At 37.6% G+C, this 288,358-nt stretch overlaps 11 protein-coding genes across 22 annotated transcripts; 3 read left to right on the top strand and 8 right to left on the bottom strand.

Annotated features, from left to right (window-relative positions):
- Positions 1-40,703: 40,703 nt before the first annotated feature.
- Positions 40,704-51,265, bottom strand: emx2 (empty spiracles homeobox 2). The gene is made up of 3 exons (XM_007238578.4): positions 49,972-51,265; positions 48,276-48,460; positions 40,704-46,534 (listed from the first exon to the last, which is right to left on the bottom strand). Exons 1-3 carry the CDS (start codon positions 50,402-50,404, stop codon positions 46,367-46,369), a joined length of 786 nt encoding a protein of 261 aa, XP_007238640.3. The 5' UTR covers positions 50,405-51,265; the 3' UTR covers positions 40,704-46,366.
- An 8,334-nt stretch (positions 51,266-59,599) lies between these two features.
- eif3s10 (eukaryotic translation initiation factor 3, subunit 10 (theta)) lies at positions 59,600-72,212 on the bottom strand. Of its 5 annotated transcripts, none has more exons than XM_049481112.1 (23): positions 72,022-72,212; positions 70,204-70,394; positions 69,473-69,609; positions 68,927-69,090; positions 68,439-68,638; positions 67,947-68,155; positions 67,616-67,787; positions 67,191-67,295; positions 66,982-67,080; positions 66,431-66,547; positions 66,144-66,329; positions 65,599-65,946; positions 64,963-65,067; positions 64,348-64,461; positions 64,116-64,238; positions 63,827-63,980; positions 63,139-63,320; positions 62,545-62,699; positions 61,786-61,989; positions 61,415-61,755; positions 61,009-61,144; positions 60,636-60,817; positions 59,600-60,278 (listed from the first exon to the last, which is right to left on the bottom strand). In XM_049481112.1, the coding sequence occupies exons 1-23, from the start codon at positions 72,068-72,070 to the stop codon at positions 60,082-60,084; spliced, it is 3,870 nt and encodes a 1,289-aa protein (XP_049337069.1). In that variant the 5' UTR covers positions 72,071-72,212; the 3' UTR covers positions 59,600-60,081. The 5 variants fall into 5 exon arrangements, with proteins under 5 accessions (XP_049337069.1, XP_049337068.1, XP_007243248.3 ...); XM_049481111.1 differs by having other exon boundaries at positions 61,009-61,148; positions 61,416-61,755; XM_007243186.4 differs by having other exon boundaries at positions 61,415-61,989.
- Positions 72,213-85,526: 13,314 nt separating this feature from the next.
- On the top strand, positions 85,527-88,828 carry LOC103028407 (zinc transporter 10). The gene is made up of 4 exons (XM_022685170.2): positions 85,527-86,012; positions 87,121-87,192; positions 87,318-87,557; positions 88,331-88,828. Exons 1-4 carry the CDS (start codon positions 85,553-85,555, stop codon positions 88,759-88,761), a joined length of 1,203 nt encoding a protein of 400 aa, XP_022540891.2. The 5' UTR covers positions 85,527-85,552; the 3' UTR covers positions 88,762-88,828.
- A 3,885-nt stretch (positions 88,829-92,713) lies between these two features.
- Positions 92,714-99,992, bottom strand: LOC103045307 (uncharacterized). Of its 3 annotated transcripts, none has more exons than XM_049481120.1 (7): positions 99,860-99,992; positions 96,952-98,215; positions 96,496-96,849; positions 95,857-96,032; positions 94,688-94,788; positions 93,830-93,929; positions 92,714-92,977 (listed from the first exon to the last, which is right to left on the bottom strand). In XM_049481120.1, the coding sequence occupies exons 2-7, from the start codon at positions 98,152-98,154 to the stop codon at positions 92,854-92,856; spliced, it is 2,058 nt and encodes a 685-aa protein (XP_049337077.1). In that variant the 5' UTR covers positions 98,155-98,215; positions 99,860-99,992; the 3' UTR covers positions 92,714-92,853. The 3 variants fall into 3 exon arrangements, with proteins under 3 accessions (XP_049337077.1, XP_049337078.1, XP_049337076.1); XM_049481121.1 differs by having other exon boundaries at positions 96,496-96,888; positions 97,015-98,215; XM_049481119.1 differs by having other exon boundaries at positions 96,496-98,215.
- An 843-nt stretch (positions 99,993-100,835) lies between these two features.
- On the bottom strand, positions 100,836-159,193 carry ldlrap1b (low density lipoprotein receptor adaptor protein 1b). 3 transcript variants are annotated; one of them, XM_007238576.3, is made up of 11 exons: positions 158,930-159,193; positions 134,818-134,960; positions 133,339-133,451; positions 127,683-127,797; positions 126,156-126,228; positions 120,762-120,848; positions 116,597-116,724; positions 113,443-113,477; positions 109,514-109,545; positions 109,144-109,191; positions 104,784-104,871 (listed from the first exon to the last, which is right to left on the bottom strand). In XM_007238576.3, the coding sequence occupies exons 1-10, from the start codon at positions 159,012-159,014 to the stop codon at positions 109,160-109,162; spliced, it is 843 nt and encodes a 280-aa protein (XP_007238638.2). In that variant the 5' UTR covers positions 159,015-159,193; the 3' UTR covers positions 104,784-104,871; positions 109,144-109,159. The 3 variants fall into 3 exon arrangements, with proteins under 3 accessions (XP_007238637.2, XP_007238636.2, XP_007238638.2); XM_007238575.4 differs by lacking the exon at positions 109,144-109,191 and having other exon boundaries at positions 100,836-104,871; XM_007238574.3 differs by lacking the exons at positions 109,144-109,191; positions 109,514-109,545 and having other exon boundaries at positions 100,836-104,871.
- A 7,690-nt stretch (positions 159,194-166,883) lies between these two features.
- Positions 166,884-192,516, bottom strand: maco1b (macoilin 1b). 2 transcript variants are annotated; one of them, XM_007238572.4, is made up of 11 exons: positions 191,956-192,516; positions 185,756-185,897; positions 184,489-184,615; positions 179,511-179,634; positions 178,522-178,700; positions 176,846-177,452; positions 173,681-173,839; positions 173,373-173,555; positions 171,983-172,103; positions 171,680-171,854; positions 166,884-170,557 (listed from the first exon to the last, which is right to left on the bottom strand). In XM_007238572.4, the coding sequence occupies exons 1-11, from the start codon at positions 192,033-192,035 to the stop codon at positions 170,355-170,357; spliced, it is 2,100 nt and encodes a 699-aa protein (XP_007238634.2). In that variant the 5' UTR covers positions 192,036-192,516; the 3' UTR covers positions 166,884-170,354. The 2 variants fall into 2 exon arrangements, with proteins under 2 accessions (XP_007238634.2, XP_007238635.2); XM_007238573.4 differs by having other exon boundaries at positions 176,846-177,449.
- A 1,444-nt stretch (positions 192,517-193,960) lies between these two features.
- rhd (Rh blood group, D antigen) lies at positions 193,961-206,262 on the top strand. The gene is made up of 10 exons (XM_022685181.2): positions 193,961-194,487; positions 195,551-195,740; positions 196,832-196,982; positions 198,217-198,358; positions 201,008-201,162; positions 202,137-202,268; positions 203,288-203,415; positions 203,990-204,069; positions 205,145-205,218; positions 205,567-206,262. The coding sequence occupies exons 1-10, from the start codon at positions 194,340-194,342 to the stop codon at positions 205,591-205,593; spliced, it is 1,227 nt and encodes a 408-aa protein (XP_022540902.2). The 5' UTR covers positions 193,961-194,339; the 3' UTR covers positions 205,594-206,262.
- An 869-nt stretch (positions 206,263-207,131) lies between these two features.
- Positions 207,132-217,587, bottom strand: tmem50a (transmembrane protein 50A). Its single transcript, XM_007238569.4, has 7 exons — positions 217,460-217,587; positions 213,805-213,910; positions 213,612-213,724; positions 213,305-213,372; positions 210,573-210,665; positions 210,329-210,389; positions 207,132-209,442 (listed from the first exon to the last, which is right to left on the bottom strand). Exons 2-7 carry the CDS (start codon positions 213,904-213,906, stop codon positions 209,397-209,399), a joined length of 483 nt encoding a protein of 160 aa, XP_007238631.1. The 5' UTR covers positions 213,907-213,910; positions 217,460-217,587; the 3' UTR covers positions 207,132-209,396.
- A 914-nt stretch (positions 217,588-218,501) lies between these two features.
- mgst3b (microsomal glutathione S-transferase 3b) lies at positions 218,502-223,745 on the bottom strand. The gene is made up of 4 exons (XM_007238570.4): positions 223,441-223,745; positions 222,131-222,253; positions 220,869-220,941; positions 218,502-218,839 (listed from the first exon to the last, which is right to left on the bottom strand). The coding sequence occupies exons 1-4, from the start codon at positions 223,564-223,566 to the stop codon at positions 218,739-218,741; spliced, it is 423 nt and encodes a 140-aa protein (XP_007238632.1). The 5' UTR covers positions 223,567-223,745; the 3' UTR covers positions 218,502-218,738.
- Positions 223,746-224,774: 1,029 nt separating this feature from the next.
- Positions 224,775-229,217, top strand: rsrp1 (arginine/serine-rich protein 1). Of its 3 annotated transcripts, none has more exons than XR_007439939.1 (5): positions 224,775-224,928; positions 226,358-227,008; positions 227,104-227,613; positions 228,552-228,629; positions 228,844-228,898. XR_007439939.1 is itself a non-coding variant. In XM_049481124.1 (5 exons), exons 2-5 carry the CDS (start codon positions 226,366-226,368, stop codon positions 228,982-228,984), a joined length of 1,035 nt encoding a protein of 344 aa, XP_049337081.1. In that variant the 5' UTR covers positions 224,775-224,928; positions 226,358-226,365; the 3' UTR covers positions 228,985-229,217. The 3 variants fall into 3 exon arrangements, 1 of the variants encoding a protein (XP_049337081.1); XM_049481124.1 differs by having other exon boundaries at positions 227,104-227,276; positions 228,844-229,217; XR_007439938.1 differs by lacking the exon at positions 228,844-228,898 and having other exon boundaries at positions 227,773-228,572.
- An 11,481-nt stretch (positions 229,218-240,698) lies between these two features.
- syf2 (SYF2 pre-mRNA-splicing factor) lies at positions 240,699-249,608 on the bottom strand. The gene is made up of 7 exons (XM_007238566.4): positions 249,501-249,608; positions 248,170-248,268; positions 246,837-246,962; positions 245,240-245,357; positions 244,251-244,341; positions 243,838-243,936; positions 240,699-241,158 (listed from the first exon to the last, which is right to left on the bottom strand). Exons 1-7 carry the CDS (start codon positions 249,516-249,518, stop codon positions 240,993-240,995), a joined length of 717 nt encoding a protein of 238 aa, XP_007238628.1. The 5' UTR covers positions 249,519-249,608; the 3' UTR covers positions 240,699-240,992.
- Positions 249,609-288,358: the final 38,750 nt, after the last annotated feature.

The following is a 288,358-nucleotide window of genomic DNA, read 5'->3' as shown; positions in this document are numbered from 1 at the left end:
AAATGCATGAAAACTTATTTCTTGTACACTGCACTATGTAAAAAAAATTAATGTTGAGTTTTTACATCCAATATTCTATTTTTGCATTTAGCCTCAAACTGTCTGAAAATGTAATTAATAAAGGTTACACTGATGCATCTCTCTCAACCTTCAGGTTAAGACTCTCTGCTGCAGATTGAAGGATTACATTTAGTATCATGTGAAAAATTTATACAAAAGTATTAAATTCAATTGCATTCATTTTCTTTTCTTTTTTGATGACCAGTCTTTTGGATTTTTTTATAATAAAGAATGTTGATTGTTAGAGAGTGCAGTTCTAAGTGTACTCTCAAAATAAAGTGTTCCCATTAGTTCTTCTCACTTGGACACAAGACCCTTATTTCCTGTCCTCGGATCAGTGACTCATAGGTGTTGGCGGTGGTGTTTTGAGCGTGAGAATCAGAGAAATCATCCTGGTCTCGGTGGAGATAAGAGGAGGTCTGCAGACGTAACGTGAGGAAGCGTCGCTGTGAACATCAGTTCTGACCACATCGGCTTCATTCGAGGAAAACAATAAGCGCTGGCCTTTTCACCCCTATTATCAACAAAGCCGCGAGCCGTCTGTGATCCTACACTTATTACCGTCCGTCAGTTTCAGCGCGGCTGAAGAATGCCGTCCGTCCTGCTGGCGGTCTCAGTCTGAGTCAGGCCAAATTGATTACGGCTCGTAATATTTACATTTTTATGGCAATATGAAAACAATTGCTTTGAAGGGAGGGAGGGTCAGAAGCACTTCAAACAGCAGCGGGACGAGGAATGCCGAGCGCTTTCGCAGCGTTTGATCTTTAAAAGCCCTCCATCAGATATGTTCACCTTGGATAGCGATCTCTATTGTGCCGGCTATGCCTTGCTTCAGGCCAGAGTCACTTAATGGCTAATTTCAGGAGTTATACAACAGCAAACACAGCGGCGCTTCCTCCAGTTAGAGCTCTCTGTCCCTCGCGTGCAGCCACTGGCCTGAAAACAACAAAAAAAAAAACTCAACAACCTACAGTCAAGCCAAGATACTCCTGAGAAAAAGAGGATACTTTAATTTTAGAATGCACTGAAACCAAAAATAAATAATATATATTTATCTGAAAAAAAAAACAGAAACACAACAAATGTTTGCGCGACTTTTTTTTATATAATAAGTGTGTGAATAACTGTGTAGTTACACAGTTACACATTAACAACCCATGTAATAACAGTGTAACTACTGGTGAAATACACACTGATCATTACATGTTGATTACAGTTCTACAGGTTATACTTACTATATTGATTTTTATAAGATGAATTGCATAGTAAAATATACAGTATAATTTTAGTCATTTTCATCAAACAATATATAGCATAGCTCAGGTAGAAAGGTTGTTATGACGTTGCTAGGTGGTTGATATGGTATCCAGAATGGTTGCTATGTTGTTGTATGGTGGTTGCTATGTTGTTGTATTGTTACTACGTGGTTGCTTAGGTCCTGCTATAGTATAGCTCTTTGTTGCTAAGACTTTGACAGGTGGCTTCAAATACTATTATATACATACTATACTTTATTACAATTTATTACAGACATCCAAAAAAATATATATAATGCTGGTAGTTCCCTGTATTTTTGAGGTAGCCAAATATAAGTGTCTGTCCCAATGTGCTTATCCACTTTAAACATCTGATATAAAACTGCATTAAGCCTACAAAAACGTCTACTAAAAACACATGCATCCAATGATGTCACTTCCTCATAAGTCATAAGATATGTCAAATTGGGAGGTCCTGGTAACGTATTAGCTGTTTTAGTAGAATTTGTTGCTTTTAGAATGTTGTATTTAAGAGTTTTTTTAAGGAGTGGTTTCTAGTGGTTTTAGCATTTTTAGAAGTATTCAATGTTTTTTTGCGGTATTTAGCAATGTAAACACAGCGTCATCACTGTTTAGAATTTCAGAAGTTAGATTACTTTTGTTCATATTGAAATATGTTTTAAACATTAATACTCTCTATGTCAACCACCTCCCACTCTGGTATACAGTTCGCCATACTCCCTCTCCTGTCTGTTAAATACACCTGTTATCCTGTTATGGAGAATTGATCACAATTGATCTGAGCAAATTGTGAAATTAATTAGTCAATTTGTTTATCTATTGACAGCCCTAATATACTGTATATCCACTCATCCATCCGAATCATTGAACATCCAATCACTTGCATGAACAAAGAATAAAATGATGGTTTAATATGATTATATTAAATAAAGTTTAGCTGTATCCTATATACACATGTTGTTACACAGCAGCTTTACAAAATCCAACAGCAGCAAATACTTGATATAAATAGTTGAAGATCTTGTTTTATAAAGCTTGTTTTGTAATGTTAGGGGATTTAATGGTTTTATTAAGAGAGTCTATGCTATGGTCTTTGGTTGTATTATGTGTCATCTTGGTGAGTTTCTCTGGCTCAACTGGTGGTGAAATGCATGTTCTAGTGGTTCCTCAGCTAAATATTCCACTCAAATTTCCCTTAGATCACTAAAATACAGTATAGACTTCTGTAAAAGCCAGCATTTGGGCTTTTGCTCCAATCGCGCTGTGATATCAGCAGACATGGATATGAATGTGATTAAATTACTCGCACTGTCAATGCATTAAAAAAAATATCCCTGTGGGTATACCTGAATTAAAATATGAAGAAGAATGAATTTATTTTAATTGCCTTGAAATGAGCGACAAGGAGCAGAGTCGGTCATGAATCACTGATTACGGTTTCATACAATTGTGGTCTTATCGTGGCTGAAAAAAATGAAATTAATTTATTGTCTATTTGTGGAGGGAGAGAAATCATTTGGGTTTTGATCACAGCGGAAATACGCCGGTTCTGCTCAGGCAGAACTTTTAATATGAGTGAAATGTGTGGGAATCTTAGCTGAGATTAGAGCTTCATAAGAGGTAAATGTAGCTATGCAGTGTTATATAGTAGCTGCTCATAGTACTTGTGTAAGCGATGTGTTGATGTAATAAATCACACTCTGTATACAGTATATACAGCTCTGGAAAAAAAATTAAGAGATCACTTTAGTTTCTAAATCAGTTTCTCTGATTTTGCTATTTATAGGTTTATGTTTGAGTAAAATGAACATTGTTGTTTTATTCTATAAACTACAGACAACATTTCTCCCAAATTCCAAATAAAAATATGATGAGAAATGGCTGAAACAACAAAAAAGATGCAGAGCTTTTGGACCTCAAACAATGCAAAGAAAACAAGTTCGTATTCATAAAGTTTTAAGAGTTCAGAAATCAATATTTGGTGGAATAACCCTGGTTTTTCATCACAGTTTTCATACATCTTGGCATCATGTTCTCCTCCACCAGTCTTACACACTGCTTTTGGATAACTTTATGCCTTTACTCCTGTTGCAAAAAATCAAGAAGTTCAGTTTGGTTTGATGGTTTGTGATCATCCGTCTTCTTCTTGATTATATTCCAGAGGTTTTCAATTAGGGTTTTTTTTTTATTTGCAGAGCTGTATATGTATTTCCTGATAATATTCAGGTTTTAAACCCATGACACTGTTTAACAGAAGACCCATGTGAATAAAGCAGAAGCAACTTTATTTCCCTACAGTGTTTCAAAAGAGACTTAAAGCTCTGATGTCTGAGGTATTGAGTTGAGTATTCCAGGTTGTTGCTCAGGTGTTGCTAAGTAGTTGCTAGCTGGTTGCTGGTATCAGGTAGGTTGATAAGGTGTTTACATAACAAAAAAGTTAAATGTCCCAGATGGTTGCTATGGTGATTATAACTGTTTGCTAGCTGCTTATGGTGTTATGGTGTTACTAGGGGGTTGATAGGGTATTCAGTGTGGTTGTAACCTTATACTATTACTACATGGATGCTAAGGTATTTTTTGCTATGGTATAGCGCTTGGTTGAAAAGGTGTTGTCAGGTGTTGATTAAATGTTGGTAGGTGGCTGCCAATGTGTTAGGACGTGGTTACTACAGAACTGGGATGGTTGCTCAGGTGTTGCCAAGCAGTTCCTAAAGTGCTGTTTTTTTATTGGGGAAAATGGGAAAAGAAGCTTATGTATTGAGGTGTCAAATTACGTAACTTATTTGTTGTTATCAAATGATTTTTATTTATTTATTTATTTACCCCACTGGAGGACTGTATATATATATATATATATATATATATATATATATATATATATATATATATATATATATATATATATATATACATTTTGTCAATTGGTTCTAAAATCTTGATTAAAAGAAAATATAAGGGTAGTTTTAATGCTTTTTAAATTATGTTAACACAGACAGCACTAATGATACCGTGCACATTGCTTTGCAATACAGAACCATAATAAATCTCAGTTCAGATTCACTGTACTGTAACCGGTTCTGTGTATCTTCTCTCCGGACTATCTGGAGAAAAAGCGAGTGGTGATTTTTTTTTCCTATACATCTCCCTGCCCTCCCTCATAGCCTGCAGGCCTAATGCCTGCTCTCTCACATCCTCAGCTAGCAGGATGTTTGACACATATGTAGATACTTACATTGCGGAACTCAGATTTTCCCAGGATCCGTGTGGCGTATGCGTTTCTTCGTAAACATTTACTCCATATTACCACCACAGCTCCTCTGTAGGCTGTATGCACCATTAAGATCTTTCCCTGATGGTGACCACACTCGAATGGAGCTCGCAATCCACCTCAAATGCGCATGCCGCGATGATTATCTCAGCTCCGTCAGCCGTACTTTCAACAGGTTGGTTTAACATCAGAGATACTTTTGTCTCGGCTCGAATATTCGCTTTCCGCGTCGTTATAATTTACGATGAAGAAGTCGGTGAACTGGTCTGACCTTGTGGGCTGTTTGACAAGGTGTGAGCTAAATTATGTAGAGCGCAGCTGCTGGAGGTTAAAAATACAGTACCAGTCAAAACTTTGAACACACCTTCTCATTGATTTTTTTTTATTTTGATTTTCTACATTGTAAATTAATACTTAAGTCATTCAGCTTATAAAGGAATACATAAGGAAGTGTTAAACAAATCAAAATACCCTGTGAAGCATTTAGGTGCTCTTATCTGGGGAGCTGTTCATTTTTTGTTTCTGAGGCTGGTAACTCGGATCAATTTATTTTGTACAACAGAGGTAACTCTTGCTCTTCCATTCCTGGGGCTGTCCTGATGAGAGCAAGTTTCATCATAACGTTTTTGATGGTCTTTGCGACTGCACTGTTCTTGAACTTTTTACAGATTTACTGACCTTCATTTTTTCTTAAAGTATTTTTTTCTTTATTTAGTTGAGTAGTTGTTGCTTCTCATAATCTGGATTAGAACATTACTTAAATATTCACTATTCACTGTATACCTGTAACTCTACCTCTTCACTACTTTACAACTGATGCTCTCAAACTAACATTAAAAGACAAGAAATTCAAGTAATTAACTCTTGACAGAGAGTTCAACACAGCTGTTAACTGAAAGCCTGAATTCCAGATGACTCTACTTCATAAAGCTGACTGAGAAAATCTGCAAAGCCAAGATGTGCAAAACTGTCTAATCTAAGCAAGAGGTGCTACTTCAAAGAATTTGAAATATAAAACATATTCTGGTTTATTTAACACTTTTTGTTTTCTAATTAAAATGTTCTTGGTAACACTTTTTTATGAGTGTCATCTCTATTAGACTCCATAAACACAATCATAACATACTATAATGCATTCAAAAGGCATTAATATATGGCTATACATGGCTATAAATGTTTATATAAATGCATAACCCATTAGAGCCAAGTTTATTATGTATTACGACTCATGATCATAATACATTATAAGCCGTGCTTTAAATATGTATGTTAAAATAGTATAAATATATTAATCATTAATACTCTAGTCCCACAATGAAAGTCTGTCACTTTACTTGGAGCGCACAAAGACAAAGCCCTGTTATAATACATTATAAGTCACTATAACTAATAATATATTCAAGACAAGTATGAGACAATTAATGAGTGGTTAAAATATATTTAGAGTATTGGACAGGGTGTGTTTATAAGTTAAAACACTTATTTCTTAGTTGTAATGCATTCTGCAAGTTAAGACTGAGTTTCTTAGTATTGACATATAGCATATTATAAACACAGTAATGCATACATTATAATCACATTTTGAAAAATATGTATAATCATGTTTACAATGCATTATGAATGCATTATAATCTGTTATGAGTATGTTTACAGAGTCTTACAGAGATTAAATTTATAGAAAGTGTTCTTCATAGTCTAGGTGACTATGACTACTAATTTGAAACATTAAGAAAATATAATTTAATACGTTATTTAAACACATAAATCAATTATTTTGCTAAACTAGGAAACGAAAATGAAAATGAAGGCTAATACACTGTATCTCTATAACTGCAATTAATGTGTTAATTTAAAGTAAATCTTAAAAAATATAGATTATTAAACAGTTTATGTATTAAATTTAAATAACAATGCTTCAGACACATACTTTAAGGCTTTCCTGACCTCAGGGTGGGACTATTAGTGTATGCCCCAGAGCCAATAAGCACCTATTTATATGTTACCTGTAACAATGGCTTAAAAGAAAGCTTTGTGAAAGAGTGGTTTGTAAAATATCTTTCAGTTACAGTTACAGTGCAGCTATATATCCAACTCCCACCCTCTTACACCCTCGCTCTCCTTTCTCTCAGCTCTTCAGCAGACGCTCTGGCCTCGCTCAGCCCTCCCACCTTCAGCAAAGCAGAGAAATCCACTCCCTCTAGAGGAAAAACAAAGTTACAATATCTTTAAAAAGCAGGAAAAAAGGAAGCCCCACAAACCTGAACTGCAATCTCTACATGAATATCCATGAGTGTATGAATATTAATGCACAGATCAAGCATAACCACCTCTTTGTTTCTACACCATTATCCATTAACTTTTCAGCTCTGCTGATCATATAGGAGTCATTGCATTCCTGTAATTACAGACTACTACTGTACTACTGTATCTGTTTATCTGCATATTTTATATATTTTATTATAATCCTCATTTAACTCTGTTCTTCTGTGGACTTCAGGAATCCACAGGAAAAAAAACACCAAAGAGATACCGCTATAATTTCTCAGCATTGCAGTAAGACTGGCATTGTGGTGATGTATCAGTGTATCAGATGCAGCAGTGCTGCTGGAGTTTTTAAACATCTCATCATCACTGCTGTATTGGAAAAGGTGCACCAAAAGCATCTTATAGGCATCATCCTGAGGGCAGTGTCCTGTGGGCAGCATCCTGAGGGCAGCATTCTGTGGGCATCATTCTGAGGGCAGATTCCTGTTGTCATCATCCTGTGGGCATCATCCTGAGGGCAGCATCCTGTGGGCAGCATTATTTGGGCATTATTTTGAGGGCAGCGTCCTGTGGGAATCATCCCTAGGGCATCATCCTGTTGGCAGCATCTTTTAGGCAGCGTCCTGTGGGCAGCATCCTGTGTGGATTGTCCTAAGAGCAGCATCCTGTTGGCATCATCCTGAGGGCAGCATCCTTTGCGCATCGTCCTGAGGGCATTGTCCTGTTGGCAGCGTTCTCTGGGCAGCATCCAGTTAGCATCATCCTAAGGCAGCATTCTGGTAGCATCATCCTGAGAGCAGCGTCCTGTAGGCATCATCCTGAGGGCAGCATTCTGTTAACAGCATCCTGTGGGCATCATCTTGAGTGCAGCATCTTGTGGGCAGCGTCCTGGAGGCACTTAAGATGTACTGAGGAGTCTCTGACTTTACATCTACAAGGTGGAGCAGCTGTAGGTAGGAGTGTCTAATAGAGTGAATAGTGAGTGTTTAAAAACTCCAGCAGCACTGCTGCAGTATCTGAGCCACTCACTTGTACCAGCACATGATTAAAACAACTGGATTTGAATTAAAATAACGAATACTCTATTCATTACAAGATTCCTGGATTATATTAGGACATCCCTAATGATCACTGCAATTAACGTTTTGAATCAGGGTGGTGTAGGCTCTCCTCACACCGTTATGTTATGTCACATCTCTTGACCTTTTCTGCACACTATCTAAATGAACAGCTTCCCACACATTCTGTTCCACTGTCCACACACATTTTCCTTCTCCGCAGGTTTCCCAACACTGTCCTACAAGCTTTCAACAGGGTTTAATTCTGCTGATTGTGTTGCCATGCCAGTTACCTTGCTATTCCTTGTGACTGTAATTGCATTGTGAATTGTGCCGTTTTTGGGGTTTTCTGTAAAGGAAAGCTGGATATTCTAGATCTCCATGAAGAAGATGCTTAACATCAGTATTTTACCTCTTAAATTGCTTGGTACCACCTGCGGTTACTGGATTTTCTCACCTTTTCTCCCTTGTTCAGGTGAAAAACCTGCTCTCTTGTTCAGGAGACCCCACTGTCCAATGTTAGCCATGTGAGCTAAAGGTGCTGTTGCCATGTGGGTCAGCCAGACTTCTTCATGTCTCCCAGAGTCTTTTAAAGATCTAGGAAACAGTACTCACGGTAATCTGGATTTTTATACTGTTACCTGTGTTTCTGTTATCTTGTCTTTTTGTAGTTATGATGATGAAAGTCTGAAGGTGCCGTGTTGTTGGATAATGCTGCAGTAGAGAGTGCAGGAAAATAGGGTCCTATAGGAACAGACAATTTCCAAAAGAACTTTGTTAATTTAATTGCTTCAGTTTTATTTTTTACAAAATACATGTTGTAGCTTTTGTTTCATTTAGGTTTACTGGATTTTGCACCGTTTCAGATTTTTCACTACAGCTGAAGAGCTTAAATGGCAAAAATAAAAAGAAGTGTTCTAAAAGTGTTCTTTTGATCGGTAGTGTGTGTTCATGATTCAAGCCCCTTTTTTTAGGTGTTTTGAAGCTGTTTATTTGTTTATTTTATTTGGATCCCCATTAGCTCCTATAATGACAGCAGCTATTCTTCCAGGGGTCCATCAGACAAAACAGTCCATGTAACTACGGTGTAACTACTGATGAAGTACACATTGTTACAGATTAACTACAGGGGTACAGGTTATGTAGTTACACATGTGTATTGAGGTTAATTTTGACTTGTGTAAGTACACATGTGTACCAGGGTGAGTGTACTTACAGAAGTGTAACAATGTGTGTGTACTTACACATGTGTAATAGTGTGTGTGACAAGTTGAGTATAAACTTATCCAACAGCTATTGTCTACTACACACACTATTACACATGTGTAAGTACACACACATTGTTACACTTCTGTAAGTACACTCACCCTGGTACACATGTGTACTTACACAAGTCAAAATTAACCTCAATACACATGTGTAACTACATAACCTGTACCTCTGTAGTTAATCTGTAACAATGTGTACTTCATCAGTAGTTACACTGTAGTTACATGATTGTTACCGTGTAACTACATAGTACTTAGAGACACTTATTATAAAGTGGGGCAAAGCGTCATTATAAATCCAGTAACCTCATTGAAAATAATTTCCCTACTCTACTTATCACTTTTATACCTTTATTTATTTAATTTAATGGTCAGGAATCAGTTAAATAGTATCTTTTTAGCTGTTTTTTTAAAGCATATTTTATTGTCATATTTTGAGCAGTGAGTCAGGTAAATTCTATTAACAGCTAAGCAACAGTTCCATTCTGTAATAGCTCTGTAAATCACTGTTCGAAACATGTACTGTTTTTATTTTTAGCTTTCGATAATTCAAAGTAATTTTTATTGAATATCTCGTCTTATTGGTTTCTCTCTTTTTTTATTTTTATTAATTGATCATAAAGGCTCAATGGATATTTTTTAACTCATATGTATTTTTGATGAGTCCCACAAGGTTCTTCCGACTGTCTTCAACCTTGAACCACTCTACTGTAGATCCATATGCATTCTCCCTGCCTTATTCTGCATAAAAACTGATATAGTTTTGTTAGGTGTTTTTTTTTGTATGTTTTTTTTTTTTGCTGCATTCGACCACACTGCTGCACAGTGCAACCAAGCTGATGGTTTAGTCTACAAGCCAATACTAACCACAAAAATGAGCATGCACCTTCCTCACTGCAAGTTTCGTCATGCTTTCTCGTTCGGCTTATTATAGATTTACACATGTGACGTTTAAATGAAGCCGAGTTCCCTTTTCTTTTAACATTTAACACACCGCGACTGACCTCATTTAGATTCTGCACTCTAACGCACTTTACTAATCCACAGACGCTGACCGCCGTCCTGCCCTCGCCGCTCTATTTCCTCTCAAAGTTAAAACAGGCTGGCGCAGAACAAGTTCCAGCTCGACAAAAGAGTGCGGTCACGGCGGTGAAAACAGCGGCGGTGGGGATGGGCACGAAAGCGATATCGTTTTCTATATTCAGCACCTTTCCCGTGTTAGTCTGCCGCGTCTTAATGAACTGCAGTGCAATAGCTCTGATCCCTGTTATCACAAAGACCCTCTGCAGTAATTACTATTCGCCTCCTTATTATACACCCTTAGCCATGAGGTGCTGGCACTGAAGGGGAGGAAGACTTCCCTCAAGATGATTTTACTCCAGTCCACTCACATTACGCTGCCATTAGGTAAAGAGTATGGCACAAATTGGGATGGGGGGGGGGGGCGGCAGTTGGGGGTATATAAACTCAGTTAGCTGCTATAAAGGTCTGGAGAAGATCATATCGTCGCAGTCCTATGAAAAACACTTATCTCCATTTTTGTCGATTTTTAGTTTACGACATAATTTGATCAGCCAAACTGTCCCAAAATTACACTGTGCCAAAATTTCTTGATAAATGGACCAATAGAAACTCTTCAAAATGACCTGAAATAAACTATTTTTACATTGACTTCCATTGAATGTTTAGAAGGTTTTTTCTCTCTCCTGTAAAGTTGCTGTTTTGGAGATAAGTGTTTTTCATTGGACAGCGACGATATGTTCAATTAAGCCAACCTGAAGAGTGTATTAGCTAATGGGATGAAGTTCTTGCACCATCTGTTCTGTATGCTTTCTTCTGAATATTACTCTAATATTGCACTCATAAAAACCAGTATCTGATTATCGGAGCTAAAAAAAAAAAAATGTTTGGCATAGTCCCTAAAATGATATTAAGGTTTTTTAGACAAGGAAATGAATAACAGAGTATGTTCAATTAAGCCAATCTAAAGGGTGCATAGGTTAATAAAATATGAAGGTTCTCGATCAATCTGTTCTATATGTTTATATGCCCTACAATCCTGGATTTTTTTTTTGTCCTTCAGTCATAAAAATTTTAAAAATAACAAAACATAACAAGGGTTCTCACCAAAGTTTAAAGGGTTTAATCGTTCTTCAAATACAAAAAAAAGAATAAACTTAATAGAACAGAAAATTGTTCTATGAAGCACTTATAGACATGTTCTTAACAGAACTCTTTGTTCACAACATACAGTTGCAAGGAAAAGTATGTGAACCCTTTGGGATTATACTTGGATTTCTGCATAAATTGGTCATTAAATGTGTTCTGATCTTCATCTAAATCACAACAATAGACACAACAATGTGAACCTTCTAATAACTGGGATTTAATAATTGGTTTGTTCCTCCTTTAGCAGCAAAAACCTCAACCAAACGTTTCCTGTAGCTGCAGATCAGACCTGAATAACGGTGAGGAGGAATTCTGGATCATTCCTCTTCACTAAACTGTTTCAGTTCAGCAATATTCTTGGGATATCTGATGTGAATCGCTCTCTTGAGGTCATGATGCCACAACATCTCAGTTGGGTTGAGGTCAGGACTCAAACATACCAAAAATACAACACATATCAGACGTTCTGAGACAAACTGAGTCATTCACTTAATTTAAAACTTGATGGCAGCAACTCATCAATGAATTTTTTGTTTTTAGATTTTTTAAAAAAGTAAAGCCCTGTGATGGATTGGCTGCCTGTCCAGGGTGTACGCTGCCTTCCGCCTGATGCCGGCTGGGATAGGCTTGCCTCAACCAACCAACAACCCCCCCTTGCCAGCAACTGTTGACGGATAACGTGGGTATTGATGATAAATTAATGAATTAAGTAATTAGTACAGACTAGTAATATAATACGGGAAATTGACAAATCCTGCACCTAACAGCTGGGGTTATGCATAGGGCTCAGCCAGGATCTACTACTCACTCAACTAACAACAATAGCAAAACCACCACAATCTGATACTGGCTCGACAAGAATCCAGAAGCACAGCCTAACACTATGTTCATGGTCCATTGCCTCAACTACCAAGTAACAGACCTACCAAAAAATAACCTATGAACACACAGAATCCCTCCTTAATCTAAGCTCACTTCCTTTAACTATGGCAACAACACACTTACCTAAGCACAATCACACACAATAAATCACATTATAAGTTGCGTGAGCAGAACACAGCAACCACTACGATCCAATAAAATGAAGCGTCACATTAATGTACAGGTTCTACTGTATACTAAATTCACATTTTCTTAGAACCCTGAAAAAAACAAACTAGGAACCTTCATTTGTGGGATTCCATCAAAAGCTGCTCATTGACTTCCACTGGTCTGGTCTGTCCCCAACTCTAAAAAAAACAGCTACAGTGCTGCAGGAGAGATGGCTATTGTTCAGGAGTCTCAGGTGAGCTGTGAGGGAGGTGAGGGGGGAGGAGTCAGGGGTGCGAGCCCACTCGTTCACTCCTGTGGCCCCTGGCCTCAGCGATGGCTAGCAGCGGTGGCGGCGGTGGTGAAGATTTGGCCTATTAGCTGAATGTGCTTTAATGAGCGAAAGAGTCGACTCCTACTCTGCTTTAATGAGCTAAGTGCAAACACTGGGATCGCCACCGCGCTTTGTGGACACCTAATGACACCGCTAATCCCTGTGGAGATGGCGCCGCGGAGACAATCATCTTTTGCTCCGTGTGGCGAAATATCCAAGCAACACCTTTTCTCACCCCGGGTCGCCGGCGCTCTCGCGTTCATGATCTGCTTTAAATAACACGAGCGCGGACAGTTCCTAATGAGGGAGCTCTTTGTGTTTGCAGCCTGGAGTCCGTGCATGCTTTAAGAACGTTCTCACTGAATCTTGGCGAATGATACTGCATTTTTGGGCCGGTGTTTTGCCGTGCGGCACAAATATGTTTCGTGGTGCGCTTATTGCTATCTTTGGCAGTGATTGGACTCACTGATTTGCTGCAGAACTGATTGTATCTCTACCCTGATGACAGCGTTTGACTGAAAGGGTTTATGGGAGTTCCACTGTTAAACTTGCGTTAGAGTGGAGATGTTGATTAATAATTCTGATTAGGAGCATTATTACGATTTTTCCGTCTCTCGCAAACATTAATCAGCACTAGCACACGCTGGCTGTGGCTATTTCCAAACCATTCTGTTGTTGTTGTTGTAAGTGGATCAGAATCAATTTAATAGAGATTTTATGTCTGCAGCATAGGTGTATAGTTTTTTAGTTCATTTTATACATGCACTGTGTAACAATACATTTTTACTTTTTAAACATATACAGAAAAGTTCTCATTCACTTTAAAGCGTTTTATGTTTGTTTCATACATTTGAACATTTTCTTTAATGTGGATAGCGGGTCGTTCTTTATGTCCACAGTGCTGTTTAATGTTCACGTTTAATGATTCTTTTAATTGGTTAGATTAATGTTTTATTGCACATAATATAAAACTTAAGCGGCCCATCCTATTGTGGTAGGTTGGTAGGTAGGTAGGTAGGTAAATAGATAGATAGATAGATAGATAGATAGATAGATAGATAGATAGATAGATAGATAGATAGATAGATAGATAGATAGATAGATAGATAGATAGATAGATAGATAGATAGATAGATTACATTAGAACATTAGATACACATTAGAACAAACAACAATAATAGGGGTGGTACAGTAAGAAAGCACAGTAAGAAAAATAAGACTATAGAAGATGATAACTGAGGCTTAAAAATGAACTATACTGTATTAGATATAAATAAAAATAAAGATAATATCAAGCTGATATAACTACTTTTAGAAACTCAAATGCATCTTTAAAACAGAACATGGTAAAGATGAGCAATTCAGTTTTCGAACTCTAAGTCAACCTCATTTTCATCAAAATCCAATTTTCACCAAAATTGTCCACTCTGTCATGCAGATTGCCATAACAGAGTGGAACGTGCATGAAAGAAAATGAAAAAAAGTGATAATAAAAGTGATTAACCTAAAAAATATGATATCTGTGTATTCCAAAGTCTTATGAATAAGATAAATAGCATTTTTTGGAAGTTATGAGATGGCAAAAGACACAATATTCTGATAAAAATGAAGACGATTCGTACGACTGCAGTGTTTGTTCTGTTTGTTCAGTGTGTTGTCTGCAGGGTTCGAGTGGGACTCCTCGAGATGCCTAGAAGCCGACGGTTAAGGCCCAGATCTGTAAATATGGCTTTGGACAGTGTGTGAAATCCGGCCTGGTTTTTAACATCTCGGTCCAGAGTGGACTTTGGCAGTCGGATCCCGTCTCTGGAGGCATTGCCACAGCAGACTTGGCGCTGGTGCATGCTGGGATATTTTACAGAGGAAATGCACTCTGGGAGAGATTGAAGCTCTTAACACCTCATTAGAGAAGAAAGGCTTGCAACCCTTACAGGCGGATACTCTGTGAATGCTGACCGTGAATTCTGACCATTCTTCTAAATTTCTGCTCAATTCAGTGGTTGGTTGAGGTATAAATGGATGTAAATATTCAGTCAAAGTGGGTTGGTATGAAATAATTAATTTTAGATAAACTTATTTACAGTTGTGGTGATAACTAGTGCTCTACTAGAAGACGCCAGAGGTAAGAATGCAATAAGGAAAACTTGACCAGTTTGTTGACCAGCTTGGTTGAGTTGGTGACCAGCTAATCAGTGAAACTCAATGAAAATACGTACTGTGATGGTCAGCTGTTTTTTTTGATCAGGTTATGTTTTAGGGTTTAGCTAAATCAACCAATTTTTAAATTGACTTTTAGTGCAAACATTGATAGTGATAGGGTCAAATCCAGCATTTATAACTCAAATTATGACATGCTATAATGCACTATGCTATGCTGTGTAAGAATTGAAGTGGTCTTCATTGGTCAAGGTGGTGGAAAATCTGGATTTTACAATCCCCCAATACTACCTTTTTATGACTTCATTTCAAGATGGCAGTTCTTGAGAACTAGCTTAAGGTACTGTGTGTGTTCACTTTCAATGGTTCCAATGCCTTGTTTTAAATATCAGGGCTCTCAGAATTCTACTAATGAAGTATGGAGCTACTTTGAGCTTTGATGCTAATGATAAGGGCATACCCTTATCATTAGCATTGTAAGCCAGTTGGGAACATCAGCTAAAAGTGCTGTATTTCAGAATGCTGAGAGTTAAGGTCTATTTAACACTAGAGTTCAGCTTTACCTAAAAATATACCAAACGATCTTACAGAAACCAACTATTTATTGGTAACCATTATAAATTCAATAAATGAAGTAGGACAGTAAAATTTTAGAGGATATCTTAAACCATCGACCAGTAAAACCAGCAAGTCTTAAAATCCATCTCAAAGAATATTTAGAATATTAAAAATCTGGAGTCATTTTGAAAAAGTGCTAAACTTCCCCTTTAATTCTCAGCATGTAACATTATGATGCATCTTGATTCCGCAGTGTTAACATAACTGACACTGAACCGTGCATTCATACGACGACCTTTATAATGACGAGGGATGTGAGTGCTTGTCCCGAGGGTTTTAAATAAATAATCAGATGTGTTTTGCATGAATGGCGGCGCTTATGCTGCAATAACTGCTCAAAAGTTGGCCTAATTGCTTTGGACGTGAGCGCAGATCCAGGGTTATTCCACAACACAGAATAACCAAGCCACTATAAGTCATACCCAAATGCCCTCACATAAACCCTGACATGCACCCAGACCAACTAAAACAAGATTATTCACACTGGGCAAGCCTACAAGTGTGCACGCAAGAACATACACACTCACACATACACTCTCACACACACACACACACACATGCCCTTGTGCTGTACTGTACGTGACTAAGGTCTAACACATGTCAGACAAAAAATAAAATCACTGAAATACGCTGGAGCGCTTTGAGAGCTGCACACTTTTTATGTTAAGTCAGACCACTCGAACCAATTCAAAGAAAATACATACTGTAATACGTACTTACACAGAATATAAACATTACCACCCACCCACCTCCTCCCTCGCTCTCTCTCTCCCTTTCCCTTTCTCTCTTTCCCTCTCTCTCTCTCTCTCTCTCTCTCTCTTTCTCGCTCTCTGACGCAGTTCCAGATGTGCTGTGGTTGGCTACCTCCATCTTGCCAACTACCATCTACCCTGCCAAGGAGAAATTGTACAGATGTAAAGAGAAAAAGAGAGAGAGAGAGAGAGAGAAAGAGAGAGAGGGAAAAAAAGGCAAGAGAGAGAGAGGGAGAGAGAAATACTCCATGTCTCACGCTCCAAAACAAGAGCGAGAGTAAATGGTAAAGGTTGTGGTTCTGGAACAGATGAGGGTTCTTCACTCTTGTCTGAAGCAGTGAATTACCTGTTATGATCCCATAACGATGACCGAACCCTTTAGGAGGAGAAAGAGGAGAAAACCAGGCCTGGCCTTCATGCGTGAGATCATGCACACAGTCAGGTGAGGCTCTGAGGAGCTTGGAGAAGGTCCAGTATGGATGAAAACGGATCTGTTTAGTGTGAAGGGCACAGAGAGTCCGTACTGCCTCTGCGATTGTAAAGGAGTTATTTTTCCTGGTTTTAGAATTGTGTAGAAGGATGGAGAAGAATACAGAAGGTTTTTTTTCATTGTATTGCATGGATTGTTTCACAGGAATTTAATGTGAAACACAACAGGCTCAACTGCTTATAAATTATATTACTAATATTAATATTACATCCTGTATATTGACACTCCATGACACTACACTACTGACTTAACTTAGATACAATACTTGCACAGGTTTATATTCAGTAATTGTCACATCTGCTGATTCCTGCTATCCCCTATACATCATTTATTCTATATTACTGCTCTACCTCATATCTATGGTTGATTACTTCAACACTTTGTATAGTTTTGTATTTGTATATTAATGTAGAGTATATATTCTTCAAATCTCAATTTAGAATGTCATAGTTTAGAGTCTTATATTTCTTACTGTGCTCTCTTATTGTCCTAACCCTATGGTTTATCTATCCATCTATCTATCTATCTATCTATCTATCTATCTATCTATCTATCTATTTATATTATGGGACTTTCGCTTCCAGTTTGCCTGAGTCTAGACACTTGTAGAGTTTGCTTTGACCATAATATATATTTAACTAAATCCACCTACTTACTCAAAAGACACTATCATGATGACAACTTCGCAAAAGACGACCATGAGGGAAGCAAAAGTGGGGATTTTTTTTTTTTTTGTAATATATAGAATAATAAACAAACAAAAAATAATACATCTAAGACAAAAGAAGCAGAGAACATTAAGCAACACGGGACTTGACTGACGATAAACGTACAAACGGACAAGGACAGGAAACAGGAAACACCTGGGACCAGGGGGCGGAGCTACAAATGAACAGGTGAGCAACAGGGGAGGAGACACAGGATAAACAAAGGGCACATGCAGAGGGTAAATAAACACAGGGACAGACCAGAGAGACACGAAACAGGACGAGAATGTGACAAAAATTCAAAAACTAGCCAAGCTCAGACCAACACTGGGAGTAGAGGCAGTTTAGCTCTTGACCCACATGGGGTATGATTTTATTTGAGTTTGATGGTTCTTATTTACCTAGCTGCCCATCATGACCTGCATGACACAAATCCAAGCTTTTGACTCACTTAGGTGATAAAAAATGTTTGTAATCAAAAAACAAAAAAAAAAAACATCCTGTCAATAATAGTGAGCTAGCTGGTTACCAGCTTATGACTCGATAACTGTATATCAAAAGCTGGCAACCAGCTAGCTCACTAGTATTGACAGGATGGTTTTTTTTTTGTTTGTTACAAACTTTTCAATCACCTTGACCAGATCAGACATCATCAGAGACCAACTTAGACATCATCTGAAACCAGTTACCAGCAAAAACCGATTTGAACTGGATTTTCCAGAGTAGCTAAACCAGCCAAACAGAGCAAAGCTCAATAAATAATTCATGAGCCCATTATAAAAGGGAACAACATCAGGTAAAACTACATTTGGGTATTTCTAACCCAATTAAAGGCAGATAATTACTTTAGAGAAAGCCTGCTCTCAATTTAATTCCCAGTTCAACTGAACTGAAGTTTAAAGAAAACCTTGTACAACCTACAGTATATTACAGCCAAAAGACAGATGCACTATTATTAAGGTGAAATCTGTGATTTAAACACAACTCAGTAATCAAACACATTAAACGCACTTACCATGACTTATTTTCATGGTACAAAAATTTTAGACAAATCTTTTCTAAGAAATTTCAAAGCACAGATTGATGTATACACCTGAATCGCGTAAATTCCTCGCAACGGCGATGGATCATTCAGGTTAGTGACATATTTAATAAGAAAGGGATCACGTCCCGAGGGCTGCTGCAGTCCAGCAGTGAGTGATGGGGCAAAAAATGGACGTCCGCCGGCCTCGCTGAGCGGTGATGAATGGCGCGGCCTGCGCTGAGTGAGCTGTAACTTTCAGCAGTGCCCCACAGGTGTGGATGATCTTTCATCCTTTCGTCTTCTCTCCTCCCCTCCTTAACACCCCCCCTCTATCTCTCCCTCCATCTCGGCCGAGTGTACCGCCCCAGGTTGGGCTTAACTCGCGCTCCGACAGACGAAAGACCCCCTCCTTCCCTCTGGCCCTTTTCCACCTCATCACACACCTCCTACAACAGGGGAAATTAGGGCCACTTTAGCAGATCTTACAGCGCCACTAAACACCGCCCTAGATCACAAACTGATTGCCGGGCTTGACTCGTCTCTCACAGATACAGACACACACCTACACACACTCTCCCAGTGCTTATCTTTGCCTCTGGCCAAAACCTGCTCCTTCAGTCTCTTTCAATCAGGCTGGACTGCCCAGGAAAAAAAAAATTATATATATATATATATGACTCCTTTACTGTGGCTGTAGCTACACTGTTACACATTTCTGCAGTTTTTTTTTTTTTTTGCATTACTACTGTATAATTAACTAATCTTTAATGTATAGAGCAGAATGGTCAAAGTTCATTAAAGAGTAAAATGTTTATTTTAGAAATACTAGTTTTATTATCATGTAGGCAGAATATTTATATCCACTATAACCGTTCATAGACACATAGGCACATTTATCTAGCATATGCAGCTAGCATATGTCCTATAGCTTAGTAGAATGATTGTTGTGGTGCAGTGGATAACACCACTACCTGCGAATGATTTACCACATCATGTGGAAGAATGAGGTTCTGGGTGACACCAGTTGCTGTGCTACACCAATTACTTGGAGTCCTTGGGCAAGACTTCTAACACTACATTGGCCCAACTCTATAATAGAAATAACATTGTAAATCGCTCTGTTTAAGAGTTTCAGCGAAATGCCATAAATGTAGATATACGGTAGTTGATGGTTAGCTCAGTTAGCTAAGGTAAAGCTAGCATTTTTCAGTATGTAAAACATATGTTCCTTTCAATTGGTAAACAGTCAGTCTGTGTCAATGAAGATGTAGTAACTGATACCAAGTATGAAAAGTGGCATTAAAGCATTATTTCCTTTAATGTATACATGTAACATGTAGAGTGTATTAATAAACATCAATGTGTTCTTTATTGAGGTACTGCTCTGCTAACTACATAGCTAATGCAAGCTTCAATCTGCACTGGAAGACAAAAAAAATCGTTAGCTATCGTAAGTCACCTTCATTAGCTAGTAAAGCAAGTCGTTACCAAAATAAACAGTCATGCAAGGTCATGTATTACTATAATTAAAATTATAGTAATTTATAGGCACTGTAATAAAATGTAAAGTATGCATACTGTTAAATGTATCACTAAGTACTGCCTGCAAGTTACATATAGGCTTTCTAAAATGCCGTGAGATCTTATCATCTTGGAGGAAGGTCCCCCTGTGAAGAACAAGAACGAGAACAAGGGCTTTCAGCTTCCTGCACCTTTCAAGAGGAGCTCAGTTGACCTCAATTCTCAGTTGATGGCTTTAAATGCCCAGTTGACCCCCTTTATCCCCACCTACACCAGAGCCTAGGAGTGGATCTGATTCGCTTAAGGTATCTATGTACTAAAGTACTAAAGTACTAAGGTATAGCGTACCCAAAGGATTTTCCACCTTTCCTTCTTGAACCAAGCGAAGGCCCCCCTGTTATCTTAACAGGAAGCCAAATGGCTTCGGAAGTGTGCCAAATATACGTGTGACAAGAGTTTTAATGGGGGCCAATCCTTTCAGCGGTGCAGAGCTGGGAGTTTGACAGTGAAATCATCGCTGCAGGAGGGTGCAAAACTCAATTTCCATTCGCTCCAATCTAAAAGACTTTATTACATCATTTAATTGGCAGCCAACAGGGTCCATCAACCTTTGGGTAAAATGTCAAGCCCCCTTTGGCAGGGCGAGACCCATCGTTTGTCTCTCTCGACTATTTCCTGTGTTTCTTTCCTTCCCTTTTCTTAGCGAGGAGACTCACCCGCGACCTCCCGAACCTTCTCTCCCTTCCTAAACCAAACCTGCTCTGCCGAGCGTGACCGGGCGCGGGCCACTCGCCATGTCTATCAAAACACGCCGGTTTGTTTGTCCTGTGCCAAAGGCCAGCGCGAGAGCCATCTTAACTCAAGTCTTTATTTTTGAGCAGCGCGATCAGGAAGGTTGTTATGTGTGAAACCACAGGAGGCTGGTCTGGCGCCTGACCAGAGCTTGAGCGCTCAATATGAGATCCTGCCAGAGTAGAAAAAATAAGGAAGTGTAATTTGTTGGATGTGAATGTGTTGAGTTCTTAGTGTGTTTTGTCACCTGCACTTTTTAGTCCTGTTAAATCGGAATCTGGTTCATTTAGTGCATATGTGCATACGTTCTGTACAGTTTAGCATTGAGCAGTAGCATTTACATTTTACATTTACATTTAAGGTATTTAGCAGACGTCCTTATCTGGAGCGACTTAAAACAGTTCTACGTTGTTTACTTCAAAATATCCATAGCTAGTTTGTAGAGACTAGGATCAAGAGATACACAAAGCATGATTTTTTTATTTTTTTATTTATTTATTAAGCTTAGTTTAAGAACTCAATAAAAAAAAGACGAGTCTTCAGTCTGCATTTGAAGGATGCGAGTGACTCAAAGTGCTGTTCTGACACACAGTAGTAGCACTGCTGCCATTAGTTTATAAAAATTGTAATAACAATAGTATTAATCCAGTAATAATCCAGGTTAAAGTGTATGTCCAAAAGTGTGTGGACAACCCATGATTATCAATGATTAACTATGGAACAATTTTCAAAGTAAATAATTGGCAATAGAATAGAACACAATTCATAAAAGGAATAGAAAGGTTTCTATACTCAATGTCGACCATTTATCTTTGGGCTGTGGAGCCATGAAACTGCCAACTTCTCTAGAGTGATGGAGTTCCATCTAGTATCTTTGCAATTAGTATCTAAAGAACTAATTTACCAACATCACAGTAGCCTATGAGTAGAGACTAGTTAATGCTTTAAGTTAATTGAAAAAACTTTATTTTAGATTGATCAAATAATGAGCAGATCTACAAACTTACAAACTGTCAAAATTTGGATATTGTGTATTTTACATGTATTTTTACACTTGTTATTGATTTTATTATTGGAAATGTAGGTGCTACAAACAGTATCAATGCTTACATTTCAGTCAAAGTTGCAAATTTGATTCCGGTGATCCTTCCTTTTGTCAGTTTTTGAGAACTGTTGAGGCTGAGGGAGCTCCCCGTTACCTTTAGCGTCACTCTTTTTGAGGAAGAATGTGGAAATAACTCAGATTTACTGTCGTGTTTTGTAACAACAAGAAAAGGAACAATTTCCTTCCCTCCAGGAGACGTTTAAACATCTTTTGAAGTAGCGAAGAGACTTTTCAGCACATTAAATTGCCTTGTTAAGTAAAAAATGCCAGATGTATTGCAGATAGCAGAGGTGAACTGTCTTTCAAGCTAAAATCCTTTTTTTTTTTTTGCCAGGAGCCATTTCCTCGAGTTGAACGCGACCCTCTTTAGGCTTTGGGAGAACAGGTTTTTAGCCTGTTTAAGCTTTTCAAGAGAGGAATTCATGTTGCTCGTGGGCTTTTTCGCAAACTAATATTTACATATGAGCTGTAGATTTTTCGAGTAAAACACCTGTTTTCAGCTCTGCCCATAAAGGATAAGTGCTTTACAAGCACAAAAGCCTTCATTCAGCCACTTCTTTAAAGCCACGCGTCGTAAATTGCACGTTTGTAAATGAGTGGACACTGGCGAAGAGTCTTTTAGCGCAGAGTGTAAACAAACGCTCTAATTCCACATAATAGTTCACTGTGGGTGATGTTCAGGGAGCAGCAATGGCCAGTCTCAGTGGCTTCATTATCACTCTAATTTGTATTACTGAGGCCTATCCTCTCAGGAATAATTATGTATCTAGTGTTCGCTCTCTTAATGAGGTTAAACTTAAGTCTTGACTTAGAGTAAAAGCCCAGTGTGGCAAAGTTGTGAGAAAAAAACAAGAGTATATTTTTTTGTCGCAGGTCTGTGTGATGTTTTTGCTTCCAGCTTCATTTTTCATACGTTAATTGATGTTTGTTCTCCGTGTAAGGTAATGAACACACCTGTTCCTGTTGATACAGTCAGTACAGACTGTATATGTAATGCACAGATGGATACCACTATAAAAAATACAATATTCTACATTTATAAAGGATTAATAAAGGGTTTATAAATGTTATTAATTGTGTTATAATACATGGCATTTAAAAAAAACATGATTAAGCAGTTAAAACACATACATAGAAATGGCACTTTAACATTTAACACAGTTAAATCTCTAGATTTGAATTTTCCACTAGTCAGCATTGCAGTGTCCTTTAGTGATGTTGAGTAATGAATTACAAATGATTGTGAATTCATCAATGATATGAGGATATAATATAATAGCTTTAATATTAAATCTATGCTTACTTATCAAGGGTGTTTACATATTAATCAACATGGAAGTGCATATATACGTGTTTAGAAAAGATAATGAGATATAATAACTCATGGGAAAGTTGAGCTGCTAAAGCACTCAAGTGAACTGATGGTACTGATTCTCTATTTATGGAAATGTTATGGAAAGAAGAATTTGCATCTTACAAAAAATGATTTGCATGTAGTGCTAGATATTGAATAGCCTATTCAATGTCTTTTAGACCATGGTCTATTTAAGGCTTTGAATATTGTAGAATATATAAAGATAGGGTGAGAGAGTACAACTCAAAGTTTGGACTGGCATGGCTGGAATTCAGGCTTTCAGTTAACAGCTGTGCTGAACTTAAAGTCAAGAGTTAATTACTTGAATTTCTTGTCTCTTAATGTTTAGTTTGAGAGCATCAGTTGTAAAGTAGTGAAGAGGTAGAGTTACAGGTATACAGTGAATAGTGAATATTTGAGTAATGCTCTAATCCAGATTATAGCAAGAACTACTCAAGTAAAGAAAAAAAATGACTTTAAGAAATAAAGATCAGACTTTAAAAAATATCCAGAAGTGCAGTCGCAAAAACATAAAGAAACTGGCACTCATCAGGACCGCTCTGACCAAAGCAGCTGATTATATGGTCATAAATATAAAAATTATTAAATCTTTGGAGATCTTTGGATAATTTGATAAACACAGTCATATCAAATGTTCTAAGATTAGTATTTTTCTGAGTATTTATAGATGTACCTGTGCTTTAACAGATGCTTAAAATGTTCAGTACTGTACAAAACTTTAACATGGTTTACATTCTGTATATAATACCTTTTTTATTGCATATATACTATTTCTTATATACTATATCCCTGTTTTTCATGATACAGATCTGTAATTTATGTAATCATGGTGCCTGGTGTTAATACTTAATGAGGTAGAGTCACCTGGAATTCAGGCTTTCAGTTAACAGCTGTGCTAAAACTCTTTGTCAAGAATTAATTACTTGAATTCCTTGCCTCTTAATGTGTTTGAGAGCATCAGTTAACAAAAAAATCACCATTTTTTATGAATTCTAAGACTGTAGTTGTTCTAAAATTTGTATTTTACTGAGTAATTAAAACTTTAGTATGGTTTATAAACTGTATGTAATGGCTTTATCATTGTATATATACTATTTCTTATATATTATATCACTGTTTTCCATGATACAGATCTGTAATTTATGTAATCATGGTGCCTGGTGTTAATATTTAATGAGGTAGAGTCACCTGGAATTCAAGCTTTCAGTTAACAGCTGTGCTAAAACTCTTTGTCAAGAGTTAATTACTTGCATTTTTTCGCTTCTAAATGAGTTTGAGAGCATCAGGTTTTAAAAAATCACCACTTTTGTATGAATTCTAAGACTGTAGTTGTTCTAAAATTAGTATTTTATTGAATAATTACTTTTAGTATGGTTTCCAAACTGTATGTAATGGCTTTATCATTGTATATGTATACTATTTCTTATATACTATATCATTGTTTTCCTTGATATAGTCCCATAATTCATATAATCATGGTGCCCTGTGTTCATCAGCGATGTCTGGAGTTGTTGAGTGTCTGCTGTCTCCTACACTAGCTTATCTCTTTGTTAGCTGAGTGTAGAGATCAGTGGTTTAACGCCACGCTCCCGCGAGGAAACACAGCTCCAGCGTCTCCCAGCAGACCAATCCTGCGTCTGATAGCATCGTATCTGATCCACACGCCGCTCTCATCTCTCACCAGGTCGACTCTCGACCTCTCTGACATTTTCCTCAGAGCCACTGCGGAGCTGAAGGTGACGGGGAGATCATCGCGATGCTGTCAGTGCCGCTGGGATCAGCGTTATATGCGTGTATATCAGCCCTGCTTCGGTTTACAGAGCACTCCATTATCACCACCGCTATCCCAGAATGCCTTCTGAACATTGATGTCAAATTCTTATGTTCAGAACCCCTCCGCACCTGCGAGGAATAACTCACTGTCTCTGCGGCTCTTAAAGGCCTCATAAAGAGCCATATGGAGCTATACAGAGGATATTGCCCATCCCAGGTTTGGGGAAATCAGGCATCTCAGAATGGTTTTGGTTAAGCAGCATGTGTGTCAGGCTGCGGCGAGTTAATATTAAGTTAATAAAAAGAACACTGTTCAGATCTTCTTCTTTTGCTTCTAAAAACAGCTGAAGAAAAAAAATCCTACCTTGGGAATGAAGCCAAAACTAATGCAGTTTCTCTTCTTGCTAAAATTTTAAGAGTGTTAAAAGTGTGAAAACAAACACTGTTAAATAACTACTTAAGCAAAACTGCTCTTATAACAAAAAAGACATTTAATAAAGATACCTATAAAATAGTGCAATTCATTGACAGTATTGATGATATTGCTATATTATTAGTGCACCTCAAAGTTACTTTATTTCAGTAATTCAGTTCAAAATGTGAAACCCATATATTATGTAAATGTATTCCACACAGCGATCTATTTTGAGCATTTATTTATGTTGATGATTGTGGCTTACAGGCAATGAAAACCCAAAAATCAGTGTTTCAGAATATTTTAATTTTATATAAGACCAATTGGTACCAGATGCAGCACTTTAGTCCTTAAGTACAATAGTGAAGTAAAAACAATACTCCAGTAGATACAGATACAGTATTTTAGAGCTTAATTACAGAAGTGAAGCTGAAAGAAATACTCCAGTAGATACAGATACAGTATGTTAGTAATTAAGTGCAATAGAAAAGCAAAAAAAAACTTCAGTAGATACAGATACAGTATTTTAGTACTTAAGTACAGTAGTGAAGTAGTTAAAAATAATACTCCAGTAGATACAGATACATCTTTTTAGTACTTATCTGTAGTAGTGAAGTAGTTGTACTTTGTTACTGTACATCTCTGGTTATGGAACATGGTGTAAAACAATCATTTTGGATGTTTTCCAGTAATTCATCATTGGAAACTGACCAGTGTCTACAAGTGTCTTCCTGCAGTTCTGAGTGTTTTAGGCCACTGTTTCCTTTGGCGTGTTTTGTGTTTTGTTTGATCTTTTGTCTTGTTGTCTTGATTTCTGTAAAGCTGCTTTGTGAAAACATCATTTGTAAAATGTGCAAAAGCACATTAGAAGCACCTCTAAAGATGCTGAATGATCTTCACTGAGCCAAGAGGCTGAACAAATAAAGCACCCAACAAAGCCCACCACCACCCCCACCCCACCAGCTCCTCCTCCCTCGTTAAACACACCTCTTTGTTTTCTTTCCTCTGTGAGGTTCAGAAAGCGCGCCGCCTTATCAGTGATGGAGTGGGATTTATTAGCGCAAAAGAGATAATTGCTACCCCGCAGGGCCACGGGGGCTGATTTACTGCCACTGCTATCCAGGATTCCTTCAACCACGCCGACCCGCGGTCTCTTCATCTCCCCCCTGGCGGTGGCGCTGAGAGGCGCGAGGTTCGGCCCGGGACGTTGAGGGATGATCCCCCCCGAATCGGCCCTCTCTTCCTGGCGTGGGCCGGCACAGCAGGAGAAAGCTAACCTAGCTAACATCTGTTAGACCCCATAGCAAGGAGCTGACAGGCACCTGCTGAGAACCAAACAGCGCTCCAAACACTCATGCCCCCATTTCCAGCCTTTGTTTTTGTAAAGCTTGTTGGACTCGGACCTTCTCTGTTCCTCTTCCTGAGGAGAAACCCGTCAGCTGGACTGATGGTGGGGTGATTTAAGGCCTGCTCTATGTAGGAAGACATATTTTTGGGGGACATATTTGACACAACCTCAAATATCTTCCATTTGAAACTTTGGAGAAACCTCTTACCCCTTAAATTGCCTTGTCCTGTATACAGGCAACAGGTGTAGGTCAAGCGAAAGTAAAGTAAAATAACTTATATTATTTTTTTATATTCTTTATTTTTATATTCTGAAAATTTAAGGGCTTTGAAATCTCCTACAGGACACTTGGAGAAGCTGCCTGTTCATTTTTTCTCTACTCCACTTAATAATTCCAGATCAGAAACAGAAATCAAACCATAATCTGCATGTTTGCAAATAAAGGTAAAACTAGACAAACATAATTTGGACATAAATTGTTTGATTTGTATTCAGGAAAATATTGACTTTAAAATTAAGTTCAGAAAATAGCCAATTTTATGATTTTATTTTTTATATTTTGACATTAGCAGATTTAATTAAATCTTTTTGTGCATAGTTTTTCTTTCAATTACAATTATGTTTTTCAGCAATGTTCCTTATCAAACATGTACATGTATAATAGAAATCCTCAATATTTAATGTTATAATGTTGGGCAGACAATTGAATAAAATCCTAGGCTGTTAAGGGGTTTTAATCCTTTTTAATGTCTGTATGTTTTTGGTGTGTTTAGGGCAATAATAAGGATTATAAAGATAATTCACTTTTAAATATACATGAGATTTTTTTGAGAAATGTATTTCCACCTGCCTGGAATTCCACCAGAATATCATTACAGAAAACAAACACATTCCGTTCACACTTGTGTTAAATGTGGACGAGATCCATCTCTGAGCAGCTTTAAATGTGGTTTGAGTGATTGGATCACGTAATGCATGATGGAATTACTATATGTTTTGGGGTGTTTACATGTGGCTTTTCATGCCGACAAATTGAATAAATTGATCACCAAAATGCATTTTAATGCTAGGTGTAAATAGAAATTTGTGTTGAACCACCTTCAAATACTTGTTAGACCCCATAGCAAGGAGCTGACAGGCACCTGCTGAGAATACACCAGCAACATACAACAGCGCTCCAAACACTCATGCCCCCATTTCCAGCCTTTGTTTTTGTAAAGCTTGTTGGACTCAGATCATCTCTGTTCCTCTTCCTGATGAGAGACCCGTCAGCTGGACTGACGGTGGGGTGATTTAACGGCCGCTCTCCGTAAGAAGGCAGTTTTTTTGGGGGACATATTTTACACAACCTCAAAGTTCACCAAAAAGGAACGTGCTTCAGCGTGATGAATATTTATCTCTGCGTATGTGTGCATTACAGAAAGAAAGGGTTTTAATTCTTCGAGTCTGACAGTAGTTTGACGAACACTTTAATTTACACAATGTTCCCCTTACATAAATGTAGTCAGGCAGCCAAGACACGCTCGGTTCAAAGTTTGCTTCTTTAGATTTGCTCTGGAGCTACAAAGCTAAATCAGCCATGAAGTCATCTGTTAAAGTGAAAGTCAAAAGTTCCTCACATAGAAAAAAACTGTAGGAGCCAATCTGAAGTTTCAATGAACGTTGTGGCAAGTGTGTGATACACGATGTAGGCAAACAGTTAGCACAGTGCCATTATAGTAGAATATGAAAGTCTTACCAGTCTTGCATGAGTTTCCATCCAATAATTCCTTTTGTAGAAGCTTCGTAACAGAGGATACATCATAAAAGTTGTAGTGTAGTTGTAGTGACACTGTTTTCTTAATTCTTCTTCGAGTACATTCAAGTACAGTTTGGGTTGGGTGATTTTAGCACCACAGTGGCACCAGTAGGTGAGAGCCCCTTGTGATTTATGCTAACTAATCTTCATGCAAATGTCACAAATTTCTTGAGAAGCACCATAGTTACTTTTATAATGTAATAAGATCACTATATGTCCAATCAAAAATTATGTTAGACTTATAGACTGCTTAAAGTTGAATATTTTTGGCATCAATTTTACGTTCTTTTCTCAGCACAGTGCTAACTGTTTCCAGTACTTGTTTCTAAAAGTGTAGCCAGCCACTTTTGTGGAGACAAGAGTGAGATATAAATGTAGAAAATAATTTAAAATGGATGGCAAAAATATTAAACTTTAAGCAGCCTCAGAAGCCAGGACTGCCCAATTTGGTCATATAGCAATCTTATTAAATTTTAGCAATTAGCAACTTACCATTTTTTTTTTTTACATTTTCATAAAGATATGATATATTATGAACCACAAGGGGCTCTCACCCACTGGTGCCACTGTTTTGCAAAATTCACCCAAACCAATCTGCCATGTACTCGAAGAAGAATTATGAAAACAGTGTCACTGCAACAACTACTCTCGTGATGTGTTCTCTGTTATGAAGCTTCTAATAAAGGATTAATTGGGTGGAAACTCATGCAGAACTGGTAAGATTTTCATATTCTATTATAATTAGGTTCAGGTTTATGGTCTGGTTAAATTTAGGTGTTGGTTAAGGTTAGGATTCTGTTATCTTTAGGCCTAGGTGTAGGTTGGTTTAGGCTCTACAAGATCACGTTTTTACAAGTCTCTAACTCAGGAGTTTCCATTCCTGTTTTCTGAAGATCTGCCCCCCCCCCCCCCCCCCCTCATCAGAGTTTAGTTCCGACCCCAATCTAACACACCTGGACCACGTAATGAAGGCCTGCAGGGGCTCATGAATATTACAGCCGGCAGGTCGTAGATCGTCAAGACCAGGATTGGGCAGGAAAATTGTGTTTAATCTAAATGTTCTGGTCTTTTTAACTTGTTTGAAGATAAAACATAGAGTCACTCTAGATTTCAAATGAAACAGAATTAATTTTAACACACTCATTTAACTTTAACTTTGGTTATAGTTGGTCATAAAATGTTGAGTTTACTGATCATAATAATTAATATAACTATTAATTTATCTTAAGGTAATATTTCAATTCGCTATATTTGAAGTTAATATCCAATTTGGAACATATCATATTTATGTATTGTGTGTATTCTTTTTAAGATATCTTTTTACTATTTATAGAATCATTCTAGAGGTGGTCACTCCAAATGACAATTATAACACATGGTTCAAAATTCTCTTCATATGTTAATTTAATAATATATTTAATTAAATAGACAGTAATATAATGAATTACATTTGTGTTTGATTTCTGTTTTAGATTGATGGCTTTGGTTCTGGACTTCAGCACTGCAATGATCCTGTTAGCTATATTAGCCTTGTTGCTATAGGCTAAAAACAGCTGGTTTGGCAAATGTTGTATTCAACACACTTAACTATGTTAAGTGGATATTTTTTGTTCTTGTTCTGCACAAATCAAAATATATTCAGTCATTTAGAAACATTTAATGTAAATCTGACATAAATCTATCTTTACATTGTTTAAAATTTCATGATAAATGGACCAATAGAAATGCTTCAAAATTGAACTTGTACCAAAATATTTTAACATTGACTCCCATTAAAAGTTGATACGTTTTTTTGTCTTTTCTGTAAAATGACGATTAAGGGGAAATTAGTGTAATTTATTTAATGACAAAATACACTGCCCATTGACTAATTTATTGTACTGCAACCTTATAAACATATTAAGATCATACTTGGTTAGTGCACTACTTCTTTTTAACTAAATTAACAGTGTAGCTACAGTCCGAATTCAGTTGTATTGCCAAATATGTTGCTTTTATCATAACTTTGCACACTTTTAAACTTTAATATTTTCACTGTCACACAAACATCTTATTTAAATCACTGAAATTGAAATTTCAGATGTTTTTTGGTTCACATATAAACAGACAGGTTTTTATATGATAAATATATGATATTTTTGAGCGAGAGTCATGAGGTATATTGTCCACAGCCTCATTTACTCTCTTTCTCCGCAAGATTGCAGTCATACACAAACACTGCTGAGAGAACTGCACACACCAGACATAACAAGGCCATGCAGCCTGTAATTTAGCTAAATATCATGTTTATTGTGTTTATAATGTGGCTATAAGTGTGTATGAACTCTACACGAGTCCTCGTAGGTTCAGATTTGTGGACACAGCTGCACTTCCCTTCCTGCGACCCCGCCGAGGCCGCTATTACCTGGGTGCAGGTGACATGTCTCAGGGGGGTTGGCTCCCTGCTCGGGGGTGGTTTGAGGCCAAACAGGATATGAAGAGTTGTGGGGCTGTCTGTCCACGCTGATCCTCGCGCTGACCGGGAGGCAGAGGCAGCTCCGGCAGCCGCGAGGTCAGCGGTTCAAATCCCAGGTGTTGTGCCCCGCAGCAGGACACGTCCAGTCTAAACAGTGTAAACGCTTTTCAGGAATGTAAAAATGAACCACAAGATCAAAGTGATCCTGTCGAGCTGCGGGACCCGTAACATACTGTAATGTGAGGGAGAGAGAGGGAGAGGCAGAGGCATTCTGGGTCGGACACAGCGGAGTGTATGTAAGTTATGTTTTGCGTGTCACTGTGTAGCTCTAATAGGAATTACCTGAAAGTGATATCCTTAAATTAAGACTAAATCTAAAAAAATGAATAGATGATTAAATGGAAAAATATATATCAGCATCATTCAGTGCTATCAATAAAAACAAATTCAAATGCAAAGTCATTCAATTGTAGAATTTGTAACATTTGTAAAATGTGTGTAAAATGATAGTGAAATATAGTGGTGGGAAGTGAGTCCAATGAGCTACTAAAATTCCCACATATACAAAAATAAAAATATAAAAATGCACTCCAAGAAATTCCTATTGACTAGTGGCCATGTTTTACCAAATACATACAACCCAGCTTGCCATGTACTTGAAGAAGAATTGAGAAAACCAACAAACACTAAACTAATTGAAATAAACATATGCAGAAGCAGTAATAATAAAATGTTGTCAGTAGTTTATAGAATAAAACAAATACTCAAACATATACCTATGTATAAATCAGCAAAACTAATTCAGAAATTGAAAGTGGTCATTTCATTTTTTTTCCAGAGCTGTACATCTTGGACATACATATTAACATGCTAATTCTGATTTGTTTTAAGTTTGGTTTACGCATAAATCTGCATAAATATCAGAATTGGTCATGTAATAAGATGTAAGATATCTGCCCTTTAATTTTACCTACAGGTGAACTCCTGATGTTGACTCATTTTCAAAATGCAGTTTAAGCTTTAGAAGTGAATAAATATCTCCTCAGATGGAAGCTGGAAAGAAAAGTTGGCCGTCTCATTATGTTTATTCAGAACACAGGTGGCAGTGAAGAAGCACATCTCATTTTGATTCAATTTCCATTTCTTTCATTTCTTCTTCTTCTTCTTCTACTTTTTTTTTCCTCCTGGCTTAAAGATGTCAGTTCGTCAGAACATTTCATTCCTGCCGCGTATCGCCGCCTCTTTAGAATAATCTCTTTGCCCGGACAGAAATCTCACCGTCGGATAATCGGAGATAAATATGCTTAATTGAGGCCAAGTGAACTTTCTCTATCTCCACCACAGTCAAGCAATCTAAAGTAAACGTGATAATTAGAACGGCGCTGTCTTCCTGCGGAATGCTGAGTGAGGGGGCTGTCGCAAACCAGGTGCCCACGCTGCTATGGCACACACTCGCACACACACCAGCTTGCATACACACAATCACACACACAACATTTTATATACATGTTCTAGCTCTTCATGGATGTAATGTTTATTTAACTACATAATTATTTAACTACATTATTATATTATACACTAATATTTCTTCACTGTGTTAAACAGGAAATGAAAGGTTTGGTCTATTAAACATCTTATATCATAAAAAACAGTTCAAAAACTCTAATCAGGTTTGCATATATCTCATATAATTTCACTATATAACTTGTTGACTGGTGACTGGTTGCAGTGTTGTCATCCTGTTAGAGTACATCACTGTTCAGAGTTCAGTCAGCTCTTTACGAAAAAAAAAAAAAACATTTTGTTCACTGATTATTGTAAATGGAGACACTTCTGTGGCCCTGAACCTACATTAAAACCCACATTCATTACAGAAATAGGCCACAGACATTAAACAATATCTTTATTGTTTATTTTATAATTACGTACTGAATTTTTGTCTTTTCATCTGACTTTTTTTTATTTTGCAAAAAAAATAGCACATTGTGGATGTTTTTCTACATTTTAACATAATGTGAATGTGGCAGCTGTTCTGTATATTGTCTCAGAATTTATTTAAAATATAGAACAACTGGGAGCGCTGAGTGGTCCTGCGGTCTTAAGCGCTGCCACTATGAACAGGAGGTCACAGGTTCGAATCCCGTTCATGTAGCTCTGCCATCAAGCTGCCGGCGCCCAGAGGGAGCAAAATTGGCATTTCTCCCTCCAGGTGGGTAGATGGCGCTCTCTCTCCCCATCACGCTCAATAGTGGTGCCAGGCAGCACGAGGCGTCTGTGAGCTGATGTATTGGAACCTAGTCGCTGCGTTGTCCTCTGAGCATTAACGCTGTGATGCTACTCAGTAATGCTGCATCAGCAGCAGTTCAAAAAGAGGCGGAGTCTGACTTCACATGTGTCGGAGGAGGCATGTGCTCGTCCCCACCCTCTTAGGCTAGCAGGCACCACTGGTGATGATGGGATGCACAAAGGGGTGGGACAACTGGATAGCCAAATTGGGAGAAAAAATAGGAAAAAAATTATTTAAAAAATTCAAATCCTCTTCTGCCAATTTGCGAGTGCCGAATTCCTTAAGAATGCTGGGTATTTTAATTTGTGCTAGTTAACAAGTGACTCATGCATCATTTGGGTCCTCTAACATAGAAGTGCTCACCAGTGGATAGATGTCCTCACAATAGGATAAACTGTGTTAGATGGTACAAGACAAAGAAAATTGTTGTGGATGATGACACAAAGTTTTAACCATACCCACTCTAGAATTTACAGGCCCCATATCGTACAGTAGGTGCCTCAGCCCGTAAAATAGCAAGATATGATAGAATATATTATAAAAAAAACCTCTGTTGTCTCTTGAACGCCGCTAGCCTGTCCGTTCCCTAACAAACTATTGTCCTGACTAGCTTCTTAGCTGAACAATTTGGGAGAATAAGCAGTGGACCCCGAGCTGGAGGAGATACAGCAGGTCAGGGGAGGTGAAAATTAGCGCTCCTCTCCCTTTTTTTAGAAGGGGTCTGGGAGGCTAGCATCCCTGGTCAGCCTGCTGGCCCGAGCGCTGATGAGACTGGACCGCTAGCACCCTGGGGAAGCGAATGTCTAATTACCTATTGTGCCTGACAGAAGCTCCTTAATTACCAACTTCATTAGCTTGCTGGTCTTTGTTTTTCTTTCAAGGGGGCTGGCGGGGTGGGGGGTGTGGGTGGTGGGGAGTGAGGAAAGAGAAAAGAGATGGTGTTTTAGCACCTTTTCCACTCCTCTCTCTCTCTTTCTCTTCCTCTCTCTCTCTCTCTCTCTCTCTCTCTCTCCCTTCAAGGAAATGTTAAGACCTCAGTCAGGGATCTAATTAGATTCATGGTGAGAACCAGACACCCTTCTAACTAGCCTCTGGAGTCCCCTAAAAGGACAGCAAGAGACTGGACACGAGAAAAAAGAGGAGCTACACACACGCACACACACACACACTTGTTCTGTCTTCCTCACTTGCTCGCCTGCTCATGCACACACTTACGAGCACGCCAGGCCTTGTGTGAACTGGCCTGCTTTGCTCTGTCCTCACCTTATGAGACAAAACACCTCCATTATTTATCCATTATATATAGACTCACATCAACATTCTTCCAGAGTTCTTATTCTTCTGGAAGGATCTCACACACTCTAATATTCGCTGTGTCATTGTTTTGATAAGATTCTGCAATGTCACAAGATTTATTTCAATCCAGTGTTGCATTAATTTATACATTTTTCACCAAGATCTTGCAGCAGCATTGATGATGGTAGAGTCTGACCACTGCACAAAGCAGCTCTTCTCCATCCAGCACATCCCAAAGATTCTCAATGAGGTTAAGGTCTGGACTCTGTGGTGAACTCTCTCTCAATCCATGTGTGAAAATCATAAATAATGATCTCATGCTCCCTGAACCCTGAACTCTTTCACAATTCCAGACCCATAAATCCTGGCATTGTCATCTTGGAATATGGCCGTGTTTATCAGGGAAGAAAAAAATGATCCATTGATGGAATAATCTGGTCTATATTCAGTATATTCAGGTAGTCAGTTGACCTCATTCTTTCAGCACATACTGTTGCTGAACCTAAACCTGCAGACCAACTGCAGCATCAACCAACCCCACATCATTTACAGATACATACAGATGGAGATTTTTTTTGGGCCAAGCAGTGTAACAAAGTTGTTGTTTGACATCAGCTAAAGTTCAAGGTCAGTGCCTTACTTCAATCAGGAACTCATTACTCCCTGCGTTACTTCCTAGGTTGCTTTCACACCTACCTCGTTTGGTCCGTGTGTTCCAAACCAAATTAGTGAAAGTGTAAAAGGTGCTGCAAACCACAGTCTATAACCACAGACCATAGGAAAAAAAAATGTTTAAATCATAGAAGGTGGTCACATTTCGGATTAACTCAACAATGGTTTGGTTTATTTGTAGTGTGAAAACACTTTTTTGGATGGTTCAGATTTTCTGATCAATTACCGGAAGTTGAGGCAAGTTATCATCACCCATTACACAATAGAAGAAGAAAAAGAAGCAGCCAAATTGTGCCAATTACGAAAAGTGTACTTTGAGTACAAGAAAATACTTATGTCGTATCTCGGTTTTTTGTGTGTTAAAGAGAAGAAGTTTCACTAGATAATTTGTTGACTGGGTTGTTGTAATTTGTTGAAGGGTTGCAGTGTTGCCATCCTGTTACAATCTGTAGTATTGGTGCAACAGATCAAGCTGGTGATTACTGTACCTACTGTAACTGTAGATTAACACTTATTTATAAACAGAAATAAATGGAATGCCAAGGACATAAGGAAATTTTGACAGGGAAGCAGAATTCAGCACAACACCTGAAAAGGCAACTCTACAAATTGACAACTTTCTATAAACAATTCGATTTGTATAGAGGGATTCTGCCCACATGGGTGATGATAACAGGATGTTTAGCAAAGTCCTTTAAGGCATTCACTAAACTCCAGCGTGAAACCAAATCAAATTAGGCCAAATTTATACAATTTAAGAAATACATGAACATTGGTCCGAACCTTCAGGTGAGAAAAAGTACCATGTTTGCTTTCTTTAACCGTTTTTTTTAATATAGATTTGTCCCCTTAAAATCTACAAAACTGCTAAAAGTCCCAGACTGATGATGCCTTCTTCATTCTTATAAATGAATAACAAACTTGCTTTGTTTCCATTTGCAGAGTTAAGGGCTTAAAAAAGCATTGTGTGATTGAACCATTGAAAGTGTAGGACCTTCATATGCAGTAGCATTAAGCTTCTACAGTATATCACACATTACATTTAATCATAAATGCAACCAGTGAACCTTTTTGATTTGATTTGATGTTTCTTCCCCAGTAATGACTATAACAATAACTGTATAACTATAACTATAACTCAAACCAAATAAGAGACATAAAAGACTTACTGCCGTCTAAGTATCGTTTTCTTCAACCTATTAAACACAAAGCAACAATTTTCACTCTAGATTGCCTTTGCCAGCCTCTCACCAACAGTGCTTCCCACTCTGTAATTGGTTCGCACTGTATTCTGTCACATTCATTGGCTAAGGATTCACAGGTCCCTGATAGGCAACAGTCTTTTAAACTTAATTGGCCGAGCTACAAGTGCCTCACTTAACAATTGGCTGTGCCTTCCCAAGCCTGTTAGAGGACAGATGTCGGAACGGGTTGTGTTCTTCACATCATCACGGCGCTCAATGGAGGAAAAAGAGGGATTTCCTGTGAAGCTGTAAGCACTATTAAAAATCCAAGGTCAGAAAGATGAAACTTGGAGGTTGTGGCAGAGTGTAAAGTCATGGATTTAGACTACAAGAACCACAAATTCACTTTGCTTACAATCTAGCATATCGCTATCATGGGATAGCAGTATGTAAATTGATAATAAAGAGTTATTGTCCTCAGGGGACTGCTTGGGAATGCCCACACCTGAATAAGTGGTGAGGTGCTATCTTGTAAGTGAGGTTGAATAATGTCCAACATGCTTATGACAAGACATTCATGACAAGTGAATTATGGGAGTATGAGCGAGCCCTAAAAGTGGGTGCCAGATGAATGGGACATTAGGTTTATGAAATTGTGTGAACAGTTAACATTCCTTAATACAAATACAGTAGTGTCATGTGTGTAATGGTAATATGTCATAAAGGGCATTGACACCTAAAGTGGACAGTGCAGTGGGTGGTAAGTAATGATTGTGATAAGTCATTTTTAAGTTGTATCTCAGAAAACTATTGGAATAAGTGTACTTTGTTCTTGTTCTTTGGTAAGATTTGTGCTTGAGTAACACTGAATACAATTACATTTACAATATAGTACAATAATAATGAAATAATGAATGAAGTGCCTGCCATTATGATAATTTATCTTTATGAACAGCACCCACTGTATTTTTTGTATTGTATTTTATATGTACACTTGTGTATGCTTAAATGTGGGAACCTTTAACTTTAGTTTAATTATATTTTTCACGCAATATTTTTAATTAAGTAAGATTTTGACAGTATCTAAACTTCCACTTACATGTAATTATTTTATACTGTAGATAAAAATAATGATAACGCACTAGCTTTTAATACTTTTGGTACTGGCCGTGATTAAACACAATATTTAAACCAATACCTTTTTTTGTAGTGCATAAAGTACATGAGATTACGAGGTCAGTAACAAGTAACAAACTGAATGAAGAGATAAAACCTAATTTATGAAGAACACTGTGTCCTGCACCCACATGTTCATGCTGTGAGACACGTTGGTTTTATAACAGCAACTACCAGGGCAATTATGTGGTCACTGGCTTTTGAATTGTGCTGCACAACAATTCCACAGCCTGTGAAAACACTCTGAGACGTGTGATTCTACAGTGGGGTCTAAAAATCTGAGATCCGACTAAAAATATAGGGTTTGGAATTTATTTTCATTTTAAATTGGAAATTGGATGGTTCAAATCCTACTTTAGGACCTGATATAAGACATTGTAATTATGGACTTGCACTTCAGGATGTGTCCAAAAAGTCTCCAATGCGTCTGAGATTGGAATTAAACTTCCGATGACTTGTCTTATTTAAAAAAAAATGTAAATATATAAGAATATTAATGCAAATATTCCTACCTTAAATCTCCTGTTGAAAAATAAAACATTCAGGTGGATGTTGTCTTATTATTTATATGCTATATTGTCAGAGGCTCTTATACTCAACTTGTGGTTCCATGCAGAACATTTTGTCAATTTTATCTTATTATTGCATTGCATTGAAATGAAATCAGAGTATATTATCACTAGAATTTTTAACCCCACTGTTTAGAAAAAACTGGCTGAGAATATGGTGACATATTCTTTATGTAAACCATGTCAAAGAGCTTAACATACCCATTAAAACTTAAAATGTTGAAAAGGTTGTATTTTAAAGAACCACTTTGGTGAAAAAGAATGGGAAGTGGGAAGAACCTCTGCAAAATAAAAAAATATATATGATCTTTCATTTTTTTTTACATGTAAAATTCATGAATGCTCCAATGTATACCATTCACTTCCTGCTCATTATGGTCTCCATAATGCAAAACAGCCCAAATTGAACTGCCATAATATATTTAACATACAGAAATTTAGCAAACATTTCAGATACACTTCCACACTTCCCCGTGAACGCAGTGTTTAGAGTATGTTTAACCTTCTTTGCAGGAGCCACAAGTTATTAGCTACCAAACAGCCTGCAGGAACCTATTGCCTATTGAGAACATGTGTAATAGACTAATTCTATTTACAAAAGTGTAAATGCTACACAGGATCTACAGGCTACACATGGTTTCACTTTATAACAGTGGATATGACCTCAGTGGATTGCGAAGAATGTAGCCAGCGTTTGGTTGAAGCTAACTACAGAACCGGTGACATTACAGCACGCCTCGGCTCGGCCTGCTCTCAATGAAGCAGTGTTAGAGGAGTTACCCCGAGCAGGCTGCAGAACATGTACGAGGAGATGGGCGAATGGGGGCAGAAGACCCGGGGAATCAGTGCGGCAACACATGTGATATATTTAGCGAAGGCACTGCTTATTTTATTTAGGGAACGAATTGAGGATTTTCCGAACAGCGGGGCCCCTGAGGTATTTTATCAGGTGTACGCTCCGGCCATATGGAGAGCATTAGGGGAAAGAATGTCACTTGTAGATGCATTTTCAATAAAAAAGAGAAGTTTTTATTTAGTGTCCGTCATCAAAAGGGTCATATATAATTCATCGCCAGTTAAGAAGGTGTGGAAGGAAATGGCACACATGAGAGAGAGAGAGACTATGGAGATAGTTTCATGAATGAACTCTGGCCTGGACCTCACCTCCAGATCCCCATTGATGTTTTAAGCTTCGTAGTGAGCAACTGTGAAAAATGTGTGTAGATGTATGTTGAGCTTTCTTGCTCGCGTCCTTTAGGCTTTACATATGAGGACAACACCTGGCAAAATGCAAAAAAAGTGGCACATATATTTTCAGATACCTTGTATTTTTTTTATACTGTTTTGCGCAATATGTCAATATTTCTATATTATGAGTAAAACACTCACAGTTTTTTTTGTAAAGTCACACCCAAAACAAAAGTCCTCTGTTCTGATTGGCAACCCTTCCTTGCGTAAATGGGTGGCTCCAGACCCATGCAAATTGTTTTTGTGTTTTTTTTTTTTTGCGACAAAAAACATTGAATTAAAAGTGGCATGTTTTTGCAGCTGTAGCTGTAGCTGGTTTTTTTTTACCGGCATTTTATCAGTAAAGGTACACTTAGCAATGTTTGCATTATACATCAAACTGTAGACCCTTTAACATGCATGTCAGAGAAGAAGGTCCCTGGGAGAAGGCTCAGTCGCTATTGGAATAACTGAGGCACATACACTGAAATAACAAGCTGCTCGGGCTGTGATCGTCTAGCCAAAACTCCCTGTGACTGAGTGATGGGGAACGTGAGCCTGAGGTGGAGAACAGTTTACAGTTTCCATCGAAAGACAGCACTGAATTATACAATCACTAATTTGTCACTGTGTTATTGGGGCTGACATTTAGATGCCAAACAGCCTTTTTCAGTTCTGAGAATATTGTGACATATTCTCTATGTAAACCGTGTCAAAGAGCTTAACATACCCATTAAAATTTAAAATGTTGAAAATGTTGAAATATTGCATTTGGAACAATCCCAACAATCCCCAACTTTAAAATAGGTTGCGTTTTAAAGAAACCCTTTTGTGAAAAAGAAGATATTTGAGTGAGAAAAAAAATATTATTTTAACATGCTAAAAACGTTTATGAAATATGTAAAAATGAATAATGCTCTAATGTACACCTTTGACTTCCCAATTATGATGATCTCCATAATGCAAAACAGGTTAAATTGCAGTTTTTAACAGATTTTATGACATCACAGAATGTCAAAAGCCATTTGTTTTGTGACATTGTGAAAACCAACACAAAATGATGTCATAACATCACTGTTAAAAAGCTGTTAGATTTTATGACATCAAAAAACAGCAACGTCTTTACAAACATAAGAGATATCTGCCACTGTTTTGTGATGTCATACAAACCATCAGATATTATCCAACTTTTAACCTAATGCAGTTTAGCCCCGCCCACTAACAACCAAAGCAGTTTCTCAGCCAAGGCCGCTTTTATTAGCATGAAGTCACTAGAGCCAGTCAGCCAGAACAGAGCTCACTTACGTGTGTCACTCTTAAAGAGACAGTAACAAAACACGCATGTATACTTGAGTTGTCCAAGAGTGTATAAGATTTTGAAAAAATGCCACATAAACGCATAAAAAATTAAACTAAATATGGAGCTTACAGTTACAGAAAATACTATATTGCTATATATTTTTTGTTTTTTATTTTAATACTTATATCAAGTCTATTTGGTCTGGGTGTACCAAAAGCATCTTAGCACAAAGAATTGAGCATCACACCGTACATCCTGTCTGCGTATCTAAGATGATTTGAACGTTTTGTTAAACTGGGCTCTGATCCGGTCATTTCTTTAAACGAAACTCACTGACTAAAAATATTTCTATTGAATTAAATTATCCAAAAACTCCACACCCTCACTTTTACTTAATTATTTTCCCAAAACAATCACAGCTGCACCATATACATAACTTTCATAATTAACGTTACATGAAGTTACATAAATCCCAATAGGCCACCACAATGCATGAATTCTCGTGAATTGTTCCACTTTAAACTCACACGCCCACGTGGGAAACTTTACATGCATGTGTACAGAAATCCTGTCCTGGAGTCATATATTTTCTCTAACAGCGCAAAGCCTGCGTCATTCCAGCAACACACTTTTCTATTCTCATTGTACTGAAATAGTGCTTTTTGTAATGAATAGTTGGCGTTAAACTTATCTGTTAAAACAAGTATATTATTAAAAGCCACAATGCCATCAAATGTTTTTTACCATCAAAAATCTATTTTTACATATTTTGTTTAATAAACTTTTTTTAATGCTCGTGTTGATGTCACCTTTATTACATCGACCCGTGGCTTGTTTAATCATGTGCAATTTAGTTATATTGTTTTATTATTTATTATTGTTATGCACGCTACAGCCAAACACTCCCTTAACACTGAAGGTATCTTTCCTTTTTGTAACTATTAGATCTATTTAAAAAAATGGCCTGCGCCGGGTCCGCAAATTATTCATTTCTTTTCAAAAGAAGTGCGTCATAAATAGAACCAACTTTTGAAGGGTCGCCACACTTAAACACTTAATAAATAAAAAATAAAAATTGATATTTTACAAAAAAAATGACAATAAAAATTAATGTTTGCACCGTCTGTACTTTTTTCGTGCACACATAAAAATATCATAAATATATCAGCATAAATAAATCAATAAATAAATGTGCACAAAAAATGGTGCATAAATTAATTGTATAAAAATAAAAGCATTAAATTAATAGCCTTCTTAAATATAATTCATAGAATGATGTTTTTAATTAAAATAATGTTTACAGCATGTATTAAACCCTGTACCTAATAGACTTATTAAACTTTTATTTGAATCTCAGTTAAACGTGAAGTCAGCCAGATCATTTAATAAATGTCATATCAAATACGGAATTAAAAGACTTTGCTTTTGATTGATCTGGTAAATATTATGTATTTCACAGACTCCACTTAAAACGCTAATAATAAATAAAAGACAAAACACTTGTAGGTTAATTTGAAATAAGCTGCGCTGAAAAGCATAACCTATGAGGTGCATTTTTATCGTTTTTTTTTTTTTTTTTTTTTTTTTTTTTTGCATATTAAAAATATTGTAGTTATTTAAAAACTCCAGAATAGAATTATGCCCAATATTTACAATGACTTCCAGTTAAGCAATGAAAATAAGCAGATGTTTCCGTTTTCAAAATACAAAAAAGGATATGTGATATAAACTGTATAAACAGTAAAACTGATTTGACTAAAGAGAAAATATACGATAATCTAGAATTAAACGTAATCTAAAACCGCGAAAAAAAAACGCAACTGCACAATGAAACAAGATATTTCGTAATAAATACAAACAGATAGCTGTGAAGTTCAAGGCCAATGTGAGCTAAAGTCGGCCAGCGTCAGCTCTAATAAGTTGAATAGAACTGCAGTGTGTAGGCCTGATATATAGGCACTCAGGTACGACGGGTTGGCTACAGGTCCTCGACTTTCCCATTTGTCAGAATAAACTACTGTCATTTCGGGCACTGGAGCTTGAACTTTCATTTCCATACTGGTGTGATGCTTTGCAGGTAGTAGTGAGGGTCAAAGCATGGCTTTATCCCGCGCACCGAGTCCTGTGAAAACTGCCATTCATATTAGTGGGATCAGCGGATGTAATTAAAGCTGGTAATTGCAGATTAGAGGTTTTGGGTCACTGGGGTTATTTGATAGGCGGGTGTTTGAAATGACGGGCAATTATTGAGCATCACTCGTAGAAAGGAGCAGGTTTTACACGTCTACTTCTTCTGCTTTTACCTCTTTCTTTCCCTATCTATATATATCGTTCGAAAAAAATCTATGTAAAATCTTAAAACAGAAATAACCACTTTTTTTAACCTTTATTTTTGAGAGCCTGTTTTAAAGCTACATTGGATTTGTTTGGGACAGTTCCTGCATGCTCCAATCGCGTTCCTACTCCATAAACGTGCCAATGCGGGTTTAAGTTGCCCTCCGGAGTTACCCCCAAGCTGGGGTTGGCTTAGCGGGTCATGGGGGTCTCAGACCCGCGTGCTTGTTCGCAAAGCAAATCAATTAATTGCCTGTAAGGTCAAACTCATAAGCAGTAGTCCTGAGTTGTTGACTAAGATAGTTGCCAAATAGCGGATCCCTATTATCTTTGCAATAAAGCGACACGGGGATTTTTTTTTTACATTATGAATATGGGAACCCTGGCACGCGAGTAGGTAAAAAAAACACCACTGTTTTCTAGGCCAATAAAACAGAAACAAATAGGTTATTAAAAGTTTCCAGTGCCTAGACTGTTTGGCCAAAATACACTTGATTAAAGCTAATTGGCCCGCCGTTAAATAATGTAAAACAGTGAACAGTGGGCGCCTGTAAATTGGCAGTGTAAAATTAATAAAGGGGCTGGCAGTAATGATTATGGAGGGAGGGGGGTTGTTGGGTAGAGGAGGGGGTCCTGTCTTGTCTTTTGACGCAGAAAGTGCGCCAAATTTGTTTGCTGCGGATCAAGGCTCACCGCCTTCACTGCACTTTTCTTTATCTTAATTCCAACTTGAAAAGATATAATTATCTAGTTTGAACAGGACGGCTATCAAATCCCTTCTTTAGGCAGGGTAGGGGAACAGCTCGAGTGGATTGTGGGCTCTGAGCCGCTCCGTGTTGCTCCAGATAGGGAGTAATGAAGTTGTGGAGTCCGGAGATACAAAGGGCATTAACCTCATTAGCATGAAACCTTTTCTTCTAACTATTGTGGGACCCTTTCAGCCTTCTAATCCCTCTATTTCAAAGCTGGGTGTGTAATAAAGCTTTTAGGGGGTTTTCAAAGCTAATGGTATTCTCTGAAGATTTTTTCTTATTGCCGTTTTGGTGCACAGACCATTTTTATAATAACGGAAAAACCTTCCATACGGCGGATGTATATCTGCCATAGACAGAGTATAAAAATTTGTGTGTTAGGTGTCTTGTGTCTAGTTTAAGACTTATCGTAATTTTCTGCCCAGTAAGAAATTGCTACGCAAATTTTACATGAGCAAGTTTTTACTTTATGCACTGCTTTATTTTTTTAACCAGCCTTATTGGTGAAATTGTGGCGTGTAGGTTAAATGCTATGCGATTTTAAAGGACACGGTCTTAAACAAAGCAAAGCACATTGCAAACCTTCCCTTATCGCCTTGTGAGGGGTAGTCAGATTGTACTAAATTATGTCCAACCAGGCCCCTTTGGATCCACGGATTAACAGATTAAAGTGGACCACTGGGCAATGCATCCCTCTTCCACCCCCCCGCCCCCATATTACTCGTATGATAATTGCCTAAACTGATTTGCACTTGCACAAAAAGCTCGGAGGACTCTTTGTAGGCCAGAACAGAGCAGACTGCTGCTTCTCTGTCAATGGAAATAAAACTGATTAATGCCGTCTATCAGGGCTGAGAGGCAAATGAGGTAGAAAAAAAACTAAACACAAAAAAACATTTAAAATATTCTAAAAAATAACAACCTTGCATATTTTTACAGCATTAAATGAGCATAAAACAGCGGGAACGGTGCGATTTTTAAATGATTGAATAGATTTTTTTAAAACAAATACTGTTTATATTTATATTATATTTATATCTTCAAAATGCATCCTTAACAGTAGAAGGAAAAATGTCTCCACATTATGTGGAATTGAAAAAAGATTGAGCACTACCATTGATTAATTTATCCTACATTTCTGAAAAGTGAAAAAGCTTAAAAAATGAACCAAGCAGTACTGATTGTTGCGTGACAATGACCATATATGACTCCAGTCTGCAAATCTGATGGAAGCGCACCTGCCAATACACTACTGAAAAGCAAGCTTTTGCTTAACCCCCCAAAAATGAGCACAATGAGGCGTAAATTTCAGTTGAACTCCCGCTTACAAATCCTGAGTCGATTTTTATTCTCAGCAACATGATAAAACTTTATTGACAAAATATTGACAATTATATACTTCTTGGAAGTATATGTTTTTTGTGTTAAAATTGTAGCAAACTTAACACAAAACACAAAAAATTATTTACATTCTGGTAAAAGAGAATTTAACAGAAGCATTAGCTTTTTAGGATCTCTGTACATGGAATATACGCTCAGTGCTTGAAGTTTTTTTCTGTGCTGCCAATTCTTGCGTATTTAGTCCTTCGTGGCAACTCTTTAAATGAGGGGTGAGAACAGGGAGTAATGGTAAAGCTTCCAGGAATTTTTCAAGGAATGTTACTGATATTTTCTTATCGTACGTTTTTATGGCAAACTTTTAGAAAGTTTGAAAATGTTTGTTTTTTATCGTTTTTTCGCTTCTTAAAAAACACTATAACGCAGCACTGCTACTTCATCTTGTTTTGTTTTTTCTTTTCATTTTCTTCACAACCACTTGAACACGATAATTATAAATTCAAAGACTCCACACTGTCGTAGGAAAAACGGAAGAAGCACACAACAATTTCTCAGGTCAAAAAATAGAATTGAAACAAATTCGTAGTCTACGGGAAGTCAAATTAAATCACCTATACCAAAAATAATATTAATAATAATAATATTAATAATAATAATAATCCATTGCTCTACCATGCAATTCAAGTTTTTTTTTTTTTTTTACAAAAACAGTCGTGTGTTTTGGTATCTTGGAGAGGAGCGTTTCACGTTTTGCCCAAAATAAAATAATAAAATTATCAGAAGTGCAAAATGTCTTATGCATTGGAGTTATGTTGTTTTCTCTAGGGTGGGTGGGGGGTAGTAGTAGTGGTGGGGGGTGAACAGAACATGTTGTAATACCTGTCAATCATCTCGTTTTGGCAACGTGGACAAAGTATTGACAGTCCGCTCGTATAGTGACAGCAGTGCCACCAACAGGAATATCTCACCCTCAAGCTGCCGAAGAGTGGAATTGTGACCATTGGCTTTACCCTCACTCTCTTTTCTCTCTCTCTCTCTCGCTCAGTCTTTTAGTCTCTTTCCCAGCACACAGCATCCCCTCATCCGTGTCGTCCTTCAAGCCGACGCAAGTTCCTGTCCTGGGTTGCAGACAGTCTGTTTTATGTTTAAAAAAACGTCTTTTATTTTAAAATTTTAATCGTCCGATGTGACATCTATTTCCTCAGGGCTTCCTTGTTTGGTGGCCATTCTCCATCGATTTACATGATGGGTGCCCTTCTTCTTTTGCTGGGAGTCTGAACCCTCCTCCTCCAGCTTTTGGCGCTTGAACTTCGTTCTTCTGTTTTGAAACCAAACTTTTACCTGCGGGGGGAAATTAGAAACGAATTAAAAAGACAATAAGAAATAAAAAGAAATAAGGAAAATTTACTGCGAGGTTTCCGTTTTCCCTTTAAATGAAACTCCAAAACAAAGAAAAAAAGAGTGCTGGCCTCTGAGCTGGTATCAGTGACGGAGAGCTGAATAGCCTTATACAAAAAAAGAAAAAAGAAAAAGAGAGAAAGAAAGAGAGAGAGGGCATCTCACATGCAATCTATCCGAGAAAGAAAATAGTCCCCTTTCCATTCAGCTAGGCTATTCCATTCTTTATAAAACGCAACTTTAAAATAAATAAAGCAGTTGTGAATATATAGGTTTTGAGCGTATATACACTGTCGAATTGGCAGAAAAAACTCTTATATTATATTATAGTTTCATTTTCAGTTCACATGAATTCAGCAAGCAGTTTAGCTGCTTTTACGTGTAGTGATCCGCCGCCTTGACAAGAACAACTCTAAATAAATACGGCATTAAAACAGGCAACACTAACGAGTAGAGCAGACGAAAATATTCCATGGTTGTACAATAACGGCTCATATACGTGTTTGTGCGGTCATTTTTATGGTCTATTTGAGGTTGTTCGATCAAAACCACCTTTTTGTATTTTTATTTTAGCATTTTGTGAGCTAAACACTAACGATATGTTGATTGATATATATTTTTTTAAAACACAGCTGTTACACCATAATTAAGAGTCTCACATATATAGGCAAAATATCTCCCTTGAGCCTATGCCATCTTATTTACTGGTTCCAATCCACATCTATTAGTTTCACACACACTTCTACCACTACGCAAAATACTTTGAGCTCTCAGACTCATCCTACAGCAGCTCAATTCGTTATCTTTTATCATTCACATTAGACAAGTTGTCCGAGTAAGGAATGAAAAGGGAGGGGTGGGCATTTAATGTGCTTTCAGGGGGCTAATTGAAGCATTGAAGTGGGCTCCCAGTTCGTCTCCTCTCTCTCTCTCTGAAAAGCGTCCGTTTCTAAAAGGGCCCACCGAGAGCCCTGCTCACAAATACGATCTTAAACGTGGCGTGGGGAAATTCACCAATCCGCCCTTTTTCTTTTAAGCATCCCTTTAAAGCCTTTAACTGCTTAATTGCCAGACATTTTCCTATAACGGGAGCACGCACGAGTGCGAAATCCTGAACGGAGTTCGGGTATCTGATTCCCTTTAAATTCTAAATCTTTTTTTTTTTTACATGTATACCGTCCCTGTACCTCACACCTCAAGACACTAAAAAATAGTCAGTTGGGGGCTATGCAGTTTTAAGCATGAAATAAGCAAATAATTAGCGTGCAGTTTGGAGTGCGTGCGCGTGACATGTTGGTAATGCAACATCGCATGCTTATAGGTACAAAACAAATATAATGTGAAATTTAAATTTGTAAATTGTAACAAAAGCAAACACAGCAGCAACAAAAACACCTAAAACTATACACGCAAATTTACATAAAAAAGCGTTTTAAACAGAAGTAATAATCGCCAAAACAGCTCTTTACTTTAACGCTTATACACATGACTGCGTGCGTACATATATTCAGTTCTAATTATTATTGCAGTAATTACCTTAATTTATATAACAATAAAATTTAGCAAAGCAATGTAAAATAATTTTCAAATGATTCAGTGAATTCAAATTAAAAACCCATGCATGCTGGTGCACCCACCATGACACACGTCAGAAGCACATTTGCAGGGGCAGAATTGTTCGTACCTGAGTTTCTGTGAGGCTGAGGCTGTGGGCTAGCTGCTTGCGCTCCGCTCCCACTACGTAGTGGTTCTTCTCGAAAGCGTGCTCGAGCCGCAGTAACTGGGAAGGTGAAAACGCAGTGCGGATCCTCTTGGGCTTTCTGGCCAGTGCATTGTGCAAAAGGAAGCTTTCCGGACTCGTTTCGTTCCCTGCACATCACAACGAACAAGCCACCATCAGTTCTCCACTTTCAGACTGACACAGTCAATTCAAGTTCAATTCAGTGCAGGCTTTATCTTTACTGGATGGGCTGGGCTTGAATCATTTAACTACAGCCTGCATAGTTAAACAGTATTACAGTATTACTCTTACTTTTAAAGATAACAATTATATTAAAATTAACAAAAGAAATAATAAATCATAATAACACACTTTCAAATGGTCTGAAAAAGTACAACATCCAAAAAAGCAGAATAACTGTTTTACATAACTCGATTGATAATAACCGACGCTATTAAATTAAAATGAGCGGCGCTGTAAAATAAAAAATAATTGTAATAGCGTGTATTATATACAACGTAATGAGGTAACGCATATGTTGTTGGTGATACCAGCTACTACTACTACCACTATTATACAGAGCTTCAGAATGAATTACAGCATTGCAATATATTGCTGTGAACTGTACGTGAAAGAAAACACCTCATAAAAACTAACCTTTTGAAAAAAATGCAAGACAATGCAACAAAATCGAACAAAATAAGCGTGGGTTTATTAATATAATAATGAATCTACCTAATCTACCTGCTAATGTTATTACCATTATTATTTGCAACAACCCTACAATATTATTTTAGCAAAATTAAACTAATACCTAATAACAAAACCTATTACACATATAACAAGGCAAACACCGAATTTATTAATAACTATAATTAGCCTTTAGTTGTTCGGTAAAATTCCATTCTGCAGAATCCCTAGCATTAAAGATACGGTTGTATTTGAAGGGGCAGAGTGTGGCCTACTGTAGCAATAATGCAGCCTCTGTCAGCAAAAATGTTAAATCTTCATTTCAGATGTGAAAATACTTTACTTTAGAATAATTCTGTTTAAGATTATTTCAGAGAAATATTCGTCATGTTTATTTAGCTTTTTTGTACAGTTCCGGTCATTTATTTCCCATAAAGATAGTTATTTAAAACTGTACACATGCCTGTCTATACATTAGACTAAATAAGCCTCATTAAAATAAGCTAACATTAATAGAAGCTAACATTGTATAACTGATCTAAATTGAATAGACATAAATTGCAAACAATGACGTTTTGCAACATTTTGTTTATTAGAAAAAATGTGTGGTTAGTGTGGTTAGTGTTTGAACAAAATAAGAATACTTTTTTGCTTAATTAATTTCAGCTTGTTTGGGTGTTTAGACGAAGTGAAGAAAAAACATTAAATTGGTTAAATTAAGTATATTTAAAATGGTTTAATCAAAACGTTAAAACAATTTTCGTTTTCGGAATATTGAGTCAATTTAACCATTTTAAATAGTCAAATTTGAGTTCCAGTTTTGACCTACTCCGCACGTTTAAGCTAATTGAGACTACTCGTTCTATACAAGGAAAAATAAAATACGAAAGTAAAGATAGAAAAATAAAAAACAAAATATTTTGTTTGTTTATTTAAAATATATATATATATATTTAAAAAAAAAACCAACCTTGAAATCTGTGTCCCAGATATCTGTAACGGTGTATCAGCCAAGGATAAAACGTAGAAGGGTCCCTTTGCTGTCCGGCGAAAAGTGGATGCGGCCCGTGCGCCGCGGACGTCGACGAGGACGAGAGCGGGTGGGCGGCGAGGGCGTGTGCGTGTGGCGCCACCGGGTGCACCGGTGGCACGGCGGATCCCGGAGCGTGCGAAACGGCCTCTGCGAACACCAGCTCCGGGCTGGAGTAGACGGCCCTCGCTCCTGGGTGGAAGCCGTTGAGGAAGGGACTGACGGGGCTCGGGTTGGCGTAGCTGAGCGCCGCAGGGCGCACGGGTTCTTCGGCTCGAGACGCCGCCGCAACCGACACTGCCGTCGGTAGAGGATTATCCTTGGCCACCAGCGACTCTATCGTAAAACAGCGCTTGGGCGCGGGCTGAAACATTGTCTTTAAAAAGCGAGGGAGAGAGAGCAGGGGGAGAAGGGAAGTGCGAGAAGTCGAAATCCAAACAAAGTTTTACTCCACACGCGGGACCAGAGCGGAGGAACCCGAGAGGAACCAGAAGAAGCAACTGAAGAAGTGCTAAAAGAAGAATAAGAAGGGATTCTTCACAAATGTTGATGTTGCCCCACATGCATCGTCGAGTCCTCCACCGCATCCATGGACGTGACGGGGTTTGTTTTGTTGCGTGTCTCTTTTTTTTCCTCGCTTCTTCTTATTTCTCCACCGGTTTGTTGCAGGATGTGAGGTTAGTTCAGGAGAGTCTAATTAGTCCCGTGAAGGAGCTTTGCCGTGGAGCCCGTGTGCTGGTGATTGGTCGCAGCTCGGAAGCGAAGGGGAGGCTTTAATGTGCGTCAGCGGCGCGCGCGGAGAGGCGGACTCACAGACTCGAGCCCCCCGAAACTGGAGAGAGAGATTTACATACAGCTCGTCCCACGAAGGCAGCAGATCGACTGAGGCATTGGGTGGTTTGCCTGCGACTGGAGCACTGTTCTATTTATCAAATTTGTTTTTTCGGATTTTTGTTTTTGCGGCATCCGTAAAACAAGAGCTTAAAAAGTTGCTTTTAAGTTCAAGTTCTGGACAAAATTTAACGTTTAGACCAAATATAAACGTCTAAACAAAAGTCAGACAAGTTGTTGTGGAGTCTCTCAACCTCTCTCTCTCTATGGCCTCTTGTCATATGAAGTCCAGTGGTGAGGGGGACAGTCTCTCTCTCTCTCTCTCTCTTTCTCTCTCTCTTTCTAACTCTCTCTCTAGCCCGCTCGCGTGCACACACACTCTGCCTCGTGTGTCTATTGGCCAGCAGTGAGGGATGAGCCTTATTAGACACACACAATATTTCCAGCTCTGTTTGTTGGGGGACGTCATGAGGAGAGGCCATTACGCACCGAGCGCGCATTCAATTAGCATCCATCCTGGTTCGGGAGCGCGCGGCAGAAGACAGACAGACATATTGTGATGTGCTGAAGTGATCACACATAAAATAATAATGCACGCTCTTCTCTTTTACACACTATTAAACGCTTAGAATAAACCAGGCAATGAGGCGAATGTGTCTTTGGGTAAAAAGAAAATAGCGTATCATTTTAATAAAAGGCCTACTTTTAGTTAAGGTATTATTATTATTATTATTATTATTATATTGTATTTAGCCTTCGCTAGCCTTGAGTTAGCCTTAATACACAGCACAGCTGCAGACACTAATCCGTAAGTGTGTGTATAAGTGTCTGTGTCGTTTCCAGGAGTGTATTTTTATGTTCAAATATATCAAGCGTATTAAACGATACTCTATTCGTCGCTGTTTTAGTTTTTATAAACGGTTATAAGAGAACGGAGGAACAGAAGCGCACTTACGGGCCTCATTACAGACAGTGTTACACTGCTGAATTTCTTGTTCTCCGTTTTTGTATTGTTAGTATTACTACTAACAGTAAAAGTTTAACTGTACATAAGGAAAAAATGCAGAGTTAAATCGATTTTATGAGTGTAAACTGTTTATTCTCTTAGTGTTATTTAACAACTAACAGTGCTATTTAACACGGGTAATTTGCTTTGTAGTAGTGGTAGTGTGTTTACCACAATCGCTTTGTAATAATTAATCAGCATCATATGTATTTTCTTTTATTTATATAATAATGACTTTGGTAATAGTCATTAGCATTTTTTTCATAATCGTTGTCCTTATGTTATAATAAATGCATTGCAAAACGTTTAATATCATTATTGGTGTAATTTTATTAGCAATAGTAGTATTATTAATTCCAAGTATTATTTTCGGCTTTATTATCATGACTGCTTTGTTGTAGATAACCAGTTACTAAAAAGTAACACAAGGCTCATATTATTATTATTATTATTATTATTATTATTATTATTATTATTATTATTATTATTATTATTATTATTATTATTGAAGATTATCATCGTCAACATGGCTTTGCCATAGTTAAAACGTAAATATAGGTTGTTATAGTTCTCACAGTCTAAAATATAAAATAGGTTAATAAGTAAGTTATAAGTAGGAATAAATATACGTTATTATCATTTTTATTTACTGGTTATTTAATTATGCTGTATTCGTCAATATTAACGTTTTTTCTAGGCGCGATATTTTTTATGAATAAAATTCATAAAGATCATTATTTTTATCTTTATGAACACATTTATTATCAATAGTGATTATATGTGTTTGGTAAAGATTATTACGTGAATCAGTAATAACATGACGTTGTTTTTATTCTAGTTATATATGTGGGTCACCTCTTTATTCACTGTTATTGTGCAGTCTAATATTCTTGTACTAAAATTATTTTTAAAAACACATTTAAAAAATTAAAAATGTGTTCGTTTGTGTGTGTGTGTGTGTGTGTGTGTGTGGAAGGGATAGAGAGAGAGTGCCAAGGTGGCCTGTGCCCTTTCAGGCAAATGGAGCTAACACATAAGGATACAGCGCCGCCTGCTGGTTTGTTGATAAACTGCACGTGTAGTAATAATTAAATTCAGAAAATTAAACACTGTATTCCCGTATTTCTCAGGTAAAGCTCGAGCACAGCTCCGCTCCGTGTTTCTGCTCAGCGGGCAGTGTGTTGATGTGGATGTTCAGACCCTGTAGACTCCAGCCCTCACTGCGCACTTCTGCGCCTTTACTGCGCCCTCTGGCGAAAACCAGTGAACTACCCTCTACAGCGCACAGGAACAGGACGGGATATATGGAGGTAGTTACGTTACGAAACTTGTTTTACAAATTTTCCAATTAAAACACAAATACAAAATTTAGTTCACAAATTCTCACATTGAAAAAAAAGTACAGATTTTATTCTACAAATTCCTAAGATTAGATTCTACAAGTATGATTAGAAACTACTGCGTCTTATCGATACAACAGGCGAAAAAAACGAGCGAGAGTTCGGAGAATTACCGATAGTTAGTTTTCTTCGGGTTCAAACCTAAATTAATTCAACATGGATTGATATTTAATTATTTTACACCAAAACGGTTTAAACTAATCTCAACCTTCATTCAGACTTAGCCAGTATATTTACCCAATGCCAGTTTAAGTATTGTAATGTTAACTGATTTTTAAGGTTGGAAGAATTCCGAAATTTCCGCCAAAGGAAATCATAAGTCATAAAAGATAAACGTGTAATGCAAAACGAAAAAAAAATCATTTTTAATAATAACAACACTTGACTGAATATTTGTCGATATATCCTACTACGACGTCACGTTTTTGTTACGGCCTCTGTTACGCAAAAGCTTCAGATCATCTGCTTCGACTTTTGAAAACTTTACAGAAAAAGGAGTTTCAACTTAAGTGGAAAATTGGAAAATTCTGCGGCATTTCTATTGGTCCATTCATCATGGCATTCAGACACATTTAAATAATTCAGACAAATAATGTAAAGATTTTTTTCTGGACCGAACAATTAATTCATTCGTTAAAAAAAACACTGACCAAGTTTTCTACGCTCTGTAATGCTTTTCTACAGAAACTCATGAACATGGCTTTGAACGAGTGTGTGTGTGTGTGTGTGTGTTCGTAAGAGAGAGACTTCAAATGCTCGTCATGTACTATAGCTCTCTAGGCCTGGAAGATTAAAAGTCCCTTTCCTTGATCAAAGCAGAATATTCCGCTATTTGGCAAATTGCAAATCGTAAACGGTCCGTCCACAATGAATTAGCCCAAGTTTGCCTTTTCCACGTCAGCCAATGTCCAAACCAGGGCTGACCAGTGACTAATCTGCGCGATCCGACATGGTTATGCTTTCGATACGAAAACTACGATTAATTTAAAGTGATTTGTAGGTGCATTTGCTCACTTATATGTTCTCAAGTAACTATTGCAATGGATTCATGAATTTTCAGCACTTCCAGACAGCAGTGCTTCTACTTCTGCTTAAGAGGAAAGAAGAAAGCAATGTAGTTTTGTTTATTTTAGTTATTCATTTTTGATTGTTTTAACTCCACTTTTCTATAATTTGAGTTCAATTTTACTTTTTAAAACAAACATGTATATCAAACCAAATTAAATCAGACTTGTTATATCATAAGTGAAAAACTTGGATGTAAGTTCCCCCAGTATGCAGTAAACAATATTTACAACATTAAAATTAAATGTTAAATGTTGTTTTATTCTGTAAACTATAGACAACATTTCTCCCAAATTCCAGATTAAAATATTAGAGCATTTATTTGCAGAAAATGAGAAATGGCTGAAATAATAAAAAAGATGCCGAGCTTTTAGATTTCAAATAATGTTCAGAAATCAATATTTTGTGGAATAACCTTGGTTTTTAATTACAGTTTTCATGCATCTTGGCATCATGTTCTCCTCCACCAGTCTTACACACTGCTTTTGGATAACTTTATGCCACAAAAATTCAAGCAGTTCATCTTGGTTTGATGGTTTGTGATCATCCATCTTCCTCTTGATTATTTTCCAGAGGTTTTCAATTTGGTAAAATTAAAGAAACTCATTATTTTTAAGTGGTCTTATTTTTTTCCAGAGCTGTACATATGGTATTGCAGTGTAGATGTATTTACATGTGAGAAAATCTAGAGTATGTGTGGGAGTGTGGAGATAGTCCAGAAGGTGACGGTGAGAGTGACGATGTGTAAAGTGAATACTGAATTATAGATTGAGTTGTGTGGGAAGTACAGGGTGTAGAATGCTATATGTGGGATAAGTATGGGAAAGTCCGGTGCAGTGTGAAGTAAAGTGCAGGGTGCAGTGAGTGCTTTGAGATGGCAGTACAGTACTATAGAGTAACAGTAGTATTTAGTATTTAGGTAGTATGTGTGTTTATACTGTGTGTTTCCTGATGATTATTTGAAAAAAAAAAAAAAAATGAGCCTGATGATCAGCGGAAACATAAATATACTGTTGCAAGATTTGGTACTTGGATTTCTGCATAAATTGGCCATTAAATGTGTTTTCCGATCCTCATCTAAGTCACAATAATAGACAAACACAGTCTACTTAAACCACACAACATATGCCAGGCAAACCATGCAAATATATCATTTTTATGTGGTATTAGTTTAAGCAAACTATGTTTGTCTATTGTTGTGATTTAGATGAAGATCAGAACGCATTTAATGACCAATTTATGCAGAAATCCAAGTAATCCCAAAGTGTTCACACATTTTTACTTGCAACAAAACTTTTTTTAAAGCACTCCATTGAACATGATGGCTATAATAGATTTATGGTGGCTTTAATAGCTTTATTTACAGCAGTTTCCTTCCCCAACTACTCAGGAAATATTTTTTTCTTCTGCTCCGCAAACTCCACTACAGGCATTCAGTTCAGAAATGGTCAACATGAGAAAGCTCACTTTGAGGGCGGGTTTTTAAACAGCCAAACAGCGGAGTGTCTCAGAGTAACAGCTTATGAACAGTTAGTTTGAGTGAGTTTACACAGGGCGAGGAGGAAGACCTTTCAGAGCACGGTCCAGTGCCGTCCAGTCGGGGAGTTCATCACCTCCGCTGTGGGAACTGACCGCTCCTGTTAGGGGATTATTGTCTCTAACTGCGGATTTTCCACTAAAACACAGCAAACAAAAAACCCTATGTTGTCCTTTAAGCACTGAAATGTTTCTTTCTGTTTTATCCTTTTGTGGGAGAGCGATACTCTCCGTGCAGAAGTCCCTCACCCCACAGAGAGCCGGAGAAAGCCCTGCTGAGGAGAACCAGGCAGGGATTAAAGCACTAAAGCAAAAAGCAGGGCAGTGTGTGTGTGGTCCTGTGTCATGCTACCAAACATACAGCTAGCTATACATCACCAATGGGTCTAAAGTCTATTATGAAGTCTATCATGAGTTGAGGTACAAAAACATCATCCATGAAAGCCTGAGTGTTTTTGGACTAAAGCTGAAATATATATATATATATATATATATATATATATATATATATATATATATATATATATATATATATATATATATATATATATATATATATATTTTTTTTTTTTTTTTTTTTTTTTTTTTTTTTTTCAGGGCCATCCATGCATTTTTCAACAAGTCAACAATGGTATGGGGCAAATAGGACCACAAGGTGTCTTAGTGGTTCGTACGTTTGCCTCCCAGCACTGGGGTCTTGGGTTCAAGTCCCTATCTGGGTGGAGTTTTCATGTTCTCCCCGCGTCTGTGTGAGTTTCCTTCAGGGACACTTGTTTCCTCCAACAGTCCAAAAACATAGAGATCAGGTTAAATTGGATATTCTAAAATTACACAGAATAATTAAATACTTTAAATTGATCTGGTAATTTGGATAATATAACTAGATACTCTAAATTGCCTAAAAAATGAATACTGGTGCAGTTCTGACCTTTCTTTAACAGAGAATGTGTAAAGAGTTTTCTAATGAAAAATGCAATGACGACCCGTATCGTCGCAAAAACAAATTAAAAAGAAGTTGAGCAAATAAAACCTGAAATTTCCCGGGTTCATGCTGTTTACAAAGTTCATTTTTTATTGCTTTTTGTTTTATTTTTTTGTTGTTTAGTTCTTCCATACTTTACCAACATTTTCTGATTTGAGTTTTATATCTATAAAATATTTAGTTGTTTCTCTAAGGATTAATAAGAACAACATTAATTGTCTGTTTGTGAGAATAATTCAGAGTGGCAACAGACTTGTAAAAGGTCTAAAATTAGCATTGTGCCACAACAGTTTAACCCTTTTAGGCCTGAATTATCCAATTATCTCCAATAATGGAAAAACATGTAAGAATGCTGTTTTCCTTCTATAATGCACAAAAAGGAAGACCTTATTTCATAAATCATCTCTTAACAGTAAAAAAAATATTAAAATGTGTTCTAAAATCATATTAAATTAGTCATTTTTAATAATTATCTCTTACTTTGCCTCCATACTACTGTTTTCCTGGTGTTCTTGCAGTGGGCGGGGATGCAGGGTCTGAAAAGGTTAATGCCGTATTTTGTGTTTTATTTTAAGTTTTCTTTATTTAAAATTAACCCTGTGGAGACTCCTGGTGGTGGGTGCGCTCATCTGCAGCTCCTAAATCCTATGGGTTAAATTAAGTTCGGCTAGCATTTCTGAGGCATTAATAAGAACATAATGCAAGTTGGACACACGCCTTTATGTTCAATGTTTTTTTTTTTAAATGTTCTATATTCTCCAGTGTAACCACATTTTGCTTTGATTATAGATTTACACACAGCTTCAGAGGTCTCAAGTAACTACAGTAATACATCATTGCTGTCCCTTACACTGAGTAAATATTTTCTGATGAATGGACCAAATGAAAATCTCCACTGTGACTTAAAATGAACTATTTTTACACTGACATTCATTGAATGTTAAGAATGTAAAGTTGCTATTTTGGAGATAATTGTTTTTCACTGGACAGCAACAAAATACTTTACTTAAGTAGAAATGTTGGTTATCTATATTTTAGTACAGTACTGCTTTTTCACATGACTTTTTACTTTTACTTGCAACATTTTCACACAATTATCTGAACTTTCTACTCCTTACATTTTAATAAAAATAGCCTCATTACTCCTATTTTTAGCTCGTTTTTATTTCGGCTTCTCATCGATCAATAAAACCCCTATACAGATAAATCTCACCATACAGAGCTTTTTTTTTCTTTATGGCTTTATTTTTTCCCCTTTACATTACTTTTACTTTTATACTTTAAGCAGTTTTGAAACCAGTACTTTTTTAAACACTTTTACTTAAAAAGTAAAAAGCTTGAGTTGATTCTTCAACTTCTACTGAATTATTTTAAACCCTAGTATCTATACTTTTACCTACAGAGTAATGAAGGTAAATGCTTCTTTAAACAGAGAACACTTCTACTAAAATAATCAAGAGCAATGTTCTGTAACTCATCTGAATTACTTATTTATTTATCTGTGCATTTCTTTGTTAAGCTGTTCTTTTGCCGCCACCTTGTGGTTAAAGATGTCGCTGCAACTATAAAAATGAAGTCTTCAGTTGCTCTTTTAAAGTAATTAGGTTTTTCAATTGACATTTTTGTTTTTTTAAGCTAGATCATAACTACTAATTTGTACAATACTGCTTAAGGTTCAAAGTTTGTAAACACTGCTTTATGGCCAACTTTAAAATCCTATTTTGATTGATGATTATCTACTAATTGACAATATCAGAACCCCACTGGCAAACATGTGTAAAGTGCATTTGCATTTGACAAGATACTACATACCACACACACACACCACACGTTATTTGGGCCCATACACCCATATGTCAGAAAATATTGGTTTGGTGACATTTTGGGATATGATTTGGAATATTCCATAGATTCTCAAAAACATGACTATTACTTTAGACAAAGATTGGGGCCAGTGGTTCCAGTTAAATGTTGTACTAAAGGTGCATCTCAAAAATGTTGAATATCATTGAAAATGTTACTTTATTTCAGTTATCCAGTTCAAAATGTAAAACACATTATGCAGATGTGTCACACACAGTCTTTTATTGTTGATGATTATGGCTTACAGCTAACGAAACCCCAAAAGTCAGTATCTTTGACTAATGTCATTTTATACAAGACCAATTGGTACTTTTGGCAGTGTGGGCAGTGTGCAAAGTCCTGCTGGAAAATGAAATCTGAATCTCCCTAAAAGCGGTCAGCAGTAGGAAGCATTAAGTGCTGTAAAATCTCCTTTTATTCTTGATGTAAGCCATAATCATCAACAATAAAAGACACGCTTCAAATAGATCAGTGTGTAATACATCGATATAATGGGTTTCACATTCTGAAATGAATTAATAACTGAAAGAAAATTACTTTTCAATGACATTATAATTTTTTGGGATGCACCTGTAGATCATCAGATCCCACTGTTTTGATCTGATAGAAATTGGATTGAATGTCTTGCTAATACACAGCCATATTATGGTCAGTTTGATAACGCTTTTAGACCAGCTTAACTATCAAACTCAAACAAAACATACCCTTTTAGTCTAGAGCTAAGCTGGTCAACCAGTTTTTCGTAACTCCTCTATTAAGATGTCCATCATATTGCCAGATTCTTGCTCATATACAGCCCTTACATGGTACTCCTGATTTAGGAATAGTTTTATTTCAGGCCGCTGTCAGTGTCCGTTCTTGGGTAAAAGATGAGAAAAACGGTCATTTGTAGAGCAAATGACTTTATTAATAAAGTTTTCATATTTCTAAAAAGCACACAACCATGAGAGAAGCAGCAACCAGCGTGAGGACTGGACTGTGATAAAATAATATGCAGACTTCCACATCCGAAGCCACCACAACACATCTGAAGTTTATTTTATTTATTATTTAATCTGTTCCATTTTTATAGAATTTGCTCACCTTCAGGACAACCTCCCTGATTCACTGATCACACTAACTGTATCTGAGTGAGCTCAATTGAATACTCTAAGCATGCACAACAAAAGGGGAATGATCTACTTCAAGATGGAGGTCGAACTGTTTGTCAAAAGAAGGCCCTCACCACGTTTGGCATGACAATTCAAAGATTTTGCAACTATGCAATAGATCTGTTAAATGTACGGCAGAGAAGATATCGTCACAATACCAAAGAGGTTACAGAATAGGTCAAGGCTGTGGAGGCCGTTAGAAGATAAGTGGAGCCGCTAGCGGCGGACCGTGGTCCAACCATCGTCATCGGTCTCGTTCTTGGTGCGGCGCGGGTTGTCTTTTTCCTTGTCGGTGCGCCAGGTACTCTTTTCACCATCACGCTCATGCTCACGTTCCCGGGGTTTTGGAGGAGTATCTCGGTCCTCCTTACGTTCTTCACGCCGTTCTTCTCCTGCACGGCGCCAAGACCCTCCTGGAATTATACAAAAGACACCAAAATGAGTGATAAAGAAAAACTCAAACTTACAAAAAAAGGTTATTTAAGGATAGATCTTCCCCCAGCCCTCACAGGCCAAACGGAACTGACAGATTTGCAATAATGTAGTGAAGTGAAAAGTAAGATGTTTTAATTTTTAAATGCATGCAAAAAAAAGAAATAAAAAAATAAAAATAAAAAAGTCACCAAAAACTAAGATACTTTAGTTAAGGATATACAAAAAGCCATTTAAGTAGAGTAATGAATTACATTTCCTTTGTTACAGTCCACTTAAACAATGAAATTCTCACTCTAAATTGCCTAAATAAACAAGTAACACTCTATAACAAATACCTTCTTCATTGTCTCTTGGGGGAGGCCTGTGTTCACGATCACGATCTCGGTCACGGTCGTCTCTCCGGTCTCTCACGTCACGACGGTCGCGGCGATCTTCTCTGTCGAAGTCCTCGCGTCGAGAAGAGTCACGCCAGCTGTTGGTCTCCTCTGTGCCTCCCCTCCTCCAGACTCCTTCATCCCTGAGCACACAAACACTAAAGTGAGACACTATACAGTACATGCTTGCACAAAAAGCACAATGAACCACATATTCCTGCATAATTTCCACCATACTGGTATTAACTCAACCACACAGAAGCAGAAAAACCAGGCAAAGCAACATAAATGTCCTGATAAGGTCCTTATAAAGAAATGGTATATAACTGAATACCTGGGTGGACGACGGTCTCTGAAATGCCCCTCACCGCGCTCATCTCCATCTTGATCGCCATCCTCATCCTGACCTCCAGATTCACGGGGAGGACCCCAGCTCTCTTCACGGGCCTTCTCCCGCTCTCTCCATCCACCTACAGTTGGTTACAAATAGTAAAGAAAAATAAGCCTTTTGTACAGAATCACTTAACATCGCGAACACAGTTAGAATTGTAATCATGGTATTACTTAGTTCACAATTAGTTAAAAAATGGCAATCCCCATTGCTACAGTGGTGGTACAGTGAAACAGTTTAACAGAAATGTGTATTTTAGCTTTAGCAGTGATCCCTGAAATTAAGCTTCTAGCCCATAGTGTCCAAAATACCCATATTAGTTATCACCTCTCACCACAGTGATATGTACCTGGTCTACCTGAAGGTTTCCATGGTCTGGCGTCTTCACCACGGCGTGGACCAGAGTCATCCATGCCCCTACGGCCCCCTCGGTCATCATCCCCTCCTCTTCTGGGGCCCCAGTCATCATCAGCACCACGTCTTGGGGTTCTGGGTTCGTCCATGCCACGGCGAGGACCACGATCGTCGTCAAAGCCACGTCTAGGCCCACGGTCATCATCCATACCACGCCTCGGGCCCCGGTCGTCATCAAAGCCTCTCCTGGGTCCACGGTCATCATCCATGCCTCTTCTCGGACCACGGTCGTCATCAAACCCTCGCCTGGGTCCACGATCATCATCGAAGCCTCGCCTGGGCCCACGGTCATCATCGAAGCCTCGCCTGGGCCCACGGTCATCATCAAAGGCTCGACGTGGTCCGCGATCTTCATCACCACCACGCCTCGGACCTCGATCATCTTCAAAACCACGACGGGGGCCTTTGTCGTCAGAACCTCCGCGGCGGGGTCCGTCGCCTCCTCTCCTGAAGGGTGTATCACGCTCCTCGTGCTCTGGCTCTTCACGGCCTTCGCCACGCCAGTCCTTCCTGTTATCATTAAAAGGAAGAAAAAATTAGCAAGAAAAATAAAGGAGCTCTGATACATAATATTGGTTTGTTGGAAAAATATGCTAAATGCATAAAATGGAAAGAATTCAGTGTACAAAAGACTAAATGCCTAGAAATTTAAATTTACTATATTATCAGACAGAGTTGTTCTTCAAATTAGCTGATTAAAAGTAATATACCATTTAAGAGGGGTTCTAGATTTCGTTATACACTAATATATTACTGATTGACATTTCACTATTGACAAGCGTTCCAATAAAACTACGAGAATTAAAAATTGAAATTCTATCAGAGCACATGATCATGTTTAGTTTAGTTGGTCTCAACACCAGAAAACATGACCTCAAGGTCATCGACATTTGGAAAAACAAAAGTTTATAGAGGAACCAATCATAGTGTGTTAATTAATACAAGCCCTAAACTTAACTTACAAAAGTGATCATTTTCTCCAATATAAGTTTTAATGTTTATTCTTTATTCTAAAACAGTATAAATTCGTAATTTTATTGGCATTGATTGGCTCCTAAAACTCACCCTTCACCAACAGGGCGTCGCCACTCTGACTCGCCGCCGCCCCCGCCGCCGCCCCCGCCGCCTTCTGTACGCCTCCTCCATCCTCCGCCGCCACCACCGCCGCCGCCACCGCCACCGCCGCCACCACTGCTGCTTTCTTCTTTCTCACCCCAGTCCTGAAGAGAACAAGTTTTTCATTTAAACACTGCACCATAAATACACTCACTCAGTATAGAAATGACAACCTTGATGTGGAAGCTGAAATTATTTGTTTGAAAGTATTAATAAAATGTTTGATCTCACAATCAAATCTCAAACAGCTGGGCTGTTAAAATGTTTAGCATTAAATATTTTTAATACTTTAAGTGATATTTCTTTGATCCCTATCTGATTACAGTCCAACAGAACACGCTGAACACTGAACAGGCAAAGTGCAAAAATGTTAAACCTGACAACTAGTTTCCGAATGTCTTTAGCATAGCTGATCCTTGTTTAAGTACTTTCAAACAAAGAAAAACATCAACAAGTGACAGATGCATTAGTATTTTTCTGTGAATTCTTATGAACAAACAACTTCTACCCAGAGACTAAATGCATTAACGTGTTTGTACTAACTTTGCTGCCCTTCTCCTCCGGCACCCTCCTCTCCTCCTCTTTGCGGCGTTCACGCTCCTCGATTTCCTGCTGCCTGGCTCGCTGCTTCCTCTCCTGCTCCTCCAGTTTGCGCAGGCGCTCCTGATACTCGCGCTCCTCTTCCTCCCTCTGTTCCTGCTCCAGGCGCTCACGCTCCTCGCGCTCTAGAACACAATGGTTGAGAACATCATGAGAACTCAACCACAATTTTACAGTACAGAGTTTCTTTTATACATACGTTTTTAAAAATTTGAAAATGAGGCTATATACTGCACAATGCTCAATAGTGTCCAGCTTAACACAAGTGGCTGGTGAGTGAAAACTACTGGCCCTACAGATGCTCCAGCAGGACAGTTTTCTGAAATGCTGAATCCAAACAGATATAAAGGTGATGCTGTTTGAAGTAGACAAAACTAAATCTTTGCCTTTTCACTTCTGCTCCTAATCACAGCAACCTCTAATCATCTGATGTTTTACATAACATTTAGGGAAACCCAACTAGTGTTCCAGCCAATGAACAAAATGATTTGGGAGGGTTTCGTTGTAAAATATAGCCAAGAATCATCATCAAAAAAAAAAAAAAAAATTCTTTTCTTTGAGTAAAAGCATCTGAGAAAGCTAAAGTTAAAGCTAAACCTGGAGAGCTAAAGCTAATCATATTCAGCAGTACCTTTCTTCAGCTGTTCTTCTCGGATCCTCTGTTCCTCCTCCTCTTTCTGGCTGTAGAAGGCGTTTCTTCGCTCCTCTTTGCGCTGTTTTTTCCTGTCCTCCAGGCGCTTTTTCCTCTCCTCAACCAAGCGCTCCTCGAACTGCTTGAGTTTTTCCTAAGTAAATGTTCAAAATTCACAGTTTGTGTTTTGTTAATTCACAATACAATCCTCAAAATTAAACTGTGATGGCTTAATTCAATGTTAGCAACCTATTACTCAGGTTAGTATGTTTTTTTTTTGTTTTTTTACCTCATAAATGAAGCTTCGCGCAGCTGTAATTTTAGACACAAAGTTCTCCTTGTCCTCCATCATCCTGGACATCCTCTTCTTGTGTTCCAGAGCCTTTTCGCGCTCCACTTGCATATTGCTGATCTATAATGGAAAGTTGTACAAATACAATTCATGAGAGACATGCCCACGTGTGCAACCCATTTTAAATACATAAATACTAAATAAATTAATTAATTAAAAAAAGCCTTACCCTCTCCTCCTCTTGGAGCTCCCAGAGCTCCATGTCTTTGATGCGCTGCTCCTCATAGGCTTTCTTAATCAGTGGAATTTCCTCAAGTCGCTTGGCTCTTTCGAAATAGTCAATCTACAAAACAACAAAACTACGTTAGTTTTTCACTTCTGGAATAAGTGGCACAAGTCCTGACAGCAGCAAAACTCATGAAATATCCCATGTATATTTAAGAAAAAACAAATCCCTCATCAATACGAAAGAGAAACATCTTATAAACAATACAGTAGCACTTCTCGCACTTTTCTAAAACACTTGATTTGGCTTTAATTTTCTGTAGTACTGTCAAAATGCAGCAAAGAGCGCTTTAAGTCATAAAATGCCCATTCATCCATCATTAACAATTGTATTTAACATTTTTCAACATTAACTCAATTAATCTATACTTCTCCCTTCACCTCTTCCCCAGTCTTTATTACATCTGTTAATGTACCTCTAATTTCAACGTAAAATGCCCTCTGCAGAGATTATAACTGATTCCATATTTAATAAAATTCTTTGCAACATTGCAATCATCTGAAGTGTTGAAGTCAGTAAGTGCCAAACTATTAACCCACAAGATTTTGACTAACATACCTTCTTCTCCTGATTCTTTAAGCGCTCCTGCAACTCCTTCTTCTCCTTCTCCAACTGCTCCACCTGTTTTGCCATGATGAAGTCAGGGTCCAGTTCCTCCAGATCCTACACAATAAAATAAAAATGAAAAAAAAAAATCAATACATAAATCAACAGTATTCAGGGTTCATACACTTTTTAACTAATACATTTCCATGATCTTTGTCATGACTTTTCCATGCCTTCAAGGGAAATTTTTATGACCATACGATTTTTAAAACATCTGTGAATACATGGACAATAAAACCAAAAATCAACTAAAACTATAATCAAAATGGATTATACTAGGTCCAAAATGAATCTGACACACAATCTTTAATAATAAAATGTGCGTCAGATCCTGAGAGCTCCATAGTTTAGGGCTATACTACTGATTTAACTCTGAGCTGATGTATTTGTTAGCTCAAAATAGATTTTCTCAGGTCAATAAACAGAAACCCAAAAATTTGTAGACCAAATTTCCATGACTTTTCCAAAACTTTCTGGGTATTTTTATTTTTCCAAAACTTCTCCAGGTACTGTATCAAAAGGCTGCAACATGTAGCCCCCTTTAAACAGATTACATCACATTATTATATAGCCAACCCCGATCCGCACCTCAATATCGATGTCTTTGAAGGCCTTGGCTCCCAGCTCTGTCTTCTTGATCTGCTCCAGCCGCTCACGCACTGTCTTCTTCTTGATCTGCTCGTGCTCCTGCATGATGCGCTCCTTCTCTCTCTCCTTGGCCTCCTGCCGCAGGCGCTCCTCCTCAGCCTTACGCACCTTCTGGAGCTCAGCCTCGCGCTGCTCCAGCTCCTCCTTCTCTCTCTGAATGTTCAGGCTCTCCAGGCGCTCCTTTCTCTCCTCGATGGTCTGACGGCGGGCCAGGATGCGCTGGTGCTCCTTACGGGCGTTCTTCAGGTAGGCGGCGATGGCCAGCTGGCTCTGCTCCTCCCGCTCTTGCTGCAGGGGGAGGATTGATGGTTACATGATTGACAAGACAGTTCACAGGTGGATAAGCATCATAGGTGTTGATTTAAATAAATAACTAAGCACATACACAATAAAATTTGTGTGTGTAACATTTAAGTGTAAAATTATTATAGATACATGCACATTGAATAGAGGCAGGTTTAAAAGAGGTAAGGATTTTTGTTTACCAGAATAGAAGCAGGTTTGATGACCTGGATAGCCTTAGCCAGCGAGGAAGACATGGCAGTGAGTTGGTTACGAATCTGTTCAGAGGGCATGTTCTGCAGGAACGGTCCCACAGGTGAATCTTCTTTAGTGGAGTAGTTCAGGTCTGAGCCAAAACTGAGTGTTCGGGACGAATGGTCAATGCGCACCTGAAAAAAGCAAAAGTAAAATCATTAAGTTATAGCTTTAATTAAGACGAATCCATATGGTTTAGCCCTATACTCTGCATTATCAAATACCAAACCAGTACCTGTAGGTCGCAGTGGCGAGCAGCATCTACGATGGAACGCTCCAGCTGGAAGGCATCCACAAACGGCACGAGAGAGGCCAGTCTGCTGAAATCAATGCTCTGGTATATCTGAGCCACCTGATGGGATTAAGCCACACAAATCACAACTAGATTAAGAATCAAGAAAGGCTCTGATTCAGAACAAATTATATAAGAACATACAGACAAACATACGACAGACAAAAAAAAAATAGTGGGACACCTAGAGGAGTTTTTTGGACATTCAGTTCTAAATCCACATGCAATAAAATATGGAGGTGAAGAAAGTTCTTCACACCAAACTAACCCAGCCATGCCTTCTTGGACATTGAGTAAATGACTGCTTTAACAGTAAAGGGCTTTTCCCCAACTTTTTCTACAAAGTTAGGACACATTAATAATTTCCACTTCACTGGAAGAAAGAATCTTAGGCTTTGTGCTTAATTTTATACACCTGTAGCATTAATGCTGATCAATGGCCGAGAGGTGTGTGCCGAAACCTATATTGTACGTAATGAACTCGGAACACCAACCTGTTGAAGCAGTCGGAGAATAGTGTTGTTCTGTAGGTGAGGAACATACTGCTGCAGGTCAGTCTCTTTCTCGCCCTGATCCCTCACCCAGTTGAGTGTCTACAAAATAAAAATAAAATAAATAACGTAGCACCATACTTTACCATCACAGCTTCAATTACGTATGAAATCATAGGTGTTTTTAAGAAGAAAAAAAAAGGAGGACTTACATTGGTGACTCTTCCACACAGCTTGAGTGGATGGAACTCCACCTCCAACCAGCTGTACAGCTCCTTGACTTCAGGAACAACATACTGGAGAAGGTTGAATCTCACCTATAGAGACAAACAGAGCCAGATATTTTAGGAAGTGCCACTGACATGGAATTTGTGACAATTCACACGCTTTACACATTTTTACAGACCTGATTTCTAACAAAATTATTATTGTGTCATATGCATTATATACGAACTTTAACCTTAAAATATTTAGTCAGATGGCCAAAATAGGGCCAAAATTTTTCCAGATGCAATATTAAATTTGGTATCAGTCTTGAGAAATTAATTAAAAAAATAAATAAATAAAAAGTATGGAGCCTTTGCCTACGTGATTAGATGTAATCAAGCATAATAAAAGCTGATGTTGGTAATGTTACCATATCATTGATGAGACTCTGGCGAGTGGGTGGGGACTGAAGGCCGAGCAAAGTGGCTAGTCTGCGGTGCTTCTCCACAATGATGCCGTCCATATCCAACAAGCGGGCGATATCAGTGCGCTCAGGGGTTATGGGAATGGACAGCGTGGCCAAAAGGACACGTGTAGACATCCTGAGAACAACAGATGTGGAAAGGTGATTATTTCCCATGGACTTAACATTTAATAACAGGATTTAAAGCTGGAAAATGATTCTTTAATTTTTTTAATTTCTTAAGTTCGACATTATCCAATTGTAACTGCCCAAAAAAGATTATGACTACAAAGCTCACCTCTGCATCTCATCCTGGGTGAGGTTCTTCCTCATCTCCCTGGAGAGATGGTAGAGCCGGTGCAGGGTACAGGCATGGAACAGAGCATTACCAGACTTCCAGAACACAGTGGACACCTTGTTATAGTAGTTGGCCATGAGCTGAGGCTTGGGGGGCTTCTTTGAGAGGGCAAACAACCCGTGGATGTCCTCTACTGCCTTAAAAGCTTCCTGTAATATTAAACGTTACATGTTAATAAGAGATATCTTCATTAAAGAAAGCAGAATGTGTGGTATTACAACTTTGGTTGGATTATTAATGAGCAAATTTTGTATCACAACAGAGTGTTTGTACCTAATAAACCTATTGAGTGTATAGAGACAATGTTAAATTGCAAACTACACTTGCACCTGCACAAGACACTACTACTTCACTGATTTCACGCTGTGTTGAGACTTGCCCACCATACAAATAAGATCAAAATAAGATTTTCCAATCACTGCATAGACCTACCTGCCACAGTTCCATGCTGATGGCGCTGTCCAGCTGCACTAGACGAGTCTCCAGGTGCATGGACTGACTCTCAGGGTTGTTCAGGTTAATGGCTGTGCTCTGGTTGTGATGCCTCTGGATCTGGCCCAGATGCATGCGCAGATTGTCACACAGTTTGCGGAACTCTGCCTTACGGGTGTACTGCAGGCAGAACTTGAAAGCTGGAGTGGATGGAGACAGGGAAAGATAAATTACCTTTATGGTTTAAAGAGCAGCCAAGATTAATTCACTACAAATTGAAGGATTGAGTACTGGATTTATCTTAACTTTGTATACCTTCCATTTAGCTCTAGACAAGATCTTCAAAACATATATTTTACAAATGCTATAATACACTATGGTTCTTCTATACAGCACCATTAACTAATAACTAATGACGTCTACTATAAAGTATTGTAAAAGATACTACTTTTTTATGAATTTATGAGTCTATCAAACACTGTCTTTACCTTGCTGAGCGATGTCATGGTACAGTCGCTCCACTTTAGAGTTGTTCCTCAGCAAATCCAGACACTGTCTGTAAGATTCCCACAGGAACTTGACCCAAGGAGTGAGCAGCAGGCGGTCAGTACGGTCCTGAGTGTCCTCTCCACTCACAGCACTCAGAAGCACACTGGTAACAAATAATAATAATAATAAAACAAGCATTTTAGTGGTTAAACGAATTGACAAGAGAGGAGTTATCTGTACCATTTTGTGACCTCATGCCAAGACAATCCAAAAAACACTAATCCATTTAAAAAACTCCTCTGAATACTCAACAGAATTAAATGTATCATACATCATATAGGGATGCTCCAAAATTAATATTTGAATGAAATAGAAAAAAAATATTATTTGCCTAAGATGCAGATTTTGATTTATTTTTAACACTGAACAGCCCAGCAGTCATACAAACAGAGAAAAACGTGACAATTCTTTTTTTTTTTTTGTCATTTTCAGCCAAATCATTTTGGTTGCACTCCTAATAAACACATGGTCATGTTCTGCTGTACCTCTCAGGGGTCTGAATGTTATCCAAGTCCTCAATGTCCAGCACCATCTGCTGAGACTCCTCCTTTGCTGTCTCAGTCTTCTCCTCTGCCAGTTTCAGGTAGGCACGAACCACATCCTCCAGAGATTTGATGTTCACCTAAGAGGAAACGATCCCAGATTAGAAAAGCAGATAAGGGCAAGACTGTGCACACACAAGGAAACTCCATTTTATCCAAAGGATCAGGACCAAGAGTGCAACTTCCATTTGCTCCAGTAGAGGGAACCAAAACTCAAAGCTGCTTAAAATCTCTCTACATGCAGCTTTTACAGTGCTAAGGTCACTTTCATAGCATCTATATCAATACAAGCTTTTGACCAGAGCAAAAATTAATTCTTGCAAAATTTGGTAAAAAGAGCCATTATGATCTTTAAGGTATAATAAGTCAGTCTGATCTGACTTTAAAATGATGCAAGTTAATGTATTTGTACATGCACAAATATGATGATATGATGCCTGAGCTGATGCACAATGCATTAAAGGGGAGTCCTGGTTCGTACATAACTAAGACAATGTGTGTATTATTCTTTCTTTAGCTTTGTATGTTTAGCACACTTTGATTAAAAAAAAACTAAATGATATTGGAGCAAAATGTATTATTCATTTATTTATTACAAATAACACACATACAAGCCATAAAATGTTTCCGTCTGTGTGAAAGTGTTAAGTTTGAGGTTGTGCATGTTGACTTACCTGTTGACAGATGTTCTTGTACTGGTACAGGCCCTCCTTGGCCAGGTGGCTCTTCCGCAGGTCCACACAGAGCTCCAGGTACTTGAGCATAATGGGCTCGTGAATCTTCTGCCATGTTCGGTGTTTCTTGCTCTTGATGACATCGTAAAGCACGTCCAAAGCAGGCTGCTTCTTGCCAACCTCAAGAAACTCTGAATGAAATAAAAAAAAAATCAAAAGTTATGAAAATATAGTAGTTCTGGAGATTAGGAAATGAATTACCAGGGATGTACTAGAGCTGAGCAATATATTGATATTTTATTGTATTGTGATACATCTTACAATATGCTTTAATAAGAACATTGACCCAACTGTACATTTTATTATAGACAGTGTAAGAAATTCAGTTTGTTTGGATTATTTGGACACGTACATACTTGCTGAGGTCAATGCCTATATGCATATTCAGAATTTGTGGAAAAAACTAGACATTTGGTATAACTTTTAAGCGAATAAAAATAAGTACAACTTTGTTTAAATAGAGAGGTCAGTGTTCGCAAATTGTAGCACATACTACAACTGTTTGTTCAGCATACAATAAATAAGTCAGTAATATAGAGTTAAAAATATCAGAAAAAATCTGCCAATGCTTGACAGGGGCTTATTTTAAATTTAAATGACTTACATTAAAGACGAAAAGTCTAAATAATTGTGAATAAGATCATTGTTCCTAAAATAAGCAAACCAACCTTACACAATGCTTAGTAAGACAAAAAGCCTAATCAGAGTAGAAAATACGGTTTATTGCTTAAAAATAAATAAATAAAAACAGTTACTACGATTTAATTTGTGCAGTGTACAGGATTTCTACTTGTTACAAGAAAATTCAGACAAAAATCTATAGTTATCTAGTTAAACTTAAAATACAAATGTTGTGGAGTAGCAGCTAGTGTATAAATTATGTATAACGTTACAGCCCTGAATATATTTTAGAATAATTGGTTACCTTATTTATATACATCATCATAATGATAATCTGAAATTAAAAATGTAAGTTTCTGGACTGTTCTTTAAAAAAAAAAAAAAAAATTAAAACTGTTTAGGTACACAAGGCTGTACATCCCCGTTAACAGCATCATATACCTATAACTACACCACTTAAACCCTCTTCAGTGAGTTTACTAGTATTTTAATTGTTATTTATCAATATTAATGTATCTTTATGCGTACAGGACAAGCTGGCACTGTTAAAAAGGACGACGCCAGACCTGCTCCTCTCTGACTAGCTTAGCTAAACCGCTAACCGCTCCAGAGCTAGTTAACAAAAAGCAGCCCACGCAGACACACCGCGGCCTGGAGCCCCCTCGGCTAAGCTAACTAACCTATAAAAGGCTAATAAATTACATATCCGCCTTATTAAACTCTCTCAGATACATGACAAACTGCTAACAGCTGCATTTATACAGGAAAGTCTTCAAAATGCCGAAGAAAACGAGCTGTAACTGCTGACGAAGTGGGTCAAGAAAATTCGCGCTACAAGGTTAGCTTAGCTTAGCTAGCCTAGCTAAAATTGCTGACATATGGCCTGCTTTAGTGGGAAAACGCCGGGCCGCGTTCCAATTCGCACACTCGCGTTCTAACTAGAGCGCATGAGCAGTGCGCAGGCCCACGGTGAGCAGTGCGCAGGCCCCTTGTTCTACGCGCCAACCACGTGCCCTAGTTAGAGCGCGAGTGCGCAGATTGGAGCACCGCCGGCCACAAGCACGATGCAGCAGCCAGCTCCGCGAAGCGCCGGAATCAGGGCCGAGTCAGGGCCGCCGAGTGGAAGCGTGCGCTCACCGTTAGCTCGTTTCAGAGCGTTCTCCGGTCTCTGGAAATACGCCGGCATGGTTGCGGCTCGCTAGCGGGGCGAATTCAGAAAGGTCTGTGGAAGATCGTGTTATATAATCCGCAGATCCCGCCGGTCCATCCGCGCCACAGCAGTAGCCTTCAGCTGCTAGAGCTCTAGAAAGAACGGGGAACGCACGTGAGGCGGTCTCTGTCAGTGACGGCGCGAGGACCCGTATGTACTCGGAACGTACTCGCCTGAGAGTCGACCCCCCCTTCAAAAAGAGTCGACTCACGATTCAGACTCGTTTCTGATTGTTATCATGAGAACAGAGTTGTATTTAGTGTTTTATATAAACACGACCGGTCAAAAGTTTTAGAACACTCTATTGTTTAGTAGTCCAGTAGCAGACATAGGCTACGTTCACATTACCAGGCTAAAGTGACTTAAATCTGATTTTTTTTTTTGCTCAAGTGGCTCAGATTACATTTTCGTGGCTGTGTGAAAGTGCCAAATTCGATTTTTTCACTTTGGCTACGTTCACATTTCAAGGCACATTGCTCAAATCCGATATTTTTTGCTCAGATCTGATTTGGCTACCTTGACAGTTCACATTCACAAATATAAGTGACCTGAATAAAAAAGGCCAAGCGGCTTGCTTTTGCTGTTTTTGCAGCTATAGCTGCACACCTATACCAAGAGATGTATGGGTATGGTAGAGAAGCACGTATCGCTAATGCTAATGCGTAAAAGCAAAAAGCAAATTAATTCTGATTTGATTGTTCACAAATGACTGAAATCTGGATTGAAAAAAATCAAATTTGGCCAGTTCACACAGCCCCAAAAATAGATCTGAGCCACATTGAGCAAAAAATCAGATTTGAGTCACTTCAGTCTGGTGAATGTAGCTTTTCATATGTAGTACTAAATCATCCTAAAGCCGCCTGGCCTTTTTTCACCTTCTCGACCTAAGCATGTACCGAAGATCAGCTGTTTACTCTACAATCAAACAAAAGATGCTCCACATATGAGCTAACTCATAGTTAACTCCACATATGTGCTTACTCGTCCATTTCCCTTTATAAAACTACGAGTCGTCTCTCAAATATGACATTTTTTATGTTGTTAAAGAAGGTGACGTTTATACACATATTAATTTGCGCATGTGAGGCGTTTCAGGGTCAGATTCGTTCACATTACACACAGATACAAATCACTTACATTTGTTACCTTACCTTACATTTCTATTTTTGATAATAAGATCCAGTTCATATAAAACACTTCTCTAAAACCGGCATAAAAAGCATGAATTAGGATTCAACACAATTAAAAACAATGTTGTGGTTAGTTCTGAGAATGTGACACATTTAAGAACAACCCTCAGTGTGGGCAGGGTCAATATACAGTGTTATATAGAGATTCTCTAACTGAAGTTGACCGCCAGCCTTATCTGTCAGCCTGCAGCAAACACTATCAGAGAACAGCTTTATCTTAAGAGACCTGTGGTTAGTGCATGCTAACAATCAACAGTGAAATAAACCACACTCTGCCCAGGCTTTACATACTATACAAAAAAAGAAAAAAAAAGAAAATGGAGACAATAGAGTAACAGAGTAAAATTAGGTACATATGTTGCAGGTACACATACTATAATAGAGTATATAACACTAATAAAATTTAGAGATAATATTAAAAATGACTCTAGTAAAAGCAGAAGTACTCCCTTTAGACCTCCACTTAAGTAAAACTACTAAAGTATTTGACTTCAGCAGCCGGAGTCCGAGAGAACACAACTGTTCATGCTCTCTTTTGTTGGGTAGATGGCGCTCTCTTTACTCATCAGTTCCTTTGTGATGTTGGCTGGCACAGGCTTCTGTTAGCTGATGAATCAGAGCTGGGGATCCCTTCTAGTGGTATGATGAACATTAGGTAAAATAATCAGAAACTAATTATAAAAAAGTACAGATAGTAAAAGTACCATGATTTATTATGGCGCTAATATCCTATTTTCAACCATTTCCCCCTTTTTGGGAGAAATCAGTTATTGTCTGTACTATTGAAATTTATTTGATTTTGATTGTTTTCATGAATTAAGTAATACAAGTCAAAATAAAACACATTTAAGTTTTTTACAAGTTTTTTTCTTATACTTTATTACTGTCCACCACCGACTCCAGCTCATCCCAAAAACCCAAAACGGATGTTAGACACTCTTATGTAAAACAGGAACATTCTTGGCAAAATCCTTAAAAATAGATTGTATTTGCTATACTATATATCTGAATTATTACCTGCAATAGATACTAGGTGCTGAGTTTAAACAGCAGATGGCACTACATAACTTTAAAACAGAAGACTGACATTACAACCAAGAGATTAGAAATAATATTAACCAATATTACAGAATGTGAATGAAAAATAAATCTGTTATTAATCAGTATGTTATTCAGGCATTATTTATATGTTTATAAAGGGATTATAACAAAAAAAAGTATTTAGAGCTTTGAGTGTGCTGGTTTCCAGATTTCTGCTGATAAAACTAATAATCATATTTTAGAATAGTGAGTTTTCTCTCTTTTTGTTATGTTTTTTATTTTATTTTATTTTGTGTAAATGTATAGTATGAATTAAACTGCTACTGGCTGATGTGAGTGTACTTCGTCACTGAGGGGCAGTATTAGACTGTACAACATGCTGAATGGTGATTTCTCATGGAGAGGAAACTTAAGTCTAGGATTAAACTGATCCTGAACGTTTATCTGAAAGCAATAAGCAGAAGCCAAATTATGTCTGCTATTTTCAGAATATTTACATAAACAGCCTTATACTCTGCATTAAATTACGTACAATTAAATATATAGACTCAATTAAATATATAGAGAAAACAAAAGTACAGTGGTAAGAAAAGGTTTGGACACTCCTGATCATTTTTAAGGATTTTCCTTTATAAATCATTGGTTGTTCAGATCAGCAATTTCAGTTAAATATATCATACAGCAGACACACAGTGATATTAAAGAAGTGAAATAAAGTTTATAGGATTTACACAAAGTGTGCAATAATTCTTTACACTAAATCAGGCAGGTGCACAAATTTGGGCTCCCAACAGAAAAATGACATCAATATTTAGTAGATCCTCCTTTTGCAGAAATAACAGCCTCTAAAACTCTTCCTACAGCTGCCAATGAGAGTCTGGATTCTGGTTGAAGGTATTTTAGATCGTTCTTCTTTACAAAACGTCTCCAGTTCAGTCAGGTTTGTTTTCAGGTCATTTGAGATTTGTGTTTTGAGGCTCCCATGATTGCTGTTCTTCAGAGAAGATTCAAAGAAGAGGAAAACTTGTGATTGGCACCTTAACCCTTTCTCATAATTGAGATTCACCTGTGTGAATGTAGGTCAAAGGTCAATGAGCTTAACAAACAAATTGTGTAACCCTTCTTTTATCCTTGGGGTTAATGTGACCATATTTAATGTTTAAAGTCTCTGAACATTTGTTTTGTAATTAATAATTTTTGTCTTTTCCTAATTTGACGAAGATAATAAGCAAAAATAATGAAGATAATTTCAATGTCTGTCTTATTAAGGCTGTTTTATATGCATAAAACATACACAATATCAATATTTTACACACATTTGAGTGGTAATAATGTCAAACTTACGATGACAGGTTCAGACTCTGGATACTGGCTGAAATCACCTGCATCTGTGCAGCGTCTGTTTCTATCAGGAGAAAAATGTAAAGAAAGAAAATGATTTGATATGTGAATCTGAAGATTCGTTGGAACTGTACTTTAAGTGTCATCTCATATTTAACTAGTTAAAACTTTAATAGTAGCAAAAAATATGTTTACTATTTTTATTTGATATGTAAATCCAAAGCTATGGGTGCAGATGTCACTCACTGTCCTACATAATAAGTTACTGATTGCTGATGATACGCTGCTCCTGACAGTGCATTTGATAGCATTTCTGATAACAACAAACATTTATTAGATAATAACATCCAAAAGCGTCAGCTTCAGAGTATATAAACATTAATAAACAAAGTTACGCAGATCTTCACCAGATTTGACCTGATAAATCATAGTCATGGTAACATCATAAGTCAGGTAAACATCACTTAATGTTTTATATAGACTGGCTTTGTATTAACTTTGTTGGGACACTGTATAGAATATAAGTAAATCTAAACATTGTTGTATTTTTACATAATCTGCAGACAACATTTCTCCCAAATTTCAAATGAAAATATTGTCATTTAGAGCATTTATTTGCAGAAAATGAGAAAGATGCAGAGCTTTCAGACCTCAAATAATGCAAAGAAAACAAGTTCATATTCATAAAGTTTTAAGAGTTCAGAAATCCGTTTTTATGCATCTTGGCATCATGTTCTCCTCCACCAGTCTTACACACTGCTTTTGTATAACTTTATGCTGCTTTACTTCTGGTGCAAAAATTCAAGCAGTTCAGTTTGGTGGTTTGACGGCTTGTGATCATCCGTCTTCCTCTTGATAATATTCCAGAAGTTTTCAATTTGGTAAAATCAAAGAAACTCAATTTTTAAGTTCTCTCTCCGAAAAAAAATCTGTAAAATAAGATCATTTAAATGACTGAAGTTATAAACACATTTACAGGAGCAAAATAAAAAGCCATAAACCTGCACTGAAACAACACGGTTATAAAGAGCATAAAAGTAGCACATAAAATAGCATTAAACACATACAGTATAAAAGACACATAAAACACACCCGCCGTACTTAACACTACAACACTATAATATACAAATATACATTATTATTATTATTATTATTATTATTATTGTATTTGTGACTTTATATGGAACGTATTAAAGAGGCGCATATTATTTAATTCATAATATTTTATCTATTATTATTATTATTACTACTACTTGTATCTACATATTTTATAGGGAGACATAGCCCTAAAATTATTATTATCATTATATTTTCATAATAGCAATGTTTTAGGCCAAATGAAAAAAACATTGACAAAATATTTAGATAAAATAATAATTGAAACATTAATTTTAAGAATATACTATTGAAATAAATTGGTTTTATTTAGTATGTTACAAAAGTCTGTAAATGTCTATTTTGTAAACTTGTCACGTAACTTACCAAGAAAATAATAATGTAACAAACATCTTGCAAAAAGTGTGCAGATCTGTCCTCAAAGCTAAACGTGGCTACTTAAAAGAATCTAAAGTATAAAATATATTCCAAAATAATTCCTGTATAGCTTTAATTTATTTAATATTTAATATAAACAATATAAAAAGAAAGAAATACATTTAATCAAAAGAGAGGTGTGTCCAAAGTTTTGAGGAATTCTGAGATACTGTACATACACACACACACACAAACCCAATTCCTAAAAAAGTTGGGATGCTGGGTAAATTTGATTTAAATGCAGAATATAGTGTTTTACAACAGACCCACATTTAAGTCTCAGATCAGATGTTAAAAGTGAGATGTTTTGCCATTTCCTGAATAAATTAACTGATTTAGAATATTTAGTGAAATATAAAACAAAAAAGCTGGCAAATAAAAGACAGGACTGAATCTAGAAACAGACAGAAAACAAAAAAAAACATTTTATTTTCTTACGGTTATTTTCTATAGCTCTATACACTGGCTCTTGCTCTATACACAACTATTCATACTAAAACATTTCTTCAGATTAAAGCAGGAGTAACAACAATTTTCTAGACTTCTAACTAAGTAAACTATAAGAGTCTGTAAGGGTTGATCCGACATCTGAAGGCTCCAAGACTACAGCATTTGAGCACAAGAACTCATACTTTCTGTGAAGCACAGAAGTGGAAACGGCATGGTTTGGAGCTGCTTTGCTGTAGCAGAGCCTGCCAAGCTCGCCATCATAGATCCAGTATGAATACTTCACTGTATCAGAAGGTGCATGAGAAAAAAGCGTTAGAGGAAATAGACAAAGCAACATGACAATGACCAACAAGATTCTAGTAAATCCACCAAGGCAAGGCTAAAAAAAAAAGGAAGAAATTGAGTTCTGGTTATAAATCTTTTTAAGAAGATGTGAGGTGATTTGAAACAGGTTGTGCAGCAAAACTCCCACAAACTTCACACCACTGAAATAATCCTGCAGGGAGAAGAGAGTGTAAGAGACTGGTTATAATTAAGTAAAATTTCAGCCATTTGGAGAAATATCAACAATAAGGGCACAGGGGGCCCTAACTTCTTACTGCAATAGATTTTATAATGCATGTTTAAAAAGTATTAATAAAATGAGTTTATTTGTAATTAAACTTAAGTAATTAGTTATTACTTAATACTGCTCTAATTAAGCTCAAATTTCCACATGGTTAAATATACTCAAATACATTTTCATAGGGTGTTATATCTTCCCTGTGATGTTTTCCAAAGCAGGTGCATTTTTAATCAAACTTACCGGGCTGAGTGATTTGCTGATAAAATTAGATTCAACTGTACACCTAATGTTATAGAAGTGAGAATATTACCAAAATTGATATATTTTCAAACATTTCTTCATTAATATAAATGCCTGTGTAAGCCAAAACACAAACATTAAGAAGCCACGTGTGTGTAGAAGCACAGACCTGTGAGGGCGGTCACTTTCAGGAGTATTATACAGTATCTATCCTGTATTTATGATCACGATATGACATTTGCACAGATAAAACCACAGTTTAAATTGTTCATTTCAGATGTTTATCTAATTTTTTACAGCCATGCCATTGTATCAAGGTCCACAGTGGATAAAGAGCATATATTTAGCTTTACTAATGTTTGTATTCAGGAGCAAAAGTTTGTCTACAGGTGTGTGAGTGTGTGTGTGTGTATATATATATAATTTATACAACAGCTTAATTTTATAAGCACAAATCCAAAACGTTGGGACAGAGTGGTAAATGCAAATAAAAAGTACAGTGTATAAAAAAGGACAGTACAAACCTGAGATATTTCATGAATTGTCTGCTCAACTTTTTATTTGTTACTATAGATTCATTTCTGCATTTCAGGCATGTAGCACATCCCAAAATATGTTGGTCAGTTTATGATGAGTAACAAGCTAAAGAGACTAACAAACAAACAAACAAACAAATAAATAAGTAAAGATGTGATAATAAAGGTGATTATCATGATTTGCTGCAAAGACTGAGATTTTAAGGAGCAAAGTGAAGAAGATCTTCAGTTTGTAACAAATGTGAGAAAATTATAAAATATTATAAAAATATTGTTTCTCAAAGAAAGACTGGAAAAGATCTGCATATTTCCCCATCTGTAGTGAATAATACATATCTGGGAAAAAAAATAAATGAGAGACCGCTTTGGTTTCTTTGATTTTGCTATTTATAGGTTTATGTTTGAGTAAAATGAACATTGTTGTTTTATTCTATAAACTACGGACAACATTTCTCCCAAATTCCAAATAAAAAATTGTCATATAGAGCAATTATTTAAAGAAAAAAAGAAATTTGAAAAAGAACTTTTAGACCTCAAAGAATGCAAAGAAACCACCTATATTTGGTGGAATAAACCTGGTTTTTAATCACAGTTTTTTTCATGTATCATCGCATCATGTTCTCCTCCACCAGTCTTACACACTGCTTTTGGATAACTTTATGCTGCTTTACTCCTGGTGCAAAAATTCAAGCAGTTCAGTTTGGTTTGATGGCTTGTGATCATCCATCTTCCTCTTGATTATATTCCAGAGGTTTTCAATTTGGTAAAATCAAAGAAATTCATAAATTGTAAGTGGTCTCTTATTCTCTTATTTTCCAAATCTGTATAATTAAACCAAAAACGGCTTTAATTGTGTAAAGGGCACCAGTTTAGGATTTAGATCTAGACTAACTTTTTGCACAAAATGCACTTTTTTTTCTTAGGTGCACCAGCACAAAAGTTAGGCGCAACATATTTTCAACTGCATCAAATTAAACACTGCAGAACCCTCACACAGTGCTATCAGGAGTTGAAGAGTAATGCCCTGATGACCTTAGATTAAGTTGTTAAATTCAGATGTTTATCTATGTATTTACAGCCATGCCATTGTATCAAGGTCCACACTGAATAAAGGGTATTATCTTAGGAATTATAAAATCAGGAATTACCGGTATACATAAATATTAATACATTATCAAAATGTCAATACACATTTTTCCAGTTCCGGTCCAATTCTGATACACAGTGGCCAAAAGTAATACAAATTCTAATTCACAAACTTCTTCCTTTTGCATTTTTATACACATAAATTGTTATAATGTTGCATTATTGTCTGTCTTGTGCTTATGGTCACATCATGAAGTGAGGCTGAAAAAGACCACACAACACATCAAGGAGAGGGAAAATATACTTGTATATATTTAATTTAAATGCAAATTTAATTACTTCTGTGGGTTTTATCACATAATTTCCCCTAATTTTAAACTTAAAATTTGTCTGATTAAAAAGGGCATGATCAATAATGTTTAAACACATCTGTACTAAGGACAAGGGCACAGGCCTACGTTATCCCTTATAACCCCATTGACGCCAATTGCGTTAAAATCGTGCATTGTTTATAGAGCTTAACTACTCAATAATAATAATAATAATACATTTTATTTGTAGTGCACTTTACATTTGGACACAAATCTCAAAGTGCTACATAGTAAAAAGCAAAGTAAAAAAAAAAAAAAAAAAAAAAAACTGAGAAAAAACACACCGAAACAGGCAGGGGTTCAAAGGGTTAAACTCCCGTGATCACTGATCCCTCAGATGCACTGCATCAACAACCATCAATAAACAATAGCTGATAGAAACACATGAACAATACATTATTTTGCACACATTACTTTACACACCTTTATCCCTCTAAAATACAGCGTTACTATATTCACTAATACCACGTACAGCTTAAATACTGTGCAAAACAGAAGCCCTCCTTTAACCATGACCAGAAGTGGTGACTTCTTTGGGCTCTAAAGCATCTCACACCAAAGACTATTTAGAGCAGCCAGACTATTAAAGCAATAATACAAAAAGCACAGTCTGTCTTGTACAGGGTGTCAGTACAATTCTGTGATACAGCAAAATATATATATATATAAAGTGTACATCTTAAAACAACATATTCTGCCTTTAAAATCACATTTTTACAGCAGTATTTATGCATTTTTAAACAAGACAATGTTCAACCGTATGCTGCACACATTACAAAGTAAGGCTTCAATGATTAGTCAATATAATCGGCAATGCTGATTATAAAAAATTGTGGAATAATCGTTAATTTGTAGCACTACACGGATTACTGGGGACACTCACACAGTTTACACTCAATCTCCAAAAGTGCCTGAACACAACAGATTAGGTATTTCCTCACTAAATAGAAGCACTTTCCACATTTAAAGGGTAATGTTCTCTGAAATCTGTAATCTGAAGGCCATTAAAGCAAAAGTTATCTTTTTGAAGCAATAAAGAAAACTAGAAACGGAAGCCGCAACCACCGCAAGCAGAGTTGAAGTACAAAAGTACTAAATAATCGCTGACTAATCGACTAACAGGAAAAAATAATCGCCAGATTAATCGACCACCAAAATAATCATTAGTTGCAGCCCTAATACAAAGGCATGGCTGTGAAAGAAAAGGTGTACAGGTGCAGGACTGGCCAGCCCAAAGTCCTGAGCTCTTCCCAATAAGTGTAATTGTGTGGAGAATTTTAATGACATCGAGGACACTGTACTTTTGCACACCTCAAGACACGTTTGCAGGAAGAATGAAACAAAATTTACACCCTTTAGTGAGAACTGCCCTTATCACACAACGATATCAGCATTCGTATGGTGACGTGCGAAATGACGACCATGGCTATTACTATGAAATCTTACCTTATATGGCACAGTAAGAAATGATTCAGTTAAATTATATATTCGTATGTTTAAAGAAAAAGCCTGTTAAAATGAATTAGAATAGAAAACAGATCATTAATTCAGTTTATTCTGTTTTGTTTTTGTTTAGTTTCTTGCTTCTTTCACTTCAGCTCTTTTTGATTCGTCACTGTAACGGTGATGAAAAGTCCAAACCGTGACTCACCTCGTTATTACCTTGGCACACAAAAGACTTCGTTGGAGGTTTTGTTGTTGGAAGTTGGAATGCTCATGAACATCAGGCCACAAGCAAACACACTTGAACACAGTCGCATGACACAGATCATCCTCTTATCTACAATTTATTAATTAATTTATTTATTAATAATCTTATCTTTCCTGCTTACTGGCGTCCTGGTTAATATCTTCACATCAAAGGAATCTTAGCCCGTTCTGCCCAATCACCTTTAACAGATCATTTGTTGTTGTTGTTGTTTTTTTTTGTACCAACATCAATTTAATAATATGAACTATTACCTGGTTTCATTTAGGGGTGAAGCGTTTACAAAAGCAGCATTTATTGTGCCCGCAAAATGTAGACAAAAGCATATTCTGTAATATTTCCTACATTAAACAATATTCCCCATGGTATGCACATGTTTGGGAAAACATTTTCAAAACATTGTGTTTAAAATATCTTAATCATGTCTAAATATATATTTTACTGTTAACAGTTATGTGGAAATAAACTTAAAATTATAAAAAAGGTTAAAGTTTTTTTTAAAGATTTTTCAAAAGGGAACAAGTGAAAGTTTTGGTCATCCAGCAACATCAGTACATCACAGTAAAAAAAAAAAATAATAATAAATAAATAAATAAATAAATAAAATACTGGTATGGGTAAAAAAAAATATATATAAAAGGAATAATTAATAGAATCAAAAGTGTAGGCACCGGCATGATTATTACACCTTTGCAAAAAAAAAAAAAAAAAAGCCTTTTAAAGAGATTTCCTTTTTTCTTAGGTTTATGGTATGAAGTCAGCTTGCATTTCATTGGGTAGTCCACTGTGTTACAAGTCCTCTTGTAGTAAGGACGCAAGATGGTTTTCTTCTAATAGCTCTTCTATAAAAAATACAATAATAATAGGTATTTTACAGTCAAAAGGTTGTAATTTGCTTAAATATTTATATGTAGTTTTCTCTGAAAGACCTCTACTGCTCCTGTAACAATTATTTTATAATTACACTATGAGGAAAAACAACTTAAACAGAAACTGTCATTAGTTTACTCCTATTTTGTGGATTACATTACATTAAATACAGCCGCATGCGGCAATTTACATGTTATTGTTGTGAACTGTGCTCGGACCCCTAATAAAATTTTAATAAATTGGCTGCTGTGTCTGCAAAATCCCGACACAGGAAGGCAACCATTCATGTCTGAATTAAAGTTAGTAATCTAGCCTTATGATTTATTGTGTGAAAATATGAATGGACAAATACACAGCTAAATGCTCATATCTAACAGTAAGCATAAGCAACAAGACATTAAATTAGCTAGACTATATAGTAATGTCATTTAAGGTTAGCTGTCTGTTCGGTGTGTGTGTTTTAACAGCGGTAAGATAAGCTTTACTCTGTACGCGTGCTGATACACTCGTTCAAAAAACAAAGTTGACACACTTAAAAGTATACTGGCAGTATATAGTTATGCAGGACCCTGAACCATGACTATATATGTTACTGTGCTCTGCTGAAGAGAGGTAGGGGGCATACAAGGCTAGATACTGTAGGGTAACGTCAAAGAGCCATTATGCACTTTGTAGCATACAAATCAGGTCATATAATTTAATATGACGCTCCTTTCTTTGAATAAGCGTCATTAATGTTATACAGCCTCTGGAACGGCTCCAGAAATTGGTCGTTATTGCAAGGAATGTGCTTTGCTGGAAGAGCGCTGATTTATGCTCCAATGTCCCCAATCACCTCAGCTTTCTACATTATTTATCATACAGTGTTAATCTTCACAGCCTTGCAACTTTTAACTTTAGTTATTTATTTATTTAACAGGGACAATACATACTAAACATTATTTCATTAATTTATTTAAAACTCTATTCTATTTTTTCCCCAATCTGAAAGGCCAATTACCCCTCCCACTCATTAGAACTCCCCCTATCACTAGTAATGCCCCAACACTTGTGAACAGTGTGAAGACCGGCATAGGCCTCCTCTGATATATGCGATACTAGACTCTGCCTCTTTTCTAACTGCTGCTGATGCAGCAACAGTATGCAGCCAGCGCACTCTGAGGAAAGCGCTGTATCCCCAGCTCTGATTCCTTAGCTAACAGCAGCCTGTGCCAGCCAGCATCAGGATGTAGGGAGAGAATATCATCTACCCAACCAGAGAGAGCAAGGTCAACTGTGCTCCCTCGGACTCTGGCTGCTGATATAAAAGCAGCACGATCCAAAATTTAACATTATTTCATAGTATAAATGTGTCCGATTTAGCCAAATTGCAAATTACTTGGTTACAACACTAATTAAATAATAAATAGGGCTGCAACAATTAATCGAGCATTTACTCTCTTAACACCTCTACGAACTAACTACTTCTAACCTCATTTCCTTCTTCCCCTCCACTCCTCTATCCCATTATTTCCCTTTGACCTCCTTTATGCCCTATCTAAAGTTGTTTTTACCTTCTATTATTTCTGTACTTCACTATTGTAAGTCGCTTTGGACAAAAGCGTCTGCCAAATGTAATGTAATGTAATGATTATTTAAATTTGCCAACTACCAATTTAATTAGACTAATCATTAATTTGTAACAGTACCACATTTCACTGTGGTGTTGGGGACAGTAGAGCAATGGGAGCACACCCAAATTATCTAAAACATAGCAGAATTCTGTGTGTTTCATAACCATGTTTTTAGCTTTTTTTTAGACAATAAACCAAGACTTTTCCTTCAACTGGAAGAGAGTTCCAGTCGTGTGTTGCATGGAACAAAAAAACAAACAGGCCAAAAACATATTTCACTGACTGTATCTCTTTCAGTGGACCTAGTCAAACTAATTGTGGCATTCTTTTAGCACTGAGGTATTAATGGTTGTTAAAATTTCATAATTAAAACAGTTCCAAAATTAACCAGTTTCCCAGAGCCTAAACAACCATGCAAAGATATTGCAACTTTAAAAAGAACCCTGCACTTAAAAAGAAAATAATAGTAGTCTTAATACTATTCTACTTTAAAAATCATGCAGTTATAAACATTTACAGCACAATGTCCTGTGAACTAGTAGCTAAGTATTTGTTCACCCGTATCACCACAACACTGCGTATCATCTATTAAGGATAAGAAAAGATAAGGGTAGCTGATACAGTAAAGATTCTATAGCAGTCAATCATTGATCTCAAAGTCTCATTGTCCATGTGTATCACTTCAACTTTGGCTAAACTAGGTTATATAATATTACTTTCAGGAGTGAGTGGTGTGTGTCATTTAACCTTGAGACTCCATTGGCTGGACTTTTTTTTTTTTTTATTCGAGGTTTACAATCCAAGAAATGGCAGATAAAACTAATCGGGAGACGAGCTCTCAAGTCAGTCTGAAGCTCCTTGAGCCCTGGACGGTTTTCATCTTCTCGAGCGCTTGAACAGAACAACCTGCAGAAATGGGTCGCTACACTGGGAAAAGCTGCCGCTTGAGTTTCATGTTGGGGATAATGTCGGTGTTCTTTACAGCAGAAATAGTTGGAGGATACGTAGGAAACTCCATAGCACTAATATCGGACTCCTTCAACATGCTGTCCGACATCATATCGCTCTCTATGGGCTTGTTAGCCGCTCGCGTTAGACGACGTAACGGGTCGAGGCGCTTCACTTATGGCCTGGCCCGAGTGGAGGTCGTAGGTGCGCTGTCCAACGCCGTGTTCCTGTCTGCCCTGTGCTTCACCATCGCTGTGCAGGCACTGAAGCGGATCATTGAGCCAGAGCGCATCGACAAACCAAGGCTGGTGCTGATCGTCGGCTCAATCGGTCTGGGCATTAACATTGTGGGACTTGTCATCTTCCAAGATTTCAGGATGTTGTTGAGGAAACTTAAATGTCAATCTGACACTGATGAAGAAACAGGTAAGCTTAATTAAGATTTACCATCTTAAATTTACAGGCTTAACTGTATTAGCTGGAATTTGCTATTTACTAAAATGCATTATCTTAAAATTACAAGTTAAAATTTCTTAATTGCTTACACAGAAAATTTGCAAAAAAAAAAAGGGTTATGAAATATCCTTCGGTCTACAATCAACACTGTAGTAAAATAGTGCGGGCCTGTTGTGAGAGTAATTAAAGGGGAAAACAGCATAAGAAATATGAAGAAAATGTTGCTTTGCTAAAAGTATTATTTATATTATTAATATAATATTAGTATTTTAAATTTTTCGATCCAAAAAATAAATAAAATACCACAGAAAACATTCATAGACTTAATATTTACCTTAACTGTTAGTTATATTAAATTAAATACTAGTAATATTAAACATTTATATTAGAACCTTACAATAAATTTTTGGTACTTTTAAAGTAAAGTAAAAATAAATTCATCAATGAATCAAAAAAATCTAGGATTATTGTTGTTAAAGTGTTTAGGCAAGCTCCAGCCACAAAATTAAAACAGTTACAAAGAAAACAAAACAGAAACAAAAAAGTGATTATAATGTAATGAAATGTATATACAGAGCTGGTTTTAATGTTGTGCCTGATCTGCTTATGAAAAGTATTATGCATAGTATATAATAGAAAGATACTTAAAAAGATACTCCTACTTTTTAATACTTCTAAGTGTTGTATACATAACACCACTTATTTATCTTATCTTATTGAGTACAATCATTTAATATACAATTTAGATTGTGTTTTTATTAGACGTTAAATATCAATGAAATTGAAATTTACTTATCTTGGTTTATAAAATTTTATTCTCTGTGATATGAAAGCCACATAACTGCTTACTGTACAATGTTAGTTTATTAGACCTGATATGATCCAACACAAACATTGATCACCAGTAGGACAGAGGTCATTATCAGTGTGGCTGGCTGTAAATCCAGTATCCACCTCTGTTGCACAGATGGTCAAACAGACAACAGGCTTTTACTTGAAAAGCCTTTACCTGAAAACTCATTTAGAGTGTCATTTAGAGTTAATGTGTGATTAACCTAATGCTTTTATCTATCTACAGGTCATCCACAACAGAGAGATGTAGAAGGAGAAGAACCAACAGAGGAAGAAGGTCAACCACTCAATATTAGAGGTACGACCTGCTGCACTGTAGGCTCATCTGTTGGTAGTTTAAATAATAAATATCATATTATTTAATGATAAATAAGCAATTAATCTCTAATTTTTTTTCTCTTATAAATATTTTCCCCTGACCAGGAGTGTTACTCCACGTGCTGAACGACGCCATGGGCTCACTTGTGGTAGTGGTGACTGCAACTTTGTTCTATGTGTGGCCGGTGGATGCGGAAGGTCCCTGCACCTGGCAGTGCTATGTGGACCCCAGCATGACTCTGGTGATGGTAGGCATCGTCATTTTCTCAGGGGCTCCTTTGGTTAAAGAGGCGGCCTGCATACTGCTGCACATGATCCCTCGCGACATCAACTTCTCAAAAGTCGGTGAGTATGAAATGAGAATATAATTTACTGACCTTTTAAATCAGTTCATTGCAATTTGCCATGGCTAAGAAAAAAAGGTAGTAGTTTCTAACAAAATGTACTATAGCTAAACAAAAATGTCACAAGAATTACATACTGACTGTCTCCTTAAATGTCACTAGTTCCCAAAATTACACAATGTCAATTCCATTGTTTTAATCTTAAACACACACACTGAATTCTTCATTGCCATATAACTTTAAAGAGCAAATTCATATTTCAAATTTCAGATATTTCTCTATACAAATGAAATGTTATTTAGAATTTCTTTTAAGGGTCCAAAGAACCTTCACTTAATAGTTATGTTCTTCACCAATTCAAATGTTATTTTGTAAATACAATCCTTTATTCTTGATGGAATCAAGATGGTTCTCTAGTTTTGCATTAGTTATTTATTTTATTATTATTTGAAACACTTTTTAAGGCTATTTTAGTGTTACCAATACTGGAAGTACTCAAAATCATGTGATTTTATAGGGCAGTGTTTCTCATCTCTGGTCTTCAAGGCCAACTACACTGCACATATTTCAACTCAACAGGCTGTTAATGAGCAGAGTAGCTGGATCACGTGTTGGGAGTAGGAAAAACACCTAAAATTCAGTACAGTGGTTTGCCAGGACCATAGCTGAGAAATATGTTGTTTGTTATGTGGAATTAGTTCATATGTTTGCAGTTAATCAGGTGTTTTCATATTAATGTTAATATACCTTCTCATTTTCTCATGTGTCTTGTAGTGGAGGATGTGTGCAGACTTCCTTGCGTCATCAGTGTTCACGAGGCCCATATGTTCGAGCTGACGAAGGGTCGTTTTGTGGCCACCTTGCACGTCAGAGTGAGCCCTGAACTCCATAACTCCCACTCTGGAGTCATTACTCTCCACAGGCAGATCAGAGAGGTGTTCCACAAAGTCCGGATCCACAGCGTGACCGTTCAGCTGGAGCTGGGAGAAGGGATCTTAAACAACTGCCGCTGCAGCACCCCCTGCCTGTCCCCATCCTGCCTCAAAAACTCCTGCTGCCAAGCTGATGTCCCAGCACTTTCAGTCTGCAAGGCCAACCTGCCTCTTTACCCTGGAGACCTGTCTGTAAATGAATGTGATAAGAGCATACTGAAAGAACAGGAAGCAATGATGTCCAGCAAATTTGCAGCAGTCACTAAGTTTTAACTAGTCTCTCACTGAGGTAAAAATGTAGTCTGTGGAAGCTTTGACTTGCTCTGTAAGTTCAGAGACAAGGCCTAAACTGGGGCTGGTGAGAAGTTATTCCAAGTTTAGCTTCAAGACCGTATTATGCCCTACAGGGTAAATAATGCATGTTGTTGGACTTGGTGTGTCTAAGTCAGTGGTTCTCAAACCATATAGACCATGTTTCTCCCTTGAAAACATGTTAAGCTTCCAGGTACAACCTGCTGAGGCTGCTGCGAGGGCCTTGCACGCTTTTTACAATCGGCAAATTATTGATTATTGCATCTGGCCAATGCAGTATGCCTAATGAGACACATTAGAAAGCTTGAGATTGAGCTTGAGAAGAATATAACAGGAATGTGAGACAATGTAGTAAAACTACAGTGTCTACATGACATACGCTTGAACCCTAGGCTAATTTTCAGCTATTAATCCTAATGCAGAAACTACTGAGAAAATGTGGAGTTCTGCATGGTTCTATTCTAGGGCCAGTTAAACTGATAATAGTTTTAGTACTAACGTTTTGAAAGAGTAAAGAACTTTAGCATAGGATTACACATTCAGGGTCTAACCAGCTAGCCATTAAACACAAACAAATCACAACCAAACATTTAAAAATTACACGTGAAAACTTCAAAGATTTCAATCATTAATATTTTGTGCATAAAACAAATTGTGAGATTTGGTATACCACCTTAGGGTGCTTTACATATCACCAGCAGTACCAACACCAGAGTTTCAGAAACTCTTTGGGCTAAACTTTGATGCAATTCATAACATTTACAAGAAATTAAGGTAACCCACAATTGCAGCAAACACTTATTAAAGCATTTCTTGACTGTAAAAGAAAAAACAGTATTTTTTTTTGCCTGTAAATATGTAGCAAATCTGTTTGTATATATTTAATGCTGTAGTTTTAATACAGTTACGTTGGAGTCTATAAATTATTGTTAGCAATATTACTGTTTTTCTTGAGAACTTTGTTAAAGTCGGGTGTGTAAATAAAAACAAAGACATTTTAAACAGTGTGGTTGTTTTTTAATTAACCAAAATTGTTTTCATAAAGAAGAAGAATGTAATAAAATCCAAATATCAACTAGTTTGCATATACTTGCAGAAAACTATTAAAATAAATACCATAAATAAAGTTGATGTGTGCTTACAATAAAGGTCTGTGTGTAAATACGAACTCATAAGCGATATCCAGCTAATGAAAGCTGTGACCTACTGGGGTTTCAGTTCCTCTGTTGGGCAATTACCATGCAACAGCTTGTACAAAACTCCTAAATCATCCTTTCAACTCATCCCTACCTATAAAATATGATTCAAATATACACCAAAAAGCCATAAAGCTCAATGAGACAAAGTATGGGAGTCTGATAGTGTGAGCCAAATGGATGTACTCAACTCCCTGTATTTATATACCCCTAAATAATATCCCAAACAGAGGCCCATCATGGTCACTCTGGAGGAGCTGAAGAGATCCACAACTCAGGTGGGAGATTTTGTCCACAGGACAAATACATGACTATTAGTCATATATTCCACAAATCTAGCCTTTATGGAATAGTGGCAAGAAAGTGGCAAGAAAGCAAGCCATAAAAATTCTAAAACAACATCCCATGTATGTGGAAGAGAAAGCTTTGTAAAGACATTGTTCATCATCTTTAGCCACTACTTTAGTAACACACTACCTAGTTTGGCAGGCTTTTAAGAGTTGTGTTAACTGGTACAAATGTACTCATTATGTGGTTATAAGTGACTTACTATAGCCCCAAAAATTGCATGCATGTTTATTGTATCAATACAGTGCATTCTGTTAATAAGTGCTTCTAAAAGTAGGCATTACCTGATGCACTTTTCAAACCTGATCAAGCAGATGATGATCCAAATGTTTAAACCACATTCAACTTGCTCAGGATTAAAATACATCTTAAAAGGTATCTGGGGGAAAAAACAACTTGTATTGCATCCTGATCCAGTGCAAATTGCATGTATATGAGCCACTTTAATTGGTCAAGTAGTAAAATAAAAACAATTATACTTACAAAAAAATCATTACACCTTCCTGGTTCCTTTAGGATGGACTTTGTGACAAAGGTGGCCTGGATACTGAAGAAAGTTTGTAGGTCAGTTCATAAGGTTCATACCGTTCTGATTAGCAATCTGAATTATTTTAACATGGAAACTCACTGACCTGCACACACTCGAATAGGTGATGTTTTCAATTGCACCATTCTGCTCCATCAGTAATGAGAGACAGACAGAAGCTGTGCTGTTTTGTCTGTGCCCATGATTTTAATGTTATTTCCCTAGATGTATAAACAAGAATCTATGCAAAACATATGAACTCACTTATTTTCAAAGATCAACACGATGCAGCGCTTACAAGCCAAACAGCACAGCTATAAACTATTTTAATCTTTTAATAAACACCAATAATGGAACTGTGGTATAATCACAATAATACACTCAAGGCTCGTGCTACAACATGTTATATTGGCACAGCTGTGCTGATCTATGGCAGTGCCAATATTACACGTTATATCACTCCTTTTGTGTATTGCTGCTTAAATACACAACTCTAATGCACAAGTATTTTTTGTGCTGTAAGTTGCCAGAACAGAGAAGACAGATCCCCCAATTTAGTCATTGCTGACTCCCGCTCACTTACCTATGACTTGGCAAGCCTGTGCTCCCTCTGAAACATGTAAAGCCAGGCACCTGCCTCTTTTTAAACTGCTGTAAATGCAAAATCATTAGACAGCTTAACATGCTTGAAGAAGAACACTACTTTTGGACTACTATCTCATAGGCACAACATATTTTCCTTGTTATCTTTCAGTATGTTGCTTTAACATATTAAAAAACTTAAGATTATACCTTATGTTAGTTTTTGTAGAGAAAAAAATACATAAAGAATGCAGCTTAAGTGCTTCCACGCTGTTGATAAGTGGTTACAATGGTCTCTTAGACAGTTTCCATGGTATCTATGTTGGTTGCTATAGTGTAACTTGCTAACTAGTTGCTAAAATATCCCAGGACGTTGCTCAATAATGGGTCATGGTATCTCGGGTGGTTGCTATGGTGCTTCAGCTGTAAACACACATAAAAAAAAAACTATAGCTGTTCTACTTTGTAGTGTAAGATGTGTGCCACAGTCTGTCAGTCCCCTACGTCTGATAAAACCTGTGAAGAGAGAAAAAAAAGCCCCACCTATGAGCCAATCTGTAAACTTTTCCCACTATACACTCACTGAGACGGAGATGGCGGAGAATCAGTTGATTATTAACCCTCCGTCACTGGGACACGCATGTAAATTGCTGCAATATTAACGGATAACTGCCAGATAAAGAAGTTATAAAAATGTAAATGTAAAATGTACATTTAAAGTAGCAGATATGCCCAATTTCACATACCAAGATCAGAGAGGATGTATATATTTAAATAATTTAATAGCAAAGGGTTTGACAGTGCCTTAAACAGCATTTCTATTTACTATTTCACTGCAAACAGTGCAAGAAAACTTGAGTGCAAACATACAGAAATATATATATATATAAACACAAAAACGTGTGAACAAACACTTAAGGCATCCAAATGCTGCTTCCAAGGTCATTGTCCTCTTAGCATTTTAAGGAAACTATGAACAGTCAAAGGACATAATTGCAATTATTAAAAGTAATAATGCACATAAACATGTATATAAAAGTGCGTCCACCAACAATTACAGTAGTAATCATCCAGCCAGGTCTGTCAATTTCTGAAGGCAGGAGTGCTGTAAATCTGATTTGGTTGCCTCTGCTACAGCAGCATAATACAAACAGTATGTTAATACTTGATCTACACACTCAAAAACACCACACACATTTTCTTTGAAAATATACAAACAAGAGAAGTGCAAAAGAAAAAAAGAAACACACAAACACACACATTAGGGATTAGGTGCACATGGCCACACCTCCACTAGATGCTCACTGTACCAGGCAGAGGTGTTTGAAGTGCTAAGAGGCTTTAATCGGTTCCTGCCATACAGACGCTCTAGGCTGATAGATGGCTCTTTGTTGAGGAGCATCAGGGTCGTGGACTCCGCCTGAACTTTCTGGGCACTCCACTGAAGCGGTAAACGAAGCGGTAGTTCCGGTTCTGCCATTCATCCAGGGACATTGTACTGTCTCTGTTACGTGACTGGTAATTTCTTAGAAACAGAAAACAAAAGCATAATGACACAAGACTATAGCATAATGCACTGGTCCAGTAATCTTGTAAAATGAAAATGATTTGTTTTACAAGGGAAAGTGAGGTGTAAAATGTCATGCATTTCAGTCACGCAATATTCAAAATCTTCTGTCAGAAATCCATAATGAACCTTTATGTGGCAGCAATTGTTTTGCACTTTTTTTAAAAACTGAAATTGGTAATAAATAAATGTATTTATTAACTTTGGCATCTCCAAATAAAAAACTGAGTAAAACATTTAAAAATTAAAACATTAAAAATAAAATATATTTAATAGAATTTCTCATATACTTAATTAAGGGAATATCAATCAAAATATATCAAAATTGTATTTATTTTACAATTTGCTTAGCAACGTAGCTAACTATTTTTGGAGTCACTGATTTTTAAACGTAATGTTCATTATTCAATCAATCAACCTTTATTTTCACTCAGGAAAACATTGAGGGTGACCCTCATTTACAATGTTACCGAACACTTACTGCATTAAAAGGTTTTTTTTTTCAAAAATTTAATAAGAAATTTGAAATAATTAAGAATAAAATAGTAAAAAAAAATAATAATAATAAACATTATATATATATATATATATATATATATATATATATATATATATATATATATATATATATATATATATATATACTAATTTTAAATCAATATTCAATATATATGAATAAAACATACATCTAAAATAGAACATAAAAAAAATCTATTAATATATGGGTATTAAATAAGAAATGTATGCATAAAATACATCACATTTGTGGGGATTTTTTCAAACTCAAATTGTTGACTGAGGAAAGTGTACCTGCGGGTGAGGTCTGAGGGATGCTGCCATTGTTTCCCTTGTCTTTGATTTCCTTGACTGGCCACAGTGTCCATAAGGTGGAAAAGTTCGTTCATTACACCTATTGAGGAACAGGACAAAATTAAATCCAAATCATAAAACTAATTGCCAAAAACATACTTGAACCATGACCAGAAAGAGCAGAAAATGTTCTGATATATGAATTTTATGATATTCTTGTTTTTGTTCCTAAAAAAACCTGCACCAGCAGGAGCAAGAAAAAGTGGGCATTGGTAAAAAACTAAGAACATACACACATTTCAAAAAGAACCAAAGCAAATAACAAAAAAAATTAAAAGAAACACCACATTTGGATAGATGTAATGTCCATTTGTAACGTGTACACGATCACTTTCACAGTAGCATTGTTTGATGATTACAGATAGTAGTAGCAGTAATGCTAGTGCATCTATTGTCTTAAAACTTTTGCTGTAGAAAAATTAAAAATATACAGGTATTTTTTTTTTTGCTTTTTTTGGCAGAATGCATTGTTTCACTTTCTAAAACTGAAGTAATATTCTTGACAAGTAGTTAAGACACTTTAAATTAGAGTTTTTAGCCATTTAGCTCTATACATTGTATTCATAAAGGACTCATTTGCATGCTACATTTTGCTCCATTTTTGTATACATGTCAAAGGAAATAGGAAACGGCCAGGCTCTCTATAAACCAACTCTGGTTGTATCATCACTGATGTGATTATTAAACTATGTTGAGGTGTTAAGTAATGACCATTACTTTGCTGTAAACAAGTTTTACAGTAAAACCTATTTATCTGCGAGTAAAAATAAGTAGTGACATTAGACATTTGAAAAATACCATTTCCATCTCCTCGGTTTTCTTGCATATGTCTGACTACTGAATCGACATACACCTTCTTTCCTCTCTCCCAGTCCTCCTCTCTATTAAACACCACAGGCCTGCAGAAGGCATACAAACACATACAAAAAGCATATGGACAGCACATCTTTAACATATTTCTTATGCAATCATGCATCAACATTTCTCGAATATTAAATATAAAGGCACAACAATACAATCAATAAGCATCCTGAAAATGACCATATAGAATTATTAAAGCTTATTCTTGCATACTTTCACCAGCATGCAAAAACCTTGCATTGAGAGAAAGAAAAAATAACCATTAAGCTCAGCTTCTGCAATAGAGAATTCTTTTATTTTTGTTCAGATATGTTCAATAACTCAGCAGCTGCGACAATATAATGTACTGGTAATTTATTTATTTTGAAGTTAAAAATGTTTTTCTGCTGTAAGATTGTGCTCAACAGACTGCAAACACTGGAGGAATATCATATTGTTAATGTTTTTTTGTTTATTAATATAAAAAAATTAGATTTTTTAATTCCATAATTTTTCCGAACGTGCTAGTTTTTGCCATACTTAGTTTTTTTTTTTATTTTAGATTATTATAATTTTAGGTATTGTATCGAAAGTCATAATTTTGGTAATTTTGGTCAACTCTTTCTGAGACAGAATGTAGGTATCCTTACAATTTGAAATAAAAGCTCCCTCTACTGGTTCAAAATATATTTTGTGTTACAAGCAGACTAGTGTAAAAAAAAAATGTCTAAATGTGTACACCTGTGACAAAGCTGTGTAAAATGTTTGGTATAAATCAAAACAGAAACAGGTCACAGCATATCATGCACTGTCAATTACAAACCACTTTTACAGAGGATTTTTGAAAGAAAATATTTAGGTTTTTTTTAAGTTAGGTCAGGCAAACAGGATTATGTTAATGGCCAAATGCTTTCTATTTATCCATTACACCTTGGTGCACATGTTTCGATTAAACCTATACATCACAGTTCAAATGTTACTTTTTCCCCAAATATATACAACTAAAGTGGTTACAGACATATATGTGTAAAGCTCACTCTTTTACTTACTGGTCTAAATTTCGGTCCCAGCCAAACATTTAAAGCAGAAAATCTTGAAATACTGTGGAGTTGACCCAAAAACAGTACCTCTGAACTTCTCCGGGGACTGTCTGTATGTTGTCATACTGGGATTTTCTATCTAGCTCCTGAGATTCAGTTGAAGTGTTGAATACAGAGGCAAGTGCTGCTGCTGGTGGTTTCACTGCAGATTTAGCCTTTTCGTCTTGTCTCTGAATGCTGAACGCAACCACCTTTGACATAACCTAAACAGCACACAGAGAACTGTACTGAAAAAAAGTTTTTTTCTGCAATGTAAGAATAGAGTCACGTGTTTAAAAGAAAGGTGGATAAAGAGACCAGTTGCTCTGTGAAAACCTGAAGTGGTAAACAGTTTTCTGAAAGTTAAATTTTTCCTCAAGATCGCCTTTTACCATCCTTTATAGAAGTGTTGTAAAAGGCTTAATTTTTGTCTGGGAAAGTGTTGCAAGAAGGCAGATATGCAGCCAGGCACAGGTCATGTACCTTCACTGTTCACTTTAAACAAGACTTCCTTTCAATGGGAGACTGTATATTTTATACACAGAATAACTCTGCATGATCAATTTAAATATTGTGGTCCTATGTCTTCTGGCATGTCAGTGTGCAACATCTTAATTTTTTATATAAATGTTGTAACTCATTTTGATTATAAAGAAAATTTAAGCCAAAGTTAAGCCAAAACTGTACCTGAAGAGGTGCTGCACTCTCCAAGCTCGTTGAAGGGCAAACTTCCTCCCGGAACGTCACTTTGAACTTGGGGTTCACCTGCTGACCAACAGGTGGCACATCTTTGGCCTGCTTTACCGTGTCTGCAACAACCTTGGCCTCCTTCACCTGCTTGACTGTGACAATCTTGGCCTCCTTCACCTGCTTTACCGTGTCTGCAACAACCGCTGCCCGTAAAGGAGGAACAACCTTGGCCTCCTTCACCTGCTTAACTGTTTCAGTGACAACCACTGTCCGTAAAGGAGGAACAACCTTGGCCTCCTTCACCTGCTTAACTGTTTCAGTGACAACCACTGTCCGTAAAGGAGGAACAACCTTGGCCTCATTTTCCTGCTTGACTGTGGCTGCTACAATCTTGGCCTCCTTCACCTGCTTAACTGTTTCAGTGACAACCACTGTCCGTAAAGGAGGAACAACCTTGGCCTCCTTCACCTGCTTAACTGTTTCAGTGACAACCACTGTCCGTAAAGGAGGAACAACCTTGGCCTCATTTTCCTGCTTGACTGTGGCTGCTACAATCTTGGCCTCCTTCACCTGCTTAACTGTGTCTGTGACAACCTGTACCTGCATCTCTTTGTGACACACTAATGACTTCTGGATTGCGGTGTCAACACTTCTAAATTTACTGTCTATGTTCTCGTTAATTTGTGTAAAAATTTCATCATTCATGCCATCCAAATTCATGGAGCCATATAGGGAAAGGGAAGAGGAGGCATTTTCAAGCTCCTGGTTAAGCGCAGGGAACGACTCCCCCAATTTTTTCAATCTCTTTAATATGGGGGACCGTTTAACAAGCTGTCTGAATTTGTCCAAAGGGGTGGACATGACTGGGGTAACAATATCAGATGGTATTACATTGTCTGACTCCTTTAGCTCAGCTGTTTTAAAAGATTTTGTGAAATAGCCCTCATCGTTTTCTGATCCTGTGTTTCTCACACCTTCCTGACCTTCTGCTTTACCTTGGGGTTGCTGTCCATCGCTGTCAGGCTGCCTCGCATTACATTCAATGGGGCTTAGGCACATTATCTCATCCTCAATAAAGACAAATGCATGAGACAGGTGCCCTATGTTCTCACTGTTGTGAATTAGAGGGCTGCTTGACTGGATATCATTAAATGAAGGCAATGGGCTGCTCCGACCGTCACTCTCATTAATGCTACCAGTCAAATCTAGACAGGGGAGCTTGTGTTGAGCAGTGTTCTCTGTATCAGTGCTATTATTGATGTTTCTATTTGCCACTTTATTCACCTTTTCCTCTACTACAGAGCATTCTGGAGCCCCATTCTTTTCCTCCAGTAAAGGAGAATCTAAAACACAGGCAAGATCTGGGGAATGGCACTCAGAGAGGTAGGGTTTTTTCTGAGGAGTCTCATATGTCTCGTCAAGACAGGAGTCATCCAACTGTCTCTTGCGTCCCTCAGACGCACTGCAGTTGTTAAATATTTTAACTTGAAGGTTGCAGAATGGGCTCCGCATTGGATCATCCATTCCAACACTTGGGGTATCACAGGTGATCTTTCGAGAATAAACTGAGAGGGGCCGTAAGTGAGGAAAATCTCCTGGCTTATATGAGCCGGGTCTATTTAAAATGGCCTTGGAAGGCTGTTTGCTGTCGGCCATCGTTAGATATCTAAAATGTCACAGTCATCTGAAGAAGGTACGTCAGCCCCAGAGTTGTGGCCTGGAAAGAGAAGAGTCTTTAGTTGATTTGTAGAATAGCACAATATTTTAAGCAACAAATATTAACATTAGACATGGAACGGGAATTTACCTTAGTGTTCATATTATAATCACCATTAACAATTAATTAACATAAAACCTCAAACGTGGATTTTTTTTAATTGTCTGTCAGATCTAAACCCCATCCTCTGCGTGGTCAATCTGACAAACTAACAAAGACGTGGCAGAACTCCACACCTTTGACTCATTCGGTTGGTACATACTGCTGCCCCCCTGGTGCTTATGCTTGAAATTCAGAAATCCTTAAATATTAAATTTTTACAAAAAGGTAAAAAAGGTTTCCTTTATCCAATTAATCATACACTATTTATTCCAGCGCCCCACTTGTTTTTAACTCCCCTCAAACATACAAGTATATACTAACCTTATACGTTCATTATTTTATTTACATTTAAATATTTACCTTAGAAACTTGCGTATTAAGAACAGTATAGAGATACCACTCTGACACCCTATTGGTTTAAACAATCAAACCTGCATAGCATAGCAGAAGACTTGGTAAAAATGAAGAATCTGTCCAAAGTAAACAGTGAGTAAATAAGCTAACCTAGCCAATTAATTAATATTTAGACCATCGCATTATCGCAGTGCTTGATTATTTACTCACAAAATGAATAAAATGAGTTGTTTTTCACTAGGTAGTTCTGTGAAAGTAACTATCAAGATTGCCACACAATGCTATTCCCACCTAGCAGACGTATGTATCTAATATATTTCTGTATAAAGATAAATATATATGTATAAATATAAATATATTTCTAAGTATAAAGATGATCCGTGCAGAGACTTAAGAGAACTCAAGCCAAACGTCCAACTAAGCTTCATTAATATATGTATTGTACTAAAATGATTTCATTTTCAATGGGAATATATGCAGCTGAAACAGGGAACAGCCTAGCGCATCCCAAATAGGCCAAGTCAGTTAACTTATGCCTCGTGTGGCGCAGCCTAAGCTTTTGTCCTTAATGTTACTTTTCCCATTACATTATTTTTACGTACGTTATATTATGTAGTTTAAAACCAGAAATTTACTATTTTACTTGGATAAAAACTTGAGCGTGTAGATGTATTATAAACCCTGACATCTAACGTTATATTTCTAGTAACCTTAATGTAAGTTAACGTTTTTTCAAGCTGGTTAATTAACATATTAATCGCAGTTTAAAGCAAACAGCTTTAACTGCACAGGCCTGCCGCTTAGAAAAAAAAAATAGCTGTTCGCTAATCCGGCTGACAGCTTATTAGCTAGATAACCTAGATATAAAATACATTTTTTTTTTCAATAAAAAGGTAACCTAGATTAGTTAAGTAAAATATGTAAGTTGGCTAAACAACCATACAAGCTAGTAAAAACCTGTTTTTATTAGTTAACGTTACCTGCCTTTCTCACTACGTGTTACCCAACGCCTAAATAAGGTTAAATGACCGAGCTATTCAGCAGGTAACTGTTTACGTTACTTAGCATAGCTAGCTAAGCTCTTGTTTTTATATAAAACTCGACAAAAACCTTCTGTTCTTCATAAGAACATAATTCAGAACACACACTACAGGTTTATCAGAAGGTGTGGATGAGAGTTTGCTGTACCTCAGTGCTGCAGGCTGGGTTTAGACCGGGTTTAGATTTAGTTAGTCAGGTTAGCTAAAGCTCGGTTAACATCACCACACCAACCGCCCTCTCTCCGCCCGTTCAAACCGCGCGGCCTCGCTCTGAGCCGAGACCGCCCGCGACTCCTATTTATAACCTCCGCCCGCAGCGGCGCAGGTGATTGGCTAAACTGGAAAACATTTTTTCAATAATTAAAATTCGAGGCTGTTTGCTACAGATTTTGTGGAGTCGACTCCTGATCCGATTCCGAGTGAAGCTTTTTTTTACAGAGCTTCTGAAATAACAGAGTAAAAATATGTTTACAGACTAAAACTTAATTTCTCTTAGTTTAATAAATCATTCCCTCAAATTACAATAATAAATCGTTTCTTCAATTTAACAATCAACAATTAAACAATTTAACTACAATTTAACAATCAACTCCCTCAGTTTAATAAATTATTCCCTGCTTTTAATAAATAATTCACTACGTTTAATAAAACATTTTCCTTTTTATTCCCCGCAAATTAATTTATTATTCCCTTAACTTAATACATAGGTTCTTTTTTTTACTTCATCTATTATTCCACCCACCATAATTCACAGATGTCATTGTGTTAATTTCCTCAGATGCAGTTCCTTCTTTATATAAAAATTTGGATTATATTAATGTCAGCAGCACTGCACAGTAGAATAGTGCACCACCTGCTTCACATAGCCAAACTTTCATGCAGGTCCTGGAAATCATGCTTTGATCTTTTCACACTGCTCTTTTGTATAGATTATATGAAACATGTGCTCAGTAAATTTAATGCAGTTAGATTAACACTGGTAATGTTAAATTTGAGACTTAAGGGTATTGATTTAACACTGGCAAATTGTAGAATTACCTTTTAATAACAGTCCTAGCTGGCCTGTTTTAATAGTTTGTTAATAAGGCTTGGAGGAAACAGAATAACCACTGTCCACACATATGTCCACCATTAGTTTATGTTCTTTACTTCAAAAAGTCATTACATGATGCAGTCATAAAACAACAACTAAAAAAACTCATGAGCAGTGAAATGAATGCAGTAAAGATTTAGTAACAAAACAATCCATAGAGTAACACAAAGAGGTGAGCTTGGGTGAAACCATCTGAGTAACAGAGAAGGTAAATTATTAATAACTGCTTATCTTATCCATGGTCACATCAGAGTGAGTAAACATTTCAAAAGACGAGGAACTTATGCAGGAGTTGCACTGCCACAAGTGTACGTCTCATATTATGGATATTAGTACTGTCACACAGAAACATTGCATCCCCAAAATGTTCAAAACTTTTCGGAAGCTTTCAAATAAGGTCAATGTCAGATTATAATATTCCAAATAATTTTGGAGCATTTCTATTAACCCAATCATTATGAAATTTTGACACAATGTGAAAAAAAGTGGAAAACAACAAAAAGGCGGATACAAGTTTTCACGTAACAGAGCTGAAACTGAAGTTACATACCACCAAATGTAATGAACTGAAAATGACCAAAACATTTGTTGTTTTTTCTTGTTTTGTTTTTGAACTATAATAAAGCAACACAGTAGTGATTACAGTAACAACCATTAGGAGAATTATTTCCCTGAAATTAAATTGTGTGCTTTCAAAGGAGTCTAAGAGGGGAGTGCAAAAATACATTTTTAATAGAAAAAATAAGATTGTCTTTGATATAAACTCTCTTCACACATCTGCACCTTTTTTTTGGTCATGGTGGGAGGACATGCTGGAGCTTAGCTGGAAGAGTCGGTGTGCTTATCTGTATAATGAAAAACAGCAAGCTGAAAAGCACTGAAATCCACCCTGTCACATAAACCAGTGGCCCTCAGGGGCCCCGCAGAAAGTCCATGTATTTGCTCTATCTGTATGCGCTGCAAATTGGGTAAGAGCAATGACTGTATATAAGCATGAATAGCGCAATGTCTTTTAAATGTGAAGCCACCATAGTCCAAACGCTTCTGCTGGCTGGTTGCAGTATGATGTGTCTTGTGTCTGAAGAAAAAATGTAAAAAATTTTATACAAGCACTTTGTAACAATATATTTTTTAGAAATGACTCAGAATTAAAGCACTATTACGTATACCAGGCTTGATCTGTTTTGTATTTTTTGTATTTTTGTATGTCCACAGTTGAATCATTCTTTTAAGTGGTTAAATAACATGTTTTAAGCTTTAATGTTTAAAAAATGGACACATTTTAATTATTGATTTAGATATTTCTTTAAAAATATCAAGCTATTTAAACATGTCCAAAAATTCCTTAATGGCATCACAGCATTTTTTCTTTCTTTCATTACTTTAGCCTGCCAGCTAAAGTTAGTGTAGTTAGATGTGCAGTTGATCTGAGAAGCTTGGTCTGGGAGAAGGGGATGGATCTACCAAAGTATTAGGAACATCATAACAGACATTTCTGACTTAATTTCTATTAAATGAAGGGGAAAGAACGTTGGTACCTGTGCTTATATACAGCCATTTAGATAAGAGCAAAATTCCTGGATCATGTGGGAGCCCCAGAACACCAGTACAGTCTGTTTATCTCATTTAATATTGTAGTCCCTTCTTAACAGTTCAGCAGCCTAGTCCAAACCAGGCTGTTTCTGTACACACCAAACGTCTGTGTACGTCCATCAGCGCACAGATATCTTAAAATCCTCGAGCATCAGGACCAGGGTTGTGCCAGGCTCTCCAAAAGAGGATATTCCACAGTGTGATACTGCATAGACAAAATTGCAAAAGCCAACCTTGGACCACTCCAAAACATAAAAACAAAATGTTTTATATGCAGACACTATACATGTATTTCCTATACATTAATGAAGACGTAACACCAATATGGGGAGAATAAAGACAATCGACAGACTGTAACAGAAGAAGACACAACAATAGTTAGTCTACATTCACACAGCAGGTTTTTTTTTGGTCAAACGTGAAGTGTTATTTGAATCTGAATCTGATTTTTTCATGTTTGATATGCAGTATAAAAATCCAAGTCATATATGATTTGAGGCTTGAAGTTGATTAATTGGAAAAAAAGCTGTGAGGGAAGGAAAAATAAACACGAGGAAAAGATGGACAACAGCAGTGAGTGAGGTTTTCATTGGTAGGTCATAGGTCAAATATGTTGTATCTAAATATTTTTAAATATGTCTCAGTTCAAACTAAATTAAAAGGCATTGCATTGCAACCAGTCTGTGTTTCTAATAAAATGGCTGTAGACATCCTCAGGAGGGCGCTGCTGTAGCACTACAGGCAGAATTGGTAAAAGTACACTACTAACTTCTCCAATTAGAAAATACTTAAGTAAAACTTGAGGCATGATTTATAGTTTTTAAATATAAGTGTAAATATATGTTTATGCAGCATCATCTGAAAATCATACACAAAACATATTAATCTCTGCATTTAACACTTTAAATAGCAAAATGAAAACTGACTCCACCCCTCTAAAAATCAACAACCCCTGCACTCCTGTCTAACTCTGTCAGTTTCAAGTTATTTACTGGTTCCAAGAGACTTGTGGTCATTGTCAGAAAACTGCAATTAAACAATTGTTAAAAATAAAACTCTGCTCCAAGTAAAATAAAAAGCATTAAAATATGAAGTTTAAAAAAACCAAAGGTACAAACTAAAGAAGTGGGTGTGGCTGAATAATGTGAATAACATTTTACAGCGAGCTGGAGCACATTCTCAGTGATAAGATAAATCCAGCTCTCAGTTACAGGAACTGCTTAACAGCTGCTGGAGACGATGAAACTGAAACTTCACATGAAGCGCTGATCTTTAGCGCACAAGGGTCAGTCGAGGAGCAAAAACTGTTTAAACAAATGTTGGTTATAGACAGTGTGAACAGCCTAAAATAAATATTTTGTGAATTTGGTGAGAAAATCAATTTTGGATCACTTTTACCTGCTGTGTGAACATAGCCAAAACTAATTTAGAGAACAATTTGGATCAAGTTTCCCAGATCTGTATTACTCCTACACTTGGACATGGACTTGGACAAGATGTTTTTTTTTCACCCAGATCTTTAGTCCTCAATAACCATTGGTATTGTGATTCAGTCCAAGACTAGGTTTAGTACATGTATGGGAAACTGGTCACATATGTCCAAAAGTGTGCAGACACCCATCTTCCACTGCAAGATTGTAATTTGTTGATTTTAGGCACATATATGTTTTATGCTTGACTTGAAAATTATGAAAATCAAATACATTAATGACAAATTTATGCAAAAAAAACATGAAATTCCAAAGCGCTGACATACTTTTTCTTGCAATTGTATCTTTAGGATATTGAAAAAGTGTCAATATCTGAATATTCTTAATAGTTAAAAGCTGCTGGAACATGTATAAATGCAAGTTTTATATTTTATGTTACCATTTTATAAGTGGCATAAAATGACATTTTTTTAAAATGACAATAACATAATTTCTATTGCAGTAATTTACTGCAAATAACTTATTGTCCAAAAAAAATAGATAATAGGTTGTTTTATTATCTATTTTCAGAGCTCCACAGCCCATTGCTGACTGATGGATGTAGCTGAGCTTGCTAATTTGATAGAGTGTCTGAATACTTTTGGACACATAGCATACCATTTAAAAGGAGAGGAAAAGAAAAAGACATAATATAATTTTTTCATATTGCTTTGGTCTGTACTGGGTACTGCAGCTTTGTGGTCAGACTGGTCGTGCAGCTTCTCCTTAGCTGCTTCACCCAGTTGCATCTCCAAGCATCTCTGAGCATCTCCGAGCGTCGGCGTCAGGGCCGTCCTCTTTCCCTTTATTCTTTTCATCTGTCCAACCCCCTTTTGTTTGGTCCGTAAGCGTCCCCGCGCTCAGAAGCCGAAAGCGTCCTCGGCGTCAGCGGCCTCGGCCTCTGCTTTGTCCCAGTTGATCGGTGACAGGCACTCTTCAGCGTTGTAGTCCTGAGGGTTTAGCCCAATGTCCAGGACCTGGGGGTTAGCGCGACACTCAGCGAGTCTGTGGATCCCAAACACACAGAGAATTAGATCAGATAAATCAATCTGACTTCCTCATAGCTTTACACTGGCCTATAAAGAGTAAGAGCAGCACGGCATTTATTTAATCCTATTTCTAGATAGAAGTGTTTTAAATAAACCCAGAAAACAATCAAACTGAAGCTTGAGTAATGGAATTGTGATACAAATAAATGTACAGAATGATTTGATTAGGTTAGATTTTTATCACTTAGTCCAATTAAATTCTCCAATCCTTTAATTCTCCTGCAGTTTTTCTAACATATGCAGGCCTGCCTGTCATGAAAGTTACATTATCTACTAGTGTTCGATTACAGACTATAATTTCTATATGTCTCTTAAAAGGAAAACTTTGGTGTGAAATTGACTTTGGGTGTATTAAAACGTGATAAAAAGTACTTACCTTTGTTGAATAGCCCACCTTACGAATAGTAAAACGTTTTGAGCAATGTTTATGTAATTTGTTGTTGATTCTTTGCATTATAAAATCAACAGTTACCAGATATTTTCAGCAACAGCTAGAATTAATGCATTTCCAAGGAATTAATCTTGCTATCTACTTAACTATCCTACCTATTCGTTCTAGTTTTAAAGTTCATTTAAATGCCTTGTTTTAAATGTCAAGGCTCTCTGGATTCTACCAATAAAGTGTGGAGCTACATTGAGCCTGAATCTGCAGTCACAAGTCATGCCCCATATCCCTTATTTAAAAATACTGGATCTCAGAAAGCTGTGGGGGAGCAGAGGTGGGCTATTCAAGGCAAGTACCTTTTTTCACTTTTTAATACACCCAAATCCATTTCACACTGAAGTTCTTTACTTCTTTAATCGCAAAAATAAAGTATGTTTGCTGATTGGTCTGGCATATAGTACAGTAACAAAACCAACAAAGCTACCTGATGGAATAAGAGTATTAATAATTAATATTAATAATATTAGTGCAAGCCTGAGTAACATGTTTCTAGCTTGTAGTATTAATTTTATCCATCATAGGTAAGTGGTTAAAACTTGGTCTTTCACAGCAAACTATCCTGGAACTGGATGTTAAATCCAGAGAACATTTGAGTTTCATTATCATAACTCTGGCTGTATTTGAATGCTGCTCTTGGTCTTTATAGGACTGGAGAAAGCTGCTTGATTCTTAGTTTTTTAATCAGACAGGCAAAACACACACACATATCAATACCTTACTGATCCAGATTTACTCAAAACCTCAGTGTGGACAAGATAAACTCATCATTTTCATCAAATTATGCTACTTCCTTCATCTGCAGAGCTGCAGGAGATGTTGAGTAAATTTGGACCTTGATTTCTGACGAACAACAGCAGGGTGAACATGATGAATGATATAGATATATAACTTGTCTCCAGCGACCACCAAGACTGAATCAATGTCTCTGTGCCCTGGACAAACCTAAAAAAACTAGCGTTCATCTGGCAACAACAGGTTAACAATAGGCCAATAAAACACCTGGGACTGTATTACAGAAACATCATAACTGTGTTAAGAAATATCTTATCTTATCTTATCGGTAGAGTCGCAATGACGACTTTAGGATTAGGATTAGTTAGGATTCATTTTAAAACTATAGATATTAAAGAATAACATCTCCTCACTGGAGATAAGATAACAGAAAGCAGTGTCCTGACCTTGTGCACACTCAAACTCTGTTTAGCCTCTATTCTAACTGTCTGTTTATATTGTTAGATACTCTAATGAAACAAAAATCATATCGGTAGCCATAGCATTAAAACCACCTGCCTTACATTGTGTAGGTTTTACGAGCTCTGAATTATGGAGGCAGAAAATCCACTTCTAAAAGACTTCTGAAGGTGCTCTGTGCTATCTGGCGCCAAGACTAGATTAGCAGCAGTTTTAGTTTGGGCCTCCATTGATCATGTCAATGATTCTTGGGCATCCAACCCCACAAGACCTGCTTGAAGTTAGATGGAGCATCATTACTCCAAAGCTCCATGAGTCATGACCTCTCCAGCTGATACGTTTTTATATAATTTTATTTAAAAATGTTTTTTCCCATTTTCTCCCTAATTTACACAGCCAATTACCCAACCTACTCATTAGGACTCGCCCTATCACCTTTAATGCTGCAACACCAGGAGTGTGAAGACTAATACATGCCTCCTCTGACACATGTGAAGTCAACCACCAAACCTCTTTTTGAACTTTCGCTGAGTAGCATAACAGCACGCTCGGAGGAGTCTCGATACATTAGATCACAGGTGCCTCGTGCTGATCGACATCACCCTTTTTAAAGTGATGAGGGGAAAGAGCGTCATCCACCACCCAGACAGAGCAAGTCAAACTGTGCTCTCTCAGGGCTCTGGTAGCCGATGACAAGCTGCATGAACAGGATTCGAACCAGTGATCTCCTGATCATAGTGGCAGCACTTACACCGCTGGACTATTAGAAGCCCTACCAGCTGACAATTGGTAATCATTGTCTCAATAGCAGACAGTTAAACAACAGGGTTCAGATTTGAATGCTTTTTAATTTTTCTGCCTCTAAAACTTCAACTTAAAAAACTCTTAAGAAGAATGAATCACTTGCTGCTTAATCTAAATTACCTTCTGGCAAGGGCCATTGTAACCAGATTATAAAGATGATTATTATTCAATGGTTTTAATGTCATGGCTGATTAGAGGATTCATTCATACTAAAACTAGGTTGGGTTTAGGAGTTTGCCTGTTTACGTGGCGCTTCCTTGTATATGTGTGTATGATTAACTGCTTGGCAACAGATATCAGCTGATTACAAAAGAAATCAACTGATTATAAAACTGATTATCAATCCTGATTAAGTAGTTTAGGAAGATAATTTCATAGCTGGAGATATAAGACAATGTGAGTAAAGATAAGACTCTTAAATAAGATGTGTAAGATTTGCTTCTGTAATATAAAATTGTTGAGTATGAATTTGGTGGATAAAATCTCAGGATTACTACTGCGTTCTACTTGAACTCTGATGATGGGATTTCTGTGTTTTAAGTAGGAAATTTCAACTTGAACACACCCACAGGTCAGATTCCCTGCTAAAAGTCCGGTAAGTACATCCAACCCTGTGCTCTTGAGAAACCGCACATTAGGATTCTTTTATGTATTATGGAAAAATGCACTAAAATGTATGTTTTTATGTAATTAAATCAATGTACACAGAAAATGGAAATAATTGCAAAAAGCCAACAAAACATTTGTTCACAAACTGTCTTATTACACAGTACTGTCTGTCCTTTTAACAGGGTAAAATGTAATGATAAACCTGGGACGACAAAGTGGGAGTTTTTTTTTTGGCTAGATTTAATAAATTCAACATAAAACACCAGTAAAGGATTGTATAAAACATTGGGCACTTGGAAGTAAATAGGTAGACATTTAAATATATAAAACAGCTAGTAAACTACTGTATATGTATAATACTATTGCTTTAACTATTGCTGATGAGTGTTCAAAAAAAAGTGTTAAAATCCCCTACTCAGAACTTGTAAATTTAGAAATCCTATTGAGAATTAAATACATTATAAGTCCTGACATAAAATCCAACAGGTTCATATTCCTCAAATGTATATGACAGAAGCAAATCTTACTTTTATTTATAAGTAATATTTCAAAAAGATCTTACTAAATTTCTCAGTTAATATTGTTGATCAGTTAAAATTGCATTGTTTGTTGAACTGGTTAACTTTAGGCTGTGATTTTTTTTTTTTAGATAACTCTCGAAAATCTTGAAGTCTCTATGAAATCTAAAAACAATTTTTTGAATGTTTAACTTCAGTACAGCCAATTTGAGTGTGGTATCATTCGCAGCTCTAACAATAGACTTCCGAGATAAATGGAATGATTTATAAAAATAGGATAAAAGATGTTTCTGTAATTTCCCACCTGAAATATTAAATGTTTGCACTTGTGTAGGTAAAGTCAGGATTGGTCCAAACTTTCCCAACTCACTTTGTCCCGACGCAGTGGTGCTCATTCCTGGTCCTAAAGATCTACCACCCTCTAACTGCACACACCTGATCCAGGTAATAAAGGTCTCCAGAGACATGTGAACATTCTAGACTCAGGTGTGTTAGTGTAAGATCTTCAGGACCAGGAATGAGCACACCTGTCTCTGTGTGTTCAGCATGTCCATGGCACAGAGACATTTCCTAATAGACAATCATCTGATACACAAAAACAGACAGTGCACAACATTCCGAAGAGCATCACTACTGCACTATCCCTGTCACGACGGCTCACCATCACGGAAATGCACTCACTGACGCAAAGACAGTGGAGGATAGGTGGCTGAAGATGAGACAGAAAGATGAGACAGAGGTAAACATGAGAACAGTGTGGAGCACTGTGTGAACAAATGGGAACGAGCACTACATCTAACAGAGGCTAAGAACCCTGACATTCCAAACATGATCTCATGATCCAACAGGAAATTGGTAATTTTTTAGGAACATCTGGTCACTGAACAGGGTTCTGAGCCACTATATGAAAACAATGGGAGAACATGGAAGAATCTGAAGCACTGAAATGATGGTAACACTGGGTATAATGGAACTGGATGTGAATGAACGATGCTCTACAGGTCACTACACACTTAGAGACGCTTTGTTACCTGAACAGGACTCAAAACTATCCAAACTGCGGCTGAAGAGAGAAACATCAGTGGAGTTAATGTAAGTGGACCTTTTTTCTTTTTTTTTTAAACATCAGTATTAATAACCCTCTAAATCAGGGGTGTCCAAACTACGCCCCGCGGGCCATTTGCGGCCCGTTTCCTTTTTTGGAGCGGCCCGTGAGGTATTTCAGAAATAGAATGAAAGTTGGCCCGCTGTTAAGCAGGTTTTTATAATGTGAGATTCAAAGTTTGAACGCTAGGTGTCAGAAACGAGCCAACAAGTCTAAAAGCGGAGAGGGTGCGCATTTCTAGCTCAGAAAAGCGGGCAACAGAGTCTAAAAGCGGAGAGGGTGCACATTTCTAGCACAGAAAAACGGGGCAAAATAGTCTAAAAACGGAAAGAGTGCGCATTTCTAGCGCAGAAAAACGGGCCAAAGAGTCTAAAAGCGGAGAGTGTGACATTTGTGTAACATTTGTCCTGGCCTCACCTTTACTCAGGCAGGTAAATAGGGGTCAGTAAAAGGGATTAACACAGTTAAATATGACAGCAAAAGCTGTGAGGTTTTAGTTTGGTAGCTGCCTTACTCAAACACACTGATTCTGCTTATTAACTAATGGGGTAAATCAAGGTGTCTGAGTGTTTGACCAGACCTCCAGGCCTGGAGTTGTGTCCCTGAGGTAAAGAAGTTTAAAAAAGAAGGAGATTCAATAGTGTTCTATAGGTGATTTAGAGATTCACCCATCCTAAATCAACACAGTGAATTGAGGCATTGAAGACCTGATGTCTAATGAAGGAACAGTTTAAACATTTTTAAATACTTATAAATGATAGAGATTCCACCTTTATAATTAAAGGTGCTGCATAGGGTTCCTCAAGTGATGCCATAGAGATGCAACAGAGGTCCCTAACATGCGGACGCTGTCCTATCTGTACCTGGACCGATAATGTTAAAATGTTTTTGATAATGTTTTGTCTGATATTCATATAAACACCCTTAATCAATCTGCCAGTCTGTCCATAGCAATTTAAACCTCCAGAAATTAATTATAACAAAACAAATGTATATGCATTTATGGGTATTTTTTGCCACACTATCAGTGGTTCTGGCATTCTGGCAGGAATTGTGCTGTTAGGTTTGGGCCTAAAGCAGGAGGATGTTTTAGTTAAGATTATAAAATTGCATGTCATAGTCACCTTAATATTATCCAAAACAAATAAGTGTTATATGTGGAAAATATATTATTATATTTACTTTTTTAAATTTTTCTTTTGTTCTCATTTAATTAGTCATAAGTACAACCATTCTGTCAATATAATGTAATAACTGAGTGTTGAATGTTAAAAACAACAGAATTGGACTTGCTGTTTATATTTTTTGCATCAGGAGTGGCATTAATTTATCCAAAACCAGTGTGTAAGACTGGTGGAGGAGAACATGCCAAGATGCATGAAACTGTGATTAAAAACCAGGGTTATTCCACCAAATATTAATTTCTAAACTCTTAAAACTCTTTAAACCATTAGTGGTCTCTTAATTTTGTGCAAAGCTGTATATACCTAATACGATTCTACAAGACCTTTTAATAAGCCAAAAAAAAAGTTGAATAACCTTTAAAAATATTGATTTAAGAAGTCTGAACACTGGTGCACCCTAACTGAATCAAGGCATTACCAATTTAAGTGCCCTTTTCAGTCATTATTCAGACTGGCTGCCTTTACTTAAAATCTTAGTACAATTAAAAGCTTGCTTTAATTGCATTCTTTTGTACTGAAATATCTCCAGTCTCTGTTCAGTTATGTACAGCTCTGACCAGCTCGTCTTCATCTGGGGGGAGGGGGATGGGCCTTCATTAATCATTCCAGAGATTAAACAAACCCACAGTGTTTAATTACAAAGCCACTGCCTTTAATTACTGCACACATACAACCAATCAGCACGGAGAAGAGCCGAGACCAACCCCCGCTGCTTTACGACACAACCTCAAGGGTGCTGTCTGACACCCTCAGGGGTGTGTGTGTGTGTGTGTGTGTGTATGTGTGTGTATATTTCTGTGTGTGTGTGTGTAAGGAGAGAGATTACTCTTATTCCAGTCTTTTAAGCTGCTGTCCAGCTGTGTTTACAATCTTGTTTGAAACCTAATTATTTAAATGTTAATTAGTGCACACCTGTAGACTAAACGCTGTATAACAAGCGCAGTATTGGGTGCTAGTTTTGGTACAACGCTCCCGTTTACGCACTCGACAGCTCCATAGCAACAGAGCTTGGGTCCGTTTCCTGTTTGTCCTCAGTAATGGCAGAATCTGACGGAAGGATCGTGTGAACTGCAGGGTTCAGCAGTGGTCAGATGAAGCTTAATGGAGATTCCTTCTGACCTCGTCCCCACAGACCCTCTCACAGAGCCTCACACAGAGCCTTACAGGACTCAGGAGACCTGCGCTGATACTGAGAGACTGAAATTTTGGCCTTAAGCAGCACAACATAAGACCTTAATCTAAATACTGTGCTCCTCTGTGCTTGTTTAAGCTTTAAGCATAAAGCTGGGCTAATGTTCTGAGCTAAAGGGTAGTATAACTCTAATTAATAGTAATATTAAAATATTTTAACGGTATCTCCAGAACAACAAGGGCTTAGGCTTGTCAATAGAAGTACTACCATCCGCAGAGTTTTCTGAAAAGTTCAGTAGGTTAATGATTAGCCTGCTGTTTACTCTGAGCAGCGAGAGTAAACTCAGATCTGTAGGTCAGGAGCGAAGTGAGGGATTAGGGTGATGTTACTGAATAAACCGTCTTCTCAATCGAAATTTCTTTATATTACGACCCATTCTCTCCGTTTCTCTCATGATCTCATTCATTCATTGATTCACAGGATATTAAATTTAGAGAGCCTCTTAACATCAGAGTAAAGTGTTCAACCTCAGCTACAGACAAAGATATGTAAAGTTTATGATATGAAATTTGATATTATATTTAACCCTGGCCTGTCTGTCAGGGACATCTGCATTAAAACTGTAGCAGTGTTGTTCTTTTGAGAATATGACAAAATCGTCAAAATGTAAGACATTCCACTTTTTTGTTACAATATTTAATATTTTCAGCTGATATATAGTATAATGAGAAGTTACATTTACTTATTACTTTTATATCGCATTGTATTATATTATATTGTATTATATTATATTATATTATATTAAATCATTATTACTTATTATTATGTAAACTGGAATGTAAGGTTGTTAGATGTTAATGTCTAACCTATGTGCATACATCTCTTTTACAAATCCTTTTCAAAGAATCAATTAAAAGAACCAAAGGCAGTTTTCTATTGCATCACTCAAAAGAACCATTTTGGCACCTTTACTATGAAGATTATAGCTCCTGTCTATTATCCACAAACCAGATAATTTATCTTTAAAATAACCTTGATTCAGCAATTAAACCAAGTTCAATTAATAATTTGTACATTTTAAGATCTGAATGAAGAATTTAGTATAAATTACTGTATATCAATATATGGCTAAATCAGTCAAGTATTCTTCAGGAGTCTAATAGTGCAGACATTTTTGGGAAGGTTGCCCACTGATTTTGAGCCTTTGACTAAATCAGTGCACCACTGTTAAAAAAAAAAACACACACAAAAAAAACAGTAAACCTCTGGTAAAAGGCCATAACTGCAGCCAGAATCTCAGAGTTCAGTCTTTCAAAAATTCAGTGTTAAAAAAGCTCCAACATTGCTTTCAGTTCCAGCTACTAATGTAAAATTATTTTCTCCTGCATAATATACACATGTGAGAAATACAGATAAAAACAGCACCATTACCACTGATTAGCACTGATTACCACCCCTGCTGTGCAGTCTGTAATTATGAACAGCAAGGTGATTTTGTTTTTATACAGAGGAAATTTCTAAAGTTTGCAGACCACTGACCTTGAGAAAGCTTCATCCAGTCCATCCTCAAGCTCCTGCAAGAAACACATAAGAGAAAAAATAAAATAGAAAAAATAAAATACAATTTTCATTTACTACAATTAAATATGTACAGTTGTCATAATACATTTAATATCACTATTAATATCCATGTTCTAAATCATGTTCTAAAATGTTCATATATGCATATATGTCTTATATGCATAGATACTCACCCATACATAGATATTCATACAACAACCACACAGTAGTTGTGTGCCATATCATATCATACGCAATAATTTCACCAAAATATCTTAATATCGTGAACGATATTATACCCTAAAATATTGTGCCGTATTACCCACCCCTAATGATCACATCAGCGTACTACTTTTTTTACTGCAAAAGAAAAATTCACACTGTTCTCATTTCCCTATATATATCGTTATATCTACTAGAGACTATATCTGTACAGTATGATTTATTTTACTTTAATCCTGGATATATGGAGATACCTGGAGTGCATTATTATTAGTATCATGACATTCTGTTACAAATCTGATAAAATTCTGGTATTTTTAAATATCTCAGTTAGATGTGTGTCATATCATATTTTATGCAATAATACATTAATAATTAATTAATAATTAATTATTTAATTTAATTTTTTTTTGCAGTAGTGTATAAATGAAATATATATTTTTTATTCAGTGTTTGTCATATGGCCAAAGGTACTGTTATCGCAAAAAATACCATGAAATATTGTGATTTTATTTTAGGGCCATATCGCCCAACCCTACCACACAGACACATGCAGACACACACACACATACACACACAAGCCTGTGTTCTTATGAAAGGCTCAGTCTTGATTGCTTTGGCTTTTTAACCTGCTGCCATTTCTCCAGTAACAGCCGAAATGTCTCCGCCTCGCCTGAAGGGAAACTCCTGAGCGTCTAATAATAACATTTTAATGAGCGCTGAAGTGAACACAGTTAATCTGCATTATTTGCCCAGCCATGCTCCTGAAACTGCAGACTATTATGGGTCAAAGACACTGTTCAGTCATGTTTTAAATATCAGCTTTGTTGAAGGAGTAATGAGTGAGTTTGCACTCTGAACTTTCAGGTGTTGCCAGTGTTCTGAGCTTAATGATGGAGCACAGTATAAAAAAACCTGAATGTAGAATAGTGGACATGATTAATTTACACAGGACTGAAAAAGAACACTCATTGAGTGCAGAGGATGCTGCAAATCTCAGTATGCAATTATGGTTCAGATGTCACAAATATTTAAATGATTACATGTGTGGTATGTGGTAAAATTACCCATAAGATGAGTCTGGAACTACACAAATCATTTATGATATTCGAGAGATGGTTATAATTCACTGGTAAATGAGATGTGCTGCAGCAGGCTGGATCATTAATTAGCCTGAAAACATAAACCAACCGTGTGAGCTCATTATCTCTTAACAAGAGATGATTTAGACAGTTTAGGTTGGTGCAATAACTCAGTCAGTTTATTCAATACACACAAAAATAAGCTTGAAATAAAGCAGATTTCCTTTGACTTCTTTTCTATCCTGTTTTTCAAATAAGCAGAAGTAATAATGGCTGTCCTGGCACCTCAGGCTGCTCAATATATCATTTCAGCATCACTATCGCGATATGCGCCTGCACAATGTGTAACAGTCAGATTGTAGAATGTGTAATATCATATATGGCAAGTTAATTCCCACTGATCTCATTTCCTAAGGCATATCTACCATATACTGATTAAACAGTAGCATTCTTAGTAATTCACATCACTTATCACGCTATCCCATGACTTTTGGCATATCAGGGTATCTGCCCAATATAATTTATTTTATTCCATTTTAAAATAAACTGAGGGAATTACTAATATAATGGCACGTTGAATCATTGGCTTTGGTGAAAGCTGATAAAAAATCTGTATTTTCAATATTGCAATAAATATGAAATTGAAAAAAAAAAAAAATCCTCAATATAATTTCCTGCATCCCTTATGACACCACAGAAAACTACAGATGATGTGCAAAATAATCTGTTTGCATGATTAATCGATTCCCACCCACTGTTTTGGTACCCACATGCCCACTCATCACTCCCACAGGAACACCCCTAATTACATGTTCATAAATGAGCAATTTGCATGTGCTGATTAATGTCTGCCTTTCAGCTTCTCAAGCAAGAATCTGCCCTGTGTGTGTTAATGTGTCTGTGTGTGTGTGTGTGTGTGTTTCTTTTGCAAACATACCGTAGTTGTTTAAGTACGAAGTCTAATGTGCAATTATTTAAAATATTTATGCATCAGATGTGTTTTAATGCATTAAATGTGTTTTTTTAGATCTGAAAACGAGCTACAATTGCCGCAGGTCTCTATAATATTTAGATTTATCTGATTGTTTTTTTTTCTTTCACTTGTAAAAGAAGTAAACTGAAGATGAGTCAGATTCAAAATGCAGACTTTAAAATTTTAGCAGGTTTACATTGCCATCTGTTCTCCGACGCGTTTACCTTTGATGTTTTGAATGATTATTCATTCCTTTGAATATGAAAACAAAGCTCCTCTGTTTTATTAACTAACTGCAGTAGATAGAATGGCAGACAGCATACAGCAATGATCCAGAACATTATGATCTCCTGCCTAGATGTTGGTCCTCCACTGCTATTGTATACTGATAACTTTATGCATTCTAATTCTCCATTGCCTCATTGTTAGGTACTCACATTCGCCCTGTTAAATGTCATTCAAATCGTTACAGCCATCCATTTTTAGTGATGCTATGGGAGCCTATAAGAATCGTAAGATTGGCCATGCTCTCTCTGGGTGGGTATGGAAGATGGTGCTCTCTCCCCACATCAATCCCATTGTGATGCTGACCAGCACAGGCATCTGTTGGCTGATGCATCAGAGCTGGGGATCTGTCACTTTCCTCCGAGCAATTTGGTAATACTGCACTGGCAGCAGCTGTGCAAGAGGTGAAGTCTGACTTCAGATGCATCCGAGGAAGCATGATATTATCATAGTATAGTATCATACATATATCCAACAGGACAATAAAAGAATAACAACCCATTTAATAGAGTCTTGCAGTATTTATTCACCTAACTAAGTCTCAGTTCTCTAAATAAGTGTGTGTTCTTACCCATACAGTGTTGTTGTTTTCTGTGCCGATGCTCTGTGCTGTGTGTGTGCGGGGGTCTTCCCGTCCTGAGTGTACCATCGCCATGATACCCCCTTCCTCCAAGTTCAACAGATTTCCTGTAGCCACCTCTACACACAACAAACACACACAGAAAACCATTAATAAATAATCTTCTTTATCTACACAGTGCTGTTTATTAATGCCAGTTATTACTTAAAATCTCCACTTAAACATGATGAGTTTCTTGGATCGAAATCGAAAACCTCTTGTTTTTGCACCAGGAGTGGCATAATTATCCAAAAGCAGTGTGTAAGACTGGTGGAGGAGAACATGATACCAACATGCATGAAAACTGTGATTAAAAACCAGGGTTATTCCTCCTAATGTTGATTTCTGAACTCTTAAAATTTTATGAATATGAACTTGTTTTCTTTGTATTATTTGAGGTCTGAAAGCTCTGCATCTTTTTTGTTATTTCAGTCATTTCTCATTTTCTGCAAATAAATGCTCGAAATGTTGAGAGAAATGTTGTCTGTAGTTCATAGAATAAAACATATACCTATAAATAGCTAAATCAGAGAAACTGATTCAGAAACTGAAGTGGTCTCTTATTTTTTTTTCCAGAGCTGCATGCTTGTAGCATCCTTAGTGTGCTATAATTACTAATATTACCCACTTTTTTAATTAAATTGTAGTATTTAATATAGGCAACAGTGTCAAAGATGAGTATATTCAAACATCCGATATACATACTCAGACCTGGATGTTTTTTGAGTGTGGTTATGAAGGACACTATTATCCTATAATGCAATGTGAAACAAAAAGGGAAGAACTACTCACATCAGGAACATGCTTTCCTTTCCAGACTTTCTACCAGTGCGTGAGCTTTTCTAATCTTTCACTAATGTTTAGCTTAGTAAGCAGGTGCTGAAATATTCAGTGTAAGTGTGAATGAGTGATGAGGCATTAGGCAGTAGTCAGATGAGAGGCACTTCTCAGTCACAGATTCAGAGTCATGCTCTGAGAGCACTAAAAAGTATTTTAATACTATCACAAGATCGTATAACTGTACTGGACTATAATTACATTCTCAGTTCGCAAGCAAATCATACTAAAATGACATATTTGAATGCTGGAATAGCATGTACTGCACATACATTGCCAAGATAGCAATAAACATCTGACTGTTGACTGTTTTTAAGGCTTTTTTCAGTCAGTGACGCACCTGTGTTTTTTCATGCCAAGATAGCAATACAATAGAAAAGTACCTGAACACACCTCACATATATTTAATGATATATCATGGTATTTTTATATAACGATTGGGCTTTTATATAGGTTTTTGACTTAACCTACTGTTAGGAGTATATATAATATAAAACACTAAGGCTTTAAATTAAGGCTTTGATTACTTTTGGGTTTACTTTGTCCCTCAAAATGACACAATATATGAAAAAATCAGACTTCATTAGCAGAAAAACAGCCAACGACTTTAACTCGGCTTCCTTTTAAAAACAAAATAATTTAAACAGTTCCATAAACACTATAAATGGACCTAAAATATTCAATCTTTAAGTTTTTTAAAGAAATATTTCTCGGGCATTGAAATATTAAAATCAGCCACAATTACCTTCTTTCTCCAGTTAAAAAATACAATTACTAAACATTAATATTAGCCTTCAAGCTACAATATAAATGTTTTAAACAGGGCTATAGTTACCTCATTGTATCCAGAGTTTTAGGAAGTTTTATCACTTGTGATGAATAAATGATTCTGCACTCAGAACTGATTCTGTCTAGGGGAGAAGAGGAAATTTTCTCCGAGCTGTGGATTGATTGGGCAATTCCATTTCTCTCACTCCAGTCACTACAGTGTGTTAGCTTGTTATGCTAATTGGCTAGTGTTAGCGGTTCTGTCTCACACAGTGATCCGCAGTGCCTCTAGTGGTATGGTGGTATGTGAAAATCGCATATCGTTTTAATTTCCCTGGTTTTAATACCACCCAGCACTAGTATAACAATATGCAAGGGTTTAAAGATAGCAATGAGCATCCCATTACACAGTGCATACAATAGGGCCCATAATGTTACATTTGATCATGTACAGTATCTGTAACTGGTACTTTATCACTCTTCACATGCATAAGTTCTGTCTTTTGCCCAAATTCCTAGTAAATAATATGAAATTAGGTTATACAAGATACAACAAATAATCAATAATCAATAGGAGGATATGGTCTTGCTTTAGACTCCAGTGAAAGTAAACAATCATCACATTTACTTGCTTTGTTGGTTCACCTTGCACTCAGTTCCTCTCCTCCATTAACATCTGTCAATCTGTGAATTAGATTCAGCAGCTCCTCTTTCACAGGCAGAGCAATTACCAGCAGCTCCTGGAACACTGACTAACAAAGAGAGCGGCGGCTCATGTTCATGACCTTTCTGGTGGCTATGCCTCATTCATGCAGGACTGCAGAGTCATCCCTCTCATATGACACTGAGGAAGACAGTCTCTGGCTGTTCTGGATTGAGTTACATGTAGAAGTAAGCCACCCAACCAGGGCCAAAGTGTGTCCAGCCTCACAATGTTACCTCTGTGAGCTTTAGAAGTAGACACTGAGGTGTAGGGCTATGTACTGGTATGAACCTGGAGAGATGATATATATCACTATACAGGTATTATCATTTAATATATCATCATATACTATTTTTAAGCAGTTTTTAAAGAAGAATATCAATTATTATTTTTGTTTGTTTTAATTTAATTTAATTTATTTTAATTAATCTAACACAATAAACACACAAACACATACACTCACTCGGACTCCCCCTTACTTAAAATTAGGCCTGTCAAAATAATTACATTATTGACTTATTGTGCAATAAATGGGCATGAATTCAATAAATTTAATAATTGCAATATCGTCCATTGTGTTCACACTTACAAAATGCACTTGCATGTATCTCTCGAATAAAGGCTGGAACAGGCTTTATGCCGGTCCAACGCGGGCCAGCTGGGACAGACAGGGGCTGCATATCATGGCGTATATATTATACTAACTAACTTTGCTTCCAGCTGGCAAGTTTTCAGGTTCCAATTTTGGGTATGCAAACAGGAATGGAAAGTTTATTGTCTTTAAAAGAGTGTAATTTCTTTGTTATGGTATTATGTTATCAAATTCCAACAGTATTGTTTATTGCAACAATTTCTGTGACAATATATATCGTTCGCAAAAAAGATGTTTTTGTGACAGGCCTACTTGCAATGCTTACAACATTAGGGGGCTGAGGCCTCCGCCAATGAAGCATCTCCAGCCATCCAACAAGCTCAGAGGAACGCGCCAAATCCCCAGCTCTGATACTCAAGCTAACAGATGCATCAACAGTATCACAATGGGAGTGGTCCACCCAACAAGAGCATGGCCATCTGTGCTCTCTCTGACTCCGGCTGCTGATGGCAAGGCAGCGTGACCTAGAATTTTCACACTCATGCTCTTCGGAGTCTGCTGAGACTGGGCTTCCACTGTGAGAAAACTATTCAACGCTGTGGGTGTGAAAGGATGTGGAGCTGACCAAGAAGGTCTTACTGAGAAAATATTAACCTGCTGAAGATGAAGCTGCTGCCATTTTCAGAGCAGAATGTCAACCACAGATGCTGAGTCCAGATCTGAGCATCGCTGAAAGATAAACCCTGCACTGTCTAACACTCCACAGTGACAGACTCGGGAATAGGGCTTTGAGAGGCCGTGTGTGATTTTCTGAACAGTAGTTGGAAGCGGTTGTTTGTGTACGAAATCTCATTTAAATCCTGATCTAAACTGAGTTTGAGAAAATCCAGAACAGATCTGAGAATCTGTGAGCTGGCCCTGTAACATATGCATGGTCACGGTATGTACACACACAAACACACACACACACACACACACAGATGCCCACAGGTACGTAAAGGTTACAGAACAGTCTTTGTTACACAATCGCAATCACTGTCTTTAAACACATTATAACAGGGAGAATGCAGGCACACAGCCAGAACAACAAAGAACTTAAAAAGACCAATGAAAGAGGAGAGCTGAAAGAAGAGTAAGCCCTTCAGAGAAAAAGAGATAGAGTGAGAGAGAGAGAGAGAGAGAGAGAGAGAGAGAGACAGAGAGAGAAAAAGACTCACCTCCTTCTTTTAAACTGTCTGAATTCTCTGTGTGAGGGTCGTTGGCTACCTCTCCGTCTGATCCTGACTTCACTCGCTTGTCTTTCTCTGAGGGAAGAGAAGAAAAGGGGTATATTTATATATACATATACACAAAATGTATGTCCTAATGAATGCATTTGCCTACTTAAAGTAGTAGCACCCATTGCTCTGACAGATGTGCAAATGCACACATACTGTCTAGTACATAAAGTAAATGTATTTACTAAATATAATGGATTCTGCTTTTCATAGTTTTTTATTCCGTTGTGTTTCTTCCACAGAACCATCAGAAACATACAATAGACATTTATGTAGTTAGAAATATATTTTTAAAACTGACAGTGTTTTGGGCTAAGCTGGAACTTTTGCACACAATCTCACTCAAATACAGCTCTAAACAAAAAAAAAAGACATCACCTCAGTTTTGTAAAATGAACATTGTTGTTTTATTCTATAAACTACAGACAACATTTCTCCCAAATTCCACATAAAAATATAGTCATTCAGAGCATTTTTTTGCAGAAAATGAGAAATGGCTAAAATTACAAAAAAAAAAAGATGCAGAGCTTTCAGACCTTGAATTATGCAAAGAAAACCAGTTCATATTTATAAAGTTTTAAGAGTTCAGAAATTAATATTTGGTGGAATAACCCTGGTTTTCAGTCACAGATTTTTTAATGCATCTTGTCATCATGTTCTCCTCCACCAGTCTTACACACTGCTTTTGGATAACTTTATGCTGCCACTCCTGGTGCAAAAGTTCAAGCAGTTCAGTTTGGTGGTTTGATGATCTTCCTCTTGATTATATTCCAGAGGTTTTCAATTAGGTAAAATCAAAGAAACTTATCGTTTTAAGTGGTCTCTTTTTTCCAGAGCTGTACATCAAGTACACCAAAACCAAAAGGGTGCTGGATTGTGCCTTAATTTTTCCCTGTACCCCTAACTAGATACAGTCTCTGAATACCCAACCCCAGATTACTACCCAACAACCACTGCTCTGAGAACTGAGCAGCACACACACTCAGATGTGCTGTTGTGAGAGGAACCTGTGGTTTTCTGGGTGTGTATCTGTGTGAGGATGGGTTCAAAGACAAATGCAGATGATGGCGTATTATTATTCCAAAACACACACACACACACACGCACACACACACACACACACACACACACACTGGAGCTATACAGAATGAAGGCACATCAAACAGTAGTATCTAAGTATCTAAGCATGGCTCAAGGGCACAGAGAGATATACATCAGAGATTGACACTATAATTCACTATTCTTAAAAGACCTAAAAGCACATTTCTTAAACAAAAATGCTACTGTATTTGTAATTTATTACAGAAGAGACCCACCAGCTACCATTAACAATCACTTGGAAGTAATTAAGGATTGTTTTAGAGCAGATTTAATACAGGGATAACACTTAGAACAGCCGTCAATTTCATTTTTTTTTTCAATTTTGATAGTAATAAATGCAACATTTTAAATATTAATATAACAATATACAAATTTCCACTAAGTCACAACATCTGGGTACGTCTTACATGGTCCAAAACAAGCCAATCAGGACTGCTTATGGAAGAACTGTAAGGTCTTTCCACTCATAACCTGTCAGCTTCAGTTAGTCACTCTAACACTCTGGTGCATCAGACATCAGACATAAAAAGTGGAAAAAGGAGGCAAGCTCACATAATTAACCTGAGTCTCCTTTTCCCCAACTGCTCTTATCCCACACAAAATCACACAAAATCCTTAGTGATTTTTAAGGAATGTTTGAGTCTGAAATGCTGGGATAACTGCTGTGAAAATTTCTCAATATCATATTTACAGTACAACAAGTATCACAATTCCCTTGGTTCTACAGTTAACAAAAACATTAAGTTCAGTCTGCATTAATATTATCATTCAAGCTACAGTATTAATATATTTAAAAGGGCTATAGTTACTCATATTGCAAGGAGCAGCAGCAGCAGAAGCTCCAGGAGTTCTGTTCTCAAATTTCTCCGGGCAGAACAGAGTGAGACTGAGCTGAGCTGCTGGTAGTGGGCTTCTGTTGCGGCGCTGTTCTACAAAGCGCTCCGCAGCACCTCTAGTGGTATGGCGGTATGAGAAAAATGCATACCAGTTCTAAATTTCTCTCCGTATCAACTGGTATACTGCCCAGCACTAATCCACACAATACTTGCCTTAAAGACACAATTATCCATGGCAAGACGCTTCTTCAGAACAGTCCATGTTCTATGAACTCTTTATTCCTACTGCAAAATCTGCAGGAACTGTGTTATAATATAAGCTGCATGGCATGGATCATTGCATGACACCATTAGGAACCTCTACAACTCATTTAATACTACTGTATACCCGGTAACCTTTATCTTCCTTTCAAATATCACCACAATCCTGCACTTTCTACTAGGTTCAGTTATTTTTGCCATGCAATCTTTTTTGAAGATGAGCATGTAAGGACAGTAATATCTGAAGGAACATGTGGTTCCAGGCCTCCACAACAACTTCTGAGAGCTACAGCTTCTCAGCTCTTCAAGTCCTGAAGCCATAGACTAGTGTAAAACACCAGACAAACACTCCAAGGAATACACTGATGGTGGCGATGCTGGTGGTGATATATCTGTATGTGTGTATGTGTGTGAGGGTGTGTATAAAAAAGAAGGGATCCAAGCTCCATCATCTCTTTTATCATCCCACAGCTACCCACAGAGACTTTGTATCGCCCCGGCAGACTCTGAGCTTTTAAGACTTTCACCCTGAAAAGCAGCATCAGTGCCTTTGATATTCCTATCAGTTACACAGACGCGTGTACACACACGTATAGGATAAGACACACAGCTCCAAGCCTCAGGGGGGAAGAAAGAGAAGAGCGAGTGAGAGAAAACCAAAATTATCTCAACGAGAAAAATCAAATTATCTGAAACAGAGGAAACTGATAAATCAGAGCTATGCACTGTTGTGTATTCAGTATTTTTCGCACTATAAAGTGCAGTTAAAATCCTTTTATTTCGGGGCGCCGAGTGGTCCGAGTTTGTTGGCTCTCAGAGGGAGCAAAACTGGCCCTGCTCCCTCCGGGTGGGTAGATGGCGCTCTCTTCCAACATCACTCCTAGGGTGATGTCCACAGCACAGGGCATCTGTGAGCAAATGTATCAGAACCGAATCGCTAGTACTTTAGGGAGCTGTAGGGAGCAGTAAAGTAAAATAGTATAGTATATAGAGTATATCGGACTGTAGCCTTACTGTTTACCATGCAAAAAAACAAGCTATGTGGGAAGAACCACTAGCTAATATTCGGCTTACCGAAACAGTTCCTCAGTTAAGCACTGTCTGGCTAACTTAAGGGAAATTTCTGGAAATCTAAGCTTACTGTAAATAAACGGAAGAGCTTTACTCACTCAAATGAACAGTTTTCAGGAGAGAAATCTGTGTAAATTAACATCCAGCGCTCGTTTGACTTTAAAAATAATGTGCCTTAAAATCCGGTGTGCCTTATAGTCCCAAAAATAGGGTACATATCTACTTTTACTTTTCTCAACCAATACATACCATTTTAGATACTGTAATTATCCAACGAGAAATATGCATCTTGTCCTGTATTGACAGGAGAAGGCAACATTGTTTTTAATTAAAGTGGAAGTCAATATAAAGAGTTCCAAGTAATTATAGAGAATTTCTATTGCTGTTTCCTATTGGTCCAGACTTTTATAAATCTTTTTTACAGAACAGCTACAGGTTTTGACAAATGTATAAATATAAAAACGAAGGGAGATGTATGGAACCACTTTTTTTCCTTCAGAAACTTCACTTTTCTAGTTTAAAATGACATTAATTTGCATCTTTTTAAAGTGACACAGATGTAGAGACTTAAATAAAGCTCAGTTACAGCCTTGACTTTAAGGGGAATTTAATTATGAAAAGGAAATGTACCTCATTTTAAACACAATCAAAGCTTTATGTCCGAGTCTTTGAAAAAACAAGAAGAGGGCAGAAAAGCAGCTTGATGTGTGAACGGACGAGTAAACAATCTCTCCATCATCATCATCATCTCACTGAGAGAGGATCAATGTGAGCTGTCACTGCAGTCTGACACATTTTATCATTCCCTCTAACCTTTTCATCCATCCTGCCTTTCCTCTCTCTCTCTCTTTCTTTTTCGCTCTCTCTGTGATCTGCTCTGTAAGATAACAATATTGTCACATCATCTCCCTCTCTTTATTTCCTCTTCCTGTCTCTGTACCTGTCAAAGGGGTCTACCTGGGTGTCAACTGTGCTGTCAAAACTTCAGCAGAACACTGTTTATCCCCTTCATTTGTCCTTCATACCGAGCCTATCTCTGTCTATTTTTACTGAAATATAAAACCAGACAGTAATTGCAGACGTATCTGTCTGATCCCAATATAAACTGAGCTCAGTGCTTGAATCAAAGGAGTTTATCTTTTTATCTTTGATTCAGTTTTTTATAGGCCACTAATATTTATTCGTATATACTGGATTGGGTAGATCAGGGTTAGTATTTTTGGAGGATTTAAGCAATAATACATGAGAGGAAGTGCTATAACGTGTAATATTGGCACTACAATAGGCCGAATATAGAGATATTAGAACAGTTATAACACGTTATAGCTCGAACCTTGAGTGTATTATTAATGTTATTATATCACAGTTCCATTATCACTGTTTATTGAAATACGATCTGTTAGGTTATTAACAATCCTCTAGTTAAAATAATTCCATTGCTGCTCTGTTTGTAGCTGCACTGTTTGGCTTGTAAGCGCTGCATCGTTGCTAGGTTACCTTTATGTGGCGGAGTAATACATAGAGTGCTTCGGTTACAGTGCATTACCAGCTGATAACGGCACTCACAGAATGTCCCTCAGCAAACTGAGCGGTACAGTGGAGGCCTAATGGAAGGAAAAGCACTGAAGAGTGTAAACTCCTTCATATACATGCCACAGACCCTCAAGCTAAGAGCGCACGTGCACACACAGAGCAGTGTTAATGTTCACACATGCAGTTAATGACATGTTCTGCTGAGCTGTGGGAATCCCGGGGATTGTCTCCGTCAAGATTTGGCAACCCTCCCTCACCAGGTGCAGATTCAAGATTCAATCCCAGTCTATTTTATATTGAGTTCATTATAATCAGTGAACACAGGAAATCTCAGTCGCACATTTCACCTCACACTCACTCACTCACTCACACACACACATGTGTCAGTCATTCTTAAAGGCATCAGAGATAAAACAATGATTTTGTAGAAGAGAGAGGGAAAGAGAGAGAGGGAAAGAGAGAGAGGGAGCACTGGGAGGGCAGTACATGTCGATCACTCAACTGGCAGAAAAGCCAACCAAGCAGAGCGTACCTTCTTTGGCAGCCTGCCAGAACTCAAACGCCACCCTGAAGGCCTGCGCTACTGTTAAAGTCACAGCCTGAGCCTGAGAGAGAGAGAGAGAGAGAGAGAGAGAGACAAAGAGAGAGAGAGAGAGAGAGAGAGTCAAAGAGAGAGAGAGAGAGAGAGAGAGAGAGAGTCAAAGAGAAAGAGAGAAAGAGAGAGAGAGTCAAAGAGAGAGAGAGAGAGAGAGAGAGAGAGAGACAAAGAGAGAGAGAGAGAGAGAGAGAGAGAGAGAGTCAAAGAGAAAGAGAGAAAGAGAGAGAGAGTCAAAGAGAGAGAGAGAGAGAGAGAGAGTCAAAGAGAGAGAGAGAGAGAGAGAGAGAGACAAAACAAGAGAGAGAATTTGTTCATACATTTTCACACTTTATTAGCTTCATTTCACAGCAGTGTAAGAGCCTGTACAGCAGCAGGATGGAGATCATGTAGCAGACACAGATGAGAAACACTGATGTGAGAGACATGGGTGTAACAATAAGCACTAAGAATTTATTTATCATAGGGACGGGTAATATGGTAAAAAAAATATGGTAAAAATACAGTATATATTTTTTTATTTATTTTGCTACACATGATCACAGTCTGTGATCATGCTTAAGTCTGTGAAACGTTTAGCAGAAAATCATATTTCTGATATTGTGTTTAGTTGTGCTGATGTGTTTCAGTAATCCAGGGTGCGATCAGCTAGCGGTTGGTCCCTTATAGCTTGTTTTAAACACGATAAAACCCAGACTACAGTCCAATATACTCACCTCTGAACAGCGAAAGAGCTAGCGCTGCGATTAGCAGCTAATGCTAATACTTATTCAGCCTCTGCACTAGAGAAACTTCACTAAATCTCCTTTATAATGCTGTACTTCAGTAGAGTGACTTTACTGCTCCTTATTACCTGAGTGGTTAAATTCATACATAAGGTGTACCAGATTTTAAGGCACATGGTTGATTCTTGGGAAAATGTAATTATTTTAAGTGTGCCTTACAGTGCAAAAAATATAATTTACAGACCTTCAATCCAGTGGTTACTTCATAAGTGTACTTTTAAGAAACATATTTGTTTATAACCTCAAAATTTGTTTATAACCTCAAAATTTGATTTACAGAATCAAATTACAGCATCACTTAAATAAATGCCACTGTAGCCAATATAATAAAAATAATGCATGTTATTGTATTCACAGCATATATACAGCCTGTACTGAAATACAATGCAGCCTTAATGTTAGGGCAAAGTATCATATTTAACTGTAACCGGGGATGATATATTACTAAACAAGTGAGTAAATAAGTGTGTATGTGCAGTAAATCTTCACTTCCAATCAACTACCCTTCCTCTCATTCTTCTCTGAGTGCAGACAGTAAATTTAGCAAAGGGAAGGAAAGACAGGGAGTGTCCGTAAGAGGATCTCTCCAGAGATCACACAACCACACACCCTCACAAGACATCCGACAAGAGTAAAAACACACTCACACACTCACACACACTCAACAACAAACACTCACCACTTTCTTTTTGGTGCAGAGGAAGGCATGGCATTCCAGCGTTTCGTTGCCTTGGCTCTGAGCGATGTAGGCGAAGACTTTATCGTGCATCTTATCAGCCGTACAGTACGAGATCCTGCAGAGACAGGCAGAAGAGAAAAGACAAAGATCACAATATATCCCAAATACATAAAAAGAAGACATTCCTTTCTGTCACACACTCACGGTTATCAACTGATGTTTTATCCTGTTGGTTTAGGTAACAACTGAAAAAGTCAGGTCTGGCTTTCTTGGTCCAAACAAAATAAGTCTTCTTTATCAGGATCCATCATGAACCACAGCCTGATTTGTTTGCAGTGTTGAGGCAGACGATCTTGCCCCATCAAACATCAAAAGAAGAAAAATAAGAAGTTGTGTGGAAATCTGAAATCTGTCATGCAGCAGTGTGGGTGCCTCAGATTACACTGGTGATTTCTGTATCTACTGTAACTGTAGATTAACCCATATCTATATAAACAGAATTCCTGTTGGTGTGGTGTACACTGAAAAAAATGATGTGTTAAGTTTACTTTTAAAAAGTTTGGCAACTTTCTGCATTTGCTTTTTTTAAGTAAATTTAATTTCATGTAAATTGAAGTAACTTCAACTCGGTTTCAAGACGGTTACATAGAGTAAATAAGTGAACTGAACTTCAGTCAATCCTTTCTTTTAGTAAACTTCAATTAATTTATTTTGCTGAATCAATTCTTTATTTTAGTAACCTTTACTTAATTTCTGCATACAATACTACCTAATTACTTAAATTTATACAATATTATATATATAACTTTAGTTAAAACATACGTTGAAATATTTACATAATCTCAAAGATTTATGTTGAAAACAAACCAAGTTTTACTGTCTCAACACATGGATGGATGTAAATATAGTGTTATTATTTTAGGGCTATATCGCCCACCCCTAATTACAAGATAAGCAACATTAATTATAACATCTATTAGTGACATAATATTTTATATTGTCTAAACCAATAAGACAGCACCAAAGACAATGGTATGTTACGTGAAATAAATAAATAAATAAATAAATAAATAAATAAAATGGATCACTCCAGCTTTCTAAAGCCTAGGCCTGCTAAGCCTTTAAGCCAAATCTCCAATCTCATTTTATAACTCCTTAGTCTCTCAATTCCACACCCACTGAGAAAATGACTTGCACGCCCACGCCCACAGACACGTACACACACAACTGTGCATAAGGGATGCTGACAGCAGACGGTGATGACCTCATCTCTTCATTGTGCACAGCTGTGTTTTGGCTCCTCTGTGCACCCAGGCGTCACCAGAGCCGTTAAGAGTCCGTGAGGCACCACTATATCCTTCTTCTTCTTCTACAGATTCCTGTTGCTGCACATTTCCTAACCCAGACAGCTCTATCCTGCCGAGACATCGAGAAAGGTCCCATTGTATCGTTGACAGTACACAACTTGTTGTTTTGTTGTGACAGGAAGTCTTTTAATCATTGAGTTCACAAATTGCAAGATCTTTCACCAGGAGGAACACATGGCCAGCCTAACTACTAACTATGCTACTATTAACACATGCAAGAACTGCTACACTTACATGCACGAGACTAGTGCTGGGTGATAAAAAATAAATAAATCTTGATATTCTTCACATGAATTAATTATTCTCAATTACGATTTAGTTTTTTTTTTCTTATATAACAGAAATATAACACTATTATATTATATAAATATAACACTAAATATAACTATTTTCAGCTATTTGGGGATGTGACCAAATAGGTACAAACTAGTATATAAAATAATATCACAATACTTCATGGTAATTTTTTGCGATAGCGATACTCATGGCCACATGACAAAACACTGAATAAAAAAAAAAACATTTTTTAAAATTGGATTCAAACAAATGCAATATTATATTGCTTAATCATAACTCCTGTATCGTGATACATATCATATCACAGTTGTTGTCAAAAACCAGCCCTACAAATTAGTGTGGTGTGAACATGACCAGAACAGAAGGATGATGTTGAGGTTTGGACTCTGGGAGAGTCAGTCAACTGTTCTGAGAACTGCAGCAGCTTCACACGCTTGATTTCTGCTTTTTTAATCATTTTACTTTCTCAATAAGAGCTTGTTGGTCAGCTCCACATCCTTTCAGAGCCACAGTGTTGGGTTGTATTCTTTCAGTGAAATGATGGACCAATTAACCATCTTTTGCTCACGTATCTTCCTGTAGAAAAATGACTTTCTTTCATTATATATTTGTATGTGAGGATTCTTCAATTGCCAACTGAGCCTTTCCTATAGGTCTTTGTTTTAATCGCCAAATAATAAGACTACTTTTGCATCAGTTATACATTTTTACTTTCATTAACAGCAGCTTTGTTAATACTAAACTTGACTTTGAAAATGAATGACAGAAAGCTCATCCATTAAAGGGGTGAGAACAAAAGAGCAAGGTGGGCTGATGGGTTGCTCAACTCACACAAGATCATCAGAGACGAGATATTGATTTCACATTTTTTATGAGGGTGGGGTTATTCATTACATTACATTACATTTGGCAGACGCTTTTGTCCAAAGCGACTTAAAATAGTCAAGTACAGAAGTAAAATAAGTTAAAGGTAAAACATATTTGGATAGGGATTAAAGGAGGTCAAAGGGAAATAATAGGATAGAGGAGTGAAGGAGGGGAAGAAGGAAATGAGGTTAGAAGTAGTGTGTTATTCACAGGTATATCGGACTTGTGTTTGACCGCTTGGAGGTCGCCATTCTGGAGAGCAAAGTTTTGTCTCAAACAAGCCAGATAACATACATGTTCATGAGGGGCCTGCATGGATAGCTTTACTGGGAACCATTAAGATCTGTCCATGGGCTTCATTTTGGCTTGATATACAGCTCTGGAAAAAATAAAGAGACTACTTCAGTTTCTGAATCAGTTTCTCTGATTTTGCTATTTATAGGTTTCTGTTTTTTTTGTTTTGTTTTTTATAATTTTATTTCAAATTTTTCCCCATTTTCTCCCCAATTTACACAGTCAGTTACCCAACCCACTCATTAGGACTCCCCCTATCACTAGTAATGCCCCAACACACCGGGAGGGTGAAGACATGCTTCCTCCGATACATGTGAAGTTAGCCACCGCTTCTTTTCAAGCTGCTGCTGATGCAGCATTGCTGAGCAGCATTACAGCGCGTTTGGAGGAAAGCGCAGCGACTCGGTTCTGATACATCAGCTCACAGACGCCCTGTGCTGCAGACATCACCCTAGGAGTGATGTGGGGAGAGAGCGCCATCTACCCACCCAGAGGGAGCAGGGCCAATTTTGCTCCCTCTGAGCACAGAGCTTTCAGACCTCAAATAATACAAAGAAAACAAGTTCATATTCATAAAATTTTAAGAGTTCAGAAATCAATATTTGGTGGAATAACCCTGGTTTTGAATCACAGTTTTCATGAATCTTGGCATCATGTTTTCCTCCACCAGTCTTACACACTGCTTTTGGATAACTTTATGCTGCTTTACTTCTGGTGCAAAAATTCAAGCAGTTCAGTTTGGTTTGATGGCTTGTGATCATCCATCTTCCTCTTGATTATATTCCAGAGGTTTTCAATTTGGTAAAATCAAAGAAACTCATCAATTTTTTTAAGTGGCCTACTGCTTAGGCAGTACCAATGAGTGTGTGTGTGTGTGTGTGAAAGAGAGAATATTATGCTTGTCTGTCTGTGGTTCTATTAATAGCTCTAGACCCAGGTGAGTCTCAGAAAGACAACACATCAGAAGGAGATTGATGGGAAGTCCTTGTGCACTCGCCAGCCTCCCCACGCTCTCTGAAACCTCCAGGCTGTGACTGCTTCAATCCAGACTGACAAGCTGCAATCCTCAGAGGCCACGGCACATCACGGCTCACTTCATCACAGTGATACTAAAACACTGGGGGGCATGAAGGTTAGTACATGCTTTCCCTCGAGAGACACGCCAAGAGGCCACCACATCTTTTCCAAATGCAGCTGATGCGATAGCTACCGAAAGTTAAACACACTTGGAGGAGAGCACTAATAGCCAAGCCTGTTACATCCACATGCACTTGTTATTCACACTGTCTTGAAACACATTTTATTAATTAATTGGGGGAGTGGAAGGGTCTTCCTGTCTACATGCAGAGAATAAGGGTAGTTATGCTCTCTTATGGATTCTGTACCTGGATTGTCACTGTTCCCATTCATTCAATGAAAATGAAGGCAAAATCTTCCGCCATAAAACCAAAAATCAACTCAATTATAATCAAACTTGATTATAGTAGACCTAAAATGATTCTGACACACAATGTTTAATAATACAATGTGTTCTATCTCTGAGCTGACATAATTGTTAGCTCAAAGTAGATTTATACAGAAACACAAAGTTTTGTAGACCAAATTTCCAATTTTTTTTTTTACTTTCTAGGTTTTTTTTATTTTTTATGACCTTATAAACCCTGAATGGGCAAGGCTGTTTAGGCACTAAACATGTGGAGATGGTAACAAATACAGTACAAATCATACTGTAACCAAACATAATGGCAATTATAATCACTCTACTGGTCACCCAGGATATATTTTCTGCCCACTGTCCCTTTTTATAAGCTGGACCAGGTCAGTTATTCTAGAGAAAAAAACATTGGACTGTGTTTCTCAAGGTTTGACACCCTATATGATGGATGGCGACGCTTAGAGGAAGCAATCTCTGCTCCGCTGTTTCGTCCCAGCCTGAGAGAAAACAAGGCCGTATAGATGCCACACAGTGTGGTTTCTATTCCCGTTAGGGGAGTTTTTAGTTTTAGAGGATTCTTTCATGCTGTTCCACAAGCAAAACTATGCGTAAAACAAAGCCTGCTATAATGGCAATTGTCATTTTGATGTCTCAGTACACACCTTTTACAAATCCTGGAAAAAAATACACCCTTTGTAGTTTTTAGAGAGAAAGACTATCAAAAATGGTATTATAATAGCTCAATGAGACCCAGATTCTATAAATACATGGCAAAACAAGACAAGACTAAGTTGAGTTTTATAGCACATTACAAACAAAAAGCCAATTCAAACTGTCATCAACATGTATTAAAAAAAATTTAAAATGCTACAATGAAAAATACACTTTTTAAAAGGTATCATTAAATTAAAACATAAGACAGTTGAAGACAATAGGATAAAAAAATAGATAGCAGTTGATTAAAATGCACATTTCTGCAGAAACTGTAAGTAATGGAAGAGTGGTTGGGGCACGTCTGAGATAATAGATCATTACAATAATCAGCAGTACTCTAAAGATGGAAGCATGAATGAGCTTCTCTAGGTGTTGCTGGTTGATTTATTATAATAAATATATCATTTTCAGTCCCTTTTCTTTGTTGACAAACACAGTAATCTCTGTTCTTACCACATTTAATTGGATGATTTTGGCCTTATTCAATTATGTATGTGTTTATATGTTTATATGTGTCTAGTACAAATTGAAATTATTTAATTACATGCAATAAACAGAATATTTGAGACCAGCTTCTTTTTTTGAGGTGTGGCTTAATGGCAGCTGTTTTTAGTAATGTACATCAGGCATGTAGAGCTTCTCCTACATTCTACAAGAAGAGCTGTTGAATTAGGAGACTGACCTGTAAATGGAGATGTTCTCTATGAGTTGGTTTGAGGCACTGTCGTGAAGGATGATCCCTCTTGGAGAGACTTTTAATGTTACTTTCTGCAGTTTCTTCCCACTGGCTTTGGCCTGAGAGAGAGAGAGAGAGAGAGAGAGAGAAAGAGAGAAAGAAAAAGAGAGAGAGAGAGATATGTCAGTTTACTCAGAGACCAGGTTGTGCTTGGGCAGGACTCAGTGTAAAGGGCAGAGAAAATGTTCTGGTACTATTAGATGGAAGCTCTGGTGCAAACGGTACAGCTGACCCAAATACTCCTCTTATGTGAGCTGCTATGCTTTACACAGGAATTCACACAGACATACATACACACCATCAAAACCCACACTCTGCTCCAGTGGATGAACGATGTCGTTCTTTTGGTATGTAAAAAAAACACGGCGCATTTATAATGACCTATGAGCTTTTAAAAAACTTTCTGACCATTCACCTTCAACCAGTATCCTTTAACTAGTACAATCCAAACATCTATTCTATCCGTTTTTAACAACCATTCTAATCCAACCAGCCTAATCCAACCAGTCTAATCCATCAAGTCTATCCCACAAAGTCTATTCCATACAGTCTATGCCGTCTAGTCTCTAACAACCAGTCTAATCCAACCGGTCTAATCCATCAAGTCTATTCCACAGTCTATTCCATACAGTTGAATGCATCAAGTCTATTCCACAAAGTCTATTCCATACAGTCTAATCCATCAAGTCTATTCCACAAGGTCTATGCCATACAGTCTGCTGTCTAGTCTCTAACAACCAGCCTAATCCAACCGGTCTAATCCATCAAGCCTATTCCATACAGTCTATGCCGTCTAGTCTCTAACAACCAGCCTAATCCAACCGTTCTTATCAATCAAGTCTATTCCACAGTCTATTCCATACAGTCTAATCCATCATGTATATTCCAGAAAGTCTATTCCAGAAAGTCTATGCCGTCTAGTCTCTAACAACCAGTCTAATCCAACCGGTCTCTAACAACCAATCAAATCGAAACCATCTAATCCAGCTAGTCAAATCCAGCCACTCTAATCCAGCCGGTCTAACCCAGCCAGTCCAATCCAACCAGAATAATCCAACCAGTCTATTTCATCCGCTCTCTAACAACCAGTCTAATCCAAACAGTCCCATTCATCTGGTATTCTTCAATCAGTATAATCCAAGTACACCAATCACATCCAACCAGTTACCAACAACCTGTCTATTTTAATCAGTCAATTCAACATTATAATTATCATAATGTTTAATTAAAACAAAATCTACTCAGGTGAGACAATAATCCCAGCTCCAACGTCCTACAGCCGAAAAGCATGGAACGCAGGGTTAAATTCGACCCTGTACACACCCTATCCAAGAACCAAGAAAACAAAAAACCCAGTATTCACAAGGGAACTGGGGACCATTAGCCGTTATGTTTTGTGATAGGTCGTTTCTATGGTGAGCTCACCGTAGCAACAATCCTCTTGACTGCAGCCGCTGACAGCTCCTCCCCCTTGGGCTGCTCCACCAGCGTCACGCCCAGATACTTCAGCTGGAACACCATCCCCTCCAGCAGGGTCTCCCTCGTATCAGTCCAGTTCTCTGGAAGCTCTGGAGAAACAGAGAGAGAGAGAGAGAGAGAGAAAGAGAGGATTATCAAATGATACATAATATGCTGCACAATATATCGCTTCAGCATCAATATCAATATCAAATAATCACCTTTTTGATGCTAAATACAGAATAAACATCTGTATGTTTGAAAAACTGTTCACATTTATACATGAATATATTCAGCCAACAATAGGGATGCCCAGATATATTCGGTAACCCAAATTAAGCAAAACGAAAGAGTAATTTAAACATTTCAAATATTGACATTTTCTTTAAAAAGACAGAAAATGTTGGCTATTTAATTGATGCAATGTTTAAAACAGTGGCAAAGATAAATTACAACCTACGTATAGGATTGTTATGCGCCCTTTGGACAAATGTTTCATTTTGTGCATTCCTACTCAATATCATATTATATATTTTTCTACAGCCTTGCAACCCAACAGTGCATGTTCATATCATATCATAACTGACTAACTAATGACATCTGGTGAAATGCTGAAAAAATATATATATATATATATCACAGTATATAATCGCTATATATGAGCTCCACCCTGATTTGATTGAGTTTATATGGAGATATTTTAGTATGAAAATGCTGAAGATCAAGACGGTTAGCTGTAGTGTAAATAAAGCCAGAGGAGGTGGAGGTGTGGCTCCATCACCTGCAGAGGTTTAACCTTAATTATAATTTTCTAATAAAGCTGCAGCAGCTTCTGTCTGTAAATGACTAAGATCTCATTAGCTGTTGTTTTAAGTAAAACGCTGTTTGTTTGGAGATACTTTAGTCTGAAAATGCTGATTTTGCTAAGCAATTAAATGTTGAGTAAAGCCAACACACTGAGGGGCGGAGCTACAGCTGTCATATAATTAACATGTTTAATAAAGCACCTACAGAGTTTTCTGCTTTCCCCAAACTTCAGAAGAAAATTAAAGTAATTGGGAACGCATCTAAATTCAGTCTATTTTTTTTCTACTACGGTGCAATTCTGCTATTGCCGTGTAAAAAAAAAAGAAGAAAAAAAAGGGAAAAGTATTAAACAGATTTCATGGGGCCCTATATAATTAAATGCACCAAAAACAGTTTAGCTCTTTTAGCACCTCATCATATCAAACACAACGCAGGCAAAACCATTTCCATATGAAACAAATCAGACACCCAGTAAACAATCACATTAAACAGCCTGTATTTAGTTGTGGCTGTCAGCGGCGTGTCGTGGCAGAGCCCCGCTGAGCCGACAGCGTTTCTGCAGACGCAGTGGTCTTTTGTGTTTGGTAAACGCAGGTGCGGTTGTTCAGAATTGTTCAGATTGGTGAGGTAGGGTGATTGAGGTGGGGTAATTTTCCTTCCAAACTGAAGAGAAAATGGGATACATTTTGAAGATATGGAGTACCGCTGGCTGTAAAAGGTACGCATATTTTAAGTGGTCAAATACTTGTCTTCAGTCTACTGTGACAGCTTCCACTGTGACGGGGCCATACTGCTCATTCTCTAGGTGTTTTTCCCTTTTTTTAAGAATGTCTAGGTTCTGTCTCTCACTCGCTCTAATGAGCAGAGTCACTGCTCAGCCATGACAGGGTCAAGGATTTGCCTCCAGCCTGCCTCCCGCTTTCTCTCAGTACACCACAAACTGATTTTAGAGCATTTTAACACTGCTACACTGACTCTGCTGTCACTCTGGACCATGAGGAGCAAATCAACTCACACTAAGCCAAAATAGCAGGTGGCCAGCACCTCTACTGATATTAAAGTGTTTGCTTAAGTATTCAAACCCTGCACTTTGGAAACTGCAGGTTTACACAGCTGAGAAATATTGTTTTACTGAGGACACAAATGGAGAACAACTGGGCATTTACCCGTGAATCAATAAAACATGTTTGGCCTGTATGCAGGTCACAAGTATAGATGACACAAAAACCCTTTTTCTCTACAGTAAAATAAAAAATGTACATGCTTAAGAGACTCCTACAAGCCTATCCACTCTCTACTACACTTAATAATTTTAGATCAGTAATAAGAAGAATCAACCCAAACCCTGCATGTTTAAAAATTTACATAAAATGTAGACAACCATAATGAAACTTGGGGTGGGCGCTTTGGCCCTTAAATAATTCCAAAATATTTCATAGTGATATGACAAAACACTGAATTAAAAAAAAATTTTTGAAGAATACACTACTGCAATTTACAATTTACATTTATTATAGCATACGTTATGATGTGGCACACCCCTAACTGAGATATTAAAAAATACAAAGAATTTATCAGATTTTTAACAAAGTCAATGATCCAGAATATCATGATACTAATAATAATGCACTCCAAATATCTCCATATATCCCTGATTAAAGTAAAATAAATGATACTGGACAGATTTAATCTATATAATGAGAAATGAGAACAGCGTGAATATTTGTTTTGCTAAAAACAATAATAAAAAGTAGTACCCTATTGTGATAATTGAGGATAATTAGGGGTGGGTGATATAGCACAATGTATAGAACGATATAATATCCTTCACAATAATAAAAAATGTTGCAATATTATTGCGTACGATATAATATGGCACACCCCAAATTGAAACAAAAAGTTTCGAGGACATGAAATGATTGATTTGTATTCAGGAAAATTTTTAGGAAATGACAATTTTATGCCTTTTTTATTAATTGTATTTTGACAGACTTACTTTCTTTTAAAATATTTTCTTTTACAATTATAACAAGGATTTTTTAAAAACATTTCTCATCTGAAGTGAAAGGTTAACTTTGATATCTTTGATGTCCAAGACAGCTCCTGCAACACATTCAGGGAAGTATAAATAGATATGCGCTTCCAACGACGCTGTGCGGTGGAAGTCATGAATAGTGAAGCAGCAGCTGTTCAGATTGCATACAGCCTCTGTGGAGTCTGCAGACTCACTGGAGTAACTGTCACCACTACTGCAGATGTATCAGAACAAAAGTACAGACGCTGTCTGATTCTACAGAATACTGATTTTTTATTTCATTTTTTAATATATATTGTTTTGCTGAATGCACAACCACACACTGCTAATACAGAAACACGCAAGTTCAGTTTATTTTATAAAAGATGTGTCACTCTTGAATTGAGCGCACAGTACATTTCACAATTAATGTTGAGAAAGAAAGACTCTCATAGTGTGATATGTTGCAAGACATGCGGCAAACACTGGTGGTGCAAAACACACATAATACTCTGCACTGAACTTCATTTCCTTCATTGGTCAATTACAAAATGCAGAAATTGCTGAACTGAAAATAAAACTGACATCGCCAAAAGTCATACAGCTTTAGTATGTAAATTGTGAGTGAGGTGGAATACTAGGCAGATGTTGATCTGATAGTGGGGGAAGATGGATGGGACATTCCATTTCTAAAGTTGTGCAGGAATTTAACATCGATCTACAGTATCACATGTGTACCAGGCATTACTGCTCACAGTGGACAGCACAGTGGATGGTAATGTTTGTCACCCATAGTGCCTGGCTGGGAATGTCCATGTAAACAGACAAGTGACTATGACAGAAATCACATCAATATATATTTCTGTAGACCTCACACACATGGGACACAAATTTGATTTAGAACTGAACAGGTTTGTATATAGTTACAGTGTACATGCTACATTCATTTTGCAGTTATGCTATTGTTATTATTATTATTATAAAAATAGCAATATTTCGTGAAAAGTTTCTTTAAAAGTTCTCTTTCTTCCTCTGACTATAATTAATGACAGATTTGGAACAACAGAAACAAGACGTGAAGATGAAACATCAGCTGCTGTTCTGACCTTTCTAAAAGCATTAGTGCGTGAAAAACTCAGCGAGCTGTCGACTCTCCAGAAAAAGAAGTTTCAAACACTTCCTCATATTTATATATGAACACACATTAAACCCACGAGCTTCAGGCCGATGTCGCCTCATTAATATTCATACAGGCCATGTTTTTGCAGCTCAGTCACACAGTTTAAGATAAAAGTATTTATCTTGGGATGGTGCAACTGATCCAGTGCACCACAAACTCATGAGTGTTTATTTCCTGTGATAAAATGACATGAAAAAGTCAGACTGTTAAGTGATTCACACGATCTAATCTGACAGCAGAAGCCTGAGAAGAGCCTACTGAACTACTGAAGTTCCTGAAACTGAATGCACTGACTGAAGAGCTGGTTTCCTTACTTTTGCGATTCTGAAAGTTGTTGGGTGTTGCTAGAACGGCCAGAAACTGAAACTGTGGGTTTTAAGTGTTGTCCCATGTGTTCATTTATCAGCATTGTGTTTTGACAAGAGATGGACCGATAAGGATGCTACATTGACCTTTTCCAGGAAACTTGCCAATGCATCATTGTGCATGGCTTTTGCAATGCTTTGCATTGCCTCTCAAGGTATGAAGTACTTTATTTTTTTGGAATCAACCACATTACAGCTCTAACCTCCAGCTGAAATACACCTCAAAGACAAAATCCATCAGCCCATTGTACAATTCCTATAGCTTTCTTTGCTGCTGATGTGGTCTGTATAATTTTGTGTGGTTAGTAGACTGACAGAACCAAGCCAGTACACACTACAGAGCCCATCAATGGCTTTAATGAGTGCTTGCAGCTCTATTGTTTCATCTAGCAGTTATTTGGAAACCATTTACCACTGGAGCTGTATTACTGGTATGTTCCATACAATTAATGAACATAGAACTATGATAATGATCTATACTGAGAGGATCTGGTGGCATCACGGGTCCTGCATTGTTTAGAATTGCAATAAATATCAGTTAAAAAAAACATTGCAATGTCAAAATTTTCCAATATCATGCAGAGACATAGAACCGAGTCGCTGCGTTTTCCTCCGAGCGTGCTGTTATGCTACTTGCCGATGCTGCATCAGCATTTCAAGCAGTTCAAAAAGAGGCGGTAGATGTGTCGGAGGAGGCGTGTGGTGTGCTAGTCTTCAGCCTCCTTGTGTTGTGGCATCACTAGTGATGCAGGGGTGGGCTTAATAGCTTAATTGGAGGGAAAAATGTGAGAGTATTGGAAAAATAGACCTCACAAATTAAATAGCTGTCCCCTGAATTTCCATACTGCTGTCCCAAGACTTTTGGCACATTTGTGTCAATATTAAATATTTGTTTCTGTAATCACTGCACTCAGTTATTAATATTGGTGTTGAACATTTAAAAAAAAAAAAAAAAAACGAGCAGCGGGCCTGCGGTCAAAATGACTGTGTGGGTCTTTCAGTTCCTCAGTAAAATAAAACCACTGTTCTTCTCACGCTGCTAAAGAGTAAAGAGTCGGAGCTGGAGGGGTTCGGACAGACCGACAGAAATCCCATACCAACTCACATGTCCTGAGCTCAGCTCATAAGAGCTTAATACAGAGAGGTATTAAGAGCTTAGCAACACTTTACTTTTGTAGCTTAATTTGATCAGATTTACAGTTCTAAATGCATAACATGATCATGAGCCATATGAACGTACCGTACGAAAGCCAAAAGAAGCTTTAGGATAGGCTGTTTGGCTGTGCATTTGGGGCAGCATATATAAATATATATATATCACAATGTATGCATCAATTATCCCTTATATAATTGTAAATGTACAGAAATAAAAAAGTTCTGGCCTGTACATAAATCATGTATGAATTTGACTTGAATTGAGGTTAGGATCTGGACTCTGGATCTGCATTTTACCAGTCTGTGATAAGGTATAAATATACAATCATGACTTTCTTTTGATAAATAATATTTGCCACAATGTTTTCACAGATTTTAATAAGCTCTTGAGAGCAAAATTGCAGCAGGTCATCGTTTGCGATGAGTACGGCTTTTGTCTTGGTGAAAACGGCCTACAAATCCATGTGTGGAAGCACCAAAACAAAAGTTTGTTGTTACAAGTCTAGAAGGCCCAGTGTCATTGTGTGTAATGGATTATCACAGGACACCATTAGGTACCTCTACAACACTTTGCAGTACTTAGTTATTCACTATCCACTAAAATAATTCAGTATCCACTATGAATTATTTGAGGGCAAGGTTTTTCTGTGCCTACAGGCCTTTAGGGTTAAAAAAAAAAAAAAATATATATATATATATATATATATATATATATATATATATATATATATATATCCTATCACATGATCCACTAACTGATCAAACCTGAAGTTTGATAGTTCTGAATATAACCTATTTTTAAGCCTAGATGTGTTCAGTACAAAACTAGCATCAGCTCAATGTCATTTCACTACTGAAGCACGGCTCTGAAGATGTGAGTGTGACGGAGCATAATACAATACTTACTGTCCTCTATTCACATAACCCTGTGTGACACAAGCGGGTTTTTATTTCTCACACAATAAATAGCAACAGGGCGACTGACACAGGCCGTCTCATCACTTGACTCATCTTCTCACGTGAGACTCACACACACACAGACACAGCAGCACAACAGACAGAGCTCATTTCACACCTCAGCTCAGCTCTCTGTTTCATTTTCTTCCTTTCTTTCTAGGTTCTTCATGTTCCTGTCTTGCTTTTCTGTCTTGCTTGTCTGCAGCCTGTTCTGTTTTCTTTCCTATAAGCTCTTTAAGCACACTGCCCTGGTTCCTTGCTGTTTTGTCTCTGCCCTAACCCTGCCCTAGCCACACCCTTTCATGTTGTTCTTAGCTGTGTAGGTTGTTTCACAGCCCCCTCGTTATCTTCCCCAGGTGTTCCTTGTTTTCCCAACCCTACAAATACCCCACGTTTTTCTTTATTCTGGGAGACAGAAAGCTGGCTGTACTGCAATCGGTGGTGGGGAGCTTCTCCTGAGTCACTGATTAAGATACTCTGAGAACAATGCATTGACATCCTACTTCCCAAATTATCACTTATTACAGGACAAAATATCACTGAAAAACTTCAAAGCGGAGTGTACAAAAAAAATCCCAGTCAGAAATCAGAAGTGTCAAGGTATTGCAATCCTAACACAGAGATCTGATGAGGATGGAAAGATGATGGTGAGGAGCAGGTGTTTTTTACTAGATTCACACAAACAAACACACACACACAGACACAGGAAGAGACACAGACAGAGTGAAAATGACCTTTGCCAGTCAAAGAGCCAAGGAAGAGTTCACTAAGAAAGAAAATAGATCATTTATTCAAGAACACGCACACACAGGAACACACACAAACACACTGCTGTGTGCGGGATGCTGTGTGTAATGTGTCTAATTGGTTCTGATGTCACCAGCAGCAAGACTCAATTACTGTGCTTATCAGGAGCAGATATGCACCTCAGTTGCTCTCCCCACAAACACACACACACACACTAACACAAACACACACACACACACACATACAGGTATCCAGAGATCTGTCACTAACAGAATGTTGTCTATCAACATCACCGACTGACTGATATCTTCACTAGAGCTATATGATACACAAAATCAGCCATATCAATAAAACCACGTGCCTAATATTGTGTATGTCTCATAATGACCCACTGAGGCACAAATTCTTCTCCACAAATTCTTTGAAGGTCTTCTCTGGTATCTGCCGCAAGATGTTAGAAGCAGATCCTTTAAAGTCCTGTAAGATGTGATGTGGGTTGTTTATCCTCTAAGCACTTTTCGTAGGTACTGACCACTGCACTGCATACAAGGAACCCCCCTGAAGTTTTGGAGATGTTCTGACCCCCAATAATCTAGCCCTCATAGTTTAAGTCTGAGCAAAGTGTCCCGACTTCTAATGCTTGCTTACTTTCTTTAAGAACTTCAAGAATTTCAGCTTCAAGAACATCATCAGTTTTAAATGTTTTGGCTGATTTATGTAAATGAAATGATGTGTCATTTAAGTACTTTCTTTGCCTTTCTTACCAACATACAACTAACCAGCAAACAGGAGAGTTTTCTTGGTCTTTTAGAGCTTGCCTTTACTTACATAGTTCCCTTTAGTTAACATGTAGGCTTCATGCGAAATAGGGGAGTGCGAGGTCTGATGATCACTGGTGAACTGGTGGCATCTGGCTAGAACTGACTATATTAGTTCCTGTCCCAAGAAATGTGGCATATCAGTGTATTTCAGCTCTATTATGTCATATATAAATATACAAATTTCTGCATGTTGCCCATCCTTACAGTGTATTCCAAATCTGTCCGATCTGTCTCTAAGCCCACCCCCTGATTTCAGGCCTGAAAGCCTGAAGTATGAGCATCATCTGCAGGCTGGTGAGGGTGCCAGTTCTCAGCAGGCAGGGCAAAGATCCAGTGTACACATTACAGTCTAAAGCATGCTTACAGTTTTACAGCCGAGTGTGCTTGTCAGCATGGATTTGAGATTATCACCACCATCACACCTGACCTCACTCATGCTGCATGTGTTCCCACACATACACTTACGGTACTGTATACGGACTAATACTGACTACTAATGATGTTCTGATCTGTGGGCCTTAACGCAGAGTACTAAATGATGCTCATCCATCCCAAAGTATGCTGTTGCATAAAATAAATACACGTATACAGTATATGAATATACGATATAATAATAATAATTATTATTATTATTATTATTATTATTATTATTATATAAATATTGTCCTATTTTAAAATAGAATTCACATGCGTCCTGGCTGATCTGATCAGCAGATTGCTAAAATACACATCCGCTCACACCTGCTCTTTTAAATGTGTATCTTGTAGTGCTGGGTGACTATGGCCTAAAAATGTTTCTTTAGATTTTCAATTATAATTATAGATTAATAATTAATAATAGATTATTCCCCCCTATTAAAATCAAACTATAGATGACAAAGAAATGGATCACGAATCCTAACCGGAAACTAAGGTAAGACGGATAAACACTTCAGAAATGAGGAGCGTTTTTGAATATTTTAGATTAAAAAGATAAAATGGCTGTATGTAAAATCACGATTACTTCATTTTGAAAATCGGATTAAAACTGTAATTCGAATTCACCAAATGAATTGTGAAAATCACCCAGAACTAGTGTCTTGTGATCGATTGTTGTGCAATCTTGTGATGCGATTTCTCACATAATTTCCACTGAAGGCAGGCCTTTGCTGTCAGGGATGCACTGTGCATTAAGGTGCTTTGGATGTTCACATTACAACAATGATGATACAACAATAAATGATCATATGCATTTTTGATCACCTTCAAATGTAATTGGATTTGAGTTATTGGATTATGATTCGTCCTTGAGATGAATCATAGTAGTGTACTATATGACCCTATGGTAAGCTAAGATCTCACCACAGGGTCCTATAGTGCACTACCCCCTCCCAAAAACACATTTCTCTAAAAGCCATGACTATGTTATAATAATAAAATGTTAATAAGGCTCCTTGTTTCAGCTGCATATATGCTCATTGAAAATGAATGCACATCAGTACAATGTAAATATATTAAAGAAGCTTAGCTGGGACATTTCTCACCTGTACTTTGCACTGAACTCTTATGATCAGATCATCCAGTAAGCATGTTAATATTAATATGAACAGGGTCTGCAGAGTCTGCAGCTTGTGGGACTGTAAGAACTTAATAAAGCACAACATTTCAATGACTCTTTTCTTTCTGAACCAGTCGAGACAAGCCACAAGTCTTGGCAGCATGTCAGCATGGTGGTGTAAAATAGACAGTGAATAGAGCGGAAAAAAGTAACAAAAGATCGGAAGTGGCTCGGCTTATTTTAGCCGGTACCCTTTCATTAAATTACGTCTGGGTCGGCCTTCTGACCACACAGCACTACTGGTTACTGTTAGCACTGCGGAGTAATCCACTCAGCAGTACAGCCTGAATCACAGGAGGACATGCGCGCTGGTTTATCTGTGGTAAAAGTCACAGCTGCTTTCAGGCCAGAAGATCTGTCCAAACAGAAACGGCCTCTCTGTGGGTTTCTGGCTGTGAGGTCATGTGTGTCTGGGCTGAGCAGTAAGTGGTAGTCTGAGGAACAGCAGGTGGAGTACACCCTATGGGAGGAGGCAGCTCTCAGTGCCAGAAGGTTAAATTTAATGTCAACATTCTTAAGCTCCAACGCCCAAAACTTCACCACACCCTACCCCCAACTTACTTAAAGGGGAACATATTCTTTAAGGAGCTCCATTAATGATGTCTAGAGCTGTGTATTAGCAAGAACCAGGTGATATGATACATCACGATACAGGCATTGATAGTCAATATATTGCGATATATTGCAATACTTTAAGCAAGGCAATATACAGTATGTGATTGTTTTAGTGGTGTCAATCAGATTAATCACAACAATATTCTGTGATTAACTGTGATTTATTGCACTTATTCTTCTTAAGACCCATTTTTATAATGTTATTTAAATGCAAATGAAAGAATGAAGGTAAGGAATGTAAAATGTCGTAGGCACGAGGCTGGAAGGCCGAGTTATACCACAGCAATTATATCACAGTTTCATTATCGTGGTTTATTGAAAGATTTTGAGTTAAAAAGGACAAAAAATATGATCTGTTTGGTTATAAACACTCCGCGAAGTAAAATAGTTCCATTGCTGCTCTGCTTGTAGCTGTGCTGTTTGGCTTGTAAGCGCTGCATCGTTGCTAGGTTACCTGTATGTGGCAGAGTAACACATGGAGAGCTTCAGTTACAGTGCATTACCAGCTGATAACAGCACTCACAGAACGCCTCTCAGTCAATCACATTGCATGGTTGGATCTAACTGTGGTATAATTTTATTTATATTAGTGGTTTCAATTAAAATACTTGTATAAACTTGCGTGTTTGAGGGGAGATAAAGCTAAGGCGGGGCGCTGGAATAAAGAATGCATGATAAACTGGATAGTGCAATTTCCCATGCTCACCAGAAAGGTCCCTAAATTTCAAAACTTACAGACATCAGCTTTATTGGGGAGTGCAATATAACTTTGCCAATACTATTTTGATTATTAAATGAGATCAAGAAATAAGTCACTACTTGATAGTGTTTTACTGAATAACTTCTTATCATTATTACTAATTCAAATGGCCAATTTTCTTAAGTTCTGTTTTTGGCTATTCTACACACCCCTGATTACGATAGCATTAGTTTTTACATCTGAAGAGCCTCACAGGAAAAGAACATGTACAAAAAATAGTCAGTCAAAAATGAAAATATGGGAAGTGAAATTTGACTTCTCCCATTCCAGTTTATGGACAGTCAGAGGGTACTGACCTAAGAAAAAGAAGAAAAGCTGACCTGACCAACTTTTATACTGTTCCACACTCAAATACAGCAGAACAGAAACTATCAAAAAGACCAAGAAGAGCTAGAAGAAGGACACGTCCACAGAGAGGGAAGGAAAACGAGAGAAAGAGAGAGAAAAGCTGCATGATTCAGGATTATAATGTATTCGGCCAGTAGTAGTGGACAGTGAATGGGGCATTGTCTAACGGCAGCATGCCCATTAGCCCACCTGCATATCTCCCGTCTCCACCAGTTCAACACACAATGCCACGTTGAGCTTTGGACAACTTGATACAGCATGTACTCTCTCTCTCTCTTTCTCTCTCTCTCTCTCACACACAAACGCACACACACAAACGCACACATACAAACGGGATACAATGACCAGTAGTTGGGAAATGGGAAAGAAAACAGTAAGGACACAGCGTTTTTTGTAGACTGTGACGAGGCTGATTAAAATTAGTATAGATGTTTCCATAGCAGTATTTTCTGTTTTCTCTTAGCTCAATTAAAGCCAATTACACGAGCATTCTAGTGCAAAGTGTGTAACTACCATCATTCACCACCACAGTGAGGTAAAATGAGAACTAGTTTGGAGGACATTAACATGGACACATCATTTCCATACATCATACAAAACACAGCTCAGCTTTTTGTATTTTTTTGTAATTTTGATAATTAACAATTAACAACACAAATAAACTTGTATAATAGTAATGTTAGAGTGAGAGTAGTGCTCTGCAAATGCACTTCAAAAGTACTGCTGTACTTGGGTAGAAACCTAAATGTCGACAGGATGAATCATCATTTTGAAACCTTTCAGTCGACTTAGATAATTAAGCATAAATACACTTGAGGTTCGTGCTATAACGTGTAATATTGGCACTGTAATAGTGGAAATATTACATGTTATAGCACAAACCTCGGGTGTATTATTGTGATTATACCACAGTTCCATTATTTCTGTAAATTGAAAGATTTTGAGTTAAAGAGGAAGGGGAAATAGAATCTGTTTGGTTTGTAAACGCTGTATCGTTGCTAGGTAACCTGAATGTGGCGTGAGTACTACATGGAGAGCTTCAGTTACATACAGTGCATTACCGGCTGATAACGGCACTCATAGAGCGGCTCTCAGCCAATCACACTGCAGGGTCGGGAACTAGCTGTGGTATAATTTAAAAACAGTTTTTTTTATAAAACAGACAAAAATGAACAAATATGATAAATTTTAAATAAAAAGGAGAAATACAGATACATATATTTGTGTGTTAGAAGGAAGGCAGAGATGCTTAGCTCGCCCTATAATGCTACAAAAGTTGTCTTTTGGTATTGGTGTTTCTCTGACCACCTCAGCTCACTTTGTCTTAATAACAGTGGTCCTAATTGTTAATACATGTATATACATTTTAAGTTTTAAAGTAAAATACAAACTTAAAACAGGCTACACAAGCTTTTAAACATAATTATGTTTTATGTTCTGTACATTTCAATATTCCACATATCCATTATAATTCACATAAATGTATTAAATGCTCAAACAAACGATTAATTGAATATTTACATTAAAGCGATTAAGCCCAGTCCTAGACTACAAATCCCCTTCAATGGAGAATCCCTATTCACAGTACTGAACACTCCATTACCAGGCTGAACCCCTGTCCAGAAAACCAACCCACTGAGCACAAGCAAAGGAATTCAGAGGCCAATTTTAAACCCATCTATCTTCATCTACAACACCTCCCAAATCAGACAAACAGAAAAAAGCTCATCCAAGCAATATCTGATTCCCATTAGCCCAGATCCCAACCTCATCTGATCAGAGTATAGCATCAGTGCCTGACCTCACTCACGCTCTCCAGTCCTGAATGCAATTAAACTCTCATATCAATGACCCAACACCTTCCCACATCCCTTCAGATAGATAGACTGGGACCACCCTTAGCTAGAGGGTCTGCTACACTCTCAGCAGACAAGGAGACAAGCAGAACAATGAATGTGGCTTTAGTTGAGGAAATTACTTAAAAAAACAGTGACAAATATAAAATAAAGATTGTTGAGTTTTATTTTTTATTTTTTTCAATTCTTCTCAATCCCAGTACTGAGGAACGTTCTGCAGAATTTTGTAATTTCACACTGAGCTTTAACACAGTTCAAACTGGTCAATAAATCTCTGCTTTAAAAAAAACAGAATAATATTGCAACAGATTTCTTTAATGCCAGTGTGTACCAGAATTTTGAAATCACTATAAACAGCAGCTCATGAGCCTAAAGGTCAATTTATGCTTGTGCATGAAATCTATTCTGCTATAGACCCAACAAATTACGTAATATTTAGTTGTTCTGCAATATATATTGCAAAAAATCAAAAACACAGGAATTAACACCAATTTGGAAAGCCATAAATGGTATTGCCCAGATATCATCTGAAATCTGATAGATAATGTCATGTAAAATATAAACAGTGTGACACAAATAAGAGATAAAAGGCCTTACTGAAATAAATAGCCTGGGCAGACTGAGCTGTTTGACCAGTTTTATGGTAAATATCAGTGGAATTTTTCTAATTGAATAAATAAATGTCACAAATCTAATACAAACCCCCCCACGTCTGTGTTGTAAATATGCCACAAAAATTCCCTATTTGATTTCACTCATGTCACCTAATGCCCTCAGGGTTTATGCTGAACATGAAGTGTGTTGCTAAGCTTGTTTATCTACTAACTCGCTTGAACTAAACTAGATTTCACACAGAGAAACAAACAAATGTAAAATAAATGAATTAATAAATAAATAAAATCCACCACTTTGCAGTGCGCCTAAAGGGAGGCCTCGGTTTTGCATATATTAGCCTACATGAATAATTCCTCTAGTCTTTGATGTTGAAATGTGTAACCGCTTCACAAACTGTACAAATGTTAGAAGTCCCGGGCCGAACACTCAGGGACAACTTTCAGTCTGCAGAAAAACATCCCGATCAAATGTGCAGCGCTCCAAAACATATTTACTCCTGTCTAATCTTCAGCTATAATCAGAATTAAAACCAACAACCCTGCTGTAAATGTGGGACTGAATGAAACACATACTGCACAATGTGGAGGACAACGTGTACAGTGCATTATAAAAAAAATTAAATATTAAAATTAGCTATATTCTGCCTTAACATTCTAGATTATCTATCCATCTAAAGCATCTTTATTAAAACATTTATTTTAATATTTAATATTTAATGTTGAAAACAATCATACTAAGTAATAAAGATAAGTGATACGACTCAAAAAAAGTAGCATCATAATATTTACCTGGGTCTTTTTGCAGTAACAATATTCTTTATGATATAACAAATCAATGAATTATTAATTAATTAATTTGAAGAAGATACTGCTGCAAAACTTTCCAATAATAAGTAACAAAATACATAACAAAAAAAAAAAAATTAATTCTTAAATAAAAACAATTTCTTTCAAAGTCAAACGAGCACTGGGTGTTAATCTACACAGATTTCTCTCCTAAAAATCGTTTATTTGGGTGAGTAAAGCGCTTCGTTTTACTTACAGTAAGCTTACATTTCCAATATTTTTAACAGCACAGTTAGCAGCAGCACTAGCCATGGTTAGCTGTGCTTAGCTGCATTTAGCACTAGTAAATGCCACTCAACAGCGCTACACTGAGGAACCCTGAGTGTTCCAGTTACCCAGCATACTCATACTCATACTCTCAGCTAGCAGTTCATCCCATGTAGCTTGTTTTAACATGGAAATGCGCAGGCTACAGTCTGATATGCTCACCTCTGAGTGGCGAAAGGACTAGCTCTGCAGTTAGCGACTAATGCTAATACTGCTCCAGCCTCGGTGCTGGAGAAACTTCACTGATACTCCTTTACTATACTGTACACACTATACTGTATGCAGTGGTGCATCATAGGCTAGTCTTCATCCTACTATAGAGAAATCCCAAATAAAGGGTGGGAATTGAAAGTGACTGAATTTGGGACTAAATTGGGTAGAAATTGGGTGGAAAATGGGCAGGGGGTGGAAGGTGAGTCTGGGTAATGGTGAGTGTGTGCCCTTGTGCCACAATGATAAACTCAAGCAAGCAGCAAAAATAAGCAATGATTTAAAAATCAATAACTTTAGCTTCAAAACAGACAATCACGGCTAGATTATACAGACTGCACTCCAGCTATGGACCCTGTATAATTGCAGTCAGGGGACCACAGCACTGAAGTCTGCCAGTCGATGGAAAGGGACCACCGAAATGAGGAACGATAGAGAGAAGAAAGCCAATAAATTCACTGTACCTGCAGCTGTGAGCTCCCATAAATAACCTGCTGCTTTAATGGGATTTGAAGGCTGGAGAGTTGCTGTAAATAGCCCCAGGTGGGCAGTGCTCGGACACACAGATTGCACACACACTCACACACACAGACACACACAGACACACATGCACAGAGCCTAAAAACAACAATAACACTAACGTAACTGGGGGAAAAAACTTTTCTCCATTTAATCGACAAAAACACACACTCACATACACATCAGCACACAGCTTTAACAGACTGAATGAGACAACATAATGCTACTCACATTCTAAAGGTCAGAATTACCCCTTTAATAATCTGCATTTGCAGGCCTGCAGGCAGACAGGCAGGCAGGCAGGCAGACAGGTCCCTAGAGCAGCTTTAAACTGACACAAAAAAAAACTTGACTCTGCTTGTTGAATACTGCAGCCACAGACAGAGCTAAAACCTGTACACTGTAAATCATATCAATGTTAAATCATTTAGCTCTATCAAAATGATGTTATCATCACAAGCGTACCCAAAACAGAGAGTTGAGTATAATCAGTAAACTCTGTTGGCTTTTTAAAGGCCAGTCTGATGGACAGATTTTTCATTACTTGAAATGCTTCTAAATCTCCCTGTGACCCTCCTCTGCACTCTCGCTTTTCACACACTTACACACACACTGTACTTTTACACTCCCTCTCCTCCCCTCAGTTGGCCTGTCCAGGTTGGAAGATATTGGAGACTTCAGCAGACAGCAGACGCCAAACCACTGTGGTTACCACATTACCATGCAAATCCAATCGCTTACAATTTAGGGTTTCCAGGTGGCAAACAAACTTCTGAACATTCTCAAAAAACATTCTGAAGACAGTCATTTTTCAGACGAGTATTGAATTCAGCATTTTAAATTATTTAAAGCAGTTTTAGAAATCTCTGTAAGACCAGACATTTCAAGACATTTAAAGATACTAGATAGTACAGATATAATAGTACAGTATAATGGAGAATGATGGATTAAAATGGAATATAGGGGAGCATACAGCTTATAGAATAGTATACGGTTGTATGGGGAGTATAGTGGAGTATATGGAGTATAGGTTAGTACAGGGAGTTTATATAGTATATATAATAGGGTAGTGTTGGGAGTTATAGATATAGTGTATAGTAGTGTAAGGTATTTTAGGGTATGAAATGAAAGTATTGGGTAGTGAAGAGCATATAATAGTATTGAGTAGTTTGGGGACATACAGTATGTATAGGGGAGTACATGGAGTATAGGGTTTTGTAGGTTAGTAGAGATAGTGTACGGTAATACTGTGTAAAGGGAAGTACATGATATTACATGGTAGTAAACAGGATTCAAAATTGGAAGAAACTTGGTAATTGAAAAATTTGCAAGTATATCATCAAATTTGTGTATTGTTACACCATTACTACCAAGGAATACTGTTCTGTAGCTCCTACTTTTGGTGTAAAAGTCTTAAATCAGAAATAAAATCATTACAGAGTGTAAAATAGCTGGAGAGTCAGCTGCAGGAAATGCTGAGGACAGAAAATGTATGACGTCTGATGCCCCACTGTGGTAAATGGTAGCCGGTTGAATAGTGCTTTACAGAATTGCTAGTTACAGCAATGGAAGCAGGGCAGAAGTCTAAAATATCCCTCTCAGAGTATATAAACAGTGTTTTTTATTGCTACAGCGGACCTTTTAAATTGGCAGCAGTCAGCAGCAGGGTGGGTAAATGGCACAAACTGGAATAAAAACACAGACAGCGGATGAAAAAGTGTGGAAAAGTGAACGCTAATGAACTGTATTCTCATCCAGGGTATTAAACAGTTTAGGGGAAATTACTAATTAGACTTAAGACATTTTTAATAGCAGCTGTAAATAATTGGAAGCCCTTAGTAAAACAGAATTAATGCAGGCGGCTCTACAGAGATGCATTCTTGGCAACCATTTTCAGTGCCTAGTAACCACTTTTAAGGGTGGTAACATTTGCGGATAAATAGGCTACCCTATTAATTGGCTAAAACCAATTATAGATAAACACATCAGACACTGTACACGCAATAGCTTTATACTGTTACACAGGAAATATTAAAACCTACGAACAATTAGCTTCAAAAAGCTTCAAATTCTCTCCATGTAGTTTTAAACAACGAGAGGTTTAAACACAGAATGAGAACAAGTGCACAGTTCACTGTACCACAGCAATTTAGCCTAGCACTCTTAGGCCTGGAGGTGTCAAGCTGTCAGAATGGTAATGCAGTAGTGAGTTTCAGATCAGTGCTAGCGTCCTGTTCCCCAATCACTCTGGAGAAGCCGAGAAACTGACAGTCACAGGAACCAGAATGTGGCAGCTGGAGCCATCCACAGACATGTCACTCAATGAAAAATCCCAGTGAAGGAAGAAATGCAGTGACAATATTTTTTTGTGATGGCACTCACAAAAAAAGTAAGATTTTTAATCTGAAAACACATTCTGTACATATTTCTTGAATAACAATCTATTGGGACAGTCTTCTTCATTATTGATGTAATTGTTATATTTGTGATTGACAGTCTGGCTTGGCAGGTGATTTTTTGTGTGGCAGTGTAAATGGCAAAAACACATTTGTTTATATTGCAATTGTGTACTTTTTCTACTTTTGTACTTTTACAGCCCTACAGAACAGAGGTCTGTTGAGGTTGCACAAGGGAAAGTGGTGATAATGTTATGGCTGATCTTTGTAATCATTCATGAAGTAAAACCAGTTTAGTTTTTAGGAATCAGTCTCTTCAAAGTCTTTGACTGTATGGTTGGAAATAGACTCTCAGAGTCTCTCAAAGACTTGATTCTGACTTGTATGGAGTATATTGTGAACATCTCTTAGTTATGAGTTATAGCACACTTTGCTGCAATCTGCTTAAGCACATGTTACCATAATGTTATTAACATTAACATTTAGGCCAATTTACCAACTCCCTAGAGTCACTACATGACCTTGTTAAAATCACATCAAAGCCCAAATGTTTCTGTTCTTGATTGGTGATGCATGTAATGAGCTTTGGCATTATTTTCCCACCCTGCAGATTAGGCCTGTAACAATAAAAACCAACAGCAAGTCTGCTAATACCATTAAACACACCAACTCCCCAGGGTGACATAATCATGCTTGTTTTCCCCTGTAGTTTAGAGCACTAGTCTGGGACTCAAGATAACTTTCATACATATTTTCATACAAGTTTATCTAATTTTTAATGGCACTTTCCATTAAATCCAGACCCAATCAATACACTAACCAAAACACAATCATTAGCTATCAGCCCGCCATCAGCTAGATTCTCAGACACAACAATCAATAACTTATAATTACAGTACTGACATGTGGCCTGGTCTGTTCATCCCTCGTCATGCAAGGAAGAGGCCTGATGCTAGCGTTCTTTAAGCTGTGAAACTACTGTGGTAGGATGTTTCCTGTTATGGCAGGCTGACACATGTAAGAGTACAGCAGCTACAGAGGACTGAACTGTTACCATGCTTACAGTGGCAATCGAAAACAACACAAAAAAGCACACAGGAAATGGGCAAGCTTCTGTAACACTGGTACAACGGCAGAATCTATTAATAAAATAGACATGAGATCAAATACAGTTTAGGAAGAAAGTGTGATAACAGCCCACAGCTTTCTGAACCCACCAACATTTCACTCTATATTAAACATATGCTCTATATTCAAATGTGGACCTGGTATCACAAATCAAATACCCTTTACTCATTTGATTTAGTGGTTCTGTGGTTTAAACCAGTATCTTAATTAAGGATGCACCAAATATTTGGCAACTGAAATTATTCAGCATATAAAAGGCAAAATAAGTGAAAAGCCTGAATCATTTATACACATAATTTTTGTTGTGACCTATAAATATTTTTAAATTAGCATTCCACAATATATATTTAGGCTATTTCATATTTCATTTAATTCATAAAAATAATCTATGCAATTGTGAAAGATTGGCAAAATTTATGAAAAAGTTGTTCGGCCTTCGGGTAATTGTTTCACTTCACTGTTTTAATTTCATCACTGTTTTAATTTCACTTTTTAGCTTTTAATTTCAGTGCATTGTAAATCTGTATTGCATTCTGGTTTTAAGCACATACATACATACACTTGGTAAGTAAAAACATCACTAGTTATTTAGACCTGAAACACGTGTGTAAATTTGCAAAATCGCATGGTTGTTCACACCTGTGACTGCTTGTGATGGTACAGGATCCAAATCCAGATGAGCAGATAGTTCCACTTTTATCCATTAGCCGGTTATTGTAACGGGCTCGTCTAACTAATCTGGAAGCTGGGCGGTGTGGTCTGCTCTGGAATGGCCGGTGATTACCCTGCTCTCACCTGTACTTTGTGCTGGTCACCTATAATCAGATCACCCAGGACACACGTTAACTCCAGGTGTGAACAGGCATCTTGGGTGTGTTTACATTTGCACAAGTCTAATCCAGATATAATCCTGATACTAAAGACGCATGAAGTGACCAGGTGTGAACGGGGTCATAGAGTACAAATTTTAAAAGACTTCTCAGTTTAATGTTCTGCCTGCTCTATTATGGCTGATTCATCTAATGAAGGCCTGGATAAGTCGCTGATGAGTTGAAACAAGTGCTACAGAGAAGGGAGAACACTCAACTGTTGGACATGTGCTGAAACTGCAATTAGAGACTGCAAGGGCTGTAATATCGACCCTCTCAGGATTAGGCTGTTAAAGCAGTCATGCCAGAACAGGCTGCCTGCAAGGAATGAGTGTGCTGAATAATGTTGATACATTCCTAAAAATAAATGTGCTCCAGATAGTTCCAAAATTGGGGATAATGTCCTCAAGCCAAGTTCGAGAACATTATAATGTATAACTTGTATTATAATTCAAAGCCATACCCTGTATACTGCTTACATATTTCAGATAAGGGACTCTCGCATTGGTATTTAGGCAACAGCGTTAACAACATACACCCCCTACCTTTTTTTATTCTAATTTTTATCCCATTTTCTCCCCAATTTACAAGGCCAACTACACAACTTACTCATTAGGACTCCTCCCAATACTAGTGATGCCCCCAACACTAGGAGGGTGAAGATGCCGAGTGGCCAAGTTGCATCACAGCGCGCTCAGATGAAAGCACAGCGACTCGGTTCTGATAAATCAGCTCACAGATGCCTCGTGCTGATCGACATCACCCTAGAAGTGATGAGGGAGGAGAGTGCCATCTACCCATCCAGAGAGAGTGAGGCCAATTGTGTTTCTTTGGGGCTTCAAAAGCTGATGGCAAGCTGCATAAATAGGATTCAAATCAGCAATCTCCTGATCACAGTGGCAGCGCTTACCCCACTGGACCACTCAGAGCCCTAAAACCCCATTGTTCATAGGGCTGGATGATAGGGCCAAAATTAATATCTCAATACACATTTTTTTTAATTTTGGTATCTTATATGAAATATTGTCTGAATATAAAAGCCCCAGAAAAACTGCCAAGAACGCACACAATGGTTATCTGCACCCAAAAACGTTACCAGTTCACATTACTTGGCCTGTAATAAACAGACATCAGTGACATGCTGTAAATAATAACTTAAATATCAGAAATGTGTTTCAAAAATCAAACCATTTTTAAAATGAATTGCAATATATGTATTGATCAAAAATTATTGTCTAGGTCTAAGTGTTTCTTAACTGCTAAATGTTGACATCACTGGAGGCAATAGCCAAAATCTACACAATCTAGTCCTACAGTTATAGCGAGGCTGGCACGAGCCTCGGGAACTGGCCTCTCTCCATACATTCCTCCACCTATTCAACTAAATGGAGCTCTGGAACAGACGGCCATCCTGTCAAAAGCCTGCTGTCCTCCGTGAGCCAAACGCAGGCGTGAGTAAACAAAACAGCTGATGGCACCCAAACGTGGCGCGTGCTGCCACAGGCAACCAGAGCGTTCAATACGTGTCTAAGAGTGGCAGTGAGCCTAACCAAGTCAAACAAAAGGGGTCAGTGAGCAGCTAAGCTTCCCTTTGTGAAAACCACATGGCTGCAGTGTGACTAAACCAAGCTGACCAGCTGACTGGCCACGCAGCGCTGTCTGGAGCGCTCACACGCTGAGCTGGAGATCAAAAGCTTCAGCTGAATCCTGTGGGGTAGCAGGAACAGTGTTTTTTAAAAGCCGGCTGCCGCTTCTGTGCTGTACTGAACACATTACTGCATGTTTGATGGTCTCCGACACCATTCTTCATACGGCAGCCAAATATACCATGTATATGCACATATATAATAACGTCTAAGCATGTCTGGATGAAGGTGAATGAGGGCATGTAATCTTGTCCTACGACGAAGGCCAAAAAAGCATTGCCTAGCAACACTGGGTTGCCAAGAAATGCTGTGTGCTTCGGTCACGGACTTGCATAGAGCTGTAATGTCAAGCACAGGCTTGGGTCCTCACTGCATATCTTCCTTCAAGACTCCCCCCGATGTGCACTCCAACATGATCTTTCCATGAAGCCCCTTGAAGATCAGCTTGGGCAGTATTGAGAGTGACATTGTGACACTCAGGGCTAAAATGTAACATACTGAGAAGCTCTAAAACATTCATTTACCAGTCTAATATGAGCTACTGGTCACTGTACATGTATATAATAAGTGAGAGAGGAGAGCCAGAGATGACGATACATGGCTCAACCCAAAAAAAGGACCGCATCACAGTTACACAAAATTCTAACTGAGTTGTTCTTTGTATTGTGTGAAAATTTTACAAAGTATCTGTTAAAATAAACCTACAGTTTTATAACCTAGCTAAGCCAGTGGATAAGCATTAGCTGCATTAGAGCTCAGTTAGCATGTAAGCTATCCTAACATATCCAACTAACCTAGGTTATAAAACTGTTATTATGTTATTATGAGGTTTATTTTAACAAATACTTTCATAGGTGATATTTTTAAAACACTGGCTGTCTTTGGGTCCTTGCTGTTGCTGTTATCTGCTAAAAATATTGTCAAATATTGGTGATATGCTGCAAAAGATGAGCTAATTTTGCATCTTTGAATAAAACCTTCATTAGTGATGATTTTACTACACTTCACACAGTTTACTTATCTTGTGTATAACATGTTAAAGCAGAACTCTAGTGTGAAATAAATTTGGGGTGTAGTGAAACATGATAACAAATATAACCTTTTGTAAAATAGTTCATTTCTGTTTACTCACAGCTTGCCGAAATACAGTGCTTTTAGCTGATGCTCCCAACAGGCTTAAAATACTAGAGGCATAGAGTAACCCTATCACTAGAGTTAAAACACTATTTTCTTCCCTAGCTCTTTGTTTGTGCTCAGCAGTCGACTTACATTGACTTAATTTCAAGATTCTGGCTCCCAGAAAACTACCTGAAGGTACTGTATGTATAAACAATGTTTTAGTAAACTAGTGCTTTGTTTTAAATGTCAGGACCCTCAGAATTCCTCCAATGAAGTGTGGAGCTACTTTAAGTTTGTTAATGAGGTAAAAATTGTGATTTCTTTGAGTAGGCATCACTATGCCCCTATTTCTAACACTGTAGTCTTAAGCCTGTTGGGAACATAGACGAAAAGCTCTGTATTTGAGAATGCTGGGGACGAATGTAAGTGTTCTATTCTACAAAAGTTTATATTTATTATCATGTTTCACTACACCATGAAAGTTCATTTCTCGCTGTAGTCCTGCTTTAACATGTTATCCACAAGAAAAGTAAACTGTAAAATGTAATTACAGTGTAGTAAAATCATCAAGCAATGAAATGCAAAATTATATCGTCCTTAGCAGCATATTAGCACTATTTTACACTAATTTAAGCAAATAAATATAACAGCAAAGGAACCAAACACAGCATTTCAAACCGTTAAAGTATCTTTTTTTTAAATCTCAGTTTTATATCCGTTAGCTAGGTTAGTTAGCTTAAATGCTAACTGAGCACTAATGCAGCTAACTCTAAATAACAAAACTAGCCTTAGTTAGCTAAGCTATTAGCTATCTTTAGTCTAACCTACCTTTCAGCTTCTAAAGAGACATAACTTAAACAGCACAGCTACGTAACTATTAATCCTACTGTAATAAATTAGCCTAGCTAGCTCTGAAACACACGCTCCGCTCAGATAAGTACAAATAAAGCGGTTTATGTTTACTAAACACAACTTTACACTCCTGTGTAAACCGCCTGTCAGTTAGTAAGTTAATTAACTAGCTACGTTAACTGATTAGCTAGTTGACGTAAAGTTTGCATGACGGTAACGTAACTAACGTAGCTTTAAACCGCTGACAGCAAACTTACATAGTAAAACACGGCTACTAACGCTACTATCTCAACAACATTAACACATAAACACGTTATAACAGCACAGCCCGCTGTAAAAACGTAACGTTACATTACAGCGACATGTTTTAAATGTAGCTGGGATAACTCACTTTTGTGTTTTCCCGAGGTCCAGCTCTGCTTGGCCAGGCTGGGGCTCCGGATGATCGCCCTGCCCGCCGATTTTAAAGCGTCCATAGTTGGGTATGAGGAGGGGGACAGAGCCCGCGGACCCCCGGCTTCCTCCTCCGCGCTCTCAAAGCGGTGAACTCGACGGTCCGCGCGAGAGAAAACTTTTTATTTATTTATTTATCACTGTATCTGGCCGCTGGCCGCCCCGCTCCCTCCTCCCCTGCTTTCCGCCCGGAGAGAATCCAGCCTGGACGGATTAGCGCGCTCGCCGGTGGTGGGCAGGGCCAAATATGCAAATGAGACCAATCGCGCCGCGTCGTGACGTGTCGGCGCCGGCGTGTGGGCGGGGCTTCAGCGGAATACATTACCGCCCCACGTTAGAGCTGATATAAAACACAAAGACCCAAATGATCAGTAGGTAAAACATTAATATTTACAGACTTAAAACGTGCCCACAGTTTAATAAACGTCCAAACTGAAGAAAGGGATTGTTAAATTGAGGAAATACTTGAAATGAATGGAACAGTTTTAGTTTATTAAATTAAAGTAATGATTTATTACAATAAAATTAACAGATCATATAATCAAGGGAATGTTTTAATAATGTAAAAGAACTACAAATGCACATTAATTATATCAACACCATCCAGAAACTGCACCATCTTCTCTGAACCAAAGCTCATTTAAAACAGACTAAAGCAAAGAAAGAACTGTTCTAGGACCAGATTAATCTAAATGTAACATTTTAAATGACTGGATATTGATACTTTTGGACATTTAGTATAGTGTAGCTAGTTTACCATTTGTTGCTCAATGGTTGATTACGCATTTGGCTGTTTTGACACTGGCATGCACACTCCAGCTCTTCTCATTGGTCAGGAATGCTGGAGGACCAGATTCTTTCACCCTCAGATAAAGCCTGAATCAACTCAGGAGATACCGAGGCGTGCCCTGGTGTTCTCGCTGTTCCTCCCCCACAGAAACCTGCACAGGTTTATTGATTGTCTCTAAGGGAGACAAATGCTTATCTAAACAGTCTTTGGTAGGTTGATCAGAAGTGACTTGGAGAACCTGCCACTCACTGTCTGGCCTATCCAAAATCTGCTCCCGCATGAGCTTCTAAAGCTGGAGCTGATTGACATGCAGCCAAGCCTTTTCTCCAAGAAACGCCCGTCCTCTGTTTCCCTTTGTGTTTCCCTGGAAAACTGCTCATGTGGAATGAGAGAAAAAAAGCAGGAATAAATTTCAGATCAGGTTGAGGGGAGGGATGGAATACTTACACTCAAAAACCCGGGTTTCAAGCGTTTGAAATAGATTTAAAATGGTATTGCTTGTAGGTGTTATTAGATCTTACAATAATTCATTTTGATGCTACTATGAATTCATTTTTATCATGAATATACTTCTCTCAATTAATACAATCTTATCTCTCAACATCACAACAAAGCCAGAGGAGAAACCTCTCAGAACATCTTTAAAGCCAAAACTGACTCACTGTGAATCTGTTTGTGGTTTATGGCCTTTAAACCAGAAACAAATTATTTAATTTTCTCTTTTTAAAACTGATAAGTTGCTAGCTTTGCTACCAACCATCCAACACCCATACTATAGTAACACCTTAGCAACCAACAGCTATGCCATAGCACCACTGTAGCAACTACCTAGCAATGCCTGTACAACCAACATCCATACTGTTGTAACGCTGTCACAACCACCTATCAAAGTTATAAACTAGTCATAAACTATATTTTCATTTAAGCCGAAAAACACAATTAAATTGATGTGAAAAATGTAAAACGTTTATCTCTTTGCCTTAGTCTGTTTTAAATGAGTTTTGGTCCAGAGAAGACGGCACAGTTTCTGGATGGTGTTGACATAATGCTTCTTCTTTGAATGATACAGGTTTAACTTGCATTGGCAGATATTTAAATAAATAATACAGGATCAGGACAGTACCCATCCTGAATCACTAGTCCTGTTTTATATGCAATGCCAGCTGAGGACCCAAAGATCACTGGCATTCAATACAGAGTGTTGGCCTTGTCTATTTTCCCTCCAGATTAATTTAATCTTTTGATGATATTATGCACTGTAGACGGTGGGATAGCCAATTTTTTTTGTCATTGTTCCACAGTTGCATTCTCACGGCTTTAACAGAGACAGACAGACAAAGTGACAGACAGACAGACAGACAGACAGACAGATAGATAGATTTTCCTCTGTGGCTGTATTTTTTGATAGGGTGCCCACAAAGACATACAGGATAATTGTGTGCTTAAGCTTGAACTCACAGCTGAGATCTGTATCCTCCTGTGTATTACGTCAAATTTTCACCGGACACTTCCGTTCCACCGCAGAGCTTAAAACCAGACCACAAAACATGCCAAGGGGATTATCAGCGCAGCACGTGGCGGGCACTGTGTCTTCTATTTCTCAGCCCAGCAGGATCTGCCCACACTCTGGGGTCAGCAGCAGCCAGATACACACTGTGTACACAGATCCACGTAATCTCATCTGCAGATAAATCTGAGACGGTGGAAGTGCACAGAGGCCTGACATTCAGTACAGAGAGAAACATAGATCCCATAACACCAGAGTTACACCAGGCTCAAGAGGTTCAGCTTTAAATGGATGAAAATAAAAAGTGTGCATTAAAGTCACAGTTTGAGCAAAAGTCAGAAATTCTCAGTTCTCAGGAAGGTCATGACCAGGGATATCCCTATCAAATCCAGTGGCTCTAAGTCCGGTACTGAGGAGAGTCCTCAGAAGATAAATTTAAGAGTGTTTTCACACCTGTAGTTGGTTTCTATGGTCTGGATCAGTTGATAAGTTTGTTTACTTGGAGCTTTTTTCCCTCTGTTTGGTTTGGTTTCACACAGGCACAAACATTAACGCACCACACTGTCTCCTCTGATTGGACTGAGCTGTCTGGCGCAGGAGCAAGTTAGGTCCTACCAAAAGAGGTGGTTTCGGTCAGAAATAATCTGAAACTGGTTTAATTTGTTTAAGGGATTCATTTATTTTACTAGTTACAGGAGTGTGCTCCATACTGTTTACACGCACCATGTGTGCTGCGTTCACTGCTCGCAGTTGTGTGACTCTGTTTACTATATGTAATTCTGTGCTGCATGTCCCATTGAAAACACTGTGTTTAAATGCACAGCTCCAATTTTTTCAGCATTGTGTGTTAAAGCAGCTTTCCAATGCACAGACATACGCGCTGGAACACAGAATTTTCTTGCTTTGGGCTGTGGTTTGCAATACCTTTAACACCTGCTATTTTGGATCTGACCAAATTTTATAAAGCTTCATCTGGATTGAAAAAGGTAGGTGTAAAAAACTTTCAGTTATATATATATATTTTTTGCCAAACCATTGCTTTAAATATCTTTATGTTAAGAGTACTATATTTTAAAATAGACCTCTGAAAGCAAGGTATGGCTGTGTGGAATTCTTATGGTTATGGCCAGGAAGCAAACATGAAGTGTAAAATTGGAAGGAGTGCTCAGAATAAAGAGTTATGAATCTCCATAATGAATACTAATGAGGCTCCAACTGCCTAACAAAGAGCAAGGCTGTGTTTCCATTCTGCTCCTTCCATTTCCGTCAGCATGTCCACTACAAACCATGAGCACACAGGTTCCAGACGCAGCAGGCCATGCAGCCTTTAGACTCATAAATCCTTCAGTAATTATTAAACATCTCAGAATCCACCATTCCAAGACTCTTGGAAGGGATGCATAAAGAGAGGCACACACGCTCCTGAATTATTAATACCTCCATATGTTAATCAAAGCTGCTCTGATACTGTGAACACAGGCAGTTATATGACCTCGTGCTGGCAGTGTAGGCCTCACACCAGGGTTAGATGGTTTTGAGGCCCAAACATCTGTCAGTATGTCTGTGGTCCAGCCTCATCCACTGCGATTCTCACAGCAGGTCCAGTCCTGCCCCTCGGCTCATGGTCATTCATATTTAATTGTCTCGGGCTGCTCTCGTTTTAATCCATATAATGCCTTTAAAAGTCGGCCACTGAAGACGGTTCCTCAGCTCAGCTTCAGGATCCTGAGGTTGGTTTCCATTGCCTGCAGGGCACTATAGTGGAAATAGGAGGATCCGAGCAGTTTTGGTGCTTGGACCCCTAACAAAGATAGAGGTTCGAGATAGAGCTGGCTCAGAAACAGATGCTTTTATCAGAGCAGACTCAGGATTTTTCTTATTTTTGCTTAAATGTTTAAATAATATCAATTAAATATTTTAAATGCCAGCTCAACATTAGCTAGCTGTTCCATCTTGATGTCTGTAAGTTTTGGGATTTGGGGGATTTAGTGCCCTCTCTGGTGAGAATGAGTAATTGCACCGAGAATGTGGAAGAATCATTTTAAACTGGGCGGGTGTGATGCTTTCAGAGCGGATAAACCGATTCCAGGTTTTATTCAATCAGAGAAAAAGAGAGAGAGCACGCTCAGTCAACCTTTTACAACAGTCTTTATGTTTTAATGCCAATATTTCCATCTCAATACCAGACTCTTGTTCTTGGTGCCGTTCTTGCAATCTTATCAACATTCTTTCCATCCCAACACCAGTCAAGCCACTTTAACATCAATACTAGCCTTTCCATTTTTTAAGGTCATCTATCCTTCCATTATAATGTCAAGCCTTCCACCTAAACCCCATTCTTTTCATTTCAGTACCATTTCTGTACTAGTTCTTTTCCTTACTAATATTTCTTACACCTCCAATTTTTCCTCCCAATTTACTTACGCCATTTTAACTGAGCTGTATATCCCCCATCTCTGGTGATGCCACAACACAAGGAGGGTGAGGACTAGCACACGCCTCCTCCGACACATGTGAAGTCAGACTCTGCCTCTTTTTGAACTGCTGCTGCTTTAGTATTACCAAGTAGCATCACAGCATACTCGGAGGTAAGCGCTGCAACTCTGTTCTGATACATCAGCTCACAGACGCAGGCTTGTGCTGATCAACATCACCCTTAGAGTGACGGAGGGAAAGAGCACCATCTATTTACCCACCCAGATAGAGCAAGGATCCAATTGTGCTCTCTCAGGGCTCCGGCAGCTGATGGCAAGCTGCATGACCAGGATTTGAACCAACAATCTCTCTATCATAGTCTTTTACCTCAACACCAATTGTGAATCCTTTCAACTCAACTCAGAGTGAGAGTTAGAGGATGAGACTGTCTGAAGAAGGTCTCTTCACAGTCCTGCCTGCCGGGTTTAGTAGGTTAATTGTGTGCATTATTCCAGCTGGTGGACGTAAAGCCTTATTTCTCAGAAGTGCAGCAGCCATTTATTCATGTGTTTCTACAGCCTGCTGTACATAATAAACAGAGCCGAGGATCAGGACTTTCAGCAGATTCTCTTCTCTTATTACTCCTCTCCACCTAAACCCACAGCGCGAGGGCGGGTTCAGCCCCAGGCCTCAGCAGCTTTCTGAGCGTGCTCTGTAGTAATTGTGTTTTACTGAAGAAAGCAAAGCAGAGAGATAAAGCAGGAGTGTGTGTAAGTGTGTGTTGTGTGTATGTGTGTGTGTAAAATGCAGAGAAATAGGGATACTCTTCACATTCTCAAACTAGTCTCTGGATTGAGGTCATCTCGTACGACTCTTCAGTAAATCTGAGTCCCTCAGAGTGGAGCGTATCTCAGTACAGGAGTACGATGTCTGGTTATAAATAGATCTGAATGTGAATACATATACATATATACATATATATATATATATATATATATATATATATATATATATATATATATATACTTATGACCCAGTACAGCTGTGCACACCAGTCTAAACTGTACAATTCCCAACTGCCCATAAGACATGGAAGACATGAAACCTTCTGTTTATTACCAGCAGCAGCAATGAGTTACAGGTTAGAACTAGAGTGTAAATTATTTTAAATAATGACTATATATGTACATACTATAAAACACATTTATTTTTAAGATACACATAAAATGTTAAAAAACAATATTTCCAGATATTTAAGTAAATTATATATTAGAATATTTCAAGAACTAAAACATTTGTCAATTATTGATATGTATCAAAATTAAGAAAACAAAGTACAAGAGTAATTATTATATTTAAAATAGTCTAGATTAGTTATTGATTTTCTTTAAATATAAGATCACCATTAACACAAGCAGTTTTTGATACACTAAAGCAGAATTAGAAAATACAAATTAGAAAATTAGTAATTGAGATATAATTATTTCAAGACATTAAGTGCTAGTAATTGCTACTTTCAGATACTTTCAGTAAATAAATACACTACATTGTAAAAACAGTTGTGCTTATAATAACTGTAAATATTGGGTACGTTTTTAAGGTATTAAGTCAAAATTTCAGAAAATATATATATTTTTTATTTAAGAATTGATTTAATAATTTGATTAAAATTCCATACAAAAAAGACAAGAAAATTTTATTTTTAGACGCTAATTAAAATGTCACATGAACAAGTGATTAGTTAGAAATACTAATACTGAGTAAACTTTCAGATTTAATTAAGGAACAAACCAATATAAATTGTTTTATAATTAATAATTAAAAAAAAAGTGTGCATTGATGATCAATGACATGTTCCTTCACCTGTAGATTTTTATTATTATTATTTTTTTTTTTTATCGATTGCCACCACAAATCAAATCCCTATTTTGAGATTTTCAGGATTTTTTTTTTATTTAAGCTTTCGTAGAGTACTTTAGACTATTTAAAAACTCCAGTAATGTCACTGTAGCTTATTTATACAGCTCATCTATATGGTGTCTTCACTACAGTATAGTGTTTTTCAGTAACAGACAAATTACCTTAATTTTTCTAACTAAGCTTCTAATTTATGTGAGAACTTTAAAGCCCCACAGATGAACTAAACTAAACTACACTGAAGACACAGTTCAGACACCTTAAGCACATCTTTACTGAAGGAGAAGTAGAGCTGCAGAGGTCAGAGGTTTCTGATTGGTCCTGATGCTGCTGCTGAAACTCTGCTGATAATGTGCTGTTTTATCACCACCTAGCGGAGAGCAGACTGTACTGCAGCTCTGAAGCTAAAATACATTATTATTACCCCAGTTCTGTTATCAAGACACCCTGGTCTAGATATACCATCTAAACTGATACACCCCACCACTCCTAATCAGACTAACTGCACTTCATTTTATTAAGGTTGAATACTATTGCACATCACACTTTTCTGATTTTTATTTGTTTAAAAGGCGACAATGTGAAAAAAGTTCAGGAGGTGTGACTACTTTTGCAAGCCACTGTATAAACTATACTTTTTCTAAATGAAAAAATATTTTATATTGAAATTGTATTATCAGTTCCATTTTAGGTGTTTTTCAATATGAAAATGTCAATCTGCATATTTTTCATTATATTGTTTTAGAATCTACCGACGAATAAACCAATAGAAATGTTTCAAAATGAATTAGAAAATTAAGTAAAATTGAGCACAAGTTGAGCACATTTTGAAGGTTTGTACATCAGCAAAACAAGCAATATCTTTGTTATAAATCTCACTGTAGAGATTTTAAACTAAATTGCTTAAATTCTTTTTTTTTTTTTTTTTAAACAGGTTTTAGTTCAGATTTCACAAACATAAAATGCACGGGACCTGAAGTATTTTCTGAATATTTCTTTCTTCCTTCAGTTTTGTGGAAAACTCTGACTAAATGCATGATTGTATTTTTATGTGCATGTAAAAATGATGATCATATAACTGTCAAAATCGAATTTTCTGCAATTATTGGATTATTAAATGCATGTAAACTTAATAAAGATAAGAGTAAAGCAGTCTGTACATGTGACCATTTGCACTATTTGACTGCTTTACTGTAAAAGCTTGTGTTCTGACTGAGACATTCTTTACCAGATAGAATAAAAAAGAGACGAGAACTTCAAAAATGCCAGAAAAAACGTTTTATTCCTCGAAAAACCTCACAGAGTGAGAATGCAGCCACGGTCTGAAGAGAGAAGAACAGAAGAGGGAGAGTGACGTCGGGCAAAGAACACAAACGAGTGCCATCTTCCTTCAGCTTCCTAACCTCTGATCCACCAGAACCTCCCACGCCCGCGCCGTGACATCACCGTTCTCAGGAACACTTTGGGGACCAAACACTGCCGTCTTTAAGGGGTCTCCCTCGCACCATAACTTAAACACACACCCGCACACACACACACACACACTCAAAACCACAGCTGATCACTACACAACACCACGGAGGACTCACTCGGGCTAATCCGATCTCAGAGCACTGAAACAGTAATACCAACGATGGGCGAGAACCTCGTCCCACCCAGAGCCGAGCAGCAACCACCCTTCTCCAGGAACACCAGTGAAACCACTCCAGCACCTGCAGCGCAACTGGTTGGGGGTCTGAACTCATCGAGCAGCTTTTGAGAGATTGTGGTTCTATCAAATGTTCCTGATAAGTCTGCAGAACTGCAGAACATTTAAAGAGCCATGTTCTGCAAGTTTCAGCTTCGCATCCATATTAAACCTCAGCCTAAAACTGGTGAGAGATCCAGACAAAAACAAAATTTCCAGTCCACCTTAAATAGCATATAAAGAATAAGAGGCTCTTGTGGCTGGATTACAACTGGAGCTAAAGCCTGTAGTCCTGAAGAGACTAAAGTGTTGTACCATTTAAGGTGGAACTGAAAATTCAAAAAATAATTTTTCAAGACTAAGAAGTCAACTTCCACTTAGTGGGTGTATTATGACTAGAAAACTACAACAAAACTGTTGCACCACGTAAGGTGGAACTTTTTGGGGAATGTGGAGTAATTTAAGGTTGGCAAAAAATAACTTGTACGTCACTTAAGGTGGAAACAAAAGTTAATAATAATAACAACTTAAGACTTCAGATTATAACTCATGCACCTTTAAAATCAATATTTTAAAGTGGCAGTACTAAACGATACACCACTTAAGATGAAACTAAACATTAGAATATAGATTAAATGGAGGTAGGATGAGTACTGAATCACTTAAGGTGGAACTTAATAATCTGATCCTCTTAAGAATTGCACAATTTAAACTTCTGTACCACTTAAGGTGGAACAAAACCTGAACTACTTAAGCCTTAAAGAATATAAATGCTACACTGTTTCAGGTGAAGCATGAAATTATAAAACTTTTAAGGTGGAACTGATTACTTGGATAATTCAGGGGGAAAGGATAAAACTGTTCCTTAAATTTAATGATTTAATGAGGCCAAAATATAACTACGCACCCTTTGAACTGCAACTGATATCTGGGATGATCTAAAAGGGCCAGAACATAACTAATGCATAGTTTAAGGTGGACCTGAAAGTTAGAATAGAATGAGGCCAGGATATAACTGCTCCAGCAATAAAGGTGGAAAGCAAATTATGTAGGACAACATCAGCTTTGTGAAAGAATACAACTGATTTTGATGGAAAATATTAATAAATGAACTCCTTGAGGTTTTCCACATTCTAGTTATTTTCTACTAAATACACTGCTTCAGCTAACTGAGCAATTACTATGGTCGTAATTTGTTGCACAGAAGTGTGGGCAATAAGTTATTACTATTTTTTTAAATATTTGTTTCCACCTTAAAATGTTGCAATAGTTACTAACATTGAAAGACAGTATATACCAGTAACTGCTTCATATTTAACAACGACAAATACATACCTCGTGGACAATAACCGAGCACCGTGTGGGGAGCCGTGCTGGTCTGGGAAAGATGGCTGACTGTCGGCTCTGGTTGAGACATTATTTTCTTAAACACTCTGTTCTTATGCATGAAGTGAACTCTGCAATACTGAGAACACAAAAGAGTCCCAATACTTTTCCTATGCACAATGGCGCCACCGTGTGGCAACATCGAACAACTTTCAGCTACCAAGACACTGAACTAGAAAATACGATTCAACGTTTTTTACGTCGGCCGTTTCCGACACAAGCTAGCAGGGCTGCAGCTCGTAGTCCTAGTCATCCAAATCTGGACAATTAAAAAAAAAAAAAAAAAAAAAAAAATAGGCCTAGCTACTTGGCACTGGACTAAATGTTAGCATTTGTCAGATACAGAGAATTGACTGGCCAATAGAACAGAACAGAATTTCAGGAGTAATCAGGTCTCACATGCTCTTCTTCCACATGTACAGGAACTTTGCACAGAATCCACCAAAATGTACTTCTTTAGTTTCCCTTCTAAGCTACATTTCAAGCATAGTTTGACTCAACAGTGCAACGTCCGTCAAAAATAAATAGATGTAAACAAGAGACCGAATCAAACTAATAAAAGGTGTGCGCTGTAACAATAACAATATATGGTTCTGAATCTTTTCTGTTTTGTTTTTAGGGGAATTCTTTTATGGCGTTCTGAAACAATAAGTTGGAATAGGATCGAAACGGGGACAAGTGGCTTGAGGCTTAAGAAGGGGACAAGGCCTTTCATTCAATTCCACCAATGAGGTCCTGTCTAAAGGCACTGGTTATCTATGACTGACTGTCAAGAGTCCGAAACGGCTAGACTGGCGCTGCTGTGCTTTGAGGGGAGGTAACAGAATGAAGAATTTAATTTTTCAGAAAAAGGTGCAAATTTGCTCCAATTTGTTCCAAATCTGTTTTTTTTCTGTCAACTATATGGCACGGAATCCCAAAAGATGCCTCATGTACGTGCAGTAACTTCAAGGAGGTTTGGAGAAACCTTACAATAATAGATGCTGTAATAACTTTTTTTTTTTTTTTTTAAAGAGTGAATTAAAGTCAGGAATAATCTGTAAAGCATTTCAGCTTGAAGGACCTTCTGCTGTAGACCCGAGACCAGAGTCCCCTTTCTCTCATTTAGGGAGAGATACAAAAAATATATATTAAATTATTAGAATAATTAAAGATTCAAGGCCAAAATGATGTAGAGGGACAATTTTGGGGGGAAGAGGAGCAAAAAAAAAAAAAAAAAAAACGCACGCCAACATCTGTGAGGTTTCTAGATATTTACCAGAAAAAAAACAAAAACAAAAACAAAACAAAAAACAACAGCAATTTCCTACTCAACGGGTGATGTCCCTTAAAAGTCTTTTTTTGTTATTTTGTTTTTGTTCTGATTTTTTTTACTACAACAAATACAGTCACACAATACAACATCCTTCTGACCAGGTGAAAAGTATCAGTAGAAGGAAAAAAAATCCCAAAACATTCTGAGCCTCAGACATGCCGAAGAGGGGCCGGATCTGGGCCTATGAAGAGAAAAACTGAACACTGAGAGCGAAAGAGAGAAAAAGAGAGAGAAAAAGAGATTAAGAAAGAGAGAGAGAGAGCAAAAGAGAGAGAGCAAAAGAGAGAGAGAGAGAGAGAGAGAGAGAGAGATTGATGATCAGTGAGTTGTGAGCTGGAGCGAGCATTCATTTCTTGAGGGGCTGGTAGACGGATGCGTTGGGGTCCAGGCCGGAGGGGCTGGTGTCCATAAACTTGGAGGAGTAGTGGGGGGCGACCGGGTTCATGTTGCTGGTATCTGCAGAATAAGCGATGCTGGGCATGACGGCCATCACCTCTGCGATCTTCTGTTTCAGATCTTTTATCTCCTGGTCTTTCTGCAGGATCTGACCTGAAAGCAGAAGAGGAACATGCATTAGATTTCTTTGCATCAAGCAAACCTTTAGAAAAGCCACTTCACCATCATGTTACAACAAAGATCCACATTCACGCAGAGGACTCAGCTCAGACGCCTAAAGGTGACTGCGGTGTGAAAAATGTCAGAGTAAAAGCAGAAGTGGTGCAGTGATGCACTGTGATCTCCTTTTACTAGACTTTTAACAGATCGTTAAAGTAGGCTGAGGGTCTTAATGGGAAAGCCAAGACCTTATGCTTATCTAAACGTCCCACAGTCTACAGTTTCTGTTTATACACGGTCACAATGAACTGAGAAGAAACCACCAAGCAAAGGACTGCCGTTATTCATAATTGTACCAGCTGTAAAGCATGGTGGTGGAAGCATCATGCTTTGTGCAGTTTGGCCTCCAAAAACTGGAACTTGTACTTTGTACAAAGTGGATGAAATAACCTAAAACCTCAAATCAGCTGTATGACAAAACACCACTATACATATCTCAATTCTGGTTGATATGACAGAATTCCAGTATCGATATGAATAATATAAACGCCACCGTCTGTGATACAGGTCATCATGCCTTAATAGTAGTGTTGTTGTAATGCATGATATTCAATTACTGTCCAGCCCTGGTTAAAACCAAAATAATTCAAGAAGAGTGGTCAAACAGCCTAAACAGAATACCAGAATTCTGTGAGTAGCATGTTAATAAACAGCCATCATGCTGATTGTATGGAATAGTGCTGTGTTTCTTGTTCTGAGAGACTTTTTGTTTCCCATTTACAAAATCAAGGCTGAGTACAAATAGCTGGTGTTTTTCCAGTGTGCAAACATCCCAAGGATTAAGTAAACCATAAGGAAATATTTTACATACATATACAGCACCTTTAAAGATGTACCCTGTCTAAATATATATTTCCTGAGCCTAGAAGGTGCTCTTTATACTGTTTGAGCCCATCTAAAAAAATTACCAATACAAATGGCCTGAAACTGGGGAAAAACACATTATATTGACATGCATTAAACTCTTTTTTGCCTTGTTCTGTAAAACAGTAAAACTTTGCAGATGAATACGTTTTAAACAGCAGCATTTTACAGCTCCTGCGTTCAGGTACTGACCTTGTGCGATCTCCAGCTGTCTCTTAGCGTCTCCGAGAGCAGAGAAGAGGTCGAGCTTGATCCTGGTCTCTGCACTCAGACTGTTCTCCAAGTGCTGGGTTTTATCCTGCATCGCTGACAAGGCTGACATCAACACCTCTGTGTCCTTTTCATTCTCTTTATACTTATGCAGCTCCTGTGGGGGACAAAGCATCACAGACAGACAGAAGACTGAGTGGTGTACTGAGCAGCCAACAGCAGCAGTGTCTACAGGTTATATAAACACTACAGGGACCTTTCTGACCCTGTTTAAGCAGCGTGTACCTGGACTTTGAGCTCGAGGTCATGGATCTGGTCCTCTTTGACCTTTATGTCCAGCGTGAGTTTCTTACACTCAGTCTCAAGTTCAGAGATCCTCCTCCTCAGAGACTCTGTACACTCCCCCCTGAGAGACAGACAGAAGGACAGACAGACAGTTTATTAGCCACAAAGATGCCAGTTTAACAGCTGGAAGGGAATGAAAGAAAATTTGAAAGAAAACATAAATCTTATACCATTGGACAGCCTGTTAAAAGTAAAAAAAAAAAAAAAAATGGTCCCACATTTGTAAGGAACATGTATTTTTGGGATGAGGAGCAGAGATGAGTATGTGGGTTGCGTTAATAAAAAAAAAAGCCAAATCTAAAAGCTTATTTTTCTGGTGCGATTGACACTCCTGGTTCCTCCAGGTGCAGCACCTGTGAGCCTGGGCCCTGATACAGTAGGTGTCTGCTCCAAGAATCAGCATCATGCCATGTTTGACTGATCTGAGGTGGCCAGTACGATAGGAAAACTTCAAGCTGATATTGCAAAATCAAGTTGTGGCATTATATGGATTAAGCCTTGGTACCAGTATCTCCAAATCGAATGCAAAGTTTCATATAAAAGTGGATATAGACAAAGACACCAAACAAGTCAATGGCAAAAATGGCAGAGAGGATTTGGCAAATTTATATACTCAGCTCTGCTGCTCATCCCACAAATGCACATTCCATACAAATGTAGCTTCATTTTTTGCCAAGAAGCATTATTACAACAAATAAATAATTTAAACCAAACACAAATTTCCTTACTTTTTGTGCTATATTTAGTATAAACAGTATATACAAAAGTTCCACTCTATACTGAATTCTGGACTTAATTTTGGCTTATGCAGCCAGAGGGGCATAAACAGAGTTATCTAAAATCTACAAGTATATATACACACACGCACGAGTATATATATATATATATATATATATACTATATACTATATAGTATATATATATATATGCCTCTCTCTGTAGAGGCAGAGAGAGGTAGAGAGCGAGAGAAAGAGCGAGGTAGAGAGAGAGAGCGAGAAAGAGGTAGAGAGAGGTAGAGGTAGAGAGCGAGAGAAAGAGCGAGAGAGAGAGCGAGGTAGAGAGAGCAAAAGAGAGGTAGAGAGCGAGAGAACATGAAAAAGATGGGCAGGTTAGAAAACTCTCTCAGCGAAATTTAACTGCTGTAGCCATTTCACACACTCACTCTTTCTCATTTATTACTGATTATCACCTGCGTGACGATGCAGCAGTGCCAGCCTATGGATGGTTTTACCACTCTAACCTCCAGCAGCAACCTGAATTTACTGCTTTAGGATAAATTCATGAGTTTAATCCAGATGTTTATTCTGAGGTTTTAGATAAAAAACGATTACCTGGAAGCAGCGGCAAGAGCTACAGCCCTGGCTGCTGTGGCCTCCTCCAGCTTCTTACGCTTCTTCTCCTCCGCCAGCTGCCTCTCTGCTGCTGCTCGCGCATCCTGTTCTGTCTTTAGCCGCTTTTCCAGCTGACCCAGTGTCTGTTTATCCTTCTGCTTTGCTTGTACAGCATTGTGAAGCCTAACATGCACACAGAGTAAATTACATAAAATCAGTCATACTGCATGTTGGACGTCTTTTACACAATTCTAATAAAATCCACTTTAACTTAATTATTTAACTGGTTAGGAAGATGATGGTCTTACTTGTTCTGCAGCAGCTCGTTCTCCTGGCGGAGCTGGCTGAGCTCAGTGCGTATGCTGCGCTCCGAGCTGCCCAGAGAGCCCAGCTGGCTGCGCAGGTCCTGCTCTGTCTGCCTGCTCGCCTGCAGGTCAGCTTTTAGCTTCTTTATGTCCTGCTCCAGCCTGGCGGCGAGACAAATGGAGAGGTCACTCTTGGAGGATTCATTTACATTCATTCATTCATTCATTCATGTAATGTAAAATACATTTGTGAGAGTGGGAAATTGAGTTTAGTTTACATGGATACAAATAAATTAATATTAGACAGCATAGTGTATCATTTTTTTCTCTTCTGTGTAAACTATGCTGTGATTTTGGACAATGCTAACACACTAAAGCTACCAGTATAAAAAGTCTACTGGATCTTGAGTCAATCCAGAGAAAAATGATCACAGATAATCCAAGCATGTTTTAACAAACTTGATTTAAGATACAATACAGAAGTCAGATCCAGAAGAACTAAGGAGAATTATGTTCACACTGCAAACTTAAATCTGATTTTTGACAATATCTAGATTGTCTCCAGCTTTTTTCATAAATCCTGAAATGCTATTACAATCAGTTTTGTACAGACACCTCTTCACAAATCAGATTTCAATGTGTCTTTAAAGGAGAACTCCAGTGTGATATTGTAAAACTACACAAGAAGTTTATAAAAAACACAGTTTACAACCTTAAGACGGCAGCGATGTAGATTACGCTACAGGTTGTAAACAGTGGTTTAAATAAACTTCTTGTGCAGTTTTAAAGTTCTTAATGGCTCTTTTTAAAATATCAGGTCTCTCCGGATTCGACCAATAAGGTGTGGAGCTACTTTGAGCCTCGATAAAGCGATGTATCTGCAGGGGAAAAATATGCCCCATTAAAACCCATTAAAAATTCTTGCCTGTTTGGGCAAACTGCACAAATTTGCTGGATCTCGGAAAGTTGCGGGAGAGAAGGTGGGCTATTCAACAATACTCTTGTACTTGTACTCTTTATACTCTTGATCATGTTTTACTACTCCAAAAGTCAATTTCACACCAGAATTCTCCTACAAGTACCTCAATACACAACGAACAAAGGCGAAAGTCAATTTCCATCTGTGTCCAATGCTAATGGTGATTGTGGTTGTCTTTTTGTCTGCTTTGCTTTCGTTTTGTGCTATATTTACTCTACTGAGGTTGAGGTGTCAAACGGGCATTTATCACACCCCGTACATCACACCCCATCTCTGCCTTGCAAGTAAAATGTGAGCTTACAGTTATTACACTACTTATGCATTTTTGCCATTAAAACCATGTATTAAACTTCAAAAAAATAAAAATAAAAATGAAAGAAAGAAAGAAGAGAAAACAGAAGCTAATCCATATTAGCTAGAGCAGCGTTTCTCAAACGTTGTAGACCATTGACCACCAATGACCAAACTAAAACTTCCAAGAATCACTCACTGACAAGCCATTTCACAGGAACACACAGTAAGCCAGACGTGCAATCCAAAATTTTTCTGTTATATTTTTCTCCAATTGTTTTTCACCTGTTGTGTGGAGTTTCCCCACATTGTGCAGTCTGTAAGTTAGAGTGGTAATTTGTTTGATTGAATAATTTACCATTTCTACTGAGAATCTCAGCAGGATTTAGACAGAGGAAAACAACAAGAGAGCCAATCAGTGAACTACATTGTTCACTACCTTATTTAGCTATTGATTGTAATGCAAAAACTGACTGTTGGTGACTGCTGGTTGATAAAGGTTGGCATATATTGTGGTGTTCCCCAAGGTTTTACTCTAGGGCCAATGAAACTGATGATAATTATAAAACTGTAGTTCTGAGAGTAAAGGACTAGTGACGTCTAGGCTTACATACAGGTTCTAATGGGTAAATCACTAAAAACAAACTAATGTAAATCACAAAATTACAGGTGGAAACTTTATAGAGAGAGACTCTCTGAAATCCAAACACATACAAGCATTTAATGAAGTTAAACATACTAGCACTTAAGAACTGTTCATCTGTAGATTAGTATGAGCATGAAAAGCTGAAAGTGTGAGACAGAAGAAGCACTAACTGGGTTTAGATTTCATCAGCCTCAAACCACACACTTCCTCACATGCAGAAAACCTGCCAGAGGTGCATTTTTTAAACAGCACGTTTACAGCCATACAGCCTCAGAATAAAACATAGTCTGTTGAGAACTGAGCATGTGTACTTTTAACTGCTCATTTGTCATTAAAAAAAAAGAATTGGAACAATTTGATACTATATGTGAACTATATGTTTTTACTTTTTAACAGTTTTGCTATTGTAATTCAGACAGAGCTGAGCAATGTGACAATATTTTTGTTGTAGCATGATGAATTTGTTCTTTTGATAAATGATGTCCATCTCTGATCTCAGATTTCATCAGTGCATAAAAAAAATTAACATATTGGATTTTTCACACTACTTGCATAGTTGAGTCACTATTCTTTAAACATTGATGGTGTCTTTGATATGCCTTCAAAAAAACAAACAAAAAACAAACAAACAAAAAAAAACAAAGAATACTGTCCATACTAGTGCCGGGCGATTTTCACGATTTTCTCCTTCTGTGACTCGTTTAGTGCGTTATTTCTCTATTTTCAGTCACAAACCCGAATTCTTTAGTATAACTCCAGTGTCCGTCAGTGTGTGAGTTTGTCCGCGGTGTGTGTACACGAGGCCATCAAGTGATATAAATGCAGGGGCTTGTTAAACGTTGTCTTGAATCATTGATCTACTCAACCCAAAGCCTCTGAAGACCAAACAGTTGTTGTGAAACATTTTTTTTGTCATCTGTAGTTTAAATTTTAGTAAGGGGGGAAAATCAATTATAATCGAAAATAATTTTTTTACTTAAAAAAACATATATTTATTTATTTATTTTTTAGGCCATAATCGCCCAGCACTAGTCCATACCGTAAGAAAATTCATTATATGATAACATTTCGTGTCACAGCTGGCCTTAAAGAGCTGAAACCTGCTGGGGAACGGGATGCCCAAGCTTCTGTGCTCACCCTACTAACACAGCAACCCTGAACTGGATTGTGCAGATGTATATTTATACATAAAAATAATAATAATCATAATAAAAATGAGATATGATAAGATCTGTGAGGATGCTCGTTATACCTGACCAACGCCTCGGGTTTGCTGAGCTGATTATTGGGGATGCAGTTCTCCACAGGATCTCGGTGAGACCCCGCCCCTTTCCCACCACCGCACTTCTTCTTCTCGCCCTTTCCTGAGGACGAGGATGCTGAGTTTCCGCCGGAGGAGGGAACGCTGCCGTTGGCCGTCCCGTGCCCTCGGGGCGAAGAGTTCCCACCGGCCCCGCCGCCGCCGCCACTGGCGTTTTTGTAATTTTTTGAGGAGGTGGAGTTGGAGGAGGATGATGAGCATGAGGATGAAGAGTTGTCCTCTTTCAGGAGCAGATTCTCTGTGCTGCCCAGCAGCTCGGAGCCGCTCAGTCTCTTACTGCTAACGTGGTTCTCCATGTACTCCAGCTCCTGAGCTTTATAGTCCACTACTGGCAGGATGCTGCTGCTGCTGCTGTTGTTGTGGTGATGGTTCTGGTTCTGGTTGTGTTGTTTCTTGGACTCCCGGCTCTCGCCCTTGCCTCGCTCTTTCTCCCGGTACTCCAGCTCCGGTAACGTACTGGACGCGGGCTTCTTGCCTCCGGCCGAGCCGTTCTGAGCTACGGGAGGGGAGTCGGCGTCGTGGACGCCTTTGGCTGCTGCTAGGAAAGCAGGAAAGAAGAGATTAGTGAGAGACTGGAAGTGTGATAGACAGACACAGAAAAGGCTGGAACGATTAGACAGTGGATAGACGACAGACCGTGTTCGTTAGTGCGCTAAAATATATTTTCGCGAGGGCTGGATCACTCCGTTATAAATGACTCATTCTGAACTGAAGCTGCTTGTCAGTAAAAGAGAAAAGCAGGGAAAACTCTATACATATACAACAGAGATGAACAGTAGATTTTGCAACCAAATATATTTGGCCAAAATAAAAAACAGCATTTTTGGTGTTTAACAGAATGAATAAAACACTGGACAAATTATACTGAACAAAAAATAATTTATTTAAACTCTTATTGCAGGCCCATCCTCCACTGCCCATCCTTCCTGAATGCCCGAGAGCTGCTGTGTTCAATGCAGGGAGTGTGAGAGAGAGCCATAAGGGGGAAGAAACTTAGGACCCACCCATGTTAGATGTTCAAGGTAAAGGAGTCTGGACAATGTGTTTAAAAAAAAAATCCGAGATCATTACCCTGACTCTGTGTGTGGTTTTAATCTCATTTAGCTGGAACGCATTCAGTGCTGTTAGTGGTTAGCCTATTAGCTAACAGCTAACAGTTATCTATGGCTAGCTGGGTTAACTAACTAAGACTTTTAACTAAGATTATCATCAGTACTCAAGTTAGTTTGTTAAAAACAGCTGTACTGAGCTCTGTCCAACACAGACAAGTGGTTTCCTATTTACTTTATGACTGACTTTAATGTGTATTCACCTAGTCTGTAAACAAACCAAACTTTATATTTGATCATTTTTCACTTTCAAACTACCCCAGGGCTTGACGTCAAACACCATGGTGATGTTTTGCCGTGATAGGACGGTATGTAAAAAGTGAATATCCCCAACCATGTGGTTTTTTGGAATGTTTACTAGGATAATTAAAAGTTCCAATAAATAAGAGTCCAATAAATAACTCAAAACTGTGAATTGTGGTAAAAAAGGAGCAAAATGAATGAAAACTTGTGCTCTGTTAATGGCATCCCCATTTCCTTCCTCCCTTTATTTCTTACCTTCTTCTGCTTCTCTCTCCTGTTTCTGCAGCATCTGTTGTTCTGGTGGCAGGGCTTGCTGGAGGAGCTGCATGTAGAACTCATTCTCTTTCTGTACCTCCTTCTGCTTCCGCAGACGCATCTTATAGCTCACATAGCTCTTAAAGCCAAAGCCCAGCGTCACCACAGGGTACCCAATACTACAGAGAAGGAGAGAAGCAGCAGATCAGTTAGAGTTTATACTGATCGGCGCACACTTTCACTTACACGCCACCACAAACAGCTGTTATAAGGGTGGAGGGTCACTCTCAGCACGGCAGTGACTACACTGGCATGGTGGTGGTGTGTTAGTAAGTGTTGTGCTGGTACGAGTGAGTGGATCACACACAGCAGTGCTGCTGGTGATTTTAAACACTGCTGTTCCACCATGCAGATGTAAAATGACTGCCTTATAGGGGTGGGCGATATGGCTCTAAAAAAATATCATGATATTTCAGGGTATTTTTGCGATAACGATATACTTGGCGATATAGGAAAACTAAAATAATCCATTAATTTCAGGAATATAGTATAATAGTATAACAGAATAATCATAATGTGGCAAAATAAATAATATAGCATAAAATAATATAATGCAGCAAATAATATTGCAGAATATTTAGTGCATGCATATAAATTGCAAACTAAAACAATTATACAATAAATACACCTATAGCTTCACAGTAAATAATAGACTAGGTTTAAGACAGAACATCCCTATTTTCACGATATGGATTTTTAATATCATGATATTTCTGTGTCACGATATATTGTATACGATATAATATTGCCCACCCCTACTGCCTAATATGCTAGTCATGTCTGTACTATGACTTTTTTTAAAATGTAAAAGGGAGACATAACATTATGATGCCCCTTTGTAAAATAATCACTATGTATGTTTTTGAGTATGATTGACACAGCACATTAATCTGACAGTTAATACATGAGTATTTAAACATATGTCTTACCAGTGTGCTGCGAATGGACGACATAGATCCACATGGAAGTCTTTCAGATCTTTAAATCTTATAGCTGCCTCAATATAAACAAAAAGGATCCATAGGGACACAGTGGGGAGACACACACCTCTTTCTGCAAAAGACAGAAAATGACATTGTTAGTATGAATGTGATTTAACACCTCTAAAACCATGATAAGTGTTTATTAAAATATGAAAAAACAAAAACAAGAGACCTTGTTTCAACAATACAACAATAAATACTCAATTTACCGGTTTTATACAAAATAATTAAAGGGTTAGCTTCATGAAATGTTTATCATTACAGTGATGCACACCCACACATTCACACCCACATCAGGGTGGAGCTGTTTATTAGCTTTTTATTATTTTTTTTCAACCTCTAGTGCAACCAGCCCAGCCAGCATGCCTGTGTAGGGCTCAAATGGGTAGAACGTGGGCAAGGTAGGTTTTTCAGGTGGGCATGAGCTCTGAGTGGGTTTGTACATGTGTTTTATTTGTGTTGCTGGAGCCCAGCTAAGCTTCCCATTGTTTGAGCACACCTTAATCTCACCTGGGTAATAAATATATAGACCTCATATGCAGTGTACAACCCAGATGGACCCATGTTTAACCCCTTAACCAATATGGGAAGCATCACTGACCTTATCCATATGTGGGGTCGACACAGAACTTCCAGTCAAAACAGTCACCTTCCCAGTTAAGCTACTAACGAACCAGTTTATCTAATGAAAAATTGTATACTGGACTGAAGTGTTCAGGAGTGTCAGTTGTAAATTACATTCTGAGCTGAGTGAGTGGATGGATGGCAGCTGCCATTAAGCACAATGTAATAAACATGGATGTAGCTGCACTCGGCCGCACATGCCATAGCCGAGTGTCAGCTTTTCATAAGGATCAGGCTGAGTGAGTCATTTGAGACCCAGCCCAGGTGTGGACAAAGGCATCAAACAATGCTCCGTCATGCTGACAGAATAGGCGTGTCAATAACTGAGACCTGTGTGTGTGTGTGTGTGTGTGTGTGTGTGTGTTTGTGTGTTTAGGAAGGGAATTCCCTGTATGTGTACTAATGGTACTAGGCTGAACCATTCATTAACTCAATGATAATATATATAAACCTTTTTCTATTCAAACAATACAGCTAAGAAAACACGTACTTAAACCTACAATTATCAAAATTGCAGCTTAATCTAGTTATGCCTCATAAAATCTTGTATTACTATGGATATGAACGGAAACATCTTAACTTAAACATAAAAACAGCATATATCTATATATATTCTATTTCTAAACCTATGGCTATATATGCACTGCCTGATGTATCAAATATTGCAATAGCAGTTTTCATCCACACAATTTTCTCAGTTTAAAGGCTTATAAGACGTTTAACACGTCTATTTTGCAGTTCCACTGACTGATGAAGAAACATCACTGTCACACACTCATTAAAACACCTCAAAACAAACTCAATTCTCAGCATTCCACCAACGCAGCAATCAATCAATGAAGAGATGTGATGTAATTGAGCATGCACTGCCTGGTAAACTGGACAAATGAACATGTGCTTGCTTTAGCAGGGCGATTTGGCAAGTGGGTTGCTTTTGGCAACTTTCTGCCTTCACATGGCCTTATGAGATGCATTCAAAAAGCTAAATTCAGTCTGAGCTTTGTTTACCATACACCCACGAAAGACGTATGTAGGAGGATGTTCTAACAGTCGGCAGCGAGCTGAAGGAAGGGTCGGATTTTGGAACATCGCAAAGGGGCAGTGCTTCCTTCCTTAGCATTAAAACCAGCAATACATTGATTTCCATATGTTACACTTTTTCTTCAGTGAAATAAAATATACATATACGTGATTTGTATGTGATGTGATTGTTGTAGGGAGCAGCCTGCTATATATATATATATATGAATAACACTTTGCCTGTTTTTCATATTGGTTAACCGTTTCGTTAAAGGCTTTCCACAAGGTTTAGGAGTGTGTTTATGGGAATTTAGGAGCAATAGGACGAGACTCAATAGGACGAGAAGGCATTGCTCACAGTCTCTGTTCTAATTCATATCTAAAGTTTTCGTTCAATCAGGTTGAGGTGCAGGCCAGATAATTTTTTCCGCATCAAACTCACTCATCCATTTCTTTATTGGCCTTGCTTTGTGCATTGGGGCACAGTCATGATAGAATGGGAAGGGGCCGTCCCCAAACTGGTCCCGCAAAATTGGTAGTATTTCCCAAAAACTCACACCCCTGAATTAAATCACTGTATTTGGATGTACGTGTAAATACATTTTCAATATAGCGTACATGTTCTGAGACACTTCTTGGTATTTTTTGGCCGTAGCAGTTCGTCCTTATCACGGTCTGAGACCTCCCCTTGACAGTAAATGGTCCTAATCACCACTCCGATTGTCCAGAATCTGTCCTGAAGCTTATTCACCACTTCCCCCTGTCTAAAATTGGTCCTGTTGATGGCCTTGTTTATTCTGAGACCTCCTCCTGACTGCAGCTGGCCCTCATTGTTGCGTCCCACATCTCCTGCATCACCTACAGCACCCCGTACTGTAATCACCTCAAGCACTGTCAGCTCTATTCTACTGGGTCCTGCTGCCTCAGCTCCAGCTCTCTTACTTACAGCTCAGAACAACTCTGCCAAAATACAGCATTACTCGAACTGCAGGAGATCAATGATCTTTACTCTGACTGCCAAACACAACTGCAATGCCAAAAAAAGTAACATGACAATTATTATAACATTTTATGTAGAAATGTTATAATAAGCCTCAATTTACATAATTTACACAATTGATAAATAGACCAACTGAACAGAGGAAGTGAAACTAGTGGCAGTACAAATCATGAACCAAACCTCAGGTTTTGGCAAGGTTTCAGTACAGTGGGAAAACAGAGTAACAAGAAGTAGATTGAGGTAAACTTGGCGTAGTTAGCATGTTGCTTTCAGTTAAAACTAGTTATGACCAGACTTATCTGTAGCTAATTTTATTCAGCATACTGTTCTGTCATTTTTATATTATTCAGAATATTACATTACATTATCTACCTGATCATAAATCAATAAAATAATCAGTCTTATTTGTTCTGTATTCAGCTATAAGCTTCAGCAATACAAGAAAAATACATAATGTTTAGATGTGTTGTGTTTAAACTGGTTTCCAGATAATATTGTGCCCAACAGCCAATACAAACAGGACTAAAGTCAAGCCCTAGAACCCTGTGTAACCTGGATCTTTTCTAAACAGAGCATTGCTTGGCAGTTTCTTATTCCGATTCTCAATTCTACCATTAAAAGGTGCATCATTTAGACTCACGCTCCAAACCAGAGCTTTAAGAGATCAGACACTGTCATTTTCAATGTCAACAAAGCCTCAACAGGACTGTTTAAAGACAGTACTTCTACAGCTTCTCAAACACCCATTTAAGGTAGAACAGAAAAACTTTATCCTCAATACAAAGTGAGATTATACAGTCTGCTGCTACAGAGCTTCTGATTAGATGGCAGATAACCTCACACTGGTCTGGCAGTGGTAATCCAGAAAACACCATGTGTCTGGGTGCACTGATACTAATCTCTGCATAAAGTTTACTTTTTGACTGACAGTGTGAGTGAAACTGGTGTGCTGCACAGCCATTGCTAAACAGAAGGCGCTTGCCTAATGACTGCTGTCACTTTTAACAAACGACTGCCTAGATTTGGCTTATGTTTGCAATACTTAAAACGCCCTTAAACCATATCTGTTTCTAAACAACTCTAGAGATACCACAAAACGGGTTTTAGCACGAGCGCTTTTTACACCAGACCCTGAAGCGCGTGCTCAGCACGTTTGGCTATGTGTAAAAGCTGTTACTGAGCTTATTGTCACTTGTGTGTGAAAAACAGCAAACCAGTAATTATGAACTCAACAATTTGTTTATATAGTAGGTAAAGTGGCCCATTCTCCAACATATGTGACAGATGTGTTATCTGTGTGGCAGTGTCAACAAAAAATGCATTGAATGACATTTTGGGACACTTTAATATTTAGAATAGAATAAAAAAAAAAATACAGATCCAAAACCCAGCTGTGCAACTAATTCTGGTCAGTTAGATCAGAATTTGTGCATTTTTGCACATCAAGAAAAAAAACTAAATGAATGAACAGAACTGAAAATGGATAACTGCAGTGAGTAAGGTTTTAGTGGGAGCCTCATAATGGGTAGCAGGTCTCAAATATTTGGGGTGCAGTCTCTGTTCAAACAAAATAAGATTTTTTGTTTTTTTTATAATTTTATTTGTAATTTTTCCCATTTTCTCCCCAATTTACACGGCCAATTACCCAACCCATTTATTAGGACTCCCCCTATCACTAGTGATACCTCAACACACCAGGAGGGTGAAGACTAACACATGCCTCCTCCAATACATGTGAAGTTAGCCACCGCTTCTTTTCGAGCTGCTGCCGATGCAGCATTGCCGAGCAGCCAGCGTGCTTGGAGGAAAGCACAGCGACTCGGCTCCGGTACATCAGCTCACAGACGCCCTGTGCTGCAGACATCACCATAGGAGTGATGTGGGGAAAGAGCGCCATCTACCCACCCAGAGGGAGCAGGGCCAATTTTGCTGGACCACTCGGCGCCCAAACAAAATAAGATTTAATAATGTTTTGTATCACAACCACCCCTTGTTTCTAGATGCAGTGTCAAATGAAACAGCGATCTTATTAATGAGCACAGCTGTTAGTTACTGGAACTGTCCAGTGACGCTGGAGAAGATGAATCAGAAGCATAAAATTAAGCGTTGCTCTTTTGCGTGTCAGTTTAGGAGCATGAACTTTTCAGGCTAATGTCTGATTTAGGTCACATGAAATAGATAATCTAATTTGGGTCACTTTACCTGCGGTGTGAATGTAATTTTAATGAAAGTAAACCCAAGACTAGGTTAAAAGTAGAGCTACAGGTGTGTTGGTCTTACCTGTGTGCCAGACATACTGCACCCACACGTACGTGCTGGCAGCAAAGAACAGCCACTGCACTGGGATGAAGAGCAGGCATAGGATATCTGATGTAAACGCCACACACACAAAGAACACTGAGAAAGCCTACGAGAGAAAGAGACAGAAAGAAGTATTACTGATCTGATTATCAGCTAGAGGGTCCAATTAACAGCATATCAAAAACAACACTGATCCCAAATGGATTTGAGAAGGATGTAATTACTCTCTGCTTTTTAATGTGATCATGCAACATCACGCAATATTACATTTTACAACTGATGGGTACAGGGGTAGAGGATAAGATGAACTGAATTTAATAAATTGAGACACTGGCTCACAATAAAGTATTATTAGCTGTACAGTTTGTTTAAGAGGCTCTCAAATGCCACAGCTATGTCAGAAGATTGACTTCTTTTTAATAATGAATGACATGAATGAAGTTTACGTTGAGATGCTAAGACCCAATCCCATTTCACTCTTTGGCCCTACCCCTCTGTTTTGCATGTTCATGCGTAGGGAGAAATATTAGGGGTACATGGCCCTTTAAAGGAGAACTCCAGAGTAGGTTACCTGTAGCGTACCCTACACCTCTACGGGTTGTAAACAGTGATTGTAATCAACTTTTTCTGCACTTTTAAAGTTCGTAATGCCTCGTTTTAAATGTCAGGGCTCTCTGGATTCTACAAATGAGGTCTGGAGCTACTTTGAGCCTAGATGACAGTGTAAAAAGCAAAGTATCTGCAGGGGCAAGAATATGCCCCATATCACCCAGTCTAAAGGGTGATTGAACAAACAGAATAAAATTGCTGGATCTCAGAAAGATGTGGGAGAGGAGAGGTGGGCTATTCAACAAAGGTTAGTATTCTTGTCATGTTTTACTACACCAAAAGTCAATTTCACACCAGAGTTCTCCTTTAAGCAAAGAATATTTAGAATATATAAGAATGCTGCATTTTTGGTGAAACTAGAACATTTAAACAAAACCCCAGAGAAAAGCTAGCATTAGCTTCTTGTTATCAAGGAATTATAGATAGATAAATAATATATACATAAATAAATAAATAAATAAGTGTCACATAACTCAGTTTCAAGGGAAAAGAGGACACTCAAAAACAAGGGATGTGGGTTTAAATGAGAAATGGGATTGGGTCTTCAATATCTATCTATTGCGATAGTGTACGTTGAGCACACTGCCCACTGACTAAAGAAGATGGAACACACAACCAGACAACAGGAGATGCTCACCAGGCCCTGGTATCTGAAGGAGTCGTACACACTCCTGATGAAGAGCCAGAAGGGCCAGAGGTACTCAAACCGGAACTCCAGCACAAAGTCTGCCAGCAGCACCAGAGCCCACACAAACAGGAACTTCAGGTAGAGAAAGGTACTGAGGACAAGAGAGAGAGAGAGAGAGACAGATACAGCAGTTAGTATAATTCAACTGTAACACAAACAAGACTAAATAAAACACCTGAATTATTTTGTCCAAGTAGTCCATATGAATTATGAATGAGTGCAATGGAGAAAAAAGAAAAACAAATTCAGTAATGCTTTATAAATCCAGAACAACTAGGCTGTATAGATGAAATGTACAGTGAGTGACATGCCACAAGTCACTGGACAGTAAGTAAACTGTCCATGAATTGTTGCCTCAGGGCACAGTTTGGAAACGACCACACCTGTACCTTTAAGTTGTCAGGTGTTATCTTGTAAGTGAGGAAAATCACTGATCAGTGTGCTCATGGCAAGACAACCTGAATTGGAGAGTTTGGAGTGAGGCCTGGTAGTGGTATATGGATAGGATTATGATATTTCATGTCATAAATTGTGTGGCCATTTAACAGTCCTCGGTCTAGAGTGTGACATGTGCACGAGGAATACATCATAAAAAGAATTACCACCCACAGTGGACAGTGCTTTTTATGGCTTGACAAAGCAACTCATCAGAAATCCCATCAATAATATTGATGGGTGCAGTGTTCTTTATCTTCCAAAGACCATAAACAAACAAACAAACCAAAAAAAGCCACTGGACATGATCTTTTGTTTCATAGTTCAGTCTAGTTTTCTGGGGCAATATTGATGATATATATATTGTACTTCTCACATGCCATGCGTTGAAGTAGATATTCCTATTGTTATATTTCTCAGAAAAATGCAAATTCTTGATTTAGGCAGTCGCCTTCAACATTCTCCCCATCTAGACTTCAATTAGCAATAAGTTCATACATCATAAAATATTGGTCAAGCACCTCAGCCAGCGCAAACATCTAATAATGCATACATCATATTTTCATCAGAAAATACATTGGAAACATCAGATGCTGTTTTGCATTTAGAGTTTGCATTATTAAAATGAATAAAGCCCTGCTTTGAGTACTGGTACAGAAAAAGAACGCAATATTCTACAGCATCTCTTGTTCCTTACAAAGTAGTACTGTTCACCAGAGAGAAACCACAGTGCCAGACAGGAAACGAACCGTTGGGGCTGATTTATACCAGCGCAGCGTGTGAGAGTAGCCTACTCGTCTGCGAGTTTATTACTGCGTTTTGGTCTGTCTAAGTAGCTCTACAATTAAACTGCCAAAACAGAAGTTGGCGAAAAAGGCAGAAACGTGAAGAAAGGAATATGAAGGTGGGAACACAACACTCAGCGAACAGCTGCTGTGATCTGCACCTATGTGATGCATAATTACATTTATGGGGAGGCGTGTCAGGCCATGGTGTAGGCCATAAAATATTTTATTCCAAGCCATTCTGGATTATTTATTGTGCATGATGTGCTGTACGCTGTAGTTTGCTATTTCTAGAATAATATTATAGATGTCATCACCCAGAGGAACACAGTGCTTTGTAATGTCTGATGTGGGCAGATCTCTACACCATGGTACATAAGCTTGACAAAAAGCTACAGAGTGTAATCCTTCCACAGGTGTGGTGTCAGCACATGGAGAAGAACCTGCCTTTGACCCACCAATCCAGACTGATGACATAGTTATGTGCATCACTGGTATCAGGACACCCTGCCCTACAGTTCCACTGAGAACAGTACAGGCAAACCAAGGGGTTGCACGCAAACAGATCAGCATAATACATAAATATATAAAAAATTGGACAACCTGGCGATTGGTACACAGAAATTCATAATTACTGCATAAATACAACCAAAAATACAGAGACTGTAATATTTATACTGTTTACTATGTGTATTATGTATATATACACTAGTGCTTGGAAATAATTATTACCATTAATCAAACATTTTACCAAAAATAATAAATATAGAATGGTTATTTTAGTGAATGGTGGTCGGCATTTTTTGCTACTTGTTCAGCCACAGCAGACACCAGCATCACTTATTACACACAGTATGGAGTTACCTACCTCTTCCCAAACTGTCTTTTTTCTTTTTTTCTCACACGTGACTTTAGTTGCACTGCTGTGGTACAAGTAAAGCTAAAAGTGCACTGCTTAAGTACATTCAAGACTAGAATAGTACTACTGAGGCAGATGTGTTTTTCTTAGAGTTAAGAGATATTTTACATTGTATTTTGCAACTGCTGTTTTTGAAGTCATGATGATATATTATTGCGATATTACCAAGGCCCATTAACAACTTATTTTGTTAAAACAAAGAAAAAAGGAAAAGGGTCAGTTTTGGCCCTATTTATCACACTGCAGTACAATGTTAAAACTAAAATATATGAATTGCATTGAATTTATCTGTATTTTGAACCCCACTGCAGATGTCTACCAGACCTAACATTTGATACATGCAAATTTCTTTAGTGCAACTATTGTCTAGCTGAAAAGGGAACTAAAATAACATATGTACAAATATGTACATTGTGTTTACACTGCTATAGTACTAGAGCAATACCAACAGCCAGAATCAGAACTCCTAGTTGGTGGCACTATTGTAAGTCGCTCTGGATAAGGGCGTCTGCTAAATGCCTTAAATGTAAATGTGTAAATGAAGATACCAAGTCAATATATCTGATATCAATACACCTAAATCTACATTTCAGCAAAAACTTGTATATGTGTTTGATATAATACAAACACATCTGATTTATAACTAAGAATGACAAAGTGAATCATTAAAGCAATAAGGAAAAACACCAAAAGGAGACTATCTACACAGGTTTATGTCCCTGAGGAAGAGTAAAAGATCAATAAAAGCTTCCTTAGGTGTGAGGGTCAAAGTCTAAAAACGGTGTGTTAAATGAACAGAAGAAATCAGAGAAGGTAACATACAGTATCCCTGCCATAAAGGTCACACAGGCGTCAATATGAGAATTCCTGAAGGCAGATTATTGATTATTGATTCTTGCTGGCATTGCCTACAACAAATCTTTATATACTGATTTGTTTAAGGTAATGCCAGCAAGGATCTTTTGTTTGTGTATTTATACAGCTCTGGAAGAAATAAAAGACCACTTAATAGTGTTTTTCCATGATTTTAAATTGAAATTGAAAACCTCAATCAAGAGGAAGATGGATCATCACAGGCCATCAAACCAAGCTGGAGGTCTGAAAGCTCGGCATTGTTTTGTTATTTCAGCCATTTCTCATTTTCTACAAATAAATGGTAAAAACTGCCCAACACTATATCTTACAGGACAAGTATATTTTATCTTAACCTCTAAAATGCGTGGCAAAAACAGATACTTGGTTTCTGACTGAAGGCGGATAAGGATGCACTGAATATTTGGCAACCAATATTATTCAGGCTTTCCATCTGATTTCAATCATTTTTTTTGTATTTTACATTTTTATTACAATGTATTCATTTTTATATAAGCTAGCCTTAAACTACCTTTAATAACATTCACATTATTTAAAAAATGGATTGGAAGTATGGCTGGGCAATAATTCAATAACTTAAGACCATATATCGAGAGACAATGTTTCAATAACAGCAAAATTTGTTAAATATATTTCACACTGCTTTCACATTGATCATACAGATATCAGAATTGCATCATATCGACTGAAATTGATAAATACACTCTGATATAAATTTCGGCCATATAGTCTAGCTTTAATTGCAACTGCTATTTGCAACAAAAAAAAATGTTTTTTGTTATATAATAACAAAAAACAAATCACAAAGAGTCATCCAGGGTCCTGCATTTGGGCACGCACTCATAACAGCAGTAGCTAAAGGCTAATGAGAGAAACTGCATCAACCTCATATCTGACTAAAACCACACTAACATGCTGTGACTGGTGTGTCTCGAAGAACACAACCCAAAGCAACCTGCCCAAAGTTCACACACAGGGCTCAAACTGAGGTCGTTACAATGTGGTATATAAAATACAGGTTAAAATCATGCCCAAAATAAGCTGAGCTGTGAGCTGGGTAAGGTTAGATGGCTGCTTGGCATTGTCAGCTGGATTTTCAGCAGGGGAGCCACACTGTGAGATGATATGCATGTCCCTATATTTGACAGACGTTGATAAATGTCATGTAGCCTGTGCAAGAGTAAATATTATATTATACACTGTACATCAAGTTAAAAGACATAAATGACAAAATAATGCCTCATAAATGCCAGTACATTCTTTCCAAGTTATGTAGTGATGTGGACCAATGTATATTTATAGATGTACAAGCATAATTCAAAAAGCATGTATTGTTGCTGCCAGTTCAGGCAATGGCAATGAAGTAAAAATGTTTTCCCAAAACGTTTTACGGTCAGAGAAACAAAAACACGCTAACAAAAATTTTGCCCAAATCAAGCACTTTTCATTCCTCAACAAATGGCATCAGTGAAGCATGGTGGTGGCAGCTGTATCTTTAATACAATACTGTAGATGAAAAAACTAAGCTAAAATCCTACCCAAATTAAGCTGTGAACAGGGTATGGTTAGATGTCAGGTGTAGGTTTAAAAATATATATATATTTAATTAAAATCAATCATCATGGATTTAAATGATTCAATATCGATTCATATAAAGCCAAAATCTAGACTAAGTCAGCCATTGTTTTTTTTTCTTCTATGCCAAGTTAAATATGGCAGGAGCCCAAATACTAATACTTTTAATTATTTTTAATAACACCTTGAGTGTTCATTGTAAGACATTATTTCTCTGAAAATTCTCGTTGTAGCCACAAGAATAACTGCAAATTTCTGAACAATTTAAGTGCCAAATAGTTAATTCACCTTGACATGAACATTAATCTGTGACTGGTGCTGTACCTAAATCACATATTGAAACATGGGTTTAAAAATCATATAACAGTAATTAAAATGCTTATTGTGATGCATATTGATAATTAATGTCAGAATTCACCCATTTGAGCAAATTGGTTTTATGCTGATTTAACATTGATTCAATGTTATGGTTTGATATGTAACCGTTAGCTACTGTTTGTATTAGACTAAGTAAATAAATGTATATCATGATTACATTATATTCTTATAGCTTGTACAGTGTTCACGCAGTGAATGAATAAATAATAATAATTATTATTAGTATTATTACTATTATTATAATATATTGACAATGTCTGCTTCAATGTCAGAATTCCAGAACTAACCTATCATGCCTATTAAGTAATGTTAAATAAAGGTTGTTTTTTATAATCAACCTTAAATGATAGTATTAAATAATGCAAGCAACAAAAAAAAACAACGTTTATTCAATGTTCTTTGCCATGAGAGATGGATGGCTGCTTGGCATTTTCACAGCCAGCTCCACTCGCTCTATAACGTTAACCTAACTGTCATTCTGCTCAAACACTGAGCTAGCATTTGTTAACAGAGATACAACAACAATACCTCACTCTGATATTGCTAGCTAATAAATACAACTGATTTAAAACATTAAAACACATTTTAATCCACTTAAACATGTAAAACACATGTTTAGAGTCGCCAATAGGCAGCTATATATTGATAAAATCGGCTATCTTTAAAAAAAAATCAGCGTTAACGCAGCGCTACGGTAGAGCAAGCTAACACTGCTAAGCTAACGTAACTAGCTAGTTACCTAGCTACCCTGGGTGATACAGGTCCAGAAACTGTTAGACTTAGCGTTAGTTAGCTTAGTTAGCTAAGGTTAGCTAATACAAATACACATTCAGAGGCGTAGCTAGATATGGGTAGATGTGGTTAAAATAGCTTAGCTTAGCTCAGCGCTAGCCTAGCCTTAGCTAAAATGCAACGTTAACGCAGCGCTAACACGGCTAAGCTGAAAATGTTAGCTAAGCTAGCTAACCTATCAGTAGAGGCGGGTAGTCCGGGTCAACAACGTTAAAATCCATCACCGGATTTCATTTCGCTCCAACTGTGGGGTCACTCCGCAGCAGCTCACCGCTCATGCTGTTAGAACACTGGGGTGTTTCAAATCCCGGGATGGATTTCTACTCACTGGACCTGGATCACCCACCTCCAGCTAACAGTTCTCCTACATAGGTTAGCTAGACACAGGTTACCTGCTGTAGATCCCCTCGGCGATTCGGTTCCGTTTCAACGGCCGTCGGAGTTTGCTGCAGTCCGCATTGCGCCGCTTCATCCTCCTGTTTTCCCTTCTTTGCTTCGGCTTCTCTTCAACAGCCTACCGCAGCAGCGGCCACGTCTCCGTCTCCGGCTGTGCGGAGCGACATTGGAGGGTCCCTGTGTGAGCTCGGCGGCTGTAACAGCGATGGCTGTTATTATTATTTTTCACTCCCCCCCCAACTGGAAACAAAGAAATAAATAAAAAGACTGAGTGGAAGACCCTCCTCTCCCTCTATCCCTCACTCCCCCTCCCTCTCCCTTCTTCTCGACGCAGGGAACACGCTCAAACACACGTTTACTTTCACCCAAACGCCCCAAATCTGACCGCAGCCACCGTTTTCCACAGGCGGTCAGACGGGCTGATCAATGGCCGGCCACTTCCATCCACCAGCCGTAAGCAACACAGCGCTGTTTTGTCGAGACTCCACAGAGAAAGGATATATAGGGCGACTGACAACCGCACAGACGGCCTTTTTCGTTTGAGCGACGTTTCTCCCAACCAATCGCGCACCGCCTAGGAGCATCAGGTAGCTCAGGATTACCAATCAGAAGGCCAGAGGGGCGGGACATCGGCAGGGTTTTGTGTGTGCGGCACTTACGCTGTTTGCGTAGCAGATCGTTAACGCACAGTAACGTCAGTAACGTTGCCAGCGACAATAGAATATGAATATGGACCTTACAAATATATAAATATTATTTCTTAGCTTATTTTGATGCCTTAAATCACTTTAAATAAGACAAGTATGCACAGTTCAGAAAATAAAAAATATATAAAAAAACACACAATGCACAACAACATATATTAGTAGTATATAAATGATAGTGTGTAAAAAGCAACATGTATTTTTCCCCTAATATGTTTAATTAAATAAATGCAATTGTGTCAACACTGTTTAGATTTTTTTGTATTTACGTTTGTTTCCAATTGAGGATTTGTGTACCTATTTGTTTACTTATTTGTTTACTCAAAATGTGATTCACACACACAGACTCACAGGTAAAATTAGTAAATATTTTTTCTATGCAGAAGGTCATCTCACCACTCTACCAGTGTAAAACTTCCTAAATGTATTTTGTACTCAAAGAAGGATTTTGATTTGCCTTGAGTAGGACTGCACAGTTCTGGAATGACCTATTATATATTTTTATGTTTTTTTTTTTTTTTCTGCATCGCAATATAAAAATACTGGGGTGTGACTATTAGCACAAGCACACAATACGATATTAGTGTGAAATGATTTGGTGTCAAGCCCTGGGAATCTTTCTAGCAATCTTTTATTATTCTAAACTGAAAAAAAAAACACTAGCCTTCAGTAAAGTTTTAATGATAATCTTTAAACCACAATACACTTTATATGTTTGCCCATATGGATTCCTCGCATAAAATACAAGTAATTTATATTAATTCATATATTTTTAGATGATTTTTAGTTGATTTTTTTTTCACAGCACAATATATGCAGTATTTTATGTATGTGTTTTAAATACATCACCTCCAAAATACAGTGAAATGATAATATAGAACAGCAAGCAGTCCAGCATTACAGAAGAATTACTTGTGGCCAACAGGGGAGGGGGCTATTGCACACACTGATCACAAAGTATACCACACAACAAGCAACACGTGTGTGTGTGTGTGTGTATATATATATATATATATATATATATATATAGGAAATCAGGTTTTCTATACAGCAATAGTATGATATACACTGGTACATATGGAAATGTGCTGATATTTTGAAGATTTTTATTTTATTTTTTGAATTTCTTAATACTGAGGATCAGCTGATACCAATCTTAAATTTGTGTTTGTATAAATAATGCAAATGTGCAAATGTTTTATAGTGTGTTTATTAGCATTAGCATTAGCCTCCACTTGGTGCTGTTTTGTGCTGGTGTAAAAAAAGCGTTTGGGTAATATTTTTCTTTATAGTATCATATATTATGGAATGTTTTCATGCTCCTTTTTAAAATAGTTTCACACTGCAGACTCTAACTCAACTCTTTAATTTACCTTCTGAGAACTCTCCTCACTGCTGCTGGCTGGACAGTAATGTCTGGTAAATATCAAATTCTAAAAGTATCAGTTATTAATACATTTTAATACATGAAGTCTCATATGAAAAGTCTCAAAGAAGGATCTTAAATCTAGAAGGTGTGGGTAGATATCTCTGTGACAGTTCTCGTAGACTCCTCAGGGTGTTGCGTGGGAAATCTTTCAGGGGAGCTGGTGTGAAGCTGGCGTTCCCCACCCTATTCATCAGGATAGCCCAGAGAGAAGTCATGCAGGGCTGGACAGGGCAGTAAACACTCGCTCATGGCTCCACGATACGCTCCAAGCCTTCGGTCACGCATGCCGCCTCTGGCCATCGTCCTGCAGGTCAGCTTTATAGTACTGTTTGCCTTTTTTGTGGAAACTGGAGATCCTGAGGAGGGTGATGAGAAGTTCATTAACTCATATGCAAGTAAGTTCACTTCCTCAGTAGTGTGTGTGTGTGCTGAGAATGATACAGAACCATGCTGAATGTATTTTTCAGATAAAAATCTAATCACATGTGTGCGCACACATATACACACACACACACACACACAAACACACTTATAACGACTTGTATAAAAGCTACGTTAAATCTGTTCTGAACATCAATATACAGTTTTTTCTATTTAAATTGAACTAATCACAAATCTACACGAATTGACATCACTGTAGCAATAAAGTAGTTACAATATATGACAATATGCATGAGTATTAAAAAAAAACAAATAATTAAATTTATAATTCACAGTGAGTTGCAGCATGCTCCTTATTTAAACGTGTGTATTCATGCCTTGCCGTTGGGGTGTGGATGGAGTACATCGCTGGTTTGGAGTGATAAGAACAGCCCTCCACCCTCAAACCACCAACATTCACCAGAAAGTTTCGTTTCCAGAAAGACATATAATAATATAAATGATTCCACAGCTAGGGAGAAGATTTATTGCTATTATAAAGTTCTTATAAAAAATAAACATTCCTTAATCTGCCTCTGGAACAATATCATGAACTTTATTTACAATGATTTGTTTTTTTGCCTATAGCACTTTAAATACTTTTTGAATAATGAAATATCAAATAAAAAGGCTCATTTGAGTGATGCCACAGACAAACCACTTTTAATATTAAAGAAGGTCTTTGTAAAAGAGTAAAATATGGGTGTAAAGAATAATTTAAAGATTATTTTCATCATGCAAAGTAGTAATGAATGACAAAAAATGATGAGATGAAAGTGGTTAAAGCACTAAAGTGAAAGAAAGTGTTTATTGGGGAATACTGTACAATTGAAAGGAGGCTCTAGTGTCATGTTAGGCAATCTGATTAACCCCACATCATTTACTTACTTAAATCCAGGTGGAGATTTTTTTTTTTTTTGCTCAGGCAGTGTATATGACGTATACTTATGTTACTGTGGGTTGAGGAATGTTAAATACATGTACAATATATGTATTCAGTGTACAATTTTGTTATTTTACAAATTACTTTGGTCACAGACTTTCAGGACGTTCATGTGATGGTGTTTCTTGGTTTCGGGTTCTTGGCTTCGTTCCTGGTGCGCTATGGCTTCAGCAGCGTGGGCTTCAGTATGCTTGTGGCCGCCATGGCAGTTCAGTGGGCCACCCTGCTCAACGGCTTCCTGCTGACCTCCTCTCCCAGCTGGAAGATCCGGATTAAGATGAAAAGGTGATGAATACAATTTTAGATAATTAACCCCTAATTCACTACTAAAAGATGCAGGTGCAAGGAGTGAAAATATACTGTTGGAGTGTAAGATAGCAATGAGCATCGCGACACACTTTTGCAGGATATAAGATAGGGCCCTTACTTTTAACTTAGAAGGGCTCTATACATACAGTTGGAAATAAGTAAGAGACCACTTCAGTTTCTGAATCAGTTTCTCTGATTATACTATTTATAGGTAAATGCTTGATTAAAATAAACATTGCTGTTTTATTCTATAAACTACAGACGTATGGAACATTTCTTCCAAATTCCAAATAAAAATATTGTCATTTAGAGCATTTATTTGCAGAAAATGAGAAATGGCTGAAATAACAAAAAAGATGCAGAGCTTTCAGACCTCAAATAAGTTCATATTCATTAAGTTCAGAAATCAATATTTGGTAGAATAACCCTGGTTGGTTTTTAATCACAGTTTTCATGCATCTTGGCATCATGTTCTCCTCCACCAGTCTTACACACTGCTTTTGGTTATCTTTATGCCTTTACTCCTGGTGCAAAAATTAAGCAGTTCAGTTTGGTGGTTTGATGGCTTGTGATCATCCATCTTCCTCTTGATTATATTTCAGAGGTTTTTAATTTGGTAAAATCAAAGAAACTCATCATTTTAAGAGGTCTCTTATTTCCAGATCTGTATATATATAAGAGGAAAAAACTGTAAGTTGTGTTTTTTTCCTTTCTTTTCTTTGTACTGTACTTGTACTAAACTGTGAGGTTCGAACTGCATTGTTGATACACCCCTACAACAGACCATGCTTACCTGGCTTAAGACTATTTTTGTGCCACTGTGTAATAATATATTATTGTAATAATGTATAATATATAGGTATAATAATGCATGTGTACCCTTTTAAAGTCCAATGAATTTTTAACTGTTAAAAATATTGGGTTTGGAATCTAAGATGATTTAATATCCAGAATAAACAGAAAAAAATATATAAAGTAAACCGTTAATACTATATATTAATAAACTATATTATTGTCCATAATGACACTTTTCCCAACATACCCTTTTTATTTTTTTACTCTGTCAGCTTGGTGGACGCTGAGATCTGTGCGTCCTCAGCGCTCTTGGCCATGGGGGCCGTCCACGGAAAGACCAACCCAGTCCAGCTCCTGCTGATGTCTCTGATGGAGGTCACAGGGTTCGTGATAAACCAGTGGCTCATACACTCTCTGTTCAAGGTGGGCAAATAAGCGTTACTGGAAGAATTAACCTTTCTATCTGAACATAAACAGCACTGGGTGATACTTCTCCTGCAGAGGCGTCTGTTCATTTACTCAGAGTCCTCGGGGAAATTCTGTTTCGGATGGTGAATTTTAAAGCAGGAACAGACAGTACCAAAGCCTTCTGTCTTCACTTCAGAAAGGGCACAGCAGTAAAGAAGATCCAAAGTTATTCACAACTGTGTCAATACTTTTATAAGAAACTGAACAGTACTGTAATGTAAAATACAATATCCAATAAAAGTGAGCACATCCCTCACATTTCTGCAAATATTTGAATATATTATATCCTTTTAATGGGGCTAGGGTTGTCACGACAGAAATTTGACTTTGATACAGATACCAACTGTAATATAACGATTCTCGATACCAAAACGGTACACACTAAGAAAGTAAGTACAGATTTGTATTTAAAAGAGTACAAAGTTTGTCGCTGGGGCTGTACCTTATATTAAGGTACAAAAAAATACCTTTCAGTGAAAGTCCTTTTTTGCACCCATGTTTTTTGTGCCAATCAACTTAATATGGCTCAAAAACTTGATGATTCAAAATTGTCTGGCTTTCAAATAAAAAATGTGCAATTAGAATATATATTGTTTGTTAGTAGAGTGATACAGAATACTGAATGTACCTTTTGGCTGCAGGTTAAATGGTACAAATTTGTACTTATTGCTGTTAGGAATGACTTTGTACTTCAGAGGGAACAAATCTGACCCTGTAAAGACCAATATTGTACCTTTGAGGGTACAATTATAAAGAGTGTACCTTTGAGTACAAAAAAGTACTCATATTGTACCTCTGTTTTTTAGAGTGTACTATAGAGGAAGAATGTCTAAATATTAAGTTATTTCTGCCATTCATGTCATGCTTTCTGTCTAACTGCTGCATCAGATTTCAGATGTAAAAATGCCCTTAGAAAGAATGAACTACTAAATAATTGCGATGTCAACAATTTTACTGTGTAAAGGGCAAGGGTACAAGCCTAAGCTGAACACCTGGTGATCTCTGATCCCTCAGACGCCATTTAACAGTAGCTGAACCCTATAGACAAGAGCAAGGAGCGAGAAATGCCAATTCTACATATTAGTGTTGCTTTAAAATGCTTGAGTTTGTTTAACATTAGATGCCTTCAGAATTTTACACATTACACCTTCCTGAAAATGCAAAACTGTCTCTCCTTCATCTGAAACAGACAATGTCCAGCATCATGTCTCTGCACGTCTTTGGAACTCTCTTCGGTGTGATGACATCGTGGGTGCTTTACCGTACAGAGAACATGCCGAAGCACGAGAAAGAGAAGTTTGACAGTAAATCTGGATTATTTGCCATGTTCGGTAAGCAAATGCTACAATGAGACTGATGATCTGATCTTTGTTATTTTGATATTATGATTCCCTGACATTTTTTTATAGAAATCCTGCCATTATATGAGTGTAAAGCAGATTTTGACCCTGAGTAATATGTGGTCAACAGTTGCTCTGGTCAGAAAATGAGTCTAGATGGTTCTGCTGTGTAATGTAGCCAATAACCACCTAATTATCAGTAAAGATTGTAAAGTTTGGCTCTGGATCTGGATTATATCATGGTCAAAATTTAGCCACACTAAAATCAGATTGTTATCAGATATTTGCAATTATTAATAACAGCTCAGTACACACACAGAGCAAGCCCTCCTCTCTCCACCACACACACACACACACACACATACACACAGTAACCTTGGCTTTCTACCCCAGTCCTCCTACACTCTCCCCAATCACACACTTGTCTTATACCCTAAACACAACAGTGCATTTTTAACAGTCAGTAAACACAGAACATTACTGCAGATTCTTAACCTTTGACCTATGCCACACACAAGTGCTGCGACAAAGTGCTACCTAGCTTTAAAAACACATCGTCAAATCTGAAAAAAATGTTCGCAGTGGTACACTTACAGAACAAGTCCCAAAGGTGAAGCAAAGCTTCCAGTAATAAAGTGAGTTTTGGCAAAACTGTTATGTTGAGGTGGCAGTCCCTTACTTACTTTTAAAAGCATGTAATCCATAAAGTAACTAAGTTAATTTTTAAAGGGGTAATCAGTAATCAGATTACTTTTTCAATGTACAGTTGTGGTCAAAAGTTTACATACACTTGTAAAAAAACATAATGTTATGGCTGTCTTCAGTTTTCAATAAGTTCTACAACTCTTATTTTTCTGTGATAGAGTGATCGGAACACATACATGTTTGTCACAAAAAACAGTCATAAAATTTGGTTCTTTCATAAATTTATTATGGGTCTGCTGAAAATGTCACCAAATCTGCTGGGTCAAAAATATACATACAGCAACATTAGTATTTGGTTACATGTCCCTTGGCCATTTTCACGGCAACTAGGCGCTTTTGGTAGCCATCCACAAGCTCCTGGCAAGCTTCAGGTCGAATGTTTGACCACTCTTCTTGACAGAATTGGTGCAGTTCAGCTAAATGTGATGGTTTTCTTGCATGAACCCGTTTCTTTAGCACTGTCCACATGTTCTCAATGGGGTTTAAGTCAGGACTTTGGGAAGGCCATTCTAAAACCTTAATTCTAGCCTGGTTTAGCCATTCCTTTACCACTTTTGATGTGTGTTTTGGGTCATTGTCTTGTTGGAACACCCAACTGCGCCCAAGACCCAACCTTCGGGCTGATGGTTTTAAGTTTTCCTGCAGAATTTGGAGGTAATCCTCCTTCTTCATTATCCCATTTACTTTCTGCAAAGAACCAGTTCCACTGGCAGCAAAACATCCCCAGAGCATAATACTACCACCACCATGCTTGACAGTAGGCATGGTGTTCCTGGGATTAAAGGCCAAACAAATCTGGGTGTTGTGGCCAAACAGCTCAATTTTTGTTTCGTCTGACCAGAGAACTTTCCTCCAGAAGGTTTTATCTTTGTCCATGTGATCAGCAGCAAACTTCAGCCGAGTCTTAAGGTGCCTTTTCTGGAGCAAGGGCTTCTTTCTTGCACGGCAGCCTCTCAGTCCATGGCAATGTCAAACACGCTTGACTGTGGAGACTGACACCTGTGTTCCATCAGCTTCCAAATCCTTGCAGACCTGCTTCTTGGTGATTCTTGGTTGACTCTTGACCATCCTGACCAAACTCCTCTCGGCAGCATGTGATAGCTTGCGTTTTCTTCCTGATCGTGGCAGTGACACAACTGTTCCATGCACTTTATACTTGCGTATAATTGTCTGCACAGTTGCTCTTGGGACCTGTAGCTGCTTTGAAATTGCTCCAAGTGACTTCCCTGACTTGTTCAAGTCAATAATTCGCTTTTTCAGATCCACACTGAGTTCCTTTGACTTTCCCATTGTAGCTTTTGTAGCTGAGTCTAATCACTGGGTCAAATGAGCCCTATTTAAATGGGCTCATGAGAAGTCAACAGCTGTAGTCAATCAGAATCACTTACAAGAAGTGAAGAGGCCATGACATGAAGCTAATTTGATTGACACAACTCGCTACATCACCAAAATTGACAAATTTTGTTGCTGTATGTATATTTTTGACCCAGCAGATTTGGTGACATTTTCAGCAGACCCATAATAAATTTATGAAAGAACCAAATTTTATGACTGTTTTTTGTGACAAACATGTATGTGTTCCGATCACTCTATCACAGAAAAATACGAGTTGTAGAACTTATTGAAAACTCAAGACAGCCATAACATTATGTTTTTTTACAAGTGTATGTAAACTTTTGACCACAACTGTAAATATGCCATCTCTGGCTGGGAGGAGTTTTGGTTGTTGAATGAGACAAAGCCTTAGATCAATTTTGTACACAGCAATTGTAAACTCATTTGTAGCAAAATGGGTATGGAGCATAGAGTCAAAGAACTCATCATTTTTAATTTAGAGCAATATAATTACCCTACATGTCCCTTAATTACAGTTACTCACTGTCTCTCTCTCTCTCTCTTTCTCTCTCTCTCTCTCTTTCTCTCTCTCTCTCTCAGGGACTTTGTTCCTGTGGATGTTCTGGCCTAGTTTTAACTCTGCGCTGGTAAAGTACAAAATCATAGCATATGGCACATATCTGTCCTTGGCAGTCAGCACTGTGACAGCGATGGCTGTCTCCGCACTGTCCAGCCCCACAGGGAAAATGAACTTGGTAAGATAAGTACAAAACTCTTCTACATAACCGTGCTTTCTAGACTCTTCTTCTTCTTCTTCTTCTTCTTCTTCTTCTTATTATTATTATTATTATTATGGAAAATCAAATCACTACTTAAAGTAAGTTTTAAGCCATATTTAGTTGAGCTGGAAAATGTAGTTTTTGCTACAGGGGCTGTACAATTTACAGAGCCCCTAAGGTGACATCATGTAAAAAAAAAAAAAAAGCTTACTAAGGCATAGGAACGAGTAACAATAACAAAGCTTGCTTTTCTTTGAATTAATGCTCATGAAAAAAATAAATATTACATCAAAGCTTCTTTAATCCAAGGATAATCTATTATGTAAAAATTATGTAAGAAAATTAATATAGAACTGGTTTCTTTTTATTTTTATCTTTAAATGGTTTATGGTGATATTTTGGAATCTCTTGCACTGAGACGTGGCATAATTCTACGTAAAAGACTCTTAATTCTCATTCTAAAAGCTGATTGGCTCAGACGCAGACAGTCTGCAGACATGTTTACCTTCCTTATGCAGTTATATTCTGTTTTATGCTTTGTTAGCTGTGAAACAAAAGGACCATGTTGCCATGCCTTAATGACTACGATTTAATTAACTAGTTTCCACCTTAGTGATCTTGTTCCCACACCTTAATTATCTTGTTCCCATGCATTAGGATCTCGTTTCCACTCCTTAATTATTTAGTTCCCACTCCTTAGGATCTCGTCCGCACGCCTTCATAACGCATAATTCAAAAACTTCATAATTTTATTTTTTTTTACATGATGTCACCTTAGGGGCTCCATAAAAAAATATTGAATTGTAGTCAATAATGGAAAATTCAATAAAAATTGAATTGTGTGTATATTTTTAACCCTATACTGTAGACTTGTGGACTAAACTAAATTCTTGTTTCAAGCTTCAGCAACAGTAAAACAAAAGGAATTTACGTTTCATTTCTCCCACCAGGTACATATTCAGGGCTCTATCCTGGCTGGTGGTGTGGCTACTGGGATTGCAGTGACGGCTGTCCCTTGGATGGACATGACCATTGGCTTTTGTGCTGCTCTTCTGGCAACGCTGGGATTCCGATATTTAAAGGTAGCATACATACAAGCTCCATAATTATTTACTTAATAAAGATTACCCGTTCTTCATTCAGGACAAGAATATTTGCCATTTAACCCCTTAACCCCTGTATACTGGCTACAAGTGCAGGTGATACAAAACCCTTTTCTCTGCAGCAAAATAAGTTATTTACATATTTTGTTATTTTGGAGAAGCTGCCTGTCCACTCCACTGCATATTTAAAAACAGACATAAGGTTTGGAGAGCATGAATTGTTTGATTTGTATTCAGTAAAATATTAAAAAATTCTATTTTTTTTTTACTTTATTTCTATTTTTATCCCATTTCCTAATTTATGAGGCCAATTACTCAACCCACTCATTAGGACTCCCCCTATCACTAGCACATGCCTCCGATACATGTGAAGTTAGACTCCGCCTCTCCACCTAATGCAGCATTATCGAGTAGCATCACAGCGCTAACGCTCGGAGGAAAGTGTAGCGACTCGGTTCTGATACATCAGCTCACAGACGCAGCTTTGTGCTGATCCACATCACTCTAGGAGTGATGAGGGGAAAGAGCGCCATCTACTGTACCCACCCAGAGACAGTAGGACCAACTGTGCCCTCTCAGGGCTCCGGCAGCTGATGGCAAGCTGTATGGACAGAACTCAAACCGGCGATCTCCTGGTCATATAGCCAGCAATTTGCCCAATGGATCACTCGGGACTCGCGTAAAATTCTATTTTATTCATTGTGTTGCCTCTCATTCAGAATATACTACAGGTATAATTACTGTGTAAATATTTTAATTCGAGATCAGAACTATGCATATTCAAGTCATGAGCACAAATCTAATTTTAAAGCCCTAAACCTGTTAAACTTATACAGGTATGGATGTTTGCAAGCCGTCCCCTGAGGCAACACTTCATGATCAATTTATGTACTGCTATCCTGTGACTTTTGGCATGTTATTGTGTATTAGTACAGTGTGGTAAAGTACTGTTGTTTTCTCAAACATCACTACATACAGTACATATGTCTGTCTCTCAGGGTCATATGCTGCATGCTTTTGAGATCCATGACACCCGCGGGGTCCTGAATGTGCACGCCATTCCGGGGATTCTGGGATATCTTGCGTATCTCCTAATACGACTGGTCAGACTTGAGGACACCACAGTGTAAGTGATCGTGAAAACTTCACACTAGACCTCAAGCAGTTTGGACTGTGTGTCTCTCCACTCTTCCTCCAGACTCTGCTCCCTTGATTTACAAATGAAATGTAAAATTTACTGATGATCAGTGATGGTTTGGATAAAGAGACATGTCATCTGCTGGTGTTGATCCACTGTGTTTTATTATCAAGTCTAAAGTCAGTGCAGTTTTGTTTTCCCACAAAATCTTACAGCACTTCATGCTTCTTCCCTCTGCTACTGACAACTTTTATAGAGATGCACATTTTTCAGCAGGACTTGGCACACTGCCCACACTGCCAAAAGTACCAATTGGTCTTATATAATATTAAAGTTTTCTGAGATACTGAAGTTTGGATTCTCATTGGCTGTAAGAAATAATCATCAACAATAAAACAAATAAACACTTAAAATAGATCACTGTATGTGTAATACAGCTATATGATAAGTCACTGAATTAAAGTAACTTTTTAATGATATTCTAATTCTTTAAGATGCACTGGTATATCTATGCCTCGGTTGCTGAGAGTTGTATTTATATGATATCTTTTTTTTTCTTCAGTGCTGTCCGGTTTGCAGTTAATCACATCTGTATTCTGCTCATCACCGTCAGTATGAGCCTGGTTTTGGGGATCTTCACAGGTACGTCCCTCATAGCAGTACAGTGATCACATTTAGTCAGTCTGGGTTAATGTAGATTCTCTCATACTGATTCTGGTTTCCCAGTCGGGGGGTTATTTGTGGAATTCTGCAGGCTTTGTGGAAAGGAATAATAAAATAATAATAAAAAGAAAATAATAATAATAATAATAATAATACATTTTATTTGTAATGCACTTTACATTTCAAAGAAATCTCAAAGTGCTAAGTCAATATGTATTAACTATTTTAAATCCCAGGGTGAAACTCAGATGTTCTGTAGAGAGATATCTTAATTTCACCCAATATTGTTACTATATAATCAAATATTAAAATGTTAAACTGTTACCAATTTAATTTAATTCAGTAAATGTGTAAAATGTCCTTTAACCTGCTCAACACAGGTCTTCATGCCCTTCAATCCAAGTAGCTACAGCACTGTTTGATTAAAAGTGCTCTTCATGCTGTTTAAAAAAACATTGTAGTTTTGGTAGAGTTTTAAGGCAATTAAATGAAGATTATAGCATGCATTTACCAACACAAGACTGTAGACAGCAAGGTTTACAAGGTTTATTAGCTTCTGCTAATATTAAATAGATTTTGTTGCAGAACTATTGCTATAAGCGTAATTTCACCTATAAAGAGAAACTGTAAGTAATGTTAAGTATTAGTATAAGTTTTAGGTGTCGTGGTCTCATCCTGTTTTGTGTCCTTCTGGTCTGTCTCTGTGTTTAAATACCCTCCTCTGCACATGCCCTGTGTGTTTATCCCGTGTCTCCGCCCCTGTCTTCAGTGTGCTCACCTGTTAGATTGTAGCTCCGCCCCCTTGTTACCTGTTCCAGGTGTTTCCTGTCCCCTTTGGTTCTACATCCCTATTGCGTAGTTGTACGTTTACTACTGTTAATGTGTGGGACAGCCATATTGGATTTTGAACTAGGGGGTGGTGCGGTCTCTTGATGTTCGGAAATGCAGTAGGAAATCCAACTACATCTTTTAGTTTAGCTTTAGTTAAGCTTCAAGCTAACATGTTGGCAGTTGACGACTCACCCTGATTAAATATTAATGTTATAATCTATAGGTTTTCTCATCAAATGGAGCTTCTGGAAGCCTCATCAGGACAGGAAGTGCTTTGATGATCAGGCATTTTGGGAGGTGAGTGGGTTAAAATTCTCTTTATGCTTTAGCAATTTCTCTCTCAATGTACACTGACCAACAATATAAGAAGTATAATATAAGAAGAGGATGAAGCTTTTTATGTGTGAATGTAGTAAAACGTGGAAGGATCTTGCTCTTAGGCAGCACAAGAAATTATTGAAACCTGATAAATCCTTGCTGTGTGTGCAGGGGGATTATCCTGCTGAAAAAATGGCAGCTGGTTGGCCAACGGACACTGTCATAAAAAAAAAAAAAAAAAACGTTCAAACATATGCTACTGCTAAAATGTCATACAATTTTAACATATCTTCCTAAAGTTTTTTTTTAATGTTTTGTCTTTTGCAGTTTCCACATTTAGCCGTGCGCAAATGAACGACGACTAAAGGAACACAGAGGAGAATTGGAGGAATTCCATTACAGCTTATGTTTGAGTTTTCTTTGTATGGAGTGTATAGTGTGAAATGTGTGTACTCACTTTTGTGAGATACTGTAGGAGCACTTTGTAGTTCTATAATTATAGACTGTAGTCCTGTGTCTGTTTCTCTGTATACATATTATATTGTTGTATACTTATTATACTGTTTCCCTTATCCCTGTTCTTCATTTGCCAGGACCCCACAGGAAAGAAAAAAAACACCACAGAGCAGCTATTATTATTATTAATATTATTATTTGGGTGTTAATGTGTGTTGCACTGGTATAAGTGGATCAGATACAGCAGTGCTGCTGGAGTTTTTAAACACCTCTTAATGCCACTGTAGGATTGAGAATAGTCCACCAACCAGAAACAGATTAAGGACTACAGTCTGTAATTATGGAACTACAAAGTGTCCTATATGATCAGTGGTGCTGATGAACAGAGTGTTCATTTTATGGCAGTGGTATAAGTGTGTCTTTAGTCAATTTTATTCTTAATTATTTAAAAGGACAAAGAAACCTTTGTTGCCATATATTTATGTGAAATATGTAAATGGCTGTTGACATCTAGTATGTTAGCATTACAGATTTAGCAATAAACTAAACTAAGGAAGTAAATCCACTACTAAAATAACAATAAATAAAAAAATCCATGCTCTATGGCAAAATTTGAGATCTACTCGTGAGCTGACTTTGCTAAGACAGTCTGACCTGATCATGTTGGCAGTTGTTTCACTTGTAAATGATTTAGCGGGCAGCAGAAAAGCTGAATTATAATAGTTCTTATACACAATAATATTTTATTTCTATTCATTATAATTTACAAATGATGTTTGATGATGATTTTTATTCTATTATTAAATGTGTTGTTATATTATTTTATATAATTGTCTTGTAACACATTGTTCATATCAAGATCAAATATATATATATATATATTTAAACATTTTAAAAAATGCACTGGCTTTCATTGGATGTTCTTTTTTTTTTTTTTTTTTTTACATGACTGTATAATGTATTATACCAAAGCCCACAATTTCCAATTGCTACCTGAGGGCCCAAAGATCACCAGAATCCAATACTGACCATCTCTGTCCCTTGAAAACAGGATTTATTCAGGTTTTCTGCAGAATCATTTAATGATATTATGTACTACAGATGGTGGGACATCCAAAATAAATGTTCAGGTACATTTTTTTGTACCTGAACATTGTGTTGTCCCCTCCCAACTTTTTTTTTTTTTTTTTTTAAAAGCCTGCAGGAATGGATGTATATTAATAAATTAAATTAAATGACTCTTGACAAAATGTGAAATATATCAGGTTCATACTGTCTGCAATAAGACTAGAAAGTAAACATTAAAAACACTACCTTTTATTTTATTAGGATTTTCCAAATGTCCCAACTTTTTCTGATTTGGGGTTGTATTGTATTTATCAAGACTAACCTCCAGACTATAATAAATAATAAATAAATTAGCCACAATTCAGAAATGTTTTGTGCCAACTTCCAATAATTTTATTTGCTTTGACAAACACAGTCAGCGGTTGAAATATCTTTACTTTGATTTTTTTTTTTTCGTCACAAAAGAAAAAAGTATAGAGGAAATATATGAGCGTACATTCGTTTAGTGTTTCTAAGTAACAAACACCACTAAAGTAGTTGGTGCTGAAAAGGCTGCTTTCTCCCATCGCTGCCGGCTCTCGATCGCCGACTACACAGTAAGACAAACTGGACTTGTACTGGTTTCCTCTGTACAGCAGCCAATTTACATAAATAGAGTGCAAACTTAAAGGTAAAAGCTACAGAACCTGACTCAAGAGTATAAAATAAACATATAATAACAAAGAAAAGAACTATAAACAACAAATAAACTCCAGTTCTCTCGATTCAACATGAGACTTTTATAGAAGGGGCACATTTTCTAAAGATTCTGTGACATTTGTTCTGAATTCAGTTAGCCTAGCATGACGATGATATACACCAATCAGCCATAACATTAAAACCACTTATGTTTGAAGTAAAAAAATAAATAAATAAACAGTTAATCTTGTTAAATTGACACCTGTCAAGACATGGGATTAACATATTAGGCAGCAAGTGAAAAGTCAGTTCTTGAAAATAGAAAAAACAAGAAAACATCACTTTAGCTACGTCCAAACAGCAGGTAGAAATGGCCCAATCTGTTCTGATTCACATCAATGCAAATCCAAACATGAACACAGCAGGGCGTGTTTTAAATCAAAAGTTAAAATAAATCCAGTGATATACCCATCTGCAGCCACTGGAACTCTTTGATAGCTCCTGTGACGTTAGAGAAGATGAAACCGAAACTTCAGGTGAAGCATTGCTCTTTAGACACTGGATGTAGATTTTAATAAAAAAGGAGCGAGAAAAGCCAGATTTGGTAAGGAAAAAAAATTTGGGCCACTTTTACCTACTATGAACGTAGCCTTTGAGACATTACGACAAGAATCAATTTCTGACATGTAGACAATTGGGTCAGAACATCTGCAAAACATCAGACAGGTCTTCTGGGGTGTTCCCATGTATGCAGTGGTCAATACCTACCAAAAATGCTCCAAGAAGAACAATATTCATGAACATGGTCATGGGCAACTGAGTCATGCATACCAAATTATATATATATATATATATATATATATATATATATATATATATATATATATATATTAGCTATTATTATTTAGGATAATCTGCTGCCATACCATTATCTTGGTGCCAGAAGTTACTTCAAGACATTTTAGAGGTTGTAGAGTTCAATACTTGATGTGTCAGTATACGAATGAGGCCTATACAATATCAGGCAGGTGGTTTTATTGTTACGGCTGATAGGTATGATGGAAATTGAGGGATACTTTATTTAAAATGACGTGAAAATAGATTGGATGGTACAAGTTTATTTAAAAATGACATCACAAATAACTAAGAGAACTGAGCTGAAGTGAAAGGGTGAGAATTAAACCTTGCTTTACATTTCTTTTTCTTTCTGAGCAGTCGACAATCTGGTTAGATGCAGTTTTACGGGTAATTGTTACACTTTTTACACAGAACATATAGGAGTATCAAAAAACGGACCTCATCGCATCGCATATTCTCTCCCCTCTGAAATTATTATTAATAAAAAAAGCAAATGTTTAACTGAGAAAATATTCTCATCACTCACAGGCAAACTACGTCTCAAATATCCCATTGAAACCATTGTTAAGAAGGTTCCCTCAGACCACATTGAGTGAGATTTGGGGAGAATATTGCACAAAGCTAAACACAATCTGAGGGAACGTCACGCTAAGGAAACCTGACGTAAACCACCAGTGCAATATCTGTAAATCTGAGTAAAGAAAAATAAAATAATCTGAATATGGAGGGTTTGTTCGCTATGCCAGCACTCTACACACCACTGTCTCCTCCTCAACTTTCATGGATGTGGACCGAACACCTGGTCTTCAGGATCGTTATGAAATATTTAAACATTGAATCAAACATGTACTTGTTCTTGTTCTTCTTGTTTGAAGGCCAAGTTCTGGTGTGTTGTACAGCAGAGGCTCCCACTCACTGTTCAGCAGTGAAGCAGCTCCAGCTGTTGAAACATGGCTGAAGAGTGCTGGTATTCGCACATAGATAGATATTGTACTTAAAGAGCAGGAAACAAAAAAAAAACAAAAACAAGAACAGCGAAAGAGGGAAGAGATGTGTTGAGAGACTCAGGGATTATCATGGTAAGGGAGGCTGCCTGTTCACTGCCAAAGGTCCTCTGTGCGTCCAAACTTGAACACCAGACCCCTAGAGCAGGAAAAAAAAAGCACAAAGACAAACATTTAGAGAAGAGAAATAAAGGGATCAGGACTGCAGTGATGTTTCAATTTATTGGGACAGAAAGTATCTTAATCATTGACCTCTACTGGCTAGATTATACGGTGCATTATGTGACACTAGTAAGGAACTGGGGTGTCTCCATGTTTTCCTTCTAATTCAGCTAACCTGCTAGCTAATTCAACTAGTCAAGCTAACCTAAGTTAACAAAACTGGAATTGTTAATCTACACAGATTTCTCTCTTGAAAACTGTTTGAGTAAAGCGCTTCCATTCATTTAAAGTAAGCTTAGATTTCCAGAATTCCATTAAGGCTGGGTACAGCAACATTAGCATTAGCAGCTAACTGCTAGCACTGGTCATGGTTAGCAGCTAATGCTAATTCTGCTCCAGCCTTAAGTCTCAATGCTGTAGAACTAAACTGAAAGTCCTGTATAACGCTGCATTTCAGCAGAGTGGCTTTACTTTTTACTCTTTAAAACCTGAGTGGTTAAATTCATACATAAAGTGCACCAGATTATAAGGCGTACTGATGATTTTTGGGAAAACGAAAGGATTTTAAGTGCACCTTATAATACAAAAAATATCGTAAATATTAACTGTGATAAAGCAAAATGAGGGTATTTCATTAATCAGTCAATGAACTGAATAATATTAGAACACAATGTGCAATAAAAGATATAATACAGAAAAAATAGTATTAACAAAACTGGTCACTTTTGTAAAAGTGTTTCATATTTATTGCTTCTATGTTAAATGACAGAAATTTGAACAACTAAAGTTTGCATTATTCATAACATTCTAAATATTCTCACATTTCTCAAATTCTTTAAAACCACTTTTGCTTAAATACACACCCAAAGAAGATGAATGCATTCTGAAAGAAAACAGCAATTCCAGGGTACACTGCATCTTTTGCTGTTGACGAAAACAACACAGAACAACCAGAATGAGTAAATGTACCGCTGAAGAATTGATCAAGGGCTACTTTAAGAAGTAAATGATTCAGTAAATGTCAGTGGTAACGTTAAGAATGACTTCTGGAAGTACAGGGATATGGTAATGAACTTCAGTTTCAGTACAGAATGGACAGAAGCTTACCAGGCACAACAAAACCTCCAAACAGGATCCACATGGAAGCGATGAGGGAGCCGAAGGCCAGCATGAAGCCGATGAAGAGCCACACTCTGGCACCTGTGTGATCACATTGTACAAATAACACACATTCAACACCTACTTACTGAAGAGCACCACACTGCATAGCTTTACAGATTGACCCTGACTGTTAACACCATGATCTTAATAAACATGAGCCCAGATTCAGCTGCACAGACTGAACATGTCTGTGCACCTCATGTGTTCCTATACACTGACATTTCACATGGATTTTTGCCATGTCCTATGGAAGCTTAAAAAAAACTCAAAACAGGCCTGTGGGATGTGTATGGGATCTCCTGAATTACATGTGGATGTGATTTCTGTTCACACAGACAATTCTAGCCAGATACCATCAGTCATGATCATTACCATCCACTACAGAGAGATTTTATTCTGACTCACAAGGTCCCAAATCAATTTGATTTGACTCAACATTAATGAATTTAGGAATATTTCAGCTACAGTTACAGGTTTTGTTTGGATATGAAAATTGATTACAGAAAACTAATGTTGTAATTGTATAAGGAACACTCAACCTTATTATTAGTTAGAGCTTGAGGGAGAAATAGGCTAGTTTTAACTCTCAAAGAGCATTTTCTCAAATTTTACATATCTTTTTCAATTGGCCTTATAACACACTTGCCTATACTATAAATGGCCATATGTTTTATATCGAAATGCTCAGAAGACTCTCTTTTAATAATAAGGGCTTATGTGACCTAAAGCAAGTGTGAAGGATGTAAGAGTGTAAAAAGAAAGGAATAAAATAAATGTGATAAAATCATTTATTAAGCAGGATTATGCCAGAATTGCTATTTCTTGCTCCTGGACTCCTACACAATCAAAAAGTGTAACTAATGCATTAACTAAGGCAAAAACACTAAAGGACACACTTTACACATATTTCTGGCAACAACAGAGACATTTTTCTCCCTGTTACAATCAGTAAAGCATCACAATGACCCTTAAATGCCACTTAAAGGGAAATATCCCACATAATGCTGCTTTGAAGTGAATTACTGAAATTCATAAAAAGTGCCCCCCCCCAAAAAACTGAACAGGGTTTTCTGTTCCCTGCCTGATAAAAAATTGAAATGATTTCCAGTACAAATGACCAGTATCAGCATTACTGACACAAAAACAGCCCAGTCTGACACGAGATTATATACTTTACTCAAGGACAAGAAACGGCATACCATAAATCCCCAAGCAGTCAAAAAAGCCATGTTCATACTTCTTCATAACTTATAGCATAAAAGCCCCAGCTGCTGTTTTGGGTTCCTTAATTTGCATTCACTGTCCATTTTTAGAAAGAGGAACCCTATAATAGTGCTGATGTACAAAAGTACTATTTGTATTAGAAAAAGAACACACATTTTTTTCCATCAGAAAAATAACACAGGACAGCACAGAACAAATAAAAATCTTTTTTTTAAGCTGTGTCATATTTAACTTGTTTTTATATCTATATTAAGCATACATTCGTAGCTAACCCCATAAGCAAAAGTCTGTAGGATGCCTGGAATGTGTGTGGGTGCACACATATGAAAGATCAGCTCCAACCCCCCCTGCTGCAGGCGTCCAATCCCAATCAGCTGACACTCCTCATGTGCACTCCTCTCATGTGCATTAGTTCTCTAACCACACCAAACAGGTTTGTCCACTCTGCCTGGCTTGTTAACTAACACATTTATAATAACTGATATTCTGATTAAAACCACCTGCCTGACAAAAAAAGTCCTGTAAGTTGTAAGGTGAAGCAACAGTGAATCACAGCGTTAAAATAACAGTAATTAAATCAGATTTTGTTTTGACTAACTGGAGATACCTTTGACTGCCCTGTGTAACTGGATGTGGTTAAAAAAATTATCAGCATACAAGCTACAAAGTAAGTAAATATGATAAGTGGGGTCTTACACATAAATGTGACCCACAAAAAAAAGCTGGACAGTGATGGTTAGACCATTTAAGACAGATATATTATTTTTTTGTTTGTAAAATTAGTATAAATGAGTCTTTAAAGGATTTGCTTGAAAATCTTGGTGCTAGAAACCACAAGTGTGGTATAGTGAGATTAGTCAGCTCATCATGCACTTTTTAAAAAAGATTAAAAAGCTTCTCTGAACCTTATTTAGTAAATGCCGTGGCTATACACACTTAATTATCCCAACTAAAAAAAAGATTATTTGCCTGCTTAAAGGGCTCTCTGCATTTATGGGTATTTTGAAGACATTATTTATTTATTTTTTTTTTTTTTTGGTGTTACTGGTATGTTGCAATAGGTTCACCACCCAACAGGACCCAACAAAAGTAGCATCATGATTAGAAATTTTAGCACAATCTTAAAATAAATTATTACAATTAGTTTCCTTAGTCTATATCAATATCAATATTTCCAGTTTTTTTACATTATCTGTAAGTGACTGACACTCATTATAGGGTGTTTTAGATGAAACAGCTTTTTGTTGATTTGTTTGTGGGCATTTGTAGCAGTTTTTTTTATTTTGCTTTCAAATTGTTTCTATCAATATCAAAATTATATTGCATCAAATATTACAAATATATTGTGATACGATTGCTGGCTGTACTGTAACCATATTGAACTTTTTTTTTTATTACAGTGTGTATTAATAGATTACAAATTATTACACCATTACTCATAACCTACAGCATACCTGTCTGTCCCAGGCAGCCTTCACTGTAACTGTCACCTCTCACCTGTCCGTTTGACACTGCGTTGATCCTGCATTCAACATAGAAGAAACAAAATAAACATGTCAGTTAGCTCAGCTCAAACATAAAAATCCCTTATCAGACCAATAAATCATACACTTATCAGACTGCTCTATCTCTACTCGATAACAGCCAGCCATATCTGGGGCTTGCTACGGGCATTCTTTAATGTTTAATACAAGCCGGAGCCCGGCCTACAAAAGAAAAGAGAGGAAAAGAGAGGGAAAGAGTCTGTTGATGAAAACTTACATAAGAAACGCTATTGTGGCGATGACCCCGCAGGTGTGGTAGGCATGGTGAAACTGATCCTCTTTTGGGTACATTATCGCTGCATCAATAATGATCCACCAGCCTGTGAAGAACTTAATTCAGACAGAGAGATTAGGGTGGTTTTCTTCTGGTCAATATTTAACTGACTGAGAACACAAAAAATGTGTTGTACCAGCACGCCAGCCGCTATCGAGGCAATGGTGTTCCTTTTCTCCCCCCAGTCAACATTACACTCACAGTCGCCACATCTGATGCCGTCCAGTAACCCAGACATTTTCCTGGAATACAAAGAAGGAGAAAGTTAATGAGTGCAGGAAGGTAGTAATGCATTTTTTAGAATTTATAATACACTGTTTGACTGGACATTTTGCCCAGTTGACAAACATTGAAAGGGGGTGCATCATTGGATTAGGGGCGTTTTCACACATGTAGTTGGTTTCTATGGTTAGAATCAGTTGATGAGTTTGTTTACTTGAAGTGTTTTTTTTCCTTCTGTTTGGTTTGGTTTCACACAGGCATAAACCTAAACGCACCAAAATGCACACCAACAAACCACACAAGCACACTGTCTCCTTTGATTGGTGTTCCAGCATGTATATTTGTGCAATTGTGCACAAATTTGCTGCTGCACTTTTTAAACGCAGTGTTTCCAATGGGACATGTAGCGCAGATGTACACATAGTAAACAGAGTGGCACAGCTGTGAGAAGTGATTGCAGCACATACTGCATGTGTAAACAGCAGAGACAGCAGTGGTTCATAGATGTGGTAATTAGTGTTATCTGGCTAATATATCAGATTAAACTGCAATTAAATCAGCAGTTTATCTCAAATTAAAGGAGTGTGTTTAATAGCTGGGTCTGATCAAGACTGGATCAAGTTTTCACCACAAGCAAACCACTACAGAGTTCGTTTAGGATCAGGTCAAGACCAACTCCTCTAGCAGTGTGATTTCGGTTTTGACACCTGCTCAATTAAACAGTACTCGGGGTACAAATGAACCAGAGTTCGTTTTAAACAGACCAAATAATGATGGTGTGAACGCGCCCTAAGAAAAACTGACTGGTCATTTTAACAAACTGCCCCCCTCTATCAAAACTGTGCAGCAGCCAGCCACCATCACCTTCGCTTGCAGTAGCGTGATGAAAATGAAACCAGAAGAGCTACACACTAGAACCGCATCCTCTTTTGCAGGTTAAGAGTCTGGATGCCTCATGGTGAGAGCTTCAATCCTGCTTCTCTGTGGAGTGACACACAGTCCCAACTGCTGGTGTGATGATCTACATTTGTCGCTATAGCAGTGAAACAATGGAACCCCAATAGACCCCTAACAGACCTTCCAAATGACCTTCCAACCTATGAGTTTGCAGGAACTACAGGTCCAGCTGCAAATACCACCAATCCAGCATCACTAAATTTTCCCCACACCCAGAGGACAGCGACCAATATGCTGAGCATCCGCTGAACCCCTCGTATGAGTCCTTGTATCAGCTGATATTTGAGCTTGTCGTTAATGAACCCATGCTTCCTAAGCACTGTTTAAACTGTGGTGAAAAAAAAAGTGTAACACAAACCAGATAACTGGCAACAAGCCCAGGTCTACACTGGTGCAAAAGGATGCAGTGCACATTTAGTTTCGATTTCTGTACACTAAGATTATGTTTAGAGGAAATGCAGCAGCAGAGCAATGAGAAACTACATTTCAGCTACACTGTGTCTGAAATGTTATGTGCGTTTTCCTCAGACAGCCTAGGATTATTTCTTCTTTTTTATTTTTAGTCAGATGTCAGGAAAGTTCTAAGCAAGAAAATTCAACTGGAACACCACGTTTAGGATCTATCACTATTGTAAGTCACGTTAGCTGTTATAACCATGTAAGTGGTTTTATCTGTTATAAATATGGCGACTCCAGCTTCCCTGCGGCTTTGTAAAAAACGTTCTCTGATATCATCCAGCACCACACATCCACAGTACCACAAGCATATTAATCATAAACACAGTGACATATACACAATAAATAATGTCTATATAATAGAAAATAATAATTTTACTGTCACTGTTAACAGTACTGTTAACTGTCATTAATCAGCAGCTGTAGCAGTAGACACTATCCCTCATGAGCGAGATAAATATGATTAGCTAGCTAATTTTTCTAAAAGCAGTTAATCTAGAAACTTAATGTGTTATTTTAATTATCATTAATTAAAATGAATTATGTGACAGCATTAACAGATCCTGGTGAGGCACTGGCAGTTTTATTTAGCCATACAACAGCAAAGCTTACTGAGTTTAGAGAGTAGACTAACTTTTATTAATTAGTATTAAAAATTAAGTTAATGCTCTTTTTCTTTCTCTCTGGTTGTCATGTGCATACACACACACAGCTGATGACCTTTTTTTTAGCTGTTGAGTGTGGAATATAGAGCTACACTACAGTTTATTTTCTCCATTAACAGTATTCTAATACAGCAAAACTCCCCTGAGATATTATAATATAGTAAATCTACCCTGAGATATTATAATACAGTAAAAAAAAGGATGTTATCTGCCAGGTGTAAACCACACTAGACCATTATTACTGTCCTCTTTTCAAAAGTTCTAGCATTAAAAAAATGTAATCATGATTTTATCTATGATTTAGTCACAGTATAGTGTTTTGATTAATACAATTATTTTAAGGATTGGCATCAACAATACAAATTTAAGTGTTTCTAAGTTTCTAAGTAATGTTTTTTTTCACTTTTAACTCAATATCTGTTTTTAAAAGCTTAGTCTTAAAATAGAAAAAGTCTGATTAATTGTATTTAATCACAGAGTATTGTTGTGATTAATATAATTATTTTAAGGGATTATCACCAATAATACAAATCTAAATATTTTTTACACTGATTATTTATTTTTCACATTTGAATACCCATTATCAAAGACTTAGTCTCAAGGAAGAAAAAACGTGATTACTCATAAATAATTGCAGACTTTTATTGTAATTAAGTTGCTATTTTTTTAATAGATTGACACCACTAATATAAACCTGTTTCCATATTCATATTAAATAATGATGTGTAAAACCCAGTCAACACAGATCATTTCCTGTTATTCTCATTAAAGCTGGAGCTGAACCTTCACACAGCTGAACAGCAGGCAGATCAGATGAGAGTAAAATGTTCCAGGAAGAAGACGAACAATGGCTTCATTTTCCACACTAAAGCTGAGACTGGTGTGACACAGCCTGCTAAACACAGTGGATTACAAGCTGATCTACTTATTCTGACTCTAAACAGCCTTTTACACAAACCAAGAATCATAACAACAGTGTAAGCAGTTAGATAACTAGCTAGGTTAGCTAGCGAATGATAAACTGCGTGAACAGAGCTAGCTCGTCACAGCTAAACTGGTGGTTAAACAGCTTAAAAGCAGACAGAAAAATAACTACAGACACACACAGACTGGGACTGAAGAATATTACAGCTAGCGTTAATCAGGACCACGACGACATGTAGCCTAGCTAGATTAAATAATCACAGTAGAGACAACAGTAGTTAGCTAACAGTTACACAGCAGTAACGTGCATTAAAGCTAGCATTAGCTAAACCGCTCCACTGTAAATATACAGTAACTATAAACAGCGGTATCTGGGTTAACCTGCCTATCCCGGGTTAGCTAAGCTAAGCAGGCTAACGCGATGTTACGGCTAATATCTCCCTCCCTCTCTCTTTTTAAACACACAGCTAACTGTAAACCCGCGAGTTTCACCCCCACAGCCCGAGTCTCGGCGCTGAGAGCCGCAGAAAACGCTGTTAAATGTAAAAAGTCCAGCGCGCTGCTCACCTTACTGTATTTCTGTCCTCCGCAAACAAAGCTCTCGCTTCCTAAGCAGACTCCGACACGCGCATGCGCAGACGCGACCCAAACTACACACTACAAGTGTGGACTCAATTTCCCAGGGTTCCTAGCTGGGACGTTCCTCTTTTTTATCTTTATTTACTTATTTCTTTTTTTTTGTACTCTTAAGCCCCATTTGGACGGGATTAGTTTCTCAGGTCGACTTTTGTTAAAAAATATTTCACACTTCTACTACTAATACGTATACTGCTTGCAATAAAAAAAAAAACCCAGAAGGAGCAGTGAGTTTTTAGGTGTTCTCGGTCAAACAACATCACCTTCAGTAGCTCCTCCATTTCCACTCGTTTTTTTCTTCTTCGTGGATTTCCGTGGAAACATGCCTTTCGTGTAATTATGATGTGTGGCAGTTAGACAAATAGCTATTTTATTAAACGCGAGGTGAGAAAACTCAGAGATGTGAGTCCAGACAGGATTAAAATTACGAGAGGACCATGGAGTTCAGCGAAAAACAGTAGGTAATTCAGCCCGTAATTTTCTCAGAGGACGTTCCAGACAGGAATTCAATCAGAGAACCCCTCCATAAAAGAGAAACTTACCCCAGGAACCCCTGAAAAATAATCCTGTCCAGATAAGGCTTTACACCTGCTTAAAATAACCCTTAAGTGCATTTTTTATTTAAAAATTTCAGAAAATGCAAAAAATGTTGTTGACATTGTTGTGGTTAATTAAAGAGACACTAAACCCTTAATCATATTTTTTTCATTAATATCTGAAATGTTTTCCTTTGAAGTAAAATATTGAGTAAAAGTAAAAATATTTTGCCAAAAACAAAATGACCAGAGCTTTTCTTTTGGACTGTGTTACACGTTAGAAAATGTGCCATTAAAGGGGCTGAGCAGAGCTGTTTCAAGCTCCTCTATCACATTACAGTGACAACTGACAACTGGTGGGTGGAGCTTTATTTATCAGAACAGTTAATCTTTTATTATCATGTTTGTGATTAACACAGAAAATTCTGCATACTTCATTCAGCATGATTGAAATGCTTTTATTGTATTAAGAGAAATGTTAAGTACAAGTCAATGTGCGGTACATGATAAACAGTATACAAACTAATAGTGGTCTAACAGAAACAGTACATTTTCACATTCTGTAGAGCAATGTGTGGAAGAAATATAAAATGCATTTTAAATATGAAAATGAAAAATGCCTTTATAACTTTGAAATGGTCAGTGCTGAGAATGTGGTTAGTGTTCAGAGGCTCTTAAAACACTCCAAGGAGCTGCAGGGCAACAGATATGGAGAGGATCATCACTCCAAAGAGGCCTATGTAGCCATAGCTCCCGTTCATCCTCTTTACAGGGTCTAAAAGTGTGGGGAGGGAAAACACACAGCAGTGAGGATAACAAATTCTTCTATGCATTCTGTTTTAATTAATAAAGCAATTTACATACCATATGTTTCCAATTTACTTTTGTGTTACAATCTTAAGTATTACAATTTAGTTACACTATTAGTGCCTTATAAAAAAGTTTTTTTATTTTTTTTATTAAGTTTATTATTCTGTTTACATGACCCCCTAAAATATTAGATAACTGCAGAACTCTGATTATGGTCACACTCACTATCTAACTGCTGGCCCTATTATTGGAAAACTGTGAGTTTGAAATGACATATTATGACAAAAATAAATAAATTTTATCATATGTATATAAAATGTATGAGTCAAAATGTCATAATTTAATATTGGGGTAAAATAAACAGGGATCCACTGAATATGCAGCAATTATTTAAAAAAATAATAATTTTGATGCTTAAATGAATATGTGAAAAGACTGAACAGTATATACAGTAATATTTGCGATGCTAGCCAGCAAATAAGTAGTAAAAGTAATAATAATTTTGGTGCATCTGATATCTCAGGTAGGTAAGGCGTGGAAAATGAGAACAGATGAAATTGTATTCTGCATCAAGCAATTGTCCCACGAAATGTATAGTTTAATCTATATATATATATATATATATATATATATATATATATATATATATATATATATTACACTTACTGTGACAGGACTGTTGCACATGCACACATTGCAATGACAATTTTCGGCAAGCTCTTGTTTAACTTACTTCCGTTTTTGATCTGAAAGCTGCTAATATCACTGATAGAAAGCCACTCTAAAATTGTGTGTGAAACTGTCTAGACAATCATTTCTAAACTGATTTATACAAAATTAATATGCTGTGCTGTCTGTGCCTGTGATTGTCTGGGGCCCGTGGCTGGGTCAGCTGACCCTAGTGAGGGAAAGGAGTGATTTCCTGTTGTGGTTTAGATATTTATAGGGCAGTACAGCGCAGGATTATGTGAAGGCCTCGGTGCAAGTGTTCGTACTGCAGAGCTTTATACCTAAACATTGTACTGTGACTCAGTGACACACTTTCCATTAAAAAAAAAAAAACATCAATCAATGCTGAAACTGGTCGGTTTAAAGTCAGACAGCAGGGCTATAGCTGTTATAAAGGCGGTGGAGGAACATAGTTTAGTAGTCTTATCTTCAGACTGACATGTTCACTGATCGGTATAAAGGTGATATCATTTTAAACTTTGCCATATCTTGACAGTATATTAAAAAATATGATATAATTACCCAAGGTTTGTCTTAAGTTCTATATAAGCAGGATCAGTTTTACATGAGGAGGTTGGAGTAAAATAGGGATATGCCATATTGTATTGTATACAATATATTGTGACAGTAATACTGTAATTAAAATCACACTATTTTTTTGAACAATTGTTTGTTGGAAGTTTATATGCATGCACTAATTATTCTGCATAGTATTTTGGTTAGTTTTTTTTATGTTTTTATAATTTATTTGATACATTATTATTATTATTTTATACAAAATCAGACTTAAGTTACCTCAGTCAAATCCAGAAAAGACTCTGCAGTTTTAGGTACTGCAAGTCATTGTGTAGTTTAGCCTATTCAGTCTAAATACTACTATAACTGGGTTATGATATTGCTTATCATACTGTGTGTAAATTGAGTAGCCACTCCCATCTCAATCATTCATGATGAGATTTCCTATCCCATGCAAATCCCTAATATATTTTACTGATCTCCTTTAGTAAAATTATATTACTCCACATTACCATGTGAAACTAATCACATTCAAGTTGTTTAAGCTAAAGGAGACCAAATGTCTCCATTACAATATTGTACATGTTAATAAAAATAAATGGAGATTTATGGAGCCTAGTAGTCACACAGGGACTGAGGAGACATCCAGGGTGCTGCCAGGGTGTCTGTCTGCATTCTGCAGTATATGTGGTTCTTCATCTACAGCAACTAACTGGGTAACTGTTAGAGAAACTTAAAGGAATTCTTACTGCCAGTGTAGTAACCCCAGGCATACGAGAACCTGCTGGTCACCCAGATGACACCCAGAACAGAGGCCACGGTCTAAAAAAAAAGGAATAAAAAGGAGAAAGATAAGGTTTATTACACCAGGTCAAAGGACACAATACATACACATGTTTTGATTAAAGCACAGTCATACTAGGGCAAAGTGTGTCTTTGACAGATGACACAAATCACTGTGTTAAATATTAACTTCTCTTTAAGCTGTATTACGCGATTGAGTACACAAGAAAAAAAAAAAAAACATAGTCATTCACACAGCAGATACATGCTCTTATGTTGCACATTTGCTGTAAAGATAAAAAAAAAATGGAAAAGTGTAAAACTACACAGTGTTAATATATTTTTAACTTAGCATGTTTCTTGTAGCCCTTAGTTTTGGTCAATGTACCTTAAAAATTTGATTTTTATTTTTTTGATTAGCTTTGCTTGCTTTGTTTCAATTTTAAAGGCAGTCCATGCTAAAACACTACTTATTAAATCAATGGTTGGAGCTAACATACCATATAAAGAATAAGTGATATGTCAATGTGTGGGTTTAGGACATCACAAAAACAGTCAACTGAAAATAAATAATAAAGAAATAAATAAGAAAGTTGGACATTAAGTGATGCTCTTTTGAACTATTTTATTTCCGGATAAAGATTATTTTCAGTATGGATTAAACAGCTATTTTCTCAATTAATATAATCATAATTTCATATGTTGTTAAATCCTGAAACTAAATAGAGATACTCTGTTTGGTTTCATTTTTACCTAATACCACTCTTAAGCAAATGTACAAAGTATAATAACCACCACTTTTATTCAATGATATACCTAACAATGCTATTTCTTGACACACACCCTTTAACGTCTGCACAGCTGTTTGATAGAACACATTTAGGTCACTATATCTTATTGAAAAAGAAATTAAACTTTACTAAAGATTGTGCCATCTTTACTAACCAGCAGAGATATTTTAGGATGATAAAATCCACTATAGGTCACTGTGTCTTTCAATAATATGCATTTTTAGATCTCAACACAAGTTATGTTGTGTGTTCTGGTTGTACCACAAAGTATAATCTAAAATGTTTTATAATGCAGGGATTTTAAAAAGAAAAAAACACTTTTTTATTATTGCCCTAAAAAATATTAACAATATTTTTTTTTTACTGGTAAAGGGTTAATATGTGGTACAGTACATAATCTGGACATGACCTGTGCTTAATTATCAATATCTACTCACTGGATACACGAGTGCAGCAATGGTCTGGAATACGAGCCACTGTGGGTAGACCTCCAGTGTGTTCTGGTGAGCCCTCTGGATGCAGTTGAACACGTCCTCCTTGTCGCTGTACATGGTGGGGTACTGCAGAGATAAACGAGCACAGACCAGAGGCTTTACTTGATGCAATTATTATCATTTATATTTAAATGAGATTTCTGTATTGTAAAACATACTTCAGTACTGAGAGACTGCAGACTTTGAAATATGATTATGCATAAATACATGCACAAGTAAACAAGTCAAATTATCAGAACCTGCTCATCTTTTTATTGCTGTTTCTAAATTAGGTTGTGTTGTGGAAGATGTTTTATGCATCATATTTTATTAATTAAAGCAATTTCTCTCAGCAATAACAGATGGTTTACTATAATAAACATCAGATGCCATTAGAACACATGCAGGTAAACAAGCATACAAAAAGAGACTAGAAATCCTCAGATTTTAAGATAAAGGAAAATCTCAAATATATTATTAAATCTTTTTTATTATTAGATGTTGCTAACCCAGATAGCAATATTAATTTTCCATTCTTAATGCACTGAAACAATGTTGATCTCATGAAGGAGGAGAAAAAATATATAGTTTATTTAATGTTCTTGCTATCAGTGAACGACTTCTTGTACATGGTCATTTTATATTGCTATGTGTCTCTAAAAAAAGCTAATAATTTCTGTTTTCTAGTCTGGAGGTCTTATCAGTGCTGCTGCAACAGATAACAGGGTGGTAAGATTAGAGCGTGCTAGTATGTTTTGTATCTGCTAAGGTTATATGTTTACATGTGTTTAATGCATACATAAACTAGGTTATGCTTTCTAACTCAATAATGCATTTCCTTAGTAAGTAATGTCTTAACGTCTATTGATTTTATATATTTATAATTACAATTTTTATATTTTCTTTACTTTATAATTAAAGATGTTTTCAAAATTACATATGTTTCTTTCTTTGTATGATTTTTTACATTGTAAATTTAATATTGAAGACAAATTAAAGCTAGACAGGAACACTTGCACACTTGGAGTAACAGTGGATTTAAATCACAGTTTTTATGCATCTTGGTATGTACTCCTCCACCAGTCTTACACACTGCTTTTGGATAACTTTATGCCACTCCAATTCAAGCAGTTTTTAAGTGATCTTTTATTTTTTTTCCAGAGTTGTAGTTATATTTCACGTTTGCTGCAAGTGCTATCAGCAAGTACATGTAAAAGCACAACTGATGCATAAGTAATTTAGTTTAACATGTGTATAGTTGTAGATAACGTTACCTTAATGTTGTATTTCTTCCTCGCGCCTCCAACTTTAACGGCGAGGTAGGTGAGCATGATCCAGCTGTACAGGTAGGTCAGGATCACGTAGCCGAAGTTGGCGGGGAGGATATCTATAATCTCCATGTTTCTAAGCGCGGCTGGGCCTCTTCTCCACACTAGCGGTAAAATACCTGTACCTGCACGCGTCTGTAATGATTTTAAGAGTGGGCTAAAGTGCAGACTCACCCTGTTTCAGCCCTTTTCTCCGTGCTAAAGGAGACGAGTGCAAAAGTCGCAGAAAAAACAGAGGAAATCTCGCGATACTTCCGGACTATAAACATGGAGAGGCGTTTTCTGGACGGTCTACTAGCAACGGGTGTCTCTCTCATTACAGACGGGCTGTTATCAGAATACTGCGACCTTTGGCCCCCAACACTAACAAAAATAGATTTAATTTTCTTATTTTGAATATTTATAGGGTTTAATCTCTTAACTGGCAGTTGACCGCAGGAAAGAAGCAGAAGTATGGCAGCCTTCAATCAGGCAATGGCAGCTGCCAATTGGTTATGACAGCAACTGGTTGGTAACAGCCGCCGCCAGTAGGTCAATGACAACCATCTGTTTGATCAATGGTAGCCACCAGTTGATCAATGGCAGCCTCCAGTTAGAAAAGGCAGCCGACAGCCAGTCAATGGCTGCCATCGGCCTGTCAATGACAGCCACCAAATGTTGGTAAAGGTAGCTGCCATTACCAACAGCTGCTATATCAGCAGTAAAGGCAGCCAGTTATTGCCAATCAACCAGTGGCAACGCCAACACGTATGAGCAGTGGCTGATGCCTGCTGCATGCAATTCATGTTGCATGTTAAAATCACTGACATCTTAGTACATACTTTGAGTGAGCTCTAGTGTGCACAATGACAGGCTGGACAATTTTAGTGAAAATTGATGAAATTCATTTGATGAAAACACGCTTGATGATCTAACATTTTTAACTGTTCTTGTGTAGATAGCTACATTTCATTTTAATTACTAAGATATTTTACCACGACAGGGTGGACAGGATAGGTTAAGCTTTACCTCAGCTAAAGAAATATTGGGTGAAATTAATATTATTACCTGCTAAACATGCAGCAGGTCTCGTCAGTTCCTTGAGAATAAAGCAGTATGAAGGTTTAGATGTCACTAAAATAAAATGTTACTTACTTAAAGGAGTAGGGGTTTTGGCTACAAAAAACACGTAGCCACTAGCTGCATGTCTCTCTCTTAGTGGAGGGAGGGAGGGAGGGAGGGAGGGAGGGAGGGAGGGAGTAAGGGGGCGGGGCGATGTTCGTGAAGCTTCTCAAGCTTCTGGAAAGTTCCAGCATATAAAACGGGGGCAGCAGCGCTGTGATCACTGATTCACACCACAGACAGAGGACGGTCCGTCCGATCACTTACCGCCCGACTTTACCAGCTTTCTTCAACCTACAGCAGAAATACAGACGTTTTACGAACGCTCGAGAGGTACAAACTATATTTTAATTGTGAAAATTTTACTTAGATAGTTAGCTGTTTGTGGTTTTTATGTTTTATTTCGGTGAGGAATTGGGTGCCATTCGGTTAGCTTAGCTTACTAGCTAATGGTACTTAGCGTTAGCTCGACGTCAAACGAAAACAACAGCATATTAACGTAGTTAGCTATCGCTAGCCAGCTTCTGTGTCTGATTATACTTTTCTTTTTGCTAGCTCATTAACTTAACTGCTATTGTTGGCTTTGTAAATTATTTTCCTGATAAATGAGTTCTCTAGCTAGCTAATGCTAATGTCTTCTGGAAAGGTTAACTGCTGTCTAGCGCTGTAATGGCTTCTTACGATTAGGTTACGTTTGCGTTCCAATAATAGTTTTCTAGCTTTAACTAGTTAACGATTCCTTGTTTGGTAATTTGGATAGAAATTACCTTGGGGAAGCCCAAGATAATAAAACGGAGACTTTAAATGGAATAAAATGTGTGTAGGTTAAATTTACTGTGTACAGCTTACTGAAGGCTAGCTATATTTAAAGTCTTGAAGACCTTATTTTTTTAAAAACATAATACAAGTAAGGATATCCAAGGTAATTAAAACATACAGTCATAAAGGTTTAACAAGCTGAAAAAAAACATTTAATACTGACAAACTAACTTATATTTAAGGGTTTAACGTTACCTTTATCAATTTTTAATTTGAACAGATAGTGTTTACCTCAGAGGCTGATCATAGTTAAAACATACAAAAAAAATAATTATCTACTAATAATCTACTCTTTAATGCGATTTATTAGAAATATTTAGTCAGTCCTGAAGACCTTTTTGTTCTCTTTGTTCGCTGTTACGCAAGCAGGGCGGGGGTGGGGGAGTTTCGGTTGCATAAGCTGAGCTGTTTTGCTCAGGCTGTGCTGGAACATTCCTGTGTCAGCAGCACACACACCAGAGACTGACTGACTGTGTCCTCGCGGTCCTCTTCAGGGACACAGTGTGGTATTGTAAATTTAGCGATCATAGTCAAGAGGAGTCTTGTTTCCTTTCCTTTTTAAATCGTTAAGACCAGACAAGCACATTAGTGTTCATTCCTAAAACATTGTTCGTGGTGTATTCCAAATATTGTCACTTTAGGAGTATAATGATTTTGATATAATGACATAAATCAAGAGTAATCAACTTTCTTAAATTATTGACAGTATGCAGGCATTGGGATTATTTTATTAAAATCTTAAAAACATAATTTCAAACAAACTGTATTAAACAATAAGTAAGTCAGGAAGCTTACTATCATGACACGCCTTCATGTGATAGAAGCATAGATTATGGTTATTGTGCATGCTTTGCATCTTAGTTCCTGGCAATATTAGCTTAAGTTCTTACTGTATTTTGTATTTTCCTCAGTCTAATTTATGCATGGTTCGTCTCTTTTGCAGGTCTGACAATGAAGACTGAGGAAAATAGCCAGACCCAGCAGGCTCGCCTCAGCGAGGGAATGCGGCTCATCTTTGACCAGGAGTCCCTCTCCTCTAGCTCCAGTAGCCACCGCAGCAGCAGCCAGGATAGTTCTTATTCTAGCAGCAGGAGCAGGAAGTCACGAAAGTCATACGGCCGCCGCCGAGATCGCCGCAGATCTCGCTCCTCCTCTTCCTCCTCTTCTTCTTCTTCTTCCTCTTCATCCTCCTCTAACAGTGACTCTTCCTCAGGTAGCCGCTCACGGTCACGTTCTCACCCAAGATGCCACCGTGCTTCTGACCGGTCTCGCTGCCGACACCGGCGCCACTCTCCTCCTCGTCGCTACAGAGCCCGCTCTCGCTCCTACAGCCCATCACCAGATCGCTGGCGCCACCGTGATCGCAGGCACAGGGCCTACTCTCGCTCCCGCAGCCGCTCTCGTTCACATGAGCGCTACTACAGACGCTCATACAGGTCACGGTCACGATCCTCAAGCTGCAGTCCATCAAAAGGCAGGTTTGTGGGGCGATACCGGTGCAGATTCCCCCAGTCACCCAGAAGGAGCAGCTACAGAGACTACAGAAGCAGATCAAGGTCCCTAGAGCATTCTGCTGTTCGGCTCAGCCAGAGAGGTAAATTATTTTTATTCCTAGTGTGTGTTTTATTTTTTATTTTTTTCCCCATTTAAAACTTTAGACGTTTTTAAATGTACTCTTTCTCTCCACAGAAAAAGTGGAACTTCTGAACATTGCTAAAGCAAATGCCTCCAAGATCTTTGGAGTGCACAACCTGGAGCTGCCTGCCAGTGTGAAGATTGTGGAGCAGCAAGACAAGACCCCAGAGAGAAATGCTAATGAACGGGTGAGAGCAGACCCCGAGCCACTGAAGAAACCAGCACAGGTGATTATTAGTCTTTCAGTGAGTGATGATTAGTTGATCAATAATGTAGTAAGTACCCTCCTCTCTTTGGAGAGAAGCGGTGATTTTAATTATCAGGACTGATTAAGAGCTGTCAGCTACATTACCATATAGTAAAGGGCCTTTTTAACTTTTGGTTACCACTTTGAGTGAAAGCATGGATTTGAAGTGTCATTGTGCTCTGTGTAACCCAACCTTGGGTCATGGTGTAAATTATCTCCTCAGACGTGATTGTTTTTGGCTGATGGATTAAATGGAATGGAGATGAAGGCAAAAAATATAGACCACCAGCAGCTACATACAGTCATATCCGGATTAGGTAATGGTAAAACTACGTAAGAGTGTGGATGTGTGTGTGTGTGTGGATGTGTGTGCAACCCTGTGAATACAAGAAACTGTAACAATATCTTTAAATCTTCTTCGATGTGTTTAGGAGCGCTTCAATTGCTTTGTTTTTGTATCGTTTCTATTCCCGTAGATCACATGACAGTGGTCTGCACTCCTCCACCCCTTGGAATAGGAGAAAGAGGGAAAGTCATTTGACTTGAGTGACAACATTGGGTTTTCAAGAAGGCTTAAAATCTTTAATTGTGCATATGGTTAAGTAACATCAGTGCTAATATAACCACTACTCTATATATATTTAAAACACAATTTAACGTTTTGATTTTTACAATACATTAACACCTAATTTCATTTTAAACACACTTCGGACAAGACATGTAATGGTAGTTAAAAGTGCACAGTGCTTTAAACACACAAAGCTGTAATCATAGTTAAAGCTGCAGAACTTGAACATGCTAATATGCTTATGGTTCAACTGGGTGCATTGTTATTTACCAGAGTCGTCCTCGAATCTGTGTGTCTGAAGAAACTCAGGCGTACGGACTGGCTCTTAGTGGCCCTTAAATCAGAAGAGCTGACCCTGTCCCCTCTGTCCTCGTTGTACCAAAGACAAGTCTGCGCCCAGAGCGCTGGATGGGGGTTTGGACAAAATCGCTGCGTCTTCATCATTCTACTCAGAGAAGATTTTTTTTGGCTTTACTGTGTTTCCATGTTTAGCTATATAATATATTATTGCTATCTGTAGTGATAATTTGATTAGTCTCTGACAGCAGTACACACTGTTGACAGATTGAACAGACACTTTGCTTTCTTTTATGCATGTACAGATTTAAATATTAAGGGTAGATAGAAAGTAGATTTGCTGAGAATTTAATATTTTGGTGTTCACATTTCTTCTTCTTGTCTCTACAGGAAAAAGATGTGACGAATAAAGATGACAATGTCGCGAGGATATCACCCACATGGAAACCAATTACCTTCAGCATCAATGTAAGTCTTAACAGCTAGTCATGGAAAACTAACTTTCGTGCATTAGTACAAATAGTATGTAGAAACTGTCTAAATGGGTTTTTTGTAGCACGGTACGAAAGCAAATTGTTTCAATTTGTATTAAGTAAAAAAAAACATGGAAAACCCTTATATATGGAAGTTTTACATGTTCCATTTTCTAAAAGTTGCCTTTTTTTTCTTTCTTTCCTCCCAGAACGCTGTCGCCAAGCCACCAAGCAGCCCAACATTCCACGTGACTGAGAGTAAGGTAACATCCAGAGCAGACAGCATGGGGAACAGAAAGCCATACGGACAGTGGGTTCCTGTCAAGAAATCTTCTCCTAACAAACACTGATCCTCCATCAATCTGTATATAGAAGTGTTTATGGACACTGTAAATACTGTAAATAGTTTGTACATAGAGGTTTAAATAGTGGATTAGTGATCAGTTTCATTAGAGGTGTTTTCTTTCAGATGTAAAGTGATAAGTTGGAGGAAGACGAGAGAGGATTGCGCACAGGTGGGAATTGATGTGTACATAATTTTGTCTTGTGCTGAGATTTCTAAATAAACCTTTTATTTGTCAAATTTTGTCTTGTGTGTCTATTTTCTGCACTGAACTTTTGTCGTTCATGAAAACTACAATAATGAAAATGAAGACAGGTGTTTACTTGGCTCAAATAATAATTCACAAAGATCTCAGCTAATAGTGTTATAATGGTAAAAACATAATTTGGTGCTTTAGTTTTCAAACAGAAATTGGCAAATGCTTTCTGTAATTAAATATTTTGAGTAAGCAAGAGTTTTATTCAATGTTTCTGAAGTTTCATTTAAAGCTCAAACTTTTAAACTTATAGCAATAGTATCAAGAAGGTTTATTTTATATCTGAAATGTAAGAATGCTCAGACAGGATTCTGAGGCAAGAATAAAGCCTGTATTTGAAATGAATTTAATTATCTGGCCTCATTTGTTTTTTGGGTAAAAATGATAACAGCTGAAATCCACTCAGCTAAATGCTTATATTTTAGTGAAAAGTATGTTGAGTAGGGCATCAAGTTGACATTTTCTTGCATTTCACACTAAAGATGTGTAAAATGTGAGTGCCATGCTTTGTCACTGCTGTAACAGATATGTTCCATGGTGGGACTGTTAAATGATCTTATTTTAATATAGGCTGGATGAGTCCATCATGATGGCCACTGTAAATGATTAAACCAAGCTGCTACCATTTCAGATATTACAGTACACATCTGAGTTGTCTACACCACTAGGTGGCAGCATCGCTTTACCAATGTCAGGAAAAATCTGGAAGGTTCTGTGTATCAAATGCAGCCCTCATGTGCCATCATAAAAATGAGTTATGGGTGAGCCACACAGAGTGGAAAACTGGATTATTTATTATATCAAAGTCATTAGGCTCCAAAAATAACCACAGAAGGATTTGCTTGTATGCCTCTATTTATGCGTACTGTAAGATTGTATTAAAGATCCTTGCTGTTTGTTACTGTTCCTTGCCTGAAATAAAGATTTACTAATGAATTATTTGTGAAAAAATGAAATGTTTCCATTTTGTATCATAGTAGTTAATACGAGACACAAGCAGCTTAACTGCGTCATTTTTCACATTCTGCACCACAAAACGTTCTGTCCTCTGGCCATTATATAGCTATCAGACCTCAAATGATGCAAAGAAAACAAGTTCATATTCATACATTTTTAAGAGTTCAGAAATCAATATTTGGTGCAATAACCCTGGATTTAAATCACATTTTTCATGCATCTTGGCATCATGTTCTCCTCCACCAGTCTTACACACTGCTTTTGGATAACTTTATGCTGCTTTACTCCTGGTGCAAAAATTCAAGCAGTTCAGTTTGGTTTGATGGTTTGTGATCATCCATCTTCCTCTTGATTATATTCTAGAGGTTTTCAATTTGGTAAAATCAAAGAAACTCATCTTTTCATTTTTAAGTGTTCTCTTATTTTTTTCCAGAGCTGTATGTTCAATTATGTAAAGAATACTAAAAGTGTCTTTTCTATTTAAAATAATTAATGAAAAACTGCACTAAAAACTACTGAAAACACACAATCTAATGGGTTTATGTTGTATTTAAATATAGTTTAATTACAACTGAAATATACTTAAGTTGCCAAAATATTGCATTTAGTATGTATTTAAGTACATATTAATTTTAATGGTAAAAGTACATACTTTTCAATGTTTAGTGTACTTTTAAAAAATATACATAAATGTATTTTTCTTTTACAAGAAACATTTACATATTAGCACCATAGCTAGATACGTATCTATTCTGTACTAGTTGTTTATTTATTGGATATGTTTTAATTATTGGAATATTATTGCTAGTTGATTAGATTCAATTTATTTACTATAACTAGAATTTAAAGCTAGTTATTTGCCAGGGTTCTAACTTTTAGGTTCATGGCTAATGGTTATGTGCCGATTAGCTTCATATCTAGGTATTTACCTGATAAAAGTTCTAGTAATTTAATATTACATCATATTGTTTTACCTGTTAACTTCATGCCTAATCATTTACCAATGTATTGCCTCTTATTATAAGGTGGTAAGATTCACATGCTTCACATCTATCCAACAAAAAAAACGTAATATAATTTTAAAGGGGAAAATTAATGTACTATGGGTTTATAATGTGTTGATAAGCTGCACATCTGAGGACCCATCTGCATCTGCTTATCATCATTTTTTAATAGCTGCTTAAAATTCACAACTGCTGTTTGACTTCAGATCTGGCTTTGTTTTAAAGCTGATAAACTCCACGCTCGCGTGATATACCAATCACCCCATTCCTCCTATTAGAATACAAATGAAGATAGAGATAGATAGATAGATACTTTATTGATCCCTGAGGGGAAATTCTTGACATCCAGCAGCAGGTGTGTATAGTACACAAAGTTACAAAAAGATAAAATATATATATATATATATATATATATATATATATATATATATATATATATATATATATATATATATATATATATATATATATATAAATGATACATAGAAATACAACAAAATAAAAAATAAAATGAAATTATAAAAGTACAGTCTTTAGTGTGTGTGTGATGTAAAATGGAGGTAGTGCAGTTGAACACAATAGACAGCGAACACCAGTTGATGTGCATAAAGTAAGGATAAGGATAACTGATGTCAGCCATACAGAAAGTGCAAACACAGTTATATAATAATTTAAATTTAGCAGTGCAAATGATACGTAAACAGTAGATGAATGAACTAGTGAATGAACAACTAGTGCAAAATAGGGTAGAACTATAAAAATAGTGTTATGGGCATCAGCAAGATAGTGTGACCATAGATGGGGGTATGTCCATGGTGTGGCCAGAATTGCTGGAAAGAAAAGGTGTCACAGAGTCTTCAGTTTGCTGTGCTGAGATGAGTTGAAAAGTCTTATGGCCTGAGGGACAAAAGACTTTCGAAGTCTGTCTGTGGAGCAGGACTGGGACAGCAGTCTGCCGCTGAATGAGCTCCTCTGCCTGGTGATGGTGCTGTGCAGAGGGTGGTGAACATTGTCCATGATGTTCAGCAGCTTGCTGAGGGCTCTCCTCTCTGCCAGTGGTGTTAAGGACTCCAGCTCTAGTCCCAACCCAGAACCAGCTTTCCTCACCAGCCTGTTCAGTCGTCCAGCGTCCCTCTTGCTGATGCTGCCTCCCCAGCACACTACAGCGTAAAAGAGGACGCTGGCTACCACAGACTGGTAGAACATCAGCAGGAGTTTCTGGCAGATGTTAAAGGACCCAAGCCTTCTGAGGAAGTACAGTCTGCTCTGGGCCTTCCTGTAGAGGGAGTCAGTGTTCACTGACCAGTCCAGCCTATCGTCCAGGTGCACACCAAGGTATCTGTAGGACTTGACCACTTCCACATTGACCCCCTCGATGGAGATTGGCTGCTGAGCAGAGGGCCTGGATCTTCTGAAGTCTATGCACATCTCCTTGGTTTTGGAGAGGGGCTCACCCAGTTGAACAGCACAAGCCTTGAGCATTCTGGGGCACACTCTGTCCGGGCCAGCTGCCTTCCTGGGATGAAGTCTCCTGATTTGGTCTGCAGTAAAGGTTGGTGGACTGGAGGAGCTGATTTGTCTGCTAGCTGATAGTGTTGATGGTGGTGACGATGATGATGAAGAAGATGGTGGGGGTGAGGGTGATGGTGGTGATGATGATGATGAAGAAGATGGTTGGGGTGAGGGTGATGGTGGTGATGATGATGATGAAGAAGATGGTTGGGGTGAGGGTGATGGTGGTGATGAAGATGGTGGAGGTGAGGGTGATGAAGATGATGATGGAGGTGATGAGGGTGGTGGTGGTGAAGATGGAGGTGAGGGTAATGGTGGTGATGATGATGATGATGAAGATGGTGGAGATGGAGATGATGATGGTGGTGGCGGTGGAGATGGAGATGATGGTAAAGCTGCAGGGGGGTAGAAGGAGGGGGCAGCAGGAGCAGGACAGTCAAACCTGTTGTAAAAGTTGTTAAACTGGTTTGCTCTGTCCACACCCCCATCTGCTGGGTTGCCGCTGTTGTTCTTGCACCCAGTGATGGTTTTCATCGCACCCCAGACTTCCTTCGTGTTGTTATCTTGCAGCTTTCTTTCCACCTTTTTCCTGTAAGACTCCTTGGCCTCTTTAAGACGTACCTTGAGTTCCCCCTGTACGTCAGTCAGTTAAGCTGTCAGTGTCTCACAGTGTCTGTTAGATTTATGCTCTCTCATTATTGTGATGAGGAGACATGATGTCGTGACACATGGATGAAATATTCATTTAATTCCTGTTTGAATGACGAGCGCAGAGCATCAAAGCCTTTAAGCAGCTGAGCGATAGGTCACCTTTGATGTTTGGCGGTTTTAATTAATGGTGTCAGATTAATATGAAGCCAGTTCAGAGTAATACATCATCTAGTAGCTGTAGTGAATGTGTCAGAAAGCTTGTTCTTGGCAGGTGTGTCGTGTTTAAAACGCATTCATTCTTTCTTTTCATTCTTTTCTTGCAAACAGAGAGCAGGCGTCTGCATGTAGATGCAAATGTTTAAAGACTCAGGCGAAAGTGTCAAGTTTGAGAAAGTTTGAGAAAGTGTCACTAAAATGCAAAAATAGAAACCTTCTGTACCCTAAAGGGCCCTTCTTATGGGAAAAAAATCAATTGTTTACGAGGGTACCGTTTATTTTTAACCTCCATGAAATGAATTATATTTTTCATGAAGAATTGAAAACCAGTGCTTTATCTGATAAAAATCTGATAAAAGTGATCTAACCTTTTGGCAACATTATGAAAAACCACAGAAAGAAAGTCTCAAAGAATGCCTCACACACAATAGTGCATCTAAAAAACAAATAGAAGCGTGATCTATTTTATTTATTTTATTATTGATGATTATGGCTTACACAGTGAAAACCCTAAAATCAGTGTCTTAGATTATTTGAATATTAATTTTTAAACAGACCAATTGGTACTTTTGGCAGTGTGGGCAGTGTGCCAAGTCCTGCTGGAAAATGAAATCTGCATCTCAATAAAAGTTGTCAGTAGCAGAGGGAAGCATGAAGTGCTGTAAGATTTTGTGGGAAAACAAAACTGCACTGACTTTAGACTTGATAATAAAACACAGTGGATCAACACCAGCAGATGACAGACATGTCTCTCCAAACCATCACTGATCATCAGTACATTTTACATTTCATTTGTAAATCAAGGGAGCAGAGTCTGGAGGAAGAGTGGAGAGACACACAGTCCAAACTGCTCGAGGTCTAGTGTGACGTTTCCACCAATCATGACAATGGTTTAGAGAGACATGTCTGTCATCTGCTGGTGTTGATCCACTGTGTTTTATTATCAAGTCTAAAGTCAGTGCAGTTTTGTTTTCCCATAAAATCTGCTGACAACTTTTATAAAGATGCAGATTTAATTTTCCAGCAGGACTGGACACACTGCCCACACTGCCAAAAGTACCAATTGGTCTTATATAATATTCTAATTTTCTGAGACACTGATTTTTGGGTTTTCATTGGCTGTAAACCATAATAATCAACAATAAAAGAAATAAACTGTGTGTAATACATCTATATAATATATGAGTTTCACGTTTTGAATTTAATTACTAAAATAAAGTAATTTTTTAATGATATTCTATTTTTTTAAGATGCAGAGAATACAGCCCAATCATACACATTAACATTGCAGCATTATAGCCAATGTATTATAGCCAGGCATGGCCTCGTTCCCGTCTCTGTGCCGGAGCTCTATCATGAGCAGATGCTGTGATTTTAGGAAAGGTATTCATGTCTTTTTATTACGGATCACAAGGTTTAGCTGTTGTCTGAACTTCGGGCACAGTGGTGGTGAGTTTGAATAGCATTAGTTACGCGATTGAAAGCTAACATTCACACAGCATCGGCAGCTGGATGTTTTATTAGATTCAGTCAATAAGAGGTTTGAGGAAAAATGGATGCAGCCCATTGTACGGCATCAGCTGTGTGGACTCAGGCACTGTTTCAGGCACTGTTTCAACCACAGCAATCAACCACCGGCCTGTTTTCCTCAGGACTCCCTCACCAGTAAGAGATATTTATCAGGAGCTGGATGGAATGCATCCTCTTTCCCTGGCCTCACAAACCCTGCTTAACCTCAGTTTAAACCTCAGCTGTTGCTGATAACAAATTGCTGTTTTTCATCACAGGATAAAACAGCCCAACCCGACACCGTCCAACACCCACTGCTCTATTAGATTTATAATACACAGTATCGCTCAAAAGCTTTGAACAATTAGTCTGTTTAGTAATTACACACAGATATTAAATATAACACTCTAATTTATAAAATATAGATGTCAAATTTTAACTAACAAATTAGCAGTATTTGAAAAGTGTGCAAATAGTTCACTTCGCCCAATAGGCTGTGCTCATTTTTAACAAAATGTATTAGTGCATCTCAAAAAATTAGAATATCATTGAGAAGTTACTTTATTTCAGCAAAGCAGTTCAAAAGGTCAAACTCATATATTATATACATGTATTACATACAGAGTGATCTATTTTTAGTGTTTATTTCAATTAATGTTGATACATGATTATGGCTTACAGACAATAAAAAAAATATATAGTGTCTCAGGAAATAGAATATAGAATATTATATAATAAAAACAACTGGTGCTTTTGACAGTGTGGGCAGTGTGCCAAGTCCTGCTGGAAAATGAAATCCAGCATCTCCGTAAAAGTTGTTATTTAATCAATTTAATCAATTTTGGAATAAGGCTGTAAAAGGCTGTTCCAAATGTGGGCAAAGTAAAGTTCTGTGAATACTTTGTGGATGCATTGTGTGCCCCATAAAAAAACATATATTCCTTATATTACCCTGTATATATTTTTCTATACTATTCAATTAACTATACTGTCTTACATTACCCTATACTATCCCATAAAAAGCTATACTTCTTATATTCAATCTCAAAACAGCTTTTATTTGGCTCACTTCACCAGAGTTATATAGTGCAGTAAGTAGTGTTGACGCTGTTTTAAGGAAAGAATGCTAAATAACTCCGCTTTGTAACTTATTGAACCTCAGAAATCTGTAATATTTCTTAATTTATTTCTGCGTCATATTATTAAAAAGCCAGGTTTATGTTGAGCTATTGAAAACACTAAATCTAAATGTTTGAAGGGTTTTATAACTCACACACACCAGACAGAACACAGAAATCTGTTGATCTAGTGCAGAGCAAATGGTGCAAACTGACAGGACAATGTGCGAAACACACAAAAGTGTGGGTACACACAAACACACACGCACACACATTCTCCGGCCCCCATCCTCTTTCTCGCAGGGCTGCGCACCGCCACGGGGAGATTCCACAGGCCCTAAATCTGGAACGTCCTGGCAAAGCCACAGAAGAATCCTGACACATCTTCACGACGCAGAGAGAAAAGAGAGGAGGAGGAAAAGAGTTTGAGGGGGAGAAGAAAAAAAAAATATCAAAAACGCTGCGTGTTTACAGACCCACATAAAGGAGCCCATTGTTCGGGACACACAAGGCGTCTTTTGAATTTGGCTTGAGAAAAATGCTTCGAATCACCCCTCACAGGCAAACTCTATTTGATGTCTAATTAGTTGTCCTTAATGCCACGGATGCCAGGCAGCTATTTGAGCCCGTCACATGAGTGTAATCTCTTCTCTGAGGCGCCTGGCCAGCCAACCTCTTTAACGAGTTTATGAGCCGAAGCATCCATCACTGTAACAGAGCCCATCCAACTTAAACACCTTCAAAAACTCATCAATCCACACCCTGCTAAGGCCTACACCAGTGGAACGGCAGGCAGGAAAAGAGGAAAACCTGTGTTGCTTTATTTCTGGATGGAAGCTAGAGAGGTGTTTGAGCGACAGATGAACAGAGTGGGTCTAAATAAAGCAGTAAAATGAGGTATTATCTGATGATGTTTTGGCAGTAATGCTTATCCTTAGCTTATCCTAGCATTTACAAGTGAACCTCAGGTGAGATGAGGAAATGAATAAAAGGTAGGACCAATCCACTGTCTAACATTGGTATCCATTGGTATCCTAGGGTGTATGCTGCCTTCTGCCTAATGCTGGCTGGGGTACTGACAGTGGATGGATAGATAGTATCCTATTAACCTTTTTTATATGTTTATGTGAGTTCTGCTAGAATCAATTTTATCCAAAGCGACTTACAAATAATGATGTTAATTTAGCAATAGAGGGTGTACAAGTTCAAGGCAACTTCACCAGAGTTATACAGTGCAGTTAGTAGTGTTGGTGCTATTTTAAGGAATAAATGCTACATACCACTGCTTTGTTAACTTATTTACCCTCAGAAATTGGTACATTTGTAATGTATATTGTGTATTGTGTGTTCACTGCATAGATAGGTTAAAGGCAGATACTTCATTTCATCATTGCTTCCAGAACAAGTATGGTAAACATTGTTGTCTTGTCGTGGTGGTATGAGTGGATCAGACACTGCAGTGCTGCTGGAGTTCTTAAACACATTGTTCTCCACTCTATAAGACACTTCTACCTGCTTCTAGCTGCTCCACCTTGTAGATAAAGTAAAGTCTGAGACAAGCGCTGACGTCAAAAACCCATTCTAGTGACGCTTGTATTATATGCAAAGAATAACCATCTCTGACCAGCTCTAAGGCTGTGTTCACATTACCAGGCTGAAGTGCCTCAAATCTGATTTTTTTTCCCCTCAATGTGTCTAAGATCTGATTTTTTCATGGCTGTGTGAACGCGCCAAATTCCTTTTTTTTTTTTTTTCTCAAATTAGATTTGAGTCACTTTCATATGTGGTCCTAAATCAGATACGTATCCGATCCAAGGACATGCAACACGAATGTAAACAGTCAAATCACACAGAATTCATGTGTCTTTTTGCTTTTACGCATTAGCGCTACGTGCTATAGCTGGTGGATCTGTGCAGCTATAGCTGAAAAGGAAAAACAGCAAAAGCAAACCGCCTGGTCCTTTTTCTCCTCCTCGCCCTGAACATGAACTTCAGACCAGCTGTTTACTCTCCACTCCAGCAAAAGATGCTCCACATATCAGCTGCTTTTCCTTTACGAAGCTACAAATCGTCTCTCAAATATGAGTTAATGGTGAATAAGGTAATGTTTGTACAGGTATCAATGTGAGCATGTGAGGCAGTGTTTCAGGGACATATTCGTTCGCATCACACACAGATACAGATCACTTACATTTGTGAATTTGAACTGTCAAGATTGCCACATCTAATCTGAGCAAAAATAAATAAATAAAAAATTGGATTTGTGCAATGAGGCTCGTAATGTGCACGTAGTCTTAGCGTCCAGTGAACACTGAATAAAATTCTCCGTGTGTTCCTGAAAGTCTTAATCCCAGGTTTAAACAGCCATGCTAAAGCAAAAGATCAGATTTGAGTCACTTCAGCCCGGTAATGGAATCATAGCTATATTTTCTCTTAGTAACTGACCACAGGCTACAGATGTGGGAAGCTGGTATACACTGGCCTAAAAACTGGAAACAGATGCAAAGGATGACTCTCTCTCTCTCTCTCTCTCTCCTGAGGAGACTCCTGGAACTGCTAAAATCATCATATGTGATGATTCCCTCTCCCAGTGACTCACGCTGGCTGTAAAACACGCCATGTTTTTAGCTGCGTTCGCTTTTGGATTATTATTTCTTGTGATATTAATCCTGCAACATTTTACCTGCGAACACAAAGCTCATAAACCGGCATTACGTACTCTTATAGTATGCAATAAAATCCATAATTTCCAGCATTACGCTCAAATATCAAAGAGATATATTTGTGTGGAACTCCCCCCATCCCTCCGCCAGCTGATAAAGCTTCTGAGAACAAAAGAGAGAAATCATAAACAAGGCATGGCTCTAATTCCCAACACACCAGGTCTTTGAAAGCAGCCTCTGAAAAAGCAATTACCCCCCCAAACTCCACCAGGCTTAATTCATAACATATTCATTCATTCATATGCAGATGGGCCCGAGTGCTGCTTGTTTGACTCCCACAGCGAGAGGAGAAGGGGTCGAGTAGGGTGAGCACCTCACGACGAGGCCCGATCAGGAAGAAACACCACCCAAAGCTTGAACTGAAGAATCAGGTCATTTGGAGACAGTTTGCTCATTTCTAACTAAACTAGAGCCCTAAACTAGCTTTAATAGCTGAAATGTGATCCTTTGAAGTCACCAGTCTTGCTTAAAATGTTTAGAAACCTTTCCTAAACTTTAAAAAACACTTTCATTGTGGTAATTTCTGCCTCTGCAGCGCCCTCACAGCTTTAACAGGTTTAACCGCCGTGAGATGTGTTCAGGTTAATTTCTGTCATATTGCTATCTTGGCGGAAGAAGACACAGGTACGCCACTGACTAGTTTGAACCCTGACAACAGTCAACAGATAGAAATTCATTGATATCTTGGGATGCAGGTGCGCCACCCACATGGTGAGAATACAGAGAATACAGAACAAATAGCATTGTTGTTCCTGTAAATTACCTGCTCACACACCTTTACAGGTCCGTTTCCTCTGCTAAAAAGCGCAGTGATTAACTTAAAATACCAATCCTCCAAAAGCAGAGCACACCTGATACTTAAAAAGGGAACTGCAAGTAACATGCTGATTGGTTTATTTCACATTATACGCCTTTTGCGTGTTTTGTGCCGCTTTAGGCATACTTTTTCTGTCATTTTGATAGCAAAGACACAATGACACAGATATGATTATTTAAATCCTTCAGTTTTAGAGTCACTCTAAAAGGGTTTGGACAAAAAATCAGATTACTGAGATAAAATCCAGCTCTCTTTATCAGATTTCTGGATCTAAAATCTAAAAAATAAGAGTACGCTGTTTGTATGACTAATTGAATATCAGATAACTGCAGTACTTTGATTTGGAATGGATTTTCGAGTGCAGGTGAACCAGGGGGGGCTCATTCCTGGACCTGGAGATCTTCTGCCCTGTAGACTCCCCCCCCCCCCCCCCCCCCCCCCCCCCCCCCTCTCATACATCTGATCCAGTTAATTATAGCCTTCAGGGACATGTGAACATTGTAGACTCAGGTGTGTTCCCCATTGGTGGCACATCTCCAGGACCAGGAATGAGCACCTCTGATGTAAACGCGCTCATTGTTACCTTGTAAAAGTGCAGCATTAACTGTCTCTGCCTCTAGGGGGCGCCTGGACACTTGGATAGGGCACTGACGTGGGAATGAATCAACTCAGCCTGGGAACAACTGTACTCCACTTTGAAGCTGGTTCAGGTCACAAGTCTCTCCCTCTGATATCTCGCCGCTCTGGGGCATCTAGACCTGATGAGGAGATAATGGCCTAATTGAATTGGTGAATTGTTTTTTGCCCTGCAGTACCTACACACTGACACTTTTACAAAGGCTACGAGCCTTAACTGACTGCCCCTTCACACCACGCAGGAAAACGGCAGGGCCGACTTCTCACGCTCAGCCATGCCCTCCGTCCTCTCGAACGGACCCACGCTCGGCCGCAAAGACAGTAATGTTTAAAACGGACAGATTTATTAAAAATTTATGTGTAGCACAAACATTTTCACACGGCCGATGAACAGAGGAGTAATTATCTGTTATATGAGGCGTTTAATGCTCCCTGAAAGTCATATCTTTATACTATCAAATCATACAGAGGCTGACCATCATAAACTCTACATATCAGCACATAATCAGAGCAACGTTAATTGAAAACACAAGCAATTAAAAAAAAAAAAAAGAGAAGAAGAAGAAGAAGAAGAGAATGATGTCCTTTGTGGCAGTACTGGTGGCAGTACTGGGGGTTACACCGCTGTCCCTCTCTCCAGGTTCTGTTTAATCTCTGCCGTGTATTTGCCGTAGAAGCGCTCAGCCTTCTTGTTGAACTTGGCGTTCCTCTCGTTGATGTAGTCGATGTCAGCGTCGTCGTTGTAGGCCCTGCGGCGGCTGTACTTGGCTCGCTTCTCAATTCTAGAAAGAACACAGAACAGTGTTTAAGAAACGTATTAAGACATAAACCCTCAGTTTTAATGTGAAATCAGGAGCAGGCACCTTGCTTACTTATGAATTAGGATCATACAGCTATGGTCAGATATTTATGTTCACAAAAATAACATGAAGATAACAAAGCCTATAACAATATTAGGCTTTCAGTGGTTAACTAAGAATCTGAGTTTTTTTTACAACACAGGGTCAGAATTATACATACAGATCTGAAAAAATTAAGAGGCCACTTAAAAAATGAGTTTCTTTTATTTTACCAAATTGAAAACCTCTGGAATATAATCAAGAGGAAGATGGATGATCACAAACCATCAAACCAAACTGAACTGCTTGAATTTTTGCACCAGGAGTAAAGCAGCATAAAGTTATCCAAAAGCAGTGTGTAAGACTGGTGGAGGAGAACATGATGCCAAAATGCATGGAAAAAAACTGTGATTAAAAAGCAGGGTTATTCCACCAAATATTGAGTTTCTTACTCTTAAAACTTTATGAATATGAACTTGTTTTTTTTGTTATTTCTTTTGCATCTTTTTTGTTATTTCAGCCATTTCTCATTTTCTGCACATAAATGCTCTAAACGACAATATGTTTATTTGGAATTTGGGAGACATGTTGTTTGTAGTTTATAGAATAAAACAACAATGTTAATTTTACTCAAACATAAACCCATAAATAGCAAAATCAGAGAAACTGATTCAGAAACTGAAGTGGTCTCTTATTTTTTTCAGAGCTGTATGTTACGCTAGAAATATAAATACAGCAGAACATATTTTTGAGGACATGTTTTTTTTTTTTAACATGTTGCACCTTTTCAAGAAGCTTCTGTCACAATTCTGAACAGATATTCGACCACTTTTCTTGGAAAAATCAACAGAATTCAAGTCTATTTCCTGACAGCCCTGACCTTTAAGCAATCATATTGCCAAGAGTATAGTTAATTGCAAATATACCATGAAATATTGTGATATTATTTTAGGGCCATATCGCCCACCCCAAATTGTCAGTATATAGAGCTGACTGTAAACAGGTTTTTTGCACCTTTACTTGTAAACCCAAGCAAATTTAGTCCAAATTGTTAGTCCAACAAATGGCACAATTTGCCCTCAAAAACAAATACATGGAGCTTCTTACTCTATGGAGTTGGCTTTCATTTTCAAACTCTATAATACACATTTTCACAAACACACAGGCTCTTACTTTATGGATTACCCGTCTAATGTTTGATTTTCTGACTTCAACAGTGTCAGCCTCGAGACTCAATAAGATACACCTCCTTAACCACACACACACACACACACACTCACTCACACACACACACACTTTGTTTGAACATCTTCAAAGTGTGGTTGTGCGTCATGCTCTGGCAGCCACAGCCCCGTATAATCTCTCACAGGAGCTAAAAGCAGCTCCCCAAAACAGAAGAGCAGAAAGAGTCTAATCTACTGCAGAGCATGTCCTCCTGCACACACAGACACAGACACACACACACACACTTATATACTTCTATATAGATAAGAATCTGCACGTTTATAGCAGGAGAATATGGCAAACAGGGCCAGGAGCAGCACATGCAGAAGAGGGCAGAATGTGAGGCACCATAATGTAAATACATCCATCTTAATTGCTGCATGCTCTCCGGAACTTTCCGACAACGCTAATCAGGAGTGCAGATGTGCTCTAAGAAGCAGGGGGCCCAACATCAGCAGGCAGCAGTCTATAAACAGAAATTTACACCAAACAGCCATTACATTAAAATGACCGGTACCACTTTAAAATAAGACTACCTTTATAAAGGGTTTATAAATGGATTACAATGACTTTATTAATGGTTACTAATTAGGTTGTAAATGCATTATTATCAGTTATAACACATACGTAGAAAGGGCAACAATATAGATGGCTGTGGGTTTCCAATTTGGCCAACAAGAGGTCATTGTTACTCTTTTTACGTATGTGTTATAACTTATTAATGATTTTTAAGACATTTACAACCTAATTAGTAACCATTTATAAACCAATTGTAAACTATGTATGAACCCTTTGTAGGTAGTCTTATTTTAAAGTGGTAGCAAACTACCTGCCTAATATACTGAATAGGTGCCCCTTGTGCCATCAAAACAGCTTTAAAATGCTGAGGTATAGTCTCAATTACAATACATTTGAAGATCTAGGTGCTGTGGTATCTGGCACCTAGATCAACATTAACAGCCAATCCTTTTTACATCCTATAAGATCTAAGGTATGGCCCATGAGGATCAACTGGTAGGTACTAGGGATGAGACGTATGGATCTGTATGGATCACTGTTCTGATACATCAGCTCACAGACGCAGCCTTGTGCTGATTGACATCCCCCTAGGAGTGATGAAGGGAAAGAGCTCCATCTACTGTACCCACCCAGAGAGAGCAAGCAAGGCCATTTGTGCTGTCTCAGGGCTCTGGCAGCTGACGGCAAGCTGCGTGACCAGAATTCGAACCTGTGATCTCTGGAGTGCCTTCACTGCAGATTAAATCACTTATCTTTATCTGGGAATCTCATTCAGCACATTAAACCCATTGTGGACCATTAAGAAATATGGGTCTTCACACACGCAAACACCAGCCACCTCCCTCATGGCCCCCCACCCCACACCCGGCCCCCTCTTACTGTTTCTCCACGTCCTCTTGCATGCGGTTGATGGCCTCTTTTGAAGGTACATGAGTGCCGTGGATCAGGCTGTTAGAGGTGGGGTGGAAATCGTCACCACTGTGAATAAAGAAAAAAAAACAAAAAACAGATAAGGTCATATGAGGATTCCATTAAATAAATCCTGTGTTAAATACAATGATTCCTCTAAGACTTTAGCAGCAGCAGCAGCATCGCTGGCTGAACCAGCAGACCCACACCCCCCCCCCCCCTCTCTTTCTTCAATGATTGTCAAACATGGAATAATAAGAAATGACAGGGTGCCATCTAAAAGCGCATTACTGCAGTACCTCCAAAAGACATTACAGAGAATACATTAGGCTAACTGTTGTACAGCAGTGGTAAAATGTCATTTAGCAGATGTTGGTTCTTACTATTCCTCTCTCTGTCTTTCATAGCTCTCCATATCGGGCTTGATCGCCTTGGTGAGCCTCTGGTACTGCCGCAGCTGGGCCTCGGCGTATCCTGCGGAGAGAACAAAACAGTGAGGAAAAGGAACGAAGGAATGAAATGATTATATAAAAGCAAGAGAGATGACAGAGGAGTGAGAGATCGAGGGCAGACTGCAATTACCTAATTACCAGAACCGATCACAAACAGGTGTCAAAAAATAAGCTTGGTATGGTTTCATTTCTACAGCCTTTAATCTCAGCACATGGTGGCCATACTGGAGAGAGACAGAAATAATGACTCATGCTGAATGAAGAACGCCCAGTTGCTTTATAACTGAAATGCTTTATATGGATCATAAGCAAATCCGTTTGTATACAGGGTGCAAGTGACAGAATTTAACATCACATTTTAGCCTCAACTTTCAAATATCTGAACTCGCGTTGCGGATGCGGCCACCAGGCAGAATAATGGAAATTCACCTACCACTCGAAATTGTAGTTAATAAAGTTTATTTTAAGACTATACTTACTACGAAAATGTCAAGTTTAAATCAGGCTCATAATGATGGATTATTTATGGTTGTAAGAGTTTTATTGCCACTTCAGCACATATTGGGCTTTTTGTGGAATACACTTGGTTTTACATATCCAGAATGGGTAAAGTCGTTCAATGGTTCTAGCATGATTAAGGGAAAAAAGTTTTTGCTAAATATGTATTAAATTAGGTGTTTGAGGTTAAGATGCGAGAAGAAATTTAAGATCTTCCCTGGTGTTTTTTTTTTTAAACGATTGTCTTATATGGTAATAGGCATTGAGAATGTTATCATTTGTACAACCTTTAATGTTTAATGTGCCTTCTTCAGTGCATGCTGGGTAGTGAATTAAACAATAAAAATCTGCAACAAAAGGGCTGAATTGTGACAGAATGCTCCATAACATGACCACAATAAATGCTAGCTCTAATATCCTACCTGAGAAGCCAGGGTCTGGGTTTTTCTTCTTTTTCTTCCTCTCCCACCTCTCTGCGTCCTCAGCGCTGATCTCCAACAGTTTCACACGATTGTAGTCCTCTCCGCGCTCGGCACAGTCCTAATTCACACACGAGAAAAATGTTTGGACTTAAACTAGTGTATTTATATACTGGTCATTGTCAGGTTATATTACTGCCATTTTGAAATTGAGCAAAACAGCACATACAGGACTTTAAAGTTTTCCGTGATAAAAGGAGCTCTAAATCATTTACACGTACACTTTAAACTTACATTTTGACACTTTACGCCATTCAGCATGTGTGCAACTGCGGTAAAGCAGGATGATCTCTTACACCTGGGGACATTTGTCGATTCCAGATGCAGTCCCATGAGACCCAACTGTAAATTTCTTCTTTTAACAAGGGCTAACAGCAAAACGGGGTCTTTGATAAAAAAAGTTTAATATTGCCCAGATTGACATGTGATACTTTGTTGCTGTATCACATGAAACACAACCTAACTGTGTTCTCAGAAGATGGTAAGTCTTGTGCGCGTACGAAACAGAGCCGCTTGTTCTGCTCATCACGTAATAACAAAGACCATTTTTAAATGGACAGTATTTCCCCTCTCACACTCACTCATTTATTACATTATAACACATTGTTTGAAAGGAACATTCCATTTTTTTCCCCGGAAAACCTCTAAAAGGAATTAAATGGTTGAGATGTAGGATCTTTCAGAGTGGTTTGATATGAAATGGACCATTCTAGAGAATCTGACCGAGTCACATTGCAGCGCCAACCCAATTTGAAACACACAGAGATAGAGGGGTAGATTTGAAGCATCTGGGGGTCCAGAAGACTAGCTTGAGGACTAATGACGTCTTAACTTTGATTCCTATTCCCAGCTCAGTGAAGAAATCCAAGTATGTTCTCACCAAACTAGTCTGAATCCTTATTAACAGGGATGCACTGATTTTATTTCTCTGAAGATCTCTGAACTCATTATTTGCCCAATCAGAAGTCCCCTGTCGCAAAACGCTACATTTACATCTTATTTTAACTCAAATGTACAACACAAGTCAAATGTCTGAGGTATGTTTATGTTTACGCCTGCAGTGGGTGTACCAAGTAGGGGTGGGCGATATGGCCCTAAAATAATATCACGATATTTCATGGTATTTTTGCAATACTGATACTCTTGGCAATACTGTTTTCCAAATATCTCTACATATCCAGAATTAATGTAAAATAAATGATACTGGACATAAATAATCTGTATCTAGTAGATATATAAAAGGAAATGAGAACAGTGTATTGCTTTTGCTAAAACAGTAAAATAAAATGTGAAATGATGTGATAATTAGGGTTGGGTGATATGGCACAATATTTCAGGATATAACATTGTTCACCATATTCAAAAATGTCAGCGATATTATGGCGTACAATACAATATGGTACATACCTAGTACCAAGCACAGAATACTTGGTACACCATTAAATAAATACAACTATTTTTCAAGCATACTTGCCATAAGGAAACCTTTAACTGTAAAAAGGTTTGGAACGATTTTGGCAAACAGTCTTCATAAACCTACCTTCTTCTTCTGGTCCACCATGAGCTCATACTCGAGTCTGGCCTTCTTTGACTCCCAGTTTGAGGGAAGCTTCAGCCTCTTGTCTTCCTCCACTACCTCCTGGTGATTCAGCTTACGAGCCTCATTCTATTTCAGGAAGACACATAAACACACATAATAACAATTAAAAACATGTCAAAAAATATATATATTCTCACTTTGTAAAACACAACATTTGTTTAATGTCTCTATCTGCTAATATGCAATCTAAATGGATGAAACCCAAGACCCAGACTGCACTTTCATGCTGTGAATCTCCATGTTCCCCCACATTCAAAAGGTGTCTAGAATGTACAGTTAATAGAAGATAAAGCAGGAGTATGCGACCCATTTCCTGCTAAAAAGACACACTGGTCCATGTTGGCATGATTTTGTCTCACAATTACTGCTGATTGTTCCAAAGCAATTTTACGCTCCGAATCACTGGATCTACCACATCTATTAGATGCAGTTTTGGTGAGTAAAAAGATCAATAAAAAAACTCTGAACTTATTGTCATGTTCATAAAACCAACTGAAATGACATTTACTTTGGTGTGCGGCGCATTATCATAGTTGAAGCAGACTTTACAAGGTGGTTAAATTGTGGTTGTGAGAAGATGCACATGATTAACTGAGGATTTATTGGTACAAACAGGCGCAAAAGAGGTCAAACACATGCCCCACACCACTGCACCACCTCCACCAGCCTGGGCTGCTGGATTCATGCTGTTGAGCCAAATGCTGACCCGATCCCTATTCTGCTCCAAGCTTAGTTTAGCCATATAATTACCAACACTTTTTATTGTTGATGATTATGATAACAACTAATGAAAAAAAAAAAAAAACTTAAATTAATGTCTCAGAAAACTAGAATTTTATACAAGACCAATTGGTACTTTTGACAGTGTGGGCAGTGTGCCAAGTCCTGCTGGAAAATGAAATCTGCATCTCCATAAACATTGTCAGCAGAAAGAAGCATGAAGTGCTGTAAGATTTTGTGGAAAAACAAAACGACACTGACTTTGGACTTGATAATAAAACACAGTGGATCAACACCAGCATATGACAAGATTGTGTTTCATACCCAGGTTTGGCAAGCTGCAACTGCTCAGGTCAGTGGGCCCCTAATCAGAATTTTGCTTTAGGGCCCCAGGCACCCTGGGAATTATGGACTAGCTCTAGTGTGCTCACTAGTGTGTATGCTTGTGTTCACTGGATAGGTGGGTTTAAAGCGGAGGCCAAATCCCATCTGTGCCCAGCACACACAGTAAATATAAGTCTTGTATTGACTATAATGGCGATGAAATGCTTACCCTTTTAAAATGAAGCTCTCTGAACTTTCTCAGCCTTTCCTCTCTCTTCTGGGATGCCGCAGTCTCAACTGGCTCACCATCAATGACTGGCGTGGACACCTTTAAGAAAGAATTAATGAGACTGATGAATTAGAGTCTGTGGCAGACGCACAATACATATGAGCTGGTGCTTATATATAAAAAAAAAAAAAAAAAACTGTTATATCACTGCATATCAATACTCTTATAACACAGCTCCGATGCTCTGTTTCACATAAAAGGTTTCTACAACATCACTGCAAAAACATTATAAAGTTCATTTCAATGGCTAAACACAGCAGGCAAAATGGATTTATATAAATCAAATTCAAAACTTTTTAAAAGATACGTGTGCATGCAATAGCTATATTGGTTACAGTTATAGTTATTTTTTAAAGGGTACTAAACCCCCTATTTTTTGCTGAATCCACCCTCAGCTCAAATTTGAAAAAGGGGTAGTTTGGATGGGGCACTGGGTGATGTATGTGTTTAGAGGCAGGGCAGGAGAGAGAGCTGATTGGCTGAGCTGGAGCAGCAGCAATTCACTTTCCGTTTTCATACAAAAGATAATCCTTGGATTGGTGTTTTGATGTAATATTTAATCTTCTTTATGGGCATTAATGTACAGAAAATCAAGCTTTATTACTATCTGGCAATTACATAATTATCTCATTCATACGCATTAATAAGTTGTGACCAAGCATTAGGATCTCGTTTCCACGCCTTAATAAGTCGTGACCATACACCGTGTTTTTTTTTTGTTTAAACATTTCACTTAAAGAGCTCTGTAGAAACACAATAAATGTAACGTTAATGTTAAAAATGACTAAAACCGCTCTGTCCAATGTTGCTTTAGTTAACTAGCTAGCTAGAAACTTACTACTAACTAACTACTACTAAGTTAACTAAGTTACTTAACGTTACTATTTTCCTAAACTAGGTTTTCCAAGGCTAAAGGCCCGGTGGGAACGTTAAAGTAAAGAAATATTAGTTAAATGAACAGTGGGAAGTTTAAAACAACACGTTAAGTAACCTTAAATAAAACGTTCGGATATAAGTTCGTTTTAATTTAAACATTGTATAACAGTTACGAGTCTGAGTTTAACTCATATCTTACGTTCACTAGCTAAGCTAAGCTAAGCTAGCTGTTAGCGGTCTGTCCGTTATCCAGGAAAACACGCTTTTAACCTTTAAAACGACTTCTCTCACCGTTAATCAGCTCTACACCAGGTTAAGAACACACAGATGAAGTAAAATAGCTATAAAACACTATAAATCACCGCGTTCTAATGATTTTATTAGGATGTTTTTACCTCTGTGCCAGACGCCATGATCACAACACTCGTAAGCAGAGAGCTCGGTCCGCCGCACAGAGCGCCGTGGAGAAACCTGCCCGAGGAAACTACAGTTCCTACCAGCAGCAGCAGCAGGTAACGTGGCTCTCCAAACCATCACTGATTGTGATGATTAACATAGTATTCATATACATTTAATCTACAAGCGTATAAATGTAATAAATACATAAATAGTAATTAAGGTAGTACTTCAATATTTTTATTTTCACAAATTCAGCATGTAACAAAATAGTTTAAATAGTACAAAAAAGTACATTTAATTATACAAATCCCTTCCATTATTTATGAATATTACATAATGTAGTGCATAAAGTAGTAGTTTTATATTCTTACATATAGAATTATTTATTCATAATTTGTAATCAAACTTACACTCATCTGAGTACAAGGCTGATGTTTCTAATAAAGTGGCAGTGTTTACATTCACTGGCCACTTTATTAGAAACCTCTACCTCTACCTTAATCAAACTTGTGTATATTTATATGTATTTTTGTATATATATATATATATATATATATATATATATATATATATATATATATATATTTTTTTTTTTATTATTCATTTAATAATACATTACATACAAAGTAAAATCCACAGTGTTAAAATCACAGTGTAAATATGTTCTAAATCTCTGGGAGTTTTTCTAAAAGCCCTCAGTGATAAACTGTGTGTGTGTGTGTGTGTGTGTGTGTGTGTTATACGTGTAAGTAGTTAAATGGGATTTAGTTGTGGTGGTTCTACATACAGCTTAGATAGGTTAAAGAAGTAATTTATTCTGTGGTATAGCTCACATTTTATAATGCTTCATAGATACTAGAGGTGTATAATTTTGGGTGAAGTTTAGAAAAAATACATAATTAAATTTAACGAACTTAAACAAAAATAATAACAATTTGAGAGTTGTTTTATTCTGTGGGGTAAAATGTGTTAACACTGATAATAATTAAATATGTTAAAAATATGACTCGGCGTTGAATGTATGACATGACGGTTTTGAATTAACTAAAAAAATTGACTCTTGTGGTGGTTATTTTAACACTATAATGAGTGGGACCATATGTTATCTAGGACAGTGTTAAATTCAACTCTTAAATAGTCGATTTTGCTGTGTACATGTCTGGTTATACCTACACAATAAGCTAGATTTTAAAAAGTTCATAATTAATGTTTCTAAAATAACACTACAATCACTTCCAGAAGATCTGATCCCACACCCACGTGATGAAGCATGATGAACGCTGGATTTGACAGTATATTAACTTCAGTTAATGGCTAAGCGGAAAGGATGAACCCAGTCATGAACTTCAAAAGTGAGGCCCTCGTCTTCGCTCCGGTGCTTTGCTAGCGCTAGCATGCAGTCCTGTTCTAACACGGCCGCTTTTCCTGCAGGATTATTGTTGTTATAATTAAGAGCGCTGTTTTGGAGGATGTAATTAAGTAGAGTTTACAGCATTAGATTAAAGCAATCTCCAGATCAGAGGCACTGCTAATGGACTGATGCACTCTGACTGTACGCCAGATGGAAGCGTCACTGCTGTAGCACGACAACACAAAGCTGAACACAGCGGATCCAGACCCCCATCAGCTCAGGCTTTTGCATCACTGTACACAAGGAAAGAGTGAGGTAGATACAGTACATTTAATCCACCCACTTGACTTGACTTGATTTTGTACGTGATACCAGAGGGGTCAACTCTATTGCCAAAAGCATTCGCTAGTTTATTTTTTAAGAGCGTACAATTTTAAGTACAGTATTTATAGAGTGCAAGCTAAACAATCAGTATAACTTACAAGACCAGGCAGGTATGAGATAAGCACGGATTTAATTAATAAAGACTATCCACAACTGTAGTAAAACAGAAAGCAAACACGAAAGGCAGATAACATACTAAGAATGGCGAGACATTCGGGGCCGATAAAGAGTAGGCAGTATTCAAAAATCATAGTGGATAACACACACCAAAAAAATGGATCAAACATGGAATAAACAATACACGGGCAAGACAAATGATTTGTATAGTCAGACAGAACCAGATCTAGTACTTGGCAGGGAGTAAGTGAAGTGCAGGGGTCCATATAGAGAGGTGAACAGGTGAAATCGATACTCAGGTGATTGAGTATAAGGGAGTTAAGGGGCGATGTCCAAAGCTGAGAGATCACTGGTAGACAAAGGTATAGGAGGAAAAGGTGTGCCTTTGGTGCCAGTGTGTGACAGCTCTCTATTTCACTTTTTTTTGTCATTTTTTTTCTACATTATGAAGTTCCATTTACTTGCTAGTGGCTGAAGCCAAAGATTCTCCGAAGATTTTCTAATAAAGTGCCCAGTGATTGGAAACACATGCCACGTGTTTCTAATAAAGTGGCCAGTGAGGAAACACAAGGTAGGACTTTCTCGTAAACCTAAACTCAATATTATTCATAATTTGAAGTGCTGTCATTGCTGTGTTCAGGGAAGGCAGATGGAGATTTGCTATGGGAGTAAATGTGGTATGTTTACATACTTTTGTATTGTGTATTTTTTGTTACATAATAAAAGTGGAGTAAAGTTAACACTACTGGGAAGAACATGTGCGAACAGATACTGTATGTTGAAGGCCTCAGATCTATTGGTAATGGAAGTGGGGTTAATCTGGGTGGAGGTAATCGAGCCAATCTCAGTAGCAGTTCATTTTGTTAAATGGGCGTGAACGAAAGCATGAAAGGGTGCTACACGGAGGCTGTACGAGTGGTGAACAGCAGTGTGCGTCTGCTGGTGGATTTCCCTGCTGCTGGGGCGTGCGTTGGCACCGGCTGGCTCCTGGCGCTGCAGCTAGCGGAGTCCGGGGGTCGTGTTTGATTTGGCCAGGCATTAATAAGGCCTCGCTCATTGGCTGCGGAAATTACAGAAATAGTAATTAAGGAAATGGAATGATTTTATTGGCGGCGATGTTTGTGCGCTAGCAGATGTTGGGCAGCTGTACGAGCTACTTCCTGAGTGCACTATAATGCTGGGTGGCAGGAAAATCACAATGGAAATATGTCTAAAAGGATTAGCATAAATGCTAACCAGCACATTACTTTGCTTTTTTTTTTTTACAGTACTGGCATCCTTTATGGAAGGTCTAGTAGTAGTCTAGTATGGATATTATGCAAACACTGTACATGCAGTATGGGGGCAATTTATGTTTTGTGTGTGTGTGTGTGTGTGTGTGTGTGGCCTCAGTCTTTCTGGATGAAAGAGAACCGTAATTCAATTACCCCAAAGAGTGTTGTATGGAAAACAGAGATACAGTTTTAGACATAGACTATACATCAAAGTACATGGCAGATGTTTCTAATAAAGTGGCCAGTGACTGGAAGTATAACACCTACCTAGTGTTTACACTCACTGGCCACTTTATTAGAAACACCTACCTCCATATGCTTCCACTCATTGGCCAGTTTTTTTAGAAACCTCTACCTTGTTTTTTTTTTTCTCACTGGCCACTTTATTAGAAATATCTACTTTATTTTGTACACTTTTAATAAATATCCTGAACTTGTTTTTCCAAAAACTGTCCGCTTTTTTGAAACCTTGTAACTTTATTTAAAAAAACACCTTCCTTGTTTTTTCTACGCACTGGCCAGTTTATTAGAAATACACATATAATATTAATACACATAGATACTGGCCATTAGAAACACCTACCCTGGTTTGTCTACTCACTGGCCACTTTACTGGAAACACCATCCTTGTGCATTCTCTCTGGCCACTTTATTAGAAACACCTATGTCCTTATGTTTCCACTCATTGTCCAGTTTTTAGAAACCTCTACCATGTTATTTTCACTTACTGGCCACTTTATTAGAAACACCTTCAGTTACTAGCCACTTTATTAGAAATATCTACTTTATTTTATACACTCAATGGCCACTTTATTAGAAACACCTACCATGTGATTCCTCCTTGACCACTTTTATCTGAAAAAAAACGGTCCTCTTTTTAAATCCCCTTCCCTGTAATTCCACTCACTGGCCACTTTATTAGAAACACCTACCTTGGTTTGTCTACTCACTAGCCACTTTACTGGAAACACCATCCTTGTGCTTTCTCTCTGGCCACTTTATTAGAAACAACTACAGTATCATATATGCAGTTCCTCTCACTGACCACTCCTTTAAAATGTCTTTCTTATACTTCCACGCTGTCCACTTTGTTGTAGACGCCGAGTCTGTGCTTCCTCACTGGCCACTTTACTGGAAACACCATCCTTGTGCTTTCTCTCTGGCCACTTTATTAGAAACAACTACACTACCATATATGCAGTTCCTCGTAGTGAACCACTCCTTTAAAAAAGTCTTTCTTATACTTCCATGCTTCCACTTGGTTGTAGACGCCGACTCTGTGCTTCCTCACTGATCACTTTATTGGAAACACCTACCTTGCACTTCCTCTCAATGTCCAGTTTATTGGAAACATCTACCATGTTTTTTCATGGATTGGCCACATAATTGGAAACACCTCTTTTGTGCCTATGCTCATTGGACAGTTAATCACACCCCCTGGTTCTCCAGTTTCTAGTGGACTAGCATGCTTGAGAGTGGTTTTAATGAAGCGAGGAGAATTAGCAAATTTGTCTAGATTAGATGTGTGTGAATTGAAACAATCTGATCAGTCTTTAGTGTGATTATTCAGGGTTTCATCAGCATTAGATATGTCGCTTTCAGTTAGTCCAGAGAGCCAGATGCTTATACTGATTTCATGGCTCATCTTCAACACTCTTATCAGTGGATTCTGCTAAGCACACATGAGTACAACTGGCTCATGGATATCTCCGTAATTTCAAGTTTTAAATACACAACTACGACAAACACTGTGGACAAGCGTGGCTGTGACGTTATGCTATATGCGAGCCATGATGCTGTGTGTCACATGCCATCAAAGGAAAACACTTAGAATGTTTCATCTACGCTGGCATTTTCAACACACTCAGAAAATTGCCCAGAGCATCACATTCCCTTCCACAGTCCATCCTGGTGCCATCACTCTACCAAGAAAACAGCGAACACACGCCCAGACATTCATGTGATGTAAAAAAAAAAAGGCAGAATTCTTTGAACTAGATGACCTTCTTCCTTAGATTCTAGGGCCGGTTCAGACACCAAGCCCTGCTGTTCCAATACTTGTGTTGTGTCTGTTATTGGTGTTTTTATACAGTCTATGTTTTGACCAGTCTGTGACTTTAGAGCCCCATCACCAGCGAGGTGGTTTACGTGTTCTTAATTCTGAACAACTGCCTATTTCACAATGTTCAGATCATGAGTGAGGTGTAACTACTTTTCTATGGTCTGAAAGAAGATCCAAGTTGTCACTTTCAGGTAAGAGCACTTTGGAACAGGCCTACCAAAAGCTGTAAGCTTCTGAGAGGCTGCTGTCCAAAAAAAAGCCCCTACTCCAAAAAACGAACATACATAGAAAATGAAAAAGCCTCTTGGACATTTTATGGTCAGAGGAGAGTGAGAGAGCTTTCACACCTACATTTTTGACCTGGATCAAAATTACAGATTTGCTGTAACTACTGGTACTATCCATACCAACGGACCAAAATTTCTCAGTCCAGTTCAACTGAACCATTGTCCAGATTGTTTGCAGCATAAAACACTTTTCATGTGGTATCATGTGGCCAGGTATCATAACAAATTAAACAATAGAAGAAGAAAAAGAAGTGGTGCTGTACTGAAATTTGACTTCCCTTTGCGTGCAGACGTGTCACACAGCAGTATGGATACAACAGGTTACAGCGCTGGTGATTCTGTATCTACTGTAACTGTAGAATAATCCTTATTTATAAACAGAAATAAACTATTTCTTAAGAATTATTGCTTGAATATTATTGCTGTCTAAAGACATTTTGTCCCCCTTTTTTTCTCCATTTCATCTTTTTTAGCTTACTACATCAACATGTGCTAATTGCTAAATAAAAAAAAAATCAATCTTTTTACATTGGCTTCCACTGAAATATGACCAGTTTCTCCCTCTTTCTTTAAAGCTGCCACTTTGGGGAGATTTTTTTCTTTGAACACCAACAGTATAATAATGGGTATACACTGTCTCATGTTTATACTGAAAAAAAAAAGGCCACCTGCATTTACCAATATACTAGAACAGGTGCAAAAGCACTTTTTTCTGTTTCTGGGTGCATGAGCATATATTAACTAAATACCATATTTAACTATATACCATAAAAATGATAAATCTGATGAAAAAAATGTTCCAGAGAATATTCAGAGGAAGACGTATCAATAGGGGGTGCTGTGCAACACTGAATGATGAGGGGAGTGCTGCTCAGTCCCATTAGAGAGCATGGTGTTCAGTACAGTCCGTGTAAAATCATTCATCTACAGCAGACGCACATGATAGTGCATTCCACGAGTATAAACGCAGCACCACCAGGCTGTCCAGTCTCCTGATTCAATCAGCTCCCTACAGCTGCTCCGCTCCCTGAAGCTTCTGTATCCTAAAAACGGAGGAAAACAAACACTTACTCACATGCAAACATCCGAGAAGCGCTCTCTCACCCTTTTCCATCCATCTCCCTCTCTCTGACCTTAATTAGATGGTGCGCTTGGAACCCTGCTGAACAATAGGCCGTTGTGGAGGTTTGCGTGAAGGGGCCGCCGTGCCAACCGCCCGTGGACACGCAGCTGTGGGGTAACACAACCTCCTATCTTCATCTGCATCATCATACGGAGAACTGCAGAGAAGATCAAATGAATGAAAAAAGCGAGAGGGCCATATAGTCAAGTTGTGACCCTATGTGCCAGGTTCACACTACACAGCTTTTTGAGTCTTTAGTCGTTGTGTTGTTTATACTACATGAGTGGTTGTGCTGTAATCGTGTGCTGTAATCGTTCAGTTGTTGACACTTTCACACTACACGACTGATCAGCGACACAGGGTCACAAATTACACGAGTTCTCATCGTGGGAAATTACAGACTCACCTTAAAGCTCTCCACAAACACGTTTCATCACGAGAACACACCTGAACTAAAGGCACACGAAAACTAGCGATGCCATGCCAGAGAATCTCTATAGAGGAGAATACGCACTTAAAGTGAGTCCAACATGAACGCGGGTTCATATGAGCAACTGACCAAAATCAGAATTAATAAATGTCTGATTATCTTACACTGAAAAATTATACACCTTTTAAACATGCTCTACCTGTACCATCAGGGTCCTCTGTGTAAATATTACTCATGTATGATCTCCTGTGGCTTTCAGTGACTCTATATTATATTGCTTTATTTTATTTTGTAGTTCTGTCTGAATGCTGCATAGGACGGTTTGGGAACATCCACACCTGTATATAATTGCAAGTAAGGTTGAACATTGGGCCAACATGCTCATGGCAAGGCCACATGAATTATGAATGTTAGAGTAAGGTTTAATAGTGGGTGCCAGGTGGATTGGATTCTCAATTTCAAAGTTGGGTGGGCATTTAAGATTTCTCAATGTTAAATGGTGCATGCACAAGGAAAGTGAATATGAATGAACAGACGTGTGACTCTGGCAGAAATCATATCCACGTTTAGTGCAGGAGTCTCAAAACACCAATATCCCACAGCTCAGTGCATTTGGCAGGTCAGTTAATGTTTTTTACAATGATTAAATCCTTTTTGTTTTGTGTGGGATTTAAGGGGTTACATTCTGAGTATAAAAAGTATGGAAAGCTTTATTCAGATTCAATTTAACCAAGGCCAAAAAGCATCCAGTATAAATGGCCCAGAGCTGAACCACTAAAACACATTTGTACAAATTTGTTTAGCTCTGCTGTGTGTTCTGGTTCGGTATAGAATTTAAGCATTACATGAATATGATTCATATTTGCTCTAACATGGAGCATAAAATAGCATATGCCTACAAACCACAAATACCACTGCAGACTGAGATACATGACCGCTTTGGCTTCTGAGAACACTGCCCTGAACCAAGCCTCTGACCCAAACTGAACCACACCTATACAAATAGATGCTAATGAATAAATGAAATAAACACGGCCATCCAGAGGCCCGCTGGGTAAGAAGGCTCCTGTGGAATCCTGAACAGGGCCGTATCTCACCATTAATCTACAGGAACCAGCTGTGAGGGAGGAACATAATAGTTTTAAAGATGCAGAGCCACATCCAGGAAGATCCAGCCTACCCCCTCTCCGCCACGGGCCTCTTCCTAACCCGCAGTGGTTAATGGCTCCTGGCGCACACGCTCACGCTCAGCGCGGGTTTTTAGAAAGCCACCAGAGCTAGCCGCGATGTGCCAAACCATGGCTCATGAGCTCACTTCCCCTCCCCAGTTACAGTGGTTTGGGATTGGCCCCCGGTTGGCGGGGCAGTGCGTGCCCCAGTCGGAGTCGGCGGGACCTGCCAAAATGGGATGCCTTACAATTACAATCTCACTCATCCTTTTTCTGCCCCTCAGTTTAAAACTGACAGACTTTCCACCAGATAGGTCGATGGAAACATTTTTATGTTGTGTGAAATGTTTGATTTTCACCGTTACCTTAAAGTTCAGTAAGAAAAAAAAAGCTATTTGCTTGAGCTAAATGTCCTAAACCTCAATGTTAAGTCTAAGTTAAGGACTATAGATTAACTACTTAATTGGACCTGGTTTAAGCTTATACTGTATTTATGCTGTGGTAAGCATGGTGGTCATGCTTACACTTTAGAGTGATGCTTCCTCTTAGGGAACTTATTTTTCCTAATAAAACTGACACCACTTACATGCAGAAATGAATGCAATTAAATGCAGCTAACTGTTTCATATGGAGACCGTGGATGCTGTTATGTGGGCCAAACCAAGGACAGACAAATGCAGATGCCAGTCAAACAATGTTTACAGGGGTGGTCAAACACAGGCAGGGTCAGTATTAAAATGGCAGCGATAATAAAAAAACATACCAGAGTGAGCAGGCAAAAAGGTTTAGTCTTAACACAAAAATAGGTAGGCAAGAGAGTGGTCAAAAACACAAAAAGTAGTCACAAGAAAGAACAATCAAATGAAACGCTTAGAAGAAGAGCTAGCAAGCTGGATTCAATACCTTTTGAGAGAAAAAAAAGGAAACAGAGGGGTATATATACAACATAGTCCAGGTGTAAGCAATCAGAAGCTCAGTGAGTGAGCATGCTGAGAAATAGAGTCCTTGTTGTGAAGTTTAGAGTCCTGAGCAGGCAGACTGACAGCGTCAGGACTGACAGTAGCACTAAAACGAATTCATTAGAATTAGTACTAACGGCAATTTTGTTGGCAAAGAGTAGATGGGTAAGAGAGGAGCTTTGTGGGAAAAGTTGAGGTAAATATTAGCTAAAACAAACAGTTTTTTTTAAATTTAATGACAAATTTCATCCTGCTTAACAGTGTAAGCACCACTACAATCACAATGGAAAATATGTTTTTTGACTTTAAGTGCTTTTAGCTTCATTAGCTTTATAGCTTCAGTGATAAGCTAAAGAAGCAGCATTAAGGCACTAAAGGGGTTTTGCGTTGCTATTGCAGAAAAACAACTGTGTATGTATTTAAAAAATCATGTATTTCACAGCTCACAACGTGAAATACATGTGCAAATATTTAAAATATTTATGGTAGTATAAGCGTCCAGAACACCATATAGTCCATCTAATATTTAGTCTGTAGCCTTTTTCATTCACCCATACAGAAATCAAAAATGATCATTTCACATTTTAAAATGAATTTAAACAACTTCTGTATATTAAATTAAAAATATAGATTTCAATCCATTTTCAAACATTGAATTTTCAAACGTTTTTCTTTTCCTTTATGTTATATATTTTCCTATATTAAGTTATATTAGCTTCCAGCCTCTTTTTTCATTTTGAGAATTTTCTTACCACATAATATGACCTTAACTTACCTGGATGTTTTTATTTTGTTACATGGTAATGCATTCATAAATATACACACAAACATTGACAAGCCCAGCTTTAGCATACACTAAATAGCTCTTTCATAAATACATGTATGTGTATCTATGGCTTATGACAGATGACTTAGTGAGGGACAGAGCCACAGGCTATTTCCAGCAGCTACTGTACACCCAGAGAATCCAATTCAGAGACACAGCGATTGTTTATTTATGTAATAATGAGATCACTTTCTCATAGCCAGCTCTTTATGCATATATTTGTATGTAGCTTTATGCAAATTAAAGCAATTTTATATATGCACGCCTATGCAAACTTTGTGACCTACTCTGTGGTTGGAGTAGGGTAATTAGTTTAACCCTTTGAGGCAGGATGATCCCTGTAAAAAATATATTTTTCTCAGTTCTCACTTTGTAATTGAATTTAAAGAGGAAATTTCTGAACATTTAATGTATTTTTTTATCTTAATGTTAATGTAAATAAATATAATAAATAGTCGAAATAATTAAAAAGCTATTTTTTTAAATCATTTTTTTGTCACACAAGCAAGGAAAACTGAACAGCCTGTTGTGGTTATTAAATTTAAAACACTGTGATATAGTCAACACCACTTGCAGAGTGGTTGCTCAGAGGACCCACTTCAGAAATAACATTTAATCTTTTACATAAAAATTTCTGAACCCAAATCTGCTTTAAATGAATAGTTTGTAATTTGTCCAGATCAGTAAATGTGACATTTTGAAAGAAATTCTCAAGGGTTAAGGATAATACATTGCCCAGAATGCACCACACACTGACATCACTCCCGTTCCTGATCACGTGACACTGCGCCTCTGGGAAGTCAATCACCTGAATATTGAACACGCCTGTGCCTTATTTATCCCATTATGATTTTTGCCTTGCTGTGTTTAACCACTGGACTGTTTTTTGTTCCTGGTATGTTATCTCCTTCCTGCTGCTGTTTACCTATGTTGACCTTGCTTTGTCTGATTACCCCTTTTCTTATACTTTAATCAATTATTACAATTTGATTTGCATTTTTGCATGTGTCTGAGATCTGCTTCACCATGACAATAACTGCAGACTGACATAACTTTACAATATTTGAAGCTCAGTATGAGGCCTAGTTCTTTTTACAGGATCACTAATGATTTAAAAATCCAACTTATTACTGGTATAATATCAGTAACACACAAACAGGTTTTTACAATAGTGGAACTGGAGTGTAGAAATCAAGGTCTACTGGTTTCTATTCACAGTTCTGTGAGATCCACTTGTCCGCAGCCATGTTTCTGCAGTCTTGTTTAATGAACAGATGATGTGTCTGGATTTGCTCAGGGGTTTCAGTGGTTGTGGCCAATGTGTGTTCTAGTATGGTATTCTCTGCCCGATGCAATGAGCTGTAATCGCCTCAGACCCGGCCTGGTGGCCAGACGCGTCCTGTTCAGACCACTGCTGTGGGCTACGGCGCTGAAACCCAAACCCAGTAAGGTGGTTGAACAAGGGACAGCAATCAGAGAGCTGCAGGAAAAGATCGTATGGGGTAGATGGTTGAACAAGCGAGCAGATGAAATAACAAGGACTGAAGGACTTGTTATAGATTATTACGTAATGGCTAAGAAAAGCAGACAACAGTTTTAGATAATCAAGTGATATTCAAGGTATATTAGACAATAGTCTAGGTCAGGGGTCGGCAATTAAGTTTGGCCGTGAGCCAGATATTTTCCAAGCCATTATGTGGCGGCCACAAAAAAATTGTTTTGGAAAATGAAGTGTGATGGGATGGAGTGCTACAGACCAGTAGCTCTCCAGCCCAGAGGGTTGTTGAACCCAATTGCAGAACAGTTGATCTCAAAGCAGGTAAACCCAAGAAGAAAGGAAGTAATAAATAAATAAATAAACACACCGCTCCTCATGCGGGGTCAAACCAGTATCGTCAGGGTCAGGGTCTAATACACTATAGCTGCACCGGCTAGTGATTTGGGACATGGCCGGGGAAAAAATGCCCTTATAAGGAGATAGGGAGCCCAAGAACGGGCTAAAGTCACGCCGAACGCGACAGAGAGAGACAGGGGAGGAATGCAAACAAAAGCTCACCAGAGAAGCATTTTATTTCTTTATTCAAGATAGATAGATAGATAGATAATCTGACAATGTTCTATACTGACACTGGCACTCAGTTGCTTATATAATAAGACATTGGGACTAAATAAAGAAGCGTAGAATACTATGTAATCAGACATTTCTATGTAATCAGACTAAGTCTAGATAATCTGACAATGGTTTAGATAATCAGAAAGTTGTGTAGGTATAATCAGATAGAAGTCAGATGAATTAAGCAATGGTCTGTGTGTCAGACAATGGTTTATGTAATGGCATATAGAAAGGCAAGGTAGGCAAAGTCTAGGTAATCACCCAGTGGCCTAGATAATCAGCCATCTTTCTAGATGAGATAACCAGAGAAAACTCCAGATGAAGAGTTAATCATCTAAATAATTACCAAGTCATCTAGATGATCAAACAGTGGCCTAGGTAATCAGTGAATTACGTGATCAAGCAGTGGTCTAGATAATATTTTGGATTATCAAACAATAGTGATCCTAGATAATAAGACAATGGCGTACATCAGAAGACGAAGCCTTAAACCTTAACCTTAAACATAACCTGACAAAATATGAAACAACAGAAGACACAATGTTTCTCATTTTTTTTGTGTTGCGTTGAGTTATCCAAAAAATCCTTTGTTTTATGTAATATCACGTTGGTTGCAATCACTTCACTATCAAATTTAAGACTGCTGAGTCTGACTGAGTTGAAGTAGTGAATGGAATTTCATTCCCTGTCCAGACAAACACAGAAAAAACACAGAGTCCTTGGGCAAGACTTGAAGTGTAACTAATAAAAAGTAACAAATGATTTTCTAGCAGAATTCATGGGCATGGCCAACATATCTTGTGGGCACCTACTGTAAATGCCTGCATGCTGTACTTGTGGACTACTGGGCAGATGATCTGAGGAAGGTCTGGAGAGATCTGCACAGAGAGGGACTGAGCTGAATGTTGTGTCCAAGAGTAAAATCAGCGAATACTCCGAGTACTTTCTGTGGTCTTGGCTCAGCCCGTTTCTGCTCACAGTCGAGTCTCGCTGTTTTATAGTTTCACAGTCGAGCAGCACAGCTTTACAGGCCCCGCCTCACTGCACCACCACCACCGGGCCGTGCCAGTCAACGCGGTTACAATAAAACCTCCAGCGTTTCAATTTCCTTATATCTTATTTCAGTCATTTACTGTAATCTGTGCCCTCTGTAGTGATGCCAGCGTTACCCATGAACGACTCTAGTAAAGAGAGGAACAGAAATGGAAACGCAGAGAGAGAAAGAGGGAGAGTGAGGGAAAGAGAGAAAAAGCAACAGAAAGAATAAGAGAGAGCGAGAAAGTGAGAGAGAGTGAGAGAGACAGAGAAAGAGAGAGAAAATGATGAGAGCAAGGGAGTGAGAGTGTCAGAGAGAGTGAGACAGTGAGAGAGAAAGATCAAGAGAGAGTGATGGAAAGAGAGAAAGAGCAACAGAAAGAGTGAGGGAGAGTGAGACAGTGAGAGAAAGAGAGAGAGGGAGAGAAAAAGCATTAAAAAAGTCAGAGAGAGAGAGTGAGCAAGAGAGAAAGAGTGAGCCAGAGAGAGGGAGAGAGAGAGTGAGTATTAAATAGAGAGAGAGAATATAAAAGTGAGAGAAAGTGAAAGATAAAGAAATAGGAAGAGAGAAAGAGTGAGAGAAAAAAAGTGAGAGGCAGGGAGTCAACGAGAGTGAGACGGTGAGAGAAAGAGAGTGAGTGAGAGAAAAGGAGCAACAGAAAGAGTGAGAGAGAGTGAAAGTGACAGAGGCAGAGAGCAAGAGAGAAAGAGTAAGTGATAAAGAGAGAAAGTGAGCAATAAAGAGACACAGAGATACAGATAGTAAGAGCGAGGAATTGTGTGTGAAAGGAAAAGAGAGAGAGAGAGAGAGAATAAAAGAAAGAGAGTAAGAAATAGGAGAAATAACTCATGATGAAGGCCTTTAATACTTATTTTAGTTAAACACAAGCTCAAATGTATTGAAGGATTAGAAGTATAGATTTTTTATTATAGTTTTGTTATTATGTAATTAGATTAGTTACTTAATTAGATAGTTTAATTAAGAGCATTAAAAGTATGGTTAAATTAGGTAAAGAATATTAAAAGTACATTTTCAATTTAAAACACAGTACAGGCCCAAAGTTTGGACACTCCTTTTTTTCAATGCGTTTTCATTATTTTTTTCATGACTATTTACATTGTAGATTCTCACTGAAGGCATTAAAACTATGAATGAACACAGGGAGTTTTATGTACTTAACAAAAAAGGTGAAATAACAAAAAAAATATATATTTATATTCTAGTTTCTTCAAAATAGCCACCCTTTGCTCTGATTACTGCTTTGCACACTCTTGGCATCATTCTCTCAACATTCTCTCCAACAGTCTTGAAAGAAGGAGTTCCCAGAGGTGTTTATTAGCACTTGTTGCCCCTTTGCCTTCTTCACTCTGTGCTCCAGCTCACCCCAAACCATCTGGATTGGGTTCAGGTCCGGTGACTGTGGAGGACAGCTCATTTTTCATTAAGTACATAAAAAACTCCACATGTGTTCATTCATAGTTTTGATGCCTTTAGTGAGAATCTACAATGAAAATAGTCATGAAAATAAAGAAAACACACTGAAAAAGAGAAGGTGTGTCCAAACTTTTGGCCTGTACTGTAGTTTATGAACATACACGTTAAATATACTTTCTCTGTATTTCTATAAAATTAAAATTATTTTTTAAGCAATGCTTTAGATTATACGTTGTGTTGATAGAAAACATATATAGTGTCATTAAAAACTGCTTAAAGTGCATTTTAGTGTAGTTTTTCCAGTGTTATGAAGGTGACAATAAATTTTGACACAGTGTAAGGGACAGTTTGTCTGTTCAAATTATACATACAAACATACTTGCTTTTCATTGGACAGTGACGGTATCCAGTTTTTGAACTTGTGACAATATTGGGAGCAATCTGTCTACATTGAGGTCCAAGGAAGGTTTTTTTAAAGGTCCAAGTAAGATCCAAAAAAGACCAGATCGTTATTTTATCTTTTAGAACCACAGTTCCAGATCCCAGAGAACACTGATCTGATTCTGTCCCCCTTTACTTACATACTTTAATACTGTACAACAGTGTTTATTGGAATTCTGAAGGCATACGTCTTCAGGAACCCCAGAACTACCTGAGCACTTTGTGTTTCTCTGACTGTGGTTAGCTGCATTTGCTGGAAGTGGGCTGTGGGTTCGGGCCTGTTTTCTGCCATTAGTGCTTTTGTGTTTGTTTGTGCTGTTGGGTATGTACGGTAAATGCCTCCTGTTGGTCAGCCACACAGCGGCCACAAGAACCCTGGAGATGGGAGACAATGGATGAGGTGTGTCTCGCTCTGTGTTAGAGAGAATATGCGAGTTTGTGAGAGTGTACATGGAGCACATTACATTTTTGTTCTTTGCTTTATTGTTTTGTTTACTTTTTAAAGAACATTTTTTGGTAACGCTTTCTATGAATCAGGTATCTGTAAAGTATTATAAATGCATTAATAAAGCTTTATAAACCATTCATAATGCTTTATAACTCTTAACATTCAAAGCCTTTATAACTATACATAAATGTTTATAATCTCAAAAATAAAACATTATAAGAGCACAGTACAAAGCTTTATATCACAAAGAAATATAATGCATTATAATACATTTACATATATTTGCTCTTCTTTATTGAACATTATTGCTGAGACCTGTTTCATAAAGCTTAATAGATGTTAAGTTCATTCACATAATGCTTTATCAAGATCCACAGCAATGGTTTTCCTCTAACTGCTATATGTTATAATGAAAATTGTTCTGTAATGTGGAATAACTCATCACTTTATGCACTTTAAGCACTTATAATTGTTTATTAGATGTTATGTGCATTTACAGAACAATTAATCATTTTCATTAATATATTTTTTTAACTAATGATCAGTAGATCAATTAGTTGAACAAAGCAGTAGTTAATCAGAATTTGAATATTAACAAATGCTCACACATGACACTTATTTATCAGCGTAGATATTTATATTAAAACTGTTAGCAAATCATTAGCTCATCAGTATTTGAACATTAATAAATCGCTTGTAAATGCAAAATTTAAACCAGGCAAATGTTGCCAATGTGTTAATTAGTATTTACAAATGTGATGGCAACTTTAGTTTACTTTAGTTTCTTTAAATGTAAAAATTACAGTTATTAATCATTAGTTAATGGTAAAGTGGTAAAGTGTTACCGTCAGACCTTTTAGAATTTATATTGTTCAAATTTAAACAGAATACACCCCTCATGGAATATCAAACATAAATCTAAAAATAAGAACAGGATGCATATGTGTGTGTGTGCAGTATATTCATATGTATATTCACAGCAATACTACAATATTATTAAAACATGCATAGTGCAATTTCAGCACAAGCAACATCGCAGCCATGATCTGCGTTTTCCTCAAACATAATGGGTGGCTTTAATTTCCTCTTCCAGGCATGCATTATGATAATTTTCATATTTGCGCCAACTTTCAATCCCTCAGCGCGGACATATAATCATTGGCAGGGAGGCCAGAGGATACCTGGGTAATGTGGTTAACAGAGAAGAACCCGTTTAGCTTTGGACTCTGTTTGAGAATGAGAAAGTGCTGATGGTCAGAATCAATTTCCTTCTGGCCAAATGACTCCCTCACAGGCTTAAGGTTTCAGCTAAATGGCCAAACCTGAAAACACTGATACTAATGACATTAGCCTAAAGCCCCAGTCATATAGTTCAAGTTGTGCTTAATGCTATTTGGTTTATTTATTGATGTATCAGGGGAGGCAGGGAGTGCGTGTGTGTGTAGTGTGTGTTTTCAGTGTGTGTTCAGTGTGTGTGTGTGTGCCTACCCGATGAATGGACAGACGTGCGAGGCCTTTTAGTGATAGTGTAACTATAGGGTTTATTACGTATTAAGTCTGAATCTTGGAGTGGAAGAGAGAGATGATCGTCCATCATAACCAGCTTAACCTACTGTTGAAAACACTCAGAGGGATCTTTTCAGATAACGGAGGTAATTGAACATTATAACCCATCTGAAAGCTTTCTCTGCCAAACATACGAACGAGGTAATGCTACAGAGTGCGGCCATTTTTCCCTTTTCAGCCTCTCTTATTTAATTCAGCTCAATCGAATTCAACCAATTGTAGTTCAGTTTATTAATATATAAGTGCTCCTACAACAAACACTGGAGCAGACCTGCTTTCCAACAGGACTCTGAGCACAAGAAGACTCTGAACACTGAGATAAATAAATAAAATCACAATAGGGTACCACTTTAAAACAAGGCTCATTTATGAAGGGTTTATAAATAGGTTATTAATTAGGGTATAAACTATTAATCATTAATAACCAGTTACAACACATGAATAGGAAAGCCAACAGTGGCCTGTCATTTACTGAATAGTGATTACTGTTAAACCTCATATCTTACTAGATATGACTTATTTATTTAACTATAATAACATATTAAATGACTAAACTGACTTTCCATAATATTGTATTACATATGTTAAAAAGTCATTGTCACTGTTTCTATTTGTGTGTTGATTAAGTGCTTATTAATGTTTATTTAAAGTATTTACATCCTAATTTATAACCATTAATAAACTTATTTTTAAACTAATTATATACCCTATATAAAGGAGCCTTGTTTTAAAGTGCTACATTAATACATACATCAATCGATAGATAGATAGATAGATAGATACTAGACACTAATACATACATCAATCGATAGATAGATAGATAGATAGATAGATAGATAGATAGATAGATAGATAGATTGATTGATTGATTGATTGATTGATTATTGGTCCCAGAGAAAAATTATCTTTTGTCCATTATATGTGTCCTACATACTCTATAGAAGCATTTTGAAGATATATGATTAAATTAAAAAATAATAATTTATTTTGTTTATAGAAATCAAAAAACACCATTAGAGCTGGAGTAAGAAACCTTGGGAGGAACCAAGACAAGACAGCAAAACCCATCCTGCTTTTGTCAATTACCAGTCATAAGTTAATGATAAAAATATACTATATATTAAACTACCACACATATCTGTTTTTATGTTTAGATGTACTAATAAAGTAAAAAAAATAGTAGTGGTGGTAAAGATAATGGATAAAAAAGTTTCTGCAAATCTTTGCTATTTTACATTTCCTTCCCATCATATTAAAATAACCTGTTTTGGTTGAGTTGGGTTGAGTGTGACTCTGCAGTGGGAGAGGGACTATAGATCTGTGGGTAATGTGGGAACAGGGCAGACCACCTGGCCACTATCCCACAATACCAGACATTCCTGTCACCTTACAGTAGTAGAAAACAGAGTGAAGAAGAATAGTGATGATGCTAATGTGATTTATTTGAATTTCTTTACATTTTAAGCTCTTTTACACTGAAATCACACTGATACTGAACAATGCTACACTTTAAACACCACTTTCTGGATCATCAGGTAGACTAAGTACTTTTTAAAACAGTCCAAATGCTTATAGTGACTTTGGAAATATACCTTATCTCTTATGTTTAGGTGCTAACTTGGCTATCAACAAAAGGAAAAAGCCCTGATTACATTAATTGCTAACATAGCCTACAATAAATGTAGAGAGCTGTAAATTAGGTGTGCAGGTGAGAAAAAAAGTGTGTGAGAAAATCGATTAAAAAATGATCTCATTAATCACAACAGTATTCTGTGATTAATCATGATTAAACAACTTTTAACAGATAAACAGGTAGATTAATCCAGGTCAAAGAGGACATGTGCTGAAATAACAAGAGCAGAAAGAGAAAGAAAGAGACAGAAGAGGAGGGAGGTGTGATAGAATACCTAATCTAAGTAATCTATCTATCTCTAATCTGGGAAAAAATAAGAGACTCACATTAAAAATTATGAATTTCTTTGATTTTATCAAATTAAAAACCTCTGGAATATAATCAAGAGGAAGACTGATCACAAGATTGATCACAAGCCATCAAACTAAGCTGAACTGTTGAATCTTTGCACCAGGAGTAAAAAAGCAGTGTGTAAGACTGGTGGAGGAGAACATGATGCTAAGATGCATGAAAAAATCTGTGATTAAAAACCAGGGTTATTCTACCAAATATTGATTTTTTAACTCTTAAAACTTGAACTTTAAATAAACTTGTTTTCTTTGCATTATTTGAGGTCTGATTTCTTAGCCATTTCTCATTTTCTGCAAATAAATGCTCTAAATGACGACAAACAATGTTATTTTTACTCAAACATTAACCTAGAAATAGCAAAATCAGAGAAACTGATTTAGAAACTGAAGTGCTCTCTTCATTTTTTGCAGAGCTGCAGCTCATATAGATGAATTCCTATTTCAATATAGTGATCTTTAATATATTTTGTGTTTATTTTTTTTTTCAAAATTTAAATCTCTCCAAATACCTGTTTTCTCTCTTTAAATACCACTTCTCACTACCTTGCTAAATGTTAGCCTGTATTTAAGCCCAATTTGCACGGCTGATCACTGTTAGAAGCACCGTTGGGTCACTGTAATCATTTCTGACAGCTCTTCAGGCGCAAAGAGGGTGTAGAGTATCCACCAGGGCCGGAACATGCCTGGCTTTTCCCGCTCTCGCCCTCATCCACTCGCACACGCTAGCCGCAAGCCCGAGCACCGGCGTGTGCTAAAGTGACATTAATGGGGCATTGATGACACAACAAGGTGAGCGCGGGGACCACTTTCCCGCTTCTTCATCCTCGCGCCCGTCGCCTCGAGTTTCACTCTTGCCCTCTATCCGCACCCCGGCCGCGGCTCGGCCCGGGATCAGGATGTCCTGGCGCGGAAATGGTCACGTGATTTACTGTTGCTCCCACTCGCTCCAGGTGCCACAGGTGGCCGGGATAAAATGACCCCAGCGCCGGGCGTATCTGGGAACCGTCCGAAATCTGCTCCCGCTTGACAGGATTGGGGAATGTGGCGTCACCTTATCCTCTGGAAAGGCGCTCTGGGCGCTGGTTAATTATTCATGGGGAAAATTAGAGCCTGGAAGCTGTATCCTCGTTACAGGGAGCCTGTAAATCGTTCCAATCAGCGAGATGCTGGAGTAAAAACTGGAATGTGCGATTTGATGGGATTGTGTTAAAGAGGAATTGCGGTTTTGATGAGCCATTATGAAACCATTACACAATAATTTACAAGATAGAGATGAAAACTAATGTTTGTGAGGGAGAAAACGATACAGATTCACCTTCACAGGAGACTTTTTAGGCCTTTCAGACCAAGAGAGTTGGTAAAGAAATGCATTAGGGTTACTTCAGTGCAAAATGTGACGCATTATCTTTTTTTATAATTTTCTGTGCATTTTTATGACTTAGATGAGTTTATGCACCCATATTCATTACCAGTCAAAAGTTGGAAACACCTTAAAATCACCTTAGGAAATCTGAATTAGAAAAACATATGGACTTATTGGTACCACTTTAAAATAAGACTACCTTTATAAAGGGTTGATAAATGGTTTACAATTAGTTTATTAATGGTTAGTAACTAGGTTGTAAATACCTTAAAAATCATTAATACCCAGTTATAACACATACGTAGAAAGGGCAACAATGACCTGTTGTTTGCCAAATAGTGAACCCACAGCCATCTTTATTGTTCCCCTTTCTACGTATGTGTTATAACTGATTATTAATGATTTTTAAGGCATTTACAACCTAATTAGTAACCATTAATAAACTAATTGTAAACCATTTATAAACCCTTTATAAAGGTAGTCTTATTTTAAAGTGTTACTGACTTATTTAATAAATAAAAAAGTGATGAACCAGAATATGTTTTATATTTTAGATATTTAAGTGGTATTTTAGTGGCACTAATAAAAACTGCAACAATAGAAGAAATTCACATCACTGGATCATATTTCTGGGTTTAAAACAATAGCATTTTAGAGAGGTGGAGCCTCTCAGAAACAAAGATTGGCAAAGATAGGCTTCACTTTTTAGCTCAAAACTGTGTCTAAAAATTGTGAAAAGATTGATAGAATCTAAAGAAATCCTTAAATTCGTGCAGTTTACAAGGTGGAGGGTCAGTACTGGATGCTGGTGATCTTCGGGCCCTCAGATAACAGACATGATTCTGTACTAAAAATCACTGTATGGACACTGCAAGAACAAAAGTTCTTCAAAAAAGTGTTCCAAAAGTGTTCCAAGTATTTGGTTAAACACAGCTGTTTTTTGTTGTATGACTAACTGGTGTACTCATGTGTAACATGTAAAATAACTACTTAATCATTCAACTAACTCAAAAACAATGTCGACTGAAAATTTTAACTTTTCAACATGAATGGATGGTGGTAAATTGCTCAAAATGGCCCAAAAAAGTCTCCACCTGGATTTAAGTAAGTAAATGATGTGGGGTTGGTTGATGCTGCAGTTGGTCTGCAGGTTTAGGTTCAGCAGCAGTATGTGCAGAAAGAATGAGGTCAGCTGACTACCTGAATATACTGAATATAGACCAGGTTATTCCATCAATGGATCATTTATTTCTTCCCTGATGACGAACATATTCCAAGATGAAAATGTCAGGATTCATGGGGCTGGAATTGTGAAAGATTCTTCCAGATCTTAACCTCATTGAGAATCTTTGGGATGTGCTGGATGGAGAAGAGAGGCTTTGTGCAGTGGTCAGACTCTACCATCATCAATGCTGCTGTAAGATCTTGGTGAAAAATGTATCCAGCAACACTGGATTGAAATACATCTTGCAGACATTGCAGAAGCTAATTAAAACAATGCCACAGTAAAAGTGTTAAGCAATTAAAGCTGTGTGACTTTTTTTTTTTTTGCCTATGTAGTGTATGGTATGTAAAGGTGTTGGTTTTTGACACCACAATAACAGGAAATGCATGTTTTAGCACCTTATTTTGTATATGTGCACTATATATACATTTATTCTGTCCTTACATTAAACATAAGGCTCTTTTATTTACAAATATGAAAAAAAATAAAATTTCCTTGATTCAGGCTTTTTATATACTTGACCTTGCAATCAGTTACGTACATCCGGAAATCCACCAATCAGCTTGAGTTTCAGCTTCTCAGAGACAGGCCCGAACCCAGCAGGCTGTTTTTCCACGTGCCCACACATCTCACCACCGTGCATTTGTCTTAATTCTGAGGGGTTTGTTCAATTCATCAACCTCAAGCCACACTGCATCACCCGATACACTCTTAAGATCAGAACATCAAAAGGCCACTGCGGCCACCGTAATGAAACCGAATACCAATATGTGGGGGGAGCTTCTCTGTCTCTCCGCCCAGCCTTTTGTCATTCTTTTGGTCAACCATTGTCTTACATCATCGCCGTCCTAGACCCAACTCGGGTCAGACGTACAGTAAGTGGTTCGTCTGGGATGTGGGCGGCGATGGTTGGGGTGGCTGAAGTTGCGTTAGCTGAGACAGTCTTGGTAGACCAGAGTGTGGTATATTTAACTCCAGACAGCAGATGCCCTCAGTCAGAGTCAGAGGATGTAGGCAGGATGGTGGTTGTTGACGGAGGGGAACACACGCGCCAGCTGGTTTAGTGGGACATCCTTTAGTTCCTTTAGTAACTCAAGCTAATGAGTTAGCAATAGTAGATTAAGCAGTAGTTGGGCCAGGTTATGAATAGCACATTCTACACACAGATGCAATAAAGTCTAGGATCCTTATGCTAATCCTAATGCTATTTGCTAATGTTAATAGTATATTGGTACTCTTATTACCATTGGCAACTACTGTGTAGTTGAATTACTGCAACCAAAGGCAAAGGGATGTGGCCTTCAAAAAATAAAAAAACTATGCTATTATGTGCCTTATTTATCTAAAAGAAAAGGACCCTCTGCAGTAGATAAATATGTTTTTTTTTTTTGCATTAAGCCTAATGCTAGTGCCAGTGATGGGCTAAAGCAATGTTTTCTCCTGCTCCTGGTGCCCCACTACAAATTTTAGAGCATTCCCTGTATAAAAAAACCCTGTAACCCTTCTATAAACTGTGGACAGCATTTGTCCCAAATTCCAAATAAAACTATTGTCAGTTAGATCATTAATTTGCAGAAAATGAGAAATGGCTGAAATAACAAAAAAGATGCAGAGCTTTCAGACCTTAAATAATGCAAATAAAACAAGTTCAGAAATCAATATTTGGTGGAATAACCCTGGTTTTTAATCACAGTTTTAATGCATATTGGTATGTTCTCCTCCACCAGTCTTACACACTGCTTTTGGATAAAGCTTGGTTTGATGGCTTGTGATCATCCATCTTCCTCTTGATTATATTCCAGAGGTTTTTAATTTGGTAAAAATCAAAGAAATTCATAATTTTTAAGTGGTCTTTTATTTTTTGTAATTTACTGTATACTGTTCCATTTGCTTGTGTGAGTTTGTGTCAGTAGGCCTTGATGTCTCTCTTTCAGCTGTAAAATAAGGACATGTTTACTTAAGGACAGTCAGTCCTTAAGGACGGTGATTAAAAGTGAAATGGATGCAGGATTCAATATTTCAATAGAAAAGTGAGTCGTCTGCAGAGCAGCGCTTCTCATTTTGCATATGTTTTTAAACCCATATGACTGGGATCAATTTCATGTTCCTTTTAGCTATTTGAATATTCATCTGAGCACGCACACAGTCTGAGCTGCGTTACAGAGCAGCAAAGTGATACGGCACATCGCTCAGAATTCAAAAGAAAAGGATATATATATGCACGTCAGCTGCGTGCATATTTACCTGGTTATTATAGTGCATTAAGATTAAGCAAACAAGCTGAACTGGCGCATGTGGGTATAGTGCAACTCTACCACATGGACTGCTGCAGTACAAATCTTCTAAATGATCCTTTAAAGTAGCACTCCATTGAATTTTTATTTTAAATTGAATGCAGTAGTATTCCTGAGGGTAGAATACTCTTAAACATGACTTTAACATGCTTCTTTGACCATTACTGCAAAGCAAAATGTATTTATTCTAAAAACAGAGTGGTCTGGTAGATCTTCTCAAGAGTTTTATCAGGTCTCAACAGCTTTTACTGGTTATCAGAGTAACTTCTTCGCTGCTAATGGCAGTGGTACAGGAGTTACTGCCAACATGGAGATATCAGAATGGCAAACTCAGTCTTCATATGCTCATTTATGCATTGTTAAACTAAGAAAAGCAGAACTAGAACTGAAAAACTTACTTTTGTACATGCTCAATTCAATTACACATTCTCATCTGAGAGATCCCCAAAACATGTGGACTGTCACTTTAAATAAAATAGAGCAAATCAGCATTAATATATGGTTGGTTAGATATGGTAAACATATTTTGTTTTCAACTAAAAAAAGAGAACAGCAAGGTACATATAAGAATCTGTGGTGGGTAGTATATTGCGGTGGTTCAAATGTTCCGCAGGGTAACTGGTTTAATGGTTCCTTTTATCTTGGGAAGTCATCCAAAACATTAAGAAGTAAAGCTGCCCATTTCTGCCACACTACCACCACCATGTTTAACATGTTTGTTAGTTCCATTTTTGACTAACTTTGAATAAAAACATAAGTTCAAAAGATTAAAAGTCGTCAAATTGAGTGTGGCAAGCGTGTATTAGGTTGCAGAGGTTTTGGCACTGGAACTTTCCTATTGATTAGATTTTAGTCTGTTTTTTTCTAATGGTGGAATCATTAATGCAAACCTTAACTAAGATGAACAGGGGCTGTGAAATCCATGAAATCCATAACATTGACATAAAAGTGAGCTCATACCTATCAGTGATGCTGTTGTGAAAAAATACATACAACAAAGCCAATCTATGAACAGTACTTGAAGAAGAATTAATAAAACAGTGTTGCTACATTTACATTTGAGATGCTTTTATTTTACTGTATATGAATCTTCCAACAAACTAACGTATATAATGTCATGCAGAAATGATAAGGCATTTAAATTTACATTCTAATGTATTAATATGATTACATTTAGGGTTACAGTTAGGGTTCAGTTTAGGTGTAGGTTAAGTTTAGGTTTAGGAACTATGTTTAGTACTTACTGTGTGATTTCTAAAATGGTTTTTAGTCACATATGTACAGATTCCACTTAAATCAGTCTGCTATGGTTTCTTAAGAATCTTTTGTAATGAGTTGTTGCCATACTTTTGAAGGACATTGAGTAAACTGGCACATTTTCACAAGTTTTCTTTTCGTTATTTGTTATTTTCTGGGTTTTTTTTACTCAAAATTCTGACAAAAACTGAGTAAAATAAAAGGTTGTGCATTTTCAGTGAGTATTAAAAAAATCAGCCATGGCTTACAGGCACGAGAGCTGTGAGCTGTGATGAATGCAATGGGGTGATTACACTAAAACAGATGACTTTCCTTACCCACTGAGACCCAATCCACTCTGTGCAGCTATTAGCGCTGTATCCTGGCAAAGGTCGAAACTTTGTTTCCTCTCTCTCTGTCTCTCTTTCTCTCTCTCTCACACTCTCTCTCTCTCTCTCTCTCTCTCTCTCTCTCACATCTATCCACATTGATCTCACCCGGATTCATTTCAGATCCTTGTTACAATATATCTCATTGATTCTCCCATCTCCTTTAATTTGGCATTTGAACATAACACGCCGACGGTGGTGGCTCTCGATAAAACATCCTCAGGAGAGAGAAAGAAAGAAAGAAAGAAAGAAAGAAAGAAATAAAGAAAGGAACAGAAGGACAGTGAATAAAAAAAGAAACGATATTCACATATAAGTGACATTTGGTACTTTTAATGATTCAGAAAAGAGGAATATAAAACAAAGACCAAACTCAGACTAAGACCAGCACACATCATGACCAAGATAAGACTAAGATCAAGATCCAAGCCAAGTCCAAGGCTTTGCATTTGTTGACTCTTAATCTAGACAAGGACATATTGGATTGGACTCTCAGACAGGAATAGAGCCTAGCTGTAGAATATGGATGTTTCTTTCACTAAAAAATCTAAATTCAAAATGCTGTGTAGTATGGGAAATAGGTCCATTAAATTTGAATCGTTGAAGATGAAGATCAGTAATGAAGTCCAGTTCTTCTACATTGACCAAGATTTGTAGTAGTTGAATCTGATTCAAGACCAAGAACAGGACTTTGTGGTCGAGTCTGAGTTAATATCAAAATCGGACAAGATCAGTCTGTATCAATATGAAGATCAGACTGAGATCTGCACACATTAGGACCCAGACTTTGTAGTGGTTAAGTCCAAGACAAGACAGAAAACAGGACATATTGAGTCTAAAGCCAAGACCAAGACTTTGTGTTTGGAAATCTGTAATGAAAACAGTTTATATTGTCCATACAGAAAAATCGGTTGTACTGTTAAACAGTTTAAACAAACTTTAGACTCAAAATCTAGGTGTAAGTGACAGAGATGGGAATGGCTAATTAACATCCATAACATCTTATTTGATGGAATATTTAGCCACATTTCAATTTGCACAGTGTATAATATAAGCTAAGGGTTTTTTTTTTTTTTTTCAAAAAGGTGTTCTCTCATAATGCTGACCCACTGGTGGGCCTCTTATCCACTCTCCACCCCAACACCAGGTGCCTGAATATATATGCAGACATCCCAAGTTGCAAAAGTTGATTTCAGGGAGGTTACCGCCCCCCACCCCGCCCAAAAAAAGGAACAATAAAAAACTTGCACACACCAAAGGATAACGAAACTTTACTTTTATTTTAATTATTTTTACTTTTTTTTTCAATTAAATTTAGAGTATTCTGAGGTGAAATGAGTTTTATATTTTTTCTTTTTGGAAGGCCCTGCCTCTCCGCTATGATCTGCTTTCTCTCACTCACTGAACAAATCCCGTCCGGGAGGGGGGAAAAACACTGCCCGCCCACACTAAAAACTGATTGGCTGTCTCACAGACTTTTTGCAGAGAACAGGCCAATCAGAACCCTCTCTGTTTTCTCTCTCTCCTTTCCACACGCGATTAAAGAAAAAAAGTCTGTCTCCTGTGTGCACGTTTGGGACACTGGTTCTGAGATTATATGTGACTCGCGGGCATCAGGGAGCCGCTACTGAAATGCGGGAGACTCCCGCAGCTTCAGGGAGACTTGGTTTGTCTGTATATGTATCTCCATCAGCTAAACTGCAACAACCAAACCAAACGTACACACACACACATGCTTTACTCACATCAAAGAAAAAGGACAACCACTGAGCATGCTGGGAACCCCTCCGCACCTTACACAAACCCTCCACAGTGCATTTTTTAAAGAGGTGCATTGAACTCATTAGCATTAGCTTTTTTTTTTAGTACTTTCAGGACAGAATTGTTTTTAGACAAGAACAATCAATAAAATACAAGAAAAACTAGTAAATATTTTTACAAACTTTTTTACATGGAATTTGCTTTAGAAGGAAAATAAAAGTATGATTCTCTCTAATAATCCTTTCCAATTCCTGGACTCCTTTACTAACCTTTACTAGTCACAGTTCACCACTGAAATAGTGAAATAATTTCACACTTTTGACTTAGTAGGTAGTGCAGTTTCACCGTTCCCGGCAGCGCTGAAAGAATTTAGTGTTGACACAGCAGATCTAAAAATGGAAAAGGCATGAACGTGCACCTTCAACACACGCCCTGAAGGGACCTTCAGTGTTTTGGTACACACACACACACACACACCCAGACACACCCCCACCCCAACACATACACACACAGAAATACACACACACACACACTTGGAGGCAGTGTCTGAACATTGGTTTTGGGGGCGCCGGCGTGGTTAGCTGGAGCCGCAGGGAGAATAGTGGTCCTCTCAGTTCTTCTCGATGGGTGGCCCTCACTGTCTGGAGGAGCATCCAGACACACACTTTCACAAACACACACACACACACACACACACACACACACACACACACACACACACACACACACACATATATATATATATATATCTCTGTGCCATTCTGTACTGTGGTAAATTTTTATTTATTTCAACTTATTTTTTTTATTAATTTCAACTTATTTGCTGCCTAAACACAGCACCACTGATGAACTCAGGCTGTTTGAAGGGCAGGGGCAAAAAAAAAGAAAAAAAAATATATTAATATTAAAAATATATTTTCTATTAAAGTCAGAAGGGCACAATATCAAAATCTCCTGATCTACATAGGGCACACCATCAACATTTACTGCAAAAAAGAAACACAAACATGTTTCTGTGTTCTCAAAATCCACCGCCTCAGATCTGCTTTTAATTTATAATCTAATCTAATGTAAAAAATTGTAGATAATATATTTGTGTTACTAATTATCATTGGTAAAACCTCCTATATTCTTATTTGTATGTTCAATTAAATGACTGTATCCCTTATTATTGTTGTTATTAGAGGTGGACGAAACAGAGAATTTTAGTATCGATCCGATACCAAGTAATTACAGGGCCAGTATTGCTGATATTGATACCGATATCGTTACCAATACTTTTTAATATTTAAGCTTTATAGATTTAAAGAATCCATAAGACCTAGGATAGAATAGAAGGAAAGTACGTTATTATCACAAGCAACATATTTGTTTAGAAACAATGGAACAATAGCAAAACGTTTGCTTCAACATTAGGAAAAATAAAACGTTTTTGACATAGAAAAGGAGAAACGGTAATACAAAAATTTTAGACAAATTCTCCCCTCACTAGACATCTAATTCTTTGTTTCTTTGTTTCTTTTTTTAAATAGAATCATACTAAGGAAAAACAATAAAAAATAAGTAAAGTTGTTATAACTTTACCTTTTACTTTGTGCTTTATTTTTGTATGTAAAGCATCTTTGAGAATTTTGAAAAGCTTTATACAGTGTAAATAAAGTGTATTATTATTATTATTATTATTATTATTATTATTATTATTATTATTATTATTATATCTTAGCAGCACTCTGTCACAAGAAGGGCAGCTGATAAGGCATTTTGTCTTTTTGCCTCTCTAAAGAGAGTTTAGTTTAAAAGAATTTTGTGATGCTTTTTCAACTATGATGGCATCAAATGGGGGCAGTTGCCCCCCACCCCCACCCCCCCTTATGTCCGACAGAGCACCGCATGGCGCCTGCCTTCTCTCTGGCAGTGTTTCCAGCTTCAGTTGTGGTCAGAAATGGTGAAAAAAGCAAACACATTTTGCTGAAATGAAGATTTCTGCTGCCTGACCACCAAATATGTTTTGTCGCTCGCAGGAACGGAAAAAAAAACGAAGCAACTTTTCTGACTATTTCTGTTTCGGAAAACATTCTCCACAGATTCCCTTTTTAAAGTGTTTCCCGGCGTCGGGATCCGAGCGCATTAGTGAGATGGCTCTGCTGAAAGGACCATTGACCGGCCGAGCATCGGGACACCGTAGCTGTGAATGAAATGAGCCTCTATGGCGGCCTGGGCCACCCCTGAACCCAGGAATCTGCACAGACCACAGTTACCCACAAATCCTCTGCTAATATTGAATGTTTGCGTACAGTAAATATGAATCTGTTTTAAGAACAAGATCTTCTGATTAATGTAAAGAGTGACATCATTAACCCTTTCAGGCTCTGTGGTCTCTAAAACAAACCTCCTCGTTTTTCTAATTCATCACAGAGAAATCACTGTGATGCTCTTATATTGTACAAAATGATGTTCTAGATTATTAATCCATCAGTGTAATCTCTATTAAACCATTAAATCTTTCACCCAATCACAATCAATGCATCCATCCAATTTTCCCTCCAATCTTTTCATCATACTTCTATCAGTCATCAATCCAGCCAGTCATTATATGTCTATTGTGTACATCAATCATCAATTTAGAAATTTAAGAAGTTAAGAAATTTAGCAATTCCTTAACCCATTTATCCATTTATCCATTTATTCATCATTCAGTTATCTAATCCATTGGTTCACCAATCCAATCATCCCTTTAATCCACCTATTATCTAATCTATTAATCCCCCAATCCATTCATTTAATGTCTAATCCATCCATTATCTATTTAAGTCAATACATTCATGCCTTAATCCAGTAATTATCTACTCAAACCTTCTAATTATCCATTCCTTAATCTACACATTAACTAATCAATGTGTCCATTAATCCACTAACTTCTTAATCTGCACATTAACTAATCAATGAATCCATTAAAGCATTTATTCTTTAATCCATCCATTAACTAATCAATGTTTCCATGAAACTCACTTACAAAATCCCTAATCCATTCATTAATTAACCAATTTAACCATCAATTGATTCATTAATCCACTCATTCCTTAATCCATCCATTAACTAATCAATGCATCCATGAAACTCACTTACACAATCCCTAATCCATCCATTAATTAACCAATTTAACCATCAATTGATCCATGTATCCAGTCATTCCTTAATCCTTCCATTAAATAATCAATTTATCCATTAATCCTCTTTCGCAATCCCTAATCCATCCATTATCTACTCCATTTAGCCTTTAATCCATCCAACCCTCGCTTAGTCCATCCATTGTCTAATCAATTTACCTGTTAATCCATTTCCACAATCTTTAATCCTTCCATTATCCAATCAATTGAGCTGTTAATATCTCCATTTTCTTAAATGACCAATTATCTATCCATTTATCCATCAATATATGCAACCTTTAATCCATCCATTATCTCATCCATTAATCCATCAAACCACCTTTCATCAATTTCTCCATAATCTCATTTTTTTCATCCATCCATCCATCCATCCATCCATCCATCCATCCTGGGATAAAACTTACTGAAGAACTTACACTGTTCAAAAAATAATATAACAGATACATTTTAATGCAGTCCTGCTTCCAGAAAAAAAAATATACATTTATTATTTATACTTTTATATATGTTTTGCTGTTATAAACTGTATTTAACATAGATGTAGCAGCATAATAAAGACATTTTTAATTAAACTGCTTATAATTGTAATTTCACTAGGATTTTACAGTGCAAACGCTGTAAATTTCTTTTAGGATTTTTTTTAAATGTTTGATTTATTAATATAATAATTATTTTTAGTGCAACTTTTCCATAATAAACCAGCAAAATATGCATTTAACAAACAACAAAATAATAATTTAATGATAATAATCTTCAGGACATAAAGAATGTTTATAGATATATATATATATATCTTACCTACACTTTACAACAAGGGCATACTAAACTTTTTAAACAGGTTTTAAAAAATATTATATATTTATTATTATTATTATTATTATTATTATTATTATTATTATTATTATTATTATTATTATTATTATATAGGAAGCTATTGTGCACCATTCATTGCTAATTTCTTCATTTCTTTAAAATAATTTATTCTAAAAGTACTACAAGTAATTCTGACTTAAGTAATTACAATATAATTAACTTACTTAAGTAATTACAATATAATTACATCATAAATATAGAAAGAAGAACTTTTGAAGCATACATTATTGTTCTTAATAATATAATCACTTATAATAACATTAAACATGACCTGAATGGAATGTTTTAGAAACCAAACCCAAACACACACACACACACACACACACACACACACACATATATATACACACTCCTTCCATCAGAAGAAGAAAGAGCTATCTACCGTCTCCCAAAGCATTGTGGGAAACCACCTTCTACAACCTCACCCACCACTCCACAGCAATCGTTACAGATGCTCGCAGTGGCTTGAGTGTCCTTGGGTCGGCAGGCAGCACTCAGCTGTGGTTTTTCGGAGGCACTTACACTCCTCGGAGTGGCCATAACTGCCCAAGATGATACAGTCCGCCACTGCTTTCCTCTCTTTTACGGACTTCCTGTGATCGTCAATCCTGAAACCAAAGAGAACTGGGCAGGAATCGTGGCTAGAGACGCTAACCTCAAGGATATACTAATGCAGGAAAAGCTCTTCGCCAGATGCCTCCAGTACCAATGGCACCCTCGCATAAAAGGCAGTGGCATCAATAATTAAGCGCTGATTGGGTTTAATATTTAATGTTGGCGACATGTAATTTACACTCGTGAACCAGAAATCACAAACTGCAGGACCGAAATAAACAAGCGCAGGCGGCCCGAGCGTAACCTGAAGACCTCCGCCTGATTTCCATTCAGTATCTCTTTCTATCTCTCTCTCTCTCACTCTCTCTCGCTCTCTCTCTCTACTTACACAGATTTAAACAAATAGTTTGTACAAAAGTCTGCTAAAAGTTTGCTAAAAGTTATTATTCAGCCTTAGTTTTTGTGCTTAGTCTGTGAAAAAAGGCAAAAAAATATTTTAATTATACTTTGATTCATTTTAGCCTTCTTATTTCAACTGTATTGGCATTGTAATGGTAACATTAGGGCTATTGAAGACCTGCTGGCCTACTAGGCAGACATAGACCTGCCCTATTGAAATAGTTGGTCTGGATGGATGACCAACATTGGGTATGCTGGTTCACCTGTGGTAAAGATGGTTGTGCTGATAGACCACCTAGTCCATCACACACAAATGAAAACATACAGGGGTTGGACAATGAAAGTTCTGGTGGAAACAGGAGAGTTGAGATGCACAATGAATTCTGCCAGGATTTGATCAGTCGTGGTTTTATGTTTTTTGGATACAATCTGGGTAATCACCCGAACATCCCTTTCAGACAGCTTCCTCTTACAGCATCCACAGTTAATCCTGTTGGATGTGGTTGGTCCTTCTTGGTGGTATGCTGACATTACCCTGGATATTGTGGCTCTTGATGCATCACAAAGACTTGCTGTCTTGGTCACAGATGCTCCAGCAAGACGTGCACCAACAATTTGTCCTCTTTTGAACTCTGGTAGGTCACCCATAATGTTGTGTGTATTGCAATATTTTAAGCAAAACTGTGCTCTTACCCTGCTAATTAAACCTTCACACTCTTCACGCTCTTACTGGTGCAATGTGCAATTAATGAAGATTAGCCACCAGGCTGCTCCAATTTAGCCATGAAACCTCCCACACTAAAATGACGACAGGTGTTTCAGTTTCATTGTCCAACCCCTGTACTTAACGCTGGTCATCCAGCTTGTTTGAAAAATTAGATACATAGGCTGGTCATTCTGGCCAATCAGCTTGGTGATGCTGGTCAACCAACATGGCCAAAGCTGGTTGACTGACTTGGTCATGCTGGTTGGCTTTTCTGGTTCTGTTATTTGGGTCAGGCTGATCATGCTTGGTCATCAAACTCAAACAAAAACTGGTTTATTATACCAGTCAAGACCAAAGTTGGTCAACCAGCTTAACCAGACTGACCAGCATGAGGTGGCCAGACTATTTTTTCAGTGTGGTTTTGATTCCTCTGACTCACAAGAAGCCAGTCAACCACATTTATTTCTAACTCTACTACTAACGCAACAACACTGAATAGCTGAATGTGGTTTGAGAAGAACTGTGCTAACTGTGCTAACTTAGTCTTAGCATCAAGTAGAGAAACTACTTTGACATCAGTTAGAAACAAATAAATAGTGGTTAAGCTTGCTGACCAGTATAGGGTATGTTTTATCAACCTGACCAAGCTAGATCACCAGCATGACCAAAGTTGAGCATACTGGTTGACCAGCATGAACAAAATCAAATTTAACATACTTTATACTGGTCTGGTATGTTTCCACCAGAATGATCATCTTCTTCTACCCACCCTTATCATCAAAAACAACTTAAACCATATAAACTTCATCATCATCGTCATTAACATGTGACCGTCTACCAGCAGACGCTAGTCTAGACGCTGTTCTTTTCAGCAGGGAAGCCAAAAGCAACTGTTAAACGTTTCAAAATCAAAGTCTTTATCATAGAACAAACTAAACTCCAAGCAAGATCAAACCACAAAATCCAAACTTTACACTCATCTCTCTTAATGTTTCACCCATTTTCTGACCTGAATGCAGTCTATTATAGACAGAGCAAATAAACTCAAAAGGCCATTACAGGAATAATCCTGTATTATTCAGCCATTCACTCAATCACCACACTCAGTCATTTCCCTGTACTTATAAAACAGTTAGGGTTGGAGCCACTTCTCATAGACTTCCGTTATAACTGAGCTCTGAATCAAAGGCTTTTCTGTTCTTTTATTAGCACAGACATAACTGTCTGTATTTAGACGAATTCATAACAAATAAAACTGGAGCCAGAGTTTGGGCTGTTATATTGTTAAATTATATGCATAGTTTATATAATTAGGTTTTCAATATAATGTATACTCATCAACATTAAATGGTATATGCTATATGATAGCAAGCATGTCAAATGCCCCCTCCTCCCCAGACACAAAGACCATAGCTTACCTTTTCAAGAAAAAAAAAATTGTAGCTTGTAGCTTGTCTTGTAGTCCTTCTGGGCTCTAAGCTGTCTTGATCTATTAAACCCATTGCCGGTATTTATTACTGTTTTACTCCATCTCTGTTCTAGGATGCCAAGGGTGCGACATGATGTTTTAGCCTGCTATTTTGTTCCATACCTGGCAAACCAGAGTGAGGAAATAGGACTGGATTATAGAGAGTGGTTTGGTCAGAATTTAAAACACAAACAGTACATTAGTACACTCTGTACACAAGTACTTAAACCTAGCTGAATCTAGGTTATTCTGACTTACAGAGACTTCCATCAGTCTGGTCATGGGAGAAGGGAAAACCTGAGGGTGGAATAACCACTGGTATAAGGTCGGACAAGTGTGCAGTCATTAACTTGGAGGAAGCAGAAAGATTGAGTTAATTTTGACTGGATTTATAGAAAACATAAAAACCAACATTATCAGAGTGTGGTAAACTAATGACTACGGCAGATCTGAATATAAGTAACAGTCTAACTAAAAAAAGAGAGCCAGAAGGTAACATAGACATGGAGGCACCCTGAGCATTTATCTAAAGGGAAAACATTACTTACCAAAAGCTATACTGGAAATGAAATTTAACCTTAAATCCCTTCAAGCACTAAAATGTGCAGGACAGGGTGTCTCCTGGACACGGATTAAAAAAAAAGAACACTGAAACAGATGCTCACTTGAAAAAAAGGCTGAAAAAATATGGATAAAACTTTCTGGTCTTGTCTTGCAGGATATCTTGAGGCTGAACCCACAGTGTGGAATAGAACTGAGCTGTGAAAGGCACCACTAGAGGGTGGTATGAAATGAGCTTTGACTGGAGGCAGTGGGGGGGGCGGGGGGGGGGGGGGGGGGTGGGGGGGGCGGGGGGCTGTGTGAAGGGGTTTAAAAACACAGAGAGAGAGAGAGATATGCAAAGCTGAAGACCACAAAGCTGAGGTGTCACTTATTTTTAAAAAAGTCTGGTTTTGTACGTATGTGTGTGTATGTGTGTGTGTGTGTGTGTGTGTGTGTGTGTGTCTTTTTCACATTAGAACAGAAATAGCTCCAAAAACATACACCTTCTGCCAGCACCACACTTCCCCAGCAGCCGACCAGAGCCATCCGGTCTGTGGGCCTCGATCTCGCCATGCCGGGTGAGGTTTTACAGTGAGCAGCAGTGACTAATGGTCTGTACCTTCTCCAGAACACACTCAGCATGCAGTTGGAGAAATGAGATGATGCTCTGCAGCATAAGTTTCGATAAACATTGCCAAAAATGTGAGCTAGTCTGCTGGTATATCAGATTACATATTGGTGATTCTGTATCTACTGTAACTGTAGATTAACCCTTATTTATAAACAGAACCAAAAGGAGCCATAATTAAGCACAACACTTAGAAAGACAACTTGTCGAATAAAAAAAACATTCAAACATTCAGGACAATTGTTCTACCAAAGACTTCATTTCCCAGCATTCTCAACCCATGGACTACAATGACTCTGTTGAATACGTGATACAGCAGCGTTCGGCCTCACCCACATTCTGATTGTTCATTCCTCACACCTGTGTTCACCTGTATATATAGCCCCCTGTGTCCTTGCTCCTCACTGAGTATTATCTAGTTTTCTAGCTCTGTTGTCTAGCCCTCTAGTTCTGCTGTGGATCTGGCCTTGCTGACACAATGTGAAATATAGGGAGACTCTACCCACATATGTAGTTCTTAAGTCCACTCACTATTCTGACTGGGAATATATGCAATGTCACAAAAACAAATGCATTGGTTTTGGGCTTTGGTCCTGACTTTTAGGTGTAAAAACACACTTAGTTGCTACTTTTGTAATTTTAACAGATAACAGTGTGTCAAAGAGAGTTGTAAATCAGACGAGCAAGGGTTTTTTAAAGACATTTAACCTTTAATCATGCAATACATTTAAATAATCTCAGAATATTTTCAATTGTTTTGCTCATATGGGCTTTTATTGCTTACTTATTCAAGGTAAAGCCGTTGTAGGACAGGAAGAAAAGAAGTAGTCTGTTTTGTTTTTAATTTTAAAAATGGAAAGGAAGGCCTAGAAGATGTAATACAGAGTTAGAATGAGAGAGATTGTGTTTTAGAGAGAGAGAGAGAGAGAGAGAGAGAGAGAGAGAGAGCACTAGTTGTGGCTTTATTGGTGATGGGCACATGCTCAAGTCTCTCTTTTGCTCTCCGCCCCAAAGCCATTTTATAGAGCTGTTTACTTGTTAAAGCTTTCAGAGATTCTTATCCAAAAGCTTCTGAGTCTCCAGAACTCTGTTCAGCTGTGAGAGATGATAAACAGAGAGGCAGTCAGGACTACTGGTTCAGGATTTGACTTAAGACTTGCCTGTGCTGAACTGGTACTTGATGTGACTGGATTTGTGACTTACTTGGAATAATTTGCCTTGTGACTTATATGTCCTGACTTGAGATTTTCTTCTAGTGACTTGGAACTCGACTTGAGACATAGTTGTACTGACTTAAAACTCACCTTGAGATTTTTTTGTAGTGATTTGGGATTCGACTCGAGACATACCCATACTAATGTGGGACTTGATTTGAGACTTACCTGCACTGAGGTTGGACTCACCTTAAGGCTTTCCTGTAGTGACTTAGGACTCACCTTGCGATTTTCTTTTAGTGACTTTAAACTTACCTTAAGACTTTTTTGTAGTGACTTGGGACTCGACTTGAGACTTACCAGTACTGACTTGGGACTCACCTTAAGGCTTTCCTGTAGTGACTTAGGACTCACCTTGCGATTTTCTTTTAAGGACTTAGAACTCACCTTAAGACTTTTTTGTAGTGACTTGGAACTCGACTTGAGACTTACCTGTACTGACTTATGACTCACCGTGAGAATTTCCGGTAGTGAATTGAGACTCAATTTGAAACTTCTCTGTAGTGACTCAGGGCCTGACTTGATACTTTCCTATACTGACTGGAGGCTCAACTTGCTACATGCCTTTATTGACTCAGACCTTGACTTAAGATTTGCCTGTTGTGACTCAGTACACGACTTGAGATCTGCCTTGATTTAAGTCCTAAGTACTGACTTGACTTGAGACTTGGCTTTACAGATTGGGAAGTTGAAACTAGACTTGACTGTATTAATATAGGACTTGACTTAAAAGTTATCTCTACTGACTTTACTTTTGATTTGCATGTAATATCTTCACTGAAGTTGCTCAGAACTCAACCTGAGGCTTGCCTGTAGTAAAGTGTTGGACTCGACTTCATACTTTCCTGTATTGATTCAGAACTCGACCTAAGGCTGCCTTCACTGACTCAAGACTTGACTTGAGATTTGCCTAAACTGGTTCAAGACTTATCTTAAAACTTGCCTCTATACTCAAATTGTGACCTGAAATGACCCATAAGTCAACGAGATTCGCCTTTTTTGATGCGGGGCTTGACTTGCAACTAACCTGTACTGATTTGGGACTCCAACTTGGAACTTGACTTGTGACATGCTTGTAACTCAGGACCCAGCTTGAGAATTTAAACTTCTCTGTTGTGACTAGGAACACTAGTTAAAGTGTAACTCATCTTTAGACTTTTCTGCAGCGACTGGAGACTCGACTTGAGACTAGAGACCTGTTGTGACTGTCTAAAGTAAACAGTAATAAACACTTGAATGCATTTCAAGAACTTTCTCCACATCCCGTCAAAAGTAAAGCTCCACAGCTGTTTCCAAACCACGTCCAGCATATGACAAAAGAGTCTTTTTTTTGCCAGACAAAACACATAGAAAAAAACAAACACTCCCACACTGCTGCGGCCAGTCCAGTCTATACATACAGTGGGGTCCAAAAGTCTGAAACCACAAGTCAAAAATGCTTTTATCGAGCATTTTTATTCTATAATACAAAACCTTTTTTTTTATCACAATGTGTGATACAATCATTGACAACATTTTGTAATTTAATGTAATGTACATTCCTTAATTATTCTTGTCATAACTTGTCTTAACTAAGCTGTTTATGTTGTATCTGTATTCTATACATTTTCCTGCCAAAGAAAGAAGATAACAGAAAAAACACAGCAAAAGCCAGCATCATTATTTTAAATGCTTGTTTACGTTTTTCACATGTCAATTAAAAAAGATTACTAGTGTGGTCTCAGATTTTTGGACCTCACTGTGTATTCTGTAATATGCAAAATATAGTTTAAGTTATAGCTATAGTTTTTAAAACTCAACCAGTTTAACTACCTTCTACCTACTGTATTTCCAGAACATTCCACTATTTTTTTAATCTCTTTGATCTTCTCAATATAATACCTGATCTTCTCGATATAATACCTAATTTTATTAATCATGTAGCATGGAGCTGAATGAAGGGGTGAGGTACTTTTGGTAAGAGCTGCAAAAAAAAACTCAGTAGGAATAAAAATCAGTAGCAATTAACAATGATCAAAAATTTTTTATGA

Source organism: Astyanax mexicanus, chromosome 7, assembly GCF_023375975.1.
Source record: "Astyanax mexicanus isolate ESR-SI-001 chromosome 7, AstMex3_surface, whole genome shotgun sequence".
Classification (NCBI taxonomy): domain Eukaryota; kingdom Metazoa; phylum Chordata; class Actinopteri; order Characiformes; family Acestrorhamphidae; genus Astyanax; species Astyanax mexicanus.
Note: the sequence above shows the minus strand (reverse complement) of the source record. Positions and strands in the feature narration are given on the sequence as shown.

Coding starts and splice junctions, on each gene's coding strand:
- emx2 (XM_007238578.4), bottom strand. CDS start 50,404: ATGTTTCAGCCCGCGCCCAAGCGCTGTTTTACGATAGAGTCGCTGGTG. Junction 48,461..49,971: donor TCTGGGACACAGATTTCAAG/GTTGGTTTTTTT, acceptor TGTGATGTGCAG/GGAACGAAACGAGTCCGGAA. Junction 46,535..48,275: donor TCAGCCTCACAGAAACTCAG/GTACGAACAATT, acceptor TTCCCCCCGCAG/GTAAAAGTTTGGTTTCAAAA.
- eif3s10 (XM_049481110.1), bottom strand. CDS start 72,070: ATGCCGGCGTATTTCCAGAGACCGGAGAACGCTCTGAAACGAGCTAAC. Junction 68,639..68,926: donor CCATGACATCGCTCAGCAAG/GTAAAGACAGTG, acceptor CATCCACTCCAG/CTTTCAAGTTCTGCCTGCAG. Junction 63,981..64,115: donor CGCGAAGCTTCATTTATGAG/GTAAAAAAACAA, acceptor ACATTTACTTAG/GAAAAACTCAAGCAGTTCGA.
- LOC103028407 (XM_022685170.2), top strand. CDS start 85,553: ATGGGTCGCTACACTGGGAAAAGCTGCCGCTTGAGTTTCATGTTGGGG. Junction 87,193..87,317: donor TCAACCACTCAATATTAGAG/GTACGACCTGCT, acceptor TCCCCTGACCAG/GAGTGTTACTCCACGTGCTG. Junction 87,558..88,330: donor CATCAACTTCTCAAAAGTCG/GTGAGTATGAAA, acceptor TGTGTCTTGTAG/TGGAGGATGTGTGCAGACTT.
- LOC103045307 (XM_049481119.1), bottom strand. CDS start 98,154: ATGGCCGACAGCAAACAGCCTTCCAAGGCCATTTTAAATAGACCCGGC. Junction 96,033..96,495: donor AGAGTGCAGCACCTCTTCAG/GTACAGTTTTGG, acceptor TGTGCTGTTTAG/GTTATGTCAAAGGTGGTTGC. Junction 93,930..94,687: donor AAACCGAGGAGATGGAAATG/GTATTTTTCAAA, acceptor GTTCCTCAATAG/GTGTAATGAACGAACTTTTC.
- ldlrap1b (XM_007238574.3), bottom strand. CDS start 159,014: ATGGACGCTTTAAAATCGGCGGGCAGGGCGATCATCCGGAGCCCCAGC. Junction 134,961..158,929: donor GACCTCGGGAAAACACAAAA/GTGAGTTATCCC, acceptor CTGTTTCTCCAG/AGCTTCCAGAGAACTGGACT. Junction 113,478..116,596: donor AAAACAACAACACTGTATGG/GTAAGAACACAC, acceptor TGTTTCTTGCAG/GAGCTTGAGGATGGACTGGA.
- maco1b (XM_007238572.4), bottom strand. CDS start 192,035: ATGAAGCGGCGCAATGCGGACTGCAGCAAACTCCGACGGCCGTTGAAA. Junction 171,855..171,982: donor ACCTCGAGCTCAAAGTCCAG/GTACACGCTGCT, acceptor TGTCCCCCACAG/GAGCTGCATAAGTATAAAGA. Junction 170,558..171,679: donor ACAGCTGGAGATCGCACAAG/GTCAGTACCTGA, acceptor TTCTGCTTTCAG/GTCAGATCCTGCAGAAAGAC.
- rhd (XM_022685181.2), top strand. CDS start 194,340: ATGGCTCCACGATACGCTCCAAGCCTTCGGTCACGCATGCCGCCTCTG. Junction 196,983..198,216: donor TCATACACTCTCTGTTCAAG/GTGGGCAAATAA, acceptor CATCTGAAACAG/ACAATGTCCAGCATCATGTC. Junction 201,163..202,136: donor CCACAGGGAAAATGAACTTG/GTAAGATAAGTA, acceptor TTCTCCCACCAG/GTACATATTCAGGGCTCTAT.
- tmem50a (XM_007238569.4), bottom strand. CDS start 213,906: ATGTCTGGGTTACTGGACGGCATCAGATGTGGCGACTGTGAGTGTAAT. Junction 213,725..213,804: donor CGATAGCGGCTGGCGTGCTG/GTACAACACATT, acceptor GTCTGAATTAAG/TTCTTCACAGGCTGGTGGAT. Junction 210,390..210,572: donor TGGAGGTTTTGTTGTGCCTG/GTAAGCTTCTGT, acceptor TTTCGTCAACAG/CAAAAGATGCAGTGTACCCT.
- mgst3b (XM_007238570.4), bottom strand. CDS start 223,566: ATGGAGATTATAGATATCCTCCCCGCCAACTTCGGCTACGTGATCCTG. Junction 222,254..223,440: donor GGAAGAAATACAACATTAAG/GTAACGTTATCT, acceptor TTATCTCTGCAG/TACCCCACCATGTACAGCGA. Junction 218,840..220,868: donor CTGGGGTTACTACACTGGCA/GTAAGAATTCCT, acceptor CCACACTTTTAG/ACCCTGTAAAGAGGATGAAC.
- rsrp1 (XM_049481124.1), top strand. CDS start 226,366: ATGAAGACTGAGGAAAATAGCCAGACCCAGCAGGCTCGCCTCAGCGAG. Junction 227,009..227,103: donor TGTTCGGCTCAGCCAGAGAG/GTAAATTATTTT, acceptor TTCTCTCCACAG/AAAAAGTGGAACTTCTGAAC. Junction 227,277..228,551: donor CACTGAAGAAACCAGCACAG/GTGATTATTAGT, acceptor TTGTCTCTACAG/GAAAAAGATGTGACGAATAA.
- syf2 (XM_007238566.4), bottom strand. Junction 245,358..246,836: donor TGGTGGACCAGAAGAAGAAG/GTAGGTTTATGA, acceptor TGTGTGAATTAG/GACTGTGCCGAGCGCGGAGA. Junction 244,342..245,239: donor CCCAGACCCTGGCTTCTCAG/GTAGGATATTAG, acceptor TTCTCTCCGCAG/GATACGCCGAGGCCCAGCTG.